This window comes from Nannobrachium achirus (genome assembly GCF_963921795.1).
Source record: "Nannobrachium achirus genome assembly, chromosome: 9".
NCBI lineage: Eukaryota > Metazoa > Chordata > Actinopteri > Myctophiformes > Myctophidae > Nannobrachium > Nannobrachium achirus.
In genome coordinates this window covers 37426514-37714871 of record NC_137818.1, presented here as the reverse complement: position 1 = coordinate 37714871, position 288358 = coordinate 37426514, and the positions used below count along the sequence as shown (strand labels likewise).

The 288358-nt window shown below is 42.4% G+C and overlaps 9 protein-coding genes across 21 annotated transcripts in view; 5 read left to right on the top strand and 4 right to left on the bottom strand.

Moving 5' to 3' along the window:
• cd40 (CD40 molecule, TNF receptor superfamily member 5) overlaps positions 1-5079 on the bottom strand; it is a 7007-nt gene extending 1928 nt beyond the window's left edge. The window contains exons 1-6 of the mRNA XM_080733123.1: positions 4964-5079; positions 4094-4175; positions 2713-2838; positions 2122-2265; positions 1628-1703; positions 1281-1339 (exon numbers count right to left, since the gene is read on the bottom strand). Coding sequence (XP_080589249.1) covers positions 1281-1339; positions 1628-1703; positions 2122-2265; positions 2713-2838; positions 4094-4175; positions 4964-4999 — 523 coding nt within the window. The 5' untranslated portion in view covers positions 5000-5079. The remainder of the gene's footprint in view (positions 1-1280; positions 1340-1627; positions 1704-2121; positions 2266-2712; positions 2839-4093; positions 4176-4963) is intronic.
• Positions 5080-43397: 38318 nt separating this feature from the next.
• Positions 43398-46398, top strand: cbln4 (cerebellin 4 precursor; the record flags this gene model as incomplete). Its single annotated transcript, XM_080733085.1, has 3 exons — positions 43398-43670; positions 44867-44983; positions 46201-46398. 3 exons carry the CDS (start codon positions 43398-43400, stop codon positions 46396-46398), a joined length of 588 nt encoding a protein of 195 aa, XP_080589211.1.
• A 25821-nt stretch (positions 46399-72219) lies between these two features.
• LOC308290816 (N-acetyltransferase family 8 member 3) lies at positions 72220-89442 on the bottom strand (the record flags this gene model as incomplete). The annotated part of the gene is made up of 3 exons (XM_080732727.1): positions 72220-72965; positions 89229-89291; positions 89403-89442. The coding sequence occupies 3 exons, from the start codon at positions 89440-89442 to the stop codon at positions 72220-72222; spliced, it is 849 nt and encodes a 282-aa protein (XP_080588853.1).
• Positions 89443-92790: 3348 nt separating this feature from the next.
• Positions 92791-102770, bottom strand: dnajc16 (DnaJ (Hsp40) homolog, subfamily C, member 16; the record flags this gene model as incomplete). Its single annotated transcript, XM_080733981.1, has 14 exons — positions 92791-93211; positions 94404-94574; positions 94868-94957; positions 95503-95583; positions 95829-95905; positions 96037-96216; positions 97505-97700; positions 98176-98306; positions 98501-98659; positions 99208-99312; positions 99826-100010; positions 100564-100882; positions 101000-101066; positions 102613-102770. The coding sequence occupies 14 exons, from the start codon at positions 102768-102770 to the stop codon at positions 92791-92793; spliced, it is 2340 nt and encodes a 779-aa protein (XP_080590107.1).
• A 1209-nt stretch (positions 102771-103979) lies between these two features.
• casp9 (caspase 9, apoptosis-related cysteine peptidase) lies at positions 103980-111882 on the top strand. The gene is made up of 11 exons (XM_080732481.1): positions 103980-104005; positions 104443-104610; positions 105606-105816; positions 106037-106123; positions 106218-106279; positions 106461-106637; positions 106923-107012; positions 107397-107544; positions 110405-110593; positions 111226-111335; positions 111721-111882. The coding sequence occupies exons 2-11, from the start codon at positions 104479-104481 to the stop codon at positions 111826-111828; spliced, it is 1314 nt and encodes a 437-aa protein (XP_080588607.1). The 5' UTR covers positions 103980-104005; positions 104443-104478; the 3' UTR covers positions 111829-111882.
• Positions 111883-115302: 3420 nt separating this feature from the next.
• On the top strand, positions 115303-241253 carry hspg2 (heparan sulfate proteoglycan 2). 4 transcript variants are annotated; one of them, XM_080734073.1, is made up of 80 exons: positions 115303-115625; positions 145947-146076; positions 146663-146725; positions 160025-160134; positions 160863-160921; positions 161808-161980; positions 163203-163328; positions 163507-163704; positions 164193-164312; positions 166860-166991; positions 169265-169409; positions 170957-171114; positions 171646-171786; positions 171972-172135; positions 173299-173478; positions 173698-173894; positions 174495-174642; positions 175377-175504; positions 176101-176187; positions 176376-176437; positions 177186-177247; positions 177517-177657; positions 178712-178885; positions 179241-179420; positions 180042-180160; positions 180404-180515; positions 180823-180936; positions 181169-181293; positions 182270-182356; positions 187596-187660; positions 187825-187886; positions 188405-188545; positions 190690-190881; positions 194943-195035; positions 195136-195231; positions 195988-196218; positions 196799-196912; positions 197579-197706; positions 198840-198926; positions 199268-199488; positions 200359-200469; positions 201035-201135; positions 201544-201724; positions 205494-205553; positions 207830-207952; positions 208502-208654; positions 209147-209310; positions 212422-212557; positions 213032-213189; positions 213286-213439; positions 214450-214593; positions 215535-215669; positions 217363-217544; positions 218239-218434; positions 219635-219814; positions 221087-221347; positions 221781-221943; positions 222055-222152; positions 222653-222919; positions 223609-223721; positions 224042-224189; positions 224327-224443; positions 224659-224676; positions 226114-226198; positions 226312-226456; positions 226857-226959; positions 227729-227838; positions 228015-228123; positions 228309-228407; positions 228875-229096; positions 229229-229473; positions 230724-230895; positions 231932-232054; positions 234056-234131; positions 234269-234347; positions 234796-234843; positions 235525-235595; positions 236313-236396; positions 236579-236682; positions 236968-241253. In XM_080734073.1, the coding sequence occupies exons 1-80, from the start codon at positions 115557-115559 to the stop codon at positions 237138-237140; spliced, it is 10545 nt and encodes a 3514-aa protein (XP_080590199.1). In that variant the 5' UTR covers positions 115303-115556; the 3' UTR covers positions 237141-241253. The 4 variants fall into 4 exon arrangements, with proteins under 4 accessions (XP_080590199.1, XP_080590202.1, XP_080590200.1 ...); XM_080734076.1 differs by lacking the exon at positions 205494-205553; XM_080734074.1 differs by lacking the exon at positions 224659-224676.
• Positions 241254-248529: 7276 nt separating this feature from the next.
• On the top strand, positions 248530-263500 carry tmem269 (transmembrane protein 269). Of its 5 annotated transcripts, none has more exons than XR_013962350.1 (8): positions 248530-248674; positions 249840-249891; positions 255400-255547; positions 256691-256788; positions 258322-258465; positions 260845-261045; positions 261779-261846; positions 262131-262246. XR_013962350.1 is itself a non-coding variant. In XM_080733761.1 (8 exons), the coding sequence occupies exons 4-8, from the start codon at positions 255507-255509 to the stop codon at positions 262238-262240; spliced, it is 594 nt and encodes a 197-aa protein (XP_080589887.1). In that variant the 5' UTR covers positions 248530-248674; positions 249840-249891; positions 253285-253349; positions 255400-255506; the 3' UTR covers positions 262241-263500. The 5 variants fall into 5 exon arrangements, 4 of the variants coding, with proteins under 4 accessions (XP_080589887.1, XP_080589885.1, XP_080589886.1 ...); XM_080733761.1 differs by lacking the exon at positions 261779-261846 and adding an exon at positions 253285-253349 and having other exon boundaries at positions 262131-263500; XM_080733759.1 differs by lacking the exon at positions 261779-261846 and having other exon boundaries at positions 262131-263500.
• Positions 263501-263645: 145 nt separating this feature from the next.
• Positions 263646-274449, bottom strand: LOC308291672 (tyrosine-protein kinase STYK1). 6 transcript variants are annotated; one of them, XM_080733755.1, is made up of 10 exons: positions 273890-274089; positions 273586-273723; positions 273085-273285; positions 272745-272926; positions 272281-272364; positions 271811-272028; positions 271636-271676; positions 269308-269404; positions 267830-267991; positions 263646-264075 (listed from the first exon to the last, which is right to left on the bottom strand). In XM_080733755.1, the coding sequence occupies exons 1-10, from the start codon at positions 273966-273968 to the stop codon at positions 264066-264068; spliced, it is 1212 nt and encodes a 403-aa protein (XP_080589881.1). In that variant the 5' UTR covers positions 273969-274089; the 3' UTR covers positions 263646-264065. The 6 variants fall into 6 exon arrangements, with proteins under 6 accessions (XP_080589881.1, XP_080589880.1, XP_080589882.1 ...); XM_080733754.1 differs by lacking the exon at positions 263646-264075 and adding an exon at positions 274105-274449 and having other exon boundaries at positions 267110-267991; positions 273890-273977; XM_080733756.1 differs by lacking the exon at positions 263646-264075 and adding an exon at positions 274105-274449 and having other exon boundaries at positions 267110-267991; positions 273586-273718; positions 273890-273977.
• A 1713-nt stretch (positions 274450-276162) lies between these two features.
• Positions 276163-288358, top strand: part of magi3a (membrane associated guanylate kinase, WW and PDZ domain containing 3a) — a 173586-nt gene continuing 161390 nt past the window's right edge. Inside the window, exon 1 of the mRNA XM_080733751.1 lies at positions 276163-277728. Within this exon, the coding sequence (XP_080589877.1) occupies positions 277422-277728 (307 nt within the window). The 5' untranslated portion in view covers positions 276163-277421. The remainder of the gene's footprint in view (positions 277729-288358) is intronic.

Below are 288358 nucleotides of genomic sequence, written 5' to 3'. Positions count from 1 at the left end.
AACCTTGTATCTCCAAGTTTCAAATTTGTACATTTTTTCGCAGTAAAGCACATTTTTTTCGCAAGTAAAGCACTACTTCATCATATGGCCATCGCTCAAAAGTAGTGATCAGCTGATCTACAAGCACACAACGCCTCGCATTGCGAGGCGTTGTGTGCTTGTAGATCGGCTGTTTTCACTAGTTTAAATCATGTTAAAAATGATAAATACAAAACAAACGGTTTTGGCCAATCAACTACTTCTAACCAGTCACTGGCAACTCCACCCATGCCACCCCGTGCCAACCACTCACCTATCTCCTACCAAGCCGACATCTCCTCCTCTACCATTCACGGTGGTATAAATAAAACCCAAATTGAAAAAATGGCGGCGTACATAGTTTCCAGTAACCCACCCTCCCTCCCTCTTCTTTTATGTTCTACCTCTATCCTCTCACATCTCATGCCACGCATGCGATGCACCCATAAACGACCAGGCTCTCGGTCTTTCAATAAACAACCTTAAACCTATTTTTGTCTGATGCTTGGTCTCTCCTAGTGAACTGCACTTTGGCTTTGTAGGGCAGTATGGGCCACATGGCTCGGTTAGTCTGGGATCACTTCAATTTACGAGGTTTGATCCGGTCGGGAGCGGAAACCACTTTACGTCATGTTGTAGTCCTAGATGGACTACACTTTGGCCGGAACTATCAACCGGATTCAGTTTTAACCCAAAATATTCCCCTGCACCCAAGGACATCGTTTTAGGGCCTACCTAATAAACCCCTTGATGCGGCGTAATTTTGCTTTCGAAAAATGTGTTTGGTATTATGCATCCTTTAGTCCAACTGTTAGCGACTGGCAAGACTACACTAGGCTACTGGAGCATTTTAATAGGGATTGGGGAAACAAACAAGGGGAACCAAATCAAAGCGACGCCTCTTCTTCTAGTGGTTTCCGCGCTTTAGGCGGAAACCAAACGGCCTGTTGTGAACGAACACCAGGCTTTCTCCCGAGAAAGACTGGTAGGCGAGGTTATGGCTCGGTTGGTTCCCGATGCTACTTTGACTTTCCTACTTACTTATGGTGCGAGACAAACACAAACGTTGTGGTCAGATACCACTGTAATGTAAGGGGTGAGAGCTGTTAGACTCACTGAAACCACAATAGGTTTCAGTTCCACCAACTCGTACTGTACTTCCTCATCACCCACACTAGTTTCACCTTGTATAGGAACCCACATCTAACTGCAAAACAAAAAGGATAACTTGACAGAAAATCTACTGTATGAACAGCACGTACCACATATTGTGTCAGATGAGGCTGATCCTTGTGTTTGAAGTCGATGTCCTGGCGCACAACTATAGAATGATCAAAGAATTACAATGTGTTATTCAAGCAGAATGCATTATTCTTCATATTTCTTTCCATGTGATATATTTTGTTAATTTGGTCAGACCATGGAAACCAGTATACACTCTGACATGTCATCATTTTCTCTGGATATATCACCAAACAAATGTCAGCAACATTTTGCAAATGCTAAACGGGACTAAAGGTGAAGTCACACTGGACTTTTGCCAATACGGCAGATTCTGTACTGTACATGTACATGATACTACAGTCTGTAAATTGTATTGTACACTCACCTGCACTTCTCCGAGGTCCCATTGGAGAATGTATCTGGAGGGCATTTCTGGCACACTGTGTCGTGGATGTGGTTGCCTAGATTTCCAAGCATGACAAAATGCAATTTATGGCATTCATTATATAATACAGTAAGTGTTGCATATATTTGCTGTTGGTCAGAAAGCTTGTATATCCATATTTCACCTTCTTGTTTTTTGATAAACAAATATATATTTTTTTAAATACTTGTGTAGTACAGTCTCACAACATGTTGCAGTGGGTTGTGAGCTTGTAGATCTGCTTGAACATTTGTGAAAATATTTACATGCCCAAAATAGGGACAGAGGGTTGAAAGTGCTTACGTCTGTATAGGTTTATGTCAATAAACGAATGAAAAGTATCCACAAGCACTTGACTTGTGGATCCACAAGTCAATTGGATCCATTGGAAGACATACAGGTTATTTTTGGACGCCCGACACAGCAATGATATGTATTGCATATTTATGTTATACCTCTGGATTGAATCCTATGTCCTGGGTTACAGATAGTATCTGCGTCACATGTTATGCAGTCGTCACTGGCGCAGTGGTATCCTGTCTTACACCTGCAACTGCCTTTACTTGTCTTGCTCCGATTGACAGACTCCTTGTTTTTATCTGTAAGAATGAATACAGGCTTACTCTCAAAACCATGGAGGTCTGCTCATACTTGGATATATTTTAGAGCAGGGGTCTTCAACGTTTTCAGGCCTGTTCATAGATTCCATATAGTTTCATTGTTTGGCAGCACAATCATCAGTGTATTTTGGATTCATGTCAATTTGTGTTTTCAGATATTTGACCACTTGAACCGTCAATAGTTAATAAACGTGACCTTTCACTATTCTAAGTCTGCTCTTTTTACCCTCTACACCAAAGCTCTTTGCCGAAAATAGAGGCGTTGTGAGCTTGTAGATCTGCTCAGAATATGGACGCTAGGATTCAAGTGAAAAAAAATTCTATCACACAAAGATTTGGAGGACCCCCTGTAGTAACTCTGAGGACTAGGGCTCCCGGACCCCCTGTTGAAGACCCTTGTTTTAGAGCTCAATGCAGAAGTCTCACTGATGTCGCAGTAATCATGAAGTTCACACTTTATCTCTGTGGTGTAGCCCGCCTGGTACTCATCATCCTTGCATGGCTTACACAGAGGGTCCTGACAATTACTGGAGGCAGAGTCCATCCTTGTCCCTGTTAACAGAAATATAGACATAATCAACTTGACTTGTCTCTTATGTATTTGTATGCAGGGGCTTTTTGGACCCTTTATTTGATACTCATAATAGAAATCCCCTGTAATTTCACTTCCCATCAGTGTAGTTTTGTTTTGATCCACTTCCATTTCTAAATCGCTACGTGGCTCAGGAGGTTAGGTAGATATCATGTAATGTATGTTGTAATAATTAATGTTGTAATGGTTTGTTATCCAGTAATCACTCAAGACAGATTCTGCTAACTTTTTTTTCTTCTTTTTTTTTGTGAATGGCAGATTGACACTTTGACAGTGGCTTAGGGGCAGTGTTGGGTCAATTACTTTGAAAGCGTAATTTGTAGAATTACATGTAATTTGCCATGGCAGCAATTTGATCCAATTACATTATTACCCCTGGAGAAATTTAATTTGCAAAATTACAGTAAAAAGTTATCAAACTACTTTAAATATACTATATAACTTTTTTTATAAAACATATCTTAAAATTGTCTTAACTATTAAATCGCTAAAGTTTTACAACCCCCACTCCGTTAATTTCAGCCCCAAAAGCCTTTTCTTTATATGTTTTCTACTTAGCCATGACAGGGGCGGGATTTCCCGGCAAAATTACGTCATCTGCATCATCTGTATACGTTGTGTATACGTTGGCCAATCACATCGCTGATCATACACACATGATACACTACCGGCCAATCACAGCGTATTTGCCGTCTCTTCAGGAAGTAGCCTCCCTCAGCTACAGTGTTTACATGGTGAAGTTTTCTTAACCTCCGAAAAACGAAAAACGGTCAAAAAAAGCAATACCGCTACTGACCACTAGTTTAGCAACTTACACAGTATAGCTTTAAATTATTATTATTATTATTATTATTATTATTATTATTATTAGAATGGACATGTGCTGTGTATGAAACAAATATGTCCCACAAAAAAGTCACAAAAAATAAATAATTGAGTAATTAAACTTAAAACTATTACCCAAAGATTAATTTAATTACTTGACGCGGCACACAAATATGAATGTAATTCAAATTACAGCAAAATGTAATTAAATTACATAATTCAATTACATGTAATTGCAATTGTCCCAACACTAGGGGCTGGGCCCCCTACAAGTCTGTTCCTAGAACCGCACCTGTTGCCCTAATTCTTGGCATAATTATTGTTTTGTCACACCAAATCCAATGTTTCATTAATTGAATCTTGAGTCTTTACAGTCTGTTAATAGCCTACCTGGACCACACTTTTTGCAACACTGGCCCTCCTCATTATATTGAGTAAGTGGGTCACACGAGGACACAGCAACAGGCAGCACCTGTTGAAAAATGATGTCAGACAGATACAGTAAGTTTATGACTCGCATTCAACGGCCAGAAAGGAGGGGCGTGGCGGAAAGTCCCCAACATTTTTTACAGCTATTATAATTGTTTCAAATTTAAGGATGCATGCATGCGTGCTTTCTGCTATCAAAAGGACAGGTGTTCTGCAGTGGGGCGTGGAGTGGTGCCAAGAAGAAGATAAAAACGTTAATTTGTCCCATAGACTTTTACAAAAATATTTATAGGCCGATCAATTATTTTAAGAATCATCAAGCCATCCATGATCCTGGTGAACCATGACCATAAAACCTTTGATTCTGTGAAAATATATATTTGAATATTTAATAAATACCCTTTGTTTATTAGCGGTTATTTTTCATTTAATTCTTATTTTCTTCACACAATTAAAGGTTTTATAAGATGGCTTGATTCTAGGTAAAAGTTTATTTTTTTAGTGGCACCCGTAAGACACGCCCACTGCAATGCCTACGAAAGTGAAAGTATGAACTTGAAAGATATGAACTTGATATTCCTTTTCTAATAAAGAAAACGTTGCCTATTACAATAATAAGCTAGGCCCTCTAACTATGAACCCAAAACATTGTTTTCCGATGCATGTGAGAATAGCTTCTCACAAGTGACACATAAAGCAAAACTAAATGACAACACTATCGGCTATGAACGGGCCACGGCTATCAGTGATTCAGCTTTTTTTAACAGTTGTTTAAGTTAAAAGCAAGACTGCCTATTTTGCTACATTTAATTCCAAGCATTGCTCACTTACCATGAAAATAAACACCGCTATAATCCGCGAGTGCATGGTCAATGAATATCCGTGCTTGCTTTCTTCGGTGCGTTCAGTCAGCAGCAGATGGTGCTCAGTAGCCTACTCTGCGCAACTGTTTCGCTTTTATAAACAAGGAACAACTTCCCATGGGGCGTGTAGAAGAGAGAGAGCAATGGGTTATTTCCCAGTAGGCTACCCTTAGAAATAAATAATCATTCTGACCACGTGATTTCTCCGAATGCTCGGGGTTTCTCCACTTTCACTTTAGCACCTAGAAAGCCCCCAACTGCTTACTGGTCAGATGAAATGTTATTCTAAATCGATTCCCATTCATGATCGACAGCATACTGTAGCAGGTGCAGGTGCATGGATTATTTAGTTGTCATGTCAGTGCATGTAAGTAGGCCTACACAGGCTACACTTCACCAGTGGTGGGAAAAGTAGGCTACTCTCACATTTATTACTAAATGTTAAGTAAAGCCTACAAAATACAAATACCTCAAAATCGATACGGTGCATGCTGTTGCTGCTGCTATGAGTTAATAATGTTAGGGAATATTAGCCTAGATATGTTCTGGAAATAGGGATATTGATAGGCAGGCTAGGGCAAGGCTAAATGTAAAAAACCAAAGATTCAAACTTTATAAGGGAATCCCTGTCCTTCAGGGAATGTAGCCTACCATAAAATAACGTCTGGAAAATCCCCTTTATTACTGTAATAGCCGGTGATGATCCGAATAGGCTATATTTAACTGGAAAAATGACTAAACAGCAAGAGGGTCCAGTTCTTCTGGCTAAGCCTGCATGTTGAAACGCGCGTCCGTCCATACCTCAATCGCGTTGTCGCGTGCAGAAAATAACCGATCTACAAGATCACAATGCACCACACGAGATACGCTGTGTGCTTTGTAGATCGACTATTTTCGGTGCACGACACGTCGTACGGCGAAGTAGGCCTACATGCCAGGCTTACGGGGCGTGTATTACCTGTTGGGCAATCTGAGTTCCCAGAGGTAATTTTTTCCGCCACTAGGTGGCGAAAACTGAAAATACCTGTTGGGTGACTTGGCTGGAAGGTGTGAAACCTGAACCTCAGACTGGAAAGTCTTCCTGGAGCTTCCACTTTCTTTCCTGTCAGTGAGTGAAGCAACACTGATTGAGGCTTTGCACAGAGATCCTTCGCAGCTACAAACAGGGGATTAATAGGCTATTGCATCGATTTTTCTGTCATGATGCTGAATATCGGACCAAAGAAAAAGGACAATCTCTCCAAGATGGATAAAGGCCAAGAAGAGTTTTTGCCACAGGTAAGATTTCTATTTGTTTTGCCCCAAAATCAAGTTCCAACACTCAAGTAGGCCATATAGACATGTATGCATGCATAGTTAATAGCCTACTACTACTGCTACATCGTCATCATGTGTTCTCTTCAGTGATGGGATTTGTACAAGATGAGAAAACTGTAGTTGACTCTCTTATTATAACTCTATGAGTTGACTAGGCTATTACTAGCTGTTGCTACATTCTATGGTAGCAGCTTCCTCAAAATCACACCATTCACACTACAGTTCTTGTACCTTAATTTAGGAACCGAGATTAGGCTCTACTCAGAAATCTGACCAACAGTGACAGTTGACATTTGAATATTATTTGTAGAGTCTGATTCTGAAATTTAATCTGTTTATCAGAATTCCCCAAGGCCAGAGATTAGACTATCATAGATGTATTTTATCGAGTCAGACTTTTTACATATCAAAGATATGCACATTTCAGAATTGATAGAATAAATTCAATTCAATTCAATTCAATTTTATTAAAGTGTCAAATCATAACAAGTTATCTCAAGACACTTTACAAAGGCTAAAGAGCCATGAGAGAGAGAGAGAGAGAGGAGAGAGGGAGAAACAAGGGAGAGACAAGGGAAAGACAACAAGGGGCACACGCACACACATACACAGGTCCTGCATGCGCGTGTACAAGAACGAACGAACGAACGAACGCACACACACACAGGCGCTGCATGCGCGTGTAGGGGGAGGGGAAGGGGAGGGGAAGGGGAGGTAAGGGTAGGGGGGGTGGGGGGAGGAGAGAGAGAACCCGAGCAGAACCTGTACCTGTGAGGTACCCCCTCGAGAGAACTCGAGCGGATACCTCACAGGCCCGAGGCCCCCACCCTGAGCAAGCAATTTGCGACAATGGTAACGAAAAACCCCCTCTTAAGGAGGAGGAAACGTCAGGCAGATCCTGACTCTGGGGTGAACATAGAATACATCTATGATAGTCTTAATCCAAGGCTAGTAGGCTACCCCCCCCCAGAGTCCATAGCCTACACTTATTTTTTACATCAGAATTTTATCCAAAATAGGGAAAATGTAATTCTCAGATTTTCTCTGTTTTAGACCCCTGCTGTAACACGCACGCACGCACGCACGCACGCACGCGCGCGCGCGCGCGCACACGCACACACACACACACACACACACACACACACACACACACACACACACTCATGCCCTCTCTCTCTCTGTATGTCTGTCTCTCTCTCTACTCTCTACTACTCTCCTCCAGCTGAGTAATGAGATGCAGCTGAGCATCATGAACAAGGTGAAGCGTGGAGAGATGACCATTGAGGATGCTCTAAACCAGGCCAAAAAGGACCGTCAGCAGCTGCTTAAACAGAAGACGGTAGATGAGGTACTGAAACCCACACTGTCAAATCCTTCGAAATGTAAACTTTTTGTATTTTAGAATTCATAAGCTGTCTTTCCTGTAGAAGCAGAGATGGGATTTCTGGGAAAACTTACCTGTACTTCTTGCTCCTGGCTGTGCATTGATCTAAACTTTGTCTTTGCAGCCCCTGCCTGCCTACAATAGATAGCCTAGACCAGTGGTTCTCAAACATTTTCATGTCAAGGATCCCAGAAATAATCATATTTTAACTGGGGACTCCCCCCCCCCCTCCCCTGTTTAAAACAAACAATAATAATGCAGATATAAGCAGTATATAACACGATTAAAGTGTCCAGATAATAAAGACTCATGCTGTGTTCACACTAGGGCTGACATTGGGCTACAAGTGATTTTCAACTACAAACTGATAGCCTGGCACTGCCAGACTGATCAAGTGGGTGCTCCACATGATCAGTCTGGCAATGCCAGGCTAACAAACTGATTCCCGACACATGTCACTATGTGACGGGCGTGACATGCTACAAAAAATATTGCTACCTTTTCTCAGCACTCCAATGACGCAGTGAAGTGTCAATCAATCATAGGTTTTTGTTTCACGTTTACACTACCCACAATTCCTTCTCCCTTCTGTAAAAGGAAGAGAACGGAATTCTTGCTGTTAACCTCTTCCCTGTGCTATTTAAGTCCATCCTTGCGTTTTACACGCTCTGTAATTAGGTTATACCTCTTGCCGCATCGAAAAGGTTTGTGTGAGGAGTCCCTGATAAGAGCCTTGTTAAGGCCTCTGCTCTGGTAGAGGTCCTGATTCTGAATAGAGGGCAGGGAGACATCGTCTAAGCTCCCCTGACTGCGGTTTGCAAGGTTTTAGTGTCGGCCCCCTCCTTTGACTCAAAACTCATTTTTATTCATCAGCGTTTGCATCCTCCTGAGTTTTGGATTGTGCTCGTGCCCATATATTGTTCATTTGGGCCTATGTCTGTGTTTCTGCTATAGTCTATATAACCATGCGTCACCAGGCTTTTTGGGGGAAAGCCTGGTGTTCATTTAGTTGATCCGTTCTAGGTGGAAACCACAAGCAGAATAAGCGGTGTCGCTTTGTTTTGTTTCCCCCCGTTTGTTTCCCCAACACTATCAAAATGCTCGAGTAGCCTAGTGTAGTATTGCCAGTCGCTACGAGTTGGACCAAAACATGCATATACCAAACGAATTTTCCAAAAGCAAAACTACACCGCATCAAGGGGTTTATTAGGTCGGCCCCAAAAGTATGTCCTTGAGTGCAGGGGAATATTTTGGGTTAAAACTGTTTCCGGTTTGATAGTTCTGGCCAAAGTGTAGTCCGTTTAGGACTACAACATGACGTAAAGTGGTTTCCGCTCCCAACCAGATCAAACCCCGAAAAGTGAAGGGACCCTAGGCTATAGTCTGTACATCACTTTGGTCAATGCAAGTTGTTTTTAAAGGTGCTTTCTAAATAAAGACTTGACTGGGTCTGAGGTGCACAGAGAATGGAATGAAGTTTAAAGAGGTTAAAACTCCAGGAACACTTATAGTCCAGAAGAACAACTTTATTGTTAGGCCAACACGTTACTGTAGTTTCAGCCTGTGGCCAAAAAGTCCTGTGGACCCTGAGGCCAAAACAAGTTGGTCTAAGGCTAAGCTGTCTGTCCTGTCTGAGCGGTTTCTGTCCGACCTGTCTGTTCTGGTCAGTTTGGTGTGTGTCATATGGGGCTGTTAAGTATGACATCATTTTGTAGGCAGAGGAGAATTTCTGCCCCCAGTTTCCGTGAATCTTTTTACTATTTTTACTATTTACACATTTTTCTTCTCTTTGTTGTTGAAAGGAAAGTGTTAGAATTATACTTTAGTCGTTATTTTTTAGTCGTTGTTTTTTGAAATAGCGAGGGACAGAAAATGCTCTGGGGGCAGATTCTCCTCTGCCTACAAAATGATGTCACGGCTTAAAAGCCCCATTGGTAGCCCTCTATACGATGAATATAGCCGAAAACAATCTCACAACCTCCAAACAGACACCTCTGCGCCAAAGGCTCCTGGTTGGGAAACACTGCGTTAGGGTGTTTGATTCCATTAGGTATAACATCCATTCCTCATTGTGTCATGGTAAATCCCTGTATCCTTTGTTGATGCAGGTGCAACCCTCACAGTACAACTTCAGTGTCTACAAGCATGGACGCTATAGGTGGCAGAAGCGAGTTCTTCAGGTGAGCCTTTGTGTTACTAATTAATAATACAAGTTTTTAATCAATATAGTTGAGTAAGTCTGAATGGGACTGTAGAGGACAGTAAAATCCTTGGTGTTGAGAGTGTACAAATGTCACCAAATGGACAGGTCCATTTGGTGACTATAGTGTGGAATGTATTCCTACACACACACACACACACACACACACACACACACACACACACACACACACACACACACACACACACACACACACACACACACACACACACACACACACACACACACTATCATGTGTACTGTAGAAAGTATTGATGAAACAGTATGTACCTGCATTCAATTTCAGATTGACTTCAACACTAAAATGCTGTGCAGCATAGAGAAAGGCATCGTCAAGAGACAGCTTCCCTTCGCTCACGTCAAGAGCTGTGATGATGGAGTGGGCTCCAGGTTCTCTGTGTCCTTCAAAGAACATCATGATTATGAGCTGGAGGCCACCTCAGTGGACGATAAACACAAGGTCACTTTATTCTTTCACTTACAGTAGGCTACAGAACGTTGGGTTGTACTTTGTTGATCCCAGAACAAAAATGATCTCACAGGGCGCCTGGTGGCCTAGTGGACCAGGCGCATACCATATAGGCATTGCCATTTCGCCATCAATGCCTGTCGGCGTCGCCGGTTCGATTCCCGCTCCGGGTGACCTTTGCCGCATGTCACCCCCTGTCTCTCCCCCATTTCCTGTAAGACTTATGGGCAGTCCCCCTGTCGAACACAATGTGAACACACTGCAATCAACGCTATTGTAAAACACATGTTTTAGTTTGTGCCCTATTAAATAGCTGTGGACAGTTTTACTGAGATCTTTCACTTAACCTGTCAACTCATTTCTATCTATAGATCATGGAGCTTGTCAATCAGATAATCTATGGGAACATTTATAACCAGCCCACAGAAGGCAATGTGAATGCAGACCAGCAGCCTCCAGAAACAAAGAGTCTTCGGTACGGTGTCTTGTTCCTGCACAAAGGGGGTCTCGCGTCATTCAAATGGGTGAAGTATGTCTGTTCCCTTACTACATAAGCACTGCAATTATATCACCACTAAATATTCTTCAACAGAAAAAGACTAGCTATCTTCATCTTTGTTCCAGATACGAGGTACATCTCCACCCAGCCCAGCTGACCCTGGTTCGAGCTGACTGTGAGGTGAAGTCCACAGTAACACCGTCCATTGTCATTCACCTCTCAGATGGCGACACCAGTGTAGAGAAACCACACAGCCCTGACTCTTTCACTCTGATCACACACAAGAATGAGTACCAGTGAGTGAGTTGGCTGGGAAAAGATGCATGGGGAGAATGTGAGAACATCAAAGCAGGACGGTTGTAATACCTGTTGTAAGATGATTTAAAGTGTAGCTATTGTTTATAGTTTACAATCTTTGTCGATTTATAACACCTGAAACTCTTTTCCCATCCATATATTATCACTGAAATATTTACCCACAAACATATCCTGACTTAACGTCATAAATATTGGTTTTGCATGTAGTCATAGGTTGCTCACGCTGCCAGTAAGGGAAGTTCATTTAACACATTCAGAACGGGTACACATTATTGTGTATCATTATTTTATGCTTTAACTATTGAAAAATAGCAGATATAAAAGCTCACAGCGCAGCACCAAGTGCCGCGCTGCGATCTTATAGATCTGCTATTTTTGAAAAATCTTGAAAATTTGAATTTTGACCCGATTCTATATGTGTCTTTTGAATCCTTCTAAGGTTTTTTGAAAAACCTATGTTTCTATGTCAGCAATCTGGCCAGCCATTGTCAAAGAAAAGGTCCTTTTCACTTAACTGGAGCTCAGTTAGTCTGTTCTTGAGAGACTACTATGCCAGTGGTTTTCATGTGAAGGACCCCCAAAATGATATAAATTTGTCCACGGACCCCCATCTCAAAATATTTAGTTCCAGGGACCACCCAGAAGCAGAATTTGAGATACAACCGTTCGCTTTGAAAATACATATATTCAAAGATTTGCACACATTTTCACGACTTTTTCAAAAATAGCAGATCTACAAGCTCGCAGCGCGGCACTCGGTGCCGCGCTGTGAGCTTGTATATCTGCTATTTTTCACTGGTTAAAGCAGTCAATAATTCTAGGCCCTAAATGGGTGTATTTGCTAACTGGGGGTTTGGTTGATGTATTTGCAGCTTCCGTGTGCCTGTGACGGATCAAACCAAGAGCTCGGAGGTTCTTCAGAAGGAGCGAGACGCTTGGTTCCAGGCCATCGACAAATTATGCTTGGAGTGGAAGAGGAAGTCTCAATCCGAGCACATTTATGACGAGCCAAAGGCCCTGGGCCTGCAGGGCCATGGCACCACTGAAGACACAGAGCACACTTTATCACCTGCTGGAACACACATTTACTCAAATCTCACGTTCAGTGGCGAACGTGCGTCACCGGGCAGCGACATGAAGCCGAGTCTTCCTCTGGCTGACGATTCTGCGAAGGCAGGCCAGACTTCTGGCAATCGTTTATCAGCTGCATGGGACACGGGTATGAGCATCAATCCCCCTGCGGCATACGGCATGCCTGTAGCTAAACCACGCACCCTTTTGAAGACCGCAAATCATGTTCCCAGGCCTGATGCTGTGCCTACTTCTCATGTGTCTACTTCTCCTGTGCCCTCTTCCTCTGTGCCTACGTTCCCTGTACCTACATCCCCTGTGCCTACGTTACGTGTACCTACATACCCTGTGCCTACGTCCCCTATGCCTACGTCCTTTATGCCTTCATCCACCCTGCCTTCATCCCCTGTTCCTATATCCCCCCAGCCAACATCCACTGGGCCCATAACAGCTTCTTCTGACCTGGCCTCATCTACACCACCTTCCTCATCCGGCCCCAGTGCCCCCTCCCCTGCCTGTACTACGCCTCCATCCATGTCCTGTCTTCCCCCATCCTCTGCTGATTGTTCAACGTCTTCTTCCAACGTCACACCCTCTCCCATCTACACGACTGTCCCTTCAGCCCGCGTGGGCCCACCCCCACCCCCCTCCAAGATCCCACCTCCTCCTCCACTTTTCAAGCCCACCAGAGTAATTCCCCAAGCGGCACGAACCAAGGCCTTCCACTGGGATCTTATTGTTACAGATAAGGTAAGATTGTTTGCTTTGGCTTAATCTGTCATTTGTAAGATAACATGGCAATTATAGTGTTTCCAAATTGAATATTCAGACTAGAAATTATGTAATTTCTATTGGTGTTGCATTCGAAAGCAAACAAATACTGGAAGGTCCCTCTCAACTTGGATCATTTCATTTTTCTTGTAATGTTGCCATATTCTTTGTGCCCTATGTATATGGTGAATCATATGTTTTGTTCTTTATAATATGAATTTGTTCCAGCAGTGATGTGATGTTTTTCCCTTCAGATTGAAAAATCATTTTGGACGCGTGCTAGGATGATTGAAATCGACACATCACGCTTGTTTGAGGAATTTGCCGCTGAAGATTTGGGAGCAGTCAGCCTGGTGGAGCCAATTAATAGCATCAACATCCTGCTGAACCAGAAGATTGCGCACAACTTCAGTGAGTATAACTCATCAGTGATTATGGAACTGGGTATTGGCGTGAAATGCACACTAGGCCCCATATGCAGCTGCTGTTGCAGACAATGTTGTCTACAGGGACAGATTACAGCATTTGATAACAGTTTGTGTGTGAGAATTTATGTGAGAATTGCCAGTGTGAAATGAGGTCACCCTTTTTCAGCCAGTAGAGGGCAGCACAACATAGGAAGAGCTACAGTATGGGTTTAGGTATAAACAGCTTTAGGTCAGGCTCCATATTTGCTGTTTAAACATTTATTGCATGTTTAACCAGATGCTTGTTAAACAACATAGAGACTATTTTTGGTCATATACATTTACACTGATGCCACAACTGTTCCACTGCAGAGATGCATTTAGCTTATTTTCATGGGTCTTCAACAGTGGTCTGAAAATACCCATTAACTTGAATACAACATAATGAATATAAAAGATAATCTGTAAACAAACAAAGAAAAAATTATGATAGTGCTGTCAAACAAGTCTTTGAAGCTATCTGTGAAATATATATCTGCAACACAATTGTATACAGTACAATATGGAGTAGGGGTCCCTGTTTCATCTTTCTCTCAGCTAAGGGGTCCTTGGCTTGGCCCTGGAAAAGATTGACTTATTTGTTTCAGCACGGGGAAATGCGTCCCCAATAAAGCAGCACCATATCTGTCCATGCAGTCTGCAGTCTGCTATTGTCAGATAAGAGTTTCTTCTCTTTTCAGTTTTTATTGACTGAATAATTGCGCAATTGCATATTTGCATATTTCAACAGCCTCATGACTTCCCCCCCCAAAAAAAACCTCCAGCATTGAAAAGTTTATCGGCAACTGTTTTTCTCCTTAATTGCGACCGCCAGGTCGCTGTTAGTTTGAGAACCTCCGCCAGCTGTCCCTCCCTCACGCTAGACACCACGATTGTCACGGTCACGCTCAGCTGTTTAACCCAACACTACTGCACCTCCGTCAGCTGTGCCGCTCGTCACTGATTGCTGCCGCCTCTTCACACGTGGGAACAAGATAAACTTTTCTCCTGCTACCTAAAATGTTTTTTTTTTCTTCGCCGGAAAAATGTTTTTTTTTTCTTTTTTTCTTTTTTTTTTTTAATAAAAAAGAAATTATGAATTTTTTCAAAGTTAAAAGCGGTTCGGTTCTACACGGCGGCAGAACCATTTTGGGCTTAATATAATAGGGTTTATAAAAGCATGATCTGACTGTCTAGTCTTACCTTGGGCTGGTCTGGAGAAATGGTTCTTTCACAGTCACGCACAGTGAGACAAGACTATAGAGTTCCTATATCCTGGCTGATAGAGGTCTGTGTTTTGTAGAGGAAAGTCATGCGCCCCCTCAAAGTGGCGCCCTGGGCGAGTGCCCCGCTAGCCCCCCCTGCAGGCCGCCTCTGTCTGCCGCACAGGCAGAATCAAAGTTTGGTGTGTGACCGCACCTTTTAGACGAGAGGCTCCAGAGGATACACCAGCAAACAGAGTTTACTCCTTGCTGACCTGGAAACTGTGGTTCTGTCATGCTTAATCCATGCATAACAGAACCACAACGTGATGCCTTTTCACCACAAATTAGTTTTTGGGAGCGGAACACGGTTGTACAACAAAGTATAAACCAGGATTTAACTTTTGTTAACAAGATATCTTTCTCTCTCTCTCTCTCCTCTCTCTCTCTCTCTCTCTCTCTCTCTCTCTCTCTCTCTCTCTATCTCTCTCTCTTTATTTTTCTCTCCCACATGCACATAGTTTGCATGCACACTCACTATTCATCTGCCCTTATTGTTTCCCCACATAGAAACAGCTCAGAACCGACTCCAACTATACTTTTCAGTGAGGCATCATTATGCAGCCAGTGTTTTCTATACAATCTCAAACTGTTACTTTGCGTCATTTAAAATGTTGACTGTCTTGTCAGATGGATATAGACAGCGCAATCATGTGATTTTCATGTGAAAGTAGACCAATACAGTATGAGTGTCACTCTGTCTTACATACCATACAGACAGAGTGACAATTCAGTTGCATGCCTGTTAAGAATATTTTATTTTAATTAATGGCATTATTTACCACACAAGTCCTCTTGCATCTTTAACACAGGATAACGCAAATCTAACATGTCTTATTCAATGACTGAAAAACGTCTGAGTTGGTAATTAAAAGTACACCTGTGGTGTCCCGGGCCCAGTAGGATGCGCTCTCGATTTCCACATACTCATTTGTCAAAACTATGCCCTCCAGTTTCCCTCCAAGTACAAGTGTAGCGGAGTAGTTCTGCCTGAAGCCTAGAAACCTATAAAGCCTGGGTTATCCTTAGTTGCTCGCAGGTGACCTACAAGCTCAGTTAGTGTGACGCCTTCTGAGCTTGTAGATCTGCTATTTTTATAGTATTGGTGTATCCTATATTAAACTTGCCTAGACCAGTGGTTCCCACACTTTTTAGACCCAAAAGAGAAATTAGATGTTTGCCTGGAGGCTGGGATGCCTTTTTCCCCACACAAATTCTTAAACATTTGTTTTTTTTTTAATTTATGGAAGTTCTTAGATTCATATTTTATTTATTAACTAAATGACTTGCTTTTTGAAAATGTTGTGAAATAATAATAATTGAAAACAAAATGTAGGAAACAAAATGCTGGTCATGGATCTGCCATGACAATAGTCACACCAAAAAACCCTAAATTGCAAACCACTGGGTTACCACTAAGACCCTGGTTGGAATCCAGGTCGGTTACACCAGTCAGCAGACTTGAGTGGATTTAAAGTCTTATGAACTACTTCTCATATAAGGTGAGGGAAGAGTCAGACTAACATCAGGAGCACATGGCTGACTGTAGACCTTTATAGTACTCTCTCTATTTCTGAAGCGGTGAAAGCCGCTTCCAAGGTGTGGCTTTGTCTGTCCTGTACATGTCCCGTACATGTGGGCCATCTGATTGGTACATTTTGTCTGTCCTGTACATGTCCCGTGCATGCTTGACCAATTGAGGATTGGTCAAGCTTCACATGCCAATTTGGCCCTCCAGTCCAGACAACATCATTCAGAATTCAGAATTCATAAAAATATAGAACCAAAGCACATAGAAAGTATAGATCTAGAACACAGAATGTATAGATCTAGAACACAGATTTCATAACTCTAGAACACATAGAATAAAAATTCATCGCTTCACTTCGAACCGAGGTTTGATGTTTTTGTTTTGTAGATGAATTATAACCTGACTTTCGCCAGATGGTGGCAGCATTGCTTATGCATTGCTTTACCATCTGGGCTCGCTCCAGCACAGTTGATAACACTCGTAAAGTCCCGGGCCGGACCAATCAGCGGCAGCTATGGGCGGGCTCTGAGCGGCTCTGAGCCAATAGAGTCTGATTGCAGACCACGTGGAAACCCAGGAGGCGGATTCTGGGTGCAACGTCATGCAGACAGGCCAATATGAGTGGTTGGAGTTGGCACGGCCATATCCAATCACCTGCTTTAGAATTTGAAAAAATGGCCCGCCCCTTACATCGGTTGTGCTGGACCGAGCCCAGATGGTAAAGCAGAGCGTTATGCAGGCATACGCAATGCTGCAAACCATCTGGCGAAAGTCAGGTTAGATGAAGTATAGTTTACTTGAAACCTATATACTTTGTTGTACACCAAATAGTGAAAATATTCGATCTACAAGCCCACAACATGTTGCATTGTGATGAATTGTAAGCTATTAGATCTGCTATTTTCACCTATATGTTCGCCTATTATGACAAGCCCAGAATAGGGACGCTAGGGTCCACTGATTCACATTTTGTCATCGCATCTGAATAGGTATAAAACTCTGCTGGCACTGTTGGAGGGCATTTAGCCTCTTCCAATGCAGGTTTTAGAGACATCAGTGGAAGCTGGGTGTACATTCAAACTATTTCTCATTTAACCTGCTTTATCATGACGAGAACTTGTTTTGTTTTTGTTTCATCAGTTTTGACAATTCCAACTTAGTGCCAGAATGATGCAGTGCCTATTTGTTTTTTGGAAGTGTTGAACGTCTGCTTTCCCCCAAATACTCGCACATCAAATGAGGATTTGACACCAATGGATATCCAGATTTTTTGTGCAGATGGTATACATGTCACTAAATGCCAGGGGAGTGAGCCTATTTTCGAAATACGTGAGAACAGGTACACATTATTGTCTATCATTATTTTATGCTTTAACTATTGAAAAACAGCAGATCTACAAGCTCACAGCGCGGCACCGAGTGGCGCGATGCGAGCTTGTAGATCTGCTATTTTTGAAAAATGGTGAAAATTAGAATTTTGACCCGGTCTTTTGAATCCTTCTAAAATTCTTTGAAAAACATATGTTTCTATGTCAGCAATCTGGCCAGCCATCGTCAAAGAAAAGGTCCTTTTCACTTAACTGGAGCTCACTGGACCCCCAAAATGATATGTATTTGGCCACGGACCCCCATCTCAAAATATCTAGCTCCAGGGACCACCCAGAAGCAAAATTTGAGTTACAAACGTTGCTTGGAAAATTCAAAGATTTGCACACATTCTCACGTCTTTTTCAAAAATTGCAGATCTACAAGCTCGCAGCGCGGCACTCGGTGCCGCGCTGTGAGCTTGTATATCTGCTATTTTTCACTGGTTAAAGCATTCAATAATTCTAGGCCTAAATGGGTTAAAGTAGGAATTTAATATTTTCCTAGTTTGATTTGGAACAAAACATAACATCAAATAATAAAAATAATAAAAAGGCTTATGTGACGGGAAGAGCCATGAGCAACGCTGACAGAATGGGATGTTTGAAGTTTAGGGCAGGGGTCTTCAATGTTTTCGAGCCTAGGACCCCTTAGCTTAGCCTTAGAGAGAGATGAAGCAGGGACCCCCTCTACATGTTGTATAAATGTCTGATGCAGATTTTCATAGATTTCATAGATAGATTGATTCATTGACTTGTTTGACAGCACTGTCATCATTCTATGTTGGATTCATGTTAATGTGTATTTTCAGACATTTAACCACTTAAATCATCAATATTTTTTAATCTTGACGTTTCACTATATACTTGGTCTGCTCTTTTTTTTACCTCTACAGAAAATCTATTGAGCTTGTAGATCTGCTATTTTTGGCTAAAGTTCTCCTCGGAATAGGGATGAGAAGGTTCAAGTTGTTCATTTAAAAGAATTATCCTATCACACAAGGATTTGGCAGCCCCCCTGTAGTAACTCTAAGGACCCCCTAGGGGTCCCAGACCCCCTGTTGAAGACCCCTGGTTTAGGGGTTGCCTAGCAACGCCTCAACTTAACAAAGGAGCTACTTACCGTACCAACATCATCCTTGAACTCTGTCACTCATTCAAGACATGTGTCCCTGAACATCCCAAGTGTTTCCCAACATCCATTGTGGTCGGTTCTTCGATTATATATTGTGGGTAGGAGAGCTCTAAAAACAAATCTTCTGAAGGAAATCAAATTAGATGATAGAATACATTTAGTGCACTTCTCTCAGGCACTCCACGGAAAGTAAACAAGCTACACACTTTTGTTTTCCCTTCAGAATGCCGTTTGAGTCATTCCACTGTGTGTGGAGTAAGCCAGGGGGAATTCCTGTCAAGAGGGATGCTTTCATCGTGTACTGTGCTATTGAATGTGTTGATTTAATTTCATGTTTCCCCTCATCTATTGTTTCTCTAGATATTTTCCTCAAAAGTTTCCATGTCCAGCCGGGTGAACTGAAGGACAAACTGTTCATTGTTAAGGAGGAGGATGGAGGCTTATCTGACGAGCAGATCACCTCCCTGAGGAGGTATGTCGAGAAATACCCACATTCCCCCACATTTGTATTCAGTCCTTACAGCATTACACTAGAAGCTGACAGGTGAATAAGAATTGGGCTTGTGCCCAGGATGAGGTAGGTCTTTTACATACCAGAGGGGGAAAAAAGGGGGGCTTAGAAACTACCTGTAAAATGTGACAACTGTAGAGGAATACAGTACAGGTCGTGAGTGCACTGCACCGTCAGGACATTCTGAGACAAGAGAGAAAGTTGAAGGTGCGCAAGCAGAAGGTTTTTCAGCCTTATTTATATTTACAGTAGATGGATGCAAGTGTTGTGCAGTGGAAATGGCCATCGTGAAGTGCTGTAAGCTTTGGCCGCATGACACAGCCGCACAACCCAATATAATAGGGCTTTTACTGGGTTCCACCACTAAAGGACCAATGTCAGAGCTTACTGGAGCAGCTGACTAATAAAACCTTCATCTCAAGCTATTTGAGGAGATGGAAACTGAATTTTACCCCTGAAAGTAGGTAAAATGCTTTCCCTTTCTTGGCCCACAGTTTGCTCAGTGGCTTTTGAGGCAGACCCTTGGAAGGAGTAGGTGGTCTTATGTACTGTGCGGAGGATTATATTTATTCCGTGAAAACGTAATATATATTTTAATGTGCTATGGCAAGCCTGAGGAACAGAATCTGGAGAAAAAACACTCTCAACGGCAGCTGCAATATTAATGAGTGGCTCAGTAGCTCATTCTGTGACTCCTGAAAAAGTGAATGTCTTTGGTTTGGGACACAATGCACTATAGTGACGAGGAAGGGAGTCCAGCAGGGTTTAAATAAATTATTTTATTATTACTTGCGCAAGCAGAGCGCGCAAGTACTGTAATCGGCTGGGTATGTATGTATGTATGTATTTCGGTGTCTCCTCTTGTTGAAGACTGTAGCCCAAAAGGGGGCCAGCATCTCTGGCAACGTCATCATTAACTCTTTCTCTGCCACGTGGAGCCACTTAATATTAAAACCGGATTAAACCGTACTTCTAAAAACCGTACTTATATAAAAATAAAAATAAACGATCGGCAGCTTTCCTCCGTCTCTTCTTCGACTGAAAGGATCATTTTCTAAACCCTTTGAACCGGAAGTGCTTCTGGTAGCTTTTTGTTCTCTATAGCCAAAATCCTGTTCACTTTCATTGTAGGAGGAGGCGTTAGCATAGCATCTGTCCGTGATGTTTTTTATCAGATAAAAGTTGACATGGGCACTTCATACGAGTGGATTACATTCGCTTACCTCGATGCGCACGGATCGTGCACGCGAAGCGCACAGGGGGGAAGACGACTCGGCCAAAATCCCCACTATATGCCAAAGCAGAACGAGACAATTGGGGTGAGTTTACGACAGGGGATCGAAAGAAGAAAAAAAAAAGAACGGTGCCATCCTAGAAGGATGGGGGGCGCGCTGATGCTTATAATCATAATATTATGTCTCAGATCATAATACAATAATAGAAATGTCTGGCTAGTCCACAGACAAGCCATTCTGGCCAGGCTGGGAAAGTGTTAACAGCCAATGAGGGACCAGCATTCCTGGTGATGTCAGCAGAGTTTTGTATATAAGAGCATTCCTGGTAATGTCTTCATTAACAGCCAATGAGGCTAGCAGGGCACTCCTCATGGCACGCTCTGCTGGTGCACAAGTAGGCCATGTATGGCCTACTTGTGCACAAGGAGCAAGTTGGCACCTCAACAGAGTGCAGTTCTAGTTACTTGCGCAAGCAGAGCGCGCAATTACTGTAATCGGCTGGATATGTACCGGTATGTAGGTGTCCGACCTTTTTGAAGACCGTAGCCCTGAAATGGCTGGGATTCTGGGAATGTATGTATGTGTGTGTGTGCACCATTTGTGTGTGTGTGTGTGTGTGTGTGTGTGTGTGTGTGTGTGTGTGTGTGTGTGTGTGTGTGTGTGTGTGTGTGTGTGTGTGTGTGTGTGTGTGTGTGCGCGCGCGCGCGCGTCCCTCTACAACCAATGAGGGACCAGCATTCTCGGTGATGATGTCAGCCGAGTTTGGTATACAATACTCGAGTGTACCAACCCAACATTTTATAGACATTCTCTCACGGACACAAAAAATGAACACTTTGCTTCCATGTGGACATGTCAAAGTGAAGGGAAACAATACAATCCACACAACAGTTACCAACAAATTTATTTGGTGGTAACGTTTACAACCTTACTCAAAGTGGTCTCTCAAGTGGACCCTGAGCAGATGTCCGCCTATTAGGTCCTCACAGCATTTTTTGTGGACTTCTACCCTCAGAGTCTATTTGCCAAGTATGAATTGGGTGTGTATATGAACTGGGCTTAAATGAGAAACGCTTCTCAAAGGACCAGTGTTATATTTACTAACTGCATAACTTTCCTCCTCCCAAATATCATCTGCTCTTGGCAGTCTGTTAAGATTATTATTTGAAGGACATCAGTTTGCTTTTGGGAGACATAATGTTTTGGTGACTTTTCTTACTAATTAAAGATTTTCTTTTTCTTCTTTAAAATGATTGAATCCACCTGGCTTCGCCGTGGGTACTGAGCCCTTCTGTCGTCCAGAAAAAACTAAAGTCTGTCACCATGCCCAACCAGAGACGCCATTGACTGCTTTGTTACTGACTTTACTTTTATTACTGAGTTATTCCTTGAACATTGTATAATGGGGACTATAAGAAACTATAGGTATAACCACTTAAACTCTATATACTTTCGTATATAGACATATATTTGCCAGACCCATGAAATGGGTAGGCCTACATAAGCAAATGTCGGTCTGTCCGGGTTTTCTATATAAAGGGTATATATGATGATGACATGATGATGACATGCCTACAAAAGGCATGATGTCATAAATGATGATGACAGACAGGGGGTTGGCAGAACCGGGGTCTGGCACAACCAGGTTGACCTGGTCTAGTTTTGTATGTGTGGGTCCATATATCTGTGGCTCTGGAAAAGTGAATCTCTGTATCTGTCAGTCCTAGTCCTGTTTATGCCCATACTGGTGATTGCTGATGTCATCAGTATATGCCCATATATGGCAACCCATTCTCACTCCCTTTGCTTCACCCTCCAGACGCCGTGTCTTTCTTTCCTTTGCTTCACCCCTGTGAAGTTTTGGGAGTGACTATTGCGTCTAGGGTGCGACGGAGACAGAGAGTTTTTGGAGGAGACAGAGTCTTAGTACGCATGCGCCGACATGTGTTTACTGGAAGACTTTTCACTGACGGCCGTCACGGGGAATCGTCACGGGGAATCGAACCCCGGTCTCTAGATTTGTATCTCCATGCTCTACCGTAGTCTACCGTAACGTAGTCCCTTCTTTGAGCCACATTCGGAGGCGGAAGCAGTCCCCTGGTCAAGATTTACTATTCTGTCCATAACGGCACGTAATTCGGTAACGCGGCTGAGTCGGCTCATGCGGCGTTCCCACCGCTCGTCGCGGCAACTCGGCTCGCTATCGCTCGCCTCGGTGGCGACTCACGGGGGTCATCGCCGCCTGAGACGGCGCCGCTCCGTCGTTAATAGTGGCGTGAACGGTAGCGACGGGTGGCTGGTAAACCAAGAAGCCTTCAGAGCGTATCGAATCCCGCATCAGGAACTACTTTTTTTTCTTTCTTCTTAGACCACCCAATGCGTCTAACCCTTGAGACACTAGGCAATCCGTCCGCGTCTATGGTGAGAAGCATTCGGTATTTAAGATCGCGTCGGTTGTATGACGCAATAGGGGTGAGAACCTGTTGTATATGGGCATGCCCCCTTTTGTGCCCATATGGACCTGACTGATTTGTTTGTGCCTCCCTTAAAGGGAAAAAACACTTTGGTAGAGGTTTGGGTTGTGTAGTTACAGTACCTCATTATGTAACAACAAAGGTAGGCAAGAAATCAACAATAATGTCTCCATTTGACTAGAAATTGATTATTAGTGTGGTTGCCAGGCTATAGTACTTGTCCGACTTTCTTTCTTTCGGGGAAAATGCCAAAATTAAACTTTTCCCAAATATGGAGATGACTGACATCATAGATATCTGACATCATAGACCACATGAGAATGACACAGTATGTTCATATATGGGCATTCCAAGATATGGGCTTAATACTGATGACATCAGACTGATCAGAGATCTCCATATATGGGCATAAAAGAGACAAGGACGGAATTAATTTGCAAGTGTGACTCGCGTTCCGACAACCACACTTGCAATTTCCCAGAATTATTTCTTGTTTAAAATATGCTCCTCGTTGACTTATACTGTGAAGAGGCTCTGGAGGAGCTCTTTTAGCCCTTAAACGAACGCACACAAAGCTGATTCTGACAGTATAGATTAGAACATGACCAAACCCAGTTTGTTTTATTTTTTATAAAAACACCCCTATTAATGTAGTCATTTTTATTAGGACAAAAATCCGCATCCTGAAAACTGTTCTGAGTTTTGTGATTTACAATACTATACTGTCCGAATCAGCTTTGTTTGCGTTCGTTTTACAGGCTTAAAAGAACCTCCATAGTGGGTTTCAGTCAATGAGGAGCATATTATCATTTAGAATTTCTAGTCAATGGAGAAATGGAGTTACGTCATGGCAAGGTACCGGTAACTACATAAACCACACCTCTACCAAAGTGGTCTTGCCTTTTAAACCAATTTTTATGGAGGATATTCACCTCTTTTCACAATATTCATCCATTTTTGCCAAAATGTTCGACTATTATGACATGCCCACTTTGCCCAGAATAGGGACGCTAGGGTTCATGTGGTTAAACATTTTATTACAACAACATGCACTGCAATCTTACGGTACTTTATGTTTCATTTTATGTTTAAGGTATGTGCCAACCCCTGATGATGTGGAAATGTATAAATCCCACCAGGGACCAGTGACAGAACTGCATATAGTGGACCAATACATGATGGAGGTAATGTTTGTGATTATTTAACTTTCCCTTTTTCTAGCTGTCATTTTAATTCCTGTGGCCCCTGACATGTCAAATCTCTGTTAAAGGGCCATATTTTGATCTGGCATGTTTAGCTCATTGACTATGACATGACTTACTTGACTTACTGGCCACCGTTTTACAAAGTATACCGTGGTTTGCTTGATTTTCAAGGAAGCCATTGGATTTTGTTCATTTCATTATTATATGGTGTAATCAACTTGTAGAGACTTGAAGCTTGCTTGAGATAGGTAATCCATCCAACACATAATGTCAACAACATGTATTGTTGATGCTGGTATGGTTCTATAAGGCATAACACAAGTGAATAGTAATATTTCATATTTTCACTATCTCTTTAGTGATATCAAAGAACATCTCACCTCCTAGTGATATTGCCAATGATGTTGTTGCAGGGTAGAAATGAACCAGTTGAAGAACATATGGGCAACTTTGCCACAATTCGTGCTTATCTTTGTTTAATATTATACAACAAAAAGGTCATTTTTGACAGCTGGGTAAACACTCAAGCAATTTCAAGTGTGTGTTTGGGTGAGTTTTACAGACACTCTACATACAGTACGGTCTAGAATCAGTAAAGGTGTATAGATTAATTGAATAATCAAAAGAATAATCAACAGATGAATCCGTTATGAATGAAAACAACCATTAGTTGCAGCCCTGCTGCAGTGTAGCAGAATGTGTTGCAGCTGAGCAGTGCCATATCAGCTCACAGTGTTTTTCAGGAGTAGCTGACACCAGGTATAGGGATTATGATAATTAAGAGACACATGCAGTGCCACCTCCTACAGTAAAATGCTGTGTACATATACTGTTGCAACGCCCTGCTCACAAGCACTGAAGAACACATAGAGGTTCTTTGGAGGTAAATGACTCCTGCGAGTACAGTCTTAATGAGGCTTCAACCCAAATGCTCCTAAAGACACATTGTATTCTCACTCTTATTCATCTACAGTATGGCATGATAACTAGAGTGGAGCTGAATATGTCTTACTATAGGATATATATATCGTCGTTGTCGGTTGGAAACCTTGTATGTCCCAAACCATTCGTTTTGTATTTATCGTTTAAAAAATGATCTAAACTAGTGAAAATAGACAATCTACAAGCGCACGCGAGGCGTTGTGCGCTTGTAGATCAGCTATTTTCACTAGGTTTGTGCAATAGTCTTGAGTGATGAACCAGGGCTTTATTTTAGGGAAAAACATACAAATTTGAAACTTGGAGATACAAGGTTTCTGCTCGACAGTGATATACTGTAGCAGCTGGGATGCTGTCAATTGCAACTCGTAATATTAGATGCTGATTACTTAGATCCTCCGGGATTCTTTTATTTTATTTATTTAATGTATTTGTCAAATTTTCTTTACTTGTTTACTGTGGTAAATAAACTAATCACATAACATGTTCAAGGAAAGATGGCTGCCACTTCTGTCTGCTATATTTTAGTATTCCCATTGCTTGTAGAGACTTTTGCACAATCCTCCCCTGTCACCTCCTAGGCTCTCTCAGACTTGAAAATGAGATACCCAATGTTTGTGTTTGTGTTTGTCTAAACCTATTTATAACACCGCAGCCACAATGGTACCCTGGACAGCTGCAGTATTTGGCCACTCAATAAATTATCCCTGTAAAACTGCAGTGGTACCTAGGGCCAATGTTGATGTTGAACGCTGAGGGTCAAAATGAAGTTAACATCCTCCAATAATGAAAGGCCAGTGTTACTTCCTCATGCAGCAAAACAGCTTCTGCCTTACTGCTGGGTGCGGTCCTTGTTATTATGTAATTGTAATTAGTTGTATTTATTCTAACCACAAGCTCTTAATAAGAGAAGAGACAAGATAAGATAAACCTTTATTGTTCCCTGGAGGGAAATCCAGGCGTCTTAGAAGTGACAGCAGCGAGGTAGAAATACAGTAGGCAATAGGCATAGCTAAAAGTAAAAGAAGGAAGAATGAAACAAAATAAATAAGCTATGTTAAGGAACTAAATTATCTTCAATGGGTCTCTGACTGAATATATCATTATATTCATGTGTGCAGTCTATCAACAATTAATATGTGAATGAATATAAGATTAGGTATGTACGCTATGCAGTACACACATCCAACATTTATCCTTGACAAGCATACTGTATTGCAGTGTTGGGCAAATGTTCATCCTATCAATAGTAGTATTCAGAATAGTCTTGTGTATAGCCACTGACCTTTCCCTCTAAGAGACGAATAGATCAAATCATTCATGTTTACACCAAACCTTTGTAAACAGAAAATTCATTTTCAGTTCGGGACACCAATTTTCATCAACAAGTACAATTGGAATTGATGAAACAAAATACAAATGAGCAGACAAATTTGTAAACAGAAAATTCATTTTCAGTTGGGGACACCAATTTTTATCAATTGGAATTGATGAAACAAAATAAAAATGAGCAAACAAAATTGGAACTGGAACACTATCAAATTGAAGCTGATAAATGAACTTTGTAAGGATCTCTTTCTTGTTTCAAGACAATTGGTATCCTGACCTGAACATTTATTTTCTGTGTAGTAAATAACTGTCACAACAGACACACTATACAGTACCGGTAGTATGATCAGATCACTATCCTATATATTTTATAATATAAAACATTATTTTATTAATGTTTTTACAAAAGTTGTATTACTATGTGTTATTTTTTTTGAAAAACTAGAACGCTTAGATACATGTTTTTACTCCCCCACCTATAATGACATAATAGGGATGCCAGGTTGATCAGCCCACCGTGGCCCACAACACTCTGCTTGGGGCTATGGCCATCTGGACTCTCCATGCCAGAGGGTTCTCCACTCAGAAATCAATGGCTATATCCCTAGAACCATTTCCCAACACCACTGCTTTTGAGATCAATCTGTAAAATCACACGGGAATAGGTTGTGCAATTGTACAATAATTGCACTCTATATGCAATGTGTGCGTATCTGTGAGCAAACGAGAGAGCTTTTTACATTTTTTAGTAGGCGCTAGGGCTGTCACAAGTATTGCATAATCGTCTAATCGTGATTATTTGACATAATCGCGATTATTTTTCATCAAAAATAGTGGAAATAGCAGATCTACAAGCTCACATCGCGACGCGTTGTGAGCTAGTAGATCGGCTGTTTCCACTATCAATGTTCTTTTTTAAGTATAAGGTTGTCAAATATGTCCGTAATTTCTTTGTATATTTAGGTTATGTGTCATATCTGCCATGTGCAACTTCAAAGCCTAAAAGACAAACAGAAATGTAATTGTCAATGACAAAAACACAATTAAATTGAGGGACAGTTAATAGTCATGTAAAATGTCATAATCGTGACAGCCCTAGTAGGCGCACTTAATATACATGCATACTGTAATATGCATAACTGAATTCACACAGACTCTCATGCAGCTTATATTTCTCCCCTGCTACAGATGTGCAACATCCCTTACCTGAGCACGCGACTTGATCTGCTACTGACTTTGAGAGAGCTCCCTATCAGCATGAACGACCTGCAGCCTGTGAGTTATTGCTTCAATTATGGTCTCCAATCAAAAGTTGAATCAAAAGTTGGGACTGTGATGATGAACATGTTCTCCATTTCTGAAGCTGGGAAAAGGTTAAGATTACAATCTCCATGTGATGAAGCATGGACATGAAAATGTATTCTGTATGCAAATGCTGATGTTCAGATGCATTGAGGCTTGAGACATAAATGAAGAGGACATCTGGAATCAGTGACATTAATACATGAGAGCTTTTCCTTTTAGTTTGTTTTTTATGTTTAAACATGAGGGTGTAACAGTCTCTGTTCTGTTTAGTGGACGCTCAAAACCTGCAATGGCAGAATGGTATAGGATGCACTTTTAAGGCGTGTGTTTTTAATCAAATACATCACCCTATTCCTCTCACTATCTTAATGTAAGCAGTAAATCAGATTCAACATGCCCTGCACCACTGTTAATGTTGTTGGGACAGGTAACGAATTCAGTATAGCATTGCAAACAACTTGACTCTCCTCAGCAAAGGCAAGCACTCAGGATTCTCTGCTGACAGCTGACATTCATACAATGTGTTCTTAAAGCAGTATGACACTTTGGCAGAGGTTTGAGTTGTGCATTTACCTCGTCATGGAGCAACTAGTCAAAATGGCAACATTCAATCCAAAAATAGCATTAACTTACATTGTACAGTGAAACAGCTCAAAATCACTATTGTAGCACATGAATGAACGCAAACAAATTCGATACTGACTATATATAACATCACACAACACAAAACATTTGTTTTTAATCAAAATATCAACTTCATGTTGATTTAGCCATTTGCTGGCCTGGACTGGATCTCTGACTTCGGTGCTATTTTTGCATGATTAATTTCTAATCAACTGTGCAACAGAGCTTTATAGCTCACCAGTTTGGACCAATGGACCAATCCCCAATCACATACACACCCATTGTAACAGTTACAATGGGTGTGTATGTGATTGGGGATTGGTCCATTAGATCATGACAAGGTAACTACTAAAGTGTCCCATTGCATTAATATTCAAATGAGCTTCTCAACAGAATACAATGGTTAAAAAACATTAAGTTGTTTTGAATGTTTGTGTTGTCTCAGCCCAGTCCCATTTTCAGCCAGAGTAATTATCAAAACTCCAGAAAGTCGTTTATATTGCTGTTGCGGACTGCAGGTTATGAAGATATTGCAGTCAGACAAGAATAACCCCCAGCTTCTACAGTAATTCACTCAAGCTTCTTTTTCTTTGAACCTCAGTATTTGTTTCTCTTGTCATCTGACTATCTCAAAATGAACAGAATGTATATGAATGAGAGAATGATGGTGCTTCTATCCAGTGAGTACATGAGAGACTTTTTCCATCTGGACTAAAACTCCTACAGTAGGCATGCTGGATGCCTATATCAGGAAAGATTAACAATTTCATTAAATGTACAGATTCATGGAGTGCTAATCTGCAAGCTGCACATTGTGCAGCTATCTGCAAATACATACATGATCAAACAAGGGGCTGGCTGTGAGTCTCTCTTGTTCTTTCCGAACACAGGGGCGTCACAAGGAGGGGAAAAGTGGGACTGAGTTACTAGGGCCCAATATGGAGGTGCCGTTAATTATTTTATACTTTAACGATATACAAGCTCACAGCGCGCTGGGAGCTTGTAGATCTATATGTAATATATGTATTTTTTAAGTGAACATTTGTAACTCAAATTTTGCTTCTTGGGGGTCCCTGGAAATAAATATTTTGAGATGGGGGTCCGTGGCCAAATACATATCATTTTGGGGGTCCTTCATATGAAAAAAGTTTGAGCACCACTGACATAGGTTTTTCAAAAAACCTAGAAGTATTTGAAATATTCAAAGACTTTTTTCAAGATTTTTCAAAAATAGCAGATCTACAAGCTCAGCTGTGAGCTTTCAGATCTGTTATTTTTCAATAGTTAAAGCACAAAATAATGCGTTCCCAGTCTAAATGGGTTAAACCCCCTCCCCCTATGAAGAACATTCATGGGGGGCCCCACAGTGAATCCTTGTACCCAGGGCCCAGAATTTGGTGCGACGCCCCTGTCCGAACAGATTCTCTGACGTGGTAGACTTCCTAAGCTCAGAACATTAAGGAGGATTTGCTTGCCATCTGACGGACAGGCAGGGCTCCAAGCGTGGAACGTGTAAAAGTCACCAACTATCTGTGGTGGAAAGTCATTTTCTAAAGTATATCTACTCAAGTACTGTACTATTTTGTGGTACAGTATTCCATACTTCGTACTTCGCATCCCATCGTGACGCATTTGTGAGCTTGTAGATGAGCTATTCCCAAAAAGATTTTTTTTGAAAGATGTGAGTACTTTTAATGATCCATAGTGCTGTACAAAACGTGCTACAGAACATGCTACCAAAAAAAACGTGAGGTGACACCTTTTTTAATCATCTTTCACCCAACGTGTTTTTTGGTTGGACTTTTTGTTTTAGCGCAATGGATCATTAAAACATCAAAATCATTTGAAAACCTCTGTGGACATTGCCTTCCTTTCGGTGTGAAAGCATTCAGCTTATGCACCTGACTGGAATACTTGATTATTTGGACTGTTTAACAAGAGCTTAAACAATGTTTCTCAATTATTTTGTTCCAGTGTCAACACATTTTGGCTATCCACACTACACGAAAACCTTATTGTGGGGAATCAATTAAAATGAAATAGAAATGCAGGGGAAATGCTCATATTGAATTGCTATTTGTACTATATTAGTACTTGACACAGACATATACCGGACTATAATCTATTATTGTCCAGTTTATTAGGTCAAATGAGGTATTGCAAGATAGCAGCTTTCTTCTCTTGGATCTGAGCTAGGCTTTTACGTACTCAACTTTAATAGAACAAAGGACAGTAACATCACATCCCATGTACAGTATGCTATATTAAAGGACAACTTAGTTTTTTTACAACAAGGGTTCATATTTTAGATTGTAATTAGAGAAAAGAAAAAGTGAGAGTTAAAATGTTTGCTTCGTTCTTTTGTTTTATCGCGTTTACCGTGCTAAAATTGGGGCATGCGTACGCATGGGGGCATGTGTACAAGTGGCTAAATATGTATTTTTAGACACCATAAGCCAGCAGTTTCTTTATTGCTATTTACAGTAACACTTCTAGCCCCCATAAGTCACATCCAACCATGAAAGGTTGCGTTATATCTTGGGAATGGGCTTATTCTGTGTAAAATAACATATTTAGCCACTTGTACGCATGCCCCCAACCATTGAAATAAGAATCTCTAAAACAATAGAAAGTAAATAATTGTGATTAGACGATTATGTAATAATCGTGACAGCCAGAAATTCAATTAAATAATTTTATCACTCATCTTTTATATTCTTTAATTACAATCTAAAAAAACTAAAGTTGTCCTTTAAGTGTTTTACCACTTAAATACATCTTCAAAACCGATAGCTCTAGGTCCTATGAGGATTGAAGTTTCGAAGATCAGATTACAGAGGAAATTATAACTTTGCTCTTTTCTCCTGTGTTTGTCTTTCAGCTGATTAACCAGAAGATCACAATGTGCACACAGCTGTACAACTCCAGGTCATTTGTTTCCGTACTGGAGTACCTCCTTGCTGTTGGCAATTACCTCAACAAAAATGCTGGGAAGGAGAAGGCCAAAGGGTTTCGCCTCTCGTCTTTAACTAAAGTAGGGCTCCGCCACCATTGTCTGATCATTGCTGGAGTGAGACTAGGCTAGTTAAGACTACAATTAAATCATTTAATCACCGGCAAAGTACAACTCTATGCATGCATGGTGGTCACCAGTTGCTGGGTCCATGGGAAATGAACTGCCATTTACTCTGACATTCAGAGCGTTTACCTTGCCATGTATTTCCACCAAGCTTCAATATCTGAGCCATTTCCTTGTTTTGGTGTCATAGACATAGCCTATGTGCCAACACTGATGTCAAATGTTTTTAGCGTTGTTTGGGCTTGGCTAGATATTGTTTGGTGTGTGTTTGTACCTTGTGCTCACATTTTGATTCTTTAGTATCGATTACTTCAATTCGTCCGTGGTTCGTTCACTAACGGGAAGGTTTAATGGCCTAGTCTCCAGGCGCAGATGTAAAATGTAACCATTAGCTTCACTAAATGAAGCTGTCCTCATTTTCCCTCAGAGGTGTTTTGAGGTCTAATTGAGAGAGCTCAGTTGTCACTATTCAAGACACACACCCTTGAAATCAGTAGTTTAACTTTTTTTATTTTTTTAGAAAGTTAAGTCAATACGGTGCAGAGGCTTGCATGCTTCCCTGGGGCTCACGCTGGTAAACAACATAACCCAGAAAAACACATGCCTTGCAGAGATTCACCTAGCATTCTCATTATGAAATCTAGCATCTACAGGGTTCCAATGCTAGAGACTCGTACCATAATTCATATCTAATATTAATGCATTCATACCGATTTTTAGGCCAAAAACCTTTGGTCGTGTTGACAACGTAAGTAAATTACGCAATGAAAGAGTGTGAGGGAGGCTAAATGTCCCCATTTAGGTGGGTAGGGAAACAACCAGTGCATCCTATTCCTTATCTGGACATTGCATTCTTCCTACTGTAGGTGCACCCTTCATTTCAAGACCCTGTGTTCGGCAGGCGTTGCACAGTGTGTGTGTGTGTGTGTGTGTGTGTGTGTGTGTGTGTGTGTGTGTGTGTGTGTGTGTGTGTGTGTGTGTGTGTGTGTGTGTGTGTGTGTGTGTGTGTGTGTGTGTGTGTGTGTGTGTGACTGGGCTGCAACGCCAGTGATGTCAAAAGAAGGCTGATTTATAGTTATTTGCACACCAGTGTCACACACAAAAAATTGTCGATCTCACAACGCGTCACGCTGCTATGCATTGTGAGCTTGTAGTTTGGCTATTTTCGGTGCACAATATTGCATGTAATCACGTATAACTCAGGGTTGAGTTATTGTAACTCTGTGCTCTCTCTCATCCACACAGCTCTCTCAGCTACGTGGGAAAAACAGAAAGTTCACCTTGCTCCATGGCCTTGTAGAGCAGATTATGTTGCATGAGCCGACCGTGGGCACAAACCTTGTCCAGGAGTTGACTGAATTTGAGACTGTACCAGGAGGTAAAATAGGTTTATCAACATTTTTGGTCAAAGCAACCAAAAACAAAAATGCTGTAGTTTTTTTCAGTTGGGTCTTGTGAAGGGCAAGTTGCATTCATCTCTCTCTGTCCTTTCTTTTGGATAGCTTCCACAGCTTCCATCAAAGGATTGACTGCAGAGGTAGATGGTGAGTAGATCATATTTTACTATTGTGGCAAAGACAGTTGTTACTGAGATCGATGGGATATTGACACCTCTATCTTTGTGCCAAAATATGTTATTTACCTTTATGCAAGCATTATGATTAGGATCACAGCTAGCCATCTATAAGAGGTGTGTGGGCTAATCACTCAAACCACTGGATCAGTCAGTGCCACATTTGTTGTGCACACTGCCAGCAGGCCAACTTAAGGTAGTATTTGGCTTGACACTGAGGAAGACTCTTGTGGAAACATCATTCAGTAACCCCTGCAATAAATGTGTTCCAGTGTGTTATTTGGGAAGTCTGTTTGAAGTGTTCAGGTACAAGCTTTTGCTAACCACTTAAACCCTATACTTAGTTGACAAGAAGGCTCCCCAAAAATAGACAAGCTTGTGATCTTGGAGATGGGCTGTTTTTGCAGAAGGTTTGCTGCCCCACAAAATGGTACCTCCACAAATGTATTTGATCATATGTCTCATACTTTTTATTTGATCAGATTTATTTAAGGTTAGATGTCATTTCAGGAGGAAAATGTTGGGAATGTTAGGTGCATTATAGACAGTTGAATAAAAATATGGCCCTTGACAGGCTCAGACACATCCTCTGATTTAAAGCACCTATTTGCTGTCACCCTGCAGTCTTGAAGAATGAACTGCAGAAAGTCATACAGTACAGGAAAACATACAAGAAGAGAAACTCAAGGGATCAGCACCAGAACTTTTCCAATGACCTGAAGGTAGGGTATTGTGCTTTGCTTGCTATAAATGATTAATTTATAATTCTATATCTTCTGTTCATTTGTAATTAGTTAGGCTGCTGCAAAGCGGTACCAAACTATTTTAATCAAGCTGCCTGTCAGTATGTGTATGTACTGTATGTATGTACTGTATGTGTGTGTTACTCCAATGTCCAGAAATGTTTCCACCAGATGGTGCTGCAGCAACCAAACTTATAGTGTGCCTTGATTTATTCGTTTTTTGTTACTACAGCTATTACTATGTAATACTATATTATTATTATTATTATTATTGCTATTATGAGAAGAAGAATGACACTAATGATATATATAAGTCAACCATTTATGTATTTTTATTTGATGTCAACAAACAACTCATTACGAACATGTAACAAGTTTGAGTAATAGCTTGAATTTCAGTAAGTTAAGGATCTCACCAGGCTTTTCTCCACCTCCCAGATGGCTGTTGAGAAGTACAACGCAGAGCTTTCTGTGCTTACCAAGAAGTGTGAGGAGATGAAGAAACTCTACTCTGACATACTGGTAATCCCTGAGTTATTAGTTCAATATCTTTGTTGTGCATCCTCAGAGATGGATCTCCCCTTAGCGGGCCCAGATGTGTTTGTGGTTGTTTCTATAGGGTTATCTACTCACCCAACGCAGGCAGGGGCGTCACAAGGGGTAGGAAAGTGGGACTGAGTTACTGGGGCCCAAGGTGGAGGGGCCCTAATAACTTTTCTATTGAAAAATAGCAGATATACAAGCTCACAGCGCGGCACCGAGTGCCGCGCTGCGAGCTTGTAGATCTGCTATTTTTGAAAAGTTGTGAAAATTTGTGAAAATCTTTGAATATATGTATTTTTTAAGCGAACATTTCTAACTCAAATTTTGCTTCTGGGGGGTCCCTGTAACTAAATATTTTGAGATCGGGGTCCATGGCCAAATACATATCATCTTGGGTGTTTCTTGCACACATTTTCCTGATTTTTCAAAAACATTCATGGGGGGCCCCGCAGTGAATCCTTGTACCCAGGGCCCAGAATTTGGTGTGACGCCCCTGCCTGCAGGGTAGATGTATTTCAGAGTAAAAGTCCTTTAGGTTACAGTTTTGTCCCACATGTCAGCGTCCTCTGTTCCCAGGGGTGTACTACAGCTAGGGCTGTCACGATTATGACATTTTTCCATGACGGTTAAATGTCACTCAAACAACTGCGATTAGCGATTTAATTGTGTTTTTGTCGTTGACAATTACATTTATGTTTGGCTTTTAGGCTTTGAAGTTGCACATGGTACATACCCTAGCATATTGTGAACATGTACAAGCACATACTGTATAATATATATGTTTTTTTTGTGTGAAATAATTCAAGACGATTTTTATCTATTTATTGAGAAACGGTATGGCACTAAAACCGGATAATGTTGCAGTGCGTTTTGCAATGGGGAACTTCAAGGCATTATGGTATATAATGTAAAACAAAAAGTGTACAATTGATATTTTCTTTTAGCTGTGAGCACATTCTATTTGTCTGTTCTCATTAGCAGTGTCATGTACTCCCACGGGACTCGTCTCGGCCCATCAGAGAGCTGTATTTGCCCTGGGTGGCCTGTTATGTTTCGGTGCCTTGGCATAAAAATATTTATTGCACTGTTCAAGTACCGTACATAATGACTGCGTAGGTGTTTTCTTAAATTAGGTGGTGCTTTTAAGCATAGTGCTGCTGGGTATGTGCTCTAAAAGCAAAGCCTGGTGTGTTGCAACATCACAGAGATGCATTTGCATACAAGCCGACAGTTCTTTCGAGTGGTGGACACAACTCCTCCATTAGGCATGCAGTACACAATTATCAGCTTGTCAAAGAATGTATTTCTTTTGTAAGCACTTGTTCTGAAACTTTTTCATGTCAAGGACCCCCAAATTGACACTTATTAGCCCGCGGACCCCCATTTGAAAAGATATCCCAGGGACCCCTATAAGAGAAGACTTTTACGGCTCTAGCAGTGATTCTCAATCATTTTAATTTCAAGGACCCCCATCTCTTTTTCTATCTCTGGGACCCCTGACGGGTCCATTTGGTTCCATTTGTGCAATCTCAGAGTTACATACCCATAAGGGTCCATTTGGTTCCTATCTATGATTTGGCTTGGGACCCCCTGGAACTCAAGGACCCCTGGGGGTCCCCAGACCCCACTTTGAGAACCACTGATCTGAAGGATACTTTCTTTGTCAGTTAACCTAGTTAAGGTATGAAGCAATACCTTAAGGCTACATTTGACATGTTCCGTGATTCTACATCTTGTTTTTTATTTTTTATTATCACACAGCAATCGATAGGACAGCTGTGTCCATTGTCACAGCTTGTCTACACCGCTTGAATAATCCATCATCTCTTGCTAATAGTACTTTAGCTCTGAGATATGACAGGATGAAGAGTGAGCCGTGGTGTTATATGGGGGCCACAATTAGATTTTATCAACGTTTTCCACTGCTTTGGGATTGAGAGAGAGAGAGAGAGAGAGAGAGAGAGAGAGAGAGAGAGAGAGAGAGAGAGAGAGAGAGAAAAAGGAGGAGGGTTACTGAACCTCCTAAAGCAACCACACGGTATATCCTTCCTCTAAATCAGCTGTTCTCAAACTTTTTCATGTCAAGGACCCCCAAAATTACATTTATTCGGCCGCAGACCCCCATCTCAAAATATGTTGTTCCAGGGACCCCCCCCAGAAGCAGAGATTTGAGTTACAAAAGTCTGCTTTGAAAAATATATATTGAAAAATGTGCACACATTTTCACGATTTTTCAAAAATAGCAGATCTACAAGCTCGCAGCGCTGCACTCGGTGCCGCGCTGTGAGCTTGTATATCTGCTATTTTTCAATAGTTAAAGCATTCAATAATTGTAGGCCTAAAGAAAGAAAGGAGGAGGGTTACTGAACCTCCTAAAGCAACCACACGGTATATTTGACAACTCAGAGAACATTCCCTTCTTTACCCGGGACAAAGAGAACCTATGGCAGTCAGGTTCTAACGGTAGTCTTCCCTCTGAAATGTATTTTTCTCACACAAACAGTAGATTTTAAAAGGTATATTTATTTGTATAGCTGGGCAGACTCTATTTTCAGCTCTTATGTTGCAGTAGTTGCAAAGTTGCATCATAATAATAATAATAATGCATTTTATTTGAAGGCGCCTTTCAGGACACTCAAGGTCGCCGTACAAAAAAAAACAGTCATTAAATACAGGCAAAGCATACATCGACATGTCAACAACAAAATATATAATATATCAAAAATCAGTAAAAATAGAACACTGAAATAGAACAATTAATACATCATTACATCAAAATCAGTAGTAAAACAAAGGGAGTGAGGGTAGGTATACAGATAAAAGGGTGATGTGGGTAGGTTAGAGTGAGTAGGCCAGTTTGAACAGTTTGAGTTTTGAGTTGGGGTTTGAAAATGGTTATGGAGCTAACTGTGTGTTATGCTGTCATATGTTACAAGCTCCCAGTTGTTTGATTAGTTTTTCCCATGGCACACAGTGGTGACTATCAAATGGCATATTCAGGTCAGGCAGAAGGGGACAGTTATCCATTAGAGCTCTAATAGAGCTTGTATGTGAAGTGGTCATGTTGTGCGGGATGACCACATGCATTATCATGTTTAAACAAGTGGCACAACAAGCCCTTACCCCTAGGGTCATTGCATGCCTTTTCCTGAAGGTTTTATGTAATTCCATGCCGTAGTCTCCCTGTTGAGTTGATAACAAACAGACAGACAAACAAAACAAACCAGACAAAAGGAATACAGTTAAGATGCGAGGTCTCTGCCCCAAAGTGACAATATTACAACAGCAAAGATTCCCGACAAAGTGACAGCTGTTAAAACGAGCTGTCACAACGGTATAAACACTTTTTTCTTTTTGTTATTTTTCCAAAAACACCTAATCGTGTCTTTCTGCTTTATTCTAGGTTAAGTTTGGAGAACCAAATGATCGTGATTCTCAGGAGCTCTTTGGTTTGGTCTGTCAGTTTATCCATGACTTTCGGAGGACCCGTGCTGAAATCATATGAAATAAAGTATTGTATACCCCGTTCAACTCCTAATCAAAGAGTTGCAGAATCCTGATAGTTTACATACTGGATGTGTCCATTTTTATGTTGTTACTATAAAATATGTTATTGTAATTGATACAGTATTCTATACTTATAAACAGTGGTATTCCTTTATGTGCCATGAAGGTCTGGGTGAATTGGGCAGAGGTTTCATTCCAATCCAACACTATAATAGCAATTTCACTAATTGGGGTAACCAATTAGTCTCTCTGGTTGAAGTTGTGCTATTTGGTGACTAGTGTGGAAGCACACAGACCTCATAAACCCTGACATTTATAATTGATACCTGTTCAGCTGCCACGTTTGTTTGTTGTAGCACTGAGGCACCCGGAGACGATAACTATTGCATCTGAAATCTGCAATCTCATGAATAGAGTGCATCCACATTGGATTTGTTTGTGTCACAGGTTATTTTTTGTTTTATCCAGGAGGCTGGATCAATATTTATTTCTGATTTGTTTTGAGATGGCTCAAGAATTGAGAGATTTGAACTGGCTGGGTTTTATGAAAGATTCACATACTGCAGTGTGCTGCAATTACCCATCCACTGGGAGGACAGCAAAGCAGCAAAAGAACACTCCAGATGCCAACTGAAATGGGTTCATTTGGAGTCCATGTTTTCTTTGCATATAGACACCCGATTGTGCCATGGTTGGGAACATTTTCTATTCCAGAGCTCCTGGAAGAGCTCGACCCACGCTGACTCAGGACAACATTCTCTGCTGTGGCATCGCATACATGGATCAATACAAGCACAAACACATACAAATCTTTAGAGGTTTGCTGAGGTGACTGGGTACTCCCAGTACCGATTCAAAGGGCTTTAATTTGACTTTTTTGTTGTTGGCGTCTACTCTAAATACAGATATGCACAAGTAAGCTAAAGGAGTTTGGGGGTCTCTAACTAAATATAGTTTGTTTTAAATAGATATTAAGTCTAATAATACAAAAGATCATCAATAATACAGTAGTAATCCTTACCATAGCCTATTTTACTTGGTTTACTTGTTACAGTTATATCAATTTGCATATATAATTGTTATTTGGAAAACCTCATCAGGTCCTTGTACCAGGGTGGTGAAATTTACAGAGATAACAACTGGTAATAAAGTTAATTGGTTTGCTGGACTGAAAGATACTCTTTCACAACCTCTAACTACTGTTAGTGGTGGAAAGTAACAAGTAGTAAATAATACATTTACTCAAGTACTGTAATCAAGTTAAATTTAGGTACTTGAGTTGACTCTAATATTTACATTTTGTGATACTTTATAATTTCACACCATTACACATCTCAGAGGCAAAAATTGTACTTTTTGCTCCACTATAATTATTTAATAGCTTTATTAGTTAGTAATTACTTTGCAGTTTTAGATTGTTAATACAAAACATACATTAACTGTTCAATTATGGAGTATTATTAAAAAATATAATAATTTATTATATTTTTTTAAGATTTTCAGCTAATAACACCCAAAATAGGGACGCCTGGTTGAAATGACATGCAAGTGGCCAACGTTTGATTGTTTTGTTACAGTATCTTTTTAATCTAAGTGAAATAAAACATGCAGAGACTTTCTTTTATGTTTACTTACTGTAATGTACTGTATATTTGAAATGCTGCCTGCTTTCGAGCTTTTGTGTTTTATCCTTTGACAGATATGTACAAATTATGTTAATGCTAATGCATTTTACTCAATAAAAACATCGATCAATCATGCTCATAAACCCTAAGGGCGAGAAGCAACCTCGTACTGTCTCTACTCAGACACAGTACATGACGCCTTCACATGGGGACAATTTGATGATCCTAGCTTCCATTTTGGTTTCCTCTTTGTAAAATGAATGTCTTTCCATGGAAAATGTCCCTGACCCCATACTGTAGCTCTGGGGTTCGAATTGCCATGGAAACATATAGCCACACTGACAATCTGACACTGTACAAAATGAAATAGCAAAGTGATTCTTAGAGATGGTTGAATGGCACAATTCACCCTCAATGAGATCAGGATGGCAACGGTCAAAGATTGCCTTCCATTCAGACATGGTTGTGGTATGATGTATTGAATGCTTACACTGGTACAGTATGTAGATTGCTGTGAATGTAGTTACTTCTGAGATAGGCTACTTGTCATAATGTTGTGAAGCTGTTTAACATGAGTTGTCAGGTATGGAGATATTTTATTGCTTAAAGACGATTCTTAAAGATGTATCAGACTCACCATTCTTGGCAGATTTACTTGACACATTGATTAGTGCATCCATTAGCGCAGTGTTCTCTTCCAAGACTTATTTTCAGTTGTACATTCTCTCTCTCTCTCACGCGCACGCACACACACACACACACACACACACACACACACACACACACACACACACACACACACACACACACACACACACACACACACACACACACACACACACACACACACACCTCTCATCCATACATTGCAGACACTGATATTTCACACATCATTGTTGTTTGTTTATTCCTATATAGTTTTTTTTTTGCATTTGTACATTTTATTTATGTATGGACTTCCTTTGTGATCCAAGGATAAAGTACTACAGTTATAGGAGGCCTGGAATTCGTATTCACAGTAAACTGTGCTGAGAGACATGCAGCATTTGACCATTGGACCACAACACCTTTGCACTCAACAAAATGTCACTTGTCACCTAGTAATTTTGAAGTGTTTTTTCATTTTTTTTTTTTTCAATGGACACAATGGGCAATGGGGACATTGCCCATGTCCCCATACATACTAACACTCAAGACAAACCCTGACTACTTGTGATGCATTTGGGTAGGCTATAGCTTTCTCTGTCACTGCACTCAGACAAATGTTGGTTGGGGTGCATGTTCAGCAAGGAGCAGAACTGGGAGACATGGCGTGTTCCTCTGCATGCAAACTCCTTATGAGAAACGGCTGGTGACTCCATGTGTTTCAGAGGAGAAATGTGGTCCCATACCCAGAACAAACTGGGGGGCTGGCAGTGATAGCGACTATACAAACATGGAGGGAATTGGCAACACTACACAACATTTGAGAAAAAATGAATATCCTTTACAATGTACAGTTTTGATTGATTGATTGATTGATTGATTGAAGACTTTATTAGAAGTTTGCATAGGAAAAGGTACAGTTTCATGACGGTACAGTTCACTGGTACAAGGTCTACTAAAAGGAGATCCATGAAAAGACTAAGCTTATTTCCACTGGAAACCATTGAAGTATCTCATATAACATTGAATGACAGACAAATAGAACACAGTACTATGCAGTAGATATGTAAAGAAAAAGAAAAAAGAAAACAGTAAGTCTAAACAAACAGTATATACAAAGAAGGGGCAGGGGAGGGTAGGGTTGGGCTAGGTTCGTTTTTTACCAGTTGCGAACGGCTGCTGCCTGTAAGTGATTTTTCAGGGCAATTTTAAAGGATGCTAGTGATCCGCACTCCTTTATGACCTTCGGTAAGGCTTTCCACATTTTGGTGGTATAGCAGAAAAAAGAGTTTGACCCTTTGTTGGTTTTGACTCTGGGTTGAAAGTGATCTGTGGCGCTGCCTCTGGTGTTGTAATTATGGACATCCTTAATGTTTATAAAGTATTTTGACAGGTACTTGGGTATCATAGTGGTGTAGTGTATCTTGTACACCAGGCCCATTGCAAGTTGCTGTACTCTGTCATCTACTCTGAGCCACCCCACTCTTAACTGGTGAGTAGCGGTGAGGTGAGTCTGATAGGGAAGGTGAAGTAGGACCCTAATTAGTTTATTTTGGGCTGTTTGGAGTTTAGTTTTCAGGGCTTGTGGGGCGTCACGATACCATACGTATACAGTATACTTGTAATCAGAGATATAAGTAATTGTACTTGTGAAATGCTTACAGGAAAAACTATATTTAGGGTGGCAGTGGCTCAGGAGAGACCAAATGCTTCCTGGCATTGTGTCAAAGTCCTTGAAACGGTTAGGTTGGATCAATAGAGTGAACATTCCTCCTCACAGTAGGCTACTAGGCTACTGTAAAAAAAAAAGTGATATTTCTTTCAATCTTTTAAAATATTCATAGGATATGTTCAGCTTAGACTGAATTGCCTGTTAGATTTGTATATCCATCTGGATGGATGGTGTACAGTTCAGATGGTCACAAATTAGAAATGGTAGTCTAGTCTGTCTGCAGAGGTCATAAGACATGTCTATGTTGTGATTGCATAACAGAATTTACTGCATTTAAACATACCAGTGTCCAGTGTCGCTGAGACAGCTAGGGCCCAAGGTCACACTGGTGAGAATCCTCCCAGTGCACTGCTTGCACATTGTGTCCTTTCCAAGGGTGCTTGATGTGAGAAATGAAAAAACACCCATTACAATGGTTAGAGAAAACATCATTGAAGAAATGCAACTATGCAAGTAAGCTATGTCAGTGGCGGAGCTTGACTTGAATGAATGCTTTCTGCAGTAAAATTGTGCCCCCGAGGCCCTCCCTGCCTGTATGAAGGCCAGTGCTCACTTAAATTGAGAAAGCTTCATGGTTAGAAAACAAGACTACTGAAAACATGAAGAAAATGTCTGTCATTTATCCAAAGCAAAGATTGCCAAACTTTTTAGTACATTCTAAGTTGATAGACCATATGGAACTTCAGTCGCCATCACAATTGTCACTCACAAAAACACAAAACATCAGATCCTGCTAGAAAAACCAGCACAAGACCAGCACCAGCACAAACCAGCACATGTGTTTTACTGCTGGTCTGTGCTGGTGCTGGTCTGTGCTGGTGCTGGTCTGTGCTGGTCCACCATCTAAACCAGCATAAAACCAGCATGAACCAGCACAGACCAGCATCTAAACCAGCATGAACCAGCATAGACCAGCACAGACCAGCATGAAAATTGTGCTGGTCTGTGCTGGTTTTTCTAGCAGGCACAGCAGAGAAGGAAAAAAGGAGTTAGTAAATTAACATTGTCAATAAATAATTCTCATGTGGAATTAAGTGGATGTGAACTTTTATTAGCAATATGTCTGTTCTTGATGGCTACCGTATGGAAGTAGAAAGCCTGTGCGTAAAGTTATAGATGTCTTCGCGCACTGCGCACCACCTCACCACGCGGGAACAGTCAGCCATCCGTCAAACTCAAACACGTTCTTTCGACTCGGAGAGGGCGATTTCCAAACAAAAGCTACACAACCTCATTGCCTGAAGACCTCTGCCCCGAACCATTTCATACTTTGTTCCGTTTAAAACCCTTTATCAATATGAAAATGAGACGTAGCATACACATTTCGATTATTATCATCTTTCCCAATTTCTCTGCGTTTGACGATTTAAGACTTTTTGAAACGGATATTTCGATATAATCTCTCACTCCGACATGGCACATTGCTGGATCCAATAAGAGAATTCCACAGCGTCAGACGCGTCTGCGGTGGAGGACCGGCACAGGCAGCGCTCGCATACTGGCAGACGGTATCTTTGTGGTCTTTTTCAGCTGTTTGAGAGAGCCATGGCGAACTCCCTCGTATTGATACTCAGCTGGACTGTGATCGGCGAGGTTGTGAGAGCACAGAATGACACGGAGCCTATTGTTCTGGAGGGTAAATGTCTTGTGGTCTGCGACTCCAACCCGACCACATCAGACTGGAGAGGCTCGTCCTCCTCTCCGCTCGGCATCTCGGTGCGCGCTGCCGGCGCCAAGGTGGCTTTCTCTGCTGTCAGGAGCAACAACCACGAACCATCGGAGATGAGCAACAAAACAAGGATTATTTACTTCGACCAAGTAAGATCATTAAACAAAAAGTTATGTGATTGCAACCATGTTTAACAGGAAATGTATCATTTAAACCAGTCATTTAAACCTATAGATTAAACACGATTTGGAAATTCTGTTCTATCTGTTTCACCATTCTACTAACTTTTACATATTTGTGGTTATATAGACCGTTCATCTTCCAACTGTGATAAAGCCTTTTAGACGTCTCGCTACGCGCTGATCCCTATAGTCTCCATAGAGTTAGCGCCTATTATGAATTGTGCTGTAATGCAGAAAGCAATAACAAGATTCAGAAGTGACTATCTCTGAAGACATGCAGCATACCGAGCTTGCACTCTCACACATTCTTATACATTTATTTTTGCATGGATACACAGTACACACACACACACACACACACACACACACACACACACACACACACACACACACACACACACACACACACACACACACAGATGCAGGCACACTCTAGGACAATATATTATCTGGAGAGTGAAAAGGATTTTAACAATATCAATGAAAACTTCTCCATTTTCAATGAATCTCTTATCTCCATCAAGCAACTGTATAGCCTACTTCACTAGACTGAATGTTAATTTCTACATCACTTCTGGTAGACAACGGTAAAGTTTGATGTGTGGGACTGTGGCATGTTAATGTGGGTCACATAATCAACAGTATGCTGCATCAATTAACCAGCAGATTCAGTAAGTAAGCTATACTGGTTCTGTGCAGGCAGTAGAGCTGCCAGCATTCTCCCCACACGTAGATTAGTACATGGCATGGATTCTGTTACATTATGATATATCCTGTGTTCTAAATTGGCATCTGGTAAGTCAGAACGTGCCAGAAAAAAGCAGTTCAAGTACAGACTCAGAGCCAACTTTGGTCCAGTTTACTAAGTCTAGAGGGTTTAAGTGGTGAAAAGGGCTGCCCAGTTTCCGCATTGGGAGGATTCAGAGAAACACTGTGTGTGGAGCACAGATGCTCAGTGGAATGATACAGTGGGGTGAGAGAGTGTGTGGATTCTGGGACTGCACAGAGACAATGTCAACCACACCAAGACCAACCCTATAGGGTCTCTATTGGGGCAGACATTTACAGAAAATAGCAGATCTATACAAGCTCACAACGCATCGTGTTGCAACAGGTTGTGAGCTTGTAGATTGACTGTATCATTTGCCTTTTCTGCCCCATAGGTGCTGGTGAATATAGGAAACTACTTCACATTTGAATCAGTGTTTTTGTCACCCAGAAAAGGAGTCTACAGTTTTAACTTTCACGTTATCAAAGTGTATCAAAGCCAAACTATACAGGTATGCTCTCTGTCTATTTCACACGCACACACACACACACGCACGCACACACGCACGCACGCACGTGCACTCTCGCGCGCGCGCGCACACACACACACACACACACACACACACACACACACACACACACACACACACACACACACACACACACACACACACTCACATGCACACACTACTTGCCATCTGGTTCAGCACCATGGATAGCTCATGTCAGGGTGTGTTCAGCACCATGGATAGCTCGTGTCAATTCAATTCAAAGGATCTTTATTGGCATGAGAAAACATACGTTTACACTGCCAAAGCAAGTGTCAAAAATAAAATAAAAACTGTTGAAAAGGGGGAACATATATGCAGTTGGAGGGGGTACAGCATTGTGTAAACAGAGCTATGTCGCATTGTGTAATTTTTTTATAGGCCTACACATTGGCGGAAATATAGGGTACGCCTGGTAGCTAAGCACCCAGTTATAGACAGTTCTCCCTCATCTGAGTCGTCTCACTCATCCACATTCCTGCTACTTTGCCGATTTTCACACCTTACTCCCATAGAAATGCAAATGTAGGCACCCCATTGAATAGAGAAAAATCAACGCCCATGGGCCTACAGGGTATAAAGCTTTTGGAGATAAGAGTACATTTAGAATAAGAAAAAAGAAAGACTCAGATGTAAAATGCATTTAGAAGTAGCAGCTCTGTTTCATACTGTATGTACAGCAGGTATAGATGTCAATCCATGGTTTGTGGTACTTAAGGTGGTTGTGTTCCAGTCTCTAGCCTTCTTTTATCACAACAGTTCACAGTTTTTATTTTATTTTATCGTTGGTCATGTTTTCAAACTCACTTCGGGTGTGTGTAATCTGTGGGAAGTATGTGTCTCTGATGTCTTGGTATAGTGGGCAGATGGTTAGAAAGTGTTTCTACCACATGTTGTGTGCAGTGGGTGCATTGTCTGTGTGTGTGTGTGTGTGTGTGTGTGTGTGTGTGTGTGTGTGTGTGTGTGTGTGTGTGTGTGTGTGTGTGTGAATGTGGATGTCTTTATGTCTTTATGCGTTATATGTTAAAAAAGTAAATAAAATAAAAAATACTTTGGGGCCCACTCACTATATCCTCACACTCACAGCCCACAGGTTGTGAATGGCTGTATTAGCATGTCCTTGAGGATCAGATGTTGCTACATTTACTGTAAATGGTTTTCTCTGTTGAATTGTCCTGCAGGTGAACTTGATGTTGAATGGGAAACCAGTCATCTCTGCCTTCGCGGGTGACAAAGACGTCACTCGTGAGGCTGCCACCAATGGAGTACTGCTCTTTCTAGAGAAAGAGGACAAAGTCTACCTTAAACTGGAGAAAGGGAACCTGGTTGGTGGATGGCAATACTCAACCTTTTCTGGCTTTCTTGTTTTTCCTCTGTAAAAAAACAAAAACAAACAAATGATGTGATGTTTTCGACCATGTGTTGTCACTGTATTATCAAAACATTGCTGCATCATTAGTACCTTGTCAAATGAATAGTGTGGTATCCATGTGTAGACAGACAAGAAAACACCTTGGAAAGTGTTCACATTCTCCAGAAGTGTCCCTTCTCAGATGAAAAATAAAGAAAATGCAATTTCACTGTCACTCTACCATCTCTGAAGAACAACAAGCTTCATTTTTCAGAATGCATCCTGGGAATATATTTAGCACATTGGTGGGTTTTGTTTGTTTGTTCATTTTACTGAAATGGTTGTGTTCTATTACATTTGTCCTTTTGGCACATGTATTGTCGTGTCACTTGAGTAACATTTCATCAACCAAATATACACACATCGTTAAACGGATGTGGGGAGTGTCATTTAAGTAATAATTTATTAATTGCAGCATTGCAGAGTTGGTTTAAAGGGAATTGCTGCTCATTCTCAACCTTCTCAAACTATGTCATTACTCTATAACTTAGACATGTTGTGTGGAAATAGGAAAAAGGTACAGTCAGTGTACTCTTTTATTTATTTATTTATTTTCACTTTTTAGGCACTTCTCTGATTCTAGGCAACACAGACAGGCATGGGTCTTCAACAGGAGGTCTGTGACCCCTAGCGGGGAATTATTTTACATTAACCACTTAAACCACCCTAGAACCTATTTTCCAAATTCCATACTGATCTAAGATTGGGTTCCAAAGCAGGATTGGTCCGTTTTGAAGAAAATGCCTCAAATCATGAACACAATGTGCAATTTTTGTGAAATTGTGCACGCACATTCCCACTAGGCCACTTAATTCTTTTCAAATCAGCCTCATGGTGGCGCTATAACAGTCATCGATATACATCACTGGCCAGATGGCCAAGACATGGCCCATATCTGTGTGGCTGGTTCAGATAGGGATTTCCATGTATGGGCATAAAAGGATGTCATGGGAACCACTCTAACATAATCCCTTTTAAGCCATGGAGTTCCCTGATGTCATCAATATTAAGCCCATATCTATCTTCATATGGGAATGCCATATCTGTGTGGCTGGTTCAGGCAGTGATCTCCATGTATGGGCATAAAAGGAATGTACCATATACAGTACATGGATCTCCATCCATATACAGTACATGGATCTCCATATACCAGGGGTCTCCATATATGGGTAACTGTGCGATTTCTGTGAACTGTTGCACGAATATTCCCACTAGATCCACGAACAAATGCCACCCTTTTCACATTGGCCTGTTATAGCGCCACCAGCAGGTTGACTTTTGCAAAAAAGATCTTTGGATCAAAATGCTTCAAATCATGAATGCAGCGTCCAATTGCTGTGAAAGGCTGAAGAAGACATGGCACCCTTTTCACTTTGGCCAATTATAGTGCCACCAGGAGGTCAATACCTACCTGACCTGGTGAAGACCTGTGCTTGGACTAGCACTGCTTCTAGTTAGACCATGATACTGACATGATACTGACCAAGATACCGACATCATCAGTATCATGTCAGTGTCATGTCAGTATCATCACTATCATGTCAGTATCATGACAGTGTCATGTCATCACTATCATGTCAGTACTGTTGTACCAACCCGTTGAGAAACACCAGTGTAGAGGGAAAAAAGAGCAGACCAAGTACAGAGACAAAGGTCAAGTTAAGTAAGCATTGAGGGTTTATGTCACTAAATGTCTGAAAATACACATTATCAGTAATCCAACATATTAGCAGAAAAGATCGATTGTAAACAAACAAACAACAAACATGATTTACACAACACTGATGATGGTGCTGTCAAACATGTGTAGTAGGGGTCCCTGCTTCAGTACGTAATGACATTGTTTAATGTTGAAAATGAGCATCGTTCCTCCTTCACACAGCTAACTGTGACAAAGTGTTTCTATGAAACCTGGCTTGGTCTTAAAGCAGAAAGAATGTTGCCTTAGAAGAACCATAGTTAATCTTGTTAGAAGTGGTACAATAACATGCTGCATCTGTCAGGATTTTAAGTCTACCGCTGCCATTGACCAGATCTATTACTTATTTTAGTTCTATATTGTGGTTAGTTATGTACTATCAAATGGATGGGTATGAAAGTGTTACATTAGAAATCATGTTTATATTAGCAGTCATTATCAGTGAATTAGGCAGGTTGATGAAATGATTTACTGTTTGGTTCATTGTTGACAATTGCAAACAGTACTTATTGACTGCTAATATGTCCCCCTGAGGTCATTAACTTGCCTTATGCTGCAGCTGATGTTGACACAGCTATGTAGGCCTATTGTGAATTCATGCAGGAATCTAATATCTCACGGATACATTTACAAACTCTTGCTTGGAAATTAATTGAGCCTAAAATAATGATTGCTATACAGTACACAACTGTTAAAACATTGTTTTTCTCTGAACAAATGATCTCATTTGGGATTTGCTGTATTGTAAATTCATGGTCATGTTACTCCAAGTTGTTTACTGAATGTTTTGGCAGCTTCACAAAGCTGGGATTCCCCATAGTCTTTGTTTATAACCACAGATGCTCGCATTTTGTACGTACAAAGCTGTGGAAGAAAGGGATTCTTCAGTGTTCCGGACGGCGTGTACAATTTGAACACTTAAAGGATTCAAAATAAACATAATTTGAACATTCCATATTTGTAGTGATAATGAAAAAGTGCTGTCCATACTTGTTCCCAAGTCCCAACCCCTCCTTCATTATTTGTCATACTGTATCTTTGCAACAGTGAGTCATTTCCCCCCCACTATATTTGGGTACATGATCTCAGCCATGAAGTAATCACTAATTTATGTTTGCAGATCTCTATTTTTTCCCTTTCTTGTTTCTTTTGTTAATGTGTGAGGTTTATCAATTCACCCCTATTCAGATGTTGTTTTCTACGTTGCCATTCACACTTTCACATTACAGTATTTAAACTCCTTGGTTCTGGATTGTTTGGGGTATATAAAGAATTGGGATGATTGGGCTATAACCCCCCCTCTACATCTCATTTTAGAACTTCAAATCCCACCAATCTCATCAAAGAATGTCAAATCAAATACCTTTTTAAGCTTTGAACTGTGAAGAAGAGATGATCAGAATGTAAAGCTGCATGACGAAGTGTCTTTGAGCAAAACACTGACTGAACTGCTCCCGATGAGCAGGTGCCTTGCATGGTTTCCACTGCCATCTGTCTGAAGCATAATTATGGAGAAAGGCTTCTAACTTGGGTTCTGTGGAAAATACTACAATGTCTTTACATTATAAGACGAAAACCTTGAGTATTCTTCACTCAGTAAAATGTGTTTGACGTCAAGTCTATAAGCTTAAGCACATTTTATTAGCTCTTTAACAGTATTTATTTATTTATTTTGTCATTCAGAAAAATGTGGAATGCAAGTGGGCAAAAAAAGGTGCCCTTCTTTCCCTTCTTAACACCTGAGGCCGATTCTAGAAATCCCTCCTAAATAGTTTTCACAACTTAACGATTTTTCAAAAATAGCAGATGTACAAGCTCACAGCACTGTGATGCACTGTGAGTTTGTAGATCTGATATTTTTGAATAGCCAATGCAAAACTCTAAAACCAGACAGATGCTTTCCCGGTTTTAATGGATAAATGGGGATGTGAATAACTATCAAGAAAACTAAAACCCAATGGCAAGTACTTTGTGAAAGCCAGTCCTACAAATCACATTACATGGGGAGGGGATGTTTGAAATGGCAAATCTTCTAAGAGAAAGCAGACTGTGTAGTATGATAAAGCAAAAACAAACACCCCATATCTCCATTAAATTATTCACAGTAACAGTGTTTTTAGTTATTTATTTTGAGTCAATGTGACACTGGGCATCTGTTTCCTAATTGTTAATTAAGTTTGCCTGACGTGACTTTAGGTTGAGTAAATCAAATGCTCTGGGATGAGATGACATGTTTACAATATTCTATGTTGTAATTTCCAAATTATGTGAACATTCTATTGTTGAATATGGTTATTTGATTGTCATTAAATACATTCTTGACACTCACTCACAACTCGTTGTGAGCAAACAATAGCTTATCACAAATATTTTTATTCACGATGATTTATCACCACTGTAAATACTAGACCCCATATTCTACACATATTCTTAAAAATGATGGAAAACAAACTGGTGGTACAACTACATGAATAAACATGTTTACTTTATTTTATTTAATGTAAAACGAGATATCAAATCAATGTAACATTTGTTGCATTCTGCATCACATGAAATGAAAACATTTTGACATGTTGCTTTTGAATAAAATGTGCAGCAAATGTGATAAATCCTACTCTGGTGTTCTGTGATGTCTCAAACATTCCATACTACAGTATATACAGTATATATATATATATATATATATATATATATATATATATATATATATATATATATATGTGTGTGTGTGTGTGTGTGTGTGTGTGTGTGTGTGTGTGTGTGTGTGTGTGTGTGTGTGTGTGTGTGTGTGTGTGTATTTTTTTTATATTTTTCAAAATAGTAAAAAAGGGCAAAGAAGTTCAGGGGTTTAGGGTTTAGCATGGACGAAAATAGGGCCACAGTAGCCTAAGACAAAAATGAAGGTAGGCCTACCTTTTGTTCATGGGAGGTGCAGTATGCTGTTATCAGCCTTGCTCCCAGCTGGACTGTGTCGCTTTAGACCAAGCGACACCCTGGAGAGGGCGCCATTAGCTCACTTGTGTAAAATTAAGTACAATTTTGAGTATTTGTACTTTACTTTAGTATGCCTATTTCCCATTTTTTTTTTTTTTTTTTATAATCAAATTTTTTATTGCGTTTACACAAGAAAATGAGTGACAGAAAAGTATTAATATACATAATATACAAACTGCAATAAACAAATTAAAGACATCAAACGGAAACAATAACAAAAAGAAAAATACAAACAAACAAAAATACGGGCGGGCGAATAGCACAATACAATATTCATACAGTTATCCATACTTATCCATACACAGTCAATTATTCAAAGTGGTATCATCTCCACACAAGGGGCAAATTAAAAGGTAAATTGAAGGAGTACAGCTGGGGCTTTCCAAACCAGGTCATCACTTCCATTATAAATCAGTGTAGCTAGATCTTTGGGCAAATAGTTTATTAGCGGCTGCCAAATATTTAGAAAATCATCTTCCTTCTCTTTTAGTTTGGCACTGAGTCTTTCCATTGGTAGCACTCTGTATATTTCTCTGTACCATTGAGTCACTGATGGAGGTTTCTCCTGTATCCAGTTGAATAGAATGCATTTTCTAGCCAAACAAAGCAGCTTGTTAAGTAACTTGGCTCTTCTAGGGTCTAAAACCCCAGAATTTGATGATAATTGTACCTCTACTCCATCACTGGCTGCGCCGGTTTACAGCGCAGAAACTGTGGGGGCGATCTCTCCAGGGTGTCGCTCAGGAAATCGGTCCATACGGGTGGGTGGGCCTCTATTACTTGAAACAGGACTACTAGGGCAATAGGCCTACTGTATTGTCCTAGAGTCCTAGCTAGAGTTGTTTAATGATAGGCCAAAATAGGTTTACATGTTTTCCAAATTTTCCAATACCAACTAACAATAATAGAAAAAGATTGATGGTGGGAACATGATTGATAAGGGGATACACTCCACAAATCTTGCTCTGTTGAGTTGACCCATGTATGAACCCAGGTATTAGAAGTCCTTGATTTTCTTCAGAGCAGTAGGCCAACCTCCTGTTGTTGGATGGATGTGCCGATGTGTTATAGGTGATAACCTTTCTTGGCATTGCAACGTAGCTGTGAGGGCCTGAACTTTAAATGTGAGGGCTGTGAGGAAATCTCACTATTTCTACATCCCATCATTTCGACTAAGGGAGTCGGCAGGTTCGCTAACCCTAGTTAGGGTTTGGGTTAAGTTTGGTGGTATAAAATATATTGTTCTCTTTTTTTCCCTGTAAAGCGTCTTTGGGTAGGCTACTCAGAAAAGCGCTATACTGTATATACATCTGAGATATTATTATTAATATTACAGTGGCCATGTTGAGGACCAACAGAGGTGTTCTGATTGGCAGGCATAGAACATTAGTTCTATGCCAATCAGACTATTGACCATATTCACACCGCAGCCATCTTGGATCACATGAACACATGGGTGGCATCATGTCTGAGGCTGCATTACAAACCATTGTAAACAATGGAGTGATGGTCCCAAAATATGAGTTCTGTTCAACCAATTTCTTTTGACCAAATTGACAAATGGGCAGATGAAAACATCAACATCCCCAAAAGGATTCAAAAGAAGGGCTACGGTCACTGTATTGAAGGGTACCACCTTATTCAAGGTAAGTTAGGTTACAACATTACTGGGTACAAAGACCTGCTACAGTATCTGTGCAGTGCTTGCTCCGCCATCATATTAACTTAATGTACTGTGATTTTTGCGTGTTAATCATGAATCAATCTAACACGATTAACTTGCATTCTAACAACTTATAGCGCTAACATTAATTATGTAATGTCAGTTAGCTGTAAGTAGATATGAGCAACTTGTAGCTGCTGATGTTTCCATGCTAACATTGTTTTATTTGTTGTTAACAAATAGTTAATATGAGGCGGAGCAAGCACTGCACAGATAGCAAGTCTGTACACAGTAATGTTGCAACCTAGCCTATATCGCGGATGTACCATTCAATCCAGTTACTGTAGCCTGTCTTTTGAATCCTTTTGGGGATGTTGACATTGTCATCTGCCCATTTGTCAATTTGGTCAAAAGAAATTGGTTGAACAGAACTCATATTTTGGGACCCTCGCTCCATTGTTTGCAATGGTTTGTAATGCAGGCTCAGACGTGTTGCCACCAAATGTGGTCATGTGATCCAAGATGGCCGTGGAGTGAATATGGTCAATTGAAACACCTGGGTTGGTCCTCAACATGGACGGCTGTAGGACTACAAATGCAACCCATGAATTCTGACAATGCCATGGGTACATCATGGGAAGCCTATTGCATAATTAACTACGTGGGTCATGTTCCAACTTGCGTTGTTACCGACTCGTTCCTGAGGCACCACCAGCCTAGCATTTAGAAAAACATTACATTTTGAATGCAGCACGAGTTGAGCGCTTGAGCCGCGGCATGTCAAGCTACATGGATTGGACCACTGTACTGAGCTACTCATCAACTCATCATAATACAACACACATGTCAAAGTAAGTGGTGGTGGGCACTTGGCAGGCACTTTAACACTAAGGGTTGAAAACAATACAAACATGCCATGCATTTAAATGTATAGCATGCAAAAACATACAGTACATTTGTTTTAGTATACAAAGTATTGGCCATGAATATTATGATACCACAAGATATATTTTATTAAATGACATTGTTTTGTTTTCTCACTATGTTCCTAAATACAATATATACCGGTATATATATATATATATATATATATATATATATATATATATATATATATATATATATATAATTTTTTGTATAGGGCTAATATACATATAGGCACTAGGCACATGCCTGTAATGACTGCGATCTTGACTGAGGATAGCAGCAGTTTAATAAAGAAACTCAATAAGACAGCTGAATTCTTCAAGACCAAGACAAGGTCCTGTAAATGTAAATGTAATGTCAGGACGAAAATTGCACTTTAGTCATTCATTGATCTGTCTCTGTTGACTTCTCTTTCTCTCTGACAAAAGAATGAGGTGTTTTGGGCTTTTTCTCCGGGAAGAATACTAGGCACCATTGTGTTTTTCTACATCAGGCTTACAGCAGCCCTTCTTCAAGGTTCAGTGCCCTACAGAGGTGTTGTTGGCAATGGCAGTGAGGGCATTCATTTCTCCCATATCAATGTTGTTTTTGTTGTTTTCAGAAGGCTTTGTGCCCATGCATGGTTAAATATTGGTTTTATTTTCTGTTCTTTGGTTCTGACTTCTACTTAACACATTTGCACAAAGCACTTTACAATGTTGACATTCACGCATTCACACAAGATTCATCCAATGACAGCAAAGGCAACCATGCAAGGCACCAACCTGCTCATCGGAAGCAGTTAGGGTTCAGTGTCTTGCTCAAGGACACTTCAACATTAAGATCTGTTCTGACATCACAGTGATGACTCAACCAGCTCAGCAGAAGGGTATACATGCACGCACCCATGTGCGGCGCGAGGTCACTTCTTGCCCCTTCTTGCCCTTAGGGCGTCTTACTGGTGCATATACTGTATTTATTGGTGATACATTATACATTTATATTTATATTGATATTCATACTGACTGCTGAATTTCCTCATAGTTGGTTTCAATCTACAGTCTACAATGCATGTTCATTAATACTTGTATGTGATGTATTTGCTACACTAGTGAAAATAAATATTGGTAATTAAAGATTTATTATTACATGTTTTATATTATATAAGTTTAAGTGATATCACTTAAACTTTGACCATGGTTCCAGCTTTAGATTACATTGGGTTATAAACAATTTCATGAGCAGAGAACAGAATATGTGGATTGCTGTGCTGAACAGCACACCCAGGCAGAATATGTGAATAACACTGTATGCAAAATAGTTTGTAGCAGAATAGCATATTAGTAGGGCTTTTACGATTGCCAAAGCACGTTTGAATGAGGTGCAATTCTTCACACTGATTATACAGTGCTTTGTGTTTCGTGTATTGCGTAAATGAAAAGCTAATTTGACCGGTTTCCCTCAAATGGTTTGGGATTAAATTTGGATGGCTGCTGTAAGACTAACTCTCAACGTGATGAGCTTTCAGTCATGTTATTATTCACATTGCTACCTTTGTTGTTTTTAGACAGCTGTCAATATCCAGAGGGACTGGGCTTCTGGGTAAGAGAATCTACAGTACATGTTTTTGCAAAGACATTCTTAAGAAAGCAATTGCTGCTGAAGGACAAGGACCACATCATGACGTAAACCTACTCTGTCCATCAAATTCAGGTATAGCTCAGGAAATTTGCAGGCATATGTTGCCATATCAGTTAATGACTGCATGATATTGGTATAATGCAAATGGTCAATTAGTATACAGCTTATAGAGAATATTTTAATAGCAGCGTGATGTATTCAGTCTTTCCTGTTCATTGCTCTTGTGCACAGAACACTAGCCGAGTTGTTGGACTGTTCCCTTACCTGTTCCAAACAGATACACTTCCCTGTGTCTAACAGCAATTTGTCTCAGTCAGGCCTGCATATTCAAATGTAAAACCAACTCAAAAGTCCTCACCATCTGCTGGGAAACTTCTGAAATTCAAGTTGCATACTGTGTTAGAATAGAATTTAGCGTATACTGCAGAGTGTCCATGATGGTATATATTATTATATCCTTATATAAATGTGAGAAATCTCTGCGTATGTGCGTGTGACGTGCGTGCCTGTGAGTGCAGGCTTCATATTATATGCCAACGTATTGGCAAGGAACCGAGGGGGTGTGATGCCTGTTGTCAAGTCCAATCCAACCGATATGTCCATAAATGTACTGATTGATTGATTGAACACTTTATTAACAGTTTGCAATTAGTACAGAGGTCCGATTGTTTAAAAAAAACCAGTCAGACGCCCTATAAGGCCCTTTGGGGCGAGGTCGCGCTGAAACATCAGAGCTTCTTAATACGGCACAGTTAAGAAGCAGGAGTCCATATATGGAGCGTGACATGAGGCATCTGTGAGGTCAGATGTAGAGGTATTAGCCAGTTCCATATATGGAGATGTCTTGGCCATATATGGAGCGTGACATGAGGCATCCGTGAGGTCGGATGTAGAGGTATTGGCCAGCTTCATATATGGAGATGTCTTGGCCATATATTTCCAAGTTAACAAATCTTGTATTGCAATTTTGGGCCAGTTGGAGCCCATTACATGAACAAGCGAAAAAGGTTTCAAACAATGGGCTCTACTCACGGGCCTGCGCACGGTAGTAGTGGAGCCCATGATGTCATCAAAACAGCTTGCCCAAACCAAGGCTAGAAGAAGGTACGGTTGGTCCACCTGTCAGACTCATGCATGGGAGGCAAAACTGGATCCGGAAGTTTGGTAAAATATATTGGAGTCAATGAGAGTATATACCAACATATCTTTTTTTGTAATTCTTTTGTAATTTATTTTCAAGTTTTTAGTATCGGCCTCCGGTCTAAAAGGGTTATAGGTGCAATGGAGTATCACAGTGCATAGCAGCACATAGTCCTCAAAGGGCAGTAATTTTCACAGGTAAAATCCACATGGTAGATCCACAAGGAAAAGTAAAGTCCATGGCCAGAAGTTCCACATGGAAGATTTACAGCTACTGTCAGTTTCTATTTTCATCCATCATTCCATCTATCCATTCCAAGGTAAACTTCTAGAATTTAAGCCATAAGTTTGTTGTTTGTTGTCGTTTTCACAGTTGGTGCAGACCAGAAAGGTCTTGTCTATTAATTTCCCCCACAGATTTGTTCCATAAATATTGCTCTTCTTTTATGAGAATATCAAAATCTAAGATGCGCTTGGGCTTGGGACAAGTCTATCCACTGTATTATCATGATAGATTGTTTTTGTACATGCATATGTGGACTAAACTTCTTCAGCTACTTGGAGGTAGAAGGACATTGCTGTTGGCATGGCCATAAAGAAAAACCTCAGCAAACACAATTATATAGTGAGCCAAAAGCGACCAATCTCCTGTCTATACTACATTAAGGCTGTATACTCTACAGCCCACTGTCTCTCCCACATTCTACAGTCTGCAAGTCATTCAACAGTAAACATACTTACACTTAAGTAGTCTACTAATGGCTAATGGCTGGGCTTTTGTTAGCGATATAGTCTGAGTATGTCACGACCAAGGCCTCTTCCCCTGCCCCTCGTGCTGTATTGTGCCCCTGTTTTGCCCTATTTGTGACTGCCTCCGCGTCATCCCCCCTTTGCCGCTGTGCATCGCCGCTGTGCATCACCGCTGTGCATCACCGCTGTGCATCGCTCAAAGAAACAACGGCAAGTTTTTGCAGTTTTTAGAAGCTATGACCTGACGGGGTTAGTGTTAGTGTTACTTGTTGTTTAGGTTGCTAGATTATTGTTCTCTGCTCATTTGCTACATGTTCTGTGTTTTTGAATAATAATTCAAATAAAAACATATATATATATATATATATTTATTTTTATTTTTATTATTTTCTTTTTAAGATGTCACCTCTAATTTAAAAACTCATTTACTGCCATTTTGAAACAGCTCCCATCAGGGTTCCCCGCCAGAAGCCTCCATTGACTTCAATGTAATTTATAGTGCACGGATCATGCACGCCCATGCACAGATGATGCACCATGTTTGTGCAGTTTGTTCACAGCTTTCAAACAAAAAAGTCTGATTGGAAATCCGTTCAGGCATTCTTGAGATAATAGCCATTATGTTTTACATGTTATGTAAGCAAAAATGGCCGCCCTGTTTGAAAGATGGGGTTGTATGGGGGTTGAACATGCAAAATCGCGATTGAAATCATGCTTACTAGATTTGATGGGGTCCAAAAATAATTTTTCAAAAAAAAAAAATTCCAATTTTTTTTTTTTTTTTTTTTTTTCAAACTCGTCATACTAGTCATAGGCAGAGTGGACACAGCCATATAACTCGTCAAACTAGTCATAGGCAGTAAATGAGTGACATGCCCAATCCAAGTCACACAGTAGCAGAACAGTACAATTTAAAAAATATATATAAAAAATAGGTAAATCCGTTATGATGCACTGGTTCTCAAAGTGGGATCCGGGGACCTCCAGGGGTCGACAGCAACTTGAGAAACAGTTCATACACTTAAGCCCTGTTTTTATTTTGAGGCTATTTGAAGATATGTGATCTACAAGCTCACAACGCTTGCATTGTGATGCATTGTGACCTTGTAGATCTGCTATTTTCAACATAGATTGACAGATCTCCTCTTATAGGGGTCCCTGACAGGAACTCTTTTAAAATGGGGGTCTCAGGCCAAATACATATACTGTACATTAGGGTCCTTGACGTGTTTGAGATGTTTTCATTCCCAGTTGAATTTTGAAAAACAATGATCAAGACCACTATGGTATTGGAAAAACTGTCATAGAACTTTCATCTGGCTGAAAGAGCGTCTAAATATTGTTCCAATGAAATTATATTGAAATTACATTGTTCCAAAATGTAATTTCACCATCATGACAATTCATTGGGCTATTTAGCAGCTATAATACTATAAGTGTGGAGTGCACTATTCAGGGTGATATTTTTGTGTGATCCTATTGTAAAGCCAATTTAATCACAAGTCTTGATGTCTCTACGTCTTTATTGACACTTCTTATTTTGCAATATCATAGAAAACCACATCTCTCAGTTCTTTTAAATCAAAGCTGGAGACTTTTCTGTTTGCCGTTGCCTTTTACTAAGGTTTTTGATTCTTGTTCTGCGCTGTCATTTTATTCTCTTCATTTTATTTAATGTTTTATTTCAACTTATGTATCATAATGTATTTCTTTTGTACCATCAATGCTCTTTAAGATTCTATGTAAAGCACTTTTAATTACCTTGTTGCTGAAATGTGCAAATAAACATGCCAAGATTCTGCTATGGCAAACGATTAGATACACATTAAAGTCATTCAGAATCGCTTCAAAAACTTAAAAAAATGAGGAATCCCACAGCTTTGGAGTTTGCTCAGTTTCAGAGCTTGTACAGTAGGCTACATTTTGCGTTACTGTAGCTGTTGTAGCCATTCTGTTGTTTGTGTTTGTGTCCCAGAGGAAGCAATATGATGGATAACGCCTTGGCCTCTCAGACCACATTTAATCTCTACTGCTTTTCAACAGTTCTGTGAAGCTGCTGATGAGAGAAATAACAGCAAAGAGATCCTGCCTGTGAGGAGGTTATGAAAAGCCGGAAGAAGGAGAAGCAGGCTTTGAGGTGACTTGGCTAGAAGCACTGTCTCACAATGATCTCTCCCGAGTAAAAGAGTGTCCCCACTGTGACGGCTATCAGCCATGGGTGTGCTGCCAAGAGTCAGAGCTAGAACGCATTAAAGTGAGCCAAGGCAGACTGCCCTGGTCTCTGAGCGGCACACAGATTAGTAAATATCCATCTGCATGTTTCATCTGTATGCTGCTTTCTAGGCAGCTGGGTTGTTTTGTGGTTTGAGTAATAATGATGTATTCCTGTTGGATATAGCTCCAAGCTTTAGGTTGGCCTAACTCTGTGGTATTCGTATGGTGGCTTGTGACAGTAAGTGAATGATGACGGTTCTTCTAGAGGTGTGAGGTGTGTGTGTGGGTGGGTGGGTAGATGGGTAGGCTTCCACCTTGTTACAGAAGATGACTTATTGCTGTAATTATGAGGAAAATATTTTCTACAATGCAGAATTGCTTCACTAGCAGAGTCCATCACCACGTATCACTGAACAACATTGCACTTCTTTTTGTCATTTTATAACAATATCACCATGTATTGTGTCCTTCAAGATGGCTAAACCTTGTTTATCCACCCATTAATTGTTTTTAGGTACAAAAAATTGTTAACTTAATTCTTGCAACTTTGTTACAGATCCATGTGGAGTGAGACCTGGCATTTTTTTACAGACTGCGTGCGTGCATGCAGTGTTCTGGGTGGGTTATGAGGGGGATTGGCAGGCATACTCTTTTTTTGAGTTGAAGGGAGAACAATATGTTAATACATGAGCATATTCAGCTCTCCCAAGGACCGTCACTGTCAATAGTTGTTATTTGTTTTGGCATAAAAAGAAAGGTAATTTAGAAACCGGAGGCAGATAATTAAAAAGCTAGCTAAGTCCATTCCCACAGGATGGTGTGCATCGCACAGTGGAGAAACATGCTGCCAAACTAACGTGGGAGTCTGTAGACACCACATGCATTAATTTATACTTTGTTGCGTGCCGGTGTCGTACACTGAAAAACACTATTTTGCATGCACAATGCAACAATGTTGTACATTTAAATTTTATGTTGTACATTTAAATTTGTCATGTATTTCCAATGCAGCTCTCCCTGTAAGTCCCATTACATCTGATACAGTATGTCTGATCTACGCTTGCACTATTTGTACCACACTGCTCCAACCTATGTAATACCAAAGAGTGTGTGTGTGTGTGCGTGCGTGCGTGTGTGTGTGCGTGCGTGCGCGCGTGCGTGCGCACGCATGTGCGCGTGCATGCGTGTGCGTGTGCGTGTGCGCGTGTGCGTGCAGGTGTTGTTGTTGTTTGCATTGGTCTGGCTTCGGCACAAGCAATTTAAAGCTGCGATCCATAATGTTTATTATCCAGATTCAATCATCTACTGTAATTCAAAGACGGAATCCCTGATATTGGGAGTATAAGCTTCAGGCAGTACTACTTGTCAAGCAGTGGGTGTCCTATAATATCCGACAACAGGGTCTAAAGTTCAGGGAGAACATCTCCAACCACTGCAAATGTTATATTGTTTTAACAAACTCTCCCATATACAGACTGGTTAAAATAACTTTTTTTTAGATACAAAAGTATATGGCCTAAAATAATAATTTGACATGGATGAAAGGGTCACAATAGATTGTTAAAAAAAACCATGTACTTTTGTCAACCGGTCAAACATATAAACCCCCATGCGAAATTGGACCATGAAAAGTCATATACTGACACTGTAAGTTGTTTCTTTGTCGAGACCAATTACACCTCCCATCAAGCCTTCACAGCCAGTCAATACTCTGTGTCTGAACCATTGGATTCACCTGAGAGATCACTCCTCCCCTTGTACTATATTGAACCTTTTATATCCATATTTCATGTTTTTATGTTATCTTCTCTAAATTGTCACCCTTTAACCACGCCCTGTTTTATACTTTTTCTTATGACTGTGTCATGCGAAAGTAGCGAAATAGCTACTACAAGCTCACAATGTGTCGCCATGTCGATAGGTAAATTTGGCAGTAGGATTTCACAATTAGGCCTATTATTATTTTTCACCTACAAAGACATGCCCAAAATAGAAAGTTCCAAAGTCTGCCTGTGGGTTTTATAAATATTAGAACTTGTGACTAAATAAAAACTACATTGGATCCATTGTTTTGCCCATTTCCTGGAAAGTAATGGTCTTGGACATAAAAGGTTTCCCACCAACAGTGATGACATGCTTGTTATCAAGCGTGTTATCTTCTGCTGCTCACAGTGGAGAGTACCATCTAACCCAGAAGAACTATAATGACACTAGAGAAACTGTGCTCAGTCAGTAGAGTGCTAACACTATGAAATTGCTCCACTTGAGATGACATCAAGTTTGTTAGCTTAAGCTTTTCTACCCAAAAGTTATTAACCTTTTCGGGCGCCCCCTGGCCTACTGGTCCGGGCGCATACCACATGGGCATGGATGCCTGGCGGCGGCGGCGATTCGATTCCACATCCGGACGACCTTTGCTGCATGTCACTCCCGGTCTCTCGCCCCCTTTCCTGTCAGTCTGCTGTCGTATAAATAAAGGTATAAAACAAAAACAAATCTTAAAAAAAAAAGTTATTAACCTTGGCATCCAACTGACTAGTCCCTCCAAGTTTCTTGGAGGGACTTTTTTCTTGGAGGGACGTTGTTTTTTTTTACAACAAGGGTTCACATTTTAGATTGTAATTAGAGAAAAGAAAAAAAAATAGTGTTAAAATGTTTTCATTTACTGCTTTCTATCGTTTTAGCGATTTTTGTATTTTGATTTTAGTGGGTCGGGGCATGCGTCCAAATATGTATTTTTAGACACAATAAGCCGGCAATCTCTTTGTTACTATTTACACCGGCCCCCATAAGTCACATCTGCCCATGAAAGAGTGTGTGCATCTTGGGAATGCGCTTATTGTCTCTAAAAAGATTTATTCAGACACTTGCATGCATGCGCCCAACCTGGGGGCATGCATGCAAATCAAAATCGTTAAAATCACTAAAACGATAGAAAGAAGTAAATGAAAACATTTTAACGCTCATCTTTTCTTTTCTCTAATGACTATTTAAAATCGGCTATGACTCCTTGCAGGGACGTGCTGGCCATTGGGAAAAGCGGGACAACTCCCGAAAGGCCGGTCCATTCCCGGCTGGGGGGGGGGGGGGGGGGCAATGCCCCTCTAAATGGCCGGCCCACAAAGTAAATATAACTCATGTAATTGGCCCACTGGCTTGTCTCTCATGATCTGAAATGGCCAATCTTTGAGTAGCAGCTGCGCTATAGAGGGAGATCTCTCTCTATAGCACTGGGTAGCAGCAGCCCACAGAGCCATCACATTGGCCCAACTGGCTTGTACCTGTATATCATCTGAATACCGGCCCACTACTCCCTAGCTTCCTTGACTACTCCTGGATGGTCTACATACAACATCATTATTAGACTCAATGAGGGCCTCTCCAACTCCTTTTCCTGGGCTGAATCAGGGGTCCAGCACGTCCCTGACTCCTTGTTGTAAAAAAACCTAAGTTGTCCTTCAAACCTAGGCTTCTTCATTGACCAAGGTGCCTCAGTGCTCTGTACTTGGTCCAATCCTTCTTTATTTAGATCTAACCAATTTCAGTGCTCACAGCAACTCATTGAGTTTGCAGATCAGCACATTTGCCTATTTTTGCTGAATGTTCAACTCTTATGACATTCCTAGAATAGGGTTGCTACTTGCTAGGGTTCAAGTAGGTAAACAATGTGCGTAATGCACGTATAATGCAGCATGTTCAACATTAACCCTGGGAAAGCCTGGCGTTTGTTTACTAAAAAGGTTGTTTGATCCGGTCTAGACCGGATGGCATCCTAGACCTGGCAGAAGAAGAAGCAGCGTCGCTTTGTTTTGGTTCCCTGTTTGTTTCCCCAATCCATATTTAAATGCTAGAGGAGTGTAGTCTTGCCAGTCGCTGCAAGTTGGACTAAAAGATGGATATACCAAACAAATTTTTCAAAAAATAAGCAAAACTACGCCGCATCAAGGGTTTTATTGGGTAGGTACTAAAATTATGTCATTGAGCACAGGGAATTGTTTTGGGTTCAAACTGATTCAGGTTTGGTATTTCCAGCCAAAGTGTAGTCCGTTTTGACAACAAAATGACGTAGGGCGCCATCCTCTCCTGACCGGATCAAAAGCCCGAAATTGGAAGCGATCCCAGGCTAGTGCAACATAAAGTGCAGGTTCACCCAGGGCCGGATCTAGCCTTTAGCACTAGGTGGGGCAGGAAGAAATAATAGGGGTGTCACCTCCAGCCCATGCCGCGAAGTGGCGTGGGAAAGAATGGGGGGACAAACCGCCTAAAACAACCGAAATTCATAGAAAACTAAGCATTTTGGCACACTTATACACTTATAACATACAATACAAACAACAGGTCTTATCAGTGTATCTATCCATCTACCTAGTTGCAGCATAACATTTCAAATAGTTTAATATTTTTGACATTTTAGATTTTTGCATGCCATCATGTTAGGTGGGGCAGACAGGGCATTTAGGGGGGCATTGCCCCCCCTTGCCTATGGCTAGATCCGGCCCTGTTCACCTGTAGGTATTGCACAAGTAGGCCTAAGTGACTAAACGGAAGACTTGAGGCTGGGATGCAGGGAAAGAACCCCAACCCTAAACCCAACCCCAAGCCAAATCCTAAACTGAGGAATGACCCCCAGGGAAATAAGTCAGGCTATAGATCACTGTGGGGTTGCATCAAGTTCAAGATTGCCAGTTTACTCAGTTATAACATGTCTATTAGTAAGAGAAGTAAACTCCAATTCTGGGAACTAGGACATGTTTTTATCCATCATCTTATGGCAATCATTCTAAATATGGTAGAGTTATATAACAGATGGCTGAGCACTGTATAATTGGGATGCTGCCGTTTTCACACATTTCTCAGCTTGAAGCACAAATATCTACAGACTCAGAAATGATTATTTTTTATTTGATTTTTTTATGTTTTCATTTGAATACTGTGACATGCTGCATGTTTGATGTCTTGACTGTTTTTGATTGAAGAATTTGAAAAAAGTACAGTTTCATGACAGCACAAATCACTGGTACAAGGTAGCATATGCACGACTCATTGTATCTCCATGTCCTTGTCCCCTAACTTCCCTGACAAAAAACAAGGTTCTCAAGCAATGCAGGTGTCTGTGCAATTTGGAATTAATGCATGTCACGGTGCAGCCCATGCCCGATCCACCTGTTTCCGCAAGACTTTGCTGTAGGCGAGTATTCCTACCGTAGGTGGATGCTGGCGAAGAAAAGAAGCGCTCCTTCAAACACCGTCTCCTACGTTTGGAATAATAGCTTACTGCAGCATTATCTGCGGGACACTTCCGGTTAACAGAAGTCATACAAGCTCACGTCACGTCGCAGATGCTACCGTTGTGAGCTTGTAGATCACACTCGGCCGCTCGCCTTCTGCGCAATGCACAATGAGATGTTGGAAAGTTGTGGATACAGATACAAGGAGCGAGGACAACACACCTATACTACAACCCAATGTATTTTAATGTTCTCTAACTTCTCTTGTTTATTGAATCATTGGTGGTGGTAATCAGGGGTGTGGTCACAGGCTCACAGCACTAGTTGTCTCAAGCCCCCAGAACCCAGGGCTAGATTTGAAGCAACCCCGATGGTGGCCAAAGTTGGAACTGCAGCCTAAACGCGCATTTTGGCCCCGCCCCCTCCACTCCAGACAATCCTTCCTCTGAGCGGAGAGCAGCGTGACGTCATTTTTGGCCACTAGGTAGTGGCCAATTTCCCCCAGAATGCACCTGGATTAGCTACATGCTAGCACAGCCGTTGCTTCAAAACGCCACTGAGCACTTGCATTGAAATGATAGTGGGGGCGGGGCCGGTCCGCTCTCTATTGTTTATATACTCTATGAGTTGTCTCTACCCTCTACTCAGTGCACTACTGGTGGCACTTCCTCTGATTAATAGGAACTAGCCCTTACCCGTTCAAAGATATGAGCTCCGAAATGATGTGCAGTGTGTGGATTATGGGATGTGCACTGTGCACACAGTATATGAGGGATGGAAAGTAACTTTAACTGGTGCTTGCATGCTAATATGTAGGAGCATCAATGTAAGAAATACGCGTTCCATTTAACGGCTACAGAGATACTGTGTACCGATCTGCATGATTTTGGACAACATCTGTAACAGGGCCAGAACCCCCCCCCCCCCCCCGCCCGCCCGCCCGCCTGCCCGCCTGCACACACCACACTCCCCCCCCCCCCGTGTGTGTGTGTGTGTGTGTGTGTGTGTGTGTGTGTGTGGGTTTGTGTGTGATTGTGCATGGCCTGAACAACAGCGCCCCTCCCTTAACATGTGTGGTCACAAAAGGTACTGTAGGCTAAATAGATATAGATACACCATAAAAATGCTATTATACAGCATACGATTTGTGAAAGTGACAAACGGGCTTCACAGTTATGTCAGGTGTGTTCATATGCTGATGGTGATGCGATTTCAGATCAATTGCTCCAGCCACTGAGGAGAAACGCTGAGACAGACAGACAGACAGACACTCACTCACTCAGACATTCGCAAAATTATAGTATAGATGTGCCAAGTGCTGGGGAGGAGAGGGGTGTTCCTATATGTTTGCAGAGTAATGTGGTTATTTAAAATGCAATTAATTTGAAGTTCACCCCAAGAGGTTAATTGTAAGGCATCATTTAAAATGGTTGTTACTCTTAGCTGTGGGTTGGTTATGGAAATATTTATTTGGAAGTAGGCCTATATGGAAGTATTGCTAATGCTAATGGGTATTGCTAATGCTAATAGGAGTGCTAATCCACTCCTATTTAAAGGAGGCTGCAGAAACAGTAAGATTATCTAGGTGTGGGCAGTAGCATAGCTCCTTTCGGAACCCCTCACTCCACTGCTACGCAGCTCCGAGATGGGGTTCCTACTGGTAGCATGCCGGAATCCTGCGGCTGGATCGCCGATCCGCCGTTATACACTTCTTACCTTTGGTGAACACTCTATCCAAAAACTGACCGGTCTCTATTCATCTATAAGTTTTACTTCTTTAAGGTGGAAGAAACTCGAAGCACTGGGGTGAAATAAAGTTTTTATATCGCTCAGAAGGTCAGCCGGTTCTGTGTTTTCCCCGTTGTATAACTTGTGTATATACCACGTGACCAGGGGAGGCAGTAATGTTTCCCTAACCTCGCCTACCAGGCTTTCTCCCGGGAGAGAGCCTGGTGTTCGTTCACAACAGACCGTTTGGTTTCCGCCTAAAGCGCGGAAACCACTAGAAGAAGCGGCGTCGCTTTGATCCGGTTCCCCCCGTTTGTTTCCCCAATCCCTTTTAAAATGCTGGAGTAGCCTACGTAGTCTTGCCAGTCGCTACGAGTTGGATTAAAAGATACACATACCAAACAAATTTTTCGGAAGCAAAACTACGCCTCATCAAGGTGTTTATTAGGTCGGCCCTAAAAGTATGTCCTTGGGTGCAGGGGAATATTTTGGGTTAAAACTGAATCCGGTTGATAGTTCCGGCCAAAGTGTAGTCCGTCTAGGACTACAACATGACGTAAAGTGGTTTCCTCTCCCGACCGGATCAAACCTCGAAAAGTGAAGTGATCCCAGACTAATGTTTCCCTATGCGGCCACAACTTCCGGAATGTCTAAAAACACAGAACCGGCTGATCTTTTGAGCGATATAAAGTCTTCATTTCACCCCAGTGCTTCGAATTTCTTCCACCTTAAAGAAGTAAAACGATTATAGATGAATAGAGACTGGTCACTTTTTGGATAGAGTGTTCACCAAAGGTAAGAAGTGTTCCCTAACGGCGGATCGATGATCCAGCCGCAGGATTCCGGCATGCTACCAGTAGGAACCCCATCTCGGAGCTGCGTAGCAGTGGAGTGAGGGGTTCCGAAAGGAGCTAGCAGTAGCACAAAGAACAACCCAGGACTTCAGCGCCTTTATAGTGATCAAGGTTGTTACCTGAAGAGAGTTCTTAACCTGTTGGGATTTGTTTTATTATTCTGCATCTCCCTTTTTGTATTTTGGCCAGTGTTATTTTTGCTAATTTAAATTCACTGTTGACTGCATTGATGCTTGATGGAGAAAGTTTGAGTGAAATGAAACCCTTAAAAGATATCTTGGACTGTTTTTGGAGCCTTGGCCGCTCGGGCAACTTCACAATGCCCATATCTGAAATATTGAATCTTAGATAAACTAATTGGCACAATAATCATAGAAAATTATTGACAGGGACCAAACTACTTAAAATGATGTGGGTCTTATGTAGATTTATATAGGCCTACTGTAGATGACTAAATGTAATCCATGTTTAATCTAAATGTACATTATAATTCATCACCTCAACAACACAGAACATCAGGAGAAGCGCATTGTGTCATAAATGAAATACCACAACCATACAGTCACTGCAAGGTAAGGTTATATTTTGGAGCACACATATTCCAGGTAACACAAGGTAGTAGTAGCCTACAAACAACACCTGAAAAAAGGAAAGGGACTGTCCAATATTGCTCCTAATTACAACAGCTGTGATCAATTTTTGTTGTTGCTGCAGACTGTTGTGTCCAATTATTTCCTTGACCAAATCCCCACAGCCCTATTGTAATGGAGTTGGACTGCAACAAACAAGCTGCTACTCTGTCTGGAACATTCATCCACCATGTACCGGTTCCTTTTGGTATAAACAAAGGCTACTTAGTGCCACTGTGCCAACACATTATCAGTTTTAAATCCTAGATATTTACCCATATTCTTATGGAGACTAATTGAAATTCCTTACACTTCAGACAGGTATTTAATTGTTCATATTTGCTGTAATGTAATGCATCAATGACTCAAGTCCATGCATGAAATGATGAATTAAAAAAAAAAATTGTCTCCCTATTCATTAGAAGGACAGTAGGCCTATAGCCTAGCCCAGCATAACCTATGGATTGCGTTTTCAATTACTTTAACATAGAGTTTGAAGTTGAATAATTAAAATATTGGGTAGCTTATGTTAATCTAGTGAGCATACTAGTTCAAGGGTTCTGTTGTTACATCTTATATGGAGTGTAGGAGTAAAAATATTTAATAGTTTTGGTTCCTCAGTCATTTCTATGATTTTATAGTACTTCGTATTTAAAAGCAAACTTACTTTTTTACTCTTACTTGAATAACATTTTGACTGAGCTACTTATAGTGGAGTAAATTTTGATCATACTCTTACTCAAGTACTGGGGTCGAGTACTCTGTCCATCTCTGATTTTCTGTGTACAACACGCACACAAGTATTATCAAGGCCTTTGAGCATCTCACAATGTGCACTGTGGTCTACTGTATGTCCCTTGTAGAAAATCTTATTTGTCATTCTCAAACCATGCAGCGAATAATTGACCAATTACTCAGAAGAAAGAAATGCAGATTCTGCATACTGTCAAGCTCATAAAATGTGCCAAACCGACAGTGTGGATATTTATTTACACAGACAGAGGCAAAGGCTTTGTTACTTACTTATGATATAACATCTGAACTAATTGTCCAGGTGTTTCGTGTCAGGTGTCTGCAGTGAAGTTCAACAGCACAGCTGAGAAGTGAATACAAGGCTGTGGCAAATAGCCTACAATGATGTATCATCTCATCAACTATACTGTACCTCACACTCTGGAACAGCAGGAAACACGCTATCAGGATACGTGCAATTAATCTCTATATACGTAAATATTATGTCTCCTGAAACAGAGCTTTTTTTCTTCAATAACTATTAACTACAAAATAGAAAGTATAAAGTACTTGTCACAGTGAAGGAATTCAAACTGGTCTCCCGTTAGGGAAGTGACACTAAAGTCAAACATCCAGAGAGAGCCACCCCTTGAGGGCCGGGGTCTTCAGTCAGAGGCTCTGAGCCACTCTGCTACAGGGACACCTAGGAGAGTAGAGTAGAGTAGACTACTAGGATGTTGATCAGTGGTTACTTTAGAATTTCAATACTTTTCAAGATTTTCGAGATTTTCCACATTTTCACCGAAGGCGTGGCCGAGACTATGTTTTCGCTCCTGTCCGTCCATCTGTGCATGTGTGTGTGTCCGTCCGTCCGTCCGCGTGTCAGCTAACCTCCGGCACCTTTGCCCCGAAAATTGTGCACACAATACTCCCTGGCCTGGATGCCAGACCAGAACCTTTGCCCCAAACTTTTCACATCGGCCTTTTACCACCAGGTGGCTGAACATTTTTAACATTACTCCTACATATTTTGCCCAAACATCACGCAAATCTATAGTCATGTGATGAAGATTGGATTCTAAAGTTTGAAGGAATGGCTAGTTTTGAACAAAATTCAGAACGCAACGTACGATGGCTGTGACACTTTGCACACACATTCCAAGGGCATAGTATCCGGCTTGCAAGTTGAGGCGATATAGGAAATGAAGAGAATGAATGGCCGCTAGTTTCGTTGTTTTCTCCCCTGCTGGTACCAGAACGTATTATGCTCCATTGAAAGGGAATAGGTTTTTGCCAAACCTTACACATCATTTTATTACCTTAATAAACATTGTCATAAATACCTTTTGCTTCCAGTCACAAGTTTAAAGTCTTCTTTCAATCACCATGATATGCCGTTTGTTAAATTATGGTCCCATGTGTTTTAAAATTGATGATAAAATAGTGAATTCCATAGGAGGGTTTCTCCATCTCTTTTTTTACAGTCTATGGCACATTCCCGCTAGGCAGAGAGGCAGAGGAAGAAATTACACACTTTTCACATTGGCCTATTATAGCGGCACCAGGAGGCCGATTTTTGCTTAACTCCTACATATTACCCCTAACATCACGCAAATCGGTACAAATTATCTCTATAGTCATGTGATCAAGACGGATCTGTCCTATTTTTCCTCCCAGATTGTCCAAGAACCACCACCCTAAATGTACTAAATCTAGCCTATAATAAGCCACTTCATATGCACACTGGAGTCGCATATGGCACCACTGCAGAAAAAGGATAGTATTTTATATTTTAAAGCAAAAACACCAGAGAGTTCAGACCAATCACCCTTAACAGTAGTGCATACACACAGATCTGACTAAATACACTTTTTGTTAATACTCATACAGATTTTCAACACTCCCGCAAATCAACATAATGCTGGCTGTCAGTCTGTGCAATGAATTCACCATAACCTACAGTAGTTGGCCTGGCGGAGACTAACTGCACACTGTGATGCTAGTGAGTATCTACTCACCAGAGGAACAGATAGACATGCAAGAAAGCTGTACATACAAAAACAATTACCGGTAGCTCATTTTTTCAAATTGATTTCTTCAGCTAATCCCTCATTTGTGGAGAATCCCTCATTTGTATAACTTTATATGATTGTTTTTACTGATACAGATGTGATTCTTTATGTTAAGACCAAACAGTTGCAATCAGCAGTGCTTGTGTATGAGATGAATAATAATTGAGCCATCATTATCTTGGGGCCAACTGTAATTGTGAATGGATGACAACAGGTTGGCCAGCATTAAGGCTCAACTTCCTCTGGCTGGATCAACACCTGCCGATTGGCCACCAGCCTAATTTTTCCTGACAGTCACAGCGGGAGAGATTGATGTCCAGATGTGTCTTACTGTGTATTCATCTCAATGGCAAGCTGCACCCTTCATACACACAGCAAATTCTAGTGTTCATGAATCATTTACTCTGCGACCATTAAAGGTCAGTTTTTATGCTGTCAAAATTGAACATGATTTTACCGTGCAATCTTTCCTCTTAAACCTCATTCAGGTCACATTTGTCATAGTCTACCTCGGACACATAAAGCTTTCCCAATTACATTGGATGCTATTCAAGATAAAGAGATAATGCATTATGCTGATGGGAAGTTGTACTCACCTTGGGCTTCTGAGGCAATGAAGATTATGAATATGCAAATCTACGCCATTTAGCTTTTGGTGAAAATTCGCTGTGGCCAAGATTGTGCTGTGTGAATATAAAATGAGGTTTACATTAAACAAAATGATGGCATATTGCTAAAGGAAAATACTATAATACCTTTTTCTGATCTTTACCACATTTACCTTTGGCCTCTAGTTGGCGTACCAAACGGCCACTGTTATGAAACGATTTAGGCTTATTCTATATTGGGGTTTTTTGTCGATAATCTCACTCTTGCACTATGTACAACGACCTGAATACCTTGCAGTGCACACCGAATCCTTCATCCTTTCTTATGCAACGCACACACACACACACACACACACACACACACACACACACACACACACACACACACACACACACACACACACACACACACACACACAGTTCTTTTAGCTCCAAGGAATTTTAAACCACCTAATGTCCACTGCAACACTATTGCATTTTTCATTGGTTTTGCAAAGAGTTGCAAGGTATTATAAGTCAGCTGGCATTAATTCCTCTGTGAACAAGGGATTCAAACTTTTCCCTGGAAAGGAGCTTAAAAGAAATGTTTGGGATTTACCAATGATTACATATATCTTATTCATTCACTTTTTCTTTTTAGTGGACAGGAATACAATTTGTTTATTGAATATTGACAGCATTTATTCTGTCATCCAATAATAATAATAATATTGATAATAATTCGACTTTTTATATTCTTTCATATGCATCTTGAATGAATTTATTTGACCAACAGGTGACATGGAGTGATTGATTGCTTTACTGTTCTTAATGCTGTGTGGTAATGCACTGTATTGTTATTATGTACAGTAAACACATCACATTGAGGCAGGCAAGGCTGAATAGTGGAAAGAAAGGACAAAGATGGGGCCCCAAGTCCATTTCAATCTTTTCACAAAACCTTCTCGATGCGCACCACGACAATTCTGGCCAACCTGGAGATGAAGCGGTTTGCATGCGTGTTACGGTGGGACGTGGTTTCAACAAAGCCCAATCTTTGGTACATCGAATTTGCTGCTGTCTGTGCTGAGCTGGTGTCCACAACAAGCTTCTTGTAGTCTCGCTCCTTGCAGAAATCCAAGGCCTTCTGCATCAACTGGAGGCCCAGGCCTTTGCGGCGGAAGGCGAAGTCCACAGACATGTAGACCAACTCGCCCAAACACTCGTCTCCATCTTCTAGATCAATCCCCCCGATCACTCCTCCATTCCAGTCATCAACCCTCTCTTCGCCGCTCCTTTCCTCCTGTTTACCCGTCACTGCGACCATTCCAACCAACTTGGGCTGGCCATTCACTTCTGCTGCCGCCACCCACAAACAATTATCTGGGTTATCCAGGTAGTGGGCCTGGATGTCAGCCATGTCTGTGCTCAGTCGTCTGAACATGTAGCACTCATAGATCTCATGGCAACAGTAGTAAATGAGGCCAGCCCATGCACTGAAGAACAGCAGAGCCTGGAAATAGGAGCTGCCTCCCAGCACGTAGCCAGCCATGGAGATGCTCAGGGCCACGCCAACATGATCTGGGTGGCTCATGGCCTTGAAGAAGGCCGGGTAGACATGCTCTAGAATCCCATTGCGAAAGAGCGTGATGACCTCCTGTTGGTCCGAGGATGCATACTCCCTGATGGAGTACTGAGCTGTGTGATTGATAGAGGGGTAGAGGGAGAGAGAGAGGGGGAGAGAGAGAGAGAGGGAGGGGGGAGGGGGGGGGGGGGGGGGTAGGTCGATGAGATTAATCTGATTGTTTTTGCTCTTGGACAATCCTGGTGGATTTCACAATGGGCTCACATGGTGTGCTGAGTAAATTAGTGAATGAATGTCCCTTTTTAGAAAGCTCTCACCCTTTTCATTTTTTTTAAATTCAAAATAATATTTGATATAAACCCTGGCAATTACAGTTGCCAAAGAGATAAATTGCCGATTGAAGAAGGTAAGAATGGGTGATGATGTGCCAGCATAAATTTCATTTGATGTATTGGTCTGGCGATGCCAGGCTAGTAGCCTAGTTTGTGGGCTAATAAAACACCACCCAGTATAGGCACAAAAGAAAAAAAGGAAAACAGTGTCCTGAGTGAGTCTATCAACTTTGGATTCTAATATGGCTATTTAATACATACTAACCAGCTTGTTAACCACTTACACTCTAGAGTCTAGACATAAAGTAAACGTCGTGCTCTGGACTTTTTCCATCTACAGTACACCAAATCTCTTTGTCAAAAATAGCCGATCTATAAGCTCGCAAAGTGATGCAACGCTTGTAGATCTGCACATTTTGGCTGATGTTCCCCCCAGAATATGGTTGTAGGGGTTCAAGTGGTTAGTACAGCTTATGATCTAATGAAATGAATGACTACACCATAAATAGAACTTACTTTTCTGATCCATGTTGAGTCTGTTTCCTTCACTCTTGTTCACTCTTCACTTGATACTGCAATTCTTCCTCCTCACTTTCTCTCAGGCTGAACTGAAGCCACAGGTTGTGGTAATCACCCGTTTACAAATAGGATTGAACCTGCTCTGGGCATGCTCGCCTTCGAGCACTCATTCTCTCTCTCACACACATATGCACACATGACATGCATGATTGTGCGTGTGTGCATGTACACGTGCACTGGGTATGCTCACCTTCGAGCACACACACACACACACACACACACACACACACGCACACACACACACACACACGCACGCACACACACACACACACACACACACACACACACACACACACACACACACACACACACACACACACACACACACACACCATTAATGGTTGACACACTGTATGTGTATACTCTTTTCACATTGAGCCAATGAGGAAATAAGTTCTTGGCTGTTTGGAGGGAGTCCAAAATTAAACATGTTGCACAAAATCATAACTTGCTTTCATCCATATCAGTCCAATTTGTCATATAAGAATGTTTTAGTCCAAGCCCCAGCCTTGCAGAGCTAGAAAGTCCTTTTCCCACAAATCAATGTACATTGTACTGCAATGGCCGCACCTCTAAGCCTTCTTAGAGGGATATTTCACTTTCAAACATGTCATTTTTACTTCTACTCTGGCTTTTGTGTGAACCCCACACACGTTTAAAAAGTTATTTAAAAAATAAATGAAGAAAAGAATTGAAAAAGCATGACCCCCTCACATATTAGAAGCCCGATATCAGTCACCTGAACCAAGGACAGGTGTTTTCAATGAATAGTATAAAATGTAGTTTTGCAGACAAAAGCCAGAGTAGACCTTCAAATGACTCCAAACATGTTTGAAAGTGTCCCTTAAAGTCAGCCTCATACCAGGCATGTAGATTACCGGAGGAGGCTACTTTTACGAGGCTACCTTAAAGTTGCTTTTATGAAGGAACCTATTTTAATTTCTAATTAATATAATCAGTAATGTGCTGCATAATCAAACTTCCCAGTGATTATATATAGATTAAGTAATATCAACACTTTTCAAATTTGAAATGTAACATTCCTTAAAGCTACGGTAAGCTCACATCGGACATATCTATCTATTTCATAGAAGATGTGGGATTTCACATTCAGCAGTGCATTTCCACTTGCATTCCATGTGCTTCCATTCTGTGATATTGAGTGAAAGTGGAATGAATAATGTCCGGTTCCTTGCCGTTGGAGTGCCCTGTGGCTTCAGTGACAGTGAGTGTCTCATGCAATATCCCAGAATGGCCCTCTGAGCAGATTACATTTCCCATGCTGGAGGAGAGCCTTTACACTTGTTTAAATCAATAAGGCTGCTTCATGAATCATGAGAGTTCCAAGGTCAAGGAACTCTGGAACGTTCTCAAACCATTTTAGCGCTCCACTGCAAATTCTGAAGTCCACATGGAGGGAGTTCCAGTGAATAAACCTGTCCGTACCTTGAGACGGTAATCACGTTTGGGGAAGCAAATCTAATTCCCACTGTTTGCATATGAAGGGGTGTATGATGAAGTACTTATCTCACCTTAGACTGAACACTGGGTAATTACAATTTTGGCCATGTGATCAGGCCAGCGAAGGTATCCTTAAGAAAGCGCAGCAGCGATTGTACTTTCTGCGGCGCCTCAGGAGATTTGGCCTAAGCACCAAGGCTCTTGTTAATTTCTATCGCTGTACCATAGAAAGTGTATTGACAGGATGCATAACAGTGTGGTTTGGTAACGTGACTGCTCAAGACAGTAAACAGTTACAGAGAATTGTGAAGAGAGCTGCCAAAATCATTGGCACAGAATTACCACAGCTACACACAATCTATAACACACGCTGTAAGAAAAAGACAGAGAACATCTTAAAGGACAGCTGTCATCCCGCCCATTCCCTGTTCTATCTCCTCCCTTCAAAAAAACGTTACCAGAGCATCAAATCTCACACCACCCGTTTCAGTAATAGTTTTTATGCTCAAGCAATCAGGCTGCTTAACGAAGAGATGGAAGCGAGACGTAGGTAGTCATGTACAATATACGCAGTTTTTAAACTGTACACTGTCACACTGTATGGTTGTTTTGTTGTTTTTTGGGTTGTCCTGGGTGACCTGTTGTTGTCGTATTGTTTTGTGTGCAACAAGGCTGAGAGTGCTCTTGGCACAAGCATTTCATTGTTTGTCTGTACTTGTATGGATACGCATTTGACTAATAAACCGAACCTGAACCTGATATAAAGTCTGTATATTGCTGGAGGGAAAAAATATTACAAGGTAAATGAAACAGACAACATTTATCAAAATGTACTGGCCCTTCTCCGGTGTGGCACCATTGCCTCAATCCAGGGCGGCGCCATGGGTTTTTCTCTGTGTGCTGCTTCATTGTCTCAGCCAGGTTGAAGGCGTGGTCGAGACTATGTTTTCGCCACTGTCCGTCCGTGCGTCTGTGTACAGCTTATCTCCGGCACCGTTGGCCCGATCAACGTGTTGCAATAAAGCTCAACTTTCTTTAGTTTATTTTATTTTTATTTATTTTTTCTATGTTTTTGTTGCTCTGCAAAAAGACTCATTTCATGAAGATACAATGATTTGTCAGTGATGTCACTGTGGTTTATAAACAGCAAGTGAAGAGGATATTACGAGCTAGCTAGTATAGACATTCTTAACTTGGCTGCCGGGGTGCAGGACAAGCCGTTTCAGCCGAGTGTGACGTCAGCCCGTTATCCCCTATTGCACGTTTCTAGTTCAAATCTGTTCACTTCCACCCTATGAGGCTACTGCAGGTGTAAAGCAGGTAATCACTAAACAGGAAACCCCCCCTTCCGCTCTCCCCCCTTCATAAGAGCGGAAATGGTGTGTAATGGATCTAATTTTGTACCATTTTCAGATGGATCTAAACTAAAGTGTAGCATTTTCCATTTGTACAACTGTCAATATGGTTAAAATTGGCTGCCTATTTGTTATGATTTCACTTGACCTTGCAACAGCCATGGGTCTGAACTGTGTGCTACAGAACTACTGTATCACCAATCTGGACTGCCACACGTTTTGTTGTTATAAACATTGTGCATAAATGTCACAACCCTGGTTGCTCAGGAAACTAAGCAAGTCGAGTCACATAATAAGGTAAATACCACAGAAATTATATTTTTATTAAATGTGTTAAATGTGAAATTCTAATAATCACTGTTGACCTACTGTAGAACCAATCCCTTTCCTGGAATCATTGCATTAACGATAGTCATGTGGCATTCAGTCTTCAAGGTTATGACATTGAGATACATTATGTTAAGCACTTGTGTTAAGCACTTGTGCTTCACTTTTGCTCTGCACTTTAAGCTGCATTTCATGTCATGAAAGGTGCTTTACAAATAAAGTTTATTATTATTATTATTATTACCCTTATTATTATTATTACTATTATTACCCTTACTAGAAGCTCAGCCGCCCTTCGGGCGGCCGAGCGTCTAGTCGGCGACCTGGCCAACTCGGGAACCATGTAAATAGGGAATGAATGCCCCGCCCTTTAATGCAAACCCCATTATACCTGTTGTCATAGGATCTGTTTTGACCATCTGTTTGCGTGTGTCCATTTATGCCCATATATGGAGATATCTGTCTGTCTACGTCTATTTTATGCCCATATATGGAGATATCTGTAGGACCCGTTTTGACCATCTGTTTCCCTGTGTCCATTTATGCCCATATATGGAGTTATCTGTCTGTCTGCGTCCGTTTTATGCCCATATATGGAGATCTCTGTAGGACCCGCGTTGACCATCTGTTTGCCTGTGTCCATTTATGCTCATTTATGGAGATATCTGTATCTGTCTGTCTGCATCCATTTTATGCCCATATATGGAGATCTCTGTATCTGTCTGTGCCTCCGACTGTGTTGCAGACACAGTGCCGGTTCCCCCTTTAATGCAAACCCCCATTATACCTGTTTTCATAGGACCCGTTTTGACCATCTGTTTGCCTGTGTCCATTTATGCCCATTGACTCATGTGGTGTACGTGATGTCAGAGCCTTTTATGAAGTGATGTCACAATGAGTCAGCGCTTGCGCCGATTTGGTGAATGTTAACCAGTATGCCTAACCCTAACCCAAACCCTAACCCTAACCTCAGTAAAACTACCCTAAAACCTAACCCTAACAACCTGACCCTTAGTCAAACTATTAATGACATGTAGAAATATGAGAATTGACCATGTAGAGTATATTACTGAGAATAAAATGAAGAATGGACATTATCATTCACTAGATAAAACAACACACCGGTGGGAGAGAGAGAGCTTCAGAGTTGACTGCAGAAAAATGGAAATGAGTAAGAAATGGTGCTATACTTGTACCTCCTCTCTGCCCCATTGAGACTCTGAACATGGTGCATTTTTATTCCTAAACATGAAGTGCCAGCATAACACAAGGCAAATGAGGGGAAAAGATTGCTGTGTGTGCTTGTTAGAGAGTTATTATGATAAAGGATTATACCATTATTGAATTTTCCAGCAAGCGATTGCTTTACATCTGTCCCCCGACGACTCTACTTCTAGCCAGTGATGGCCCATGGATCTTTGAATTGAAATTGACTTACCTAATGCCCAATGACTCAAAAGTTCATAGATGCAATTTGGGTCTAAAGCTAAGATATTTTTCACTATGATGACAATAAAGTACTTGCTGCTTGTGCAGAATGCTTGTTAGAACAAATTGAGAATGTTGAAATTGTGGTAATCTCTCAAGACCGATCCAAACAAAAGATATTATGTATTAATTTTTTACCAAATGGTTCCCAAATTGAAATGGGGTGACTGAATGGAGGGTTTGGATGAAGCGGTCAAACCACCTACTCCGCCCACACCACAAATAATAACAGTATTTGTGATGATTAAGACTCTTGATTAAGTTTTGGAAACACTCTCCAGCTGCATTGAAATCACAGGGAGAGGTAAGAAGAGTTCAACAAACATTATGAGAGAAAATAATTACCCAGTCCCAGTCCAAGGCAGCATAAAAATATCCACAGAAAGCAGTGACACTAAACGATGAGGTGGTTAGTCGAAGGTGTGATGGTTTTGCATTGTGAGCGATTAGGGGAGGCAGTCGGTCACAATTGACCAACACTCATCTGTGGTCAAACTGAAATTGTGTGACAGCCTGACAGGCCAACTCTAGATAGTGGTTAGAAAGTGGGGACCAGGTAATTGAGTGGGTTCAGGGGATCCGCAGAAAAATTAGGAATAGTTTAACCACTTTAATCCTACTTTTTTTTTTGGAACGCCAATAAAAGAAGATTTTTGTCTCCACCAGCCGAAGGCAGGGGGAGAGTATGTTTTCGCCCCTGTCCGTCTGTGCGTCAGTCCGTGCGTCCGTCCGTCCTCCGAGTTTGTTACCTGCTAATCTCCGGCGCCGCTGGCCCGGTCGCTGCCAAAATGAGCACATACACTCCCTGGATGCCAATTCAGAACCTCTGCCCCACATTTTTCAAATGGCCCTGTTCTAGCGCCACCATGAGGCCGATGTTTGCAAAACACATTTCTGTACAGTGTACAGAAATGTGTTTTTTGTTTGTACTACACACAAATCCTACAGATTTTGTCCAAAAATCACGCAAATCGGTAGACAGCACTACTACAGTCATGTGAACGACACGGATCTGTCTGATTGTCCATATTCCATACCGATTGGCTGATATTGGCTTTCTAAATTTGTAAGATTGGTCCATTTTGGACAAAATGCCTCAAATCACAAACGCAGAGTGCAATTAACATGAAATCGCGCACACGTTCCCACTAGGCCGAGGAACAAATTCCACTTGAAATCAGCCTCATGGTGGCGCTATAACAGGCCGATTCGTGGTTTTACCTATAACTCCACCGATCAGTTTCAAACTTTGTAAGCGCACTCCCTATAGGCCAAGGAAAAATCCTTTCCTTGCATTTTTCACATCAGCCTTTTATAGCGCCACCAGGAGGCCGACTTATGTAATACACATTTTTGGATATTACTACTTCAGATTTTACCCAAAATTAACACAAATCAGTACACAGTATCTCTACAGTCATATGATCAAGACGGATCTGTCCCATATTAAATATTCCATCCTGATTGGCCAAGATTGGCCTCCAAACTTTGCAGGATTGATCGGTTTCGAACAAAATGCCTCAAATCAAACACAGCGTGCAATTATAATGAAATTGTGCACGCACATTCGCAAAAGGCCAAGGAAGAAATTACACTACAAAATGTTCAAATCAGCCTCATGGTGGCGCCATGAAAGGTCTAAGATTGGTGAAGAACACATGTCACCCTTTTTACATTGGCCTATTATACCACCACCAGGACGCGTGGCCTGGTGGAGACCTGTGCTCGGAAGAGCACTTCTTCTAGTTCAAAAGGTTTTGAAAATAGCAGATCTCCAAGTGCAAAATGTGTTGTGATGCAAATACATTGTGAGCTTGCAGATCTGCTATTTTCAAAACATTTTGAAAATTGAAAAACCTTTTATGGGGCTTCCACGAAATATTTTCAGATGGGGTTCCACAGCCAAATACACATCAATGTACATAACATGAACATTTTGAGAACCACTGCTCTAGCCCTCAGGCCCTTGGTCTGGCATGCATGTGATTTTTTTGTCAATCCAGACTGCCTTATCAATGAGCAAAACTGCAAGTGAAAATGAATCATTCTGGATCCTGCCTTTAACAAATATAATATACTGTAAATTTTGCATTAACCCATTTAGACCTGACCTACGTTTTCTGAAAAACTTCAAATATTATTAAAACATTACAAAAACAAATATGTTGCTACATACTGTAGAGTAGACCCTACAGCCTACATGTACTGTACTACACTAAAATGTGTTCCCGGCTGCCACTTTTGCTTCCTCACCCCCTTGAAATTGATGCACTCATTATAGGCCTACATCAAATTCCGTCTTAAACCAACCCGCTGAAGTCACTGTGTCAATATTTTCCGTTGTGAGAGCTTTTGGTTATAGGAGTAGACACCTACATATTCATTAAATGCAATGTTCTTGCAGAGATATGTACTGTTCATTTACCTGTGAATAGTTCATATTCATGATACACAACATTCTTGCAGAACTATTTACTGTACAGTACAGTACCTGTGAATAGTGTGCAGCAATCATCTGCACTGCCGGGGGAACTGCCTTCTGCAGGTGCTGTTGCTGTTGTTGATCACATGCTATAGTTACACAGTGTGACTTGCATATTAATTTCCCCGGGTCATTTTATTTAATAAGTTGTACTCTGCAATGCAATACACAGAGCAAACATGAGTAGGCTACTGGCCTTTCTTACCAAATAGTAAAACATTCAACTGACCCTAGACTGCAATTGTGCAATACTTACTTACGGTACTGTGCATTTATAGTACACTATGTGCTTTAGGCACTGTGTATTTCCTATGTCATTTTATATTCCATAATTACTACTACATACCGTACAGTTTACATGTCAGCCACAACTACAAACTGGGCCAAAATCTGAACAAAATGAAACGCTTTTGAGGAGAACTGTATTGCGGCTTGCTGGGAACGGAGGTCAGAATAATGCTGCAGCAGCCTGAAAGCAAACGCTATCTATCACACTTAAAACCCGGCCCACCTCCACCCAGCCGTCCAACATGCCAGGAGATATTGCAGATTATTGGGGAGATTTTGCAGCAGGATTAAGACATTGAATAACCACAACCAGTGGACTGTTTTTTCATTTCAGAGTTGCTGCTGGTTTAAGGTTAATTACTAACTTGGGGACATGTCTCTGGAGAGAGCAGAGCCCCTGGACAGCTGTAGGTTATATTAAATAAATGATCTATCTTACACTAGACCCCCTCTGACAGATAGCAATGCTTTGTATACAAAATGTACCATGTGTTTTGTACAGTCCTCCTGTATTGTGTGCATTATAATAGCTGGGGGAATAACAGCTAGTCTTTTGTCTCAAAAACAAACATTGATGCAAACCTATTCCTTTTGACCTGTGTAGGCCAAACAATACAGTATGAATTGTCGACACTGGCTTAGCAACCTACAGGTTCAAAATATCTTTCATGTTGCTGCTGCAGATTCTGAGAAAGACTGTAAATACAGAACTCCTGATATTTATATTTTCCTCCAGAATTAATTATGAAGCAAGTAACTGGGTTAGTGCAAGTTTTATCTACAAGAGGGAAGGAATTATTGGGAAATGGATGTGAAATGGATGTGGGAAATGGATGCACATCTTCTCTCCATGTTTCTGCTGCTACATTCAGTATGTCATTATAATTCTTCTGTGCTGACAGAGAAGTAAGGTCTATTTATGTCAGTGTAACTTATTTACTTTTCCATTACATGGGGCTTTGATTTAGACTGTGAAAATATTTCTTCTACCAAACGGTGTCCCAAATTGGTTCAAGTTGGAGCGATGATTCCAGTATAAAATGCATCTATGCATCAAATCCTTTTATCTGACAAGACAATATGACCTGCTGCAAATGCAAAGCCTAAAGTATAATGCACTATGCATTAAAAAAAAACATTCAAAATATAACTCCTTTTTGTGAGGTGGACAAACTATTATTCAGTATTCAAATTGAACCCAAAACCATTTTAAATTGTTTAGATTTAGTAAATCGGAGTAATTTTCACCTACAGTGCTTGGTATCCATGGCAGCTTCTCTATCTATACATTTCAATAATCTGTCTGTCTGTCTGTCTGTCTGTCTGTCTGTCTGTCTGTCTGTCTGTCTGTCTGTCTGTCTGTCTGTCTGTCTCTCTGTCTGTCCCTCCTTGACATATCTCGAGGACCACTCATCCGACCCACTTCACCCTTGGTGGGTCTGTTGCTGAGGAGAACACAAGGAGTAGCCTACTACAGGGTTAGGTGTGAAGTCGATTGGATCAGCAGTTATCTACAACTGTTGCACTCTGGCTACTCATCCACCCAACTTCACACTTGGCTGGCATATTGCCAGTGGTGTAAAGTAACTAAGTACATTTACTTAGTAAGTACTGTACTTAAGTACAATCTTGTCGTAGTTGTACTTTAATTGAGTATTTCCAATTTACAATATACTTTTTCTTCTACTCCACTACATCTCAGATACAAATATTGGTCTTTTATTCCACCACATGTATTTGAAAACATTAGTTACTAGTTACTTTCTGGATTTTGATTATTTTTACAATAACCATATAACCAATAACCATTTTACAAAACCATTTGAAAATAGACGATCTACAAGCTCACATTATGAGCTTGTAGATCTGCTATTTTCAAAATATTCTATTTGAAAATGGGACATTCTGCACAATGAGTACTTTTACCTTTTGTGCGTTAAGTACATTTTGATGCCAGTACTTTCGTATTGTTACATATTCTGAATTCCGGACTTTTACTTGTATCAGAGTATTTCTATATTGCAGTATTGATACTTTTACTTAAGTAAAACATGTGAGTACTTTTTCCACCTCTCCATATTGCTGAGGTTCTGAGGAGGTAAGGAATAGTTGAGGGTGAAGTTGATTGGATGAGCAGTTCTCCAGAAACAGCCCGCTCTGAATGGCCACACCTTCTGAACGACGGCCACACCTCTGAACGGGCATTGCATGCAGTAGAACCACTTGGTTGCTATTTATCTAAATTATCACCCTGATATAGGACAATTGCCCCTACTCAGCGAAATTGGTAGCCCCATGACCTATAGTTTTACGGCGATATACTGCACCGAGGTGCTCATTGTGGCTTCTGGTAGCATTGCATATAGGTGGCTGGTGGTATTGGGTCATTGAGTTAAGGTGTCACATTACTCCAGTTCTGGCCTCTTTGCACTGACATCCTGTTATTTTTAGGGTTCAGTTCAAGGTCCTGGTGCTCACTTTACTGACCTGTTATAACGATATGGGCCCAGGCCAACAGGACCCTAAGGTCAGCTGACCGGGGTCTATCATTCCTTGTACCAGGTTAATCACCAAATACCCAGGGGGCAAACCAGCCTTTTTTTAGGAAACCTGCATTTGCCCCGACATACAAAGTTGTCCACCAGAAATATTATCTATGACCCAGTAGGATCACAACCTATATGGACAACCCGGTCAATTTGTACAACAAAGTCCAATATGGCCGCCTTTAGTTTTAATGGGGGGGTGAATAGCGCAAAATTTTAAACTGAGGGATATTTCCACGAAACTTCACAGGTTGATCAATGGTATACATATGAACATTTTTTGTATTGCAAGTTTCCATGAAATCCAATATGGCCGCCATAATGTAAGGACCCAGAAAATAGGTTTTGCCTCTAACTTCTGAACCAGATGAGCTAGAAACGCAAACTTGGTGTCTATTTTATGGTGTCTGACCATGGGAGACTCAATGGAATAGCTATTTTTATTATTGGGTGTGTCTGGACCTTTATTGTGCATATTTACAAGATGGTGGACTCCCAAAATAGAGCTTTAACATAATTTCTACCATGATTGTTGACTGCTTTTGCAAATACAAGCAATATGAATCCATTTGCTAAGATTTATGGCACAGAAGGGACTTATACCTGTATTATTCTTGAGTTTGCATGTTGTCAAAATGGCTTAATTTTAAAAAAAAAAGAAAAAAAGAGAGATTATTTCAATGAAATGAATGCAACTGCCTTTTTGGGTCTTTCACACATAGACATGCACATGCTTTCCAACAACTTCAGCTTCAGGGAAATTATAATGAACACATGATTAAAACAGGCTGCATTATAATGCAAATAATTGCTAGTCACTATCACTGTCATGTGTACCTATCCTGCTGCATCTTGTCTCCAGTCCTTGGCAACGACACCCCAAGTAGCATGCAATTCCCTTCTTCGCACATGAACAGTTTTTCTGGCAGCCTTTGATACAGCTACATGATATTGCCTTGTCCATTGATATAGGCCAGGCTGGCTCTGTAGATGGACAGGGGACTGCCTTCCCATCACTGAGAGACCATCCATATTCAGTGAAGCAAGGGATGTCTGGCTTCGCGATGTGTGCAGTTTTATGTATTATGGCTGCTAGAGCAGCTCTTTTCAGGTGCAGGCCAAAGGCATTTTCTGTAGGTGGCAGCAGCTTCAACAGGGTTGATCGGTTATTTAGGAACTTGTACACTCTCAGCTTTGCCAGGTCAAAGTCCTCCGAATGGTCAGCTTTTGATGCATATACAGCTATTGTGAGGTCTCTAGCCTGATTCTTGACATCCTCTGAGAGGGAATAAGAGGAATTTTCACCAAACTCCTGAAGTGCAGGGAGATCTAGACCCATGCTGGTCTTGAACCATGCCTTCTTTCCAGTGAAAAAGGGATAGCTGGTGGTATCTCTGCCACTCAGGCTGTGAATAAAGGGCAGGGCAGTGGACCCAGTCTTAAGACAGCAGAGCAGGAACACAGGTATGTCCATTCAAAACCTGCAAAAGAATATGAAGTCTCTGCACAATATACAGCTCCTGATCCTCAAGAGTTTTTTGCTGTCTCTGAAAACAAAGCAAACCTTCTAAGATTCCTCTGTGAAGAATGGTGTCAAAATGAGACACTTAAGTCTGCTCTTGGTACAACCCATCTTTACCTGAGTGGAGGATTTAAAGAAGAGACAAGGAGTGTGGTGATCATTGATCAAGGAGGGGTGTGTTGTTGATGTCCCTGCACTAGAGTCAACACAACAGGAGGCCGACACAAGGGTAATTCTACACACCATCTACAGTGTCCAGGCTCACAAAGTTGACAGAGTTGTCATCCATGCTAATGACACAGACATCATCATCATGTGCCTATATCATGCTGCCACCCACCTCCTAGACCTTCCAGAGCTGTGGGTGAGAACAGAGCAGGATGCATATCTTCCTATCCATCACATGGTCTCAGCCCTTGGACTCGCACAGTGTCGTGCCCTGCCCTTTATTCACAGCCTGAGTGGCAGAGATACCACCAGCTATCCCTTTTTCACTGGAAAGAAGGCATGGTTCAAGACCAGCATGGGTCTAGATCTCCCTGCACTTCAGGAGTTTGGTGAAAATTCCTCTTATTCCCTCTCAGAGGATGTCAAGAATCAGGCTAGAGACCTCACAATAGCTGTATATGCATCAAAAGCTGACCATTCAGAGGACTTTGACCTGGCAAAGCTGAGAGTGTACAAGTTCCTAAATAACCGATCAACCCTGTTGAAGCTGCTGCCACCTACAGAAAATGCCTTTGGTCTGCACCTGAAAAGAGCTGCTCTAGTAGCCATAATACATAAAACTGCACACATCGCGAAGCCAGACATCCCTTGCTTCACTGAATATGGATGGTCTCACAGTGATGGGAAGGCAGTCCCCTGTCCATCTACAGAGCCAGCCTGGCCTATATCAATGGACAAGGCAATATCATGTAGCTGTATCAAAGGCTGCCAGAAAAACTGTTCATGTGCGAAGAAGGGAATTGCATGCTACTTGGGGTGTCGTTGCCAAGGACTGGAGACAAGATGCAGCAGGATAGGTACACATGACAGTGATAGTGACTAGCAATTATTTGCATTATAATGCAGCCTGTTTTAATCATGTGTTCATTATAATTTCCCTGAAGCTGAAGTTGTTGGAAAGCATGTGCATGTCTATGTGTGAAAGACCCAAAAAGGCAGTTGCATTCATTTCATTGAGATAATCTCTCTCTTTTTTTCTTTTTTTTTAATTAAAAAAACATTTCTAAGATACATTGTTTTGGTCTCTGATTTTATCTGAAGTCATTGCTACAACTACATACAGTAGAATCGGACAGGAAATATAATATCTCGTTTACAGCCATTTTGACAACATGCAAACTCAAGAATAATACAGGTATAAGTCCCTTCTGTGCCATAAATCTTAGCAAATGGATTCATATTGCTCGTATTTGCAAAAGCAGTCAACAATCATGGTAGAAATTATGTTAAAGCTCTATTTTGGGAGTCCACCATCTTGCAAATATGCACAATAAAGGTCCAGACACACCCAATAATAAAATTAGCTATTCCATTGAGTCTCCCATGGTCAGACACCATGAAATAGACACCAAGTTTGCGTTTCTAGCTCATCTGGTTCAGAGGTTAGAGGCAAAACCTATTTTCTGGGTCCTTACATTATGGCGGCCATATTGTGGCGGCCATATTGGATTTCATGGAAACTTGCAATACAAAAAATGTTCATATGTATACCATTGATCAACCTGTGAAGTTTTGTGGAAATATCCCTCAGTTTAAAATTTTGCCCTATTCACCCCCCCATTAAAACTAAAGGCGGCCATATTGGACTTTGTTGTACAAATTGACCGGGTTGTCCATATAGGTTGTGATCCTACTGGGTCATAGATAATATTTCTGGTGGACAACTTTGTATGTCGGGGCAAATGCAGCACACCTTCCTTTGCCCCCTGGGTAAAAGGTGACAGAGCCCTTCAGTCTGTAGTGCCCAGACTCTGGAATGCCCTTCCTCATGGCTTGGTATGTGGATATTTTGAAGAATTAATTAAACACTACTGTTTCAAAAAGCATTTGGGGAATATCATTGAGCTTGGCCTCCAGGTGTGAAATGTGTCTGCTGTTTTATTTTTACAGATACATTAGATACATTGTACAGTTTGTTTTTGTTGTTTCTAATCATTTTGATGTTTCTTGCTGTTTTTTTTTATTTTTTTATTTCTGTTACGTACGTAAGCACTTTGTGAGTGCAAATGTTCAGAAGGGGATTTCTGATAATAAAAATTTGCAAAAAAAGTTCTCTTTATTAAGTAGACGTTTCGATTGTTATACCTACATCTGTCGTGATGAAGGTCTAACGACAGAGACGTTAACTTAATAAAGAGATAAATGTTTTGCAAGTTCCTGACCTTGCAGGTCCACTTGCCTACCTACTTACTTACTTACTGAAAGATTAGCTTTTTTTACAGGAACTTTAATTGATCCAAAATTTTCCCTTTCATGAGATATCTTGTGTGGGTGTGGATGCTTTGGTCTAAGGGTGGCATAGAGGAAAGGCCATGTTGTCATAATAACCATAGGAATAATCCTACGGCATGAAGGTGTGCAGAAATGTTCAGCTATTTCAGTTTTCAATATCTTGTTTGGGACTTGTTGGGAAGAATGACCGACTGATCGACAATGCCATCTTTTAGATTTTCTTTTTACACACCATGAGCCATTGGCTTAAGGCACATCAACACCAGCTACCCAATTCCTGAAAGCCTCATTCCTCTATCTTTAATTGTGCCAGGACACTTCATTGCTGCTTGCAGCTATATTCATAATTCTTTTTGCTGACCCCTGGCAGCGCTCACTCCGCTGCGAGTAGTGAAGAGAGTTAAGCCAATGATCCAATTCCTTTTGGGAACCTGGGCCTAGCTGGCACAACAAAACAAGCATTCCCATGGTAACTTCCACTCTAGCCAATAAGGATATTGTCCTTCCATTTCAAATAGAGTGACATTATAATTAGTAAGGCAGATGAGAATGCAGCTGCTACATCATTTTTTTGTCAGATGTTTTGGATTATTGAGGTCACAAGGTGATTGTGTATTTTCACCTTGCTCCTACTGAGCAATTAAATTAAGATTGTGTCTGAAAATGGAGGCACTGATCCATGTTCGTATAGTGCATTCAGATGTCTCCCTACCTGGATATAAGCCAAAATGGAAGTGGATCATAATGCAAAAACAATAAATGTTCTCTCCATGTTCTACAGTATATGCATCCATTACATGCACTGCTGTAGTTTTAGCTCCACTATATTTAATCACTCCTACTGTAACTTTTGAATCCTTTTCGGATGTCAGACTGACATTGTCGTGAGGTGGTGGAGAGTGGAGCACTCTCTAAACCGTATAATGCCTGATTTATATTTTGTCGTATACGAATGAATATCAATTAAGCATAAGCCCAACATAGCTGTATTCTGTCTCTAATGTGCTGATTGCTAAGTGAACAATCACCTGATTGAAATATTTTTATAAAGTGGAATTCATGGCACTGAATGTGACTCTTGAAGGGAGCTTCTTCTGGCTTAATTGCTCACAGTTTGTGTGAGTGAGCCTTACTCGCGTCAGGTATTTTAGTCACAAAGACATGAAATGAATGTTTATTTTCGGCACAAACTCATCATAGCACATGTGATTAAAATCTGACACATTTGAAATTCACCTTATCAAGTAGGGAAGAAAAAAGTGTTGAAATTTCCAGAGCGCAGGGAGCGGGTGAGGTGTTCCTTAATCCTTGAGGTAAGAGGGAGCATGAACTGAAGGGCAAGAACTGAAGGGCAAGAGGAGGGAAACATTTTTCTGCATCTGGCAGGATGAGTGTACAGTAGGATGGAGCTGTTAGTGTTTAATGTGGAATCTGAAGGTTATAGGTGGGGGTCAAGTTTTACACCCAGGTTGGTGACTATAGGGGGAGGTTCTGGGGTGAAATAGTCAAAGGTAGACCTTTGTAAGGGCTTGTCACCAGTAGCTGAGATGAAGCCACCAAACCCTGGGACAGTTTCTTCTCTCTGCTGCTCCCCACCACCTGCACAAGTAAACAGACACAATAGTCTTGGACATACCTTGATTAAACTTTACTGTTTACAGTGAGTGGAGTGAACACTGCTCTCTCATGAAATTTGGGCCAGACTCAAACCATAGGTGTGGACAGGGTACAGGGTCTCAGGTCCATGCATCTTTATAGAGAGTGTGTTATTCTGCTTGAAGAGAGGGAGCATCCGTTAATCTTGGTTACACCAAACGTTAATAGCATTACGACAAGGTGCAAAAAAATCACACTATAAAAGTAAATAAAGGGTTAAGAGAATAGGAAATCTGAATAAGCTCACATAAAACAGATAGAAATTTAAATAATAAAGAAACAGTGCAGCACAACCCTCAATAAAAGTCAACAGTAAACTGGCAAGCAGTTTTCTGGGAGTTTGTTGTCTAGCCATTTAATTTTGACCAGATGGTTCATTATGTAGCAGAACAGGGTATATCTTGGTCCTAAACCACTTAATACTTTATAAACCAGGAGTAGTATTCTTAAACAGATTTGCCAGGCAAGAAGCCATGTTGTAGACTAGAGTTTCCATTTGGAAACATTTGAATGTTTTTTATCTTCCATATCAAGAGTTGAAGAGTAGAGTATATAAAGCATCTAAAAAACAACAACATTTTCAGTATGTACAATGCATCGTGCGGGGTCTATAGAAACATTGCCAAAATTAATGATACATCAAGATTCTTCTTCAGATAACATGGGTTAAATCCCTTGCCATTTAGGTTAACATAAATACAGACATGTTCATGTAGCCTTAACCGTAGCACCAAATTATTAAATGTGCTTCAGCTATGATGAAAACAGCGAGGAGAGAGAGACACCTTCTGGTATGATCTTTCTATTACAACTGCGTTGACTTCTGTGGTCAAAACTGCTCACCCTACTACAGCACATTCTTAAAAGTGGTCTCTGTCTTGAAATTGTTTAGAAATTAATTAAGCAAACTATGACCGTAACATAATCAGGGGGTGTAGTTGGTCATTCCCTCACTCCTAATTGGATTTTCGTTTTGCTCAATTAGTTTTCAGAGACAGTAGCCATGTTTCCATAAACTTATTCGAATTAGGGAAGCGAATTATCAGAAATGCGTATTAAGAGGCTTTATGGAAACGCCACTAGTGACTTGGTGACACCTACTGTAGGCCACAGGTTTTCTAAGTGGTGGCTGTAGGGGGAGTGGAAAAGAAAAGACAAGTTGCCATGCATTGTTGGGATGTTGGTTTAAAGGACAGCCAAAGCCAAAATTTAGACCTATCACTTAAGACTATTGCAGGTAATGGTATTTTAACATCTTCCAGATGGTCTCACTCTCATATGACCTTTGGTCTCTCTAACCATTCTACTGCACGTGTTATTGGGCACACTCTATTGTTTTGATTCTATTTAAGGACTGGAGTTGAGATCATCTGGGGATGCCATGGCCTAAACCTAAATCTTGTTGGATGTGATCTAGTGGAAGTGTCTCCGTCTTATGACAATACAGGCACATCTTCTCTGGTTTTCAACAGTAAACTCATGCCAACCTGCTTTTTGAAATTATGTGCTTCCTTCCAAAACAAAATGCTACTAATTAGGAGCAACAAACAGATTAATTAATTTTAAAATGTTGGACTTGGCATTTGCCTTCCGAGTCCTGATTATTTTCAGGTTTATTTAATTACTTGCAATCATACACAGAAGGTTAAATGACAATCAAGGATAAAAAAAAACACACAGTTAAGTCATAGACCTATTTCCAATGTGGTCCCCAGTGGACTTTGTTTTGGTTGAATAAGGTGTGTGAGCAGAGGACAAATATGGTTCAAACAATTAAAAATGTATATTAATATATATAAACATAAAGCATTTTATTACAACCAGTGAGAGGATATCAAGTAAAATATCTGCCAACGTGGCATATTTTTCCTTTGTAGTACCTTAGTTTGTAACAAAAACGAAATGTCTACAGCTTTATGATAAATTAATTCATGTACATGTTTACAAAAGAGAAATCAAATAAATTACATTAATGAACCACACACACTAAGCTTTACTTGTCATTCAATACCAAAACACTTGTTTTACAAATCAGTAGCCATATGGAACTTATTCATAACCAGAAACAAGTGATTTTTGAATAGAATTAACCCACATGGATTTCTTGTTTGCTACATGAGACTATCAGCTCAGTAAGGTTTTTGAACAGAGGTTGCTTTATAACGGTTTGTAATATATCATTTGTATACTTTACAGCACAAGCCCGACAGCTCCCCAACACATTCCTCCTTTTGGAATCACACATGAGCCAGGAAGAACACAAAACCCCCACAACAAAGGGTATAGCGGGAAGGCATTGTCATTACAGCAGAAGTCTACTATTGCACAGGCATTTTAACATTAGCATTCAAGAAATAACATCTCAATTAAAAAAGAAGATTTTATAAAAAGGCAAAGAAAGCTAGTTCTAGAGACATGCATCTCTATTCACAGTATTCATCAATCAAGACTATAAGTAAAATATCCGGTCTAAGGTGATTGATTACATCGGTTTTGCGGAGTGAATAGGGCTGATGGTCATGAAGGCAGAACACTATTGGGGGCCACAGTGAATCAGTTGGCTAGTGTAAAGGCTGTAGCAGCAGCATTTGCCTGAAATTATAAAACAAGTGAAAATGAACAGCATGATGTGAGTGAAACTAGGATGGAAAATGGCCCACGGCAGTTGCATGACATCAACCAAGGAACTAGGGCTGTACTGAATGTCATTTTGACATTCAAAGCTTCTTCAAGCTTCTTCATGAAATAAAAATCCTCACTTTGAAAAGTGTTTAATCAGATAAAATTATTATTTTTATTAAATTAAAATCCTACATAAATAATCCATAAGATCAGTGTAGCCTAAACATTATCTGCATATATGCAGAACCAATGTGTAATTTATGTTGCATAAATGTTTGCTTGTTTATTTTTTTCCTCCTAGCATATTGTTTTTTTATCACTGTTACTTTGCTGCTACAATGTCTGCGGAGACAAATAAAAATATGTTTTACTCTTATGTACATGTACACAAGACGTAACAATAAAGAACCTTGAACCTATGACTGAAGCTTCAAACTATTCGGTGCAGCCCTACATGTAAAGGTTGACTCAGCTTAAGAACATGTCTGTAACAAGTAGGGCCAAACTCAAGTGCAAAAAAGGCAGAACTTGAGGCAAACTGTTTCAATGCAACAGCTGGAAAACAGCCAAACACCTCATTTATGCTTCGCTGTATGTCGGTGTCACACCGAAAACAATCTGGCTAGCCATCGTCAAAGAAAAGGTCGATCCTTTTCACTTGACTGGAGCTCAGTTGTAACTCGAGCTCAGTTAGGCTGTTCTTGAGAGACTACACCGAAAATAGCAGATTTACAAGCTCACTACGGTGTGAGCTCGTAGATCGGTTATATTCTGTGCATGACAGCAGTATACGAAGTATAAACCAGGCTTAATAGTCTCTCTATTTACTAGACGTGATCTTGTCCAGTCCTGGCCAGGCGGGGATGTAGTAGCGAGCCAGAGTACCTTCCAACAGCCTCTCCATCCACAGCCCCAGGCGGTCCAGCTTGTGGTGGATCTGCAGGGTGGCCATGGCGCGAGATCGGCTGGTCCTGCGCGTCGGCTTCCCCGCTCCGGTGCCCCCTTCATCCTCGGACGACTTGCTGTCCAGGTCCTCCCCGGTGTAGACGGGCTTAAAGAGACAAAGGTACTTTTTGTGTCCGTTGAGTGCCAGAACATAGCCGGTGTAGTCCATCTTGTGGGTTCCCCCCTCGTCCTCATCCGTGTCGATCTGCATGGCGTCCTGGGCGTATTCCAGCAGGGTGTCCATCCACTCGCTGTGCTTGTCAACATTCAGGAAGGAGAAGTGCAACGTTGCGCTCCTACGGATGTAGAATGTGAAACGTACAACTGAACCAATATCAATGAACATGATAGCCTGACAAGCTTTGAATGATCTTATATCATCTACTACTACAATTGGACAGTGTGTGTGTGTGTGTGTGTGTGTGTGTGTGTGTGTGTGCGTGTGCGTGTGCGTGTGCGTGTGCGTGCGCGTGCGTGCGTGCGTGCGTGCGTGCTCGCGTTGTCACAGCAAACAAGTTGTCCAATTGCCTCCAAACTTGGCACAAATATCGTTCATTAGTCTGGCATTTGAAAAGCCTGCTTTTCCCCCTTTCAAATACTTTTGCATACAATTTGAACACTTTACATAAACAGTCCATTACTGACCCAGAGTGTGTCCACTGAGGGGCCTGCCCTACTGCATGCATCTACAGAGGTTTAACAGGGCTGCAATGGAAAGTGAGCTGCTCCAGGTTCCTCTGGGTTCACATCAGCAAGGACCTGAGCTGGACACTGTTGCTAAGGTGGCATGGAATGACTATTTAACTGCTTAGCATGGAAGATGCTCTACTCACGACTACAAGCAATTGCTCTACAGAGGGTAGTTAAAACAGCACAGCTGCCAGCCTGGATACACAAAGTCTGTCACGCTGCCTGGCTTCAACAAAGGGTCAGGGCCAAAAGAATTAATGAGTTGGCATCTACCTGCAGCTGCGTCATGGCCAGTGTTACACTGCCTTCTCCAGGGTAAAGATAACCACCAGTGTGAAGATTTTAAGCAGTGCTCCTGGAAGAAGCTACGCTCCAACATCTGGCTTTGTCCGGTTCCCCAAAAATGTCCCGGCCCTAAAGTAAACTGAAACGTGGCCTACATCTGGCCTAGATGATGGCCTAGATCTTGGCACAAACGGCACAGTGGCTAGTGGGACGCTTGATGAAATTAACTCCTAAACAGCACCACTCACTTAATTCACACTACAGGTGTGATATTTATTGTGGTGATGAAGTTTGAATAACTACTGTAGTTGTTGTTGATTCTTTCAAATAAATGTAATAATAAAATCACATGCAACAAATCCTCTAGTTCAGAAATAAAATTACATGCTGCCTACTACAAGCATGAAATATAAATGATAAATACATATTACGCTTCTTGAAAGCAATGGGGATGGCTCGGAGGGCAGAAGTACTTTGTGCTACACAATACAGCACGTAAGTTGGTATGCTCACCCTGTGAAGGAATAGACCTCTTTGGCGAATTTGCTGAGGAGAATGTTCTTGGAGGCATCTGTTAGGACAAGCACTACATTCATGTGTCCAGGCCTCAGCTTTACCAGGTTGCTGGTGTATGTAATATCCGTCAACTCTGTCACCTCCACAAAATTCTTCTTAGGCGGCCGACTGAGATACATAGAACAAACATAGGGAATTGAAAACATTAGTCCATATTAGGCCTGTGAGAGTGTTCAATCCTTTTATGGAGAGAGAGAGCTTGATGTTTAACCCATTTTGGACTGGAACCTCTTTTGGGGCTTTTACCTTTCAAGACGTGAACCCATTTTGGGTTCTTGTTTCTATGTACAGTACAGTATATAGCAACATGATTCTAAATGGGTTAAACACATAAACAATGGTTGTGTTAGTACTTGAGCATATTATGTACTGTATATACTGTAATATAGATATTGGCTTGCCTTGAAGTGCTACTGGCACCCTGTGACCCATTTTCTGTGTTTGTTGCCTCTTTTGGTTTTGGTTTTGTCGGCTTATCTTCACTTGAGTCACTGAAATCAGAAAGAAAGTGCCAAGCAAGATTTCTGAGTACGTTTTCTCTTAGGTCATGCACTGGAATAGAATTCATTAATAGGGCATAGCAGTGGGTGTGGTTTTCTGGTGACAAAAGAATAATAATAATTCATTAATTTAATGTATTCATTTTTTTTGTTACATAAAAAAAAAAAAGAAAAAAAAAAGATTTTATAAAAATGCAATGATGTTTTCTAAATGATTTCATTAATACATAAAATAAATAAATAAATTCCATGAATTAGAAAACAAATGTTTAGGAAGTATTGAAAATAGCCTATCTACAAGCTCACAACACGGAGCGACGTGTTGTGTGCTTGTAGATCTGCTATTTTCACTAGTTTGGGGGTCCCGGGCAATCGTCAAATTTCTCTTTCGGGTCTTGACCTAAAACGTTTGGGAACCACTGCCCTATAGGATGTCTTGATTTTACTGTCTCGTCTCCATCTTGTTCAAGTGTTTTTTGTGTATTGTGGACTGCATGAAGGTGAGTGTTGAGTGGATCTAAACAAGTAAATCCTACCTGAAAGCCTGGATGACTACAGTTCCAAACAAGATGAACAAGGCAGAGAAGATGAGAGACAGGAGAGGCATCATCTCACGCCTGCAAAAACATCAAGACATGTCTGAGACTCTGAGTACAAGATTCAGTACTCACATCTCAGTGTATACAGTTGTATAATATCGTAGATCACAATCTAATGAAGTTGTTTTTTTTTTCTCCCGAAATTCTACAAGTAAACCTCTGAAAAATAATTTACATTACGATATTTGTGATATGGATTAATTGTACCTAATGATTTTTTTACCGGTATAAATTCATTGAATTAATTCTTAGCTAACACTTACCAGTTATTATGCAGAATGTCATCGATGACTTCAGTAAGGTAGTCATAAGATGCATAGATCCACCGGATTACAAACATCTGTAATGTAATATTTAGTCCGATTAGAACTGGTTGATAGGTAAATGTAAAATTAACTCTGGAGCTGTGAAATAATCAAATTAAGCCTGCCAGACGATGCTCAATATTCCTTAATATCACGAGTAATTTACAGAGGCAAACTCGTTGTTGAGCTCCGGCAGCATAGCATCATAGTTGAGGATGGAAGGGTCCTTCTGGAGTCGCTGCAGCTCTTCCACAAGTCGCTGCCTGTCCTCGTCACTGCCATTCCATGCCGTCACCGGTTTGTACAGTGCCTTCCCTGCAGCATTACGCCTTTCTAGGATTACAACCTGCACACAGACACAAATCCACGCCACAATGCAGTCAGAAAGCATACAAATAGAGCACACGGAAAGGACTCTAGAGTCTAGACACATTTTTTAAAGGAGCATGTCCTCCTAAAATACATTTTTTACATTTTAAAATAAATAAAATAATATATATAATGAAGACAGCCACACCTGCTCTAATCCCAGGTCCCAAATGTATTACTTTATTACATTTTCTATAGGTGCCATACTATCATTTCATTGTATTGAGTGCATAGGCAACTAAAATAGCTGCAGCTATTTTAGCGTCAGTTCAGAAAAAGCTAAGGTATGGCAACATGACTGGTGTCTTGCGCGCGTGCAAGACACCAGTCATGTTGCCATACCTTAGCAACAGGCACGATTACAGTACATTGTATTATTTTCCCCTGTAGCCAAGGTATGGCAGCTGCCATAGCTTGCCATACCCAATTGACGCCTCTGTGTAAAACCGTGTCAAAGTGTCCCTAAGCAAGACACTTAACCCCTAACTGCTCCCAGGGTGCTGTTAAAAATAGTCCACTGCTCCTAATAGTTAGGAAGGGTAAATGCACAGTATGAATTTCAGGCATGTGCAAATGATGTACAAAAACATCCCTACAACAACTTAAGGGGCCGGGGACATAATTATTAGTGTCCCCGGCCCCTTGTTCTAGGTCAGAGAATATTTTGCCAGCAAAGTGAACTAGCCTTTTGTTACACAACAGAAAAGTGAAGCTTTTGGTCCTGCTACACTTGACATTACAATATAAAATATAAATGGTAAGACGAAATTCATTCCCCAGTGGACTCACGTCAGTGCAACCACACTTACAAATTCCCAAAATTGCACCTTTCTAGTTAATATTATTTATTATTATGAACAAAAGACTTCTTGAGAACAAAGGTTCAAGTTTCAAGGATTCAAAAAGGTTCTGACTAAGTTAATGTACAGTATTATGCATAATACTAATAGCCTATGCATTGAAACAGAAGTAAGCCATTTACCATGAGAGGGAGTGGGTTGTTGGCTGATTTACCACTGTTTCAGGGTTGTGGCACGAGGCGAAACACAGTTATAACTTGCAAGGTTATTTAGTTACAATTATTAATTGTTTCAGTGGGCGAGTCCATGAGCTAACTCAAGGTTGTTGACTGATTTACCACTGTTTTAAGCCAATCAGAATCCAGTATCTGAAAATGTGACCACAAAAAGTGGTAGAACATAGATTATATATGGCAAAGCCCTGGCAACACATAGGGTATGCAGCCGTGGTGGATCAGCATGTACCTGTGGTGGTGGTGGTGGTGATGGTGGCGGGCCATCCGTGTTCTGCATCAAGACATCACACAGTGGCTGCTGGAGCCTCTGGTAGACGTAGGCAAACCTCACCACCTCATTGGTGTTGGTGGAGGCAAACGAGAGGAAGGCCTCGTTTCCAGAAGAAAATGTCTCTTCTTCACCCGTCATTAACAGTACACAGTATCTATAGCACATAGACATGAATCAGATTGGATAAGTAGACACTCAAAATAGGAAACAAGTAATAAGCCTAAAACAGACATTTGTTAATGTGAAACTGTAAATCAAATATTTCCTGGATTCTTATAAGATTTTACATTCTGTAAATGTCTTAGATGTCAGGGCTTCTCTAGACAAAAATAATTGTGTTGCTTTATTAATCAATCTGACAGAGGCATTCAATACAGTTGACCACCATGTTCTGTTTATCCTAAGAGTAATATCGGTAGTCTGCTGTGCTTTGTGTTGTCCTTTTATGTCTATCCCCTACTTGTCCACTTCATTCTGCAAAAGAGACCCAGGTCTCAATGTTTATACTGATTTGATAATCATATATCATTATATATTATTATAATTATAATAATGCATGCATGCAGGCACACACACATGCATGTACACACACACTATATTCGCTTTAGGGGACAAAAAAGAAAGCATACTTCCTGCGTCGATGGAACTGTTTGACAGGGCAGACCTCATCAAATAGCTTCTGATTCACCAGCCGTGGAACAAGAAGAAATTTGTTGTTTGATATGAACTCATCAATAATTTGCTTTTTCATTCCCTTGGCCTGTGGAGAACAAAATGTAATTTATTTTAGAATAAAATGCAATAATTAGAGATAATAATAATAATTGGAAATGTGAAAAGAACTTTACAGAAACACACATCAATATGATACCTATATTGTTACAGTATTTAGACGTATTATTAAATCAATTATTAAAGGTGAAAAGTCCTCCTTCTGTCCTGTAGTTTTCTAACCTGTATAATGTCAGCTGGCTTGTCTGTGTTCTCCTTGAAGACCAGCATGGTGGGTGCATATGTGTTGATGTTGAACTGTTTCAGCAGATTAACCGTTTCCGAAAGACCCTGGTCCACATAGCCAAACTGCAGGTAGTCTTTATAGGCAAATGCTGTCAACTATGGAAAAGGATCAAATAAATGTTCACAACAAAATACTTTTCTCCCCTATGAGAGTGTAATCCCCATTCCACCAATGCTTTTCAATGGGAAGGGGGTGGTTTCATGTCAGTAGAGGATTTCTGCAAACAAAACGCTCCATTCTCATTGAAATGCATTGGCGAAATGGGGATTCCACTCTCATAGAGTCATAGGTACTTTGGTGTGGCTTCAGCCAAACACAATATTTCTATATTGCAGTATTGATACTTTTACTTATAGTAATATATTGTTACTGTCGGGCAGAAACCTTGTATCTCCAAGTTTCAAATTTGTAAGTTTTTTCCCTGCTTCATCATACAAGGCCATCGCACAAAGGTAGTGAAAACAGCAGATCTACAAGCACACAACGCCTCGCGGTGCGAGGTGTTGTGTGCTTGTAGATCGGCTGTTTTCACTCGTTTAAATAATTTTTAAGATGATAAATGCAAAACGAAGAATTTTGGACATACAAGGTTTCCACCAGACAACGACAATATGTGAGTACTTTTTCCACCACAGGAACCTACTTTGTACAGCAGAGGAACTACAGGCACTTGGTCGAAGAGAAGCACATGAGGCTTGTTGAGCTCATGCCAGCTTTTCAAGAACTGGAGATCATTCCTGTCTGTGACCTGAAACACAGTTGACAGATATTACATAAATGCTCCATGCATTTGTTGATTAATGCAAGAATGCGATAGGAAGAGAATTTGTGAAAAACCTTCCCCTATGTGGTTCCTCCAAACATTTTAGCTTGTGCCCAAAAGAGAAATTAGACATTTGCCCGGGACCCAAACTAGTGAAAACACTTCTTCTTTAAACATTTGTGGAATTTCTTAGATTTCTACACAAAATTACTGAAAAGAATCATTGAATTTCACTTTTAATTCATGATGCTTTTTTGGGAAGGTTTTAAAAATGTTTTGAAAATAATAATCAAAAACCAAAATGTAGGAAACAAAAAATAAAGGGACCCATAAAAATGTGTCTGCAACCCACAAATGGGTTCCAACCCAGTGTTTGGGAACCAGTGCCCTATGATATTCAATGTTCAATTATGTCGTGTAAAGAAGAAATCACTTTATATTATTGTTATAGTACTAGTGTATCATAATGAACACAAGTACTTTGTTGTTTGTCAATACCTTCTCAACCAGCCTCTGGGGAAGGAGGTCTTCAACAAACTGCCTCAGGTGCTCCTTAGCCAAAGCGTAATGGAAAAATGTCACTTTGCCATTAATAACCCCAAGTATTGATGGTGTGCGGTGAGCACCAAGGTGATTGGCTAGTCGTCTTTCATTGCCTACATCCACCACGCCAATCCCCACTCCTGTCAATCAGACACACATACACACGCACACGCACACACACACACACACACACACACACACACACACACACACACACACACACACACGCACACGCACACACAAACCATTAATGGCACAGATGTCCACCTTCATATACAGCCAAGTGAATAGTATAAGTCAGTGGTTCCAAACTCTGGTCCAGGTTTTCTCTCCTACCACAAAGATAATTACATTCACCTGTGTTCTTCTACTTGCTGTCAGCCTGGTTACTTTGCTTTTTCAAACCTGACTAAAAGAAGTGGATGAAGTTGCATCTTCCAGTGCGGAAGTCCCACTCGTTAACTGCTGGATGCCCCATGTTTCTATACGACACCGCTATGCTATTGCAGTTGTGCCATTGGCACCATTGTTTGTTTGTTTTTCCCCGAACCCTCAAGCAAAGTTACCAGACCGGGTCCCAGTTTAGTCTGCTCAGAGGTAAAGTAGAACACTGAAATCCATTAAATTACAGCGGTACTAGCAGTGCCTTAAGGCCAGAGTATAACCATTAGTAGTGATTATTTCAGTCTTTACCTAGTGTCTCCATCTCCTGCACCACCTCCTTCCAGACAGGCTCGATGTGGATGCAACTGAAGCACCAGTCCGAGGTGATCTTGATCAGGTATGGTCTCTTGAAGCTGTCGGGCACCACATCGTTGACATACTGGTTGAAGTGTAGCGTGTATTTGCTGTCAGCAAAGTCCCTGCTGTTCTTGTTGTTGTAGGGAAAGTTAAAGAAGGACTCGTCAAAGTAAAAGTTGTCATGGCGATGGCTGTAGTGACCGTATGGCTGGGTGTCGTCAGTCTGTCCATATCGGTCAAAGTTGGCACGTTTCTCTTCGTTGGATAGGATCTAGATATTTGGGAAGAATGGGATCATAAAGACCTTATAACCTGTTTCACACAAGACTGAAGACCATCGTGTCAGTCTACTACAAAGCAAAAAGAAAACTAGAAAGGAAAGTCTAACCTCATAAGATTTGGTGATCTTGATGAACATGTCTTCTGCATCTGGGTTTTTGTTTTTGTCAGGATGCCTTTGAGGGTTAGGGATGGGGGGAGGGTGATAGGACAGTCTCCATTAAAGTTATACCATGTAACTTTTTTTATAAAACAAATCTTAAAATGGTCTAGCTAGCTGTTAAATCGCTAAAGTTTTAGAACCCCCACTCCGTTATTTTCAGCTTCTAAAGCCTTCTCTTTATATGTTTTCTATGATCCCTGCCCGGGACCGGTTTTCGCGGAAAAATTGCGTCATCACACTACCGGCCAATCACAGCGAGGGTTATACACTGCCGGCCAATCACAACGCAGAACATACACTGCCGGGCTCTCTGGTGGGTTTAGGAAACACGCCTTCAGGAAGTACACTGCAGTGTTTACACTAGAGGAGTCTAGCATGTAACTCCCCAACCGCTGCTCGTAGAAGGACACGGGAGACCTCATTGAAAGCGTCTCGGCGTGGCGAGGCGGACGCGGTGGTCTGACGGCCCGGTCCGCGAGCGAAAAACGGACGAAAAAAGCAAACGCGACCGCGGTTTGCTATACTGCTACAGACCACCAGTTGAGCAACTTACACAGTATAGCTTTAACATAGTGTAGGTTTAGTTATTAACTAATGGCTATTTCGCTTCCCGTGTAAGAATATTGGCTCCATGTAACACAGTGGTTCCCAAACTTTTTAGCTTGTTATTTTGTTTTCTAATTCATGTTATTTTTTTTTTAATATAATAATTGAAAAGACTCAGACCTACAAAGGCGACAGGTGTTTCGAGGAACAGACCAAAGAAAGGTCTGGTGAACTGAAAAATCGAACCTCTGTTCGAAGTGGAGCTGTGTGTGTGTGTGTGTGTGTGTGTGTGTGTGTGTGTGTGTGTGTGTGTGTGTATTGCAGTTGATGCTCAGGGCAGGCTAGACTCAACAGCACCTCTCTGGTCACCCAGGGTTACTACATACAGGCTACATACAGACCCACAGACCCACCCACATACCCACATACCTACACACACGGCCACGTATAGGGGAGCTTGTGTTCCACACAGCTCCAAAAAGTGTTTATTATTGGGAAAGCAATATAACATTTAGGTCTTTTTGACCTTCATCTTTTACATTAAGATAGCCTGATGAAGGTCTAAAAGACCGAAACGTTGTTGATTCCACAATAATAAACACTTGCATTAGAAGACAGTGTGGCGAGAGGTTTTTTCTTTTTCCCACAAATGGGTCCCGACCCAGTGTTTGGGAATCAGTGAAGTAACATATTTCAAAGGTTCTGGATTTGTTTCTATACACTAATTTACTCAGTTTCAGAAAAGGTTCTCAGAAGAACCCAGAAATGTCAGCCCTGAATCCTGATTTCGAGGTAACCCTGGATTTTTCTTTTTTTTTCTACTTTTTTTTTTTACAAGCTCACAGCGTGTTGCCTCGTGACATTTTGTGAGCTTGTATGTAGATTGTTTATTTTCACTTTCACTTCAGGGATGGTTCTGGTTTTACAGGTTTTAAAGTTTCAATTATGGAAGGTATGGGTTATCCATCATAATGGAGAAGAGCCATATGGTTACTGTAAAGGGAAATAGGTACCACTCTTTAGCAAGTCTCTTGTAGACTTTCTTGATCTCAGCTTGGCTTGCACTTCTGGTTACTCCAAGGATTTTGTAGGGGTCCGCCTCATGTGCTCCATAGACTGATCCTGCCAGGAGTACCAAGAGGACCACCATACAAGCCAATGGCAAAGACATCCTAAATCGTACCATAATCGTCATTCGTCACCTAATAATGTAAAGCATAATGCAAGGTTAGTGTCATTTTGGGGCATTTTGACAATAGCCCCCACTGATTTCTCTGAGTATGCTTGCAAATCTAAAACAACCTCTGCACTTGGCCTTAGATCAAGACTATAATAGATGTAATAGATAATTATTCAAATGTAAAAATCGATCAAATACATCTGATAGTCTTGATCCAAGAAGACTCTACACTGTACTCTGCATTATGATACAAATATTGCCAACATATTGCCATATGTTGGCAATAATGATTGCCAATACAAATGTGACAATCTTAACCTTTATCAATTAAAAGCGAAATCGGAGACCAAAATCAGCAAACCAGCCAAATAAAACAACAAATGAGCAAACAAAAATACATAATTATTAGCGTTATCCAGACAGCAACACGCTTGTTAGAATGATTATCTGCTAGCTTGGGGGGAAAAACAAAACATGCATGCATTTTCCCCCCACACAAGTTAGCAATAGCTATAGCTTTATCAAGGCCATAATTATGCTTGTATATTCAATCACCTCAAACAAATAGGTTCAACCGATTCTACGCCACATGTTTAACGTCATGACTGCTCCGAATGATGCCTGTCAGCACGGAAAAGAGCGCAGGTTGCAACGGGTGTGATGTGTAACAACAGCATCTCGCAGGTCCGGACCTGATGCTGTGACAGGGAGGAGAGGATAGGAGGGGACTGGACTGAACAGCTCAGGGGAGGGAGAGGGAGGGGAAGAAGGCGAAAAGAATGCTGGGAGTTTGAGTGTTTCATTCATATCTATGGTTTCATTCGCTCTGACGTGAACGAGGGTATGTTTAGATGTATCAGTATCTTCACTTAACCTCGCGTTACCAGGCTTTACGTCTTCACCTTACGCTATGGACCAGACCAGGTCAAGCGGCTTGTATGCCGAAACCAGAGCAGAAACGTCACTGAGTGAGAAACACTCGGCGCATACTGAAAAGGCTGCTAGGTAAAGAAGGAGTTCTCCTTAACGCTATCGTTAAGGAGAACTAGCTGCATGCATACGGCAGGCGGGGATACTAACATCACGCACGCACGCCCAACCCAGGATACTGTCATTGTAGTCTTTACATTCAACCAATCAAAGCCACCGGTGATGTAAACAAGGAAATGTAGAATGCAACTGCAATCGGAACGAGGAAACTAGATGCAAGTGACAAGTCTCTACAAGTAAGTTGCTTCATAAAGAATAAAGAATAATAATACATTTCCTTGATAAGGCATCCATGTCATTAAGTAGATTACATATTGCATTGACTGTCTTTCTTGTATATTGTTTGTCTGTCTTGTATATTCTTTGTTCCATTGTCAGTTTGTCACCAATGGAAACGCTTAGGGATTTTGTGTTCTTTTTTTAGAGAACCATTGTATAAGCGTATGTCATTATTGCAAACTGTTAAAGTATTCAATCAATCAAAAACACCATAGATGTATTTTATAGAGTCTGACTCTTACTTTCTTATCTAATATGAAAGCAAAAGTCAGACTTGATCAAATTCATAAATGATAGTCTTGATCCAAGGCCAGTTGGTTGTGATTGTGAAACAGGTAAAGCAGTGACTCTTGATCATCAACATCAACCTACCCGTTTCTTTCTGTTTTCACAGGGTGTTTCTTGTTTCACATCTTCATTATTCTTAAAAATGGAAGAAATGCATAAGAAGATTCTCCAGCGTAATAGGACCAATCTTGTGAGAGATTTAAAGCCATCGGATCTCTATGATCGACTTCTTGAAAAAGGAGTTTTCACCCAAGACATGATTGATGAGATAAAGGTAGATGGCAGTCCTAGAATGGCTGGTGTCCAATACATGTCATGTTGTATTCCATGAAAACACAGCCATAGAACACTCAATGCATTTTCGTGGAGGGATCCATCTCGCGCAATTGTAATTTGAAGTGCTCCATGTGTACTGTTAAATGTTCACTAAATCCTTTCGGAAACCTGTATACCTTTTTTTTGTATTGAAACGGATTGGCTACTCTTGTCATCTACAGTAGTCATAATTCATATCCCTTTGAAAGTTCAGGCAGAAAAGGTTTCTAGTAAAATATCTCCACTTTTCCACAAGATTCACATTCTTTGCAGGCGACAGGGTTGTATTGACACTTGAATATATCATGTACACTTCCTTCAGTGAACTCATATGGGACACAGACATAAAATTGACAGGTGCATTGCAGTCGATGCAGAGTAATTAGACACACACACCTTTATGTCTCTCGGGAACCAGTGGGGCAACCCATACTATAATTGTGTTGAGATAGCTCTGAATAGGCTAGGCCTACATATTTATTGTTTCATTAGGCCAGGGGTCTTCTAACGTTTTCAGGCCAAGGACCCCTTAGTTGAGAGAGACATGAAGAGACATGGACCCTCTCTACATATAATTGTATAAATGTGTGATTCAGATTTTGATTGATTTCATAGATGGATTCATAAATTCGTTTGACAGCACTGTCATCAGTCTGTTAGATTTGTGTTGATGTTTTTTTTTAACCACTTAAATCGCTGTTACTTACTAAACGTCGCTTTTTCACTTTGTACTGTTCTGCTCTTTTTTTTACCTATTTGCCAAAATAGCCAATCTATTTGGCTAAAGTTCTCCTCAGAATTGGGATGTGAGGGTTCAAGTTGTTAATCTAAAAGAATGATCCTCCTGTCACACAAAGATTTGGCGGCCCACCTGTAGTAACTCTGAGGTCCCGGACCCCCTGTTGAAGACCCCTGCTGTAGGCGTTGTAATATGTCATTCTATCCTCTTATCAGAGCTCAGGGACTAGACGGGACCAGGCCAGACAGTTGGCCGTGGATTTGGAGACCCGTGGGAGTCGGGCATTTCCATTATTCCTGGAGTGTCTTCAGGAGACAGGTCAGCAGAATTTGGCAGAGCTCCTACTGAACGGTCAGGCACCAACCCAGCCTCTACCTCCACCACGCACCCATGTTGTCCGTCCTGTGGTCCAGCCTCTTCCAGTTGGTGAGTGTATGGTGCCATGGTATATTAATTACTACACAGAGTTGTACTGTATACTACTACTACTAATAATAATAATGTTCTTCATTTATCCAAGTGAGATCACAATTTCTTCTCCAAAAGGAAAACCGCTGAAGAACGTTAATTTAGAGAGACAAATCTTTTTTTTTTTATGCCCAATTAAGGACTTATATGATAAACAAATGTCTTTTTTCATTAACAGTCTGTCCAATGGATGTTAATGACAAGTGCATAAAAGAAACAGTCTCTCTCCATCCAATACAGAGGCCCCCCACTACTCCCACTCCATGTAAGATGACACAATATGATCTAACAAAGGTTTTTGAAAAGAATGGGTTTGGGGTTTTGAGTATTTAATACTTAAAATAATGTATTTATCACAGCACCTGAGGGGGAGTATGTAAGACCAAGGCCACCAGCGAGAACAAGACGTGACAGTATTCAGGTAAACACATAATTGCTCTCAACCACCAAGAGAAAGACACATAGATTACTCTAGCAGCAGGGTGCAAGTTCTTCATTGTGGCACACGTACTACTGTGAAGTTGTCATTTATTTCATCTCACGTCACATATTTACAGCACAACTTGTTCTAACACTTCCCTTAATCTCTATGCTAACCTCAGAGCTATAAAATGGATGCCAGGCCATGCGGACACTGCCTCATCATAAACAATGTGGAGTTTGATCCCCAGTGTGACCTGCGTAACCGCACAGGGTCCAACATAGATGCTGCCAAGCTGGAGACACGGTTCAAGGCCCTCAACTTTATTGTTGAAGTTAAGACGAACCTGAAGTATAAAGTGAGGATCATATTTTCTGCTGACAAATCCCTCTTGACCGGTTAATAAATAGTTACATACATATAAAGGCCTTACAAGGATACAAGCATTGTATTGAAAATACCTTTTAATAGTCGGGATAATGCAAGAAAATGTTTTATTCTTGCTATGCATTAGCCAAATTATTAAAGGTGTTTTAATTCTTCTACAAGAGTGCCTTGGTCTCTTCGCTTTTTTGCATATATAAAGATGATCCGATGTTTGTTAAAATAATAATAATAATTACAATTTTGCTCCACATTTCAGCAAATAAGACATGAGCTGTCTGCTTTATCAAAGAAAGACCATTCACAGTCTGACTGTTGTGTGGTTATCATGCTGTCCCATGGGACAGAGGTAAGATGTGCTGTATTTTTCACCAATAAATTAATGTAGCATATAATACATACATAATCTTTGCTCACCCTCCTGTCAAAACCTGAGATGTAATGATGAAGGTGTGTGGTATTTAATTATTACTATGATATTTATAAAATCAAATTCCCCTTGTTTCCTAACTTGTATGTAAAAGCCAGAGGTAATATGCTTTTCAAATTCTGTACCTGTGATTGCGCCTCAGAGAGCGCCTCAGAGAGCGCCTCAGAAAGCATAACTATTATTTGGTTGTTAATTAAGTGACGCCTACAGACTTGCTGATCAGTCTTGCATTTTTCTTCTGTTTGCAACCAGTGGCACAACTTCTTGTGATTTGTGGTTTGAAATACACATGTATGTTTGTAGGTGAAACACAACCGCTTCCCTGGGGCAGTGCATGGTGTGGATGGACCCGCTGTTCCTGTTCAGCTGATCACAAACTACCTCAATGGCCAGCACTGTCCGTCCTTACAGGGCAAACCCAAACTTTTCTTTATACAGGCCTGTGGAGGAGGTAACTAACATGGAAGATTTTGAGTAGAAACATACTACTAGCTTCCTTACACTTCATTATAGTTTGAAAATCTTCTTGCAGAGTGTAAGCTTGAGAGATGTAAGCCAACATGCTAAACGCTAAACATCATTGTGCGCATGTGCGGTTACATTATTGTTACGTTTTAATGCATTTAATCTCTGATTTATTTGAAAGTATTTATGTTAAATGTTCCCTGAATAAATTATTGATTTACCTCAAGAAATGATTGATTTACCAACAAAATGTGTTTACGAATATCTCAAGATTTATTAATCGCACAATGATGTTTAGCAAAGTGTGGTAGCATGGGGTTCTTTGATCAAAATGCTGTCTTATTCCTTTACAAAAACACAAATTAAGCTATTTGCCATACAAACCAATTACATCACAGTAAAAAATGCCTCATGGAAATGATGGTATCCAAGCAAAATCCAGATTGTTACTCTACTTAAAGCTATACTGTGTAAGATGCTCAACTAGTGGTCATTAGCCCTATAGCAAACCGCGGTCGCGTCCGCGTCTTTCGGCCGTTTTTCGTACCTTCACACCCCTGCGTCTGCCTCCACCTCGCCGAGAGCTATCTTTAGAGGGGTCCCTGGTTCCTGTGCGTTCAGGCATTCCGGAGAAACGGACTCCTTCACCCTGCCTGGTAGGCGAGATTACCTTTTGAGTATAGAGACACACAGGCGACTACAAATATGGCGACCCCACTTCAAGATGCGCTGTGATTGGCCGGCAGTGTATAACCCTCGCTGTGATTGGCCGGTAGTGTGATGACGTAATTTTGCCGGGAAATCCCGCCCCTGTCACGGCTAAGTAGAAAACATATAAAGAGAAGGCTTCAGAAGCTGAAAATAACGGAGTGGGGGTTCTAAAACTTTAGCGATTTAACAGTTAGGACAATTTTAAGATTTGTTTTATAAAAAAAGTTAGATGGTATAACTTTAAGCTGAATAGTACCTGACTGGATTTTAAAGGTAGAGTATAGACAACATTCAACCACTAGATGTCACACTCCACTCCACAAGTCCACATCACAACACAATGGTCCAGTTAATCCACTATACAGTATATCCTTAAGTTTAAAGAACACATTATAACCTATATATACTATACACTGCCAGTCAAAGGTTTGGACACAGCTACCAGTCAAAAGTTTGGACACAGCTTCTCATTCAATGTGTTGTGTCAATGTGTCAAATGTTGAAATATCTAAAAAAAAGAACAATAAATATATTGTTTAAAAGAACTTTTGACTGGTAGCTGTGTCCAAACTTTTGACTGGTAATGAGTGTAATCCCTATATATAGTGTGTGTGTGTGTGTGTGTGTGTGTGTGTGTGTGTGTGTGTGTGTGTGTGTGTGTGTGTGTGTGTGTGTGTGTGTGTGTGTGTGTGTGTGTGTGTGTGTGTGTGTGTGTGTGTGTGTGTGTGTGTGTGTGTGTGTGTGTGTGTGTGTGTGTGTGTGTGTGCGCGCGCGTGCGTGCGCGCCTGTGCTTACTGTATGTATATGTCATAGTATATTAGAGAAACAGCACATTCGAGACGCGGAGCACTCGTGGTGCGGCACGGGGCGGAGCAAGCGGTCGCCACAACAACGTATTCCAGGCGGTGCGCCGCTCTATTGTCCACGACACTGCGAGCGGCTACCGAAGCCCCCCTGTATCCACGAAGCCCAAACGAGTTACGAGGCCCCCCTGGGTCCACGAAGCCCCAAGCGGCGCGAAGGCCAGCGGACCTTGGTCCTGCTCTTCGCCCCCGAGCGCACGCGCGCGCGCCTGTGCTTACTGTATGTATATGTCATAGTATATTAGAGAAACAGCACATTCGAGACGCGGAGCACTCGTGGTGCGGCACGGGGCGGAGCAAGCGGTCGCCACAACAACGTATTCCAGGCGGTGCGCCGCTCTATTGTCCACGACACTGCGAGCGGCTACCGAAGCCCCCCTGTATCCACGAAGCCCAAACGAGTTACGAGGCCCCCCTGGGTCCACGAAGCCCCAAGCGGCGCGAAGGCCAGCGGACCTTGGTCCTGCTCTTCGCCCCCGAGCGCCGCAGGCGCGAGTGGCCGCGAAGAGCGGGCCAGGGCCGCGCGAGTTACGAAGCCGTGGTGAATGCAATCGTTATATTTGTGGTGCGGCACGGGGCGGAGCAAGCGGTCGCCACAACAACGTATTCCAGGCGGTGCGCCGCTCTATTGTCCACGACACTGCGAGCGGCTACCGAAGCCCCCCTGTATCCACGAAGCCCAAACGAGTTACGAGGCCCCCCTGGGTCCACGAAGCCCCAAGCGGCGCGAAGGCCAGCGGACCTTGGTCCTGCTCTTCGCCCCCGAGCGCCGCAGGCGCGAGTGGCCGCGAAGAGCGGGCCAGGGCCGCGCGGCCGGCGGAGCGCCGCGCGAGTTACGAAGCCGTGGTGAATGCAATCGTTATATTTATGCCCAGGCCGTAAGGCCTGGGCAAGCGCACGTTAAACGCCCTGTCCAAGTGACTACAATGGAGCTAATGGCTAGGCTAGGCTAGGCTAGGCTAGGCTAGGCTAGTAAATAAAGAGTAAACACTTCCGGTCTGCGGCGAGTTCAAAGCGTGACGTAACTCTCTTATCCAGTGGCTGACGTCGCCATCTGGTGGTGATTAGTGTGTGGTGAACGTCAAAACGAGTGCTCCTTGACAACTTTTACTGGTTTCTTGAACATACTGTAACATATATATATATATACTGTATATAAATAGAGTGAAATAACATGCAACATCTGACACACCTAGGGTTTATTTTACAAGCAGTGCTTTAGAATGGGTCTCATTTGGGAAGTTGGATTTTAACTTTAATGATGTCTTCTAGGTGAAAAAGATACAGGCTTTGAGGTGTCGCCCGATGAAGCAAGGCCATCCATCGGTGGAGCAGATGACCAGACAGATGCTATCCCCATGTCCTCCAGCAGTGACTCTCTGAGCATGTCTGACGAAACAGACGCCAGAGCCACACTGCCCACACCTAGCGACATTCTGGTGTCCTACTCAACCTCCCCTGGTGTGTGTGTATGTGTGTGTGACGATAAGAGTTTTGTGCCAGTTTTGTGGGTGTACGTGGGTTTTTGGGGAAATCTTTGCCGTCAGGCAGAAACATTGTATCTCCATATTTAAACTTTTTACCGTAATTGCTGGACTATAAGCCGCACCAGCAAAGTTTAGAACGAAAAACAAATGTGTACATATACAGGCCGCACTTGACTAAGCCGCTGGTGTTAGAGCGCCCCTGGTGGCCATTAGCTGTGAAATCGATAGATTAGCTGCATCGTTGTATAGGCCCCAGGGTTCAAAACATGGGAAAAAGGTTGCAGCTTATAGTCCGGCAATTATGGGTTTATATTTTTGCAAATGAATGCCCTACTTCACCATACAAGAGTGTTGCACAAAAGTAGTGAAAATAGTTAGATAGATCTACAAGCTTGTTGATTTTAAACTCTAATTGCTTGTTTATCGGCTATAATAAATGCTTTTAAAAGAATAATAAAAAAGGAACGGTTTTAGACATCCGACAGTAACGATATGCATAGGGCACATGTACTACAGAATGACATCACAATCTTTAATAATGTAAGAGTAGGTTGTATACAGAAGAACTGACCTGCTAATGCGCCTCTCACTGTGTGACATCAACAGGTTATGTGTCTTGGAGGGATACTCAGGCAGGCTCCTGGTACGTAGAAATGCTGGATCGCATACTTGAGGAAAATGCTGCTACTGATGATCTGGTCACATTGTTGATGATGGTGAGGTTTTCTGCTTTTACATGCAACATCTCATATTAAGTTTTAGTTTTACAATGATGTTATGCTTTTTTTGTTGTTCCCTCCTACTATTAATGTTTCTTTAAATTGGGTGGAAGTTTGTATATGCTGTAGGCCTACATCTCTGAGGCATGAAATCAGGGTCTTGTTAGGGGGCCAAGCTCGTAGCACGTAGGCACCCTCTATCTACTATCCCTGAGCACTCAGCTATTGTATATTGCATTTTATTTATTGCTGGGCCCCCATAATTGCTGCTTGCAGCTATATCTTTTTTAGTTTTTATTTACTATTTACTACTATAGTGGTTTCTAATTCCCACATTGTATTTTTGTTGACATGTCTGATCGGTGACTATGCTTGTTTTCAGGTTAACAATGAAGTCTCCCAAAACTCTGCCTTGGGCCTCTACAAGCAAATGCCGGGTTCTTTTAACTTTCTCCGCAAACTTCTGTACTTTCAAACTCAGCCACAGTGACTTAACCCCTAATTGCTCCCCGAGCGCCATAGAATGGCTGCTCACTGCTCCTAGTTGTTATAGGATGGGACATACAGTATACATCTACAGTGACAAGAAAATACCCCAAGGAGTGGGGATTATTCTATTCTATTTTTTGGGAAAACGTAAGGTAGGGTAAGTGATTCCAGATCTAATTTTGTGTTTTTATACTTCTTGTTTGCAGGGTAAATCTATCCACATCAATATGGTGTCATTTGGAATTTTGGATATTGTAAAAACCATTGATTTTTCTTTTTACCACAGAGATATTTTGGAAAGGGAAATGTTTACTACAAAAATATATAGATTTTGATGTGTTAACTATTCTATGCCCGGAATCAGAATTTATTTTATTTGTATTTCAAGGTATGTTTGTCTCGCACATTGAACGACGCTATACATGTTTTTAATATTTACATTTCCATGTACAACAGTAGACAATAAATCCAAACAGTGATACTGTTACGGACATTTTTGCTCTACATTCTTCTCTTTCAGATCTGTTCTGTAAACAGATCTTTCAAACTATGTGTGTCTGGGGAGGATTGTTGAAGATCTGGCAGAGAAAACGTGAATTGCTATGACAGTAGATGGCCTAATAGAGCCACATTTTCCACTGACTGGATATAAGATTCACATAAATCTCCGAAATGAAGTTATAGGGAAAACAGTAACTACTCTCACATCTGTCTTCGCATCTCTTCCTGTATAGCTGTATGGGGGTTATACCCTAAGGGCGTTGAACCCCACTAGGGCGGAAGCATTTTATATTCTTTGGCTGATCTTTTGCGCTTTGTCAGGGCTGTCCTCCGCAGCTGTGTCTTCCAGTTGGCAACACATAGCGTGCTACAATTATTCTTAATGAAATAACATACAGTAGAGCTGGCTAAACGTTAGGGTGATGACTCACCTGATGTCTTTGGCTCTAGGTTTCATGTCTGATCTGATTCTAATAATGACTATAGACTGTAAGAGAAGTGTCCTCATTCAGAGTCAATCATATTTGGGTTTTTTTTTTTATAGCTTGCTGCTAAGCTTAGAGGTGACGCTATAAAGGGCTGATCCTGTGCTATTAAAATTGTGTTCCAATGTTGTCTCATAGCTTTTAAATGCATCTCTCAACGCCTGAAGGCTGTTGTATGAAATCCATATCCACATGTAAAATCTATAATGTAAGCTACTCTGTAAACCCAGGAAAATCTGTTTATATTGTTTTCTCTTGTACATAGCATTATTCTAAATTGTGATTGTTGGATAGGCATACACACTCTCACCATTGTTGTAACAACAATTATAGTGAACATAGAATTATTGGAGACCAGTGGTTAGAGGCGGGATTGTCAAGGCAGAGAGAAATACAGTGTTCCTTGTCCAATGGATGGTGTTTGTGAGTCACAGAGGATTCAGCCTTCATTGCTATGGGGGTTGAGGATAAACAAGTATTTTAAACAGTTTGTAGAGAAGTGCATTGGATTTGGGAGCTATAATGATAGGCTGATAGCATGAACTATTGGACACACATTTTCCAGGCTTTCTTTGCTGACAAGCATCAAGGGAGGAGTCCCTTAATCACACCACTGTGGTCTCTGGGATACTTCTCATATGAGGGCAAAGTGAAAGAGCAGCTAGCCACATGAAGAGTCACACTTTATCGATTCTTGTACCCAAGAGAAACCGAGAAAGCACAGGAACAAATCCTTGCCATGAGACTTACTGGTGACTGGTTAGTGGTTATAATACTGTTATCTATAATATAGGAATTCTACACTATCCCAACCCTGGAATATGCTCTAGAACTCAAGATTGTAAATGAATCCCTCTCCAAGTGCTACATTACGAAGAGGCACACATGCCTTATTGGCCCATACTGTTCAGCTCCTCTTATTAGTCTGTTTTGGAGAGCAAATGAGACCCTTTTCCACTCCAGTTCTATTCAGGGTTCAGCTCTTAATTGGCAGCAGCTGCCCTGAATTCTCTGAGGGACTTGCTCTTTGCACCAATTATATGAATGAACACAAACATACAGTAACTCCACTGTATATGTCACACAGTCACTTTGTCTCAGTCTCGACAAAATGTTCCTATGTATTTCAATATGTTTAACTTGTAGTTAGTGCATATGTGTGGAGGAATAGCAACACAGGACTGAGAATACGACCCCTATTCCGTGATTTTAGAGTGATGTATCCATTGCTTCAAATACAATAGGCAATCATATCCTAAGGTGCGATCCGCCATCTATGACCGACAGAGGGCAATAAAGCTCAGGGAAATCTAGACAATGGCAGTTTGCTACTTGGAATACCCTATACACTATGGGAATACCTGCCAAAAAGATATAGCCTGTATCTTATTCCAAGCTCATGGACATTTATTTACTCGGGCCTGGGGGACTGTTGCACCTCAGGCTCAGGTGTAACTTAAGTCTCCTAATTGGGGGCTGGTAGACTCATGTCCAGGACTAGGTCATACTCATGATAATAGACAATTCTTATATTAATATCTTCCTCATTTATACATTATTCTTAAACATGTCCAAGTTCTGATATTTTATGAAAATTATTAAGTTCTCGATTTTATGAGATCATTTATCTAACTCAGTTAAATTTTTCATTTGGTTACATTTTGGAATACAGACAGCCACAGCCTCAGAACTTCATTTGGTTAGGCTATTCATTGTTACATTTGGAGGTCTATACACCCTCGGAGTTCAGTTAACATGTTTAGGTAACCGTTAGGAAGGTGTAGGGTTTTACAGTGCAATTAATAGGCTATAGGCTACTATATCTCCGATTCCGAGTGCTATGGATTATTCAGACCCAAATTGCAGTGATGGAAGAAGTAGCCTACTCACATAAGTATCAATACTGCAATGTAGATATCTGTTAGACTACAAGTTGAAGTAGGCCTACTGTAGGATATACAAAATGTAGCCTACTTGTGTAAAAGTACCAAATAGAGGCTAGTACGAAAGTAAAAGTGCGGAATGTCCCATTTCTTAAGTTTTCAAATGTAGGCCTATCATTTGTATAAAGATCCTAAACTGTCAAATAATTGTAGTGGAGTAAAAGTACAGTAGCCTAATTGCCTCTAAGATTTAGTAGCCTACTGGAGTAGAAGTAAAATGATTGAAACTTGAGAATACTCCAGTAAAGTAAAAAATAAAATCCTCAAAATTGTAGGTCTACTTCAATACAGACTAGTAGGCTACTTGAGTAAATCTACTTAGTTACTTTCCACCCCTGCCAAATTGGAGTAGGCCTATGCTCATGTAAAAGAGGCAAGGTCTAGGTGGCGTCTCGTCGCTTTGGGATTAACTGTCTTTCAGCACTCCCTGAATTCCATTCCGCCTTTTACTCGGGGCAGAGCGCTCGTGTATCCCAGCAGCGTCGGACTTCTCAGTGACTTGCCCTGGCATTACAAGTCGAAGTTTTGGAGCGCAAGAGAAAGTGGAGCGACTTATAGACGCATTTTAAACATCGCGTTTTGCTTTGATTTTTCTCTCAGAACAAAACGCTAGAGGATCGCTAGTTGTTGATGAAGTCCCACCGGGCGTGGGACGCACAGGAGCAGTTTGTTTTTCTTATAGAAAAGAACATCTAAGAAGGTGCATACGGTACATACAACCCACTGCCCCAGTGGCCAGGAGCGAAGGACCTTGATTTTCCTTTCCCCAGCATTTGCAGCCTGTGCTGGGTTGGTGGAAAATGGGCACTCGGTTCCGTTCGATCTCTGGACTTATTCTCAGTTTGCTACTCACATGCCAACTGGTTACTGTAAGTATTTACATTGTTATATACATTCTTTTATTAATTGTTAACATTTTAAACTTTTTTGAAAGTGGTTTTGCAAAGGTGGGTTTGTTCCCTTGTTCAATTTATACGCAAAGAGCTTAGAAATCAGAGCCTGTCCTATTAAAGTCAAAGCACAAGTGATGATGTTACTATTTCTGTTCAGTAAATAGTGCGGTCTGGTAGTGGAGCACACTTGCAAGAGCAGATCTGAAGAGCAGATTCCAAACCACACAGTAACACCAGACTATAGGCTACTGTAAAGATGCTTTTTAAAGTAATCTGACAAACTAGTCTGGGATCTCCAGTGGCCTGAAGGTGATCTAATTCTGTCCATAGAAACAAGCTATTCATAGTCGCACTAGAGTTTGCCTTTAACTTTCTCAAACGCACACCTTACGTCACCTACCTCAAAAACTAAAAACAAAGTTGTAATTTGAACAAAAATGTGTTCAGTGCCATGAGGTTCTACCGTTCTATCCCAAATCTACTCCTGTTGGGAAATCCAGTAGTAGCCTACTGGTGAAATGTAATACTGTAGGCTACTGTTTAATAAAATTAACTCACACTGCGAATTTGTATGGTTTGGCATTCAGTGACAAAATGAATACCGGTAATCCTTGGCCTTTAGCATGAAATGGGTTCTTCTCTTTGCTGTAGTGTCTGTGATATGGTATAATAGAAGATTGCTCTGAGAACCATGTAGCCTACCACTGGGATGATGGATCATGTCTGGTCTTGCACCTCTCTGCCCTCCAACATAAAGAGTTGGTGTGGTTGATATATATTTGACTTCTGTTTTGATCTGATCACAAAGGTACAGTAAGACATTTAGGCTAAAATGATAACACAAAAAACGTCCCCACTACCCCTTAACAAGGGGACCAGCAGAGAGCATACAATTATTATATCTAAACCTTTCACCTGTCTGAGATGAAGTCATGACATAGAATTCAAGTTTTACATCATACAGTGTTGGCCTCCAGAAGGAATCACATTTTTATTTATTTTTTATGAATCATAATCACTTTGAATGAAGGTCCTTTTCTTTTGAATGCATAGTAATTTGTCTTGGTGATATTGGTCTATCTAGAGAGACATGGACAACCTACAAAATGTCACAGCAGACAGACTAAGGACCGCTCACAGAAAGCGGATGGACAGTGCAAAATATGTCATGGATGACAGATTATACACAATTTCTGTGTATAGGCATTCGACATTATATAGCTTTGTGCTATCAAGCAGATACCACCATGATTTTATGCTCCCATTCAATGAGATGAGATACATAACCTCCACAAAGTTATGCCTCGTTTACAACATAGATTCTCAAATAGAAAAGTGCGCTCCTCAGAGTGCAGATCCCCACCAGGCTGGATTGTGTAGGCCTACTCAGGGTTGTGTTAGTTGTGAGGCCAGCCGTCTAGCATGTGTGACAGTATGGGTTAAATGCAATTGCTTTTGAGGCCGATTTGAAATAAATTGGTTTGGAAGGTTTTCCTTGGCCTACTGGGAGTGTGCATGCAAAGTTTCATGCCGATCGGTCCTGAGATTAGCTGTTTACAGACGGATTGACAACCGGGAGCGAAAACATAATCCCTGCCCCTGGCCGTTCCAGCCTGGCGGGGATACAAAATGACCAAAGACCAAATGGCATGTTGTCAGTGCTATCAATGTCCAAGCTAATATTAGATGGTCTGGTATTGTATACCACAGTGTTATTATCAGGTAAAACGATGGCAGGATAATTGAATTATCTGGAACCAGGAGCATCTGTTTCTTGCATTATGAGTTTGAACTTTGGCAGGTTGAGGCCAGCCTGACTCTGTCTCTTTGATTCAATTAAGCATGTGTACTGTGTTACTACGGACCTCCATTCAACCAGCTTGAAGGAATGTCAAGGTCACTCGCATGAACTAAAAAATCACAATGAATTACATACACCCTTCCATGAACCATCAGTGGGCCTAATACTCAATAATCTAGTGAGATCACTATGCTATTTAACCACTCTTAACCTGGTGTCCATATTATATGCATGTAATTATAGGTGAACTGAACATTATCCAAGATTTTACAAAATAGCTCATCTACAATCCTACAACACTTTGTGATGCTACACGTTGAGAACTTGTAAATCAGCTATTTTTGTTATTTTTTAACAAATTATGAAAGCAGCTATGCCTAAAAAATATTTAGTTTTGGGTTGATAGGACAGAGTGTGTTGCTCTTTGCTTGAGGCCCTCTTGATCATGTGAACAGAGCATGAGGTCACTTTGTGTTCTGGTGAATGACATCAGGAGTGTGAGCAGCACAACTGCAGACAATTTTGGATCATAGAAATCTCCCAGTATAGACTGTCAGAAGTGTCCCTTACTTCCCCTCCCTTACTGGAGATAGGGGGCGGGTACCCTGGATTCCTATGGCTGTAGTAGGCTGTGTGTGTGCCATTGTCATCTAATGTGCAACCCACCCCTTTCTCCACTGCTACATGCACACATTTTACAATAACGTTTTAATCTTGTAATTCGGTCTGGGGCAGTGGGCACTGGGCAGGCTTGTGCATTGAAGGGAAGTCAGTATGCAGTGGATTGCATTTGAGGCCTGGCTACCTGGTGTTTAATTCCAATTCAGAGTCAATGAGGATTTGAAGGGGCTCTGGAGCACAGCAGTGCAAACACCAACTTCATTCTGCAGTTTGAAGAAGGTCTATTCCCCACCCCCGCCCCCCCAAGCCCCATGGGGATAATTGATAGAAGACTGGGCTCAGTAAACATAGCATTGTTGAGTTATAGCCCCAAGAGACCGGACTGGTGGGACACCGCTGTTCTGAAGTGACTCACTCTTCTTCAGGCTCACTGGTACATATGGAGCGCAGGCCGGCCAGCAGGCACACTGGCATTTGTTATTGACTCTGCAGTGAGGTGTGACTGGAGCCTGCCTGTGTATAGGTCATAGAGGTGAGGACTCTGAACCCAACTCTGCTTCACAGTTCAGCAGGGCCTCCTCATGATTTATTCACAGCCAAGGTTAGACCTATAAAGCCCCCCTACCGGGGCTGGTCCAGGCGCATACCACTTATGCATTGTCACAAAGGCATGGATGCCTGGCGGCGTCGCCGGTTCGAACCCACCACTTTCAATTCATGACTCTTTTCTTATGCAAGTGTGCAACTTCTCATGCGAGTCTGAACTCTGAACATCAACCGAGCAAGAATCGATTTTAATGCACGTTTTTAATTTATATGATTACGATTTACAGCAGCTTGAAAAGCCTGGGTTCAGTTTATTCCGATAAAAAGCAACTGTGCGCATTAGATGGGTTATCCTGCACTACATCCCCCCGCTCAAAGGGGTTGCTTTTACCGTGCTTATCTTTGCAAACATCCCCCTTCCCTCAGATGTCTCCTCACAATATAGTGTCTTCTGTGGTTGTGGGATCGCGCTGCTTTCATGTACGTTGCTTCCATGTCCGACTGAGGGCAGACTCCAAACACAGCTGCAGCTCAGCTGGTACTGCAGAGGTACCATACATGTGCTAACATGAGCACACATTATTCCTGGTGCTGCCTACCGCCACTAGAGACCAGCTATTTTCACTTCCACTTCCTCTATAGTGTATTCCCTTACCTTGAACCCAAGTCTCTGGGCGGCATTTGAGCAACCCTCTCAGCTGTTGATATGATACTTGACCAGAGCTTAAAACTGTGGTAGTTTCAAAGCTTAAACTCTGTCCTGTGTTACTTTTAAAATGTCTTACTTTCATGTGACAATTCTAGCATTGAAATGCTATAACATATTTGGATAATGTTATTCATTTTCTTATTTTTCTTTTTGAATGTAATTAATCTGTTAAACTTCATTTTGAGTAATTTCACACTGATTTCGCACTCGCAACTTAGAAGTATGTCTGTTTGGAGATCAGAAAAATCCCTGGGACAGTCGATCTTATGGTAATGAAAGGTGGAGGTTGGCTATTTGCATACTTCTATTGAGATCTGTCTGTGTGATGTAGCACACACGCACGCACGCACGCACACACACACACACACACACACACACACACACACACACACACACACACACACACACACACACACACACACTAAGAACTATAGCACTAAATAACCTGTCAGCAGTGGGGGATGTACTTTAGCATCACTTTTAGAAATTGCTTTAAGATATACAGTATATACATCAATACTTCGTCAGCGTTAGCAGCAAAAAGAAAACCTTAGCAGCAATTAAATATTCAGAACTGGTGGGGGGGGAATTAGCTTCAGATCAATAGGATGTACTGTATACATCTATATATCAATATAGAAGGCGTGTGCAAATTATGGCATAAGAGGCAATAATCATACAAACTAACGGTACACATATTAACATACCTTTTATACTGCTTGAGTAGGGCACGCCTAGGCCAATATATTCCCTCTCTTTACTGTTTTATGGAGCTGGAGGTGTCATAAACCTAGTCATGAGTTCATGGAGAGGTCACAGATTGTCTTGAGGACAATGCCCTCTGTCCATTCCAGCCTGCAACCAAGTAGCCGCTAGTCAGACCCTCCCCTCAGCACCAGTCCTTTACTGTAAGAGTCTGGGCCCGGCAGACATAGCCACACGTTAATGACATTACTGAAGACTTGTGTGAGTAAGTTAACAAAGACAAATCCCCACTATAGGAAAGCGTGAACGATAAGACTCAGAGCAAGCCCCTTTCCCATACATTTCCTTATCTTTCCATTAAAAGTATTGCATTGGGCCTTTATTCACTGCAGTGCCCAGTGTACATTCTGATAGGGTTGGGAAACAGTGACCCTTACGTTTTGAATTTGATTTGGTGGGACTGATGAAAACTGATGAAAACTATAGCAGACTGCATAGCACAGAGTCTGAATTTGTCTAGCCTTCAGCAAGCTGATGGGTGTGAAACTTTTCCTATTCCGGTTCAAAGCTTGTTCTCTGACTTGCACTTATTTGAGATTCATTGAAATGCTAAGTTAACTGTATTGCACTTTGTCTTTGAAAGCACTTCATTGACGTCTGTGCCTTATTGAATCCTCCCATTGTCTGTTCTAGTGGCGTTGATGTGATAGCTCTTGGGTGTTCTGCTTATTGCTCAGAAGAGCTCATGCATTGTCTTGTACTATGGTTTTTCCCACTTTCTACAGCTCCTCTTAACAGGGGTTGTTGCCCTCACTTCAACAAGGCTTTTTTGTACGTGACAGAAAAGAATGGATTTTGTGAATGCACGTTCGTTTTTCTTCTGAGGCTTTAACACATAGTTTGACCTTGCTGCTATCCCCTAACAAATACCCCTCACTGTGTCTTATCTGGACTGACGATTAGCCTACTATCCCCACAGTAGTAGTCTAGAGGCCTTTACACAGTAAAATCGCTTCGCTTAACTCAGTCAGATATTACACTTTCTCAGATAAAAGAATACACCAGATGCTGTGTGCTTCATGTGAGGCAAGCCTCTACCTGCCAAACAGAGTGGCTTCCTCATTTCCATATTAGGCTATATAGCCTACCCTTGATGTTCTTGGAGCATCTTGACCTTGAGTGTGTAATTCCTCAGTGGAAAATATATAAAGAAGAACAAAACTAATAACTTTTAATTTTATGAAGTTGTTTCTTGTCTTCTTTTGTTCCTAAAATGGGCATGTTGCAGCAGATGGTCCTTTACCAATGTACCTTTTGGGCGGCCCATGACAGTCAGTTCAGTTTTGCCCAGTGCAGATTATTATGTATCATCGTCCTGTGACCATTTCCCACCCATAACCATTTTGTGATATGTGATATTATATCTCAAAATCTAATTTGTGTGGCACAAGATGCTGGAAATAGCCTGCAAAACTGCGAATAGCCCTCACCTTGTGACCTCACCCGGTCGACACAAAATGTCTGTACAGTAAGGGTACAGTAACTGTGCCGCGGCGAAACGTTGGCAAACCGGTACCTTTTGAAGCCACTGCCAAAATATGTCTCAGTTTGTCTCTGAGTTGACCTGCTTAGAGAAGTGCTCAGCTCTCATGTCAGCACATGAGCCCCTCCTCTGCCCCTTTCTCATGCTGCCCTGAAGAGGCCCACTGGAGAGGTAGGAGATAAAACTCCTGTGAGTGCAACACTGCTCTGTTCTGTGTTAGCATGTCAGCAGCTGCACCATCAGACATAACAACTCATTCTCTTTGCTGCACGTGCACTTTGCGCACACACACACACACACACACACACACACACACACACACACACACACACACACACACACACACACACACACACACACACACACACACACACACACACACACACACACACACTCACACACACTCACACACACACATACACACCTCTTTTCTTTCCTCTATCATCTGCACCCACTCCTTTTCACTTTACTTTAGCACTGTTAGCTTTTTAATGGATACACTGTTGCTACCTGAGTTGTTGCTAACACCTGTATTTTAGGTATTGTATCTTATCATCTTTGTTCATTTCCCGGACTGCCTGATCGCCTCTGTCAACGTGTAGCACTTCACCATATCCTGAAGAACAAGCCAAGGGCGGAGGAAATCTGGCCTAGTGATTCATTATTTCATCACAAGATATCTTTGGAGAAGTGGTTCTCAAAGTAGGGTCCGGGGACCTCCAGGGGTCCTCAGCAAAATGTGGCACAGTTTAATCACTTCAATACTATAATTTTAAACTTCGGCTCTTTGAAAATAGGCAATCTGCCAGGTCACAATGCCTCACGATTCGACTCATTGTGAGAGATCTGTAGATCTGCTATTTTCGAAGAATCTTTTGAATAACTTTGACACAACACCATGCCTCTCTTATGGGGCCATGGCATAAATCATTTTCAGATGGGGGGGGGGGGGGGGTCCATGGCCAAATACATCCTTGGCATGAAAATGTTTGAGAACCACTGCTTTAGAGCGCCAACCGAAAGGGGCTTGTGGTTCAGAGGTTGGCAGGAGCCCATTGTTTTGGTGCAGTGATTTGTGATGGTCCGAGACTTTCTGGCCTTTGCTGAGTTGTCATCCTGTTGGGGAAATGAAACCTGGAATTATCTGCAGGACAAGGGGAGCACACTTCCCCCGGAGCAAAGTCTATTCAGGCTTTCCTGTGTGCATGTCCTGTTCCATACATACCAACAGTAATAACCTGCCATATTTGTTGTGTTTCCGCCGTTCTCCACCCCAACTTTTGTCCCCTTCACTCCTAAGCTTACGCTCTCTCTGAAGTATGTTTGGATTTGAAAATCCCTGAATCTTCATTCATGTATCTTCCTTCGAGGCATTCCAGTTTTAACCAATAACACTTTTATACACCTCCCCTGCACCTTTCGTAAACCCCTCATGTAGAGTAAACATGCTGGGCCATTTATTTAGTTAATTTAGTTTTCATGTCTTCCAGAGATAAATGTAATTCATTTGGAGTGGCTGCCATCTGTTCAGAGACTTGGTGTCAAAACTGTACAGAAGCTCTGATACGTTTTTTACTTGGCAGATAATGTGTTGGAATTTGAAATTCATGAATTCTCTTGGACTTCATGGCAAAGAGCCTTGCCAATTCCATAACCCGTTGTTATTATTCCTCTCACAGTAATGCTGTGATATTTGAAGTTCTGTTTCAGCTGAGAGGACCTGTTTGCTTGGTAATATTTTCCATACAGGTTTTTCGCCTTTGAACATGTAGATTCCATGTCGCCAGCCAAACTATCTCATCATGGAAAAGCTCTTTGATTGAAACACTCTGATTCACATTTTCGGAAATGGAATTTGAGTTGTATCAAATCGCAGGACACCGGTTTGGCTATAAGCAGAGAAAATGTTTTTCAAGTACTCTTTCAGCCATGTTAGCAGCGGATCTTTATGTGTCGGTTGGTCTGTCCATGCGACCTGTGCATCCTACACATTGGTCCAGAACAACATATCTCAAAAACTACTATGGTGGATGACTGACTCCTACTGATTTTGGTGACCCGCTGGCCCTTCCGCTAGCATCAGCATTGGCCAAAATGTCTACTTTCTCATAGTGTATTCCTAATAAAGATTAATTAGTTGTGAACCTTCACAGTTCATGCTCTGCAGATAAGGAACGGTACTGATTTTTGTGAACCCATCAACCCATGGCCTTTTCTTTGGCACCCACCGTAGGCCAAAATGTCAAATTTAAACATAGTACTGTATATCTCATAATGTTGGCAGATAGCAGGATGAATCCTATTGATTTTGAAGACCCCATGGCCTTTCTTAGCACCTCCTTCAGACAATACCAGAACATGTACCAGATTTAGTTGTACAACGTTACATTGTTGCTTTGGAGACGTGTGCAACAATGAAAGTACCACAATTTTCACTGGTAAGCTTTAAGAAGACACCAACCAAACAAGAATCATAATGTCTGGGGGAGCAGGCCCTTAAGTGTGTGGTTTGTTGTGAAACAGGGAGATGCTGGAGCAGATTTATAGATGTTGTGAGAATGTTTGGGAGGGAAAATCTATCCGTTGATAAGCATGGAATGTGAAGCCTGTGTGTTGCTGAGTGCTTCACCAGATCAAAATCACACCTCGGTGCACCGTACTGTTTATTACAATCGAATCACTTTATCTTCTAAGTATTCAGACACTTAGTCAAATGCATTCATTAGGAAACGGTTTCCATATCTTTGCCATACAGAAACAGAAACAGCAGGATTTCAGATAGAAAAGTTTCCCTACTTGAGTTTAGTCAATCCAATGAAAATATTGACACACAGGCTTCACGCCCTAACCAACTCACCGATTTAAGTAGCTTAGCATCCATCATGTGTCCAGAGGTTTGACAGTGTTCTAGAATAGTCTGCCCAATACCTGGCAGGCTTGGTTGAAGCTGGATGTTGGCCTTGTAACACTGTCGTTTAGGCAAAGGGAATTTCTGTGGTTTCTGACTAAAGCGGCTGTATATAATTTTCTCTGCGCCCAAACCATCTGTTGATTCCCGGGACTCAGCTGTTATACAAATACACTCTGTTTTAGGGCTGGCTTATCTAGTTCCGATTAGTGCCTTTCATCTGTTCATCAGGGAGAACAGGAAGGCACTCACTTTATATAGAGTACAATTACAGCTACCATGTATTCATCTTCTGGAAAAAAGGGGGACAAAATCACTACCTTCCTTCAAAATGCCAGAGACCATTAGAATAGAGATGAAATACATGATCTATGTATCACAAATAAATGAAGAATAGTTTAATCAGTTGAGATTTCATTGAGAACATTTCAGTCATTGTGCATTCTCAATCGAGACTAATAACACAGTTCACAGTAATTAGCCAGTGACCACCACTGAGAATGTCATCATCACATTACTGAGGGGTGAGGACTGACCTATATGGGCAAACCAGTTGTTGATCATTTGCAGATGTAGTTTGTTCAGCGACAGGGAAGATTATGGTGGTGATTGGCATCCATTTATGAGTCATTATTAGAATTATTTTCTTGGTCTTCATTTGACCACATCGGCACTGTTTTCAAAGCCTTAATCATGCGTGTACAATCTATTGGATGTGCTGCTCAACTGTGTTGAGTATCTTGACCACTCTTGTTGATCTTTCCCCTACTTTATCTGTGACTTTACGAAGGCCTCACTCAGTTCATATCCACTCAAGCATCACCTCTTGCCAAGTGAGGCAATTATTACTTTAAAGGGGGTAATTAAATGGTTCTTCCCCTGAACTGAGAGCCTGTGTGATTTATGTAGAGTGTCAGCCAGGAGGAGGATGTTTCATCGATGTCAAGATGAAGGGACCCTGTCCTCTCCACAAGTTTCTCCTGCTGGGGCACTATTATCACGCTGTCCTGGGCATAAAAGGGTGGAGACAGGGCTCCAGGGGCCTAGATTTGGCACAAAGACGAGACTGCAGTCAAGATTCCTTGGCACAGACACAAGCTCTGCGCTTGTGGGCACATATCTAACTCCAGTCTGTTTCACCAGGGGTACCGTGGTGCAGGGAGAATGAATGGAAAACCAAATGTAGGAGAGGTAATAGAAGAATGAGAACAGAGATGTTTGTTCATGGCTATTTGTCAACAACAAAAAGGCAGGCCACAGACAGCCAGGCACTGCTGGCAGCATTTATTTTCACAGTCGATTCAACCATGAGTGCAATGTCTCTGAGAGCCAGTCAGCACTATTGCTCCTGGCCCCATCCACCCACCTGGCTTGGAAACGTTGGAGCTGTGTGAAGGAGTGAATATTTACTCACATGATTGTATTGGGGAAATACAATGCCAACCTCCCCCTCAGAGGTGCTTTAGATTATCTGAACAAAAGCTTGTGTTATTACAGTGTCACTACAGGCCGAGATGGCACAGCTTTATGTAGAGAATGGAATGCAGGATCTGCAGCAGTGACGTAAGCTGGCTGGTGAAAGCTGAGGCTCAAATTATCTTCTTTCTTCCCTTTTTCCCTTGAAAGGTCATGAACTGGCTTGTGCTGGCTTGTCTGTTGGCAGTGGTGATGAGTCACATGTGGAACAGAGTGCAGTTAGTTTCACTGCCTTCTCTCTTACCTGGCCGACTGTCTGATTAACCACTAGAGTTCAGTGCATTTTCACAGGGACGCACAGAGCCTGTAATTACCTCTTATTATAGTAGGAAATGAATCCCTCACATCTGCTTCCAATGAATGGGCAGGTTAGCCCTCCTCCTGCTGTCTTGTATTGTTGCATAAAAACCTCTGGCAAACAGATGTCTTTGTAGGTGTAAAGAGCACCTTCAAATTAGGGCTGGTCTTTGAATTATGAGGACAGGTGAAATTTGTCTGTCAACCACTGAGGGGTGGATGTTCTCAGACTTTGTTTATGGTTGCCTCACCTGATCATGGCCATGAGGTTTGTTGTGTTGCTGGCCAATTGTATCCTCCTGCGTGTACGTATATGAACTATTTATGACATTATTAAAGTCACTTGGTGTACATTATTCATCTTTTGTGCTCTCCAAGTCCTCCATTTAGAGGGGGGGAGGTAAAACCAGTTAGGAAGAAGCAAAACGTAGAATTTATAGATTTACCGTTTAACAGTAATACGGTAATTGAAGACAGAAGGGTTATGGACAGAACAATATATCTTCTAACATTCCATGTTAATGTTGTGAGACAAACACTGAAACATCTGCAACTTGCAAGGATAGACTTGGTTCTTGTTGAAAAATAGCAAATCTACTAGCTCATGTCGTCTTGTGTTGCAACGCTTTGTGAGCTTGTAGATCTGCAAAGAGATTTGGTCTAGAGGCAAAAAAGGAGGGGGTGTAGTACAGTCTCCGGTGGGACTCCAGCCAATTAAATGTATGGTTTAATTGCTTAAAGTGCCAGTGGGCTCATGAGGTTCATGTCTGTAACGACCGGCGTCAGTAAAGTTTGGTGCTTCCAATTAGCGGACGGTGGGGTTTTTCTCATTAGTTCGGACACAACCACAGTGGAATATTTCCGAGTACCTTCCGTTTCTGTCAGTATAGTGTCTAACAGGTATAATGCAGGGCTTACGGCATACCTCTCATTGTGCAAGTTCAAGCTCCTTTCTCCGACCACCAGGATGTGAATTTCTGATGAAGCCATAGTATCAATATTTCAAACTTGTTTATAGTGATCCAGTTTCAAGTTTGTTTATATTACCGAATGTTGTGTTTGCATTTTCTTATTGTTCCACTCTTTAAGAAGGTGTGGTTTATTTGGGGACTGTCATAAAGAAGAGGAAGGGTAAAGTAAGTGAGGGAAATGTTTAATTTAGCTCTGGGATTTAATCTGGCTTGTCTTTACTGTCGATCCAGCAGGCCAGGCGTGGTCCAGTCTGGGGGAATTCCTTCCTCTGAGTTCATTCAGGACAATGGGATTGTTGTCAGGATAATAGAAAGGCTCTCTTATCTCACTTACTGTCCAAACATTAGTGTTACCATTATGTTCCGTTTCACCTACTGGAAACGGAACACTTGAATGTCTCCTGTGTCTCTCATTGTGCATTGCACATTGTCTCTGTCGGGCTGAAACCATGTATCTCCATAATAATAGTATAATTCTTTCTTCCATAAATTAATATGCTATTTTATTCTTCTGTGTGTGAGTGTGAAGTACAAAAGTAGCGAAAATAGCAGATCTTCATTGTAGATCATTACATACTTACTAGAATGCTATATATTTTAGAAAGAAAGATCATCTCAAAATGGAGACGCCAGGTTGAAAGTAACAAAATTGTATTTGAAACGGCACATGCTGACTATGGGTGAATGCCCATATATGGAGGCCACATCGGCCACATACCACACTAACAGAATCCACATAATATGGCCAAGCCCATATCTGTGTGGCTGGTTCTACAGACAGTATGCCATGTATGGGCATAAAAGGGATTGTATGTATGATGTCAGATGTCATAGACATCATAGCATCATAACGAATAACTGAGTAAGCATGTTTTGGCTCTCACAGCATATCTCCATATACAGTACATGGATCTCCATATATGGGTACCAGTGGTCTCCATGGGTAACTGGTCCGATACACATCACTGGCCAGATGGCCAAGACATGGCGCTTGTCGCCCTGAGGCGTCTTACTAGTAATAACTCCATTAGATCCATTGGAACACAGTTTAATGTTTTTGAGCGGTGTTAAACCGCTCCATAGAGTGGCTGTGCGTTTGTCTGTAGCCTTTTTCCTCAGCGTTTTGCCATAGCAAAATGTGTGTACATAGCATCATGTTTGTCTAGTGATGTCATATGTCGTATGTCTGTAGCCTTTTTCCTCAGCGTTTTGCCATAGCAAAACGTGTGTGTGTAGCATAGCCTGTACATCCTAGACTCAAAGCACACAGCGGAACACACATCGCGGTCTCTACCACTGGTTAGTCACTTTCAACCTGGCGTCTCCATTTTGAGATGATCTTTCTTTCTAAAATATATAGCATTCTAGTAAGTATGTAATGATCTACATGTGTGTGTGTGTGCGTGTTTTATGTAGCTATTTTTGTTCCAGACTGGTTATCCTTAGCCATGGTAATCAAAGTATGACTCATCACAGGTGTACCCACATCACTACCTACCTTTCAGTCTGTCAGGTAGACTGATCCCCTCGGGGAAATGGTCTAGACAGTAAGAATCTTTAGTCTTTGTAATATAATTGGTCAAAGTGATTTTGCAGTAAGAACACAAATACGGCATGCTATCTTAATGCCGAAACATGAGCGCGGTTGTAATACTTTGCCTTTATTGGTGAAATAACCCTCCATTAAAGATACGTTTCGGGAAAAGAATAACAGTCAGGCGTTACCCATGGATGGAAATGCAACCTTATTTGGATGTATTTATTTGCCTGATGAAGACCTTTCAGGTCAAAACATTGTACCATGAAATCACTTGGGAGTGCAAGCCAGTGAGCGGATATACTCTCTTCGTATTTGCATGTATTAACATGGTTTACTTATGCCATTTAAGATCTGGATGGCAGCCAAGTGAAATAGTGAATGATGCACTGACATCTAATTTCACGGCCCAGGGGTGTCGCACCAAATTCTGGGCCCTGGGTACAAGGATTCAGTAACATTTTGAGCTTTAACTGCGAGCTTGTAGATCTGCTATTTTTGAAAAATCGTGAAAATGTGTGGTCTTTGAATATTTAAAATCCTTCTAAGGTTTTTTGAAAAACCTATATTTCTATGTCAGTGGTGCTCAAACCTTTTCATGTCAAGGACCCCCAGAATGATATGTATTTGGCCACGGACACCCATATTTATTTCCAGGGACCCCCCCCCCCCCCAGAAGCAAAATTTGAGTTACAAATGTTCGCTTAAAAAATACATATATTCAAAGATTTGCACACATTTTCACAACTTTTCAAAAATAGCAGATCTACAACCTCGCAGCTGTGAGCTTGTATATCTGATATTTTTCAATAGCTAAAGTATAAAATAATTAAGGCCCCTCCACCTTGGGCCCTAGTAACTCAGTCCCCCCCCCCCCCCCTTGTGACGCCCCTGACGGTCCCTTGTTGACCTTGGACCAAAGTGGTGGTTATCTCCCATCCAACAGCTTTTCCCCCCGTCCTAATTCATAACCATATCTTGATCCTGCACTCTCGGTTTGCTTATCCAGAGTCTGCACTTACCCTCACTCAAAGCTTGGCTGGGCTTTTCCTTCTTGTTTCTAAAACTGGATGAATTACAACAGCGTGATATACTCCTTGCGCAAATGTTCTACTGTTTAAACAACAGCTGCCAAGACTTGTTAAAAGTTTACGCCGCTTTTAGCCAAGTTAGGTTTCTCATAAAAACCACCTCAGTAACAAGAAGAAGGATTGTCTCTTTGGGTCCTTACATGCACTAGAAAATTTCGGACCAATTTATTAGCTTGCGAAGGTGTAGAATTATTAGTGCACTGGCCGCACTATAATAATAATAACAATTTAAAAATAATTGATATCATGGGAGGAAACGTGAGCCAGACCTATTGTAGGCCATTAGTATAAAATAAGGTATAAGGTTGAATTGGCGTATTCTGACCCCAGCAAAGGAGCTCTGCACCTGGTCAAACCCATCCTTCGCAACACTGGGATCCTCCAGGATTCTCCACCGTGACCCAGCATCCAGAAGAGATAATCCCAATGGTTCGCCAGTGCCCAGCTCCTTGATCCTTTGTCAGTGGGTGACAGGGGGAGGCTAAATCCAAGGGTTTAATGGAGAGAATGGAGATGGCGAGAGCCAATCAGAAATGAGGCATTTCGTGCAGACGAAGTGGGCACCTGATCCCCTCTCTCAGGCTAAAACCAAATAATTGGCGTCAGGAATGTTTCCCATTTCCCTGCTTTAAAGTGACATTAAAGAGCCAACACTCACTAGCTTCTTTGGCGAGTGGTTAAGATTTGCCATGATCCTTGAGTTGGAGGAAATAAATCACTTCCTTTGCTAAACATGGAAGAGAACCTGGAGGGAAGTCCCTTGTTAGGTTAATGCTCAAGGCCACAGCTTGCTAGCTAAAGTGTGGGTGGATTTTCTTCATAACATTCATGACTATTTTTGGACGTTTTGGATCCAAGTCACTTCTATAAAACATTGATTCTCTAAGGAATAATGTAAGCGTAAAGGTTAATGGAAAACGTCAGTCAGCCCTGAATCTGTAATGCATTTTCTCTACCCAAATAAACTCTGTAAAGGCTCTGAGGTAGATCTCACTGTGTTTAAGACTGAACTGTTTAAAGGCATGCTGAATCCATTTTAGTGTGTGTTGCACTGATGTGGGTGTGCCACTATGCTGAGCAATGGTTGGCTGCGTCTGCCACTTCAAACCACAGGAGCAGGGGCGTCACAAGGGGTAGGAAAGTGGGACTGAGTTACCAGGGCCCAAGGTGGAGGGGCCCTAGTAACTTTAGCTATTGAAAAATAGCAGATATACAAGCTCACAGCGCGGCACCGAGTGCCGCGCTGCGAGCTTGTAGATCTGCTATTTTTGAAAAGTCGTGAAAATGTGCGCAAATCTTTGAATATATGTATGTTTTAAGTGAACATTTGTAACTCAAATTTTGCTTCTGGGGGGGTCCCTGGAACTAAATATTTTGAGATGGGGGGTCCTTCACGTGAAAAAGTTTGAGCAGAACTGACATAGAAACATAAGTTTCTTGCGCACATTTTCACGATTTGTCCAAAAATAGCAGATCTACAAGCTTGCAGCGCGGCACTCGGTGCCGCGCTGTGAGCTTGTATATCTGCTATTTTTCAATAGTTAACATTCATGGGGGGCCCACAGTGAATCCTTGTACCCAGGGCCCAGAATTTGGTGTGACGCCCCTGCACAGGAGCATTTTCTAAAGCATGGCTTTCTTCAGCGTTTATGGATTCTGGTCCAGCGCTAACCTCAAATGGGGAGGTGTGAGGACCAAGGAGCATTGCCCTGTAGGCAGTCTACTGTAGTAAGTCTTTGTAAGCAGATCTGGAAAGTCTTTGTGGAGGGGGGGGGGGGGCACCTTCTGGAGAAGTTTGGACAAAAGCATCTTTGATTATGTTTGCCAAATTGGTTTCACATTACACTTCAAACGTAAAAATGTACATGGTTGAATGCAGCATTGTTGAGTGGGACATGTACGGCTTTTTTTATTTTGTATTTATTACATTTTAGTTTTTACATGTTATTGTATGTAAAACGTAGCACAGAGTAAAGCAACAATAAACATATCACTTCTCTGAGATGGGGACAGTTGAAATGCCGGCAGATTGCTGGCAGACTCTGTTGAATGGTCTCCACGCTGTAACCCCCCCAAGCCCGGTCCAATTGTACACGGTCACACACCCATTCAGGCAACAGGGCCTCTGAAGGAGGGTGTAATAACACCTGCAGCTACGCAGCCCCTGAGGTATTTTTATCGGCCAGAGGAATTCCACTTCTATTCTCCCTGGCATCTATTCTAGATGGAGGAAGAGGAGGTGCAGTGTGCTCTGTTCCCCCTGTTATCTGTTCTAGATGCAGGAGGAGGAGGAGGTGCAGTGTGCTCTGTTCTCCCTGGCATCTGTTCTAGATGCAACAGGAGGAGGTGCACTGGAGGGTCACCTGCCTGACCAATTCCTCCACACTGTCTCCCCTCGCTGATTGTGTCCCCATCAGGGACATGCTGGGCCACTGATTCAGCCCGGGAAAAAGATTTGGAGCGGCCCTTATTGCGAGAGATCTCTCTCTATAGCGATGCTGCTACTCAAAGATTTGCCATTTCAGATCGTGACAAGTGACAAGCCAGAGGGCCGATTATTGTACATGAGTTATATTTCGTCGTTGTCGGGTGGAAAGTAAACCTTGTCCAAAACCGTTTGTTTTGTATTTATCATTTTAAAAATGATTTAAACTAGTGAAAACAGCCGATCTACGGTGCGAGGCGTTGTGTGCTTGTAGATCTGCTGTTTTCACTACTTGTGTGCAACGGCCTTGTATGATGAAGCAGGGCTTTGCTTTGCGAAAAAATGTATACATTTGAAACTTGGAGATACAAGGTTTCTGCCCGACAGCGACAATTTACTTTGTTGGCCGCCCAGCCCCCAAAATGGAATGGGCTCTGTTTGCATGTACACAATAAAATGTAAGCAAATCCGTTTGGTTACACTTTCAGTTAAAAATGGATAAATAAACATAACAGGATTTTACTGTGTAATTCTCCATAATTAAACCGATAAATCAGAGCTGCATTGTGTGTCGGATGCATGAAAATGACACAGGAATGATTGCATGTTAAGACTAGCTCTGTTCTTATAGAACTGAGTCAGCCCCTCCAACTTCAACGCTGCATGCTGTGCCTGTATGCAAATGCAAACAAAATATCACCATTTACTTGAGCAATATGCCAGCATAGGAAACTGTAGGAAAATGGTGAATGCACAAATGGTATTGCATTGTTGTGCCACTGATGACGTATGACATACTTCTGCCACGACAAATTGAACTGTGGAGACATGTGTGGGCATTCATTAGCGGTATTGTTTGTAGTGATTGTGACTGCGATTGCATTAAAAAGCTTAGCCATAGTTTGAAAGCACACCCCACACATAATTAATAAATGAATCATGTCCTCAAAGAAAGAGGAGCGAAAACTTTCTTGACAGCTGTTGTTAGACTGTCAAATAACAGGAAGAAATGTTTGTGTTTGTGTGTTTTCCTGCTACTTTGGTGATAGGAATTTATTTATTATTATTATTTCGTTTTTTGCAATGACCCTCTTTTACGATGCTATGGGGATGTCTGTGTACGTGCATGCATGCGTGCGTGCGTGTGTGTGTGTGTGTGTGTGTGTGCGTGCGTGTGTGTGTGTATGTGGCTAAAGCCAGAGTTTCTACACAGTAAAATCCAATTAAAGTAACACTTTGGCACTTCACGACTGAAAAACACTTTAATTATTATTCTCTGTAAGATATGCCCGTCGTCCCGTGCCCTTGGATCTAGTCAGACCAGATATGGGTTCTCCTCCTCAGCCGTGGTGTCTCTCTCCTCTCCTCCCACTGTTTCCCATGGTGCACAGGTTCACCAGAACAGCTGTCAGGTAATTTCCAGTGGGGAGGATGGATGGGTTGCCTGGGTCTCTTGAAAGAGATGGATAACCTCTGAATACCCCCTCTCTCCTTCCTCCCGAATCTCCAGACCTTCACTTTGATGATCTTGATGATCAACATCAGGCCTCACTAACTTAGTAGCTTATGTACTGTGCAGTGCAGAAACATCTGGATAGCAGCGAAGCCACTTCTTCCCCTATAGTCCCTGTTATATTTTAATTAATGAAATACAAAGTGGTGCACCATGTTTGTTCTCAAAGCCTCACTCTTCAGTGTTGGAAGAGTTAAGAGAGCATTGTAGAAAAGGAAGAGGGGAGGGGAAAGAAATAAGAAGAGTCTTTGATGTGCAGATGGCGTTTAACAAAGAGGGCAGCTCAGCTAGCAGCAGGTTTTGTTGTGATGTTCCAAGCAGAAAGAGCATCTCAGGTTTCCAAACAAAGGCTGCTCACAAACTCATGGCTTCAGATGCTCGACATGTCGGAGCTGCTTAGCGTTCCAAAAAACCTCACCATGTACCCCCGCTAAATCCCAGTTAATTATGAGCTTGCAATCCCAAATAGCATGACCTTGGGAACTGGTGGAAAGTGTACTTACTAGCATGAAATGACTCCCTCGGGCCAGGACTCATGGAGGGCATTCTGCCTTTTGGCCAGAAGGCCTGGAAGACGTTTTCAGAAAGCACATGCAATCTGTGATATTACAACTTCACAGATGATTCACGACTTCACTTCAAATCATATTACATACAGTTGTATGAATTTTCCACTGCAAGTCTGAAAAATTGCGTAAGCTATGTACAGTATTTATAGAGATTTGCGCCACTTAGCCCACTTTTTCTCACACTTTTTGGAACGATGACGTAATAATGTAGGGGGGGGGAACCCAGTTGACAGACTGCGCTGGCTCCGGCCCGTGAGCATGTGGGACAATGCAAGTGTGGCCAAGGCAACAGGTGGTGTCAGATTAGCTGGTCCTGAGGCAAAAATCAAGCACCAGAGAGTGGAGGGAAAAGGTAACAGGGCTTGCTGCCATTAGTGTGGGAAACCAGAGCTTAATCATGCAGAGCTACCAGACAGCTGCTGTTACGTCCGCCCTAAAGTCCAGGCCTCTAAAGCGAAATCAACTCAACAGCGTCATGGGGAATATAATCACCTTATGAAAGAAAGTACCAATGTCCAATTGGTCAATTTGAATCATTGAAGTGACGTTTAACTTGGTAGAACCTTGGTATATACTGTAGCTTCCTTGGCATGATAGTCCACACATAATTGTTGATTGCTTTATACTTGTAGACGGACGGCCATTGCTAAAGTCTGTCTTCCAAGACAAGCATTTGGCATACGTCATACATTGTGGCACCATGGATCTCAGAGCCTTCCGACTTATCCAGCGGTAAGGAAAGGAGACTTCTTAAATGACACAGCGCTGCATTCATGGGGCTCTTTCTGTTATAAATAAACAGGCTGGGCCTGGCCAGGCCAGTGCTGCTCTTACCCTGGGTACTGCTGCCACCAGTTTGCTCCTCTCCACTCAGCTGTCGTCTGGGGGAACTGGAGCTAACCCTTTAAGGGCCCGTTCACATTGAGCCGATCCCGGGGCCGAGGATCCCCGACCAGATTTCGGGAGGACCCCCCGGGAAAATCGTTTGGTCGGCCCCGGAATCGGTCTTGGGCTTGAACAGTACCCCGACACGATCGGATTATGTTAATTAGCTTTTTTATGACCTCTCTTTCTCATGGCAGGTCACTCTCCATGTCCCATTACCGGAAAGACACACACACACACACACACACACACACACACACACACACACACACACACACACACACACACACACACTAGTCTATTTATAGCCCCCATGAAATTCTCTCATGGTGTCTACTGTTTATATCTGATGGGAAGTGACATTCAGTCAAGTTTAGCTTTGGTGCATTTATTGGTATTCTTTTTTAGTCAGTCAACAAGACAGTTGCATTTCCATAAAGCAAAATGCGCATTTTCTTTTTTCGACTTTCTGATGATTCGCTTCCTATTTTCGAAAAGGCTTTACGGAAACACAGTTATTGTCAAAATAGTTGGTCCTACAGCTTAACTTCTCATAGATCCCAGCTCTGAACCATTTTTTCTTTAGGTCACTAGAGCGTAGGACATTCATTGGGTTACTCTTCCAAATAAGAGCGTCACCAGCTTTAAGGGCTAACCCTCCAATTCAATAAAGTGGTCTCTCCCATAAACCACAGAGCCCTATTAACAGTCAGAAGAGGCTCATTCCTGGCTGAAACAGTGGGCTGCTAAGTGCGTGTCTTTTATTGGTTGTTTTGACACTGTGTGTGTGGGTGTGCGTGCGTGCGTGCGTGCGTGCGTGTGTGTGTGCGCCCGCCCACCCGCCCACATTTGCGGTGTGGGTGTAAACAATAGGGTGTTTTCAGACCCCTCATTCATTGGAGGCGGGGGTCTTGAGCCCTCCTCCCCTGGACGAGGTGGAGTTGTGACACTACTGTAGGTGGTCTGCATGTGGATGTGGGGTCCTGCCTGCTGGAACCCCTGCCAGGGTGATAATTGAAGGGAGGGCTATTGTGAGGACGTCATCTGGGGCCTCACACCCTAGAGACGTCACACTCTGTCAACCCACCCACAGTGAGGAGCCTGTCCAGTAGCTTTTCAAAACAACAGTCCGAGGGTTCAAGGTTCGATCCCTGGCTCCCTGCCTGGGTCAGTGTCGAAGTGTCTTTGAGCAAGACACTGAACCCCCAAATGCTCTTGATGAGCAGGTTGGTGACTTGCGTGATTTCCTCCACCATCTGTGTGTGTGTGTGTGTGTGTGTGTGTGTGTGTGTGTGTGTGTGTGTCTGTGTGTCTGTGTGTCTGTGTGTCTGTGTGTCTGTGAGTTTGTCTAGCTATACTTATGGGGACTAAACGCATGTTCACACAGTCTCCTGCAGGGGACCTCTGACAGTGTGGGGACAAAATAGTAGGTCCCCACAACGGTTAGGTTTAGGGTTAGGGTTAGGGTTAGAATGGGTGAATGTAATGAACATTGTACAGCACTTTGGATAAAGGTGCTATATAAATGCAGCATTGCAAATGCTTGACCATTTACTCAACAAAACTATAATCAAACCAGGAGGAACATGGGAGTTGAATCAGTGTTGCTCCACTGAGGTTGCAAAAAGCCCCTGAGATAGTATGTAGGTTGGTGTTAGGCCGGGGGGTGGTGGTGTCTGGTTTCACAGGCCGGTGTTGGGCTGTGTGTACCCTGTCTGGTCCCTGTGTCGCCTGGCTGTAACCTTTGGCCTTAAATCCATCAGTGTGTGACTCGCACAAAAGTTGGGCATTTTGTGCGATTCCGGGCTGAAACAGACTAGGGTGGAGATGACATGCACCTCTAAAATGCAGAGTGGGGATTAATGGCTACTTTCCAATCATTTAGCATTTACTGTGTTGCTTGCGTTGCAGTTATTTACTGGCAGTTGCAAAATCAAGTTTCCATTGCCCGCTGAAATAAATCTTAGAAGCATTTGCTCAGCAAAGCTGTAAAAAAATGTATATTGCATCATTGTGTTGCGCTATTGCTGAGTTGATATTGACTCATGTTTTTTTAATGAAGAGCTGCTTATAACTATATACTTGTATCATCCTAAAACATTAACCCTACTTCCTTTATTACAATGAATCCTTTCTAAAACAAGTTTTAGGTTATGTGATTATTTCAAAGTAAATGTTATCAAAGTAAGCCTGGTATAAATCTCTGTGATAGCCTAGTCAACTGTGGTGTTTTATTTGGCAAACCCATTTGCTCTTTTGAGCCATGCCTATAGGTTTCTCTAAGCATGTATTGAACAGTGAGTGTATGTGACTATGTGTGCGTGCCTGTTTGTGTGTTAAATATAAGTTCAGGATACAGTGCCCGTTTATTAGTTCTTTGCAGGGAAAGAGAAAAGAGATCACCAGCTATTAACATTTCTTCCTCTCACCTTGTAATCTTCCTCAGATTAATTGTACTTCTGTGGATGTCTCCTTTCTTTTCCAGTGTAGCTGCACGGATCCCTTACACAGGTCCGCACAGGCCTGACATTTATTTTGACATGCCTTCCTAAACAATGAGCTTGGTGTAAATACAGCACAGAGTATAGGTGTGCGGCAGATTCTCACTAGCTAGAGGCTCTTCTTGGCATAAAGAAAAGAAAACAGTCTTTGAGTCAGTCCTCTGATACCTCACAGGGAGACGGATGAGAGAGCCGTAATCAAAGAACACAATAGATTTTTTTGTTCTCACCTAACCCATATCTCATTCTACGCTTGGTTGAATCGTATCAAAGCACGGGAAACATGCCTTTTCATGTGGCTCGTGCTTATAGTGCAAACGTTATGATTCGGGCATCTCTCTGGTTTTAACGCTTTCCATATTAGCGGCTTATTTGCGGTCATTTGGGTGCTCGGGTATATTAACCGCACACACACAAAAAAAAAGATTGCAAGGTCAGTAGCATGCTGTAATTCTAAAAAAAATATTCCCCCTAGGCACCTCTCAGTTACTCGTTAAGAAGCTTAAATGGAAAGCACATTGCGGATTTCAGCCTTAGTGCGCTGTACTCCGTGGTCGGTCCCACCTTGCAGTGCCAGCGGCTGCATGCATTATGAGGACAAACAGCTGCTGCTGCTGCTGTTGGTTTGTCCAGAAAGTTAGCATGTGCTGCGAGAAATTGCTGGTCCACTGCGGAATGTCTGTGGGAGACTGAATTAGTGTAAAATGCATGGCATGATCCTTATGTGGGAGAGAGGGGAATGGAAGACCCGGGGGTAGACGGCTGCAGACGCTCTGCGTATGCGTTCAAAAATGCAGTACTTGTCCCTTGGTGGTATGTTTTTTTTGTGTCCCGACAGACTCCAGCTGAACTTTAACCCACACCCCCAATCCCATCCAACCCACGTGTCCTTTTCTTTTTTTTCCCTCCGCAAGAAACGTGAAGTGTCTCGTTCTCGTATGCCCATAATATCAGCAATGGAACACTTTGGAAGACAATCCGTGCAAGTTGTCAAAGGGTGTTTGTGTGTTGAATGAAGAGCCTCCCTCCACTTCCTCCCTTGGCCAATCACTTTGGATTAAAGCCCGTGGAAACTGTATTGCACTGCGGAGAGCAGAAGGGCCCTCATTCATCAGGCCCTTCATCCATCAGGGGCCCAGGTGGAGGTTTAGTGTCAGAAGTGGCAGCTTGTCAGGTCCCCCGCCACTTCAATCAAGGGTTAAACACACAGGGAACCCCCCTGTCTCTGTCTCAGTCTCTCACATATGAACCCATTCACTCTCCCACACACACATAGTCATCCTGTTGTCAAAACCTTGTTGTTTTTTACCTTGTTGTCAAAAATCTCAAGATATCTTTATATCCTGTAGCTGTGTATGCACACAGCAGGTGAGGAAGGAAAATCTATCCCGTCAGCTTACCTCATGTATCCTCCATTTCATCACTCTTTACAAACATACTGCTAAGCTACATGTAAATCTCATACAATACAATAGGCCTACACATACTACTGTATCTACAGTATCTATATTTAGCCATATAACAGAAAATTGGTTAAATCATTCATCTGATATGATCATCTTGGTAACAAATCATCTGAACACTGATAGTTCATGCTATTTAAATGAGACATTGTCATATTTTCCCTTCAAAATAAGGAAGGAAAGCAGATTCATTCCTAAATCATCAACTTCCAAAATAGCTCTATTGTGAGAAGGACATTTGAAAATCTGACAACGCTACATTCTGTGTGCACTCACTGGAAAATCTCCTCCAGCCTACAAAAAACGTCACGTTTTCGTCTGATTGTACGTAGGCTAGCGGAGATTTTTCAGTGCAGAGGGAGAGAGCTGTCGACGACGAATGCATTTGGAAGTGTTCTGTCAGATTCTCACATGTCCTCTTCACAACAGAGCCATTCATGTTAAATAATGGAGAGTTGCTGGTGTGTGTGTGTGTGTGTGTGTGTGTGTGTGTGTGTGTGTGTGTGTGTGTGTGTGTGTGTGTGTGTGTGTGTGTGTGTGTGTGTGTGTGTGTGTGTGTGTGTGTGTGTGTGTGTGTGTGTGTGCGCGTGCGTGCGTATGTGTTCATACATGCATGAGTGTGTGATTAAATAAAAAATCACATCTAGTGTGAAGTGAGCAGTGCTATTTATGAACAAACTTTGAGCCATTTGTGCCAAGATGTTGGCCAGTTGTAGGCCAGATGTAGGCCACGCTTCAGAGCCCAGACACTTTTGGGGGGCCCGGCCAAAGCCACATGTTGGAGCTTAGCTCCTTCCAGTAGCACCGCTCAAAAATACTGTACAATGTATGCTTGTTCACGGGGCAAACATGCACACACACATCCATCTTCTCGTGGTGTGTCGCACTCTTTAATAGATGTGGTTTAATGCCTTACGTACTCCTGCACGTCTACTCTGCAGAACAGATGCTGCAGGTGTCAGGAAGAAAAGGGAGTTGTGTAAGCCCAGCCTTACTGGTGCCTGGTGGTGCATGGTGGTCTGCTTCTCCACAGCCAGGGAGAAGAGTGTGCATCCAGCTTTCATACACTTAATGCTTTCTGGAGTTTACGTTCCGTCCCGGTTTAGAACATGGCACTGCCTTACTGTACCTCTGAAGAGATTTTGAGACGTTCAACTGAAAAGAAAGAGAGAGAGAGAGAGAGTGAGAGAAAGGTCAAGTTGTTTGGGAATTCACCTTTGTAGGTCCTCCACAGCAATGTGTTCTGTAAAATGTCACGACTTGAATACTTGAATAAATTGACTGTATGAAGAGCGGTACAGTTATATTTCCTCATCTTCCATCTTTCGCTCTGCGTGTGTGTGTGTGTGTGTGTGTGTGTGTGTGTGTGTGTGTGTGTGTGTGTGTGTGTGTGTGTGTGTGTGTGTGTGTGTGTGTGTGTGTGTGTGTGTGTGTGTGTGTGTGTGTGTGCGCGTGTGCGTGTGTGTGCGTGTGCTCATCACACACTCCAGCGCCTCCTATTTGAAACAAATCAAATGTGAATGATGTGAACTGAGGCTGTAAATATGAAAGCTTTAAGTAAGTTTACTTTTTCAAAACCACACTGCCTTAAAGGAGAGCTATTTATAAGCCAGAGACATTCTTCTAAGAAACACATGACGTGAGACGCGTCCTTGGTCGAGATTCACAGTTTCACAGACAAGCTGCTATCCGCCTCAAAGTTGTTTCTCACAGATTGTCCTAATGCAGCTGCATCAGTCGGCTTGTTGGCCGAGAGGAAGAGGGAAACGAGTGTGTGCGCGCACACACGCGTGGGTTTGCGTTTTTCATTTTGTGTCTCAGAAACCAACATCTGTGTGTGGATGTGGAGATGACAGCAGATCCTCTGCTGTACAGCAGAGGTCTTCAACAGGCGGTCCGGGACCCCTAGGGGGTCCTCAGAGTTACTACAAGGGGTCCTCCAAATCTTTGTGTGATAGAAACTTGTTTTTTCCCCTTTTTTATATTCACCACTTGAACCCTATGTGGGTCCATATTCAGAGAACTTGAGCCAAAAATAACCTATCTACGGAGATGTGAGCTTGAAGATCGGCTATTTTCGGCAAAGAGGTTTGGTGTAGAGAGGGAAAAGAGCAGACTAAGTAGTGAAAGGTCAAGTTTATTAAGTATTGACAGTTCAAGTGGTTAAATATCTGAAAACACAAATTGACATGATTCCAAAATACACTGATGATTGTGATATCAAACAATGAAACGATATGGAATCTATGAAAAGGTTTTGGAGGGGTCCCTGCTTCATCTCTCTCTCAACTAAGGGGTCCTTGGCCTGAAAACGTTGAAGACTCCTGCTGTATAGGACAGCTGATGCAAGCTAGGATCATTCTGTTTTTTTTTTTGTTTTTTTTTTGTTTTTCTTTTTTTTTGTTTTTTTTCAGTTTTTCTTTCTCAGCCCCGGCAGTCTTTCTGGGCCGTTCTGCCTCGGCCTGCTTATCAATTGTTCATAGAGCGGAGATGCGGTCATAGTAAATAAACAACAGCTGGGCCAACTTCCGGCACTTCTTCAGGGCTGCCACGTATAGCGTCACCTGTCTGTTGGAACCCGTTCTGTTGTCCCCTATCTGTCTGCAGCAAGTAATTTGACGTGTTCCTGCGGTAGACATTTGGCAAATTGTGAATAGAATAATTCATAAGTAAACAGTGGAATTCCTTTGGGTTAAAGTGTGTGTGTGTGTGTGTGTGTGTGTGTGTGTGTGTGTGTGTGTGTGTGTGTGTGTGTGTGTGTGTGTGTGTGTGTGTGTGTGTGTGTGTGTGTGTGTGTGTGTGTGTGTGTGTGTGTGTGTGTGTGTGTGTGTGTGTGTGTGTGTGTGTGTGTGTGCACGCGCACCTATATAGATATTTGCTTTGGATTTGATTGCCGTATTAGTTCTAGCTTCCCACAGCTGATAACTGCTCAGATGTTCATAATGAGCACTCAGGGGGAGCAATGAGGAGTTAAGTGTCTTGCTCAGGGACACTTCAACATGTAGACTAGGGCCGGGAGACGAACCGGTGACCTAATTACCAGACAGCCTCTCTACACACTAATCTACAGCTGCCCGTTTATGACAACAGCAAAATCCTCTGCGGTCATTACATTCTTGAGAGTGTAAACCCACTATCTTGACCTGTATCTCAGAGTTAAATGATCACTCTAGACCAGGGGTGGGCAACTTTGATGATGGCGAGGGCCACTATATTTCCACCTTTACTCCAGAGGGCCACATAGCATATTGTTATGTCCTACTTTGTCATTCTAGTATCTCATACAAAAGAAGCAAAAAATAGCCGATCTACAACTTGAATACAAATACACTGAACATAAAAAAAAATACATTTTAATACTACTATACTAGTCATTAAGCTACTAATATAGACAGAATTAAAGCACGTCATGTTTGGAATTGTAACAACTGAAATCAATATTATATCAGTATTCCAGTATTAACCAGCGGGCCGCATTAAGTGAAGGTGGGGGCCGCATGTGGCCCCCGGGCCGCCAGTTGCCCATGTATGCTCTAGACAGTGTAGACACAAGCTACCAGTGCCGTGAAGAGAGCACTGAGTAGGCCAGAAAGAGCGGATGCATTCTCCGGCACCGGCACCTGCCGCGGAACTGTCGCACCGTCGCACGGACCGGCAGTCGAGCCGGCTAGTACATAGAACTACTTAGAACATACTTTCTGGACAAATAAAGTTGTTTGCAGCTTCAAGGTTAACGAGGTGGGAGGGCACTTGACATCTCTGCATCAGGTGAAACTAAAACTGACTGACGGCAGCCAGCTCATTTAAGTTATAATTAGTCAAATGTTCGTCTTGATATGGGATGTTGGGCAGGCCATTAAAAAATAAAAATGGCACTTTGAGGCAGAGGGGCAGTTGCCCAAGTACCCAAAGGCCCCCCGCCCCTCACCCCTCTGCACGTGCCTGCAAGCTACTAACTGCAAGGTGAGCCTGTGAGACCTATGTCCTCCGGGTGGGGCCGGGTGTGGTGAGGAGAATGACAGTGCGGGTCAAGACCCTTGTCTTGAGGGCTAGACAGCATTAATGCTGTGGACGTGTCTCAACTTTGAGGCTGAAATGCAAAGGTCACACCAGCTATTTGACCCATGCTTCTGTGGCGGCGAGAAAAGTCAAATTCACATCCAGTTCACTTCACACAACTCCCCCTGAAGCCTGAATTATATAATCTTACGATGGTGCTGCATGCTGAAAAACAGCCAATCTACAAGCTCACAACGTGTTGCATCGTGTACAGGTCAATAAGGGTCTCTCAGAATTAAACGCATACTGTGGGTTTTACAGTGCACGCCATCCCAAAAGGAGTAGGATGCAGGAGATGATCACACACCAGTGGTCGGTTGGTCAGCTTCGCTGAAAAGAATTTGACCCGTCAGCGGTTTCCTTGTGAAAATGGCCCGGATTGTTGTTGCAAGGGTGTTCATTCAGGGGAGAGAGGATTTGGGGGAGAGATCAAGTTATTTATTAGCTGGAGCCGTTTAAATGGGAAACTCTACCATTACAGAGTTCATTGGAAATAGGAACTGGCGTGCCATGCCGACTGGAAATGCCCGCAGATGGCGTCCTGCCAGGGTTGTATTCAGGGTTGTGTTCTGGACGGGTGCTGGATGGACGCTTAGAGAGCCAAGAGTGCAAGAGCAATGATGATGCATGTATCTATCCTCGCGGTGCTCTGTTCTGGCACCTCATTCGGAGCTGAGCCAGTGCATGTGGATCCTTGGTAGCTCGCTGGTCAACTTTATCAAGATGATCAGATCAGATAGGAGAGCAGCTGGCTAAGCTCTCTGTCTCCTCATTGTGAGCGTGCGGCGGGGTCCACGGGCTGCGTGCGCAGGGGAGATGACACAGCATCATGTGACCGTGGAGAGGAGGAGGGGTCAGGGATTACCATTGGAGAATGGTGTGTCAGTGATCTTGTTTTAAGTTTGGTTTGCAGAAGAAATACCAACCAGGGTTTATCAGCGTGTCCATACACAGACAAATATGTCAAGACGCAAATTATTTGATAAAGAAATATGTATGCTTTGTTAATGCTTGTATACAGCCAATATAATGTTGCTGGCTTGCCAATCAGCAATAGGTATGACACAGAAATGTTTTTTTTAAGTGTGACACACATTGAAATAGACACCATGGCACATTAAGAGACCACTAGTATACACTTAGGGCTATGTCTATTGTCTACTGTATGTGTTTCTAAGATTATTGTCCGCCCATTCTGTATGTCCATGGCAAAAATTACATTTAGATGAAAATGTTCATACCAGTACTCACTAAAATCAGTATTTGTCGTACAAGTATATAGGGCTTAAGTTGTTAAGTCACTTTTATTCAGTTGGCATTTCCATCAGTGCTGGTATTCCCTCATATCGTAAAGGGACCTTTCTAGTCCATGCACCCGGTACAAGTACAAGCATTTCTGTACAACTTGTTCATGGAAGGAAACATGGAAGATAGAGGATAAAAGCCGCTTGTTAAATATATACCATAAAGTTGGTCTAATGTATGTTCCAAGTGCATGTTCAGCCTATGGTTGGAATGAGCATAGTCCAGCCTGGGGCTCCAATCCATCTCTGCACCATCCATCCTTCACACACTGTCACACCCACGGTAGTTATACATCTGTTATTGTACCCTGCATATGCCCCACATGATTGACACAGTCAGCGCCACCACCTATCCCTTCATCGACGCTGTCGGGCAGAAACCTCTTATCTCCAAGTTTCAAACGTGTACGTTTTTTTTTCTCTCCGTAAAGTAAAGCCTATGCTTCATCATACAAAGACCGTCGCACAAGACTAGTGAAAATAGCCGATCTACAAGCACACAACGCCTCGCACCGCGAGGCGTTGTGTGGTGCGAGGCGTTGTGTGCTTGTAGATCGGCTATTTTCACTATTTTAAGTCGTTTTTAAAGTGACATACAAAACAGACGGTTTTGAACATACCGGGTTTCCACCCGACAACAGCGTTATGGTACAGCGGCGAAGAGGTCTTTTTTACTGCCGCAGGAGGTGATATCATGTTTCCATGCTGGACTCCTTCCTGATCCCCAGCGCAAGGAGCCAATCAGAATGCATGCCGTCGGTCGTGGTATGCTCAATCTTTCAGCCCTGGGGGGGAGGGGGGACGGGGGGGACGGTGTGTTTAAGACATACTTAAACAGATTTGTGTCATCCAAACATTCTGATGTCGACCTTTACTGTTTGCACTAGGGCTAGTAGGCCTGTGTGTTTGTGTGTGTGTGTGTGCGTGCGTGCGTGCGTGCGTGTCTGAGTGTGTGTGCACTAGTGCTGCAGACTGCGGACGTTTGCAGTTGTCTTCGACTTTTTAAGATAACAAGTGTAGAAAACACATCAAGCTATATATGGGGTGGTTGCATTTGCCTTTGTTTGTTCTAAGCTGTTGGGGATAGCCATGGTGCCGTCACTAACATTTGTTTGCACACGTGCTCTCATGCAGGTCAATGACAGGTAATATAATGGTAAAAAGTAAACATATCACAATGCCGCGTTTCCCGTCTCGCCTTTGTTTTCCTGAACTCCCGCAGGGCCTGTGTGTGTGTGTGTGTGTGTGTGTGTGTGTGTGTGTGTGTGTGTGTGTGTCTGTGTGTGTGTGTGGCTCTGGGTGTAACCTTGCTCCACAGAGAGAGAGAGAGACTTCAACCCCAATAAAACTCTGTCCCTGTGTTTTTGCTGCAGGTGGCCCAGAGCTCCAAGGTGTGGGGAGAGGTACCTCTGCCAGAAGACTTGGAGGCAGAGAAAAGTGTCAAGGCAACTCAGAGTTTACTGGACGATGATGAAGACTTTGCTGCTGACGAAGCTTCGGGAGGTGGGTATGATAGAGCCAGGAGGCCACTGCAAAAGACAGCAACAACAGCTGCTTCTAATTCAAGGGAACTGTGTGATATTTGTTTTGTGTGCATTCCGTAACTCTTTGTGCCATCCAAACACAGTTTCAGTTTCAAGCATTTGAACAAAGCAAACCACTCTCAAAAACAATTAAACCCATGTTTTTATTCAGATTCACTCTCATAGGGGTTGATGCAGCATTATGGATGTGTGCCCCACCTGCTGTTGAAATGAATTGATTGATTGATTGATTGAAGACTTCATTAGAAGTTTGCATAGAAAAAAGTACAGTTTCATGACGGTACAGTTCACTGGTACAAGGTCAACTAAAAGGAGATCCTAGGAAAGACTACGCTTATTTCCATAGGAAACCATTGAAGTATCTAACATTGAATGACAGACAGATAGAACACAGTACTATGCAGTAGATATAGTAAAAAAAAAAAAAAGTAAATAAAAATAAAATAAACAGTGCAAAAAATATATCCAGTAGGTAAATACAAAGAAGGATCAGGGGAGGCTGGGGTGAATGATCTTAAAACTTTTGTGCACATTTTCTTCTTCAGATCTGCCCAGCGGAGAGGACGATGGAAGCACGCCATGGCCTACAGTAGTTTTAGAGAGCACAAGTAAGTCATTACGCAGCAGTTATCATGTGTCTTCAATGCAAGCTTTGCTGAAGTGTGGAAGAGCACTCCACTATCTTGGCCATATCCTCTACATCTTTGCCATCTTTGAACCTCCCTTATCTATGTGTGTGTGTGTGTGTGTGTGTGTGTGTGTGTGTGTGTGTGTGTGTGTGTGTGTGTGTGTGTGTGTGTGTGTGTGTGTGTGTGTGTGTGTGTGTGTGTGTGTGTGTGTGTGTGCGCGTGTGTGTGTGTGCGTGCGTGCATGCGCGTGTAGCGTGCGTGTGTGCTTGTACAGTATGTGTGTGTGAATGCAGGCTGAGCTAGATGTCTGTCTGTGCCTGAGCGATGTGATGTCGCCCTAGCATCCGGCTCTGCCATCTCTCCCATCCCACCCAGCTCAGAGCCTGGTCATAACACAAAACACAGGGCTCTCCGATTTGTCTCACAGTTGTAAACATATCTTCTCCCGCTTTCATCCTTTCCACCGGTGGCAGAGGCGAAATCACAATAAAGCACATGAAAGATATGGCAGACATGACAAAGCGCCTTTGTTTTGCATTCCAACCGGCTTTTTCTTTTTGCTGCTTTTTTTCCCTTCTCCTTCTTGTCCAGCTCGTTCACTTTTCAGCACTCATGAATGCTGATGCTTCCATATCATCTCTGTTCGTACGTGCAAAAGCAATGAAAAGAAGAAAGAAGAAGCTTAAATGTAACGTGATAGATGTGGCTGAATGAGACAACCTTGTCAGTTAGCCACACTCTTATACTGTACGTCAGGGGTCTTCAACAGGGGGTCCGGGACCCCTAGGGGGTCCTCAGAGTTACTACAGGGGGTCCTCCAAATCTTCCAATCCTTTTTATATGTACAACTTGAACCCTGACCTCCATATTCTGAGAACTGTAGCCAAAAATAGCCGATCGACAAGCTCACAACGCCACTATTTTCGGCAAAGAGGTTTGGTGTAGAGGGGAAAAAGAGCAGACTAAGTACAGAGTGAAAGGTCAAGTATTGACGGTTCAAGTGGTTAAATATCTGAAAACACACATTGACATGAATCCAAAATACACTGATGATTGTGCTGTCAAACGATGAAACTATATGGAATCTGGGGGTCCCTGCTTCATCTCTCTCTCAACTAAGGAGTCCTTGGACTGAAAACGTTGAAGACCCCTGCTGTACGTGGGAATCTTTATCCTGGTACATCCTGTTTGTGCAACGTGTCAGTGCAGAAAACCCCAGTCTTTCCCCTGTGATGGACAGGAACTTTATCTCTGGTGCACCTGGATGCCCACATCATTTATTGTATTAATAAAAACAAAGTCTGTACACTATCAGTTGGCAGAGAACCACTGCTCATTACATCATGGGAGAAATGGAGAATACTTGTTTTTAGTGGCAAAATTTGCAACCTGACATCAGAGTTGAGACATAGAAATAGCAGTGCTATGAGTTAACACTTCAGCACTCATATGCATCCTTTGGCATCAACTAATATATTCTAGCTTAATGTATTAAGGAGAGTAAGGGATGAAACATACATGTAAGACTTACCCCATACGCCATACTTACTTACTTTGAGCCATGTTGATGCGGCACCACAATATGGAGGGGGAAGCATCATTATCCCAGGGATTAAGACATACAGTATACAGCATGAATAGATATAGGTTGTGAGCAATTGTTTTGTTTTCATACACACACACACACACACACACACACACACACACATTGCAGATCAGTGCAACAGTTCAAAGACATCTTTCAACCTACAACAACACAGTTGTGGCTGTTTTCAAGTTCTGTGTGTCTCAGCCAAATCCTGCTGGGAAGTTTGGTGCACTAGCCCTAAGGGTCAGAGCAGATTTTGGCAGATAATAACAAGGCTCTATGTGCCAAAGGAAGCTGAAGACTTTGAGGATACAAAAAGGTCTGACTTTGTTCGCAAAATTTGGATTCAAAAGGATTCTGTTAAAATGTTTTGTGGGGCGACTAGGGCCTACAAAAATGCTTCTGTTACCATAAACCTCTTGTTTTAGTTTTTTCACAGAACCTTTTCTTTGTGATGGCAGTTAAAGAGGTGGTGCCATAGTTTTGTACTTTTTCTGTTTTGTATGTGTGGAGTTGACATTACTCTAATAGACCCCCAGGTGTGGTTTGAAGATTTGTCTTCCCTGTGTATTTTTGGTTACTTCCTGTAAGCTGAAAGACTGGGCCTCAAAAGGCCCAGTCAAAAACACGGATTAAATGTCATCATATAATCAACCCCTCCCCTTTTACCATTCACCCAACACTGTGGGTGTGGCTAACCTCAGCTGGGCCACCAGCCACCAGACAACCAGGCATACCTATTGAACTGGTGGGTGTGGCCACATGAAAATCCAATTTTAACACTTTCTGTGCACTTTTTTTTTCATGAAAAAATCTTCCTCCTAGTATAATCATAATACCTGATCATCATGTTTTAAGAGGGGAAATTATCATGGCACTGCATTTTTTTAAATTTTTTATATAAGACTTTTATCCCACGATTTTGCAACCCATTTTCACCCAGTGCCAATTGCCTATGTAATCCTGGACTCTGCTCTCCCTCTGCCGCGCCTGGGGAGACAACACACTGACCTCATGCTTCCTTCAATGCATGAGTAGTTCAAGTTGTTTCTTTTCACCTGACAGGGGGGATTTCCCCAGGATGGACGTAGCGCGTGGAAGGAACACGTTATTCCAACCAGTTCCTTTCCCCTCCATCAAGCGCCCCGGCTGGCCAGGGGGAGGCATTATTGAGACCAGGATTACTGCATGTTTTTGTGAGGGTATCAACCCTAGGAGACACGGGAAGAACATGCAAACTCCACACATAAAGGCCCTATTGCCGACCCCACCTAGGGTGTGGGCGCTGAAGATGCGGAGGGAGAAACACGCCCCCAGCACGCCCCCGGCACTGCATCTTTAAATAAAAGCTTGTGCATTCAGCTTAGTTTGCCAGGCTCCATATTTGAGCAAGATAGTCTGGGGAAGGAAATGTGGTTTCCTGCATGGGAAGCTAAATGGTGTGCTGAATCTCTGTGTTCACAATGTCCACCCACACCCCTGCCTTCCTTCCCCTCTCCTCAACCCTCTGTAGAGTCCTTTAGTGATGAGCGTCAGGTGCCACTTTATGCCTTGCATCCTGTTGTGTCGCGTTGTGCCATAAGTTTGAGGATTTCCCATTTCCGACATTCTCAGACATACTGTAGGCCCTGGGGCTGTGAAAAGCATCTGGAGCCATAACTATTTCCGAAGAGACTGGGGGCTATTTTCATCCTCTCCTGTCTATTGTCTTGTTTAATCGCTGTCTGTAATCGCCTCTGAAGATAGGAAAGTTGCCTCCAGCACTACCCTCCCATGTCCTCCTGACCTTTCTTCTTGACCGTCCCCCCCAGTCAGATTCCCATAGAGATATGTGCAGGGACGTGCTGGGCCCCTGATTCAGCCCGGGAAAAGAGAGTTGGAGAGGCCCTCATTGCGCGCTATAGAGAGATCTCTCTCTATAGCGCTGCTGCTACTCAAAGATTTGCCATTTCAGATCATGACAAGTGACAAGCCAGTGGGCCAATTACATGAATTAGGCCTATATTTCGTTGTTGTCGGGTGGAAACCTTGTATGTCCAAAACCGTTTGTTTTGTATTTATCATTTAAAAAATGATTTAAACTAGTGAAAACAGCCGATCTACAAGCACACAACGCCTCGCGGTGCGAGGCGTTGTGTGCTTGTAGATCTGCTGTTTTCACTACTTTTGTGCAAACAGTTACATTTTTACTTTTGTGCAAACAGTTTAATTTTTTCCTAATGGCCCGGCCTGGACCGGCCCGAGAAAGAACCGGCCGTTCGGGAGTTGTCCCGCTTTTCCCAATGGCCAGCACGTCCCTGGATATGTGGGAAGTTCCAGCTTTAATCTCTCATCTCCTAGAACTTCCCTTCCTTAGCGGTGCCCTTTTACAAACGTTCCCAGTGTACCAAGGCTATCGGCCACTTTGTTTCAAAACCAAAAGAAGCAAAGATCACCATGTCCACTTTTGCTGGGTTAAGGACCTCTGAGGCCCCACTAGGTTCTTCCCAGTGCTAATTTTGGATTAAAGGCTTGAGAGTTCCTGACTTCCACACCGCTGTAGTCCGTTTCATCCTTGTTTTATGGGATCTTACTGGAATGCTACTTGGATATCTGAGCAGAATCTGAATTACAATCTGAAAAATAGAATTAATTTACTCCTGTGCAGTTACTTGAAAACTTTATTAATTTTACCCCCATCACCCCAACTAAGACATTTTTTTTGTTTTTATTGTATTTGTGCCTTACCGTATGTTTATTGATATTGCGTTTTGTGCACGATGTAGCAAGTGTGCTAATATTTATTAATTACTACCTGATAATGGCGGATAATGTTTTAAGCCTTTCATGAAGTTTGTTTAAAAGTGAGGGTCATGCTGGGTCCTCGGTCAAACCAGAATCAAATACAGATTGCTAGAGTCGTCTCATTCTTGTATAGCCTTATTAGGTTACAGACTGACCCCCCCAAAATACATAAAACAAAGAATCTTACATGATAGGAGAGCAGATGTTGAAACAACAGATGAAGGTACATTAGTGTAATGGACCAATCCTTCCCACAGTGGTTTGACGAGGCATGGGAGGGCAGTCGGCAGGCTGAGGGAAGGCCACCCACCCAGCACTGCTCCCTGTCCCCTGGGGGTGGACAGTTGGTCACATGTTGGTCTCTCTGTTTGTGTGTGTGCTCGCACGCGCGCGCACATGTGTGTGTGCGTACGTGCGTGTCTATCTGCCAGACACAGAAAAGCTTTCGGGAGAGCTGCACAGGGGGTGGGGGGGGTGGCAGAAGGACAAGTGCTGGCAGCTGCAGTTATTTTGGTGGGCTCTTTTGTTGAACCACTGATGGACTTCCCAAAGGTGCTCACACACATACTATACACACACACGCTATCTTTTTGCAACTCGCACCAGCCAAAACAGAGACTACTGTCCTGTTGAAGGACATCAGACGGGGTTATTAGGGTTATACTTTCTCACGATAGTTGGTGTTAGCTATTGATAAAACACCTCTGTCCTCCATTAGCAAATAGCTGATTGTATGCGACAACGTGAAAGCTACATGGGGAGAGCTATTGTTGTGAACTGACTTCTCAGCAGCAGAATGAATGGTCTAGTGATTTAGTCACATATGTCACTCACTTGGGTGTTGTTCCTTGGCTCCATGTTACTGCACTCATTTGTGCCAAAAACAAATGTGTAGCCTTGGGGAACTGCCTTTCCCATGTCTCTTTGGCACATGGGAAAATTGGCATTTGGGTGCTTCATTGACAGAGAATATGTTTCTGTTCTCTGTCTTGTTTTGTTCTTGTGTCGATGTCAAAGACATGTGTTGTAACTGATATCATGTGCTTATTGATGACCTTGTATCAAAACAAAGCAAGGCTGTGATCTGATGAGAAGGGGAAATCTTTCCTCACAGACAGCTGAACAAAAGACAATGAATATCAACGCCTCGCACTGCGAGGCGTTGTGTGCTTGTGTGCTTGTAGATCTGCTGTTTTCACTACTTTTGTGCAACGGCCTTGTATGGTGAAGCAGGGCTTTACTTTGCGAGAAAAAAAATTAAAAATTTGAAACTTGGAGATACGAGGTTTCTGCCCGACAGTGACGATATTGTATCATGAAAAGTGTTACTCAGACTTTGTGAAAGAATGCAATTATGGACCTCTTCTGGCTGTGTGCACATGCCCAATTGTCAGTATGTTGCCCCCTGATCTGTGCGTTTATTTGGATAAAGCTCCACGGTTGGCTGGTGGCTTCCTGGTCTCTCAGTAGGGAGTGTTCATAATACCTCTCCTGGGATTCGTTAAGCCGTCAACTCTTTTGACCCTGTTTGAATGAAACTTTGATGCATGATGCTGTAGGTGAACTCAACTCGGTGGATTTGACTTACTACTTGCGGATGACCTCACCATCTGGACACTGCATAACACTCTTTTTTTACGTTTTTCAACAGACAATTAAGAGAAGTGTCCCTTTCAGCTCCCTGTCTATTCAGTCTGTTGTACAGCGGATACTTTGTTTCAATGAATGGCCTGTAAAAAGAGAGGAGACTCCTTAAAAGCTGTCCCTCCGCCCCCCTCTCCCTGCCATGGCCTTCGATACTGACAAGGATCACAACCATCTCTGCAGCCTTTGAAGTTGCAGATGCTTCATTAGCACCAATTAGGTCGGGTCACTGTTCATGTAAAACCTCAGGCGGTTTGGGGAGGAGCAAATATTTTGCACTTTTTTCAGTTTCCTCTCTGACATTTTTTAATGTCTTTATTTTTCAACTGTGTCTGGATTTATAAAACCTCCTCAAGTATCTGCTCTTGACCTAAATCAGTTATATACAAACTCTACTGTAAACCGAATGCGGGGAGCCGCGTCTTCTTAAGGCCGTGCAAGTGTGTGACAGCGGCCGTATGTTTTGTGTGTGTGCAGCTGTAAAACAGCTGGATGCAACACACTCACTTGATTAAGGAGGAGTCATTGTTTACTGCTGTCTGTTCAAGTTTACGGAGTGGACCTGCGAAGAATGTGGAGCGGAGCATTTGTCAACATGTACTGTATATCCTCACTACAGTGTTAGAGGATTGAATAATATTCTTTTAATTATTTTGTTTATATGTTTGTTTGCCTTAGTTTTTTGATGTTGAGATTTTTCCATGACCACTGCATGGCATGCATTGATTAAAGTTTTTACGATGATTAAAAATGTTGTAAGCTGACCCTGCGGTTCTCCCGCACAAGGGCCCTTTTCTCTTCAGCCTTATCTAAGCTGAAAGTGGCTTCGTGGCCACTGCAATGGAAGAACGAATGAGTCACCATCAGAGAGAGCATAGGGCATAGGCATTGTTCCCTGTGCCAGTATGAAGCTAGTGATGCTTTTGGTATGAAATCATGGTTAGCGTTTTCCATCCAATTTATGGAAAACAGGAAGCTGCTCCTCCCTCTAAGGCAGTGGTTCTCAATCTGTGGGTTTGTTCACAATAGAACTGTGTCATACAAAATGCAATTCCTCAACTCTTAGCACTGTCAGGGTGTGGGGGGTGGTCCCCAGTTAAAATATGATTATTTTGGGGGTCGCGGCCTGAAAAGGTTGAGAACCACTGCTCTAAAGGCTCTTTTTGCAAAACCTCCGGGTGGATCTGTCAGAGAGTAAAGATGTGAAGAGCAATTGAGTGGAAGTGTGTTTGGTCGGAAGGATATCCTCAGTCTTCTACTAACTGGGCTAATAGATCACTCCTTTAATAAGAGACCAATCCAGAGCCTTTCTCCTGGACAGACATTGACATGTTGCTGTATCATTTGAAGGAGTACTTCACCCAAAAATCTGTACTTCACCAGAAATACTTTTTGGGTGAGTTACTCCTTTAAGGCAAACAATCTGGCATTAGTCTCTGCACAGCAGGCTCACGACTTCCACTTTAACTGTGGATTTGTTACAAACATGGGATCTGTGGTTACCATCAGAGATCTAAAATCTCTGATGATAACTCTTGCCCACAAATTCTATGCTGATGACCGAAGCAATGTTGATTGTTTGTGTAAACAGACTCAGATTAGTACACTCTGAAGCTTTTTTTCTGATCTGTGCATCTGTTAGACAACACTTGTAGTCTTTCTAATTGTCCTTTTCTATTTTCTCTCCCTGTCTTTCAATCATTTCCGCTCTCACTTTCCTGAAACTTTAACCTCTTCACACCTGCCTGGCTAACTTGCCCCCCCCCCCCCCCCCCCCTCCCCACCACACCACCGCACCCCACCCCTGGTTCATGTCTCTCTCGCTTCTCCTGTTTGATCCTTGACCTTTTGCTTCTGTTTGTAACCCTTCGACCTCTGCACCATGTCTCCCTTCCTTGTCTCTCGCCTCTTGCTCCTTGCGCCTCGCTTCGTCACCACTTGCCCACCATAGCAGGCTGGTTGGATTCTCAGTATCTGGGGAACTTACAGAGTCCAGATGAACCCGAGTACAGTAAGTCCCTTCTGTGCTTCCTTATACTTCAACAGTTCCTCTTCTCCAGGGGTTCTCAAACCTTTTTAGGCCGTGACCCCCAAAATAAACATATTTGAACTGGGGACCCCCACCCTGACAGGCACTTGGAATTGTAGGCATTACATTTAATGTAACATTAAATATTGTGAAAATAGTAGAACTACCGGTACATGCTCACACATGTAGATCAGCTATTTTCTCAATGTTTGACTCTTGCTTACTTAATATTTGCCAGTTTGGCCAGTTTGGTGTTAAAACGGTCTTGAAAGTCCTTAAATTGTCACTTTATAAATATAAATGTGCAGATACCCTGTATACACGTATACTGTGTGTTGGTTTGTTTAATCATCTGGGGACCCCACAAAATCATTTGGGGACCCCACTTGGGGTCCCGACCCCAAGTTTGAGAACCACTGCTCTACTCTACTCTTCTCTACTCTACTCTACTCTACTCTACTCTACTCTACTCTACCCCTTTTTTCTCTTTTCTGGCCAGGCGACTTGGCACAAACTCCTGTCACCTGTTCTGCTCAGCTATGCACAGGCACTCTCAGATAGCGTTCCAAGGAGAGCCCAGTTAAGTCTGGGCTGTTGTTTTTCTCTGTACGTCTCACATGGTACTGCCAGCGTTGTCTGATGCCAGTGGAAAAATGATGGGGTTGTTCCATCGTTCCATTTGGAACAACCCCATCTCCCACCCAGTGGCAACACTTGCATTGCCAGTTGAAAACAACATCATTAAGTGATGTGGGAATTTATTCCGCTACCCGGTTTCAGCAGCCGGACAGACAATTCTTTAAATATTTGTTTATAATGTACTTTACACTGTAATTGGAGTCAATTTTGCCTCCTGCTGATGGCTGGCCCCCGTGATGTAAACCAACTGTACTCTTAGTGACCGCTGATGGTGGGCGTTACGGCCATTAACCACCCCATCATCCCTATTCTAGGCATGTCATAACAGGCGAACATTCTGTGAAAATTGGCAAACATTCAACGAAAATAGAAGATCTATAAACGTACAACACCGGTGTAGAGGGAAAAGTACAGGGCCCCCCTGGCAATCAAGTATATAGGGTTTAAGTAAGTCCCAGCGTCCCTTACACAACAGCGTTTTCTTTATGTTCATGTTGTGTGGTGCTGTGTGGGAGAGCAGAAAAGAGAGGTGGGGAGAGTCAGTTTAATACCGAGGACAGGAGTCATTCACTTGAGCTCCTGTGAGAATAGAAGACTTTTGAGACATAGCTGTTTGGCTGGCTATCATCAAAAGGGTTTACATAGCAGGGGTCTCCTCTATAAAAGCTAAGGCTGAGAAAGTAGCTCCCCGGCACACACACAGAGAGAGAGGGAGAGAGGGAGAAAGAAAAGGGAGGGAAAGGTCTCATATTTGTGGGGGACCTCGTGTGATGGGGGGAAAATGTGGTTTGGAGCCTCATTCCTGTCAGTTCTAACTCTCTGTCTTTGTCTCTCGCGACGGGCTGGGCGGCGCGGGGACGGTGCCGTAGGCATTGCCTGGGGGGTTGAAGGTCAAACCGAAAGTGGCTGGGCTTTAAAGGCCATGCCGGGGCTCACTGCTCAATCAGGTCTTTGTCTTGCTCATAGGCCTCTGTGTGTTTGGAGGGGGGTAAGGGGGCTGTTACACAAAGCTGCCACAGTTCTGCCACGCAGCTTTAATAGCTAAATACGTTTGTGAATTAAGAGTTTGGAACGCCATTTTTCGAGGCTTCCCTTTTCTATTCTTGCCGCGCCACCCGTCATGTCTGCACTGGTAGAGTTCCATCATAGTGGACGCTGGCAGTGCTTGCCCCCCCCCCCCCCCCCCCCTCTCCCCCTGAGTGGAAACAGTGATTGGTGTACAGGAGAATTGGGTCTTGGAGCAAAAAGGGGCGCTCGTTAGCGCTAGCAGCAGGGCCGCGGCCCGGCGTGCTAATCAAAGGAGCCCAGGCCGTTTTGGGCCCTATATGCTCGGCGGGCCGTCACGTCGGAGCGGCGAGCTCAGAGAGTCGAGGGCTGCTCAAGTGATTAGATTATCCACGGGTCAAATGAGCTGCTTTGATGAGGCACTTTGATGTTGCCTGTCTTCTGTTGCCACGACTGGGCCGTGCTTGATTATCCCGGTATTATGACGGTACAACAGGCCGCAGGCGCACCGCCAGGCTCTGCTAATGGTTGCCGCTCCGCTGTGCATGTTCACATCATTGTGTGTTTTCATAGCCAGTGTTCAGTTTACTCTGCCGCTAAATGAGGCCTTTCCTTACCAGGAATGGAAGGCGTCTTGGAGGAAGCAACTGGAGCACCCGTTCGTGGTGCCAGTTCTGTGTGTAATGAAAGGGAGTTCAGCTATGTTTTGAGAAGGCACCCGTTGCCGTGCCAAAGCTCTGGCTGTGCCGCTATAAGGCCCCCACAGGCCCTTGACACAAGGCCCCCACAGGACCTTACCACAATGAAGTCACTGCCTCTGTGGAAAGCGCAATGTCTTCGACTTTTAATTAAGTAGCACCCCGTAAGCATGATAAATGGGAGCTGTCGTTGTCCACATGCAAAATGTAATTGAGGGAGAAAAAGGGGAGAGGGAAGAAAAGGAATGATGGGATGTGTTTGGTTTTATGCACGTGCATGTATTAACTTAAGCATGTTTAATGTGCTTGTGTACACTGTGTGCACTGACTGTATGTGTGCAATATTTACACACATGCACCGTACTGTATCTGTGTGTGTGTGTGTGTATGTGGCTGTATGTACTGTCTATGCACAGCATTGTGCGCCCTCGGGATAGGCTCTCATAAAACATGACTCTGTAGGCAAGTAGCATCCAACTGTAAGAGACAGTACAAATATTGACTTCCTTCCTTAACCCTGGGTCAAATCAGAGGCTGGCAAGCCCATTCCAAAAGGCTGTTAGCGGGAGTGTGACAATGGGGCACCCTGTGGGCCTGGGATATTTAAAAGTCAATATGTTATGGTTGTGACAGTGGAATAATAAAGTGGTATTCATAATACAGTAGTTCTACATGGAGGTCATTGTATGGAGGTCAAGGTAGATTTCTGAAAAGGTTTATGTTTGTGCATTTATATGTAAAGTAATTGTGAAAAAAAGGCCTTAGTAGGCCTAATAGTATAATAAATCTCAAGACTTTACATTTATGTGGGTCTTGATATCATCAAGTCCAGCTGAAATGGTGCCCCATAATAACATTATTGTATAATATGCAGACCGAAAGAATAATAGTTTTTACTTTCTATGGTTATTCTGCCCTGCGTAGTTGCTACTTAATATGATAATTCAATGATTGATAGCTTCTCTGACATAATCGGAAACGTCCTTGTTTAGTTAACCACACCCGTCTGATAGTCCCGAGTTAAAACAAACACTAATCGTTAATTGCAGCTATTGTTTGACCCGTGTGTGGTTGCAGACTGCCGTGTCTGCCAACAGCTGACCTACTTACTGTATGTTCCGGGGCAGGTTAATCTAGCTAATGTTGCCTCTGTGGCACACATTGATATAATAACACTTGCTTAAGCCCCCTCCACCTCTGGCCTCCCTGCCTGGCTGATGTGTTTAAACTTTGGTGGATGACGAGGGAATGTTGAGGCCCCTTTCCAGAATCATTCACAGAGGATTATTTTTCTCTCCCTCCTCTGGAACCGTTGGCATGGTACAGATGCAGACTAGAACTTCCCACTTACCTTCCAAGTCCCTGATGTCATCATCAGCTTTCCCTCAGGAAATCTGGAACTAAGTAGTCACCCAGCTATTGGATGGTGTTCACACACACGCACGCACGCGCGCGCACACACACACACACACACACACACACACACACACACACACACACACACTCACACACAAACTGTGGACCTTAGGCAGTCATATTCTACTTAAGTAAAAGTATCAAGTCTGCAATATAGAAATACTCTGTTAGGGTGCCCTCACACCAAAGTACCTATGAGTGTGGAATCCGCGTTCCGCCAATGCATTTCAATGAGAGTGAAGCGGTTTCATGCCAGCAGAGGATTTCTGCAAAAAACGCTCCCTTGTCATTGAAATGCATTGGCGGAACGCGGATTCCACTCTCATAGGTATTTTGGTGTCCTCACACCAAAATACCTAGAGTGGAATCCGCCAATGCATTTCAAGGAGAATGGAGCGTTTTTTGCAAGTCGAGGATTTCTGCAAAAAAAAAACGCTCCATTCTCATTGAAATGCATTGGCGGATTCCACTCTAGGTATTTTGTGAGGGCACCCTTACAAGTAAAAGTCTGGAATTCAAAATGTACTTGAGTAAAAGTATGAAAGTGTTGGCATTACCAAAAGCAAAAGTACAGAATTTGTGAAAATAGCAGATCTACAAGCTCACAATGTGTTGCGATGCAACGTGTTGTGATCTTGTAGATCTACTATTTTTAAATAGCCACGGTATAAAAGAGGGCTAAAGTGGTTTATGCATGTTTTATAATATTATAATTTATATCTGCAAAGTAGTGGAGTAAAAGTACAATATTTGAATCCGAGATGTAGTGGAGTAGAAGTGTTGGAAATTGGAAATACTCAAGTAAAGTACAAATTCCTCAAAATTGTACTTACTGTAAATACATTACTTAAGTAAATGTACTTAGTTACTTAACCCCACTGACCTCAGGGTTTGGATTTGATTAGGCCTCTGCAGCAGTGCTCACTTTTGACACACAAACGTTATGAACATCTGTCGTCAACCATTTGTTGAAGTGATTTCGCCTCCATATCCTGGTGACAGAGAAAGAGGGAACGAGAGAGAGACTGATATTGTAATTCCATGACTATATTTGAGCGTGTGGGTGTTGAGTGTGCCTATGTCAGCGTGTGTTTCTTGTCGGAGCGCATGTGTGGTGCAAAGCTGCCGTCTTTTGGTTTCAGTACAGACCACAGCAGAGATCAGATATGGAAATAGACACCATAATTTGTATGTGGCATGCGGCTCTCGCTTTAGCCACAGCAATGCTCTTCAATTTTCACTTCACAAAACATTTTAACCAAAGGGAGCCATTATTCCCAAAACTTTATTTAATCTCGAATCATCTTCAAGGGGCCTGCCACTTAATCATGTGGAAAATAGCGCTTTTAAGAACTGGCTTACAATGATGTTAACGCTGGGACATAATGGGTATTAATGTGGAGCTTGTGGTTGCCTTCGTCTGTTACCGTGTGGTTTGAGCTGACGGCCTCCTCTCCCGTTCTCTGTGTTTACAGTCTATTACAGAGCTCTAGTCAATTTCACCGACTCCCTGGTCTACGGAGCGGAGCTGGAAGACATCTTCTCGCCGGCTTTCATCGAGATCTCCGATGCGGTGGTGGACACGGTAGGCCATTTCCGTTCCCAAAAGACTCTCCTTCTCACCCACACAGAGCACTCCTCACACATACCAAACAGGGCCATTTTGTTCTTATGTCATACCCACTCCCATCCACCCAAAATATTATCTAATTTATGGCCACCATTTGAATATGGTCCACTCTCACCTGCAGCTAGTCTCCGTATCTTCACAGGTCATCTTAAATTTAGGCCTAGAATTATTGAATGCTTTAACTATTGAAAAATAGCAGATTGCCACGCTGCGAGCTTGTAGATCTGCTATTTTTGAAAAAATCGTGAAAATGTGTGCAAATCTTTGGATATATGTATTTTCAAAGCGAACGTTTGTAACTCAAATTTTGCTTCTGGGGGGGTCCCTGGAACTAAATATTTTGAGATGGGGGTCCGTGGCCAAATAAATATCAGTTTGGGGGTCCTTCACATGAAAAAGTTTAAGAACTACTGACATAGTAGTCTCTCAAGAACAGACTACCGGTAACTGAGATCCAGTCTTTGACGATGGCTGGCCAGATTGCTGACATAGAAACATAGTTTTTTTTCAAAAAACCTAATTTTCACGATTTTTCTAAAATAGCAGATCTACAAGCTCGCAGCGCGGCACTCGGTGCCGCCCTGTGAGCTTGTATATCTGCTATTTTTCAGTTGTTTCTAAAAAATAACCCTCTGGATTGGTTTCCACAAACTCATCCCCTCTGTGTGTTTTCTCATCCACAGCTGGAGTCAGAGTACAACAGGATCTCAGGCGTCCAGACGGTCAGCGTGGTCCTCATCAAGTAAGAACACAAAGCCTGGAAATCAAACCCTTGTGCTCTGGAGACTCTCCAGCTGTGTGCTGCTGCTGCCTTAAATATGCCTTATTATAGTCTTACCCTGGTCAGATGATCCTTTTCTCTCTGTTTCCAAACACGGTATGGAGTGTCAACTCAGCAATGCAGGCCTGTAATTAATACTTGCAGTTAGTCAGGGCTCATACAAGACGATAAATAGACGTTGTTTACTCAATTATATGTCATTTGATACCAGTGTGTTATATAATATGATCCTGATATGGAATTACTTATACACATACACACTGATCAGTGCCCAGTTTTGGACCCCTCCACCGTACATGGTCCGCGACCGCGTATTTCCCGGTGAACCTGTGCGCAACGGTGGGGGCCGATGGGCAAGGAGGGTTGCGAGCTTATGAGAAACAACTAAAATAAGACCTTAAAACATGGCAAAAACAGTTGCGTGCATTAGCAGAAGATGATGATAAAGGAAATCATTAAATGGAAAACATTAACTTCTGAAAAGCCTACTAAAAACTAGTGAACCGCGATCTTGCCACACGTGAATAATTGTGGTTGTAAACAATAACAGACAATATAAATCCTTAGTCTAGTTGTGGGAAGAAAAGGATATCATCATGGCCCCAAATAACTTTTAAATATCTTGCAATTGGCGACGAGTCTCTTACTAAATCGGCAAGAGTGTCTCTCATTCTCAATACATAAAGCTATATTTTAACCTCTCCATCATCAGCAATAGTCAGTGGTGTGTCGTGCGTGTTGCCCACACTCCCAAGCCCCCACCGTTGTGCTCAGGTTCACCGGGAAATACTCGGTCGCACATGGTCCAGAACCTTATTTGTTCTCCTTTCTGTGCTGCTCTCCTCAGGAAGGTGATAAGAGAGGATGGCGTGGACGTGTTCGTGGAGCTGGATGTGGGCTCTGATTACAACAGCAACGACGAGCAGATCCGCAGTGTGCTGTACAGCGTAGTGAAGGAGGGAGCCATCGCTTCCTATGTCACGTCAGTCCAGGGCTTTCAGTTCAGGCGGCTAGGAGAAGGTGAGGCCTATCGACGCTCCAGCCAAGTGGGAATGTGTTCATTTGAGTGCAGCTGGACCATTTTACACAGCTCTGACTGTGTTATACGATACCTTTTCTCAGTTCTCACGTTGCATATCGTCACTGTCGAGCAGAAACCTCGTATCTCCAAGTTTCAAATTTGTACACTCTTTCGCAAAGTAAAGTTCGCAAAGTTCATCATACAAGGCCGTCGCACAAAAGTAGTGAAAACGGCAGATCTGGTGCGAGGCGTTGTGTGCTTGTAGATCGGCTGTTTTCACTAGTTTAACATTTTAAAATGATAAACGGTTTTGGACATACAAGGTTTCCACCCGACAACGACGATATCTGTCTTCAGCAGTGTATCAGTCTGACCAAAGGGGTAGGCGCTTTCCTTAACGAGTCTCTGTGATTTTTAGCTCAAGCTCCACCCCCTGTGGAACCTGTTGCGGCGCCAGGTTTGTACTTTGCCATGCCTGCTGCATGGTGACTGTAAATACTGGATGCCCGACTGTAGTGTCTTTTAGAATGAATAGCCTAGCTGTTCCTTCCTTTTGACTTTGATCCTTGAAGCTTTTTGATGGTCTCTACTTTGGACATGTGTCACCGGTGGTCACGTGACCCGAGGAATGTTATGCATGAGAGCAGCTTTGTAGAGTAGACAATCTGAACATGGCCACAAGCAACATTTGGCTCCACGGTACATAGGCAATATGATGGGTCTTTGCATGGCATGAGTCTTATATGAATGCTGCTGTTCATCAGCTTTTTATTTGGTTGGTGTGTTTTGTTTTGTTTTTCCCATCCACAATGTCCATGCACTTGTACATATTAGGTAATTAGGACTGTAATACGCTGAGGAACAGCGTGCTTCTTATACATGCTGCATTTCGGTTCCGTTGTTAGATGCAACAGAACAGCTAAAGCAATGAGAGGTTTGCAAAGTTATCTGTACAGTATATGTACCAAAATGTTACAGTGAAATCTTTAAACTGTAAATTACTATTCTAATGATTCTAACGTATCAACTATCTAGCTATAGTTGTGTCAACACAGAGCTGACGGACCTACTTATTATGGGTAATACTCTGGTGTTATTCCCCTAGCGTGTGCCCACACATTTGCATCGTGACACGAGATAAGGCCGCTGCCATAGTGTCTTTCTTGGCTGGTAGTCTTGGCTTGCATGTCTTTGACCCTGGAACCCCGCATTTCCCCCCAGTAACCCCCAGCATCAGGCCCTGCATGGCGGATGAGCACAAGTGTGGTGATGGAACATGTATCCTGATGGAATACCTGTGTGACAACAGACCTGATTGCAGAGACATGAGTGATGAGACCAATTGCGGTGAGTAGCTTTGGGTCGGCTGGCAGGCAGTTCGTAAAACGCGGTCAGCTACAGCATGGAGTCGGGTCAGAATTGCACGTGGAATGATGCCGTGTGACTTTTCCGTGTTCTTGAAATGACAGTGGCATTTTCAAGCTTTATTGGAAAAGGTGGGATGATAATCAGGGTTCATTTTCAGATGTGAGGCGACCAAGTCCGGTCTCCCCAACCTCTCCTGCTCTTCCACCCCCCACCAAGAAGGTTGTACGTCCCCCTGGCCCCCCAGGGCCCTGTAGAGTAGATCAAGCCACCTGTCCCAATGGAGAGTGTATCCCCCGCGACTACCTCTGCGATGGAGAAAGGGACTGCAATGATGGTAGTGACGAGTTAAGATGTGGTGAGTATTAACCCATTTAGGACTGGGGCTGATTCTAAAAACGCCTTCTAAATAAAAGTTTTCTGAAAAATATACAACAAATATTTATTCAGAAATAACAAAAATATTATGTTGCTATATCGTCACTGTCAGGCAGAAACCTTGTATCTCCAAGTTTCAAGTAAATTAAAGCCCTACTACAAAAGTGTCGCACAAAAGTAGTCTAAATAGCAGATCTACAAGCACATAGTGCAACGCCTCACAATGTGAGGAGTTTTTAAATCATTTTTAAAATAATAACAAAAAAGGAAGGTTTTGGACAAGGTTTCCACCCGACAACGACCATATGCTGTACATAGAAAGGTACTGTATAGTTACAAAATGGGGTTCCTGTCCAAAAGGACACAAATGTGCACAAATGTGCATCGCATGATGTGGGCATGGACGTGTACTCACATCCAGATGTTGGTGCACCCATCCACTTCTCTTTTTCCCCTATCTGTCTATAGGTACTCCCTCACCCTGTGAGCCCAACGAGTTCAAATGTAAAAATGGCCGATGCGCCCTCAAGCTATGGCGCTGTGACGGAGATAATGACTGCGAGGACAACTCGGATGAAACTGACTGCCGTGAGTCTAAAATGTTTATCTGGTCTTTGTCAGCAGTGATTCTCAACCTCCAGTCCTCATGGTCACACACCAGAGTTTTCAGGGCCTACTTTTTACAGGTGTCCAAATGTGTCCAAAAGAAAAATAGGCAAGATCAGAAGCTGAATAAGGATAGGTCAACCCCGCCTACTTAGTTGAGCATTGGTGGGTCATTTTGCAGGTCAAAGTTCAGCCGGATTAAACTCAATGTAAAGAGATCTATTTGCAACATAAAGAAAATGCATTTCATGTTTCACTTCATTAACAGTTTTACTGCCAGATGTTTTATTTATTTATTGGGTCTGGTGCCAGCAAAAAGCGGCTTACCTTTGCGATGTTATAGTAGATAGACGTTTTTTTTTTTTATTTTTTTTTTTTTTTTTTTTATTGCGCAACATGCACTATGGCGGACCTGGCAGCAGAGGGCGGCGTCATGCAAGAATTAATGTGAATTTGGCCGTTCTGAGTTGCCATCCATTGAGACCAGTCACTCGCCACAAAGCCACAGGGCCAGAGAAATCAACAAGGAAGTGAATTGGTCTCCGTTGATGTTAACGCATAATGGATTTTTTAGACCATCATTGCGGCAGATGTGTTCACTGTACACGGCGGCGCGACCCCTCATCAGCTTACGGACATCAACAAGGTAAACGAACGAACGGCCGTATTGGCGAAGAGCGACGTTCAGAATTGGGGCGAACGGTAACGTCCGTAGCAGTAAAACAGTTAAAAAGGGGATTATGGACGAAATTTGTTTTGGCACCGGTGTGAAGGCAACATCAGGGACCTACAAGCGAGGTAATCGCATTCACTCCTAATCAGGCCTAATTAGACCTGGGACAGAAGGTGAATGCACAGAAACAGCAGAACTAGCTATCCCAGATTTGCTGAGAACCTTGACTCTGAGTAAGAAAGTAGTTCATGTCTAGAACTACCGGTAACTTGGGGCCCTTAATTGTGGGCTCGCCTGGAAGGCGAGCACACGTATGTTATCTTCATTATTTATATACTATACTATACTAGTCAGTATCTCCTCAATACTTTGGCGCGCTTCATCTCTTAAACGCTTACACCTTTCAACACCATTCAAATTTTTATGTGTTCAGCTTACTGAGGACAAGTGTGCTTGTATTTTTGGTTTTGAAATGTTTTGTAGTATAAATATAAAAAAATAAAAATGTTTAACTTTAAGCACCCAATGCATTTCCAATGGGTCCCCAGAGTGGAGAGAAGGATAATAGACCCATGTTTATGTTAAGGCGCTGTGGCTGCAGTGTTCACACTTCAGATATGCTATCTATATCATTGCGTTCACACAGGTCTGCTCTCTGATTTGATCCAAATGTCTAAGCTGTGTGATGTATAAAACTATAGTTATAGTTAAAACTATAAATAAATGTCCCTCTCCACTCTACTGATTACACAGCTGTGATCAAGAATCAAGTCCGGGCGATGGGATGTAAATCCCATAGCCATATATCCTAGAGCCCGCAGGGACAGTCAGCCATATTAGTGGTTGTTGTTGGTTGTCAGGGAGATATCAAAACCAATGCATTTCCAAGTCAGATCCACAAACACAATAAAAGCCATGCTCCACTCCTCAGTCTGGAGTGGCCACATAGAAGAACGCCTTGGTTATAGACATAGTGGAGGACATATGTGATCTGGGATTGTTAGCCTACAGTATATGCACTCAATATACTCCACTACAGTTGGAGTCCATTTGACAGTTGCTGGTTCCCAAACACAGAATCAAAAATGTAGATCTAGAACACATATAATATGTACAGTACAGTAAGGTTCAGTAGAGTACAGTAAAAGTACAGTAAGGTTCAGTAGAGTACAGTAAAGTACAGTAAGGTACAGAAAGGTACAGTACAGAAAGGTACAGTAGAGTACAGTACAGTAAGGTACAGTAAAGTACAATACAGTACAGTAAGGTACAGTAGAGTACAGTAAAGTACAATAAAGTACAGTAAAGTAGAATAAAGTACAGTAAGGTACAGTGGAGTACAGTAAAGTACAGTAGAGTACAGTAAAGTACAGTATAGTAAGGTACAGTAGAGTACAGTACAGTAAGGTACAGTACGGTACAGTAGAGTACAGTATAGTATAGTACAGTAAGGTACAGTACAGTACAGTAAGGTACAGTAGAGTACAGTACAGTAAGGTACAGTAGAGTACAGTAAAGTACAGTAAGTTACAGTAGAATACAGTAAAGTACAGTACAGTAGAGTACAGTAAAGTACAGTAAGTTACAGTACAGTACAGTACAGTACAGTACAGTAAGGTGCAGTACAGTATAGTAAGGTACAGTACAATACTGTAAGGTACTGTACCTTACAGTACCTTAAAGTATCCTATTTGTTGGGTTGGAACCGAGCCCACACTGTTTCGAAGGAACAGTATTTCTAGTTAGTATTTGACATTATTCAAATGTGAGGCATTATTAAGGCTTGCTTTCCTGAAGTCAACGTATAAGACATTTAACCCACCTCTCTGTCTATCATATCTATTCTATCATGACAGCCACAAAGGGCCCTGGTGACACGTGTGCCCCTGAGCAGTTTGTGTGTCTGAGTGATCGCACCTGCATCCCAGCTAGCTATCAGTGTGATGAGGAGCCAGATTGTCCTGACCGCTCTGATGAGTATGCCTGCAGTAAGTCAAAACTGAAATTCACTATTTTATTTGCCTCTAGAAATCTTTCTCTTTTCTCTCTCCTGCTCCTTCTTGCTTTCTTGCACACACACGCATGCATGCGCGCACGCGCGCGCGCGCACGCACGCACGCACACACATTCGAAAATGCTTGCATGTGATTTCACTCCCAAAAGACAAGCCTTTGGTACTGTAATGCCGCATTTCTCAATCATGATGACGAGACAACTTCCATCGGAATCTACGGTTGAACCGTGATGAAGAGGATGTTTGCAAGCAACTGCTTTCTAGCTGGAATGTAGACCAGCTGTGAAACTGTCAAAACCTGGATATTTACACCTCTGTGGAGAGAGAGATTGAATTCTATAGAGTTGAACTTAAGTAAACTTTTCTATTTCAAAGTAACTCTAACCCTAAAAATAAGTCATTTTGGTACTAGTATAACATAATATTATATTTCAGTCAGAATATATGATGGAATATATTAACAGTTTTGATGTGCAAAGAATGTGCATTTCACGCACAACCTATTCAATCATGTGCTTGGTTATTGCATGCTTTCTTCCTAGGTAAAGTTAGGTTTAGGGTTAAAATTTAACTTGTAGTTATTGTACTTGTAGTTATATGCTGGTAAGGATCTCCTTACTCATTTTGGCACAGATTTTCATGTAGTCATGTAAATGTTGGCACGCACTCTCAAAACCAACCCAACATTTGCATTGCTGTAGAGACCCAACGTCATGAACTCATGAACTCAACTTCTAGATCAAGGGTCTTCAACAGGGGGTTCGGGACCCCTAAGGGGTCCTCAGAGTTACTACAGGGGGTCCTCTAAATCTTTGTGTGATAAGAACTTTTTTTCTACACTACCACTTGAACCCAGTATCCCTATTATGTGTGGAACATTAGCCAAGAATAACTCGGTAAAGAATCCCTCAATAGCTGTTTTTCTGCTCTGCGTTACCTATGGTACTATCGACTCGGGTATCAACAGGCTTTTTCCTTCAGCCAAACTAAAGTATTGATTCTGCTGCCATGAGACTGATTGTGCTTCCGGCAAGAACAAAAACAAACAAACTATGATGTACAGTGTGTTGTACAAACTACAAAACGTTTGTTGTTGATCTCCTGATTCTCCGGTTCTAGCTCTCATGAAGCTTCTGAGATGGCGCTGGAAGTGATGACACTTCTTATTGTGTGAGCTTATTTGTAGTCTTTCCCCAAACATACAATGCAAAATGTTTTTGTGACTGATCTTTTAGCATAATGAAGCCATCACAGTGGACACTTTTAACATATTACAAAGTATAAGGCAACTTTGAATCATTATTCATAAATTCAGACTTATATTATGCAAGTGAATAATTGAGTAGCTGAATAACTGAAGATGGCTTTAAATTATGAGACACGCGCACACACATGCACACACACGCACGCACGCACGCACGCACGCACGCACGCACGCACGCACGCACGCACGCACGCACGCACGCACACACGCACACACACACACACACACACACACACACACACACACACACACACACAACAATATTTGTTCTTTCTTACTTTTTGCTCTTTGCTCTTTCCTTTCTCTCTGCTTCTTTGATTCTCCTGTATAGTCAGTCACCCTCTGAGTTCCTTTGTGCCGTGTGACTAATTTGCGGTGATCCCGGCTCTTTTTTTCCACACATGTGGTCACTGAGACACAGAGCTGTTTGTGATCCATCCAGTGCTGTGAAGAGAACTGAAAGGGAATTGCCCATCCATGGCAATGACTTTCAGGCATTTATGAGCTTCACTGAATCACCACCACATAGCACATACTGTAGCATGCCGTTCTCAAAAAATATATACAGCATGGTTGAGGTTTCTCTTAGCACAATTTGAAAAAGGTTCCATATCGATGTCCAAAACTGTTCGTTTAGTATTTATCATTTGAGGCGTTGTGTTCTCTGTTATTTTCACTAGTTTAGTTTAGTTTAGTTTAGTTTATTTGATCATCTTTCACAGTGTGATACATTTTACAAATCATACATCCACAAGAGAGAAAAGAAAAAACACTGGAGTGATCAAAGGGAATAGGCTGAAGCTATACAGCTTATAACTGCCTATCCTATATACTAGTTTTGTGAGACCGTCTTGTATGATGAAGCAGGGCTTTACTTTACGACAAAAACATACAAATCTGAGACTTGGAGATACAAGGTTTCTGCCCAACAGTGACGATATGGAGTTGCCATACTGATTCATTGACTCTTGTTTTACATGAAGGTCCTCCCTTGGTGACAAGCCCGCCAGAAGAGTCCGTTACGGCGGTGCGCGGAGACAGTGTGACCTTCACCTGTCAGGCTGTAGGAGTGCCCACTCCCATCATCACCTGGAGACTCAACTGGGGCCACATCCCTCTTAGTGGCAGGTGGGTTTTTCCTCATCTTGTAATGGTCACTATTGAGAAATAAACCCCTACATTTCTTTTCACAAAATGTTGTACAAAAGAAACTATTCTGTAATCATGGCTGGCTTACGAAACGCCCGTCAAACTGTCAAATTAGGCAGCGCTGATCAAATCCATTATGAATCAAGACTCTGTTGCCTATTTCTTGTCTGAGATGTTTTTAGCAGTAAAATTAGATCAAATACCGAGCATTGATGTGATCCAGGTGCGTTCCTAGCAGTGGTCTGCTTTCAAGAACTGACCAAACAGAATCAAGCATCAGCCAATCCATGTTAATATTCGCAAAAGTTATGGCACGCATTTGACCAAACTAGTAATTTTTTAAAATGATGAAAAGGGATTCCAAAGAATGTTCTGAAGTTTTTTAATGCCACTTTGGGAGATCATGTGTTGGACTGGAAAACGATCTGGAATGAGACATCTGCAGATCGTGCATTCCATAGAGTTTTATGAAAATTGATCAGAAACAGATCATGAGAACTGGAATTTGTCCTCTTTGCGATATTCTCCTTTCACAAAAAATATAGGGCCTTTAAAATGCTATGTCCAGCAATCCTTGATAGTTTACTGTTTCAATGCTGACTCATTTCTTCGTAAAGACGTGCCTTTAATTACTGACTTATACAGTAGTAGCGGTGTAGCTTTACGTTCATGACCTCTGGGAATTAAAATGATTTTCCATAATTTGCAGTTACATAATGTTCAGGACAGTCTTTCATTTTGGGTACAGTACAATAAGCCATCTGTGGTGACACTGGTTACATAATCATAATAAAAGTCTATGCTTTTTCTTAGCTTTTTTTAATATGAGCTGCAGTACTGTAGATCTCCCAGACTTTAAACCTTAAGAGAAATATAGTCATACCGTATTTGAGAGATGTTGTATCATGGTCCAGGAAGAGAGACACACAGCATATTTAGGCCTAGAATTATTGAATGCTTTAACTATTGAAAAATAGCAGATATACAAGCTCACAGCGCGGCACCGAGTGCCGCGCTGCGAGCTTGTAGATCTGCTATTTTTCAAAAATCGTGAAAATGTGTACACATTTTTCAAAGCGAACTTTTATAACTCAAATCTCTGCTTCTGGGGGGTCCCTGGAACAATATATTTTGAGATGGGGGTCTGCGGCCAAATAAATGTAATTTTGGGGGTCCTTGACATGAAAAAGTTTGAGAACCACTGATTTAGAGGAAGGATTTAGAAGTCGGGTTAAGATCGGGTCAAAGATATTCAAAGACTTTTACACATTTTCAAGATTTTTCAAAAATAGCAGATCTACAAGCTCGCAGCGCAGCACTCAGTGTATCTGCTTGTAGTTAAAGCATAAGATAATGGTTGAAGTGGTTAAAATCTAACGCTACTCAGGCGCGTTCCAGGTATTTGAGAGTCAAATGAGAGAGAGAAATTTAGATGAGATCGCATCTTTGATCCTTCGTCTTAGCCTTTCAGAAAGTCGTTTGTTATCATGTAATGGTTTGTTGTGTCATTATCGTTGCATGCTCAGAATCTCCATGACCAGTGAGGATGGCCGTGGTACCCTGACCATCCGCGACGTGAAGGAGGCGGACCAGGGGGCGTACACCTGTGAAGCCATCAATGCCAAGGGCCTGGTGTTTGGCATCCCCGATGGAGTGCTGACTCTCACACAGAGGCCAGGACCAGGTACTGACACTCCAGTGCTATTTGTGCTATTTGTTTTTGTTTGTTTTTTTAGTTTTTGTATTATGCCTCAGTTTAACCACTGTAACTATGGCTTCCCTATTTTCCTATCCAAAAATAGCATGTTCATATTGGGAGCCTATAGATTGGCTATTTCAGAAATAATGTACACTATTTGTTCTCACTGTATAATTGCATATACCTTGCCATATGTATTTCATATTTTTATGTTGCTGCACATGGCACTCAAATGAATTCATGTTCTTTCCCCCATAAGAGTTACTACAGTGTACAATTCAAAACTATACTATACCATACCATACCATACCATACCATACTATACTATACTATACTATACTATACTATACTATACTATACTATAATACTATTACACTGTACTTAATTGTGTTGGCAATTAATCAACAAAGCTAAATTATATTTGCAATATACCTCAATGTTATACTGTATGTACTGTACACATGTCTATTAACTTTGCCCTTCTCGGGTCATTCTCTGCACTTTTCCTATTGCCAGGAGTGTGTCGTGAAGGCCACTTCAGTGTGCTAGGCCGCTGTGTGCCGTGTTTCTGCGCCGGAATCACTAAGAACTGCCAGGCCACCGGACGCTACCGCAACCAGATCAGCCTGCGCTTCACTGAAGAGGAGGACTTCAAAGGTACGAGGCCAGCTTATTGCTCAGCGCTAATGCACTGTAGATGACCTTAAAGGAGTTCTTTGAAACATTATGAACATCAATGCAAGCATTTAATCTGGATGCCAAATGACTTAATTGCCATACAAAGGTAAAAAGTAGGTCATCTTAACCCATAATAACCCACCCACCAATGTCTTTCTCTCTAGGAGTGAATGTTACCTATCCTTCTCGGCCAGGCAGCCCCCCTCTCTCCTCCACACAGCTTCTCATTAACACCGAGATGGAGGAGTTCCAGCTCGTTGATCTATCTCGCCGTTTCACCGCCCTGGACTCTTTCTGGACCCTGCCACGCCAGTTCCTGGGAAACAAGGTACAGAGAACAAGCCCTCTGGGCTTTTTGTCTTATCCTTTTAGCATGATTCTATAACAGTACCTCTGTACCTTTTAGATGTTTTTTTTTTACTTTGTCTTTATTAAAGATTGCACAATAAAGACATTACAAAGACAATAACAAAACAAAAAGCACATACAAAATACACACAAAGACAGAGAAAATAATATATATATAACATTGGGGTTTACATTTTTTTCACCTTCACATCATCAGCTCACCTCTTTTGAATCTATACATCAACCATTTTTCCCATATTTTGTTAAAAAGTTCTTCTTTTATCTTCAGTTTGAATGTTAATTGTTCCATGTCCTGTATATATTGTCCATAATTGTCCTCCATTGTTTATAGTCCAGAGTGATGTCCTTGAGCCAGTTCTTAGTAATTGCTTTTTTCGCAGCGATCAGTAGGATCTTAATTAAATATTTGTCCCCCGCTTGTACAGACTCCTCTATGAGACCCATGAATTAGGAATTTCGTATCCCAATACTTCACAAATAACCGAGTGTATGACATCCCAGAAAGGCTGGACCTTCTCACAATCCCAGAATATATGTGTGTGATTGGGTTCGTAGTGGCCACATTTTCTCCAGCACATTTGTTGTGTTTTAGTTTGTTTACTAGATTTTTTTGTTTTTAATTGTTTATTTTGATCCTCATCAACAATATCACATCACACACTGTAATCCATCCAACATTACGTTATGGTTGATCGAAAAAGCATAGGCTGTACCTTTTGCAAACTGTTAATACAGTATTCAAACAATCAAGCAATCAATCAATAGAAAAAGAACCTTAAAGCCTTTAACCGCTGTTCCCTATTGAGCTTGGCACGTTTCCTGGGGCAAGCTGCCCAGATCACATATGTCACACGTGTCTTATCTCAAAAAGCGCCTGCAATGTAGTGCATTTGAAACTACATTGCAGTGCACATCATGGGGGGATCACTGCTTGCCCCCTGTGAATTATTTTATTTTTATTTTTGTTTATTTTCTGTTTATTTCGTTGCTGAGTGAGGTCAGCAGACAAAGTTAGATGAAAAAACCTGGGTGAAATGTGCCTGTCGCAACAGGAAACAACGGTACCTCACAACTTTATATTGAGTCGACTAGATATAACTAATCTTTCTGCACATGCTTTAGATTGACTCCTATGGAGGATCCCTGAAGTTCAAGATCCGCTACACACTGGCCCGTGGTCTGTCTGAGCCCGAGGAGAAGCCAGATGTGGTCCTGGTTGGGAACGGACGCAGGCTTGTGTACCGCAGGGGCAACACAACCCCTGCCAGGGTGGTCAACCAGAAAGAGATCAAATTCACTGAGGTAAGTCTGTGGTTCAGTCCCCTGTTTTTCAAATGAAGACTGATGTCATTTTTAGTTTAAAGTGGTTAAACTGATTTTTATGCTATACTAAGTCATTTGTCATTTGGCTGGGAGTCACATTGACTCCCTGGAAGCCACACAATGTTCCCGGACCCCACTTACAGAACCTCTGAACTAAATATTAGGGTTTAAGTTGTTATCTTCTTGGTTTGGTTTTAGGACAACTGGCAGCAGTCCAACGGGAGGTCGGTGTCCCGCGAGGAGCTGATGATGACCCTGGCCAACCTGGACAGCATCAGCATCCGCACCATCTTCGACAACCACATGGTCAGCGTGGCGCTGAGCGATATTGTCATGGATACCAGCTCTGTCGAATTTAGCATCCGGGGCCACGCCAAGGACGTCGAAGAGTGCAGGTGAGATAGAAGCGATTTGGTGTTGTTAAGCGTAATAGCCCACAGGACAATTGACCCTTTGTCAGCCTTCTGGTTGGTCCCCGACTGACCAACCAGCAGACTCTTTCTGCCTTGTTCCGCCCTGGTTCCGCCTTGTTTTTGCTAAAACATAATTTTTAGACAATTAAAAACATTTAAAAACATGCCCATGAGATGTTCCTATTTACTGAAACCAAGTTTAAAATGAGAATTGAATACACAGAATAATATGAAGCAACTGAAAAACCTGTTATTTCAATGGTAGTGGATTGAGAGAAAAGATTTTTGTCTAAACAAGACACAGCAACCAATGGGTGCGAAGAGGGGCGGGACGACGGGCGGGAACACATCACAGCAGAGGAAAAACCAAGTGTGCATTTCTCTGACGTTTACGCTCCGCTAGTCTGCACCTATCCAACTGTTGAGTGTGCGGCTGTGCGCCATTATCACTGTTAATTAAAGGTTCATGGTTTCTTTTTTTGATTGATTTATTGATCAGTAATTGAAACCACTTGAGTCCGATTTTACAGAGTTAAATTAACACTGAGGGTTTAATGAATGAATAATGTTTGTCATTTCCAGATGTCCTCCTGGCTACACCGGCCTCTCCTGTGAAATGTGTTCCTCTGGCTTTGAGCGAGTGCCAGGCGGCTCCTACCTGGGCACCTGTGCTGGTTGTAACTGTAATGGACATGCCAGCGCCTGTGATCCCATCAGCGGACACTGTCTGGTGAGCACCGGCCACGCAGCTGCTTGACTGTCAATCGTTGCTCGTCCTCACTCAGTGCCTGATTGTCACTAAAACAGGGGTTCCCAAACTCCTTTGTCTCACGGCACCCCATAAATATATTTTTTTTAATCCGAGGCACCCCTACATTATAATTTTCACTCCCAGCACCTTATATTCATAGTATGTCGTCGTTGTCGGGTGGAAACCTTGTTTGTCCAAAACCGTTCGTTTTTGTATTTATCATCTATAAAATGTACTAAACTAGTGAAAACAGCAGATCTACAAGCACAACGCCTCGCGATGCGAGGCGTTGTGTGCTTGTAGATCGGCTGTTTTCACTAGTTTTGTGTGACGGTCTTGTGTGATGAAGCAGGGCTTTGGTTTACCAAAATACATACACATTTGAAACTTGGAGATACGAGGTTTCTGCCCGACAGTGACGATATTTTAGTGATTATGTTGCGAGGAAAACGTTGAGATAATAGCCATTTTGGTTAGAACTGAAAATAACTTTGTACTTCAAGTTTAAGAGGATACTAAATATATTTTCAAGTGTCCAAATAACTTTCAAATATTATCAAATTGTCTCGCGGCACCCCTGGACTGCCGTCGCGGCACCCCAGGGTGCCCCGTCACCCACTTTGAAAACCCCTGCTTGCTAATAATCAATCATACTTGAAAGGAGTGGTGTGTGTGTTTGGAAGATGATGAATGACGTGTGCTCCCTTCCACAGAGCTGCCAGCACAACACAGAAGGTCCTCAGTGTGATAAGTGTCGCCCGGGATACTTTGGGGACCCGAGTCGCGGTCGGATTGATGACTGCAAGCCATGCCCCTGTCCGTACACTGAGACGTCCCGCCGGTATGAGGTCACCTTACGGTCACGCCTACAACCAAACAAAGCACATAGTGTACTTACACGCACATTATAAAGGGACACGCACATGTCCACAGTCCTACCCACTCAATCAGATTCAGGCACAGCTTTTAACAGCCTTCGGTTTTGTATTGTCACTGTCGGGTGGAACCTCGTACAGTATGTCCAAAACGTTTAATTTTCAGGAAATGGAATTTTGTTATTATTTATTCACAAGCTCTTTTTAATACCTTTCAACGGTTAAATATTTATAACACGCTATTATAAGTGAAAATCTTTTAACATCTTTTGTCTGTTTTGTGCAACACTGTCATACGACAAAAGAACAAAATAGGCCATTGATCTTTGAAAAAAAACAAAAAAAAACATAAAGAGATTAAATATAGAGGCGCTATGTTTCTGCCCGACAGCGACAATATATTCCTCAGGGTTAGACCCACTCACAAATAGAACAGTGCTTAATTCATTCCCTGTGTCAGTGTGTGACCTGCCTGGTATCCATTAACCCACCGCAGACCCACCGCTTCAAGTACTGCTTTAATGTGTGACTCCTGGGCCGGGGTCCGGGCTTTTGTTTGTAGGTTCTCCGACACCTGCTTCCTGGATATTGACCAACAGGCAACATGCGACGCCTGCAAGCCAGGATACACCGGAAAACGCTGTGAAAAGTGAGGAAGTTGATCCAAGATAATGCTGCTGGAATAATTCCAGCGACATCGTGTTTGTAGTTAAGAATAACCGAATAACCTTGAACACGATGATGATGTGTTATGGTGTATGGCTTTATGACAATAATTATATAGTGAGAGTATGACGTCTGTGATTTTGCCGTAACTTTGTTTCTGCATTGTTTCAGGTGTGCTCCTGGTTACCAGGGTAACCCTCTACAGCCAAATGGAAAATGTGTACCTGTATCTTGTAAGTATACACTAACCCCCGACCCATGCCGGATATTTGGGTCGGATGCCGATCCCGGTTTTGGAGTCCTAGACCACTGATTACAGATAACCCAGATATTTGGGAACATTTAACTTATAAGTACTTTATTTTATTTAACCACAAAATAAACACATAAACTGAACTTTATTTTATTTAACCACTATTTAACCACCCTTATAAAATAATAATAATAACACATTTAAAAAAAAGCCAATCTGTAAGCTCACTATGTGAGTTTGTAGATCGGCTATTTTTAGCCGATCTTTTAAAACTTCACCTCTAAATGACATGCCCAAAATTAGGAACGCCGGGTTGAAACTAAAAGTGGTTCAAAATCAGGACACATTGGCTGCATAAATTGCCGATGCCAATGTAGTCAAAAAAGTCAAATAACAGCCGAAATATTGGCCAGACATGGCATATTTCATTGTGGCTCTTGTATAGACACTCTCTGCATTGTGTGGACTAGGCTGTCAGACATTTCACCTGGATTATTTACTCAGTATTGTACTACACTCCAGTTACCCAGCACTGTGGCCATTATGAAACCCTGACCCTGGGTAATGATTACCATCAGGCGCTCTCTCTCTCTCCTAGTACAGTAGTATAGTATGCCATCACGGTTCAGGTATGCAGAATGGCTGGACCACTTCCAGGTGCGGCTACTTACACATAACTTATCCATATATCATGTCCTCTCTCTTCCTCTCCCCTCCTCCGCCCCCAGCGAGTGCCAAGTGCGATGCCAGAGGAACCGTCAGCTCCAGCAGCAGGCCGTGCGCTTGCAAGGTATAAGAACCCTTTCCCGTCCTGTCATGTTGAAGCCATAAAACCACAGATTAGGGCTGTGTTAATATGTTAACCATATTGTATAAATCCAAAATCTGGAGTTCATTCAGTCGTCATCTCTGAGTGACGTACTCTATTGGCTATAATCTATATAATGGACATGATGAGAGAGACAGGCCGATGGCTGACACACGTGTGTGTGTGTGTGTGGGTGGGTGTGTGTGTGTCGTATGTGTGTTTCTTGAATGCGTATGTGTGTGTTTTTGCAGAACAACGTGGCAGGCGCTCTCTGTGACGAGTGCAAGCCCGGGTCTTTCCACCTTTCAGGAGCCAACCCAGAAGGCTGCCTGCAGTGTTTCTGCATGGGTGTCACCAAGCAGTGTGCCAGCTCCACTTGGAGCAGGGACCAGGTACTGTGGGGCAGTGCTTCTCAAACATTTTCATGTCAAGGACCCCCAAATTTACATTTAGCCTGCGGACCCCCATTTGAAAGAATATGCCAGGGACACCCATCCGATTTCTTACGGCTCTAGCAGTGATTCTCAACCATTTTAATTTGAAGGACCCCACTTTGAGAACCAATGCTGTAGAGGTTAGGGGGTAGGGGTATTCAAGGGGTATTCAACTAAATTGTCCAGAGGGCCACATTGACAGAAACCCAAGGGGCCGGGGGCCGCACTAACGTACCCCCCCCCCCCCCCCCCCCCCCCAGCTATTGTACACTTGAAACAACGGCACGACCACATTTTCACTACTACATTTTCACAAACAACCACATTTTCATCTAACTACATTGCAAAACAGAATACTTTTCAAGTAGAATACTTTTCATGTTAATGTGCTTAATTTCTGTTCAATAAGTTGCTAGTGCTAACTACATCACACTAGTGATGGCCAACCTGGCATTGATGCGACCTTATTGACAGTGCACACACAATTGCCTTCTTTGATGCTTTAACGATGCTCAACGAGGATCAGGTGGGCTCCACTCTGCTGCAGTGCTCTGACTGGAGTCACTTCACTTGAATATGATGGAATATGATTAGGGATTACTGTGATTATGGTAAAATGAAGCTCACGTTTCATATCGCGCAAACCATACCTATAACGTTCATTAGCCTCCACAAAAAAAAACGATTTTGGATTTTTTTTTTTTATCAAAATCTTCTTTTTATTTTTTTCAAAATTGCTCCAGGGGCCACAAGGAAGGTCCCCGCGGGCCGCATTTGACCCGCGGGCCGCCAGTTGAATACCCATGCTGTAGTGTAGAGCATGCTACCATAATCTAATAAAGCGCAGGGGAGGGGTTAAATACACCAACAATCAAGATTTCACTCATTCTGGCTTGCCAATTCTCATTTGGAAACAACACAAAACAATGTTGCACTCTGATGAGCAGATGTATTTGTCCTGCAACACAGGTAGTGTGTGTCGATTTCTCACATCTCAGCCTGCTTGTCTCAGGTCCGTGGAGGTGTGAACGGACAGCTGTTCACCCTGTCCAACAGCGCCAACACCAGAACCATTGACGAAGGCATCTCCCAGAGAGGCTCCGCTGAAGTGGTCTACCGCGGCTTCTCCAGTGTCCCCAACGACATCTACTACTGGGTCCTGCCCGAGAGCTTCAGAGGGGATAAGGTGAGATGAGGTGGAAAGGGTTGAAAGTGGAGAGGGCAGGCCAGGGGTTGAAAAGGGTCAAAAGGACCTCTCTCTGGAGAGAGAGAAAAAAAAGTGTCAAGCCTGATTTCCCTGCCCTTTCCACTGCATTTGGTCATGCCTCAGCATTATGTCAAGTCCAAAAGGCTGCACTCATCCAGACACCCTGCCTCCTTTCAACCTTCACTTTGGATCCGTGGTCATGCTCAACATGTGTGTCGTCATGTGATCCGTGACTTTAAGCCACAGTGGCATGGGGGTGAAATACCTTTCCACCATCCCACTTACAAGGGGCCTTGTTGTTGAGCATCTCTCCTTCTCTTCACGTTGCTGCCAGGTGACGGCCTATGGCGGGGAGCTGCGCTACAGCGTGCGCTACGAGCCTCGGCATCGCGCGCTCGTCATCGACGGCCAGCCGGACGTGGTTCTCCAGGGCAACGGCATTTCCCTGGAACACTACTCTCAGACCAAGCCCCTCCCACGCGTTCCGTCAACCATCACGGTGACCTTCAGAGAGGTATGCGTGTGTGTGTGAAAATCCCTGCATTTACTTGGTTGTGAATGAGCTACATACAATACAGTGAACATAATAAAAAAAACAAAAAAAACAATTGGTGACGGCTTTTGTGGCGACAGTGTTGTTAAGGTTGCTTTGTTTGAACAGAGCAGTCAGAAGTCCCCATAAGTTCATGTCAATGCTTAGACCAGTGGTTCTCAACTTGTGGGTCGGGACACCCATGTGGGTCCCCACATTATTTTGTGGGGTCCCCAGATGATTAGCTTAATACATGGTATCTGCACATTTATAAAGTGACAATTTAAGGACTTTCAAGACGGTTTTCATACCAAACTGGCCAAACTGTCAAATATTAAGTAAGCAAGAGGCGAACATTGTGAAAATAGCCAATCTACATGCGCGTTGTGAGCATGTAGATTGGCCATTTTCACAGTATTTATCTGTGGAACCGAGTCACATTAAATGTAATACCTACAATTGCAAGTGCTTGTCAGGGTAGGGGTCCCCAGTTGAAATATGGTTATTTTGGGGGTCGCAGCCTAAAAAGGTTTGAGAACCACTGGCTTAGACCATGCTGTCTGACTCACCTGTCTTTCTCCATGCTCCATGCTTTCTTGCTAGTCTGAGTGGCGTCGTTCCGATGGGCAGCCTTGTACTCGTGAGCACCTCCTGATGGCTCTGGCCGACACCGCTGTCTTTTTGATCCGGGCCACTTATGCAGACAACATGGCCGAGAGCAGGTAACATAATTGGTCTTTCAAAGCATAATACGTTTGTATTAATTTGTCTGACCTCACATTTTGACCACAGTTCACGAACGTTTCAAAAAAGTAACTAGTAACTAAAGTTTACATACTGTATAACTGTAGTGGAGTAAAAGCACATGTACAGTACTTGAGTACATGTGCGTTACTTTACACCACTGGTTAAATGTTCACCTTACCTGTGTTGTTTGCGTGCCTTGTTGTGTGATGTAAATATAGTTTATCAGACATCAAGATGGATATTGCTGTTCCCCACCCCACGGGTAATGAGCGTGCTCTGGAGGTGGAAGAATGTGCCTGCCCTCAGGGATACAGAGGACCCTCTTGCCAGGTACACACACACACTAATGCAGGCATGCATGTGCATGTTGCTTTTACCTACACACACACACACACACACACACACACACACACACACACACACACACACACACACACACACACACACACACACACACACACACACACACACACACACACACACACACCTTGATGATACAGTAGGGCTCTTGAAAGGGAAAAAAAGCATGTTGCATTAAACAGGCAACTGTAATGGAACAAAGAGATGGAAAGTCTTCTCTTGCCTGCCATCACTTGTGTGTGTGTCTGGCCTGAGGTCTTTTTCCACACCTCTGCAGGAGTGCGATGCGGGCTTCACGCGGACCGGCTCCGGCCTCTACCTGGGAACCTGCGAGAGGTGCGACTGCAACGGCCACGCCAGCGCCTGTGACCCAGAGACCGGTGCATGTCTGGTAAGCTCTGCCATGCTTCGTCCCTCGCTCCTTCGCCAGAGCAGAAACCACTTTGATCTTTGCAGTGGAATGCACTAATAGTTTCTTGGCGAACACCGACGTGTGGAAACATGGTTGCTCCTGTGAGTATTTCCATGGATCTTACCTCCTCTCTCTGTGTGTGTGTGTGTGTGTGCGTGTGCGTGTGCGTGTGTGTGCGTGTGCGTGGGTGCGTGCGTTTTCTGACCTTTAGCAATGCCTCCACAACACTGCGGGGCCAAGGTGTGATACTTGTCTACCTGGCTTTTATGGAAACCCCGGAACGGCTCAGGCCTGCCAACCGTGCCCCTGCCCTGGAACCTCTCCTGGCAGCAACCAGTGAGTTGTTGTCTATAGAAGACTCTTCACTCTTTTAAAAACCCATATTAGGCCTAGAATTATTGAATGCTTTAACCGGTGAAAAATAGCAGATATACAAGCTCACCGAGTGCCACGCTGCGAGCTTGTAGATCTGCTATTTTTGAAAAAGTCGTGAAAATGTGTGCAAATCTTTGAATATAATTGTGTATTTTCAAAGCGAAAGTTTGTAACTCAAATTTTGCTTCTGGGGGGCTCCCTGGAACTAAATATTTTGAGATGGGGGTCCGTGGCCAAATAAATATAATTTTGGGGGTCCTTCACATGAAAAGGTTTGAGAACCACTGACATAGTAGTCTCTCAAGAACAGACTAACTGAGCTCCATTTAAGTGAAAAGGACCTTTTCTTTGACGATGGCTGGCCAGATTGCTGATATAGAAACATAGGTTTTTTTCAAAAAACCTTAGAAGGATTCAAAAGACACTTATAGAATCAGATCAAAATTCGAATTTTCACGATTTTTCAAAAATAGCAGATCTACAAGCTCGCAGCGCGGCACTCGGTGCCGCGCTGTGAGCTTGTATATCTGCTATTTTTCAATAGTTAAAGCAGTCAATAATCCTAGGCCTAAAAAAGGGGAAGCTCGCCAATATTACATTGTAAATCCTGTTGTTCTGTCTTGCGGCATCTAGTCTGTGGCATCAACATAGGTCGCGCTGAAATATCTAGGTGAAATTAAATCGAGATATTCACAAATATCGTTTCAAGAGCAACTTAAAAATGTAAACATATTTTTTTTATAGTGCCTTTGGAATCAAAGTATATTACAGGTTGTTGCTGTAAAACCCTAAAAGTACTGGTGGCTTCAAGATTAACATCATTGATTAATCTGGATGGCTCACTGATGATATCTAAATTAGGAGAGGTTTATAGTTATTTTCTCTAATAGTACATGTATACTATAGTCTCATGATGTGTGGTCCTCTACACCTACAGGTTCTCCCAGTCCTGTCACCTGGGCTCTGACGGCCAACCCATCTGTGACAACTGCCCCGCTGGCTACACCGGTCAACGCTGTGAGAGGTATGACATCTCCCTCTGCTTCCTTCCATCTCTCCACCTCCTTTCTATCTTTCTCACGTTGTCAGCTGGACTTTGCTCAGTGTTTGGGGGCGGGCAGAGGAGGGGTACTTCTTCGCTGGCCGGTTGTGTGGCTGGCAGGGGCATCAGGCTGACGGTAACGTCCCCTTGTTTCATTCACAGCAAAGGGACAAAAGCATGTTTTGTGTTCTGCATCCATCTTGTTGCGTTTACGTGGTGTCAGTGTAGGGATGGGAGAAGCAAGTCAATGCCACCCATTCCGATGTAGTAAAGGTGTTCATGTATTGGGTTTATATATTTGTGTACTGCCGTACCTACTCTCTTTTCCCCGTATTCTGCTGTTGGATGTTGTTGACTTCAGTGGATTTGTTTCTTTTCAAAAATGGAAAAGTAGTTGCTGGGACTTCTAGTTTAGAGATGTATGTTTCTGATGGGAATTATATATTGTCTAAACCTTTGTCGACATTATTTTTGCATTCGCCTTATCAAGCCAGTTTGCAACAAAACTTGTTTTTTCTGAGGAAACCTTTTGCTCATTGTACTTTTGCTTTACTCTGCTTTTGCCTTCTTATTCAAGCCTACTCAAAGAGTGCTTTCTGTTAATGCTTTGCACTTTGCCAGTAGTGAAGTCTTGACGCCATTGGCCAGTGTGATCTGTGTTTACACAGAGAGACCAATGGTATATGCTGGGCCATAAATGTAGACATGACATTTATGAGGTCCTGTTTGTCTGATGAATCTTTGCTGCCCTACGGGCAAAGATGGTGCGGTGATTTGGGTTATTATGAGATGAGATTTGCTTTTATTTATCATTATCGTCATTATTTCATCCTACACACAGTAAAATCTGAATTGTTTATTTAACTGTTAACAGTTCGGATTTTACGGTGTGTCTGCCTGCACCATGTCTGATTCTACTGTTTTGACATTAAGAATAAAGACGCCATCTGCAGACAGTTGTGGGGATCCTCTTGAGGATGGGCAGTTAGAGGGCTTCCTGCCCCTGGGATGTGGCGCTGAGGCGGTGTTCAACTTCAGCTTGGAGAAGGAGATCCTGCCAGACAGCAGCGGAGACGACGATTACGATGAAGAGTACGACTACGACTATTTAGAAACCACGATGAGCCCCAAAAGCATGGCAACGGCTGTCATCAGCACCACCCGCTCCACCCCCACAGTACGACCTACCGCTTCTGTGCAGCGCACCACCCGCCCTACCGCTTCTGTCCAACGCATCACCCGCCCTACCGCCCTGCCTCTACGACCCACTGCTTCTGTCCAACGCACCACCCGCTCCATGACCACCACATCATCAACATCTGGATCAGCCCTGACCCCAGTCACCCCCAATAGATCAGTGCCCAGGCTGCCTCCCCGGTTCACCGCCAGTCCAGAAGACCGGCACTCCAGCTTTCAGCACCTGCTCCGGATGCACCTCAACACCTTCAACCAGCGCCTGAGCATGCTGGAGAGCAACACCCTCGATATGAAAGAGAGCATCCACGCCTTGAAGGAACACCAGGGCCTCCTCAGTGCCAAACTAGATAAGTTGCTCACCTTAACGCCAGCTGCCGAGAAGAAGGAGAAGGTTGTCGAACTGGAGAGTGGTTACACGGATATGGAGTCCCGTCTGAGCAGGCTGGAGGGAAGGCTGGAGATCCTCATTGACGGCTTTACAGCCCTGGCTCAGGAGATGAACAAGATCAAACGCAGCAAACACACCTCCCGCTCGCCCCAAGAGAGGAGAGCTCTGCCCGTGCTCAATGTGGTCCTCGTACCGACCTCGGCACCTACAACGCCACAGCGTACAATCAGAATTATAACAGTGACAAAGCCTCTAACCAACAGAGCCACTGTGCCCAAAAGTTTACCCACACCGCGTCTCCCCGCAAACAAATCTAACAGAACCCTTAAAAGTTTACCCACACCACGTCTCCCCGCAAACAACAGAACCAATGAGAGACCCAAGACGTCATCCGCCACTACGTCACCATCCCATCCAGTCAGAAAGACAGTGAAGGTCAAGTTGGTCACTAGCTCATCCAAGAGACAAGTCCCAACCCGGTCAGCACCTAAGTTACAGACAACCCTGAGTAAACCCAGGATTAGTTCTAGAATTAAACCGCAGGTTACAGTGAAGCCAGAAACAAAGCCACCAGCCAGCAGGAAGCCTGTTGTAACAGCTGAGCGTACCTCAAAGCCACGGCAAGTGAAACCAAAGCAAGCTATTGAAGAGAGGGCAACTTCTAAATATCAACTTGAACCTCCGTCTCATAAACACAAACTGGCACCAAATGCACCTAAACCCCCACCTAAGCGTCAAATCCAGGCTAATAGGACAAACGCTGCTCCAAAAAGACCTTCTTTGAGCTCGGATGCACCAGACACAAAGAAGGTTCAGCGGGGTGTGAACAATGCAACTGCTTCAAGAACCTTGCCTCAACCAAACCAGGGCAGTGCCAAGCAACACATGAGAAAAAGTCAGCGCAATGCCCAGAAATTGGTTGCATCGTCTCCCAAAAAACTGACCTCCCAAAATTCGACGGTCACCGTTACATCGACACCAACCACTGTAACTACAGCTAAAGCTACGGTTGCAACTACTACTACTACGAAGCTGCCCAAGACGACGACGACAAAAGGGAAATCCCAACCTTCCTCCTCTAAGAAAACCCAGCAGAAGAAGAATAAGAAGAAGACTAGGGTTAATACCAATGTGGTGGACCTTCTAAAGCTTCTCAAAGGAGACCATCAGTTAAGAAAGGACAAGGGGAGGCAAGACGGATCTCTACATGTTGTCTTGGGAAGGCTGGCCATTCCTATCAGGATTATCCCTGATGACTAGGGAATGTATTTTTCTTTTTTTGTATTTTATTAGTAGCATTTGTTTGTTTTTGTGTCTTATGTTTTGTCGTTATGTTATGTTTTGTCTTATCTATTCATGGGTTGCATTTGTAGTCCTAAACCGGACATATTGAGGACCAACACAGGTGTTCAATTTTTCTGATTGGCATAGAACTAATGTTCTACGTTAATCAAAACACCTGTGTTGGTCCTCAAAATGGCTGGTGTAGGACTACAAATGCAACCCATGAATAGCCTATGTTCATATTATATCCTCCTATATTAAAATTTGCTTGAGCAAGGGCCGGCCGGCCGGACCTCTGACATCACACTCAAGTCACCATGACTCAGCCATATAACCATGTAAGGAGTTCCCAATGCAGCTACGCCCAAATATGGAGTGTGTTGTCTAACCTCAGTGTGTCACCATGGCATCAAGCGTAAACAAATCAGAAGGCATATACACTATGGGCACAAAAGGGGGTATGCCCATATATGGGCAAACACTGATGACATCATGGATATCCATTTATGGGCATAAAAGGGACAAGGACTGACAGATACAGAGATCTCCATATATGGGTTTATCAGTCAGATTGGCGGTGCTAAACTTCTAGTATATTTATATAATTTCCTGTCCAGATATCTCTGTAACTATGAAGGGAGTAATTTCTTATTCTGTTGTATTATTTGAAAGGAAGTCATTGAACTGATTGATTGAAGAGGTGCACCTGTGGGGTGCTTGTCGGCTCAGCCAGTTGGTGCACAGACCTATGCTGGTGCACAGACCTAGGGTTGATGTGGTCGCCAAAAAAAATCAATCATAATATGGGGTCATGCTAGAAAAAGGTTTGAGAACCCCTATAGTAAAGCATAAGAAATGCTGAAAATAAATCTATAAAAAGGTGCACCTTGCAGGTGTACTCAGGCGATCAGAGCAATTAAACAAAACTTTGCTTAAGACAGCATTGCTGTAGTACCTCTTCATATGTATTTGTATTTGTTTTCTTCTGGAAAGACTACCTCAGATTTGACGTGATTCATACCGTACACTGTTCAGGTATGACACAACACCATCATCTTCAGGGGTTATATCTTTAACCAACAGGCCTGTTTCATAGATGTCTTACAGAGTACAGCGGTTGGTGTCCAGTAAAGACCTTGTACCTCCAAGTTGTCTACTCGTCAGTAAGAGTAATATTGCATTATTCTTTATTATTATTATTTTTCTTTTTGACACCTATATATATTATTGTTGTTGGATTTGTTCTTTTAATTAATTTCCCCAACATTCACAACACATGCCCTGCCTGTTGTGGATGATGTCAGCCTCTGTATGAAAATGTAAAATGGTAAACTTAACACCACTCTGTAGCCGTCTCATCTCAAGGAGAAATTTATGTTTCTGTTCTGTGCGTTCGTATTATTATTATACTTTTTTAATGCTGAGTGTGTATCATGAAATAGATTTTTCTGTCTTTCATTTAGGATGCCTTTGTTGTTTAAATATGTATCTATTTTGATATACAATTGATTGCGGCCTATAACCCTTTTCTCTAAAGCTGTAGAACAATATAATTTCTTTTGGCTAAGAAAAAGGTTAGACATTTCAAAAGATAAGCCCTGGAAAGCTTTTCCCAAAGCAAGTTTGTAGCATTGAAGTCCCCTTGAAGCAGTTTGTTGGCTGTTGACCTGTGGACCTGCAAGAGGACAGGTAAGGTAATACTGAGAACAACTGTTGTTGGGGCAGCCTGCAGGGATCTACCAGCTGATGCTGCCTCTGTGTTTCGTTTCGGTGGGTGGTGCCATTGCTTGCTTGCTTGGTTATGGATGCATAGCTTCACTAGCTCATACTGTATTAGCATAGATAAAATGCCAGCTCTGCTGCGGTTCAGCCCTCTTCCCTGGTTCCTCTTCTCATCTCTGTTTTCTGCTGAATTCAATTCTGTGTTTGTGAAGCATTCATTTTAAGCATTTTGTTCCATTCTGGTGAAGATATTCTGATTGCCTTTGATGTTGCTGTGCAAAGGGCTTCCTCAGTTCCACCAGTAGTTCGCTGGTTTCACACATGTTCAGTGTTTTAGCATTGGTTATGCCAATGCTAGCAATATTTTTGTTCTTTTCTTTTTGGGGAAAATGTACTGGCTGGTATAGCTGATTAGTCTGGATGCGCATTGTCTTAGTAACCATGGCATTGGTTCATTATTGATGGCTACTGAGGAATATGAGGGTTCTCTTAAGGACATGTTTTACCAAGTTGTATCGCTTCTTGCAGACCTCCCAGTTTCCTGCCGCATTGTTCTTTGGTTTAAAAAGGTGTATCCTTCTGTGATGGTAAAATATTTTCTTTAACAAGTAGGCTATTTTTTCATTTCAGATGTGCTGCGGGATATACTGGAAATCCCATTCTTGGACAGAGGTGTGAAGGCAATGAACTCAATGGTACGTAGATTATTCTGAGCCAAATGACTGATGTCATGCCAGGATTTAGTCATGTTTACATTTGAAAAAGTCAAGATTCCTCTGAGTCAGTAATTTGGGCTTGAGATAAGATGCAGAGAACCAGTATGTGAAGTAATAATGTCTGTTCTAATGGCCTGTTGCAGGCTGCTACAACTGTGACCAGAGAGGAAGTGAGGGCTGCAATGGAGATTCATGCCGCTGTAAAGTAAGCAAACGTATAAAATGATGCATATCACAATTATTACATAATCGTCTAATCGTAACTATTTGACATAATCGCAAATATTTGTTCATAATCGTCATAATCGTGAATGTTGAAAAATGTTCATACATTGATAAACATTTTCAGAAATAGTGGAAATAGCAGATCTACAAGCTCACAACGCGTTGCGAGCTTGTAGATCGGCTATTTCCACTACCAATGTAATTTTTTTAAGTAGAAAGTTGCCAAATATGTCAGTCATTTCTTTGTATATTTAGATTATGTGTCATATCTGCCATGTGCAAAGCCTAAAAGCTGAACAGAAATGTAATTATCAACGACAAAAAACAATTAAATCGTTAATCGCAATTATTTGAGTGACAATTAATCGTCATGTAAAATGTCATATCGTGACAGCCCTGTTATTGATGCATTTCTTATCATTTTGATAACAAGTCAACAACCAGTCCACTCTGAATTGTACTCCTTCTAATCACATGCCATTGCTCGTTGCACTGCAGATGAACGTCGAGGGCCCATCTTGCTCCAATTGCAAGCCTGGAATGTTCCACCTGAGCTCTGACAACAAAGATGGCTGCCTATCGTGTTTCTGTATGGGCGTCACTCAGCAGTGCTTCAGTTCCACATACTATAGAGACCTGGTAAGACCTGCAAGTGTTGGGCAGTGGCGGCTCCAGGGGGGGGGGCTAGAGGGGGCTTTAGCCCCCCCCTGGTGAAGGCTTAGCACCCCTTAAGCCCCCCCACCCCACACACCCAATTGTGATGAAAAATATTTATGGAATACATAAATTAAATATATATGAATATGTGAAAGACAATTGATTGACTTCTATGTAAACCATACTATAAAACTGTACTGTTTATGCTAGAAAGCATCTTCAACCTCACAAAAACCCTATTCGATCACCTACAGTACTCAGATTTGGAGCTCGAAACTGCCAATGATCTGGTCTGTTCCATTATCCATACTCTTAGCGAGAGAATCTCGTTTGTCATATTAGTACTATATTCATTATTGTTTTTTGCCAAAATGAATTAGCCCCCACTCTAAAAAAGCCAGCTCCCCCATAACCCCCCAGTTACAATTCTCTGGAGCTGCCGCTGGTGTTGGGCCAGTCATTTCCTAGCAGGACCACACGGTATGGTTAATAAGTAAACAAGGGCTCTCTTAGTCCACTGTAACAACTGACCCAAAGGCATGCTCTTAATTTAGCACTAGGTTAGCTGGCGGTCTGGTTGTGATATTATCCTCAAGTGAGCTAAAACAAAATAAGCAGGGCAGGGAGGTGGTCTAAATTGGGCTCTGGTGCCCAGTTCCTCAAATGATACTCAGTACTCATAGGCCATCTTTGAGTCGTTGGCAGCCAGCGGGACCACGTCCATCAATAGTGCTGGCCAGGGGCGTCACAAGGGGTAGGAAAAGTGGGACTGAGTTACTAGGGCCCAAGGTGTTGGGAGGGGCCTTAATTATTTTATACTTTAGCTATTGAAAAATAGCAGATATACAAGCTCACAGCGAGCTTGTAGATCTGCTATTTTTGAAAAGTCGTGAAAATGTGTGCAAATCTTTGAATATATGTATTTTTTTAAGCGAACATTTGTAACTCAAATTTTGCTTCTGGGGGGTCCCTGGAACTAAATATGTTGAGATGGGGGTCCGTGGCCAAATACATACCATTTTGGGGGGTCCTGCACATGAAAAGGTTTGAGCTCCACTGACATCGAAACATAGGTTTTTAAAAAAAAACCTTAGAAGGATTTGAAATATTCAAAGATTTTCATGATTTTTCAAAAATTGCAGATCTACAAGCTCGCAGCGCGGCACTCGGTGCCGCGCTGTGAGCTTGTATATCTGCTATTTTTCAATAGTTAAAGCACAGGGGCCCCACAGTGAGCCCTTGTACCCAGGGCCCAGAATTTGGTGCGACACCCCTGGTGCTGGCAGCAAGAGACGGGCTGATATCTCTTGTGATGACACACTGGCAATTATTGCTTGTGATTTCACTCGTCGATGCTAAGCAATATCTTGCCATGGTAACTTTCAACTCGTGTCCCAGACTCTCCCTGAGGCTAACGGTTGAGTAGCTCGCGCTGCGCACGGCCGCTACAGTGAGTGAGCTTCCTCCCACAGGAAAAACGAGGCTGCTTTGCATTCATTCTGTTTGGTAATGAATTTTTATTGAAACAATAAATGCCGACATAGGAGTGTCCTGGCACAGTTGATTTTACCCCTGAGGGCAATTAGTACATTTTGTTGAGACCGACGGAGGAAATAGTTTATATAAACACTGCTTAACTGGACAGGCTCTGGAGAAGTTGTTGTGATTTCAATTCATAAAATAAACTATAGTAATTACATATATTCTGTGCTTGTATTATGCATTTATAATAGCACAACATTGCTATAATGAGCACATGATTAAACTAGGTTTATTTAACACATACAGTACACTGTCCTTACAGAAATCATTTTGTAAAAAAAAAAAAGTAAAATACATATATTGAAAATAACCAATCTGCAAGCAAACAACACGTTACATTGTGATGTGTTGTGACCTTGCAGATCTGACATTTTTGTAAATAGTTGAAAATGCCAGAAAATAGGAGCGTCAGAGTTAAAGTGTTTAATATTCTGAATTGAAGTCAAATCTGTTGTGGTGAACAATAAACAAAAATCAACGACATCCTGTGAAGAGCCTGGTAAAATGTCTGATATTCTTTTGAGGTTCGCTTTGTGTTCCCAAAGACTCAAGTCAATTGTTTGTACCGGTATGCCTCCCTCCAGGTGTCCTCTGTCTTCAGTCCTGGGAACTTCCAGGGATATGCTCTGGTGAACCGGCAGCGCACCAACCGTATCTCCACTGGCTTCACTGTGGAGGTTTCCACTGAGGGCACTCAGCTTTCCTATAGCAACTTTGACTACCTGGGACAGGAGCCTCACTACTGGCAGCTACCAGGAGCTTATCAGGGAGACAAGGTCAGTGCCACAGGGACTTAATTACAGTAAGACTAAGAAAGTAGCCAGTTCCACACAACTGCTGCTTTGTCACCTTTTCTGGGGCTAATATTCAGCAAAAACAGCCGATCTGCAAGCTGACAACGCGTCGCTTTGCGACACGTTGTGAGCTTGTACATTCGCTATTTTCGGTTATTATATTTAGTGTAGGGGGGCCTATAATAGACCCTTGTGAATCCGGTCAACTAAGTATAGGGTTTAAAGGGTGCAATGTGAGCTGGACCAGAACTTCTCCACCTGTTCTTACAGCTTCTTGAACTGCCTGTCTTCAATGCAAAACCTTCTTTTCCTTTTCAAACCTGTCCATTTTCCTGCCTACCTCCATGCAAATGTCTGTCTCTATCTGTACGTGTGCGCAATTGCTGTGTTATTTTGTCTTATTTTCAAAAGTCTCACGGTAGTTAACTTAGCTCTCCATGTTTTTGTATTTGCCTGTTCATTCTTTGTAGGATCCTTTCAATGCTCGCGTGAAACGAGCAGAGCAGGTAAAGCCTAGAGAAGCATTCATTTGCACGTTTCATAACGATTGCAGTGATATCGAAAGTGACTTTTAAAATGTGTGTTTACAGTTTACACACACATTTATTTTGCACATGGATTTTCCATTAGAAGCATGGATTTCCTGTAGTTTGCAACTACATGGGCGTTTCTGTCTAATGTGAACTATTACGCTATTGCTGTGGGTTTCAAGAACCAAAAATGCATTCTGCCCCATACTGTATGATATGAACGATTCTTGTTTGGACTGTTTGAACTTTGTGAAGGAGCATTATACTTACTGTATGCTTTCATCTTTGACCAACTGTAATAACAACTTCAACTCCCAAATGCCATCAGCTCAATGGCAAGGAATGTGATCACAAGGGTTGCTTGCTTTATCCACATCACTAGAGTGACTCACACTTGCCGGAAGAGGAGCTAAGGAAGGATGCTTCCATATGGAATCTAATGGCCTCTGAGCGTAAAGGCATCTCCAGATCCAAAAGAGCTAGACAGGTATTTGTTAAACGCACAGCACTGCAGACTGCGGTTGCCACCCACTGACAAGACTATCACATCTAATGAGAATAATTCAACTACTGTTTGGTGTCGGGTAACATCCTCTAACTAACACACTGATAACTTTTACGCACGTGCGTTGCCAAGACATCTCAGGGCAATAACAAGTTTTCAAATGAAAGCAGGAGCATGTTGTGGGAAATTGTGCGCGTGGGTGTTGTGCATGTGTTTCCCAATGCAAGTCAGATGGCACATTTATTTATTTCTTAACCACAAGAGGCACCGTTGTTGTCTAATTATAGACGTGTGCTAATGTTTTGTTTGTGTTTACATATAAGCGACCCCGTTTTGTGAGCACAGAAGGCCGACTGTTGTTTATGTATACTGTACAAGGAGAGGCCTGTAGACTTGGATACGAGCATGACACGGCATGTCCACCTAATTACAGCACGCCCGGTGTACCTTGAGCGTGCAACATTGCATTGTGGGAGATCTCCTTGTGGAGTCTTGCCCCCGACTGTTATTCCCCGCCTCCTTCATCTGGACTGTCCCTGTGGTTACTGTGTGTTCTGAATCTGTGCCCCACGCTCCCCTCCGCCGCCTCCCTAGGACGACGTCAGGCAGCTGGACGATGAGGTCTGGGCCATCCTCTCTAACGCCTCCCGTGGACACGGCGGCTCTCCACCCTTCTTCCCCCACTCCCCTCCTTCCTCCTCCTCTCGGCGCTCCGGTGCCGCCGCCTCCTCCTCCTCCTCTTCTCGGCTCCCAGATTCCAAAATCTCTGCCTCCTCTACCTGGTCTTTACGTAACCTGAGCCCCCCCTCCCCTCCATCTGGTATCCCATCCCCTGTTAGACCAGGCAGAACCCAACCCTCTTCCCCAGGCCATGCTCCCCGCCTCCAGGTATAATATACTCTCGAATATACCCAGACTAAGAGAGGTTCATTCATTGTTTTTTGTTTTGTTTTGTTGCTTAATGTATCTTATCTCTGGTTGACATATTTTTGACCGGTTGTGTTTGTATTCGGGCCTGGCCCGGCTTGGCCCCCGCCGCTGATTCTTGTAGAGTCAACAGAGCAAGAACGTAGTGAGCAAGACCTCGCCTGGTGCCTCAGGGGCCAGCAGCAAGGTACAAGCTGTCTTTCTGACCAACTGACTCATTGAGTGCACATCCCTGCCCTTGGCACACACATAGGAAACTGCCACCCTCTGTGTGATGGAGTAATTGCAGAGTTAATTAACAACGGATTGTACGGGCCGGTTAATGTTTAATATGTATTCATCACAGGCAGCATTGTTTTATAATGGGGTTTATCGAAGTCCTGTTAAAATGCAATCCAACAGTACTTGAGGAAAAAGGTTCACGTTTCGAGCAATTTCACAAGGTGGCATTTTCCTTTTGTAAGCACAGGGTGCCTGCTAATTGCTGTTAAAGGAGAGTACTGCAATCGTCCACTTCGAGAGTAACACTGGTTTTACACTTGTCTGTAATTACACCACTGACTGGTTTGAAAGCACAGCCTCTTACTGAAAGCATGACCCAAAGCTGTCATTTTCACATTATTGACAGTAGAATAGAAAATGCTGTTTTTCTTTTTGTTTCGTTTTTCGGTTGGGCAAAGCACGGTGTGACTTGCACTATATCATTAAGCTGCAGCTCAGGAGACAATGTGCACTTCAGTAGCACTAGTACGAGGAGACGTGTACCGTGCATTAAGTAGAAAGCTGTCTGTCAGCCATAATGTGCTGGATTTTACACAGTAGAATCCTGGGTGTTGATGTAAAACTGAAAGTTTAAAGAAAGGTCTAAGATGAACACTCAGATTCATCTTTTTTTTGCCTCAGTCTACTTTCCGCTATGCTTGCCTGCTTCAGTGCTTGCACTGTCTCCTTGTCTGCTTATCTCTTTGGTACACAGTGAAATCTAGTTTTACTTTAACTCCGAAGAGTGTACGAATGGAACCAATCTGTACACGCTTCTGAGTTAAATGAACGCTGAGTATTTTTACTGTGTGTGTGTCTCTTTCTCTCGCTGTCTCCCTGTGGCTTACTCTGTTCTGCTTCTTCCTCCTGTACTTCAGTATGCTCTGGTCTACAAAGGTTTCAGCTTGCACCCGGACGACCTCCTCTACTGGCGGATCCCAGCACAGTTCACGGGGGATAAGGTAACCATGGCAACCAACGGGGTCCAACTGCGCCCCTCCCTCCCAGTCTAACCTCTGGGTTAACCCGTGGACGTTCAAGACAATACCCATGATACTCTCTGCTCCTCGATATTAATGACCATGCCACACTGTGCCCTCTTAGCCCCTCTACCTGTCCGACATAATCGTGCCCTCCTACTCACCTCCATCTCCTTCACTCCATCCCTATAATTCCCTGACCCCCTCAGTCCCTTCCACACACCCGTCCTGACTGTGCGGTCACCCCCCCCCCCCCAGCCCCCACCCCCACTGAGCCCACAAAGCAGGATTAGCCACAATCCCCTGTGGTGTCTGGACCCGGTGTTTACGGTATTTGTCTGTAATCATACGTGTGCATTGCTCCGGACTGGTATAATCAGTGGGACGGTCAAACATCACTTAGATTTGTCAGGGATTTGGAACTCAATGGAAATTATGTTCAGGGACCTTTCAACTCCCACCACAGTTCAGAAAGACAAAATGTCAGAGGACACGCCATGGTTGGTTTTTACGTAACATGTGCATGTTTAATGTAAGACCAAGTACTGGAGATAGCTCCTTTTGGCCAACATTAGCATTCTTATACTGTAGTAATATACATCTCTTGAAAGATGGTAAATTGATGGGGAATGTTATGGTTAGTGCAACAGATTACAGTACGTACTGTATATGAATTTCACAATCCCATTACTGAAGATATTATCTTCACTGATGAAATGGTGAAAAGATCTGAGGTGTGCATTTGACACATTAATTTCTAGTGTATAAAAAACGCTGCACTCTGCAGCAATACTTTCTGTCTTCAGGTGATCAGATTTCTTCTTTGCTTTCATCTATTAGGTGGGCTCTTATGGAGGTAAGCTGAAGTACACCATCTCCTATGTGGCGGGCTCCAGGGGAACGCTACTCGACGACGCTGACGTTCAGATTATCGTAAGCACACATGAGCACCGCTTCATTGGTCATAGCTGTGGTTACTTGCGTTCATTGTGTTTACTCACCCGCCAGCGGTTGTTATTGTTGTTCTTGGCAGGGTAATGACATCACACTGGTGGCTCGTCTCAGTCGTCAGTTATGGCAGGGCAGACAGCAGGGCAGCCGGAGGCAGTTTGAGATCGTCTTCAGAGAGGTGAGTGCTTCAACCATTCACACATGATATTGCAATCAAAAATAGCAGATCTACAAAAATATTAAAGTAGCCGATGTAGAAGGTCAGAGCTTGTAGTTTTGATATTTCCAGCATGCAACTAATATGTATATATTATTATGAGTTATACATTAGTTTAGAACTAATCTTACCATAATAAGAACACAGATGCACATTATTTTCTTTATAGTCTAGTAAGTAAGGGGGTTCCACGCGCATAGGGTGGACTTTTTTTTCGCCACTTACTACTTAAAGAAGATTTTTTGGGGGGGTCTTTTTTCCCTTTATAGTAAGTGAATGGGTTAACCCCTTGGGACGATATTTCAGCTTGTTACCTGGCAGAATCTTAAAAAAATCACACCCAATGTGAAGTGAGCGGTGGTCGTGCTTGCATAACGTCTTCGGACTGGGATTTGAGTCTAGGATGTACAGGCTATGCTACACACACACGTTTTGCTATGGCAAAACGCTTAGGAAAAACGCTACAGACATACGACATATGACATCACTAGACAAACATGATGCTACGTACACACATTTTGCTATGGCAAAACGCTGAGGAAAAAGGCTACAGACACACGCACAGCCACGTATAGGAGCGACTACCACCGCTCAAATATACCCTTTAAGGATTAAGAAAAAAACAGGTGGCGAAAAAAATCCACCCTATGCGCGTGGACCCCCCTTTCCTACTAGAATATTAACCATAGATGATATTAATGCTCGTCTTCGCTCTAGGAACACTGGAGTCGTCCTGATGGGATGCCCGCCACACGGGAGCACCTGATGATGGTGCTGGCTGACCTGGATGACGTCCTGATCCGGGCGTCCTACTCCAGCGAGATGCGCTCCTCCAGCATCTCTGACGTCAGCATGGAGGTGGCGGTGCCCAACTACAGTGGCCTGGCGCAGGCCCTTGAAGTGGAGCAGTGCCGATGCCCACCCGCGTACCAGGGTCTCTCCTGCCAGGTGAGGAGTTTTTGAAGCGGTGAAAGCCGCTTCCAAGGACTGGCTTTGTGTGTCCCATGTGTGTCCCCCACGTCCATATATGGTCATTTCAGTCCAGAATGAACAGGTTTTATCTGTCCGTAAATGTGTGTCCCATGTGTGTCCCCCACGTCCATATATGGTCATTTCAGTCCAGAATGAACAGGTTTTATCTGTCCTGTACGTCCAGAATATGTGTGTAGTGTCCGTCCCGGTCTGATGATTGGATGATTAAAAATGTCCAATGAGACCATACTTTGAGGATTGGTCAAGCTTCACATGACAATTCGGCCCTCCAGATAAAATCATTAATTCATTCAGAATTCAGAATTCTGAGCTCTGGAACTCTAGAACACATACCGCTTCACTTCGAACCGAATGTATATACAGAGTTCATAGCTCTAGAATACATAGACTAAAAGTTCACCGCTTCACTTCGAACCGAGGTTTGATTTTGTCCTGGATTCTTCATTAGATTCCCGATGACCTGGTCTGAATTAAATTATTCAGACCATGTTGTTTTCTGCTTTTCTAATGTACTGTTTATGATGTATCTCACTAGGACTGTGCCCCTGGCTATACCCGCACTGGAGGTGGTCTGTACCTGGGTCACTGTGAGCTCTGTGAATGCAACGGGCACTCAGACTCCTGCCAACCTGAGACTGGCATCTGCACGGTATGGCACGCCACATATCCTGTTTTCAAGCTGCGTTGCATATTGAATATGGCTATATCCTGTATAGTCATAACCAGGCCTGGAATTTCTTCATTTTAGGGGCAAGGCCACTTGGCCTTTGGTGGTGTTCATTTTTTGAAGGCACAAAGGCCAAATGCCAGGACAGGAAAGCCATCAAATAAAACAAGATTTTAGTCCACTGAAAGAATTTGTTGAATTTAAGTGTTAGGGATGATAACCTATATCTGCAGTGAAATAGATAAATGATGGTATTTACAATCTGATGAATCCATGCTCAGCCCTGCACCAATCAAAGCCACTGGATTGGTTTAAAGATGGGGACTCGGAGGGGGAGTTAAGATTTCAGAATCTCAACAAAAGACACTGGTGTGTGCATGACAAGAAAGAGACACTGGTGTCTACTGTCTACATATTGACAAGAAAGAGACAGAGGAGAAAGTGTTACAGTCAGCTGGGGCATTAAGGCCACTGTGGCCTCAGGTCATGCCATTGGTTTGAGGGGCACAAGGCCAAACTGAGGGGCAACAGCAGCCATGGCCTTCATGGCCTCCATGAAATTCCTGCCTTGATCATAACAGTAATTATAGTCACAGTGAGAGTTGATTCCTAAATGCTGTACGATTCGATTGCCCCGTTCATTTCCAGAGCTGCCTGCACAACACTCAGGGTGAGCTGTGTGAGCAGTGTGCCCCCGGCTTCTTTGGTGACCCCACCGCCGGCACCCCGGAGGACTGCCAGCCATGCGCCTGCCCTCACACTGACCCCGACAACCAGTGAGTACTGGCAGTGACACCAGCAACAACTACACATGCCACATTCACTCAATATAGCTACGTCAAGTTGGGTGTCAAGTTCTCTCACTCTCCGTTACAACACATTCTACTTGTGTGCATTGAGTTTTGTCTTATATTTACACATTCCATACCGCATACACAATAGAACAGGTGGTCTTCAACATGGGGTTCGGGACCCCTAGGGGGTCCTCAGAGTTACTACAGGGGGGCCGCCAAAATTTTTGTGTGATAGGATAATTATTTGAACCCTCACATCCCTATTCTGAGGAGAACTTTAGCCAAAAAATAGCAGATATCGTCTATTTTTGGCAAATAGGTTTGGTGTAGAGGTTAAGTTGTAAAATGTTTGAAGAAAAAAAAACACAAATCCAACATAGACGATGAGAGTGCTGTCAAACAAGTCTATGAATCGATCTATGAAATCCGTGAAAATCTGTTGCACAATTTTATACAATATGTATTGGGGGTCCCTGATTTATCTCCCTATCAGCTAAGGGGTCCTTGGCCTGAAAACGTTGAAGACCCCTGCAATAGAACACACTGTTCTTTTATCCATTTGTACAGTCCTTTAAATGAACGCAGAGGATTTTATTGCGTTATTACCATACCCTGGAGAATGTAATTTGCCGACGTTTATCTGAGTTTGGTATGAGCACTAACTCCATTTGAACCTATTGGTGTTTTGATTTATACTGTGCTTGACAATGAGGCCATAAAAAGCCATATGGAGACAGTTTGTCAAAGTTGACGTAGTTTGACCCTGCATTCATAAATATTTGGGGCTGCATTCTAGTCCACTCGCCAGCTAGTATAGAAAATAGCATACACTAAACCTTTTTGAGCTCTGTGGCACGATATGATGCATATGATTATATGTCAGTACAATACAGGGATGGGAAATATCTTGTTGAATTCTCATAGGTAGATGATTAATATGCACAAATGTTTATTGTGTCGATAGAATGTTTTTTGGCCTGACTGTAGATGATATCTGGCCACCCGAAGTCATTCCATTTTCACGTCATCGTGTGTGTGTGTGTGTGTGTGTGTGTGTGTGTGTGTGTGTGTGTGTGCGTGTGTGCGCATGTGTACGTGTAAAACCCATTTAACAGGTTCTCCCCTACCTGTGAGAGCCTGGGTAATGGAGGCTACCAGTGTACTGCCTGCCAGCCTGGATACACGGGCCAGTACTGTGAACGGTAAGATAACACAAGATATTCTTCAGATCTGAACCAGACTCAGTTATATACACACAGAATTATCCCATCACGGGGCGCCCGCTGGCCTGGTGGTCAAGGCGCATACCACATACTAGGCTGTGATGCCTGCTGGCGTTGCCGGTTCGATTCCCGATCCGGACGACCTTTGCCGCATGTCATTCCCCATCTCTCTCCCCATTTCCTGTCAGTCTACTGTCCTATCGAATAAAGGCATAAAAAGCCCAAAACAAATCTTTAAAAAAAAAAAATTATCCCATCACCATCCTGACCGTTATGGATTTGAACATGTTCCTTATATTTCCATTTATCCTACTCCCCAGCTGTGCCATTGGATACGTTGGCAACCCACAAGACAGAGTGAAGTGTCGCCCAGCTGCTGGGTCGTTGACGGTGAGAATCGTCCCGGACTCTCCGGTCCGGGTGTCCCAGGGGAGCGCCGTCACGCTCAGGTGTCAGGTGACCGGCCCTCCTCCCCACTACTTCTACTGGTCCAGAGAGGATCGACGCCCCATCTCCAGCTACGCCGACCGACGCAGACAAGGTAATGTACCGTACATACGGTCTGACCAGGGGTCACCATTATGTCCGTACATGGACAAAATGTGTCCGCGGCGAGACTTGGTCTTGTCCATGGAAAGTTTTAGATTTTCTTTTTTAAACACTGTTATCATTTTGAGCATAAAGCCCAATTACTGAATGTCGAGTCTCCAGGAACCGTAAGGGTCCATTTGGTTTCATTTGTACACTCTCAGAGTTACAGATCTGTTATGGTCATTCAGGGCTGTGTTTCTGGTAATATTGGTGTCCACTCATTTGGTATGTCCTAGGGCATTCACCAAATATTCGAATTTTTGAATATTCGAATATCAAAGTCACTATTCGACATTGTTCACGTTTTTTTTTTTTTTTTTTTCACAATGTTTTCACAATGTTCGCCTCTCGCTTACTTAATATTTGACAGTTTGGCCAGTCCTGTCGAATATTCGACTATTCGAATACTTGTGAGGTCGAATAATTCGAATACTAAAAAATCACTATTCGTGAATGCCCTACTGTCCACTCATTTGGTATGTCCGTGGTAAAAATATTTACAAAAATGTCCGCCACAAGCCAGCATGGCGATGACCCCTGGGTCTGACAGTAAACTCCTCAGTGTTCACTCAACTCAGTTCTAAAAACAAAATCTGTTGTATATGTGACAGAGCAGTTACCATTCCGAGAGAATTGCAGGTTTTGTTCTCTGAGCCTCAGTTTGCTCAAATGCACATGGTTCTTTATAGAACAGACCCACAGCAATCTGATATACAGTATTATACACCTCTCACAGTGAATGTATTATTTAAAATAAATAGACAGTTTATGTGCTAATAGAATATCTTTCCCCTATTTGTGTGTGTGTGTGTGTTTGTAGGAGAGGAGCTGTACTTCCCTAATGTTCAGCTCAGCGATGCAGGCATCTACGTTTGTACCTGCAGAGACCAGACCAGCAGCAGCAGTAGTAGTGCTGAGATCATCGTCTCAGGTGTGTGTGCGTGTGCATGTGTGTGCACGCGTGTGTGTGTGCATCTGTGTGTGCGTGTTTGCCACAAGCACATAGGTTTCCCCTTTGGTGGCTTTTAATTGCAGTGCTCTAAATGGATAGCCCTGGGCCCCATGTTAAGAGCAGGTGCTCTGGGGTGAGATGATGTAGAATCATTGGCCTAGTATCCACCCATCCATCAATCCATCCCTTGTATGGAAACACTTCATAATCATGTTTGCCTTTAAAGGGAAACGTGGTATGACTGACGGCTAAGATCGACTGAGACTTGAGTCTGTTCATGTCGTGCAGAACAGATGTGATTTGTCATCTGCCATATTGCAGCGTTCAACTCTTGTTTAAAGTTGATCAGTTTGAAGCATAGTACCTTTTTATATGGGAATCGAATGTAATTGACAATCTTTTTTTCTTTTTTGTTTAACCATTTGCGCAAGGCTTTTGAATGGGCTCTCTTATTATTGGTGTTTTATTGACCCTATCTGTCTGTAAACCAGAATAGCCTTATGCATAAATATGATCTCACAATGGTTTTGCTGCTTTTCGCCAGCCGTCTCAACAAAGCCCATCGAGGTGACTGTTGAGGAGCCCAAAGCGCAGACCATGAGGGTCGGGTCCACTGTCAGCTTCATCTGCACTGCCAAGAGCAAGGTAATACCAACAAGGACTCGCCTCTTTAATAAGACTGATGCTTCATTTGTGCTCTATATAGTACAGTGTCAGAAATCTACAATAGCAGATCTACAAGCTCCCAACAATTTACAATTAAGGCATAAACCAGAGCGACTTACAATAGGCAAGGACATCACAAGTTAATACAAAACATGAACATCAATAATCTGTACTGTACATCGAAGCTATACATACTATACTGTAGCTTCGATGTACAATAGGATGCCAAGTCGAAAATGGCCTGGCGTCAGTCGCAACATGAGCTCCTAGATAGGCTATTTTTGGTGTGACACCATGGTACAACAAAGTGTATGTAGGCGTGGGTCGGCATTCAGACTGTGTAAATGTTGTGTGTTGTCACTCTTAACGACTGTCTTCCCTCATCAGTCTCCAGCCTACACTCTGGTATGGACCCGTCAGGGCAACGGCAAGCTGCCCAACCGGGCCATGGACTTCAACGGCATCCTGACAATTCAGAATGTCCAGCCGGAGGACGCCGGCGTCTACGTCTGCACAGGCTCCAACATGTTCGCCATGGACGAGGGCACTGCCCATCTCTACGTGCCAGGTTGGTGATCCTCCCCCAGGCACCATTGTTGCGTTACCCATCGTCCTCTGCCACCCTACCAGCTCTGGCTCCCGTAGTCGTCGTCGTCTCCCCACCCCCACCCTCCCACCCCATCCCCACCTTCATCTTGGTATGGTGCATGCTTTTCCCTGCTGCGACTGCTTTCCCCATCGCACACTGCTAGATTCTCAGCTACTGTATGGGTTAACAGCGTCACAAGCTTGCAGATCTAACCCCCGAAGACACTCATCCCTGCGCTTAGATACCATATACCATGCCATCAGACTACCCATTCCACGCTTTTCCATTTGTCTTTCACTGTATGTCTCTAATCGCTGGATCTTCCTACACTTTTTATAGAGAAATATACAGCTTGTGGGTCTTTTTTTTTTGTTTTGTTTGTTTGTTTTGTACTAAAATTTAAGAAAGCACATTTTGGTGGATAACATGGGTTAATTGTAATGGTGTTTTAGCCTCAATTAACAAGGACTCAAGAGGTCTGCTTGTTGTCTGTGGTTTTAAAAGGTAAAACAGTGTCTGTGTCAGTGGTGATTCTCTCACCCTCCTCAATCAAAGCCATGTGATCACTGATTGGTCTTTTAAATGACTCTATCTTTGATTTGTGTGTGCTATTTTCGACATAATCTACTGAAGGTGCGGCTGTTGTTTTTTTTGTTTTCTTTTCTCTCTCTCTCTCTCTCTCTCTCTCTCTCTCTCTCTCTGTCTTTCACACGGGTTGAATTAATCGGTGGTGGTTTGGTCACTAATTGATTGCTGGTGTAGTTGCTAATGGCTTCCACCAGTAGCCCTTTAACCTGGAGGCCGGTATGTGGTTCTGGGTGTCTTGTCTTTCACTCCGGGACCCTGGGTCTTCCCTCACCAAGCTGTAGTGGTTGTTGATGAGGAATGTGGATGACGAGGAGACGGGTGCTTAGTGACTCTGGGGGCCGACATTCAAAGAGGACTTCAGTTGTATCCACGTCAGAAGAGAACTCGGAAGAACCCCACTTTGTCCTCATGCTATTTGCTCCACCACATACAGTATTCTCCTTGCAATCACCGTCTGCCGTGTACCTCTCCTGACTGATGATGCCCATGAATGTTGATGAACAAAACGGTGCTACTAGCCATGTATCGTCAGGTGAGACCTGTGATTGAATTTAGTCTTCGTAATGCTCCTGGAATACCACTGCTTCACTACAGTGAGGTCTTTGTATGTTATGAGGGTCCAGCTTCAGCTGTAGTGAGGCTTCTGTTGTTGTCTGTATCGTTAAGTCTGATTTATAATTTGTCGTACGACGGTACATTTTGTTGTGGGCTTGTAGATTGGTTATTTTCAGCGCAGGACACCGTTGTACGACAGAGTATATATATTAGGCCTTAATTAAACTTAGTTAGATAGCAGCATTTATTTACTTGACTTGGAATGGAAGAGAAAAATGTAATGCTTTGTTTTTTGTTCTAGTTCTGTCATAAATCAATTTAAACGTGCACATTATAGACCTCTTATTTACATATTGTAATATTGCTCAAATGTTTAAATCAGTGGCACATTTTTTATTGATTCTTTGAAATATGACACCTGAAAATGTTGTTAGTCATATATGCCAAACATCCTAGACTTGATATATATTGACTTCTTTTGTTTAAAGATTTGAGAGAATTGCCCGTGTGGATGCAATTACTTGCATGATGTTTGTTTACATTTAGGTTATTTGGAGACTTTATCAAGTAATAATTTAGGTTTAAATTTGCAGATGTGTTTGAACAAGAAATTATTCTTTATATTTTAGAGAAACTTACTCTAACACATGCAATTAGTAAAATAGCATAATTAGAACCATTTTATTTATCCAGTTGTCTAGAATTAGGATTCAGTTTTGCAGTTTTTTTGTTTCACTTTTTTACCTTTTTCACCACTGAGTTGTATCCAAAGGTGCTACTGTAAAGATATTCCTCTGATTTTGTTACTTTTTCAAGAACACATATCTGATGTAATATACACATGTATTGTATTTATCTTAACTGTGAAAATATTTTGTGAAAAAGAACAATTTGATTAAAATAATGACCTACACACCACATTTTGCAAATGAATGAGTGGGATATGAATATATATATATATATATATATATATATATAGTTATTTTATGTCGACCTGCCTTTATGTCTAATTTAAGACAGCATCACCACAAGCTGTATACAAGCTGAATAACGAACGTTGTTTGTTGCTCATCACAAGCTGTTAAGCAAAAGTATGTAGTTCTTCTTTACTAACCCGCATGTGTCTTGTGTGGCTGTCTGTTCCTTATTGCTTCATTCATACTTGATCATACGACAGAGTCGCGTGCCTCCATGTTGCCTGTCTGTAGATTCATGCTCATTTTGTGCATGTGTGTTTTTACTTTTTACCTTTTCTAATGAAGCATTAGAACTATGTTGGATCCACAACATAGAAGAATACTGTTCTGGTGTTGTTCCACAACATTTTCACAATTGGATTGTCAAATAGTTTAGTAACAGAACAGTAGTAACAGATCCTAAAATATCTAAAATATTTAAATTCTGTTACTGCTTAAGGCAGTGGTTCTCAACCTTTTCAGGCCATGACCCCCAAAACAATCATATTTTAACAGGGGACCCCCCCCCCCCCCCCACCCTGACGAGCACTAAGAGTTGAGGCATTACATTTTGTATAACACGGTTCTATAACGCAAGGCGTTGTGAGCATGTAGATCGGCTATTTTCACAATTTATGCCTCTAATATTTGACAATTTGGCCAATGTTTAATTTGTCATTTTAGAGGTATAAAAAAGTCCTTAAATTGTCACTTTAGAAATGTGCAGATACCCTCTATACACTTTAACTTTATGTTGGTTTGTTTACTGTTGAGTGAGAAAACAACGTTGCACATTAAGTTAATCACCTGGGGACCCCTCAAAATAATTTGGGGACCCCACAGGTTGAGAACCACTGGCTTTTCTGCATTATCCCCATATAATGGTCATCACTAATGCTCACTATGAAACGGTACTGTGTCAACTAGCTGTGTGTCTCAGAGGCAAGCTGTGGGTACTTGAACATGTTATTATTTGTTTTTAGTATGCCTAAGAAATCTGATCCCTAAATGTATGCCATAGTGGGGATATCCACAGTCCACCTCTGTGACACAGAGCAAGAAGACAGAAATGGTACAGTATTATGGAGTATAATATAATCCATATTATGGAGATAACCATGTTAGAAGGATTCTTTTAAGTGACTAACCAAGAACTGCAGTGCACTGTGTGCCAGCTGTGCCCTTGAGATTTCTATCTAAGAGGTATACTGTACCGTACATATACCCATCCAAAGGTAAGTGTCTGTGCGTGTGAATGCATATACTTGTAACTATGAATACAATTACACCAACCATAATAATCTATCTGTCTATTTCAAAAGGATAATTGGCTGGTTTCACTTCAAATCTGAAATAGAAAATTCCATTTGTAAAACAAGAAAGAGAAAAATCATATTGGGTAATGGAAAGTTGGTGCCTATTGCATTCGAGTTGATGTTGTTAACATGATGCATTTTGGGAATCAGCTTGTGGATGAGAGAAAAGTACTACTGTCCCTTGGGAAGCAATTGGCCAGTCAGCCCTGGTGGGAGGAGCTTCTGAGAGGGCACCAACCAATGCCATGTGTCCTCCGTCGATTCCCCCCGGAGACTGACCTGTCAGTTTACCTGTTCACTCCTCCCCCCTCCCTTCCCCTTCCTCATCTCCAGAAGCGTCACAGACTCAGATGTTTTACACAGCCTATGAAATGTTTGAAGGACATAGAAAGCGTAAGTCCGCATGGGCAAAGTCTCCTCTGCTCTCCTCTCCACCTTGGGCTCCCTGGCGTGGAACCCTTTTCTCTCTCTCTCTGTGCCATGCATGCACTCATTTACCATAGCATGGTAAATATCGTCGTTGTCGGGTGGAAACCTTGTATGTCCAAAACCGTTTGTTTTGTATTTATCATTTTAAAAATGATTTAAACTAGTGAAAACAGCCGATCTACAAGCACACAACGCCTCGCACCGTGTGCTTGTAGATCTGCAGTTTTCACTACTTTTGTGCGACGGCCTTGTATGATGAAGCAGGGCTTTACTTTGCGAAAAGACTTACAAATTTGAAACTTGGAGATACGAGGTTTCTGCCCGACAGTGACGATACATTAGTGGCCTAGCAGAGCCCATGTACAATCAACCTAGGACTCACTATCCACACAGCTGCAGCTGGGACATCTGTTCCATTACACGCACTCAGGGTGAGAAAGCATCTTTAGAATCCATTTGGATCTAAAGATGGCTATTAATCTTCAGAATGTCTAATCTATAGCTACCAATCTAATCTAACACTCACTGTATAGAATTTAATTTAGAATTAGAATTTAGAATTTCATTTATACCTTTTCCGTCTTTTTCCATTTTCATAGTGGAAAAAACATCCTCACTTGGTCAAAGCTTACCGATTGTACATGGGCGCTACTGGGTCTTGTCCGGCTCTCTGGGTTCATGAGGGTCCATCTCTGCAGGGAAAAAGTGCATGTCCATCCACGAGGGAACCTCCTGTTGACCTGTTGAGTCCACTGACTAATCACCCATTATACATTCATCATCATTGTAAAATACCACACTACCCATTACCCTATAACAGGGGTCTTCAACGTTTTCAGGCCAAGGACCCCTTAGCAGAGAGAGAGAGACTGAAGCAGGGACCCCCTACACATACTGTATAAATGTGTGATGGAGATTCTCATTGATTTAATAGATAGATTCATAGACTTGTTTGACACTTAACCACTTAAATTAATAAATCGTCGATACGATACTTATAGTAAACTTGGCCTTTCACTCTGTACTTGGACTGCTCTTTTTTACCTATACACCAAACCTATTTGCCAAAAAATAGCTGATCTACAAGCTCTCAATGCCTCGCAGCGCAAGGCGTTGAGAGCTTGTAGATCTGCTATTTTTGGCTGAGGTTCTCCTCAGAGTATAGGCATACCAGGGTTCAATTGTTCATTTAAAATACATGTAATTATCCTATCACACAAGGATTTGGTGGCCCCCCTGCAGTAACTCTGAGGACCCCCTAGGTGTCCCGGACCCCCTGTTGAAGACCCCTGCCCTATAACCTTAAACATTTTAAATGAACACACACCGATATTTGACATACTATAAATACGTATATAATGTATAAGGAGAGCTAAGTGCTTTACCTATCAAATGATGCCACTCAACACTCAGAGACAGGAGATGCCCTCCCCTACTTCTCTCTTTCTCTATCAGCTCTTTGCCTTCTCCTGTACTGGGAAAGTAGCTGTCACCTGGGCTTCAAACATCATACTGTGCTTAATACATCTCAACACACCATCATGTTCTATTACGTGGCCATGGGAAAACTATCACTGTCGCTATTTATCATTGTGTGCCTCACACTTTCGCCAAAACCGTGGAAGACACTGTGAAGAATGACATATAGTACTCTTAAAATAACTAAAATTATTATCGATCATAGGAAATGTACTGCTACCATCTCTGACTCCAGTGGAAAATGAGAATGTTAAGTCTCAGTAATGCCAGACAGACTTTAGCTCAGGCCGGTCCAGTTCAGGCCCAGTTCCTGCTTGCTTAGAGAGTGTCTGATACTCCTCCCTGGCTACTGAAAGAGGGCTTTCTTCCCCTGTCGCCCTGGGATCATATGGGATTGAATATGGAGCCTAGCAGCTCGCTAAATTGGCACAGACAGCCCAGTGCCCAGAGAGCATTCCGAGACCAACCTCCCACCTCTCCTCTGTGTAGTTTGTTCTGAAGATCTCGTCTGCCAAGGGCAGGCGGGCGAGTGGGCGGGCTGCCACTTTCTCCGTCTGTTGTATCTGGAACGATCCATCTTCAATCCAACGCTTCCAACCAACAGGCCTTGTGTACGATCAACCAGCAATACCTATCTAGTTTATTACTCCTCTGTATCTCCATACAACTCTGGGATCTATCACTCTCTCCAGTATGTTCGATGTGTTTGACTGGGATATCGCGTCTTCATCTTGTATGACTGGCGTGTCTTCCTTCTCCAGCTGCAGAGGCGGCCCAGCCGGTGGCCACGGTCAATCCTGCAGTGCTGACCGTCCGGCAGGGCCAGCGGGCAGAGTTCCGCTGCACAGTGACCGGGAACCCCACACCTGCCATCGAGTGGATAGGTAAGGCCTGGCCTGAGCTGGATCCACCCCGCCACACTCTTCTTCTGCTACCTTTTTTGATGTCAGGCAGAAACCTTTTTTTCTCCATAATTATTTCATCTTTTTATGTTCGCTTCATACATGAATGCCCTATTTTATAGTTTATCATATGAAAAGCAGTAGAAATAGCCGATCTACAACATGTCGTGTTCCTGGGATTGTGACGAGTGTTGCATGCTTGCACATCGTAGATCGTCACTGTCTTTCAAGAATTTTTTAAATGTATTTACATTATTGCCTTTAGAGACATGCCCAAATCAGTATGAGTATGAGTTTTATAAAGAATTTATTTCACCAATGAAAAGTTGTGAGCTTGTGATCCACTGGAACACAGGTTCTTTCCATGTCCTGAAAAGTAAAGGTTTTGGGACATTCCAGGTTTCTGCCCTGACAGTGACAATCTTATACAGTACATAGAACAAATGCATGTAAGTTATTGTAATTGGTCACCTTTTACAAATGGAGGTGAAAGTCCACTTCTTGTCAAGTGATTTTTGACTGTCCTTTCAGGAGGGCCGGGTAACAGAATGAGCCCCAGGGCTGTGGTACGAGGCGGGGTTCTGACATTCACCTCCGTGGAGCAGGCTGATGAGGGGGAGTACGCCTGCAAGGCTCTCAACACTCACGGCGAACACACAGCACGCGCCTACATCAACGTGCAAAGTAGGCTGTGCTCTGTTTTTAGTGTTTCTCGAACTTTCACATTTCAAGGTTCACCAATAAGCCAATAATTTGGGGAGACTCTTTGTACCCCCCTTGATCCCAGAAGGAGACCCCAAATGCATTTGGGTCTCCATCCGGAATCAATGGGCCTACAAAGAGTCTCCTCAAATTATTGTCTTAGGAATGCGACAAAAACAAAAATATATATACTGTATATATTATTGAAAAAATCATTTTGGAGTGAACTACTCCTTTAACGCTGACAGTGTACAAATAGAACCAAATGAACCCATTAGGGTTCATGGTTCCATTCGTACACTGTCAGAGTTACACACTCGTATCGGTCAATTTAGACAAACCCACAAAGTCTCTGGAATCCACTTTGAGAACCACTGCTCTGTTTACAAGTGTGTTTAGCGTGCAAATGTAGAATGAATGACACAGTTTTCTTATCTTTCAATTTGATTCCCAAAACGCAACTTCTCCCATCAGGGTCGGGGGGCGCAGGTGTGTTTGGCACGCAGCCCCAAGTCCAGGTCAGCCCCCAAAATATCGAAGCCCACGAGGGCGACACCCTGAGGCTGTACTGTCGGGCGTCCGGTTCGCCCACCCCCAAGCTGACCTGGCTGAGGAACGGAGGTCAGATCCCTCCTCAGGTGAGAGATGGTGCTCTTATGTCTACGGAGTGAATGACGGTGTTTAGCATGGATTGATTAAAACTTCCAACTAATGTATTTAATTTGGGTGTTGCTACTGCTATATCTGTATCCTGTATCTGGTGCTGGTGAGGTTCTGTGTAAGTTTTTCTTTTGTTCAGTTTTTTTACAAATTGAAATTTTAAAGTATGTTCAGTGGTGGAAAAAGTACTCGCATATTTTACTTAAGTAAAAGTATCAATACTGCAATATAGAAACACTGTGCCCTCACACCAAAATACCTATGAGAGTGGAATCTGCGTTCCGCCAATGCATTTCAATGATAAGGGAGCGTTTTTTGCAGAAATCCTCTGCTGGCATGAAACCACTTCACTCTCATTGAAATGCATTGGCGGAACGCGGATTCCACTCTCATAGGTAGTTTGGTGTGAGGGCATCCACACTCTGTAAAAGTCTGGAATTCAAATTGTACTTGAGTAAAAGTATGAACGTTTTTGGCATAAAAAACTTAAAGTACCAAAAGTAAAAGTAAAAAATGTTAAAAGAATATGGCTAAAGTGGTTCATGTATGTTTTATAATATTATTAATTTATATCTGCAAAGTCACTAGGAACTAAAGTTTTCAAATAAATGTAGTAGAGTAGAGTAAAAGTACAATATTTGGATCCGATATGTAGTGGAGTAAAAGTCACAGTATTGGAAATTTGAAACACTCAAGTAAAGTACAAATACCTCAAAATTGTACTTGAGCACAACAACTTAAGTAAATCTACTTAGTTACTTTACACCACTGCAAATTGAACATATTATAACTTCTGTTTCAGTATTTTGACAGTTCTCTCCCTTTATTTGTCCTTGTTTGTTTCCTCCCTACTTTTCATCCCACCCCGTTGTGTTGTTGTGCTGTTTGCTCAGGCCATTCCCTCTCATGGTTTCCATCAGTTTAAAAGCAACAGTCTCGATGTGTTACAGAGACGTATTGAGGAGCTACAGGTCTGTCCATCTGTCCTTTGTCCGTCTGTCCTGTCTCTCACCTCCCACCCATTGTCCTCTACTGACCACAGCTTTATATACAGTACACTAAATGCATGATTGTGGCCCTCATTCACTTGCACTTTAACACCCATTAATTGACTACCGCGAGTAGCCTCGCTATGCTCCACTAGAACCCTGCCTTAAATGCCATTGAAACCAACTAGTCTGGTTGATTTCGTAGCTTACTGATGGCATGGGTTCCCCCGATTGTGTGTTGCGCTTGAGTCTTCCCATCGTCCTCCGTTTTTGTTATTGTCCACATCATACCATCCCTGACATATTTGTGTCCTAAAAACACAGTTGACCCCCATCATCATCATTGAGTGTATTAACAGGACTAAGCATACAGTAGGTACTGTTAGGTATTTCAGACATCGTGCCAGCCTCGTACCACTGTCCCCCCACCCTTGTGGTTAGTCCCCTTTCTATGCGGGTCTCCCCCGGCCCCGACCAGAGCTTCGGGGCCTGTTTAGTTCTGCCTCAGAGAGCCACTGCGTTGTGTCAGCTTTTCCCAGGGGGAGCGGGGCTCTGCCGTGCGGCCACGCAGAAATTCTGTGTGCTCTAGCAAACGGGCTGCTTTGAAAAACCGTCAATGGGTTCAGACACTCATTGAGCCCGGGCCCGCCTGCAGCCACGGCTCAGTTTAGCCTCCCTCACGGTTGACTGGGTCGGAGCTAAGCAGCTTTGTCCACGGATGCCTCAACAACTCCCCCCCGCCCCCGGATACAGTAATCCCTCCCAGAACCAGAACCCTGCCCCTCCACAGTTTCCCTCCCCTACTGAGGTGTTTGCAAACCTTCCAAAAAAAGTTTTCAGGCGTGACATACTCGTAGCCCCAGTGCAGACTGTGATTGCCATGTGGAGTAGTGTACACATTCCACAGAGGATTTGCTCTTGAAAGCAGTTGTTTTGGAAAGTCATGTGACCACTACACTATGCGTGTTGAAGCTGCTGCGGAAGAATCGTGTCTGTTTTGTTTGGTTGATAGAATGTCATGCTAGTGATGCGGTGCTGTAAGTTGCTGCTAGACTTCCAGAGGCCCGTTTCTCTACCTTATAACTATTCTCAGTTTTATCGAATATCATAAAGAGCTGCTTCATAGTGCTTGTTCGGTAACCGTTACTTCAAAGCAATGTGTCTGTTCTGTCTCAGTTGCCTAACTGCTGTCATTGTTGTCACCATTTACAAAAATCACTTCACCTGTCATCTCTAGAGTTAAAACATAATTTAGTGCCACTGCCAATTCCTCAATCATAATATTTTCACATTAACAAAATGTAACCACACAAATCACTGTAGTAATGTTAATGACAGTTAATATTACTACGGTGCAGTGTTCGTTCAGGCAATGATTTAGCCGTGCTTTGTAAACAAGCTCCTGCTGCGTTGTACAAAGCTCACGCTGCCATAGTAATCTCCAACAAAAATCTGTTTCCAACAGCACTGAACTGTAGCAATAACAATACTTGTCTCGTCTTACAAATCAACCGTGTAGTGCTTTCATGTTGCTATTGCCTAGTGTCCGTTGATGTCAGTAATGTCATGTGTGTCATGTCAAGGGGCTGTAGCCATATGAGACAGGTAAGTGGCGCGCTCTATCTGTGCTCTGGTTTTTATTGTGTTTGTGTGTGGCGTAGACCACTGCTTCCCAAACAGTGGGTCGGCACCCATTTGTGGGTCACAGACCAAATTGTATGGGTCACGAACTCGAGTAAAAGTCCCATTTTCTTTTCCTACGTAAAATAAATAAAAGAATTGTATAGCCCACATCTTAAAAGAAATTCCATAAACAAAACAATTATAATTAAGAAGTAGTGAAAATAGACGATCTACAAGCTTGCAACACGGCGCAAAGCGCCGCGTTGCAAGCTTGTAGATCTGCTATTTTCACTAGTTTGGGTCCCCGGGCAAACGTCTAATTTTTCTTTTGGGTCACGGACTGAAACGTTTGGGAGCCACTGGTGTAGACATTGAAGTAATTTTACTGTAGCATCATTTCATATCGTTTTAAATGTGATGTAGATCACATAACAGACGGTAGGCTAATCCTCACACTGGTCGCTGTGTCCTTTCCAGGCTCGCATGGAGCGCACAGACATCGGAACCCTCCTCATCCCCAACATCAAGATGTCCGACGCCGGCACCTACATGTGCGTCGGCAGTAACAGCGCAGGCTCTAATAAGGCACCCATTCAGGTGTCTGTGGTCAGAGGTGAGAGGTCACACATATAATGTTAATGTTATATATCTGCGCTGTCCGGCAGAAACCAGCTAACTCCATTTTCAGTGAATCAGTGAGTGCTATTGAACACCCTTTACGTCTGTGTGTTTGTTATAATATATTGAGCAAATGAAAGGTTTTAAAAAGCGCTTCGGCCGAAACCTCCTAACTCCACTTGAGCTGGATGTTTTTTCATTTCTTTAAAAATATACATAGGTTTCTGCCCGACAGCGGAGACATATACAAATAATATATAATATAAGCTATGCGTTACAAATAATATAATGTAAAATCCTTTTTATACGCTGGCAGAGTTAAAATATCTCTCACAGAATTCTACTATGTACGTTAGCGCTTTGTATGAAGGAGCCCTGCCATGTCATGGTTTTATGAAACGTGTGTGTGTGTGTGTGTGTGTGTGTGTGTGTGTGTGTGTGTGTGTGTGTGTGTGTGTTTTGTGCTCAGCGGTGGACCCTATCCCCTCCTCTGCCATCACCATCCAGCCCTCCATAGCCGACGTGCAGGAGGGCCAGAGTCTGGACCTCAACTGTTTTGTCCCTGGAAACCCTCCTCCCCCGGTCACCTGGACCAGAGCCAGTGGACACCTCTCCTCCAACCACCAGGTTGGACTGAAACTTGATATGTTCTGACATCAAGGTTTAACATTGTAGAGCTTAAAGATAATTGATGACATTCCCTTGTGTGTTGGTATTTTGCAGGTCCTGGGCAGTCAGCTGCGCATTCTGTCAGCCTCTCCAGATGACTCAGGCGAGTACATCTGCCGTGTGCAGGGAAACCACGGCAACCTCGGGAACCCAGGCTCCCCAATCCATCAGGCCTCCGTCTCAGTATCTGTCACCTCATCCTCTTCTCGTAAGTCCAACAATGTGCTGCCGCTAACAAACCTCTGGTATTTGGCTCTTCAGTGAATGGACAAAAGTAAAACATTTTAACTCATTCCCTGCCAGGCCCGATAGTCCCGAGATTATTCCAATGTCTTTCCCCGCCAGGCCCGATAGTCCCGAGAATAATAAAAAAAAAAAAAAAAAAATCAATTTTTTTTTGACCCCCAAAAATGGAGTAGGCATGATAGCAATCGCGAAATTGCATGTTTAACCCCCATAGCAACCCCATCTTTCAAGCATGGCAGCCATTTTGGCAGCCATCTTTGTTAAACATAGTGGCTGTTATCTCATGAATGCCTGAACGGATTTCCATTCGGATTTTTTTGTTTGAAAGCTGTGAGCAATGTGGACACACGTGGTGCATTATCTAGGCATGGGTGTGCATGATCCGTGCACACCCAATTACATGGAAGTCTATGGAGACGAATGGCAGGTGGGAGTACGGAGGTATGTTAAAATGGCGGTCAATGTGTTAATAAGACAGCAGATAGGACCGTTTCTCCACTGGATGATTATTTTCTATTCTACTCTATTCTCTTCCTCTCTGGTTAAAAGCGTTAGAGCTGAATCAGTTTTGACAGTTATATTTCACTCTCGGCACCGATATCATAACTGATCGCCGTTGCAGACAGCGAGAAACGCCTAAGTGACATGACTGTCATGCCGGGGGTGTTGTTCTGCTCTGGTGTATGAATGGCTTTTCCAGTTGTTCTTCCCATCCCGGCCCAGTGTGACATCACTGTAGGCTTTACCCCCGCAATACCGTCCCATGATCTCATCCTCATTCATTCCTTCCTGGAGGAAGTTCTCACAGCTGCTGCCAGCATACATACCGGTACTGAAGGCCACAGTCACATGGTACAGCAATCTGGCTCCATGACGCATCAGTGAATCAGTCAAGGAAATTAGATACTATATGTTGGGAAGTGGGGTAATAAAAATGTATTGTGGCCACTAACTCGCTGGATCCTGGAACAGGGCTGCAGACCCCCATCATCTCCATCGAGCCCCACAGCGCAGCGGTGCGGCTTGGCGAGTCGGCCAGCTTCAGGTGCAGGGTCTACAGCGGAGCCCAGCCCGTCCGACTGGAGTGGAAGCTATCCAGCAACCAGCCTCTGCCAGGTGAGTACCAGGAGACCACACACACGCACGCGCACACACACACACACACACACACACACACACACACACACACACACACACACACACACACACACACACACACACACACACACACACACACACACACACACACACACACCTCTGAAGATCTGTTAATTTAGTGTGCTTTCTAGGAAGAAAAAGCACGTAGGTTTTCATGCTGTCGTTACCGTATTCATGAGAGCAAGTACATATACGATTCACCTCTGCAGCCCTCATCTGTATAATAGTCCCTTTAATTCGTGTGCAGTATAATCTTAAGCTTACCGTGTTTACGCAGGACTCGCCTCACTTGACCCCCAGTCCTTCCCGGCAGACCATTTTTATGCCACTACACAGTGCTCATTTAACTCCCAGGATTTCACATGGATACATCAACACCGAGGATTTTACTCTGTAGTCTTGAAGAAAATCATCCCAGTTTAGGGCTGTCACGATTATGACATTTTACATGACGATTAATTGTCACTCAAATAAATTGCGATTAACGATTTAATTGTTTATTTGTCGTTGACAAGTACATTTCTGCTTGGCTTTTGGGCTTTGAAGTTGCACATATGGCAATCATGACAAATAACGTAAATATACAAAGAAATTACTGACATATTTGACAATTTTATACTTAAAAAATAACATTGATTGAGTGGAAATAGCCGATCTACAAGCGCACAACGCGTCACATCGGGGCGCGTTGTGAGCTTGTAGATCTGCTATTTCCACTACTTTAGTGTTTGTAAAGTGTTTGTAACTATATTAACATTTCTCAACATGGAAACCGATTATGCAAAATAATTGCAATTACCTCAAATAATTGCGATTAGACGATAATAATTGTGACAGCCCTATCCAAGTTTCTTGCCAAATCTACAGTAGATGCATTGTTTCCATGTTGTTTTGTGCAGAGAATGTCAAGGTGGGACCGGATGGCTCTGTCATCACCATTGCCAATGCTCACCCTAGAAACCAGGGCACCTACCGCTGTGTGGCCAGCAACCTGTTTGGCATCACCCAGAGCATTGTGTCACTGATCGTCAGAGGTAAGTGCACAAACTGTACACACATAAACATACACATAGTGGTGTAAATTAACTAAGTTCATTTGCTGTATTGCTGGAAAACCACCCATTTTCAATATTTAACTATGTCATTAATATACCTTAGAGGAGTTGTATGGAAATAAAAACAAGTCCCCCCCCTTCTGTGTTGACTAGAACTTGAGGATTGATTTGGGGGTTTGTATTGTAAATCACACCGGTGTGATGTCATCACGGTGTGTGATTTACAATACAAACCCCAAAATCAATGCTCCAGTTATCAATCAATCCGCCAGTTCTAGGCACAGAAAGGGGGGACCTTTTTTATTTTTTTATTTTTTAGGTATATTAACACATATGGTGCCAACCCCGAGTTTCCCGAGTTTGTATTGGTACTACCGCTGTGCCAACCCCGAGTTTCCCGAGTTTGGGCCGTTTTTGGAAAAAAAAAAAAAATATTTTTTTTCAATTTTTTTTTTTGGACCTCCAGAAATGTATTAGGCATGATCGCGATCGCGAAATTGCATGTTTAACCCCCATACCAACTCATTCTTTCAAACATGGCAGCCATGTTTGTTTACATCTGAAGAAAACATAATGGCTGATAAATCATGAATGCCTGAACGGATTTCCAAGCGGATTTTTTTGTTTGAAAGCTGTGAACAGCATCTACACACGTGGTGCATCATCTAGGCATGGGCGTGCACTTTTTACACAATTGCACAATTACATGGAAGTCTATGGTAACCATGGCAACGCGAGACATTGAAGAGAAAAAATCATTGCAACATAAGTGTTAATGACATAGTTGAATATTGAAAATGGGTGGTTTTCCCCTTTAAGCACAAGTTTTCAGGTATTTGTATTTCCCATTTCCAATACTTTTACTTTTACTCCAGTACATCTCGGAACCAAATATTGTACTTTTACTCCACTACATTTATGTGAAAACTTTAGTTACTCGTTACTTTGTAGATTTTGATTATTATTACAAAACACAACCACTTCAGCCCTATATAGATTTTGGCCACACTTGAGTAAGTTTTCCACCACCTCATACATACACATACCGGTACATACACATGCACGCACGACCACACACCAGGTATGTAGAACCATAAAAAGCACACCAGAGGGAATCTTAATGTTGTAGTAATATACTGGGTTAACAGAATTTACTTTTGGGCTGAATTTGAGTGTAATATGGACAAATGGAGAATGAAAAGTTTGTTCTTTGATGTGCCCGCGGCCACGTTTCTGCTGTTGTGTTTAGAGTAAAGTGTTTGAGCATCACTCCTCCAGTATTTTTATAGGTTTATGTTTTATTTGCGTAATGGCTGGCTCCATTTATTATTTGTGTGTACATATGAAGTACAGAGTAAAACCACACACACACACACACACACACACACACACACACACACACACACACACACACACACACACACACACACACACACACACACAAACGCACGCACGCACGCACGTACGCACGCACGCACGCGTGTGTGTGTGTTTGGAAGATGTTTTTAGTCCAGAGGAGGTGTGTCATATCCTACACTGCTATGATTGTGGGCTGTGTTTTCATTGCTATGAGCCTCCAGAGCTCGTAGAGCAACAATGCTATGTGACGGGCTCCCCTTAGTGGCCGATAGGGTTATAGAGTGCTGACAGTATTTTGGGCCTGTGCCTCCAGAGTCTCCCGTGGCCACCGTCACCCCCAGTGGAGCTGTGCGGGTCAGGGTGGGCGACCCCATCAACCTGGAATGCCAGGCGTCGGGAGAGCCCCGCCCCTCGGTGACGTGGCACAGACTGGACAGCAACCGTAAGACCATGCTGAGTAGCCCTGTGCCCATGGAGTCAAACGCTGTCATGCAGGTACAGTACTCAACACACGCACCATACTGTATGCCAGTGTGGTTCTCAACCTTTTCAGGCCGCGACCCCCAAAATAATCATATTTTAACTGGGGACCCTGACGAGCGCTAAGAGTTGAGACATTACATTTTGTATAACACGGTTCTATTGGGAAAATAGCAGATCTCCATTGTGAGCATGTGCTGTAGATATTGTACTGCAGGTACTGTAGCTATTTTCACAATTTCTGCCTCTAATATTTGACAATTTGGACAATGTTTAATTTGTCATTTTAGAAGTATTAAAAAGTCCTAAACTGTCATTTTAGAAATGTGCAGATACCCTCTATACACTTAAACCTCATGTTGGTTTGTTGGCTGTTGAGAGAGAAAACAATATTGCACACTAAGCTAATCATCTGGGGACCCCCCACAATAATTTAGGGACCCCCCTGGGGGTCCCGACCCACAGGTTGAGAACCACTGCTGTATGCTTACATAAACAGGAAGAGTCTTCATTTAGAAAATGTCTGAAGACAATTTTATAATAATCAGTATTTCAAAACACACTAGTTCCGTCTTCAAGACCACAATTCATAATTGCTTATTATTTATTAATAGAATAGAAACAGACCCAGAATAGAAATAGATAATTTCAGTGACAGTGGAAGATCAATGTTGAAACATCAACGTCATAATTTTGTCTTTTCGGTCAGATTCTGGTTGCACGTCCAGAAGACAGTGGCACGTACGTGTGCACGGCTCGTAACAACGAGGGCTCGTCTGAGACCAGGGTGGAGGTTGTGGTGGAGGGGGGCTCTGGGCTGCCCACCGTGCCCAGGGCCTCTGTCCCTGAGCCCCTGATGATCGCCGTGGAGGGACAGACCACCACACTCCACTGTGAAGCTCATGGTAAGGCCTGCTCACACTCACATGGAAAATGGGAACTCACTTTTAACATTTGCTGTGGCGTCAGTTCAGAAAGAGCTAAGGTATGGCAACATGACTGGTGCTTTGCGCGCGTGCAAGACACCAGTCATGTTGCCGTACCTTAGCAACAGGGATGATACATTTATTTTAAGAAGTACATTTCACTTTTTCCCCCCGTTTCTACGGTTTCTTGGGCTGGATATGGCAGCCTGGAACGGTTGTTCAAGTGCAGCTGAACTTGGCATGTTAGTAAACGTGCCACATTTAACAATAATGCATTGCACCTGTGCAGCTGACCTGCGGAACCTGGGAATATACCATTTTGTCAAGTTAGGGGAGAATAGGCTACACATGTGAAGAATATAATTATAATACCTTGTTAAAGTGACCATTTTGTTACATTTTGCATTTATAGTTATTTTACTGTAATTTAACAACATAATAACCAGCACAGATAGACAAAGAGACATTCGTGGATTTATATTTAAAAGTAACTTTTATTTTCCCCCCTGGACCCAGGTTATGGCAGCTGCATACCCCTGCCATACACAATTGACGCCCCTGTTTCAATGTCTGGCCATTCTGCATTGCCGTATATTTCGCAAGCATATATTTTCTGATTCCAAAGATAATTTAGAAACTCATGTTAGTGCATAGCAACTGTGTAATCTAATAATGTATGAATTATTGCGACCGAAGGTAAAAAAGAAACATCACAGCTTGTCCGCGTGTACACATTTTTCCGGTCTATGAGTTTGCCGCTCTGACATCATGCTCTGATGTCACTGTGATGTCAGGGGAACCACTCTACCAGAATGGGTTTGCCGCTCTGACATCACACTCTGGCTTCACTGTGATGTCACACTAAAAGAATCCCTTTTATGCCCATATATGGAGTTCCCTGATATCATCAATATTAATGATGCCCTGTTAGAGAGATCCCTGTGATGCCAGTGGGAACATATCCCTTTTATGCCCATATATGGAGATATGGAGATCCCTGATGTCCACATCCCTGCGACCTAGTTCTATTAAATGATCATTTCAGAGGTGCCTGGTAACCAGAGTTTACTCTGTGGTCCCCCATGTCTCTCCATCTAAATAAAGCGCCATGACATTAATACTAAAATGAAAAGATATTATTATAGAATCTGATGAATTTATGCTTTTTTCTCCTTCAAGGTGTCCCTACACCAAAGATCACCTGGTCTAAGCTGCGGGCTCCGCTACCCTGGAGACACAAAGTGGTGAACAACAGCCTGGTACTGCCCAGCGTGGGCCGCCAGGACTCGGGAGAGTACATCTGCAACGCCACCAACCATATGGGCACCAGCGAGGTCACCATCATGCTCGATGTGGAGAGTGAGTCTCACTGAGGGGCTGCTGTTAAGATTTTAGTTTTCTTTCTTGAATGGGAAAAAAAACTGTTATGTTACTGTGAATGTCTTCTGAGTCTTCTATCACAAACACGCATGCTCGATCCCCACTCTACACATGAATCCAATGCAGATTGTCATGAAAATGTCTAGTTTTAATTACAGAGTCGGCAGTGCACTCACATGTAACATTGCTAAGCTAACACTGCCTTTGGACAAGGAGATGAGGATTTCTTTAGGCCTCACCTTTCTTCCTCAGTGTCTCCTGGCTCCATCATTCTCCTGTAGCAACGTGCCATCTCTCGCTATCCGGTCAGTTAATTTGGGTGCATATCCATACAAAGGTGCTCAAAGCAAACAAACAACTGGTGAAAGTAGGCCATCACCGGTATCGCCACCTTCAACCTGACGTCCCTATTTTGGACATGCCATTATCAGCAATTCTTTAAAATATTTTCAACCTATTCAGAAAGAGCAAAAGTAGAAGATCTACAAGCTCGCTTTCTGAGCATGTACAGTAGATGGACTATTTTCACTATTTGCCGTACAAAAATGATATACAGTAGGGCTTAAGTGGTTAATATCGGTATGCTATGTGGCTTCTCCCCCATAATGCTTGCCAGTCCAAAAGCATGCTCACACAACAAAAGCTCCCGCATGCTCAAAAGACATGGTGGAAAAAGTACAACCATTTTTTACTCAAGTAAAAGTATCAATACTGCAATGTAGAAACACTCTATGGGAGAGTTAACGATTCCCCTTTTCTTGTCCAAACGATCAAATGACCTATACTCTTTCAACTACTGTATGGTCTGTAACCTAAATCAGTGGTTCTCAACCTGTGGGTCTCCAGATTAAGTTAATGTGAAACGTTGTTTTCTCACTCAACAGTTAACACACCAACATAACGTTTAGTGTATAGAGGGTTTATGCACATTTCTAAAGTGACAATTTAAGGACTTTTTAATATTTCTAAAATGACAAATTAAACATTGGCGAAATTGTCAAATATTAGAGGCAGAAATTGTGAAAATAGCCAATCTGCATGTAGATCAGCTATTTTCACAATAGAACCGTGTTATACAAAATGTAATGCCTCACCTCTTAGTGCTCGTCAGGGTGGGGGGTCCCCAGTTCAAATATGATTATTTTGGGGGTCACGGCCTCAAAAGGTTGAGAACCACCAACCTAAATAAAGCCTGATTTATATAATACTGTCACGCGCAACTAAACATAACACTTCTCTTCTGTGTCTCAGCTCCTCCCTATGCCACCTCTCTGCCTGACAACGTGGATGTCCGCGTCGGAGAGGTGATCAGGCTGCAGTGCCTGGCCCACGGCACTCCTCCCCTCACCTTCATCTGGAGCAAAGTGGACGGCAGCCTTCCCCCCAGGGCCCAGGTCAACGGAGGGGACCTCCAGATCAACCTCGCCTCCCCCGAGGACGCCGGAAGCTACAAGTGTGTGGCCAGCAACCAAGTGGGCACCAGCCAAATAGTGGCGAAAGTCACGGTCAGATGTAAGTGATGATGGTTGTGACAGTTTTAACTGGTAAAGGTTGAGAGACACATGATGCTGGTAATACATTGTCACTGTCAGGCAGAAACCCGATCTCCAAGTTTCACATTTTTATGTTCTTTCGTAAATTAAAGCCCTACTTCTTCAACTACTGTATGACCCATGATCTGTAACCTAAATCAGGGATCTTCAACCTAAATCAGGGGTCTTCACCCAAAAGTAGTGAAAATTGCAGATCTACAATCACATAACGCCTCACGATATAAGGCGTTGTGTTTTTTGGCTATTTTCACTATTTTAAATCGTTTTCTTTTTAAATAATAACAAAAAAAGGAAGGTTTTGGACATACAACGTTTCCACCCGACAACGACAATATTTTTCATACTGTATGTATCAGTGTCACTCAACTTTTTGTCTTGCTTTCTCCCTCTAGCCCCCCTGGCAGTGCGGGTGTCCCCCCAGGTGGAGGTGAAGGCACAGGGGAGTGCTGTGGAGTTCACGTGCTCAGCAGCAGGCGGTGTAGAGACCAAAATTGAGTGGCTGAAGGAAGGCGGTGCCCTGCCACCCAACCACCACATCAAGGACGGGGTGCTCAGGTGAGTTGTGCACACAGACGGTGAATCTTTTCGCACACTATCAGCTATTAACAGGTTAACCCACAGTAGCCAGGTTTGTATGCCCTTAACTGAGCTGTGTATTCTCTGCAGGATCGAGAACCTTGAGAAGAGCAACGAGGGCGTTTACATCTGCAGAGCCAATAGTGTGTACGGACAAGCTCAGGACACAGCCAAGCTTACCATCCAAGGTAAATAATATGTGCCGCTAATATATCGTCACTGTCGGGCAGAAACCTCGTATCTCCAAGTTTCAAATGTAAACGCTTTTTCGGCAAGTAAAGCCCTGCTTCATCATACAAGGCCATCGCACAAAAGTAGTGAAAACAGCAGATCTACAAGCACACAACGCCTCGCGGTGCGAGGCGTTGTGTGCTTGTAGATCGGCTGTTTTCACTAGATTAAATTGATAAATGCAATGATAAATGCAAACCGAACGGTTTTGGACATACAAGGTTTTCACCCGACAACGACGATATATACTGTATATACAATATATATATATATATATATATATATATATATATATATATATATATATATATATATATTGTATATATATATAAAACGCTAATATACATATGTTTAAATCACAGCCACTCTACATAGCTATCATTCTATTCTACATTCTATTATATTGTGTTGTACTCTATTCAATTCTGTCCTTCTGCTCAACTCGTGTCCCTCCCAGCCCTGCCAAAGGTGATGATCAACGTCCGCACGTCCATTCAGACCGTCATGATCGGCACCTCAGTGGAGTTTGAGTGTCAGGCCATCGGCGAGCCTCATCCCACGGTCAAGTGGAGCAAAGTGGGCGGGTCTCTGCCCAGTCACATCGTGGTGAAGGGCGGCATGTTGAAGATCGAACAGGTGAAGGAGGACGACGCCGGGCAGTACCGCTGCACCGCCACCAACGACGTGGGCTCTGTGCAGTCACAGGTCGTCCTCAACGTCCAGTGTGAGTGCCTCAGCACACATTGTGAACCACTTTTTATTTAGCAAATGCAAAGTCCTTGAGCAGGGGTCTTCAAGGTTTTCAGGCCAAGGACCCCTTAGTTGAGAGAGAGAGATGAAGCAGGGACCCCCACAACCTTATCATAGATTCTGTATAGTTTCATTGTTTGACAGCACAATCATCAGTGTTTTTTGGATTCATGTCAATTTGTGTTTTCAGATATTTAACCACTTGAACCGTCAATACTTAATAAACTTGACCTTTCACTCTGTACTTAGTCTGCTATTTTTCCCCTCTACATTAAGCTTGTAGATCGGCTATTTTTGGCTTAAGTTCTCAGAATAAGAACACCACGGTTCAAGTGGTTAATATAAAAAAAGGAGTCAATAGTTTTCTTCTCTCCACAAGCACACAGTGGGCTTGGGCTGCTGCCCCATTTGTAAAGTCAGGCCAAGCAGGGGCCATGTCCAGTCCTGAATCAACTGAGTGTAGACCACTGTGTCCTGGGGGGGTTGGCACCAGGGACCTATTGATTGGGGTTTGACACCAGATGTTTGTTTGGGACCTCCTTGGACTCCCATTCCTTTTCCCAAGCTGATTGGATGGATGGTGAACCAAATCGTTAACCACTGCACTGTTGAGTTCTCAGCTGTCTCGTTAAAGTCTAAATCTTTGTTTATTTGCATGCATAGCTCTTCCCCAGATTGCCTCCCTGCCAGAAACCAAGGAGGTGACAGTGGGATCTGACGCTGTCCTGCCCTGTTTGGCCTCCGGTTACCCTGTACCTCAGATCAAATGGTCCAAGGTAACCAACACTGTTTTACATGTTTTAAAGTACAGTCAAATGTTACATCCCTTTGTATACACTACAACAGGCAGTCTGCAAACTCATAATAGATCTGTGTTTTAGTTCTTTTTAGCAAACTGGAACAATACTCAATACTCATATTCATTCAATTTATTTTTATGATTTTATTTTTTTATTTTTTTTCTCTTTCCAATTGCACCCCTGGGACCCCATTTGCAAACCTGTGCACTACTCCATGAACTCTGTAGAGGTTTTGTTAGAAGTGGGTACTGTACATTCTCTCTGACTGTGTGATGTGTGACTATTCCTTAATCCAGCTGGGAGAAGAGCTTCCTTCCAAGTGTTTCCAGGAGGCCAATGTCTTGACCGTTCCCGGTGTCAGACATGAGGACTCTGGGACATACGTGTGCACCGCCTCAAACAAGCAGGGCAAAGTGGAGGCCTTCACAACTCTTGAAGTGCACGGTTAGTCTGCTCTTCTCATGCCAATTCTAATGTCCAAACTCCAAAATAGCCATTCAGTAGAGATCTGCTTTCATGTATTGTAGATTCTATTTGCATTCATATTTGTTAATAGCAGTGTAATTGTTTGTTCTTTTCAGAGAGAGTCATGCCCTACTTTGCCCAGGAACCTCTGTCCTATCTCACTCTGCCCACCATCAAGAATTCCTATAAGGCTTTCAACATCAAGATCACATTCAGACCCGATAATGTTGATGGTAAGGAATCACCGTCTTTAATGTGCCAGCAAACAGTTTAATTGTAGTCATTATGTACTTTTTTATTGTCTCTCTTTGTTGTTGATGTTTCTTTCTTATGTGTTTACAATGTTTGTGATATGTGTTTTTTGTTGTCTTTCTTTCATGTATATAATCTTTCTTCTGTCCTCCTCCCCTTCTCCCTCCTCCCTCCTTCTCACCCCCGGGGTGGGAAGGTCTCATATTGTACGCTGGTGAGTGCTTGAGAGCAACATTAGCTCAAGTGTGATGCAGTCAACGTTGCTTTTGTTGGGCTGCATTAGACCTTCCCGTAATGCATCCAAAATGCAGAGCATTTTTCAGTGGCTGTCTAAGAGATGCCAGATGGTGAATTGGCTGGCTTCATACAGGCTTGGCATTGCACTGCAGTCAACAGCCGAATGATTACTGGTTAACTGTATGAGGCGTATGCACAGTTAACTTGATCATATACCCTTCTATTTTATTCCATCAGTGTCTATTATACCAGTGAGTAGTGCTTCTCTGAATGTCTAGCCTTGTATTAGAGAGCTGTATCATATCATTTAAATATCTAGGCTTATATTGTTTAAACAATCCTTACTTTATGTTATCTAAACATTGCTACAGTTCTGAAAATAGCGATTACCCTGCTGAGGTGTAGATTGAGTGGGGGGTTTCCCACAGAGGGCAATGAAAGGAGAAAGTGCTTGAAAGTTGAAACTATATCAAAGTCAATTCACATCATGTAATGTGACTGAAAGTTTACTGAGCACTTTTTGATCTTACATGCTGAGTTCCACCCATCTGGTAGCTAAGTTGTAAACGATCGATTCAGCCCAAGAGCCTAACTCTGCTTTATGTTAAGGCAGATGGATTGCTTTATTGTGATGCACATCGTTTCACATAATTTCTCACATATACTTTACGACTTTTAAGACATGATAAAGAAACCCCACATTGTGTGACATGTTTATGCAATCCACCTCTCTTTCTTAATGACTCTCTCTCAGAACTCATTTGCAGACCTCTCACACAGCAAAATCCAGAGAGTGTATTTTACCATGCAGAGACTGAGAGAGACAGTGATGTTAGGAGGCATGTTATCAGACTGGCCTGGCTTTGACAGTATCTTGATGCCTGTGTGGCCCAGTGAGCATGTGTGGATGTGATCATTCCGTTACTGTCAAGCAGAAACCTTTTATCTGCATATTTCATGAAATCATAAATGAATGCCCTATTTTATACTTTGTCATATGATACGACAGCCATGCAAAAGTAATTAAAATAGCTGATCCACGAGTGCACATGGCATTGTGATGCGACACGTTGTGCGCTTTTGCTATTTTTGGAAAATGTCTGTGGCTTTTATAAATATTTAGCCAATGAAAAGTATTAACAAGAGCCCGTGACTAAATAACAACTACATTGGATTTATTGGAACACAGGTTTTGCATGTACAAGGTTTCCGGCCAACAGCGACGATTTGCACCCTGGCTGCGCCCAGTGGCTTTATATTCCCCTCCCTATAGCATGTTGCTTTACCATTCAACTCAAAGTGTGTTCATGTATGTACAGTGAGTGTGCGTGCGTGTGTGTGTGTGCGTGTACAGTAGGAGTGAGCACGTGCGATTGTGCAAGAACCGTATTCACTCTGTGTTGTGGTCTCCCAGGTATGATCCTATACAACGGCCAAAGGAGGACCACCGGAGCAGACTTCATCTCCCTGGGACTGGTGGGCGGCCGTCTGGAGTTCAGGTCAGTGCAGGGTTAACCTCAACGCCGAGGCGTGCCTCTTATCTTAAACATTTTCAAGCCAAGGACACCCGATTTGTCGCATTTAACGCTCTCCAATTCCTTCAACCTCTCAGGTTTGACGTTGGCTCCGGCATGGCCACCATCCGTGACCCCAACCCCATCAAACTGGGGGAGTTCCACACGGTGGAGCTGTACCGCAACCTGACCCTGGGCGTCATCATTGTGGACGGAGGGGAGCCCATCAACGGCAGCTCCCAGGTACTGCTGTGCTGGGTTAGGGTGACGTCTGCAGGGGGTGGGGGGCACTGATTAGAGCAGCGGGTCGCCAAGGACCCCCTCTTTGATATGCGTTAGGCGACGTCCTCATTGAAACACATGTATTTTAATGAGATTTCATCGTTCGCGTCGCATCGCGGGCAGTGCGGATGAGCTGTAAGGCTGTAGTTCTTAGACTCTTGATGTTTGATTTGACATCACAATTGAAACAATTGTAATCAACAATGTATGCTAACCACATTAACCCTGGCATCCCTATGTTGGGTCTATGTTGAGCTATTTGTGCACTTTTTTGTTTGTTGTGTTTAGATTTTTACATCCAGAGACTGGTATGTTTTTAGAGTTTGATGATTTAATATCAGTAAATAATATCTCTCTACAGGGCAAGTTCCAGGGTCTGGATCTGAATGAGGAGCTCCATGTAGGCGGTTACCCCAACTACACCCTTCTGGCCAAGACCGCTGGCATTAAGACCGGCTTTGTTGGTGAGACGTTGCTCTGAACGCACCATAATTACACTTCTCTTAACAGTAATGACGTACAGTACATACCCTCGTTGACTCAGGATTCCTAGAACAGTGGTTCTCAAACCTTTTCAAGGCAAGGAGCCCTGAAATTATATGTATTTGGCCGTGGACCCCCAACTGAAAAGTTTTTGTGCCAGGGATACATCGCAAGAGAAGATTCATGTAAAGAAGTTTCCAAACATTTGTTTGAAACGTGTTCAAAAATAGCAGTACAGCCAATGGCCGGGTTTCCCGAAGCGATTTTAGCCCTTCGTAGCTCACGCATTGGCGTAGAGACGAATCCCTGACCGTCATGTTCCCGGGTTTACATGGGTTCGGGCAGAGTGACTTATTTAGCCCCCTACAACTACACCAACTTTCAGATTTCACAAACAAAGTGCTTAATAAAGTCTCACACCTGTCTAAATACGGTACAGCATTCTATAATTATTACCCATATCCTCTGTGTTCTTTAATAAGAAGCCTTTTTATCCGATCGTTTTCTGTGTTTCCAAGTATTTCCTGGTGTTCCCCATGCACACCAACCCCGATCTATGGACACTGAGATGTGGGCATGGCCTTGCAAAAATGGGTCCGGAAATACATGGGAAAACAGAAAACGATCGGCCATTAGCAGTACGGCCAAACAAGCCAAATAGCCAAAGAAGTATGAAGTGGAGCGGGCAATCCAGTGGTCTTCTAAAAACAAACATTCTGTGTGTTTGCTCTTGCTCTGCTCTCTGTGCAGGCTGTATCCGTCAGCTGATCATCCAGGGTGACGAGGTCATTTTCAAAGACCTAGATCGCAGCTCCACTGGCGTCACAAACTGCCCCACCTGCAAAGACCACCCCTGCCAGGTGAGTCACTTCTGGCCAATTCACAGGTCACATTGTTGTTGTTTTTTTTATGTTACTTTACTTGTTTTAATTCTGGACCTTAAAGGTTATATACATTATCATGTATCATGTACATTTTGCTAATAGACCTTGTATTACAGTAGAAACAATTCCGTTTCTTCCATGCTCTTGTTCAGAACTTTGGGACCTGCGAGGATTCAGACGCCAGCTTGTATAAATGCAGCTGTACCAGAGGTTTCACTGGCAGCAACTGCCAGCACCACCACTCTCTACACTGTCATTCAGGTACAGCGGACAGACACATCTGACCACACAAACACACCACTGCAGCTTGGACATTAGGGACAGACTGCTGTCAGCATCGTCCTATGCACCTATGCATTCCTCATAGTTAATCAAACTCTGAGTTTAACATGTTGTGTACAGTATGTATGTCTTACTGCTGGTGCTGTGACCTGTATTCCTCACAGAGGCTTGTGGACCAGATGCCACCTGCATCAACCGCCCCAATGGCCTGGGCTATGACTGTCGCTGCCACCTGGGCAAGGAGGGAGACAAATGCATGCTTGGTAAGACCGGTCCCTCTCTGCAATTCACCACTATGTGTTTCCATTGTACTAAACGCATTACTATCTCAAATTCACCTACGCATTTTCACAGTGATCAGGAAAAAACAAACAAACAGGGGACTGCTCATGACTCCGACCTCTCCATAGTCCGACTTAGCGTCGGCAGGTTAGCTACTCACCAGCGTCGGCAGGTTAGCTACTCACCAGCGTCGGCAGGTTGGCTACTCACCAGTGTTAGTTTTACTGAGGTTAGGGTTAGGGTTAGGTTTAGGCATAGTTTTACTGAGGTTAGGGTTAGGTTTAAGGTTAGGTTTAGGTGGTCGGACTAAAGGGAGGTCGGAGTCATGACATGTTACCAAACAAACAAACAAAGAAATGTTTAGAAACTAAACATTTGGGTGATCATATGTTACTTAAAATGTCCTACGGGACAGTGCATTAACATGCCGTCCTTGTGCCTGCAACAGGTGAATTGGTGACCACTCCCCTGTTTGACGGGGAGGAATCATACATATCCTACCCTCCCCTGACCAACATCCACGATGACCTGCGCGTGGAGCTGGAGTTCAAGCCCTTGGAGAGGGATGGCGTGATGTTCTTCTGTGGAGGGAAGAAGATGAAGGTGGAGGACTTTGTAGCCATCTCGATGGTGGATGGACACGTGGAGTTCAGATATGAACTGGGCACTGGTAATATAAACATTATCATATACATAATCATGGGTGGACAGTGATATTAGCTGCACTGTAGCTGTGCAGGATTGAAAGTGAGTTACCCTGGTTGAAAACATTTTTTTATTTTTATTTTTTACTTTCTTTCAGGCCAGGCTATTCTTGTTAGCCCAGAGCCGGTGTCTCTGGGCCAGTGGCACAGAGTGGTGGCGGAGAGGAACAAGAGAGCCGGCCACCTGCGACTTGACCAGGGCCAACTGGAGAAGAAGACTTCTCCAGGGAAAGCCCAAGGCCTCAACATCCACACCCCCATGTATCTGGGTGGAGTCCCCGACATGGGCATCTTGCCAAAGCCGGCCAACATCAGCGAGCTTTTTGAGGGTTGTATTGGAGAGGTGAGATGAGAGATGAGAGATGTATCTGTTTAAATGACTCAGTAAAATACAAATATATTTTGTACTAATGAAAAAGACCCATCAATCATTAACTACTAGAATCAGCAGTTGTTCTTGTTAACAGTATCAGCTATTCTGCGAATACAACACCAGCACCACACATTGCATTGTGATAAACAATATGAGACAGTCATAGGCGATTCTAGCCTCTTCCATCAGGGGGTGCAAGACCTCTATGTTTTTTAGCGGTTTTGTAATGTTGTTTTAACGGGTTTCTGCTGTTTATTTTTTACACAAATGTAACACAATATAAACAAAAAAAGTGTAAAACAGTTGCTTCTTTTTCTAGACACCATGAGCATATGTCTATAGGATTTATTTACTTATTTTGCAGACAGAGGCAGCACAGCCAGGACATAAAGCCAAACATCAAGTTAATCATCATTCATCAAGCAATCAAGCAGTCATTTACAGTGTCAAATAAGCATTTCACAAAAACAAATAATAGTAGACAAATCCTTATTACACAATGAACTGCAGCCTCCGGTTTTTGGCACTTGCATACCGATCAATTATTTTCTGCACTTTAATTTCGTGTACTTTCTCAATCTGTAAAATGCCTATATCTGACACTCTTTTATCAGTCATGGTTGTCCGTAAATACGTTTTTAGTTGTCCCAAAGTAGAGATGCCATGGGCTCGCGTGGGCACTTATTTTGCTTATCAACCCTTTATCAATAAAAACAGCTTGCGTGCATGACGTCATGAATTTAGAGGACCCACACTTCTAAAATCCATATCACACCACTGGTCATCATATCAGAGAGTCACACAGCCGGCCAGCACAGGTGTTAATCTCACAGCCCACCCACAGTGCCTGCCGAGTGCCACCGCCAAGCAAGCTGATTCAAAATAAATAGGCTAAGTAGGTCTTACATTGCAAGCAAGCAAGCTGAAATACTTGCCCCTCCACCTCTCTTTTTGCGCACATTTTACAAATCACGATCACTGTTTTATTTAATAATTATAAAATAAAGTTACATTACAAAAATAAAATAAAAAAAATGGCCGCCTGGTGGCCAGGGGGTGCAAGTGCACCCAAGGACACCCCTTAAAATCGCCTATGGAGACAGTAGAGAATTGTATGAGGAGAATCTGGGCTAGCGTCCAACATTCAAACAAAGAATGAACGTGTAATGTGTCTGCCATAAAGTGGTACATTTACCATGCCTGCTCTGTCTCTTGCTCAGGTTTCCATCAACAATAAGAAGGTAGACCTGTCCTATAGCTTCACAGAGAGCAAATCAATCCGTAAGTGCGTGGACAACAGCCCTTGTGATCGCCGGCCCTGCCTCAACGGCGGCCACTGTATGTCTAGTGCTGAGTACGAGTACCAGTGCCTCTGTAAAGATGGCTATGAAGGTGAGCTCCTCTTCACAATGTAGATGTATGTACGGTGTACATGTGTATGTATAAGGTTGTTCTATGTGGACAGCATAACGTATTTCAGTTATGTCCAGGGGTTCAACAAGTAGGTTGAAATTTATTATTGTCTCCACCAGCCGAAGGCTGAGGGAGAGTATGTTTTCCCCTCCGTCACCGTTGGCCCGATCGCTGCCAAACTGAGCACACACACTCCCTGGATGCCAATCTAGAACCTCTGCCCCACATTTTTCAAATCAGCCTCATGGTGGCGCTATAACAGGCCGATTTGTGTGGCCTGGTTGTTACCAGCTAATCTCCGGCGCCGTTGGCCCGATCGCTGCCAAACTGAGCACACACACTCCCTGGATGCTAATTCAGAACCTCTGCCCCACATTTTTTACATCAGCCTCATGGTGGCGCTATAACAGGCCGATTTGTGTGGCCTGGTGGAGACCTGTGCTCGGAAGAGCACTGCTTCTAGTTAAAGATGCAGTGCCATGATGTATTTCCCCTCTAAAACATGATTATCCAAAAGAGTGTACAGAAAGAGTTAAAATTAGTTTTTTTATGTGGCCACACCCACCAGTTCAAGTATGCCTGGTTGTCAGGTGGGTGGTGACCCAGCTGAAGTTAGCCACACCCACAGTGTGATGATTATATGATGTCATTTACTTGCTGTTTTTGGATTGGCACTTTTGACATACAAGGTGTCAGCCTCCGGGAAGAAACCCCAAATACAAAGGGAATACATAATTGCTCGTAACAACCACACAGGGGGTCTAATGAAGTACTGTCAACCTCATAGACACATAAAAACCAGAAAAAGAACAAAACTATGGCACCACCTCTTTAATGATTCAGTTGTTGGATGGATCAATTTACCGATTGATGGATTGATTGACTGAATTCCAGGGGCTAAAGAACTCTTACAATTATTCTTTCAGCATTATTATTCTCTGTATCTCTGAAAGCATGACATGGGGCTTTTCCATGAACCTGACATTTGACCACTGACTGTCATGTGACCACACAGGTGAGCGCTGTGAGGTGGTGAAGGACGTATGCCAGAGCAGCCTTCAGTGCCAAAATGGCGGCAGCTGTGTCGACGGCCAATGTGTGTGTACCTCAGGCCACACTGGTCTTTACTGTGACGAAAGTAAGTGCTGGGTGTACAGTAGTACTTGTTTTCTTATTGCATTTCGCTCCCATTCATTCAACTTAACACTGAGTAATGGACAATGAATCATTTTTTGCTATCAAATAGCAAACAGCACATACGTATACAGTAGTACAAGCGGGTTAATATAGATGAATTAGAGTAACACGTTTGTTTCAGTAAAACCGGATAGACTAGAAGCCATTGGTTTATCTACACAATGATACATGGGTTGGTTGCAGTTTTCCAACCGGAGGGCATAGGTATCTCTGGAGGTCTTATCAGTATTCTCCTCAATGTGTGTCCTCCTAGAACAGCACACATGTTAAGTGCCAAATACAATCACCATGGCATCAATCACCATGTAACTTTATCAGAACCTGACTTATAGCTTGTAGCTCCACTAGACAGACAGACATATATTATACAGTCAGGAATGGGGCGCATATGGCTCTAATTCTCAACAGTCGGAAAGTCCTCTAACATCACACCAGTCCGTCATTTGGTTGGGTCTCCTAGGCCCAAGTGATTAAGTGTGTCTCACCCCTGCACTCTCATGGCTATATCCCGCATACGCAGGCCAGGTCTCCAGTTTCTCCGAGGCCCTGTGGAATATGGAAGGTAGCGGGGCGAATGGTACAGTATCTGAACAATTCAGTCTGCCTGACACGACCGTGACTAACAGGGGCCGTCTGACCGCAAGGGGGCCCCATCCGGCCCCAAACCGACCGTCTACTGCCTAACACACGCACAAGCACATGTACATGTACATAAAAAAACAAACACAAACGTACGTCTCTGCTTAACTGTTGACCAGGTCACTTATTCTGCGGAAAGTTGGGAGAGGGGAATTCTACATGAATGGTGAATTGTAGTGGTATGGTACAAAGGCAGTTGGGAGACCAACTGGCTTGTGTCATGTATCTGGTCCTGTGGCACCTTTTATCATAGTTTTTCGGAGTTAGACAAACGTGTAGAATTCCCCTTTTTTCTTCTTCTTGAGCGTCATGTCCTGTGACATAACCACTCACCATATCATGACATCTTGTCTGTCTTGTTCAAAACTGCCTGTCCAAACCAAGAAGAAAGAAAAACCCAGATGCAAAACATTCTTTCCTCTGAACTTATCTTGTTACAATGTGGCAACATCCAAATGTATATGCTGTACACATACTGAAACAGCAGGGCTGTGTTGTTACTAACCACTAAAAGTGTTTATTGAAAGTACAATGTGATATATTGTTGTTTTGGTAAGGTGACTTTATTGTCAAGCTTTATTTATACAGTGTGCATGGAGCCACTATTTTGGTGAGTGTCTGATGCTTGTCTCTGGGAAGCGGGTAGCATTAGTACCGATAGTTTGAGCAACTTATGTTAGCTTTAGGTCTAGTTTTACAGAGGTTAACGTTGCTAATAAGGTTAGGTTTAGGCATAATTTTACTGCGGCTAAGGTTAGGAATAAGGTTAGATTTAGGCATGGTTGCAAAAACGCTATACAGAAGTTTAACAAGGCAGAACTGTCATTCACAGCGACTACTGGCCAATAACAGCGTGTCCTTACCGGGTCTTGCTCAAACTAGTGGTACTAACGCCACTCGCCTCTGGGAATGTCAGGGATATCGAAGTGTTTGGCTGATGTTGTTGATATGCCCACTGATTTTGAAGCCTCGTTCAGTTTGTAGAAAAAAAAATGTTTTGGTGCCAGTTTGATGTGTTATTTTGTCTATCTGTGTATGGATTTTGAGTTGAAGATGTCAAATTTTATGTTTGCCATTGATCCAGGCAAGTTCAGCATCTGCATTGTGTTTGACTGGGAGTAGTCCCAGATTGAATTTAGTGAAAGCATATATTTATAATCATAAATGTAATCAACCTGGAATATTTGACCAGGGTTTCTTCTTCCATCCTACCACCACCGGGGGGCGCCATAGCAGTGAGGATCCAACAGACTGTACACAACATGCTTATTGCTTACCATGATTATTTTGATGTTTGTTCTAGATTCTCCTTATCAGTATGCAGCACATTTCCATGATGATGGATACGTTGCTCTTCCAAAGACAATTTTCCCAAGAAGGTAGATGTATGGCACACCTATGCACATTGACACACTTTTCGTAGCTTAACCACTTAAGATGTATTTCAAGATGTAATGACGGTGAACATACCAACCTATACTTAATTTTGTTCATTTCATGGTTTTCTGTGTCATAGTGCCCACGACTCTCCGGAGACCATTGAACTGGAACTCCAAACCAGCTCCGCCGAGGCCCTCATCCTGTGGCAGGGAGTGGTAGGTTTCGGTTGTCAGTCCTCAGTCTATAACTATGAGGCAATTGACTATTGACACTATGGCCTCGGAGGAACCCAAGAGATCAAATCCTTAATCCTGGTCTTGAATCATCCACTGTTCCCCATCTGCACCCTAACCTCCACATCCACACCCTAACCTCCCAGCTCGTTCGCTCTCCTAACCAGCACCACCTCCTCCTCCCATTTACACATTTCACCTGTGCAACACTGATACATGATAAAACCGCACTGACACTGGGAATGCATCTTCTTTCTGAATGAACAGCACCACTGTTGGCCTGCACTCATCACTGCACTGGCTTGTTAAAACATTTCTTGTTGTTGTTGGCATGATGGCTGCCGGCCCCACTGATTATGGGGCCACCAAGTTAATGCATGTTTGCTGGTTTGTGCTTTGCCTCTCTAACTCACCGTCCATTTTTTGTCAGGAGACCATTGGCGCACGCAATTTGCGCAAGACGCATGCTAATAAAAAGGTACCTCTCAAAACACCAAAACACTCGACTTCCGGTATGTTTCAAAACGTGTGTTTTTTATGCAATGGGCTATACGAATCTGTAGATAAAGGACACTTCTTAAAAACCACACGTTTTCAAATGTACAAGAATCTGGAAAAAGAGTTAAGGGCCACACAGAGAATAACGATAAAGATAACTATATCAACAATGATGTGAGCATATTCTGTACACACAATGAACCATAATGTTCAATGTACACATGTTGAACATGAGTGATGTGTTGAATGTGACCTCTGTAAATTTGGATGGATTTTGATTTGCTGTTTTTATTGCTCATCAATTTGCTTTCAAAGTGATCCCAACAATATTGTTCGAAACTGTTGTCGTTATAGTTGTGGTGTTGACTTCAGTTAGAACGTTTTTTTTTTTCTTTTTTTTTAAAAACTGCGTATTTATAAATTGGTTATCTTTATACTTAGCATTCTTTGTGTGGACAGGCCTTAATGTTTGTAATGCACCATGGCTTTCCATTTCATTTGTATCTTGCATGGAAAGTTCATACAGTATGTCACATCAGACTTCTTAATCTTTTACAGAAATATTGTACTCTAGATACTGAGATGACAGAAGTTTTCTCAGCAGACAATACTGGAGGACATGAACACAATGTTTTTTTTACTTTGCTACATTCATTTCCAGGAACTGGGAGAACAAGGCAAAGGCAAGGACTTCATCAGCCTTAGTGTGCAGAATGGACACCTTGTCTTCAGGTGACATAGTTTCATATCTTCCACATGTTACCTTTAGTGTGGCTAACTGGCTACTAGTCTCGCGTAGCCAGACAACTATTCCACAATCTCCGAATGCTATATAGAGTCTGGAACGGCAGCTCCCGAACGGCGAGTATCGGAAGTAGCCAGTGCTGCACTGAACTGTAGTCCCATTGGAAACATAACAGAGACACAATAGCTCAGACAAAGTCATTCGAGCGGCCTATTCTTGTTATGATTGTATAGTTTAAGAAAACGTTTGAAAACATCATGGAGGTAACACCAATAACACCAGAGAAAGACGAAATAACGCCCCCAGAAATATTGAAAGGAGACTTAACGCTTTCAGTAGGACATGTTATTGTTACTGCTCCAAGGGAGCGGTTGCGTCGCATCCGCTTTATCTCGCACTCATCGTTTCTATTTCCGTTTGCCAGACTGTATGCCGGGAGCATTTGCCCAAATCGCGGAGGCAACAGTCTGGCCTCGCGAGACTAACTGGCTACCTACAGGAACCCTCATTATTGTTTCCCCAATTAGATACCTCAGCTGCATGATGTGAAAGGGGTTGTTTGTCCGAGCTGGTACTATGCAGATGTGTATCTAATGTTCCTGTACTGTAAAATATATGTACAAATATCCATTTGGTTTGGATTTTACTTTGTGCTCACATGAGTACTGTTGAAAGACTAATGTTATCACGTATGTTATATCCAGTTACCAGCTGGGCAGTGGAGAGGCAGTGATCAGATCCTGGGAGCCCATCAATGATGGCAAATGGCATAAGGTCACAGCAGTCAGGTATGAGGATGAGTATTACTGCATAAACTCACCGTTTGACACAGAACACATAAGCCATCTCTGTTATGAATTCCTGTATTCGTATGATTCTTTTTATTTATTTGATGTACACACTAATATTCATACATATGTTCGGTTGGGGTTCAGTGTACAGTGAGTTTGTGTGTGTTTGTTCCCGACAGAACTGGTAAAGAGGGATACATCCAGATAGATGGAGGACCCATGCGACATGGACAATCCAAGGGCAAAAGCCTTATGGTCAATACCAAAGGCAGCATATACCTGGGTACGCTCTATGAAGAAAACATTTCATATGCATTCTTATTACAGTCCACACGTCTGTGTACTATGGACAATTCCAGCCCCACATCGCTAATTGTGTGAGTGTCTGTGTGTGTCTGTGTGTGTGTGTATGTGTGTGTATGTGTGTGTGTGTGTGTGTGTGTGTGTGTGTGTGTGTGTGTGTGTGTGTGTGTGTGTGTGTGTGTGTGTGTGTGTGTGTGTGTGTGTTCGTGTGTTCGTGCGTGTGCATGTGTGTACGTGTGTGCGTGTCTGTTGGTTCCTGTGACAGGGGGAGCCCCAGACATGGCCGCGGTGACGGGAGGGAAGTTCTCGGCGGGCATGACGGGCTGCGTGAGGAACCTGTCTCTGATGAACGCCAGACCAGGCCAGCAGCCAGCCCAGGCCATCGACCTGCAGGCCCACGCAGCGCAGGGCGTCAACGTGCAGCCGTGCTCCTCATAGGCTGCAGCACACAAACCACATCTACACACACACACACACACACATGCAGTATGTATAAATGCAGACACACACCCAGAGACTATGGAGTGATGTCCCAGTCACACACACACACACTCACACACCAGACACACACAGAGAGACTGACACGCCTAGATCCTGACAAAAAAAACATGGTGCTTCGCTGCTACCAAAACGAAAAAGATGAGAGAAAACCATGACGAGGCAAAAAGGATAACTTTCTCTGTGTGTATTGAAAAACAAAGAAAAAAAAACACACAAAAAAGAGAAAAAAATGAAAGCGATATTAACAAGTCTTCTCTTTCTCAGTGTTGTATTGCTCAATGAAGGACTATTAACACAGGAGATCCAGTACAGTTTACATACTCTCTGCAGTAGCTTTAGCCATGATGAGAAGAGTAAAGAGTAAAATGCTATAGGCCTTCTACGATGGGTCAGATCCTATGGAGTTGGAGATGTTTTTACAGCACTGAATTTTTATTTATATACATATGAATATAGTATATATATTATATTTGTGGGGGAAAACATGCAAACTAACCATAACTGCTCTTCTACTTTTCCCTGGAGTTTATTCTGGGGTTCTAATACTGTGTGTCCAGGGCTTTTTGTTTAGTTTTTATTGTTGTTGTTGTTGTTGTTGTTGTTGTTGTTGTTATGGGCCTAACTGTATTAATACTTGAAGACTTTTAGGCCCTCTTTCTTCACCTTCACCTGTAATGCCTGATTTATGCTTTGTCGTAAGACAGGGTCTTATGGCGAACACAGACAATCTACAAGCCCACAACGAGTCGCATTTGAGAAGCTTTGTGGGCTTGTAGATCGGATATGTCTGGCACACGCCACCGCCACACAACAAAATATCAACCAACCTTAAGGGAACATTTTGGGCGAGCATGCTTACAGTACAAGTGTTTTGCATCTTGTTGAGAGAGGGGCTGCACATGGTCACGGCACATGCAGCTTCAACACACAACTCAGGTGAAGACGCAGCGAAAATAACATCAATCAAAGAAACACAACTCTAACCGAAACCGGTGGTGCTTGAACTTGGCTGAATTGTTTCTGAACTTAAAGTATTTTTCCTTCATAGCTTGATGGCCTCTTCAGTCTGTTTTTTTTTTCTTCTTCTTTTCTTTATGAAAGAAAACTTGGTGCTAACGTCAGACATTAAGACAGAACCCACAGTCATATAACTGTCTGTCTGTCGCCTTTTACTGTTGTCATAGAGATGCTCAGTTTTAGAGTTTAGCTTGGATGTCAGTGTAAGAGGATTATATAAGATTGATTTTATGATGATGTGATGTTACGTAACTCTGCAGCCTTGTTTGATTGAGTGGATCTCAAAAGTCAAAATAGGAGGTTTTATGAGCAGAAAAAAGGTCTAGTTCTATAGGTTGCTGATAAAATGTATTGTATAAAATTATCTGCCAGCCAGGTAACATTGTTGTCATTTGAGAATGTGTGTGTTTACACGTTTAGAAGATTTGTTGGTTCTGTATGTCTCATGGCCTGCCATTTATCACAATCCACGTATTATTGAGGCCCTTTATGGTGTTACTGGTGTGTGTGTGTGTGTGTGTGTGTGTGTGTGTGTGTGTGTGTGTGTGTGTGTGTGTGTGTGTGTGTGTGTGTGTGTGTGTGTGTGTGTGTGTGTGTGTGTGTGTGCGCGCGCAAATCAAATCATCCATATCCTCAGGAGGGTCAACGCAGAACTGCCTCAAGTTATTAGTAATGTTTTTCAGGATTAGTAACCTTAGTAGCAATTCATCAAATATAGCAGTGGTCTTTTGCCAAACCCTAAAGGCTACATGGTTTCTGTGAAGTGTGATATACATTTAGGTGTTAGATGCTTCCTCAACATGCAGTGGAATACTTCGAGTTAGGATAGACTATGGTAATAGATATGCTCCTGCAGGTGCTGTGACCAGTTGTGTTTGCTCCCATAGAACATGCTCGCCCACTTTTAGCTGACCACATGACTGACAAGTTGCCCTTGGGGTTCACCAACCTTTCACCAGGTACACTATATTGTGTATCATTATTTTATGCTTTAACTATTGAAAAATAGCAGATATACAAGCTCACAGCGCTGCACCGAGTGCCGCGCTGCGAGCTTGTAGATCTGCTATTTTTGAAAAATCGTGAAAATTAGAATTTTGACCAGATTCTATAAGTGTCTTTTGAATCCTTCTAAGATTCTTTTTGTTTCTATGTCAGCAATCTGGCCAGCCATCATCAAAGAAAAGGTCCTTTTCACTTAACTGGAGCTCAGTTAGTCGGTTCTTGAGAGACTACTATGTCAGTGGTTCTCAAACCTTTTCATGTGAAGGACCCCCAAAATGATATTTATTTGGCCACAGACCCGCATCTCAAAATATTTAGTTCCAGGGACCACCCAGAAGCAAAATTTGAGTTACAAACGTCCGCTTTGAAAATACATATATTCAAAGATTTGCACACATTTTCACGACTTTTTCAAAAATAGCAGATCTACAAGCTCGCAGCGCGGCACTCGGTGCCGCGCTGTGAGCTTGTATATCTGCTATTTTTCACTGGTTAAAGCATTCAATAATTCTAGGCCTAAATGGGTTAAACTTAAAAACATTTATAATAATATTACAAAAACAAAGAATTAGCACTATCATTTCACTTAGAGTTGCTTCATTTTTATTTATTTTGTTGTTGTTGTTGTCTTTTTTTCTTCTTCTTATTTTCATCGCGGTTTCCAGGCTTGACACTGCAATTTTGTAGAGCAATCAGAAAAGCTTGCCATTTTCTTTTCACTGGTTATTGTGTTATTGTATATTGACTCCCACTCCCCAACCCTTTCTCCCTTTTCTTGTTTGAGATTAAATACTGTCCCTGTTCCCTCGAGGTCTTCATAAATACCCTATACCCTCCCATGAAGATACCCTGACCCTCCAGTCATCCCCACATCATCCCTTAGAGCAGTGGTCCTCAAAATAATCATATTTTAACTGAGGACCCCCCACCCTGTTGAGCACTAACAGTTGAGGCATTATATTTTGTATAACACGGTTCTGTTGTGACAATAGCAGCTCTACATGCTCACGAGGCGTTGTGAGCATGTAGATCTGCTATTTTCACAATTTCAGCCTCTATATATTTGACAATTTGGACAATGTTTAATTTGTCATTTTAGAGGTATTAAAAAGTCCTTAAATTGTCACTTTAGAAATGTGCAGATACCCTCTATACACTTAAACTTTATGTTGGTTTGTTTACTGTTGAGTGAGAAAACAATTTCACATGAAGCCAATCATCTGGGGACCCCCCAAAATAATTTGGGGACCCCCCTGGGGGTCCAGACCCACAGGTTGAGAACCACTGCCTTAGAGAGTGTTCACCTGTGGTGCCTGACTGGAGCTACTTGGTCAAGCAATGGGAAACTGGTCTTACTTATTCTGTTTGGTATGATGAAATAAGTCTTAGGCTCCAAATATAATGAATCATCTTTATCTGCAAAAAAGGCGCCATCCTTTGGTTTTTTGTATTATTGTGGACAGGTTAAGAGCCAGTCAACCACCCTGCAATCAAAAGTTTGGAAGACTATGTGCTTTGTCGGGTGCCTCTAATGCTTAATTTATAATCTGTTGTATGACGGGAGTTGTGTGCTGAAAATAGCAGATCTACTCATGGTGAGGATGTACATCGGCTGTTTTTGGCACACAACACTGGCATGTGACGATGTATAAATCAGCCTTAATGTATCTGCTCTAAAACTGGACTTCCATATCATGCATATACACTGTACATGACCTGCCTCCCAATCCACACTGCTAGAGTAGCTTTTTTTCTTCTTTTTTTTTTTTTTTGGTCACTGCGAAATAAAGCATGGCTAAAGGCATTGACTTGATGCCACACTGTCAATATTGATGGAATTTCAGATTTTTGAAGTTGTTCATATTTGTCTTATGTTTTTCAATTTGGAATGAGAGACGAACAATGTCAAGATGAATCATCATCATCAGAGTTAAGTGAATGAAAGTGCATCAGATTTAATATTGTCCACGTCGGGATGACCTGCTTGTGTTCCTGACTTCCATTTCCAGTGTTGAAAGAACCCCAGCCCCTCCTCCCCACCTTTGGTGTTTCTTAATTAAAAACAAAATTCATGTGCTATTTATAATCTCCTGAGTTTGCTTATTTTAATTTGTTGACATGAGTTTCTGTGGTTTATTTGCCATAAGTTTGGACAGTGATTTGTTCAACCATTTTAGTTTTGGGCCACATCTCATTCATTACCCAGGATATAGACTGAAAGCAGGGTTGTCGCACACACATTCTGGGCCCTGGATACAATGATTCACTGCTTGCCCCCCATGAATGTTATTCATAGGGGGAGGAGGTTTAAACCTTAAGCCCCAGGGGGGTCCAGGGGAAGAATCCGCCTAAAATGTATGCCCAAATTGGAACAGTTGTGGACACAAAACTACAATGATTGTGGCTACTCTTGACCCACCAAATGTCAGCTAACCCCTGAAAATTCACAAATGCAGGGTAAAACATCATATTTCTCTAACCAAATTGTCCTGCTGTGATCATTTACCTAGGAAAAGATGATTGCAAAAGACCTCCGCCTATGGAAATCTTGCCTTCTGAATAGTGAATGAGCTTCTAGACCTCATTGAAAACATATATAGTGAATAGAGAAATTGTTCACCAAGGTGTCATCAATTGATAGGCAAAATTGTATGAATATATTCCAAACTATGTAAACTCTACAGATGTTTTAGTGAGAGTAGTGCTGTAATATTAGTAATGTTAAAGTATAGGGTGAAAAATGATAAAAACGAGTAACAATAAGTAGTAATAATACTGTAATATGAGTAATGAATAGGTGAAAAGTACAATGCCAGCTGATTACTATGCTGTAGGACCACTGTAACCATAATCAACAAAGAAATTGTAGTTTGATTTGGTTTCTATTGTTCTATTGACATTTATTGACAGCTGTTCAGAGGTCAACACCCTTTGCCCCCGCCGGCGGGGGCAATGGGGTTCAAGAGGTTAAGACTGGGAATTATTATTACGCATTATTTTGTGCTTTAACTATTGAAAAATAGCTGATACTGTATACAAGCTCACAGTGCAGCACGGAGTGCCGAGCTGCAAGCTTGTAGATCTATTTTTGAACAATCTGGAATATTTTTGACCCGATTCTATAAATGTCTTCATTTTGGAAAAACCTATGTTTCTATGTCAGTGGTGCTCAAACTTTTTCATGTCAAGGACCCCCAAAATTATATGTATTTGGCCACAGACCCCCATCTCAAAATATTTAGTTCCACGGACCGCTGTGCAGCACTCGGTGCCATGCTGTGAGCTTGTATATCTGCTATTTTTCAGTAGCTAAAGTGTAAAATAATTAAGGCCCCCTCCACCTTGGGCCCTAGTAACTCAGTCCCACTTTACCCCCCTTGTGAGGCCCTTGAATGCAGGGCTTTGCTATTTGGTGTAATAAACTATATTAAGCCATTTGACAACACAGCCTTGATGAGGCAGCCCTCCTGCATTAGTTAGAATTAGGTCAAATGAAGGCTCCAACACAAGGAGTCTTAAGTGTAAAGATTGTAGCCTATACTCCCCCCCCCCCCCCCCCCCCCACCACCACCCCACTTTTCCCAAACTGAAGCCGTTTATTAGCATTCATGAACTCTCACTCAATTAAAGGTGAATTTTAATATAAAAAAACGTATTACATCCTTTTCACTTCTACTCTTGCTTTTTGTGTGCACCCCAGATAGAAAGTTGCTTGATTCAATATGTAGATATCTAATTTCTACGAATTGCACTTGGTGACACACATAGGCGATTCTAGCCTCTTCCATCAGGGGGTGCAAGACCTCTATGTTTTTTAGCGGTTTTGTAATGTTGTTTTAACGGGTTTCTGCTGTTTATTTTTTACACAAATGTAACACAATATAAACAAAAAAAGTGTAAAACAGTTGCTTCTTTTTCTAGACACCATGAGCATATGTCTGTCTATAGGATTTATTTACTTATTTTGCAGACAGAGGCAGCACAGCCAGGACATAAAGCCAAACATCAAGTTAATCATCATTCATCAAGCAATCAAGCAGTCATTTACAGTGTCAAATAAGCATTTCACAAAAACAAATAATAGTAGACAAATCCTTATTACACAATGAACTGCAGCCTCCGGTTTTTGGCACTTGCATACCGATCAATTATTTTCTGCACTTTAATTTCGTGTACTTTCTCAATCTGTAAAATGCCTATATCTGACACTCTTTTATCAGTCATGGTTGTCCGTAAATACGTTTTTAGTTGTCCCAAAGTAGAGATGCCATGGGCTCGCGTGGGCACTTATTTTGCTTATCAACCCTTTATCAATAAAAACAGCTTGCGTGCATGACGTCGTGAATTTAGAGGACCCACACTTCTAAAATCCATATCACACCACTGGTCATCATATCAGAGTCACACAGCCGGCCAGCACATCAGGTGCTAATCTCACAGCCCACCCACAGTGCCTGCCGAGTGCCACCGCCAAGCAAGCTGATTCAAAATAAATAGGCTAAGTAGGTCTTACATTGCAAGCAAGCAAGCTGAAATACTTGCCCCTCCACCTCTCTTTTTGCGCACATTTTACAAATCACGATCACTGTTTTATTTAATAATTATAAAATAAAGTTACATTACAAAAAAATAAATAAAAAATGGCCGCCTGGTGGCCAGGGGGTGCAAGTGCACCCAAGGACACCCCTTAAAATCGCCTATGGTGACACATGTCATGCACGGACCACATCAGAAACAGGGACCTCCTACAGGTCACAGACACAAGGTCAGAGAGAGAAGGAGGAGGCTGGCTGGGCCTTGTGTCAGGTATTTGGAACTGGTGAGCAAACTGACACTGTGGGAGCCAACAGTGGAGCATACAACACTGCAGAGCTCAATACCCTGATGCTAGACAGGATGGTGTGGAGCAGGCCTGGATTTACATCATCAGGGCCAAAGCCACTTGGCCTTTGGGGTTGTCCATTTTTTGAGGGCACAAAGGCCAAATGCCAAGGCAGGAAGGCCATCAAATAAAACAATATTTTAGTCCACTGAAATAATTAATTGAATTTAAGGGTTACATTTAATATGTAAAATACCTGCTGTGAAATAAATAAATGGGTATTTACAATCTGATGCTCAGCCCTGCACAAATCAAACTGTATTGGTTTAAAAATGGGGACTCAACAAGACACTAGTGTCTACCGTACATGACAAGAAATACACTGGTGTCTACATATTGACAAGACAGAGACAGAGGAGAAAGTAGTACAGTCAGCTGGGCTCGGGCATTGAGGTCACTTTGGCCTCAGAGCATGCCATTTTTGGAAGTATACGGTAAGTTCAGGGATATGAAGAATTGGTTTATTGCGACCGTCAGGTCGCAGTTACTATCAAAACCTCCACCAGCTGTCAGTCAGTCTGTCTGTCTGTCTGTCTGTCAGTCACACGTCACACGTCACACGTCACCGTTTCTGGGCCCACGGGGGCCCTAAGCATGATTCTGCTATGGGGCCTTCCTGCGGGCGCTCGCGAAAAAATAATAATATGTTTTATCATTTTTTAATCCATTTTATAATGGGTTTAATTCTGTTTTTTTTTTTATATAAATAGGCCAAATTACAGAATCGTCATGCAATGTAGCATTAAGGACTGGACAAATACCTAACCCTGCTTAAAAATAAGCATAGATGTAGTAGGCTATGCCAAGGCGATGATCTGAAACATATTATAGTAGGCTATAAATCCTCCGCACCCCCCCCCCCCCCCCCCCCAAAAAAAATATATAAATGAATAAATAAAAAAACGACAACAACAGGCAACGTATTTTTGCTATGTTTGATTTGTTCTTTTCTTATTTAAATAAAAAATGAAAACTTCCCCATAGGGGTGCTGGAGCACCTGCAGTACCCCTAGTTCCCACAGGGCCGGAGCCACTGTCTGTGCCAAAACATCACATTCACTTTCACTTTCAGCGGTGCGGTGATGCGTGGAAGCAAAGCAAGTCACCACAGCTTGATTTGATCATTGCTTAGTCAATTATGTAGGGACTTCAAAAATTAAAACGTCTCCATATTGCTTGGGAAGTCTACTTTGCAGGAAACTGCAATTCGCTAATCACGAGATTTCACATCCCGATTTCGGTTTGAAAACGATTAACCGTGCAGCACTAGTTCTTTTCTGCAGAGGAGGGGGCGGTGGGGGCCTTTTTGGTCGCGGGCCTCACGCAGACTGCGTAGTATGCGTTTACGGGCGGCCGGCGCTGCGTCACACTTTTGCCCTTCTCATATCTCCTCCACCATTGCCCCGATCCATGCCAAAATTTGCACACACACTCCTTGCCTGCCAAACAGGCCGATTCTTGCGAAACACATTTTTGGACACTGCTCCTACAAATGTTGCCCTAAAATCACGCAAATCGGTACACACTTGGTCTACACTCAAGTCTTCAACATGGATCTGTCCCATATAGCGCCACCATCAGGACGATTTTTTAAACACATTTTTGGACACTGCTCCTACAGATTTTGCCCTAAAATCATGCAAATCGGTACACACTTGGTCTACACTCATGTCTTCAACATGGATCTGTCCCATATAGCGCCACCATCAGGACGATGGCCAGGCGGCGGGGACAAACATGCATTTGGAAATGCCCCCAGATGGGGAATGTCATTTACGCTGCCTGGGAGCACGGCCCTTCCCGGTGCGATACTGAGGCCTGGTGGCCGAATCTTCGTGGGGCTTGGGGGGCGCCTTGTCACGTGGGCGAGCTCCCTGGGGGGGGGGGGGGGGGTTCGACCTCACGCTGGAGGACCTAGGGCCCTTGGTGCTTCCCCTGGAAGTGGAGCGTGGGAAGCGCTGTTTAGTGGGCTGCTTGGAGGAGGAGGAAGGGTTGGAGGAGGAGGAGGAGGGAGGCAGGGTGGCTTCCACTAGTTCCTTAGTTTCCTTCTGCAGGTCAGCTCGCTGCTTGAAGAAGGCAATTCCTCCAGCCATGAGCTCCATCGGGGAACTGGGAAGCTTTCCCAGGGCCTCTCTCTCTCTGGAGACTTCTTCTCCAGCTTGAAGACTTGCAGCCACCTCTGAGTCTCCTGCTGCATGGCGTGGTCCATGACCCGTCCAGCCCAGGAAACTGCATGGAAGTTGAGGTCCACCACCAGGTCAAGAGAAGCGGCGATGTCTGCCGCCTTGGCTGTAATCATGTCCTTCATGTCCTTACGGGTCATCTCGTCCGAGACACCGATGCACATCTTCTCGAAGGTGTCCTTGACTGAAGCCACCGGCAGCTCTGAAGCATTCCCTGCTTGACTTGGCCATGTGGCGGTGGAAGGTATCTCCAAACTGGGGCTTCTCCCCCGCTTTGATGATACAGGGAGGGTTGTCTCCTTTCTTCCTCTCGTGACCATGTTCTCTCTCGAACTGCATCAGGAGGGTGGAGGCGAGAGCGTGGCTGAGGGGGGGGCACACGGTGACACCTATGGTATCTCCCTTCCTCGAGCGAGCTCAGTACAAAAGGGCAGTCTCTTGGGGTCCTGATGCTCTTGCCAGGACTCGTGGAGGGCCTCGGAGAAGCCAGTAATCTCTGGAAGAAGAGACATGACTGGGGGAGGGAGGGTAGGGAGGGTCTTGCCCAGGCGGGGTATGATAGCAGCCTGCAGGCTTTCCTCGACCGGGATCTCCAACTGCATGTTGCAAGCAGCCCTCTCGAACACTGTCCAGGGGTCCGGGGTTGGAGAAGTGGTGCCGCCTGGCGCTGCCGAGGAGGTGCTCGGGCGGCGCGCGTCAGCGGCCTCCTGGGTGTCAGCCTGGGAGGAGGGTGGAACCTCCTGGGAGTCCAGGGTGACATCGGGGGGTTGTGGAGTCTGGGTCCTCGACCCTCCGCGGGCCACAGACTGAGCGGGAGAATGGGCTCGGGAAGCAGTCCCACCTGCTGTCGAGCTGCGGCGTCCGCTGTGAGGGGGGGAGCCGGCTGCCTGGTGTGGAAAGCTTTTAACCTCAGCCTTCCCAAAAACAGAGAAAGACACAATGGTCAGAAATGGGACTTTGTGAGGATAGAAAGTGCTAGTGGGACCCCAAAAAAAGGTTTTAAAATAGGAAAAGTGAAAATTCATGGTGTATCACCTTTAAATTGCTTTGGTCCGACCACCAAAACCTAACCTTAACCCTAACCCTAACCTCAGTAAAACTATGCCTAAACCTAACCCTAACCTCCGTAACCGTGACGCGGGTGATTATCTAACCTGGTGATTACCTATCACCCATTTAATTATTTGGACGCACCTGATTCCAATAGCTCTAATCTGTATTAATATGATTTCTATGGGGTGTTTAGGATAGCCATGTGTAATGGTCACCATTTAGGTGAGGTAACACCGACCACTGTCATGCAAACATGGACAATCTAAGGCAGGCGAAATGTCTCTTCAACTGCGGTGAATGGGCCAGACAGATAGGTGAAAAGACTCTCCTCCACGGCGAAAGTGCCATGCGAAAGGACCAAATGTATGCAGGCGAAAAAAACATCTGGCGAATAGCCTACGCCTGACACCGTTCCCACCTCATTATGTCCTTAGTGAGGGAAAAAAAGTCCCAAGGAATCCCACCGGGGCAAAGTTTTGAAAACGACCTACCTACCTTCACTTACTATAGGCCTACACTACACTGTAACGGAAAAATGACTCCCAAAAAAATCTGCTTTAATTGGGATGTGAGGGGTCAAACTAGGGGTTTTTAATTATTCTGAATCCATTGCAAGCATTTGTTTTGCATGAACAACATTCCTTGGGCTAAAAACGGACCCCAAAAGACTCACATCCCAATTAAAGCAGGGAGTCATTTTTCCATAATAGTAAGTGAATGTAGGTAGGTCGTTTTCAAAACTTTGCCCCGGTGGGATTCCTTGGGACTTTTTTTTCCCTCACTAAGGACATAATGAGGATACAGAATCAGTTGAGTTTGCTACTATTGCAATTTGTTTTAGGTTTAGCCTAATTTTGGCCCAAAATTACTGGACTAATAGGCCTATTCCTATAGTACATTACCTAAAACAAGTTTGTTTTCTTATTTTATTTTCATGTTCCGAAAGGAATACTAAGGCCGGCCTACAGTAGGCTATGTACAAAGTAAGTAGGCATAACGAGGCTGTAGCCTATCAGAACAAGAAAAAGGAAATAAATAAATAAATTGTTTTTTTCCCCTACTTTTTCCCTTTTACCTTTTTTTTTATTGTGGAAAAAAACAGAGTCGTCTAGAACGCACGGTGGCGTCATTTCCGCTGGAATATTCCAGCGATTTCTCCTAGGGCTTTAAAAAGGGACGCGCTGAAAAGTGACAGAGATGAAGCTTACTGATGTTATTCGTAAACATGCAGTTGGCAGTTTGATAGCATACACAAAAGATAGACGCGACACCTACACGTACACCTACATTTGCACAAATCTTTCTAATCTTGGAGTTGGACGTCCTTTCAGGTAAGACTTGAGATATGTTAATTATTTATCATTCATATTTTGAGGTGTCGCCTTCAACAGCATGACGCTACCCCACTGCGTATCTCAGAGCTGTGACGCAGCTCGGGTCTTTCTTTGTGTCTGGACAGAAATGTCAGTATTATTCCATTTGAAACATCAGCATCCACATCACATACTGTAGCTGTGCTTTTATTTTATTTTTTTACTTATTTTTCCATAGGCTAAGCAAGATTGCAAGTGTACCTTTTCATCCTTGGCATCAAAACGTTATAAATTTAGACCCAAGCTGTACCATAGCAATTCCATGTCTAGCTAGCTAGCCTAAAAGGTCAGGTGAGGTGAGTAATCCGTTAGCTACTTTGATTGCTGTCTTCAAAAGGGGGTCCGCGACCCCTAGGGGGTCCGCGGAGGTACTGCAGGGGGTCCGTGAAATTATTGCTTAAAAAAAAAAAGAAAAAAAAAAGATTTAAAAAAATGTTTTTTCTTCTTTTTTTTTTCTTTTTTCACATTTATGTTAAAAAATTAAAATTAATCATGATTCTATCCATTTTGAATAGCTTGAATACATGATTACTATGCAATTGACAGATTGTTGATATTATTGACATTGGTTCTCAGTTAATAAGCCTGCTCGCTGTAACTTGTACATGTTTAAAATAAAAAATATGTCGTAGGCCCGACCCCCCCACTCTACGAGGTGGTAGGGGGTCCCTGCTCCATCTCCCCATCAGTTTGGGGGTCCCCGGCCTGAAAACGTTGAAGACCCCTGTTGTAGACGTTTCTTTGCAGTTGTCTGGCATTAGGCTACCTGTTTTGTGAATGCCAATCTGTTTCATCTACATATTACTGTTTGCATATACCAGCATGGACATCTCAGTTAACACAGAAACACCTACGTTTAACATACCCAAAGTGGATATGACCTATCAGCTGTGTTTGTTATCTCCTTGTTTACCCCTTTGTGGAAAAGGATGCATGATGTGAGAATTTGTTGAGGCATTAGGCATAAAGTATTTTGCATGTCATTATGTGAAACTTGTCAGAAACTGTCATATCATCAGAATTAGTCGCAAAAGACCATAAAACATTTTGACAACAGGGCTTGGGTTATAACTATATATTAAAAAAAAGACTATGTGTTCCTTTTTCTTTTGTACTATTTCAGTGGCTTTGAGCTGACCAAGAGACAATCATGATTCTACTGACTCCCTCCTCTGGTAGGTGTTTGCTTCTCAAGCTCTCTTTTTATAATGTGAATTACTGTACTCCTGTACATGGTCAAAAGACAAGGCTGTCAACGTTTTTATGGAAAATAACCAGTCATGGGGCATGAGAGAATGTGTAGGCCTAGATGTGTTTGTACTTATTACAATGTTATTATAATATAATAAATCATCATGATAATAATATATTTATAATAATAATTTTAAATATATGAATATTTGAATATTATTACTTATTACAATGGTTTCAAATATTTGTTATTGGTTTTGACTTTAAAGGAGCTATTGTCAACTTTTTCTTGAAAAACGGATGCTAAAAAATAATGTTTCGAAAATATTTAAAAAAAATTAAGCTTCATATGTGTTTCTTCTAAAAAAACGACCACAAAAAAACGTAAAATAATGATAAAATACTCATTTTGGCCGTTGTCAGGCTGACTTTGTTTACATCCCTCTTCTATTCTTTTTTATGGATTCCAAGACAGGGGTTGACACTAAGGTCTAAGAGGCACTTGCCCGTCGGGCAAGTACAGGTCATGTTCTACTTGCCCAAAGGTCATGTACACTTGCCCAAAAAGTAAATCGTCCATTATAAAATGATAGGTAAGATTTTAATTACGACTCAATCTAACTCAATACAAATTTGTAATCATACCTCAATACCTCCAAATCCAAATACCAAGGTAGTTATGATTGCTATGGTTTCACACTTCGTCATTTTATATATTTTTTTATAGCCACGTTCAGGTGTTTAGACAGATATCTCGTGTTGTGTTTGTAGACGGTCGTGTCCCCTCTCAAATGAGCACTTACCCGGTCGGGCAACCTGAAAGCAAACTTCACCTGCCCCAAAGTTTTATTTACCTGCCGGGGGCAGGTGGGCAAGCCTTAGTGTCAATGCCTGCAAGAAAAGAAGAGGGATGTAAACAAAGTCAGCCTGACAACGGCCAAAATGAAAAAGTTGACTATAGCTCCTTTAAGCATAAAAGGACATGATGCAAGGACAATGAAGCATTTCAAAGAAAAGAAAAAAAAACACGCAAAAATAACACACAAATCGATTAACCTGCGCACAGCCCTAAACACCCCTCCAATATATCAGGGGTTACATTTTCAGGCAGCCATCCATGTTTGAAGGAGCGAATGATGGATTGGATGCAATGGGTAGTAGCTTCCCCATTTGTTTCACAGATTCTTATTGCATTGTGTATGATCGGGTTGTGCCCGTATTTATTACAATGGAATGCATGTTTAATCTATAATAATCTATACAGTGATTTATTTACTTTATAGGCTTTACAAAATGGCTCATCACAGGTAATCATTGAAGTTCATTAACCACTTAAACCCACTAGGTCTGCTTCTTTGTTCTCTCAACTCCAAAACATCTTTTTAGATAGCCTACAATGTGCTTGCAAGCCTGTAGATCTGCTATTTTTGCTGCAGATTTTCCTAGAATAGGGATGCTATGTAAGTCCATGTGGTTACAGAGCAGTAGGTAGTTTCATGAAGCCCGTGTTAAACTTTGAAGCTGCATTGTGCATTAAAAGCCCCATTTACCAATAAAACATCTCCTTGGTTTCCCATCACCAAGAAAACTTCACATGCAGCCAATCTGACAAGATAAATTAGAAAAAGTCTACAGGACATTTCTGTCTGTATCATGTCAAGTGTATCTAGTATGTAACTAGTTATTACTTTTTTGTATTAGCTATTTTTTTGTTACAGATAAGCCTTGTTTGTTTTTAGGCCAAACAGGCATGCCATATGCCTGTTCAAAGTGAGCATTTTCAAATGATTGCTATAGCACGCCCCTTTGGCCAACTGTTTTTCCATATAAATCAAAATGGTGGGAGATATAAAGGTCAGAGGTCAAAAGTCAGACTGTGAAAGTTGTTCGTCATGTGCAGACCCATAAGTGTATTAAAGTATCATGGCAATAGCTCATCAGGGTGTGACTTACTGTATACCTGTTCAAAGTATAGCATTTGCAATTGAAAGCTATAGCACCACCCTTTGGCCAATGGTTGTGGGTTTCTTGTCTTTAAAAGTTGACATAGCCCTCTACCATATTGCTGAGTTTCGTAATTTTCATAAATTACTACATGGTTAGGCTAAAACTGCAGAAGAAGAATAATAGGTAGAGAAACCAGAAGGGACTGAAGTTGAACCATACATGCTAATAATAAAAGTTACAGTTTCAATTGGGGACCAGCTGTAGCAGTACGTGCTTGGCCCCCTAATAATAAACAATAGCAAACAATAGCCACGGACGGGTACAGATAAATTCTCCATGTTGGGAGATTTATGTTTGTTATTGTGTTTGTCTCTGTCAGTTAACAACAGCATATTTACATAACTTGGGCTTTCCCATCATGCTTTGCACTCATTAGGCAGCAAAGCCAGAAATAGACCTGCTTGAAAATTTCAGTGTGTCTGGCTTTCTTTTTATCATGTATTAACCCATTTAGGCCTACAATTATTGAATGCTTTAACCAGTGAAAAATAGCAGATATACAAGCTCACAGCGCGAGCTTGTAGATCTGCTATTTTTGAAAAAGTCGTGAAAATGTGTGCAAATCTTTGAATATATGTATTTTCAAAGCAAACGTTTGTAACTCAAATTTTGCTTCTGGGGGGGTCCCTGGAGCTAAATATTTTGAGATGGGGGTCCGTGGCCAAATAAATATCATTTTGGGGGTCCTTCACATGAAAAGGTTTGAGAACCACTGACATAGTAGTCTCTCAAGAACAGACTAACTGAGCTCCAGTTAAGTGAGAAGGACCTTTTCTTTGACGATGGCTGGCCAGATTGCTGACATAAAAAACATAGGTTTTTCAAAAAATCTCAGAAGGATTCAAAAGACACTTATAGAATCGGGTCAAAATTCTAGTTTTCACGATTTTTCAAAAATAGCAGATCTACAAGCTCGCAGCGCGGCACTCGGTGCCGCGCTGTGAGCTTGTATATCTGCTATTTTTTTATATTTAAAGCATAAAATATTGCGTCATAATGTGTTCAGGCCTAAATGGGTAATGACTGAGACGGTTAAAGTTTGGCTAGCAGCACTTTGCTGACAATAATGATCTGGAATCCCCACGGATTTATGCATGAGTGTCCGAATTCCCTGAAGGAAAAGAATACACTTTATCTACCATTGACAATGGTATAGATTTTGGTATGGTACACATTTTAGAGGCAGAACGTGTCTGTATCGATTAATTTGTTGGTTGATTTATGATTCATAGCTAAAATAGCAATTGATGCAAAGGGTGCACGTTGTGTAATATCTTTCAAAATAAAACATTAGAAATAAAAGCATGCTGTCAAGTAAAGTAAAGTTATTGTTGGCTTTGTGCTGTGTCTCATACACTGTTTTCTTTCAGATGAAGAGTCTCTTGAACTCGCCTGCCTTCAGAATCACAGGAAGTTCAGGTTGAAAAACATAATAGTAGGAACATCACTTTAACTCTTTTCACAGTTAGATTAGCTGAATTTCTTGAAGGGTTGCCACTGCAACATTTTAATTACTTTTTACAGGTCTTAATCTTTGCATACACTGGGATAGTACTATTACTTTAGAAAAAAAAAGAAACTTCTGTGGGAATTCTAAACTCACAAGAGAGGAGGCAGAGAGAAACAAAGATCGCTTTGTCTGTCTTCATTAAAAAACATCACAGCTTTTTCGGAGGCACAAGCAGTTCTGGCAGGAGTGAGGCAATGTCAGCAGTCATTCTATCTTGCTGACGACAACCTCTGTAGCCATTTCTATGGTTACTGTCTTACACTGAGTCAATAATACAGTATCAACTTATTTTCTCTGACTTACAGTACCAATACATTATCAGTTGAGTGCAAGTAGGTCGGGAGTGGCTTATTGTCGGTATCAGCCGGTAACACGCGGGAGTCTGTCCCCGTTACAATGCGCTAGACCCCTGGGAGATGGACTGCTGAGGTGGAGCGCCAAACCTACCATCAGCTCCCAGTACTTGCCGCACGACTTGCCAAGCCGTGCTACTCATACGCTGAGTTGGCGGTGCCCAGAATCGAACCCATGACCTTGCGGTACAAAGGTGAGAGCTCTACCGACTGAGCTAACCAGGCACATGCTCCATGGAGTACCATTAAGGGCTGCAGATCAGGTGTTCCTAATAGATTTGAACTTGAGTGTGAGTTCTGCTGCCTCGTGCTTAATTCAGGGCACTATGTTTTATGGGAGCTGCAGGGTAGTGGATTAGAAGTGTTTTAATTGTATATTAAACACAATACTGTAGCCCCTCCGTTCACATAGCCTAGTGTAGTGTCCTAAATGTCTATAGTATTTTCCCCACACCAATCTGCATGCAGTTGACCCCTGACAGTCTACGGTTGAGTGTCAACACTTCATATGCAACCTGTTCAAATACTGGATTTCTTGACAATAATGTTTCACTACATGTATGTCTTTCAATTCGTTTGTGCCAGTATTAAGCCCTTTGCACAGAGGCGCGTTTATCCGCACGGATAAAACGGACAATTTCATTTTATTTTTAGAAAACAATGATTCTCTACGACCTCATGCACACCGGACCGAATTAGCCGTGCGACGAGTGGCTGCGGCCGTGCGTCTTTTTCTCGATCGAACCCAGTTCGATTTGTGCGTCTTGTCGCATGCGGTAAAAAACTCATCACTCCTTTTATGACTCCTTTTGGGATCCGCAGCGCCGATTCCGCACAGCATTGCGCACCAAATCCAATGCGTTTTATTCATGCAGCAAACGAAAAAAAACGCAACTGTCCTGTGTGCAAAGGGCTTTACTGTAGGTGTCCTCTGTAAATATAATGTACTGTAGCTAATTAATTAATGAATAGGTAACTTCCCAATGTTTCACCTTTTAGGATATACACCACTGCCTGAATGAATGTAACAAATTCCAAAAATGTTTGTGTCAAAAAAAAAGAAGAAAAAAAAAAGAAAAGAAAAGGACTAGTGTATCATAAGAGTCTCCATCCATTTAACATACGTCTTGGTGGTAAGTGATGCTTTCTATAAGCTGGAAGGATCAATTTTATAATAAAACTATGCTTTAAAAAGAACAGAAAATGCTCAAGGTATGCTATGATATTGTGCAATTATTTACTCCCATTAGACTTAAATTATTCATCACACATGGCTGATTTTAAATAAAGTAATTTAATTTTTTATAGTCTGACCATAACAACAGCCTTTCTGTAAGCTGTAATCTATCATTTAAAACTTGGGGAGGTTGTTTTTGTGGTTTGTTAACTACAGCAGTGGTTCTCAAAGTGGATTCCAGGGACTCTGTGGGTTCCTTTAGGGGGGTCTAAATTGCCCCTTACAAGTATATAACTCAGACGGTGTACAAATGGCCCCCAACAGCTCCATTTGGTTCCATTTGTACACTGCCAGAGTTAAGCGGAGACCTTGAAATGTGAAAGTTTAAGAACCACTGAACTTCAGTATAACTAAGTGTTGCTGTCGTCGTGTGGTGTGGTCTCAGGTTTCTTCCAGCATACCAACAAGCTCTTTCTGCGTGAGCAGGCCACGGGCCTACACATCAAGGAGTTTGCGAGGAAGAACGCTGCCAATGCACTGTCAGTGGCTAACATGGTGATGGGAATGGCTTCCATTCTGAGCAGTCTTAGCGGGTGAGTGGGTTTGTAAAATGATTTATTTTTGTTTCTTTACCAGCTTCTGAAACAAGAGAGACGCTCATGCAGCTTTGACACTGACACACCCATAATTGGGCCTTGTCTGCCTTTTTGTGTTTGAAGCGGATTGAAATAGATTTTAAAAATCCTCAGTGTTAACTCTGAGAGTATAGATCTAACGGTTAACCAATAACCCTACACCAAGGGTCTGCAACAGGGGGTCCGGGACCCCTAGGAGGTCCGCAGAGTTACTACAGGGGGTCCTCCAAATCTTTGAGTGATAGAAAGGGGTTTTTTTTTCTACTTTTTTATATTAACCACTTGAACCCTATTGTCAATATTCTGAGAACTTTAGCCAAAAATAGCAGATCTGAGGCGTTGTGAGCTTGTAGATCGGCTATTTTCGGCAAAGAGCTTTGGTGTAGAGGGAGAAAAGAGCAGACCAAGTAGGCCTACAGAGTGAAAGGTAAATTATATTAAGTATTGACGGTTCAAGTGGTTAAATATCTGAAAACACAAATAGACATGAATCCAAAATACACTGATGATCGTGCTGTCAAACAATGAAACTATGGAATCTTTGAGAAGGATGTAGGGGTCCCTGCTTCATCTCTCTCTCAGCTAAGGGGTCCTTGGCCCGAAAACGTTGAAAACCCCTGCCCTACACACTGACATTTTCAAATGGACCTGTAATTACCTGTATCCATTTGTACACTCTCAGAGTACACTCTCTCAGGCTCTTTGTCAGCGGCATCGCTCAACCTTTTTCAAAACCTCTGTGACGCATTGAAGGTTGATGATCACATGCTGTCCAAAACAGCTGATCTGAGGTAGGCAAGGGGAGAAAAAGGCACAGTGCAGCCAAAGTAAGATCGGGAACAGCATAATGTGGCCATTTATTCAAAGGACTTCACTATGACTGCATACATCTTTAGCGTGTTTGAACCTTATTGGAATGAAGCCCTTGGCTTTTAGTGCCGGTTTTACCCAATGAGTTACTGTATCTGTCAAAGAGAATTATTTATGGAACAATGTCAAAGTATAGCCATCAGTGTTTTCAACCCTTTTCCATAAAGCTGTGTGCTTTCTGCTGTTTTGTTGCCAAATTAAATGTATTTGTTTCCCCTGTTTTGTCATCAGGCATCAATATGCAGCTTGCTGGCTGGTCCTGATTGGTTACCTTCTGGATTTGGCAGATGGAGCCGTTGCCAGGCGACTAGATGCATGCTCTGCACTGGGTGAGTTCAGTGTTGTGCTCAGGGGCACTCACCAGTGATAAATGTGTACTGAGATATTGGCAGGACTCACTGCACAGCCCTTGTCTGGACTTTATAATTTTGGTCAAACAAGGTCATAGACAAGAATGTACAATTGAAAACAAAATAAAATAAAACTATGGAACAATAATGGACACAATCATTTTTCTTCCAAAAAAGAAAAGTGGTTTAACAAATACTCAGGTTTAAACATTTCAGAGCTCTGTTTTGTTTCGCCTTTTCAAAGATTTTTTTTGGGGGGCTTTTATGCCTTTTATTGATAGGACAGTAGACTAACAGGAAATGGGGAGAGAGACGGGGAGTGACATGCGGCAAAGGTCGTCCAGATCGGGAATCAAACCGGCGACGCCGCCAGGCATCCATGCCTATGTGGCGATGCCTAAGTGGTACTGTATGCGCCCGGACCAGTAGGCCAGCGGGCGCCCCTGTTTTGCCTTTTCAATAAACTTTATTTTTTGAACATCCACGGGTTGTGCATTTTTCGGAGTTAATGAAGGTCTCATAACGTGGCCTGACATCCTCTTTTCACTCCCTCCATCAATGAAAATGCCCACTAAGCAAACAAGATGCATTCAAAACACAGCCCCACTGGCACCGTTTCAAAAGATCATGGCATCATATACAGTAAATCAAAATGCATCAATAGCTTCTCAACATGGCCGACACCCGTGTGCGGGTTGTCAACGTTTTCTCGGAAGCCCAAAATAGCTCCCAGGTGCATGACAATGCTTCGTTGCCCTGCACATTTCAGGGGGCTTTGTGTCCCGACTGTGTTTTCTGCATGACTTTGCGGGTGCGTGTTGTTATGCCCCCCCTACCCCTTTTTTTGTCAATTGAACAATCACTTTCCTATTAAGCACCCTAATTCCACAAGCTCACGCTCCAATTGTCTATTTTATCCCTTTGCTTTGAGCTCTCTGCATATCTGAAATTGCTCAAATTGTTCACCCTGTGCTGTGGAATTCCATGTCGTTCAATTGAGCTTGTGGGTCAGGATCACCTCATCCGCTGAAAACATGTGATGTGCCCCTGTGGGATAAAGAGAGCAGGATTTTTGGGAATGTTGTTTACAGAATATTGACCTGTTGGGCTGACAGTGGAATTTCCACTGCACGTAGATGCATATGGGGTCTACATTGTGCACACGTGCATGCATATGAGACACACATGCAGATGTGCGTGTGCATGTGGACAGAAGGCCCATGTTACACATATGCTATCACTTTGCCATTATGGCCTTTGATAAATGTATCTAGTCTGATCATTGTGACTTTCATTTGTGGCACTGCACAACTTAAATATAGCATCAAATAATACACAATGCCCATTGGCCATCCCTGCAATTGTTTTAGGAAAATATAGTGGCAGTGAATAGAAGGTGGGCAAGTTCTAACTTGAATTATGTACTACTACTACTACTCTAGAGTTTCATACATACAGTAAGTACCATACATCACCCATCCTGTTTCTAAATGGATCGTCTGTTATGCCCAGGTGCCAAACTAGATGATTTTGCTGATTTCACCACATTTGGGATTGCAACGTCATTGCTGCTGAGGACACCTGACCTACTGGACAACATCCTGTGCATGTGTTATGTCATGTCTGTATTCGTACGCCTCTGCTTTTTCTCAAGCGGTAAGTGAATGTTTCTGGAATTCAGCGCAACTCCATATCATCACTGTCGGGCAGAAACCTTGTATATCCAAGTTTCAAATGTGTACTGACGTAGAAATCCTACTTAATTTATGTACTCCATAGCAGAATTGAAACTCTCAAAAGATCAGCAAAACCTTGACTCAGAAACGATGTTAAAAGATAATAGAAAACATTTATTTACAGCGCTGTAACAGTCACACACATGTACATACATCCTACACCAAGAGACAGACAAGACAGACTGACTCGCCCTCCGTCTCACAGTTCCTTATTTCCTCCGCTAAAACAAAAACATCCATTCCTTCTCTTTCCCTAGCTCATTAAAGCCCACAACTTATCTCTTTCTCAGAGTCATAAAACAAGGAGGCACTGACTGGCTGCCAGCTGTGACCTTCCATGCTCCTACTCCCTACTTTCTGACTTCATCTACAAATGGTTCTCAGGACTCAAACTAGCAAATATATTCACTACTAACCAACATACCATAATAATATAATTTCAGCCTGGGCTGAGGGGCAATGTACCATAGCGTGGTGACTCTGGTGAGTCCGGCAGTGCCAGCAGTGTCTGTATACTGGTAATTTCTCCATGCAACAAGTCTTCAGTACTGGGGCAGATGCAGCTCTGTTTGTCAAGCTCTGCTGCACTCCCTGGGTTCAGGGGTTGATTCATGGCCGTATTCAGGGGGAGTCATTCGCCTGCTTAAAGTCGCTTCTCCTGGTCCTGCCAGGGTAGCAGTCCTAGTCCAAAGATACCTCGGGGTACAAAGTGCGGGTTAGTGTGCGTTTCTACAGACATAGATTCAGTTGTCCTCATAATCTTGTTTAAAAAATGTTTTTATTCAGTTTCTCTTCTTCTTTTTTTTCTTTTTTTTTTTTTTTTTCTTTGTCAACACAACCTTATTTTCTATTATTTGTTTCATATTTTGTTCATGATTTACTTGTTTCTTTACTTGGTTCAGTTTTTAGGAGACAAAATACCTCTATCATAAAATGTTTCCCCTTCTATTTTTTTATTTATTTATATATTTTTTACTTTATATAATTCTAGTATTTCACCTGCGTGTAGTTCACACCAAATACCAATATTTTAGATTCAAACCACTTTTAACGTTTCACCATTTTCATTATGATCTAATTCACACAACACAGAATATTCTATAACATCTAACATCGATCTGAGTCATCTATTCATCGTGTACACTTTAACCTCCAGAATGCTGATCAGGCACCTGGGACTGCGACTTTTTAGTGGAGCAGTTCTATCCACCCACCGTACTGTTTCGGTGTTCTGTTTCTATAGTGTCTCACTCTATAGAATACTGTCATCAACTGTTTTACGCCCAATTCGGCGGTGGCCTAACACACTGTGCCACTCTGCGGAGACTTATGACCATACTGAATCGTTGAGAGTTTCACCGCTTGTTCGTTGACTTAGTTCGGTGATCAACGCGTCCCAATCGAGAGATAGTTCCGTCACAGACGAACCCCACGCTCTGCACGGGAAAGACTCCTTTACTCCGGCAGGTTTACGAGATCGAGGATCACTAATAATCCTCAACGGTCGGCGCCTGACCAGTCCGTCTGTTCGGGTCTCTCGAAGGGGTCGGTTGATCCTGTTCGTGACGTCAAGAACTGACGTAGAAATCCTACTTAATTTATGTACTCCATAGCAGAATTGAAACTCTCAAAAGATCAGCAAAACCTTGACTCAGAAACGATGTTAAAAGATAATAGAAAACATTTATTTACAGCGCTGTAACAGTCACACACATGTACATACATCCTACACCAAGAGACAGACAAGACAGACTGACTCGCCCTCCGTCTCACAGTTCCTTATTTCCTCCGCTAAAACAAAAACATCCATTCCTTCTCTTTCCCTAGCTCATTAAAGCCCACAACTTATCTCTTTCTCAGAGTCATAAAACAAGGAGGCACTGACTGGCTGCCAGCTGTGACCTTCCATGCTCCTACTCCCTACTTTCTGACTTCATCTACAAATGGTTCTCAGGACTCAAACTAGCAAATATATTCACTACTAACCAACATACCATAATAATATAATTTCACCTCATCAGTACGTTTTTTGGTAAAGCAAGCCCTGCTTCATCATACAAGACCGTCACACAAAACTAGTGAAAACAGCAAGCACATATGCACATGCACACAAGGCCTTGCGATGCGAGGCATTGTAGATCTGCTGCTTTCACTAGTTTAGTTAATTTTTTAGATGATAAATACAAAACAAACGGTTTTGGACATACAAGGTTTCCACCAGACAAGGACAATATGATATAAATGATGTTTCATGTGTGGAATGATGTAATTTTGTCCATTTTCTTTTGCGTTTGCACAGGGATCCCGTTTATGTATCGTGGCCTACCCTGTATCTACTCCTCAGCCATTTTGGCCAGTGCCTCTCTGCTCTCAGGGGGTAATATGGCTCTGCTGCGAGTTCTGGCGGTGGCCATGATCCTTTTTATGATCAGCCAGAACTTCTACCCTCATGACAGGGTGCTGGAGTCCCAGGCCTGGAAGAAGGCTGTCTATGCTGGAGGTAAACTAAAAAAATAACTACCAAGTTTCATTCACTGGTTTGTTCTTGGATCCAGCACCGTATAAAAAGTTGTGGGGATGTGCATATCCTATGCCTTTTGTCTATTATTCAGGTCTTATAGATCATGCAAGGCAGTAAGTAAACCTTTAGTATCAGTAATATAGAGCTCTACAGTAACTCCATTTCTGGAAGTGAAATTCTCATTCATTTACTCCATAGATGTTTCAGAAGTTCCTTAAAGAGCTTTTAGCCTGGAACCAAGTGAAGCAACTACAATATGAATCGTGACCATAAAACATTTTGATCCGGGTCAAAAACGTAATATTTAGAAAACCTAGAAAAGGCTAATGTACGGCTAAAGGCTAAAGTAAAGGAACGAGTTTAGCTTGTTTCTTTGTGAATTTAACCATAGTCAATATTATCATTTTTATTGTTCATAATAGTGTTGTAACTGACACTTTGTAGTGATTGTCATCTCTTTTGATACGGTACTCTTGTCCTCAACTCTAAACAAACATGTCAGAATAGGTAAACGTAACATAAACGCTTACGCCCGTAGAGTTCAGTGGTACAGTAGCAATAACTCACAAGCCAACAATGACATTCGTGGGTGCTGTAAACATTTCGATTGTAAGCGAGCTCCACCAAGCAGAGAAATCGCTGGTACACTTCAGATTTTGGGTAGTGTAGTACATGACTACTCGCGATTAAAACATGTTTTTCTTAAAACTAGGTTGATCTCATACGGACTTGTGGCTTCTACAGGAGCATAAACATCGTTTCACAATCTCATAACTCGTGGTAAGTCTACCTTGGATGGTTACAAAATTATGGCTAACAATCAAAATGGGATTTTCACTTCCGGAAACTCACTGTTGAGCTCTATTAGTAGCTGGGGGAAACTTGAATGCCAGTGATGAAAGCAGATAGGCTTCTGAACTTTGCGCAGAAAGGTGCAGATGCTCACACAAGAAACAAAGCAGAATGACACTACAGGGGGGTGCTATAGCCTACCCCTCAACGTGACAATTGTGATATTAAAGGTCTGTAGTCCTGACTTTTTCTTTCTTTTTGTTATTTTACAGGAGTCATCATGGTGCTCTGTTCCTCCTTCCCATCAGCATGTGTGTACTACCTGCTGTGGTCTGTGTCCTACATTTTGTTCCCAACATCCCTTTGGAGCTGCAAAGTGTAGTGGGGGTCATGGTCTCATCCCAAGCTCCCACTAGGCTTGCTACTGCCCGTCCGGGTGAACGAAGGATATCAGTTTGCTGCTGCCCTCTACTGCCACGGAGGATCCAAGCCCACCCATCTGAGGAAACCACTCGCTGTGCTTTCCATTTATTTAGATGTGATGACTACAAGAGACAAGTTGATTGAATATAATTAGTATGAGCTATGAGAAGGACTTTATTAATGTTGGTAAGGATAAATATTTCATGCTTACTTTTATGTTTTCATTCAAGCCAGGGGGTTTGGTTGGCTCTTTCCAAAACAATCTTCAGCTGCATGCTCAGAAGGTTATCTTCTGTGTTATGTCCCTAGCACGATAATAACCCAATCTATAGCAAAACAATAACAATGTATTTTGTTTTGTTTTTACAGTAATACTTTTTCCTCAGTACTGTGGGCAACAGTATAATGTAATTATAACTGAAACGAAACGAATGATGACAAAAACATGACAACAATCAATACGGAATGTGTAGGATAATATATAAAGAGAAATGTGTTCATGCCAAGTCAGAAACTGTATTTATACTATATATTATGTAATTTGGTTTTGAAATGTTTGATGTGTGACATCATATCATTTGTCTTCCATTATGCATAGCTTAATAACTATATTTTGAGGCGTGTTTCCACAGCATCTTTATTCTTGTACATAACATTTTACATAATAAGTTTGCCTCTGTTTTAAGAGGCTATTTCAGTCTCACTTCCTAACACATGACTTTGTTATAGACCAGTCTTTTAAAATGGCTGTTTGTGATTCTCCCTGCTATGATTGTATATATGAGTGGCTACACAGGGAATAGTTTGTTTTCTTATAATGTCTTGGTTAGAGGTTCTGCTGGGGGCAATAGTAGTCTGTTCTCAAGAGCCTATGCATTTCTGACACCCCATATTTACATGTCAACTTGATTCAGTCAGTTGGAAACTGCAGTCTTTGAAATGCTTTTAAAGTCACCTTTCATAACCAAAATTGAATACTGTACACGGTACACACAATAGCTAAACGTTTCCCAACATTTTTCAGACGATACAAAGTTATCCTAAATCAAACGGACTATGGTAAAAGAATGTCTGGGACGCCATTTGCCACACTAAACACTTAATTAAGTAGCCTGGTTCCAGACTCGCTGAATCGCTAGCCACACCCTTTAAAATGTTGTTTTGGCGATTCATGGAGTGAAACGAAATGCAATTCAGGCTGAGTGTCAGGCTATTAACTAAGTACAATCATAGTGCATGTAGCTTTCCTGTGTGGCTGCTATGTTTTTACAGCCTATAAAGGTGAGTTATGTACATTACACAGGCCAAGAGCATTATATAGTAGGTACAACAGTTATTTTTCCTTTGCCCAGAGATAACAGAAATGGTCTTACGAAAATCTGTATATTAAGTTCTGTTCATTTTGACAATAAAAAAGGTGCATCAATAAAGGTGTTCGCTTTGTTGAAAAAAGGACTTTAAAGTGTAATGAATTGATTGAATTGATTCTTTTTTAACACATGTTGGAAGGACGACTATCCCGATGTGTAGTAATGCTTCAGTCTTGTAAAAGTTCATACATTGTACCACCATTTACAATATTCATAATCTGATAATGTTGAAATGTTCATAGCCTACGTACCATACTACTCCATGGAACTCCATTAATGTAACACGCCATTGTTTTCATAAAGGAATCTTCATATCTGACAATTAAATACTGACAAACTCACTTGATATACACACATATACCCTCTAATTGTTTTCTCCTTGGCAGATGGTGCATTGCTTCAGGTAACAACCGATTATGGACACTATTAGATAAATTATTAAAGATAAATATGGATCTATAAATCCATAGTTAAAATAAGACAAAGAGCCAAAGGACGTATCTTTGATTGCTGTATTGAAGAGAGACAGACAAGGTAGACAAAGCAGTGGGCATATCATCCTAGTGGTATGCTCGATAATCTCTTCCCACCCTAACGGCAGGACAGAGGATTCTCTCTCTCCCAAAATGGAAGATTAATATGTATATAAAGAGTACAGTTATGACAGTATAAGATCGTGGAACTTTTTCATTCGTTCCCATATCATAACAAGGAAGACAGTGAGAAAGGGACACGTAGTGCTTGGTAATTTTCCACCACTCGTGACTTATATCATAGTATCACAGTATATCAAAACATGATTCTATTCAGGGCATTCAAAGTTATTATGACCTTTAATCAGTTTGCCTGAACCTACAGTATGCGACCAAAATGTGGTCTCTTATATACTGTACGTTCAGTTCATATTATGCCTTTATATGGTCATATGAGACTCATACACCAATAACATAATTATGTATCATAATTTATCCTAACAATCTATCCTTTTAATTTTTGTATGAGGTTCATATGACCTCCATATTAAACATTTTATCAGGGTAATAATAATAATAATAATATGAAGACTTTAATAATATTTATAAATTCAAATTTTCAAAAAGGACTGTAATAAATCCTTAAAGTTTAAAGAAACTTGACACCTTCATTCATCGTTTCTTACAGATGAATGAAGACAGAATTAAAATTGAATAAACAGATAAAAATAAAGAATAAAGAATGAAAAATGAAAAAAGAAAATATGAGTTGATCGGATGACCATTGATCGGATGACGATGATGACGATGATGATGATGAGGGTGATGATGATGATGATCGGTGGGGCTATGTAGAGACGTGAGGAGGAGGACGCAGGATGCAGTTGATGTGGGGCCGGTTCTTCTGGGTCTCGGTCGTCTTCTCAGGTGATTCCTAGGGGGGACGAAGACTTGGCCAGTTTACTGTTTCAACAACAATTTAGTTCATCATGATAGTGTTTGTACTACACATGGCATCAACAACAGTGCAACAGAATTCTCACCGACAAGGCACGATTTTTACATCGTGCCGCTGCGGTTGATTGGCTCGTGCACTGGTCTGGCCGGGCCTCAGGTCGTGGTTCGTCTGCACCCCATCTCAGTCAGGTGGTTCTCAGTTGACCCGATTCTCCTCCTTCCCCACACTGCGGTCCTCTCTCCGTCACCGTCAGCCCATGTAACAGAAACATTTCAAATTAAGTTTCAAATAAATCTTAAATCGATGAAAAAACAAATTAAATAAATTAAAAAATCAAATTAAAATTAAAATATATTAAACCTTAAACTCCCCCCTTTTTTACAACAAGTTGTAAAAGTTAAATAAAATAATTTAAATTATTTAAATCAATGAAAAGGGCTTTAATTCATGCGCTCATACAGTAGCAGTACAGTATCAGCTTGGGCACAGGGGAGTCTGTGATAAGTAATACGCCTCAGGGGCGAGAAGCGACCTTGTGTCCTTTTCAACAATGGGGTCTAATTTGGTTGTTATGGTAACCAGGGACGTGACGTTCCAAAACAGAGATTTCTGGGTAATGAAGTTCTTAACAGTAAAAGAACAGGACAATTAAACAAAATACCATAGACAGTAAACAATCAGAACGTTTACGAAAAATAGGAGAAAGGAAAGTCTAAACAAGACATGTTCCCAAAACAATTCTCTCACACACAGACCATCTGACCTTGAAGGCTCCAGGTGGTTTCTCAGACAGTCAAACAGACGCTGCACTCAGAAGTGCACACACACTCACATACTGGGTCAGAGACACAGAGTTGGGGGGGGGGGGGGGTTGACAAGATGAGGGAGGGGGGGCGGCATGCACGCCCGCACACTCTCTCAGAACACCACTCACACGCACTTCCCCAAAATTCGTGCACGCCCTCACACATACAGTAGCCTACGGCAAACTCATTCTCACAGAATCCATTCATCACATAAATGAAATTATAGTATAATACACAGCCAGAATCCTCTAGCAGGTTTTAAATCTTAACGTTACAACATATTATATTAATTTAGACATCATTAATTTGAGTTAGTTATTCTTAGTCTTAAATCTTAACTTTAATTTCTCAGAGACATTTTAAAACGTCTTAAAAGTACTTAATATTACAGAAAACAGAACTGGTCAGTAACATAGTCAAAGATAAAATATTTGTTTCTCAATTTCCAATGGCTGGGCCAAGCCATGAAAGTGAGAGACCTAAATAAACACAGTATTATCGGTACATAAACAGATAACTAAACACTCCGCTGACTTGCGGAGGACAAATAACATCCAACTGTACTATACAGAGATTCTGCCTGGGTCTACAGTGGGGATAACTGTACTGGGTCTACAGAAAAACTGCCTGGGTCAACAGTGGGCAAATAATGACCCTTCATAGGGTCCAGACAAACAAATAATGACAAAAACAACTGTACCGAAAAAAGTTAAAGTTTGAAAATCAGTATTGTCTCTTCCTCCTCATCACAATGAGAGAGCGAGAGCACGAACCAGAGAATGTTTAAAATAGAATAGGGATTGTGTACACCTCCCTGAAACTTTGTAAGATGAAACAAAGAGTTACGACCATCTGTATCTATAGATAAGGGTTAATTTACGACGCGTGTCAAACCAAAACATTATTAGGAGCTTAGGACTCCTCCAGACGGAGGGAGAACATCATTCACAAATCATATCAATTATCCTAACATTAACATCGTTAATTCAAAATTCAACAGACACGACACGTTACGGGGACTAAGTAAATATGTACTTATCTTAATCAACTTAGGAATTTGCCGATGCGCAGAAATCCAGGAGGCGCAGCCGGGCGGTGGTGCATCGGTGGAAAATCCAGCCTTTCGTCACGGTCCGGTGCTGCTCCTGGATGTCTACGCGGTTCCACATTAATCCAAAACTCATAACACTGTTGTCAAATAAATTCCTTTGTCTGATAATACAGCAATTATAGAGATTTTCCTGGCTGGTTTCAGATACGTGTTGTAACATTGTTCACCGGGGGAGAGAAAGTGAACCTTAAATGGCTAACAGCCTGAACACTTTATCCGTCCCTCAGTCGGCCAATGTGACAAACAGTATCCTCGCTCGATTAGGACCATTATTATTAGATAAATTATTAAAGATAAATATGGATCTATAAATCCATAGTTAAAATAAGACAAAGAGCCAAAGGACGTATCTTTGATTGCTGTATTGAAGAGAGACAGACAAGGTAGACAAAGCAGTGGGCATATCATCCTAGTGGTATGCTCGATAATCTCTTCCCACCCTAACGGCAGGACAGAGGATTCTCTCTCTCCCAAAATGGAAGATTAATATGTATATAAAGAGTACAGTTATGACAGTATAAGATCGTGGAACTTTTTCATTCGTTCCCATATCATAACAAGGAAGACAGTGAGAAAGGGACACGTAGTGCTTGGTAATTTTCCACCACTCGTGACTTATATCATAGTATCACAGTATATCAAAACATGATTCTATTCAGGGCATTCAAAGTTATTATGACCTTTAATCAGTTTGCCTGAACCTACAGTATGCGACCAAAATGTGGTCTCTTATATACTGTACGTTCAGTTCATATTATGCCTTTATATGGTCATATGAGACTCATACACCAATAACATAATTATGTATCATAATTTATCCTAACAGACACAGTCCTGCTGTCTTGTTGTATTCAAAGACATCGATGGTCTCTGGGCTGTGAAGGGCTGCAGTAGCAGCTAGGTATGTGTAGGACTCCAATAGCTTTATGATGGCAGAGAATGTAGGCCGGTCCTTGAAGCTCCACATCCAACAGTATTTCATCAAGTCATATCTATGTGCAAGGCAAATAGCATGTCAGTTAAAAGGCAATAGAAAAAACAAAACATTTTCTTTTTTTAATCGTGTATCAACATGAAAAGGACTACTTTTAGAATAGATTTACTCATGGATGAACTAAGGCTGCAATCCAGAAGTTTGTTAAAGGTAGGGCAACAGATAAGGGACAACTTCTGATATTTACAAACTAGTCCATATCTAAAGAACAATATCAGTTTTTCATTTAATTATTGCACAGTGATGACATAAGTACAACAATTGCCTACCGGTATGTTTAGGATTCAAAACCTGATACATTTGCAATGCTCTGGAAGTCTCTCTACTGTAAAATGTTAAATGTATATTATATTATAAGATTATAAGATAAATATCCTTGTATTTGTTTATACAGAGTTTAGGTGAGTTTCCAGGGTGTACGTCTTCCACTCCTGACATAAAAAGAAATTACATGATTATTGAATGAGGCAGATTTAGCTGTTCCATCACCCTTTTCCAACATTCATAAAACATACTTATCTTCCCTGAATAAAACGTTATATTAACCATTGCCTATGTTAGATATTTGTAGACGTGTGTGTTAATATGACTAGTACAACTGCAGTGGTTGGAGATGGTCTCTCCACCACTGAAAATTAGACCCGATGGTGTCAACTGGTTGGCAAGTAGTACAGCCTGAAGTGCAAAAACACAACATCTCCCCTGGCCAAGCAGGGATTGTGTTTTGGCAGAGTGGTAGAAGTTTGGTCTTCCACGCAGGAGACTTGGTTGGCTTGCAACTTTAATATTCATTGGATGCAGTCCTATTCATTAGTTTATGCCACTGTTTCCCAAACACTGGGTCTGGAGCTATTTGTGGGCCGTGGACAAATATTTGTGGGTCCCTTAAATTTTTGTTTCCAACATTTAAATTGTAATTATCATTATTTCAAAACAAAAACAAAAAATAATAATAATCCGCAAAAAGCTTTTCACGAAAAATGCAATGATTGGAGTAATTTCATTAATAAATAAAAGAAATTGCATAAATTAGAAAACAAATGTTTAGTAGTGAAAATAGCCGATCGCGTTGTGAGCTTGTAGATTTGCTATTTTCACTAGTTTGGGTCCGGGGTCTTGAGCTAAAATGTTTAGGAACCACTGCATTAGTTTATGTCTGTGGTTATTTGATTATAGTTTGGGCTTATAGCAGGTGACACTGACACTACATATCAGGGCAGTTTCACACACAATTTTGTCACTGTTTTCTCGCTCACTGGCTGTCAGGAACCGGTGTGAGCATTATTCATCACATTGTTTACAAAGTTCACTTACAGGGGAGCTCCACAGGTCTCAGGTCTCTTCATTCGATAGTATTTCTGTAGTTGTGGAAATACAGACACAGGCTCCAGCTCAGGATATGGAGGAGCACCTTAGATCACAAAATAAAAATACACTAAATTATGATTTAAATGACAAAAATAGTTAATACTTTCAACATTACACATTAATATTTCCTGAGCTTAAAAAGAACATTCACAAATCCAAAACCTGATTAAATGTGTCTATAATACACTGCAAGATTTTCTATGTTAATTAGTGTGGTTGTTAGTATTGTTATTGGTCAGTGTTTATGGAGTACGTTTTAGCCAATTAGGAAGCAGCATGCAGCATGCCTTTATGCAGCTTTCTCATTGGCTAAAAGCAGTTTTTGCTGCTTTCTCATTTGCTAAAGCGTACTCGATAAACTTCTATGTGTCGCCTTTATGCTGCTGCTTCCCTCATTGGCTAAAAGTTACTCCACAAAGTAACCATATTGACTTGAATGAGAAAATGAAAATGAAAATTGTTTTAGTCCATTTTTGAACAATGCTAACCACTCCTACATCGACCTTTGTCCGTTTGTCCCGTGTCTGTCCGGACTGTGATTGGTCAATTGGTATCTGTTTGTACGTCAAGGGTCACATTGACAAAGCTTTGTGGGGGCTTAATGAAACTAGAAAAGATGCAATTGGAAACTGCAAGTGTGGTTGCACACTTGCTTTATTCTACAGTCATGTGAAGCTCGACCAATACTCAAGCTAACACCTCTCCCATTGATTCCCTATTGATTCACCTATTGAGCAATGTACAACTCCCCTCATCTTCCTGTCAGAAAATAACCATCTGTGTAACCAGCCAGAAACAAGGAGACCAACCAAGATCTTGCAAGGACTTCAACTCAGAAATATTTGATGGCTTACACAGGAAAGAAAACCTCATATGTGATAAGAGTTTCATTGAGGTAACGACTATCGACACAGCATGTGTCGATCCGCAGTGGAGAAAAACCCTTCATCTGTAAACAGTGTTACAAGGGTTTCAGTGAGTTATGTAACCTGAATGTCACCAGCATGTCCATATGGGGAAAAACCCTTTGTCTGTAAACAGTGTAAGAGTTTCCGTCAGTTAGGTCACCTGAACACACACTGTCAGCGTATCCACAGTGGAGAAAAGCCCTTCATCTGTAAACAGTGGGACAAGAGTTTCAGTGTGTTCAGTAACTTGAAGAGACACCAGCGAGTCCATACTGGAGAAAATAGCAGCTTCCAGTGTAAACAGTGTGGCAAGGGTTTCAGTGAGTTAGGGTCTCTGAAGAGGCACCCCTGTGTCCACACCACATGAGCTTTAAGCAGTTAGATATCCTGATGAAAACCACCATCTCTAAATAACACTTCAACAGAGTTGTCCACCAGATGGCACTGACGGCTGACCATTCAGGCCTTGGCAAGGCTGTGTTTGCCAGACCCATGAAATGGGTAGGCCTACATAAGCAAATGTCGGTCTGTCCCTTTTCTATATAAAGGGTATATATGATGATGACATGATGATGACATGCCTACAAAAGGCATGATGTCATAAATGATGATGACAGACAGGGGGTCTGGCACAACCAGGTTGACCTGGTCTAGTTTTTTAGTTAACTACATTCATGCTAAAATGTGGATTGATCGAGCTTCACATGACAGTTAGCTTGCTGCAGAATATAGTCATAGCAACCACACTTGCAATTTCAAATTGCAATAGTTGTGGGCTCATCTGAAAGGCGAGACCAGTATGTTATACCAAAACTTTATAGACCAAGGTTATTCTCAAAAAACTGTCAGACAGTACAAAGGCAAGGCCTTTAGCCAAAGAGGGAGCAGCGAGCCCACACTGTTTTGTAGGAACTGCATTTCTAGGATAACACTAACACTATGTTATCCTCATTATTTATAGAGTGAGTTCTGGTGGCATGATTGTATTTGAGTTCCGTCGCAGACAGTATAAAGGCAGGGCCCTTAGCCAATGAGGTGTAATTGAGGTGTGGAAAATCTGAGAGTGGTGTTAGCTGGGGTATTGGTTGAGCTTCACATGACAATTAACACGTCACCTTTGGGGGGAAATGAGTTCTGCCGTATATTTTTGCCACATATTCCTAATAATGTCGATGGGACAATTGTTTTTAAAACATTTTTTTTACAAGCGAGCCCACATTGTTTCGTAGGAACAGTATCTCTAGTTTAACATTGAGATTGTAAAAATGGACTCATACACCCAGAATTTAACTGTGGAAAATATTGAATAATACATCATAATATTATTGATTACAGACTAACAGACAGTAGAAACTGGTGCATTTACCTAAGGTGATGAGTTCATACAATAAGATTCCAAATGACCATCTAGGAAGAAAGATAATAAACATACATAATTGCAAGTACAGTACATCCAATAACAATCATCTAACAACCCAAAATAGAGAATCACTCACGCTATTAATAAAATATTGTGTGAGTGTTATGCATGTGGAACTCACACGTCACTCCGGCTTGTGGTGGGCTGTCTCATAATTCTCTCGGGAGCCTGCCATTTCAGAGGCACCTCGGCCGCCCTCTTCCTTAATTCCAAATCATTCTGGCGCCCCGCAAATGCCACACCCAATCCATACACCCTGGCAGTGAGTCCAGGACCAATCAGGATGCTCCTGGCAGCAACGTCGCCATGCACCAGCCTGTGCTCTGACATCAGGTAGTCCTGAGGTTGGAACCGATTAGGCCCCCAAAAACATTAGAGGATAGTAGACAATAGACATACATGTATCCACTCTAAACATAATCCACATTCTGCATTTTGAAATAAGCAGTACAAAGTCAAATTAAAATGGTTACATTTGTACACTCTCTGAGTGAAATGAATACTGGGATTGTTATCTGTACAGACCCTGTCTTGTTTTTGTTCAAAATGTTTGAGTATATGGAATTAGTCTCCCATAGTTACAGTACTCACCAGCCCAGCTGCTACCTGTTTGGCCACCAGAAACACAGACCTCTCACTGAAGTGTTGCAGTTGAGTTCCAATCTCCAGATCCCTCTGGGAGAAGGTGTGACTCCTTGTCAATTATCTTACTTTATTCATCGGAAATTGTCTGTATATTGTTATCATGATATATTTTAAAGACTCTGCACACTATTCAAAGGGAAAGTATACAAAACAAAGGGATGAATTTAATCCATCAAATGAGTGGAGTAAAGAAAAGCTTAAAATTAGACTGTATTTGTCTAATGTGCTTGTCATCTTGGAAAATACTGTACCTAATATTAATGTATAATATAAACTTGGATTTCAAAGGGCACAGATTACAATTTAAGCATTTGGTGCTTATACAGAGCATCATACAAGTACAAGATCAATTACTGTATTTTTCCATATAAGCTTTATAGAAACCCAGATATATTGGGCAGTGCTATTACATTTCTGATTGTCCAGAGGAAATGCAGTAGATTCCCAGGACTGTAGGCCTCTAAGACCAGGAACATGGGCAACCGCTGAGTCTGACAGCACAGCATCCGCACTACATTCTCATGTTTACACACAGTAGCATGGAAGAGGACCCACTCCAGAAACTCATTGGCCTCTGGCTGGTTAGGGCCATCTTTACAGAAGGAGATTACAGAAGGGATAAAGGTCATTAGTCTCCAAGTAAGTCTCACCTTGACTGCAATTCAATGACTGATGATTCAGTAAAATCCTTACTCACAAAGGCCATGATAATTAACCTCATGGCCACATGGCCTACGTCAAAATCCATACCTCGGAGTGACTTTACCACCACAGCAGTGGAGGATCCCTCTCTCTTAAGCAGGCCGTTACAGATGGGACCATAGTGGCCTGTCTGCCAGAACTCCAGCCCCTCTAGAACACACTCTCCCTGGATCTCCCACAGATGCAGAGCCTCTTTGATCCCTGGAGGGGTCCTAGATGCTGCTGTGTGGGAGACAGACACCTGCTGGCCTGTCAAGAACAGTTGCATATTAAAGCTTATCACAAGGCAAAGACAAGTGAACAGTTTACATTACCAGATGTCCACTACCACTACAAATACTTTAACACTACTAATACTTCAACAACTTTGACAATAATAATACTTAAACACTTTAACAACTTTAACACTACTAATATTTTTACACTACTAATATGTTAACACTATCAATACTTATACTATCAACTATCAGATACTATCAACATTCTTAGCGATCCCAAGCTGTTAATTCAGGAACTGTATTTTCTAGTTTTGTCACTTGATGTTCGTACCATTGCTACTAGCAGCCAGGGGCCATGTCCTTTCTCCTGTCAGTTTCCTCCTGAGCAGACTGCACAAAATGAAAGCTACCACGGCCACTGTGCTGAGAGTCAGTAAAGAAGGGATGATAATCACAGCAGCCTCCTGATCTGAATGAAAAATACGGAACCCATAGGCCCATTATTTAGTAAAAAGAAAAAGAAAATAAAGTGTTAGAAAATAGAACAGCATAAAAATAGGCTATATACAGTATGTGTGTATGTATGCATTCTGCAACCAGATTAATGTTTATGGTAGCTACTAGCTAGTACTCACAACATATGGGGTCCGTAGTCTTGTTGCTACAGCTATTTGGCACATGCAAATCCATGGGGACAGATGGTGTTAAAAACATTTCTTAAGACTGAAATAGATAAGATCAGTGGGCAGAATTATAGCTTACCAAAATATATTCACAAGCAAAAGACAAGTATTAAGAAAGTATGATAACATTGGTTATCTGCTATATCTTTAAACTGACCCTACTGTACCTGCCTTAATGTTCCATAATTATGCCCCTTTTCCAACCTCAAATGATGCTCTGAAATTATACAGCTCGTGGTTTGTAGAGGCAAAGACTTTATAATTCAAATCAAAAGGTTATTCTCAAGTGAAATTCAGAAAGTTTAGCATACTATTTATGTGCAAGCCCGATGACCAGTGACTTGCCAAGTTGACTGAATGTTATTGTTAATCATTAACAGACCAGTAGTGTTTACTGTAGTGCCTCTCTAGCACACTCTGTGCTTAGATATTTTTTTGCCACAAATCCGTATCTTCGCAGGTGAGTAGGGGAGAGCGGGGTAAACTGAGACACCGGGTAAACTGAGACGCTCCTTTTATCTTGGCAATGGAACACATTTGTGGTCATGTGACCATTATATTTTCAAGCCCCTTGAATTTCCCACTTGTCATGAAAAGAGAGACCTGATAGTGCTGTAGAAAACATGCTTTTTTCACAAAAATGTGTTTTTTGCATGTAAAAGTAAATTTTCTAGCTGTCAACATAATCAGCTGTTGTGTCAAAGCAAATTGATGCAGGGAGAACATTTTATATCATACATGTTGATGAACTACCAACTTATAAATCCATGTGATAGATGCTAGCTGAAGATTACCCTGAATTGATAAAAATATCCCTTTTCCCAAAATGTGGCTGTGGGGTAAAGTGAGACAATTGCTTCGGGGTAAAGTGAGACACTATCTCACATTATCCCAACATGATAGACAGGGAGAAAGCTGTAAAAACCTGATTAAAGGGTGTAACAAACTAGTCTCAGTTGATTCTGATGTATTTTCCCCTGTAGAATCCATTTTTGATATATATTTCTTTGTATTGTGCATAATTAATGAGATAATTAGCATATTTGACTACATATGCTAATTATTTCATTAGTTATGCACAATACAACAATATAGACTACTTTGCAGAAATAGATTCTACAGGAAAGATTACATAAGGATCAACTGAGGAAAGTTTGGTAAACCCTTCTATCAATTTTTTATAGGGTTTTTAGTTTTTTCCTTCTGCCCATGTGTCACATTATTTGACACATGGGTGGAAATGACAGGACAAAGCCTATTAAAAGAATGTCTGCTATGTACATTTTTGTATTGCGCATATTTAACCTGGTTAACCGGGTTTTTGTGTTTTTATGGTAGTTTTAAAGTGAAAAAAGTGAGTGGATCACTTTACCCCGTTGATTTCTCTGGTCTGTCTCAGTTTACCCCGGTCCTGGGGTAAACTGAGACACAAGACCACTTTTTTTAAAGCAATCATATTTTCTCTGCCTTTTGTCTTGAATATGTTCTGATACCTTCCATAGTTAGGAAACATCCCAAATTACTGGGAAATGTGTACATTTTTACTGATATATCTTTTAGTTCGCCTAGAGGGGAGCAAATGTAAAAAGTGTCTCAGTTTACCCCGCTCTCCCCCTAAGCTTGGCTAGGCTATGCAAGGTTAGTAGCCTAAGGTATAATAATTTTAATTAGCCTGATTTATGCACATGGGGTAGCCTAGTCAGTTGTGGTAAAAGAAAATATAGGCCTACCAAAAGTGAAAGTACCCATTATGCAGATTATGCATTATTCACAAGTTTCGAATGTATAAGATCATGTATACAAATATTTTGAAAATAGCAATCTACGGATCTAAATTATAATATTTGACTCAGATGTTGTGGAGTAAAATGATAACAAATTGGAAATAGGTCTAGGCCTACTCCAGTAAAGTAAAAGTAGGCCTACAGAGCCCTACACCAAATGTGTCCTTGTGTAGGCCTACTTGAAGTTGTTACTTTCCACCACTGAGCCTAGGGCGCCATTTAGTTGCAAGTTCTTGCAACACACCACACAAATAAATTATAAATTGGCTATTGGCAGCCACAAATATTTACTGTAGGCATGCTGTATAATTATGCGGCCGCATTGCGTTCTAAACGTTTCAACCACAAGATGTCACCGTTCAGCCACGAATAGCCTGAATTTGCCACAGCTCTAAATTAAACATGTTTCACTAATATGTTCAGCTGTACGCACTATATACGCACATGTTGTACACATTTCTTAGTTGTCTTATAAAGTTGCAAAGTTGTATGCTCTTTCCATTTTGTTTTTGGATAAGGCAGGGACAGGGTGAGAGTGAGACAAGAATAAAGTAAAAGACACGAGAGCTCCGCCTGGCTGACTGACTCTCCAAGGAAAGCAACACTTCCATTGAGATCCCAGTCACAAGACCCGCCTTGACTGTTCCCTATTGGTCTATTGTCAGCGTTTTAGCGGCATCCCAACATCTGATTGGGTAAAAGCCCATGCAATCAGGAAACAAACACGGAAAATGATTACATACAAAAAAAGAAAAAAGTTATTGAGTATTGCCTAATCGGATCAGACTGCTTGCTTGTGCGTCGTTTTCAGAGAATTCCTCGCTGTGCTTCTGTAAATCTAGGAGATACGACATGGGACTGCAATAGTGAGCGGCGCTCGAAGGCTTCTAGTCCCCGATACAGCTGCAGTAACATAACAAGCCAAGCCGGTGGTGCGAAAGCAGGGCCAAGTATATGTTTTCGCGTTTCTAGGGAATGCCTTGCTGATGTCATCTCGGAGGAGGAGAGGAGGGCAGAACAGAACAGGTGCGCGGAGCCAAGTACCTCCGACAGTGGCTCAACTAATAGAGTGAATTTACGCAACGGTTGATGTTTGGGGAGCTGGTTTTGACTATTTTGGCTTTTTTTTTTGTCTACCAGTGTTATCATCACATGTGTTGTCATGGACATCTGTGTTGACTGGCGAGCTTGCAGCAGAACGGACACGCTTTCAGGTGCTCATCAATAACCGACTACTGTACACCGTTCGCAAGATTATTGGGATTAATTCACTTCATGTGGTAGTTTTTTTTAGTAGGACTTTTTTGTTGTTGCTTTGGAAAGTCACGTTTCACATAATTTGCGCACAAGGACGCACGGACGGACGGCTGCGGGACGTACACACTCCAGCAGCATCCCAGAGATCTCTCACTCTATGCGACACAACGCTGACGCAGGGCTGGCATCCCAGTTACAAACAGGTGATGCTTGAATAATTCAATGGAAGGATTACTCATCAAAAGGCCACTTTATTATTAAAGGGCTGTCTTCGGTGAGATGGGATACGACAGCAACAAGAACGCGGATCGCCTGCTCTCAACTCCATTGTCTGCAATGATTTTACTGCGCACCATTTCGTGTTAGGATTAAAGAAGCTGGTCTTTTCGCGAAAAAGACTATAGTTTTCAGACTTCTCTCTGGGTTTGCAAGAGTGACGAATAATGTCCAAGACACTGAAAAAGAAGAAGCACTGGTCTAGCAAGGTACAGGAATGCACCGTGTCGTGGGGGAGTGCCGGGGAGCTGGGCACCGTGGTGGAGGTCCGCGGGGGCGCCGAGCTGGGAGAGTTCCCCTATCTTGGACAGGTCCTTTCGGAAGCCATGGTCTGTCACGCTGGAAGGTTTCCCTGCAGCGGGGACGTCCTGCTGGAGGTGAACGGCACCCCGGTCAGCGGACTGACCAACCGAGACACGCTGGCTGTCATCCGCCACTTCAGGGAACCCATCCGACTGAAGTCTGTCAAACCAGGTGTGTGTTCCAGAATGTACTGCTCTTCCACCACAGTGCCCCCCCCCTCCCAACACACACACACACACACACACACACACACACACACACACACACACACACACACACACACACACACACACACACACACACACTCTTTGAAGGGTGCCATGGTGTAGTTATATTTTTGCATTACGCAATGACAGACAGAGTTCTTGTCTGTTTTGTGTGTGTGTGTGTGTGTGTGTGTGTGTGTGTGTGTGTGTGTGTGTGTGTGTGTGTGTGTGTGTGTGTGTGTGTGTGTGTGTGTGTGTGTGTGTGTGTGTGTCATCATGCCGATACATCCATATCATTCTGGACTGGGCTCCTCCATGTGTTGCATGCACAATCCACAAAGAGCAAAAGGGCATAAATCAAGAAGGGCAGGTCTGAGGGCTTGCTACTACTACACTGAAGTGTGACTGTGCCCCGATCTTTACAATACAGTAACATTTCAGTGCTTCCTCCTTCTGTTTGATTTAACATTAACTTTTGGATATTTGCAAGAGGTCAGCAGTTTGTGCCAAACTTGGCAGTATCTTGCAGAAATGGTGTACAAAATTAGCATTTGGTACATAGATAATTAGTCTGCAATTTGCACACAAAGCCTTTAACAATTTGTTTTCCCTATAAGAATGATATTTGAATGTGCTGACATATTCATTCCTTCAATTCAGGTACTGATTGAATAGAAGGGGTAGTACTACTAATGTAATAAACATTGAGAAGTGGAGATGGTCTTATTTATCTCTACATACAGGCCTGTGTTTCATTGTGTTACATTTCTATAGCTTTGGACTGTTTCTTTCGTCTGATCCAGTTGAGTTGTGTGTCCACTGTCCAGTGACGCATGGTAGCAGGCAGGAGTCAGGACTTTGAATTGAAACTGTCGAGACTTGTGTAGTCATAGGCCTCACAGTTCCCCTGAGCCTCACCGTGTACGTGTTTTGACTCTGTCCCCTTCCTCCATGATTAATTCACACAACATCCATCATTAATGGCTCCTCCTCACCTAGATTAGGTGGCTGAGGGGGAGGAGGATCGAATGTTAGCCGACCGGTGTTGATGAAAACTTGAGTTGTCATGAGAGAACCAAGCTGAGGTAAGGGAAGGTTTGGATTGAGGTTAACCACTTCAACCCTAGCATCCATATTCTCACGATGATGAAGCATCCCTGTTCCGACAAGGATTTCTCACAATGAGTCACGTTGTGACACATTGTGAGCTTGTGCTGTAGATAGGCTATTGTCGATTAAGATATTTAGAGGGAAATTGGGAATAATATGGTCAAGTACAGGGCCCATAGTAATACAGTCAACTAAGTATAGGGTTTAAGTGGTTAAAATAAGTCGGGTCTGGGCCTCTGGGGTTAACCGCAAAGATTTGGGCCTATAGCGCTCAAAAGCTGGTTGACAGTGGAGTCTCTCAACATACCTTTTTTCCCTAACTCACAATTGTTCTTTTGTCCCTTTTTCTCATTTCCATTAAAACCCTCTTCATCTCAGCCATGCTCACTGAATGATGGAATTTCATTACTTTTCATCGTAACTTCTGGTCTCTGATGTTTCCTAGACGTCACTTCACCATTCCCTACTCAACTCTCCCTCAATCTCACTTTCTCCAGTCTGTTTTGTCCTTATCCTTTTACTTTGTCACCGCTTCTCACTATGCTATACCGCTTTGCTCAACCTTTCACTTACTTACAGTTTACTGTGACATTGTACGTAAGTACCTAAATATAAAATATCCATTAATGTTTGTGCATTTAGAGCTGCTGATTAATAATGCCTCAAAGTCCCGCTGAGCAATCTGGGCGGTCCCACGTTCATTTAACTACATTACTTTGCCATGAAAATTAAACCTGTGGCTACGAGCCAAATGGAATTTGAGCCAGTGTAACTGAGGCCACTCCACACCTCTTTGGCATATCCAAAAGAGAAAAAAATAAATATGTCCGGAGTGCATGTCTGGCTCCAAACCAGACTGTGTACTCGGGACACTGTGCTCAATGCCTAGAGGGATGAACTACACTAGGTAATAGACAGTAACCTTGGCTTGAACAGCCTGAGGTGGAATTCTTAGTGATGTAGACACCCATTGTTGCTTGAGTCCTGTGAGAGATGCTCATTGATTAGTGCTGATACCCGACTTTAGACAGGTTGTTTTCTCTCGTCAATGGGCTTAATGGATGGTCCATTTAGCACTCCTCTGTCCTCTCTCCAGCCGTAAAGCTTCACACACAGACCAAAAGAGTTGAAGGGCTCCACAAAATCCCAGGTGGTAATATGGTAGCAATAGCATAGAGCTGTCCATCTATCTGAGAATTCATTTTAGTGTGAACAATGAACAGTGTAGTGTTATAAAGTATTTCACCAAAAATAAAATATATATTATTAAGGCCACAGTCCCCTAACAAGATCGTTTAAATCATTTTCATCGTTAAATTAGGTAGGTAGGTAGGTACCCCCCCCCCCCCTTCCCCTCTATTTTTCTGCTTTTATAATTGATGTTATCCTATGCAAAGTACTCTGTTCTATCCGTCTGTCTTTCAATGTTATATGAGATACATAAAGTGGTTCCTGTGTAAATAAGCCGATGAAACTGTACTTTTTCCGATTGCAAACTTCTAGGGTTGGATTGGGGGTAAGTCCTCTGTGACATACTAGCCTGGTGTCCACTGTCCAGGGGGTGTACTTGCACATCAAGCTGCTTCGTGTGACAGAAACGGTTGAGAATCGTTGGTTTGCAAGGCTACATACTTACTTAGTATATTCCAAAGTAGATATTGTAGTTAAACTGATTTAACATCAGATCCCACCTAGCTCAACATTCAGATTTAGCTCTTGCGTATCAGCAGCACTTATTATTAAAGCTCTTTTATAGGCCGTGTTGGAACTGCTGTAGTGCTAATTATTACATACTAATTATTCAAATAATCTTTCAGTTTTACAGAATTTGAAATATATAATCATTAAAAGACAATCTTGTGTGTGTGTGTGTGTGTGTGTGTGTGTGTGTGTGTGTGTGTGTGTGTGTGTGTGTGTGTGTGTGTGTGTGTGTGTGTGTGTGTGTGTGTGTGTGTGTGTGTGTGTGTGTGTGTGTGTGTGTGTGTGTGTGTGTGTGTGTGAGATGTGTGACAATGTGATGTCCGAACATACCCGTATATGGGCATTGCCAGATATGTGCATTATTCCCAGATATGTGCTTAACTCAAACTCTGCCATCAAAATACCCCTTCGTACCCCTTCTCTGCCATGCCCGTAGAGCCCGTAAATGTAATAAAAATGAATTAAAAAAAATTTTTTTATCGAACCGAACTAAAATAGGCCGGAACTAATGCTCCGTGATCGGTTTCTACACGGACACATTATTGAGCGGACAACTTTAACATTGGAGTCCCTGAACCGGAAACGGAAGTCCGTCCTCTATTTTGGCCCGTTAACTTTCTGTCTAAGCTCCGCGGCTTACAGATGGAGAACTTATTGATCAATTGAAAAAGTTTCAACGGATTTGAGAAGCTGATGGAATACGCGAACACACGATGCATAAGCAGTGTCCGATCACGCACGATGGGAACTGGACGAGCGCCCACGTTAACAGGTAGGAGAAGCCGGCAGTGAAAGACATAGAGAAATTAACGGGCTTTACGGCCGTAAACTACGAATGAGTTAATATTGATGACATCGGGACAGGGATCTCCATATATGGGCATAAAACGGACAAGGACGTAATTCATTTGCAAGTGTGACTCGTGATGACTTCAGCGATCTCCATATTTTGGCATAAAAGGGACATCAAGCCAGAGCGTGATGTCAGAGCGGCAAACACATTCTGTTAAGAGCGGTTCACCTGACAGACATCACAGTGACATCAGAGCATGATGTCAGAGCGACAAACCCATAGAACCACAGACAAACCCATAGAACCACAGTGTCAGGCGTGACGTACAGACAGACTGAGATACGCGGACAAGATGTGCCGGTTTTCATAGTAAACTTGCGACCTATATAACATGCATGTATTATAGTAAATAAATGTTGTGCCGAGTTTGTTGTCATCAAAGTCATAGAAGCTGTCAATTTATTTCTTGCACCCATGCCTGCTTAATACCCACAGATGGAAGAGGCAATAAAAGTGAATTTAATCTTTAATTTGCCATTATCATTAAGGACAGAGCATTATGGTTAACAGTATTTCATTCCAGGTGTCTTCCACATGGGTTTATGTATGCACACTCTGAAAACTAAATGATCCAAAAGGGGTTTTCATTTTGTGCTCTGGTTGTGCATTTAACCCTTAACCCGCATTTAAGACCCTCAACACAGAAAGGAACCCTGGTTAGAAAAACCTTTAATAGGAATAACTGCCAGAGATCTTGCATTGTGCCTGTCGGGTTCCTGCGATGGGGGCACGCCGCAGATCCTATAAAAAAAGCACCCATTTGTTATTTGTCTTTATCTCGAGCAGGATCTATGCTAAACAGGCCATTCCACTCTCTCTGTTGCTCCTCAGCTAGCTGGTGGTGGTGTGATAATGAGAGTAAAAACACCTCACACTTCTCCACCCGAGAGAATCATTAAGCAGTCAGTCCACGTTAATGTGTTTTTTATTTTTGCCCCTGCCGTGTAGACACAGCTTTTACAACTATAAGCTGCTCAGAAGTCAGAACCGACTGAGTGGTGCTGATGGGGTGTCTCTGGAACGGCAGCTTCTTTCCAGATGACACAAAAAAGAGCCTGTATAGCTTTTGTTCCATGTACTACCTGTCTAACAACTGCTACCTTAAAGCAATCCACGTTCATCTCTCAACCCCCTCTCCCCTCCCAATAGGCTCAGAAGAACTTCATAGGAGAACGAGCCCTCCTCTATCCCCACACAGTGCAACAGCTGACAACAGCTGCAATGAAAGCTATATTGCTCTTGTGTTCTGACTTTTTTAGTAAAGAGTCTCATAAATGATTCTGTAGTTTGCTGTGAACGCAACAACGATGCACCCCCTTGTCTTTTTATCTTTTTTCCTTTGATATTTTTTATTACTTCTTACCATGTTCTGCAATCTGCATGTCTATGCCACTGTTTGAGACAATCCAATGAAATATGCTTCACTAGATGTATTTTTTTTCTAAGAGCAAAGCAATGCTGAGGATCATACAGACAGCCGAGCGCATCAATGGATGTGAGATTTTTTCCAGCCAGTACATATACGATGGAGGTTGTGTCAGCAAAGCTTGCAGGCTTATCAAAGATCTGACATGCCAACCATGGACTCCGTTTCAGATGCTAACAAGTGGCTTTGTAGAAACAGAACCAAGGCCAGTAGATTGTTATAGCTTCTTCCCCTTGACAATCAGGCCTATAAATGAACAAGCCAGAAAAAAGAGCTTGAAAATATGACGAATATGACCAATCTGAATGAAAACCTCACCTTAGCATTGCTTTGCTCAAGTCCAGGGTTCAGTATGTCTTAAACTTCCTTCCTTCTTTTCATTCCACCCCCCCCCCCCCCCCCAACATTCCACATGCAAATTAAACTGCACTGGTATCCTGCATTCCATTATGTGTGTGTGTGTGTGTGTGTGTGTGTGTGTGTGTGTGTGTGTGTGTGTGTGTGTGTGTGTGTGTGTGTGTGTGTGTGTGTGTGTGTGTGTGTGTGTGTGTGTGTGTGTGTGTGTGTGTGTGTGTGTGTGTGTGTGTGTGTGTGTGTACGTGTGTGTGTTAATATATGCATTCCCGTTATGAGCCTGCGTGTGTGTTTTTGCTTGTATGTGGTTATTGTGATGGTATTCAGCCATCATCCCCACCCACCGGCTGCTCTCCGGGCTCATTTCCCCAGCAAACCTGTCACACTTCTCCGCCCTCCATCCCTCCATCCTGCCAGCGTGTCAGTGGGGAGCGATAGAGAGCATGGGTGGCTGCATGCACCGAGGCCCCAGACAGCAGCAGCTGCCCTGAATACTAAAGTGACTTTTTCCTCTCTTCTTCATCTTCCCATCAGTCCCCCAAATCTCTTTGCTTCTCCTGTAGTGCAAACTCAATCCTGCTCAGAGATGAGAAGGACATTGTGGGCCTGTTACTCTCTCCTGCTTCATTGCTCATCATTCCACCCAAGAAAAAAATCGTCCTGTGCTCCGTAATTCCCTCATCATTTCTACAGTGCGTGCACGGGCCGCAAAATTGCACATTGCTTCACGAGAAGCCATGTTGGAAATGTACCCCAGATGAGGAGTGACACAAGCATCATCCCATTGCCTTTCTTCACTGTCAACATTGTCAGACAATAGAGTACTGAAGTCTGATGTCAAAACCATGCACCCTGGGTCATTATTCTGGGCCAGAATTGTTCCCATTAAAAAAAATACTTTTTGCATTGTGGCATTGTGCCTAGAAGAGCACAAATTTAGCCCAATTTAGTCGTTATGCCAATTGATTCCTCCCCACACACATTTCTGTTAGCGAGGAGCCCCCACTAGAGTGTAGAGTCTTCGTCCTACTCCTCCCACCCATCACTGCCTTCTGACAGGTGCCGCTTCAGCCCATAGGAGTAATGTGCAATGACAGAAATATCACACCGGAAGAGTTTGTTTATTTTTGGACCACAATTCTTATATGCAGCGATATTAAACACGTCTATTGACTTTTAGTATAAAATGTTTTAAATGTCTTAAGTTACTAAATATTTTAAAAAGTATAAAACAAACAAAGGACAGATTCACAGACTGACAGGCATTCACTCTTCTTGTGCTACGCCATAAAAAGGCAATGAGCAATCTTTTTTTTTTTTTTTTTATCCCACAATTTTTGTAACCCATTTTTTCACCCGGTGCCAATTGCCTAAGCTGTAATCCTGGGCTCTACTCTCCCTCTGCCAACCTGGGGAGGGCCCCGAACTGAGCTCATGCTTCCTTCAATGCATGAGGAGTGAGCAGGCCGCTTCTTATCACCTGACAGGGGGAGCTTCCCCGGTTGGACGTAGCGCGTGGAAGGAACACGTTATTCCAACCAGTTCCATTCCCCTCCATCAGGCGCCCCGGCTGGCTAGGGGGAGGCATTATAGAGACCAGGATTACTGCATGTTTTTGTGAGGGTATCTACCCTAGGAGACACGGGGAGAACATGCAAACTCCACACAGAAAGGCCCTTTTGCCAACCCCACCTAGGGTGTGGGCACTGATGACGCGGAGGAGGGAACACGCCCCCAGCACCCACAGTGTCCCCCGGCGGGAATCAAACCCAGGACCTTCTAGCTGTGAGGCGACAGCACTACTGACTGCGCCACCGTGCCCCCGCAATGAGCAATCTTTTGAATGGGAACATTTCTGTTTGACCCAGGGGGCATGGCTTTGACATCATAATGTCAAATCCGATTCTCTATGGAGTTGCACATATTAGGCCCGGCAACAATGAATGTCTTCTTGAACACAAACCATGTCTCTCATCGCTTTTCTTAGAAAAGCGAAGCACCTTGACAAGAAACGCAGGCGAAATGAGCGCGCTCTGCCTCTGATTCACCAAGCCTGAATCATTCTTCTGCACCAACATGGCAGTCATACCTTGCTGCAAGTGTGGTTGTGTGGCGATGGAACGTGCACACACACTCTTCCTCAGAGACTCCCGCCCTCCTTTCCTGAGCTTGACTCCTAATTGGTCCCTCTCTCCACCGATGAGCCATGCTTGCAGCTGTTTATCCCCCCGGAGATGAGATGAGGTCAGCCTCTAAATAGTTCGTATAAATAACAGGAGGCCAGCGCCAAGCACCTCCTCTATCTTGAGGAGCAACAGCCTCCACAGCGAAGCTATGTAAAAGCTAACACTGAATCAATGGCCTGGGAATGGCAATTAACCTCCAATGTTAACCCAAGCTACGCTTGACTTCATCAGAATTGGCAGCTCAGAGTTTGCAATGTGGGTCTTCTAGAATCACAGGAAGGACAGCTGGCCGTTGTCACCTGGGCAGCTTTCTCCCACCTGTCAGCCGTGACCACTGTCATTTCTTTTCGTACTGATCGCTGTTTTGTCATCCTCGCCTTAGAGGTTAGGGAGGAGGAGGTCTGATGCACTGGACTGGGCTGCTACTATTACTGGCCCTGAAAACTGCTTTTAGAGTGACAGGACCATCCTGATGAGTGTCAGGGTACACTGACCACTGTGCAGATAAACTTAAATGATCCCACTTTGTGCTACTCTTGAACGGATGCCAGACATACAGTATAGTAGCAGACACAGGTCTTGAGTTGCTGCTAAAATTTGAAAGAGGGAATACAAATACAGATAGGGAGGAACGGAGGGAGGGAGGGAGGGAGGGAGGATGAAGATGGGCTGTTATGATGAGGTGCACAGGTGCAGATGTGGATAGTGGAAATGCATGGGATTGATTATCTGATTTGTGTGGCTGCTGAGGTGATTGAATCGACCCTTCTTCCACACGAATACTCTGCCATTCTCTACAGCAAGCCCATTTGGTGTCTCTGGTTCCTGTCTCTGTTTGGAACGTACCCTAGGTGCAATACCAGGGACACATAGAGGTGCACCAGCTGGCACAGAACCACCACCTATGGGCATTTCCCTGAGAAGTGTCCTCTTTTAATTTAAGGCGAGAGAAAGAGGAGGAGGCACAGAATAGTGATAGAAAATGGGAGGAAGGGTTCCATAGGTAGATGAGGTGAGTGGAGAAGGAGAGACAAGATGTGGAGGTAATAATAGAATCAGTTCCAGGGCTGACAGCAGCTACACAACCATTAATCAATATGATAGTATCCATGCTCCCAGTGGGGCCAGCTGAAATCATTCTTCCCTGTGTTCAAACAAACTCTTATTATTCCTAACGTAATGCTTTGTCCTGCGGGCGGGTGAGAAGAGTTGGCTTCTCCAATGTTAATGTCTGCAAATAACCTGCCCTCAGCCCACTGTGTGCGCTGCCAGCATGTGTGTATGCATAAGAATGAGAAATTAGGGCACATGGCACAGCTTGTTCTCCACTTCTAGTGGCCTTTTGAGGCACAGCGCAATCACAGAGACGGGCTACTACTACGCACTTCCCTCTGCAGGCTGCTGGTTGCTTCCTGCCTTCATCCAAGGAAGATCAAAGAAGGAACGGACACCAACGTCATTTTCGTCATTTCAGGCTCCATGGGACGCCGCCATGACACTTTGGCCACCCAAAATTAACATTAGCGTCTATGAGCACTTCGTCACTTCCGCCACCCAAAAGTGGCCACCCGGCGTGCCAACTTCCGGGTGTTGTCTGTTCCTTGTAGATATTCCTTGCCTTCATCTCCACTCTGTTATTTTGCTCACATGACCATAGATTGTCACTCGCCATCTCTCGTCTCCAGTCTGTGGCGTCACAAGTATATTTATAGATTAGCGAGCTCCTTTGTTTGCTTTGATTGATTTCATATCCATTTCGCTGGTGCTGGGTTTGCGCAGTGGAGATAGGCGTGTGGCCATTTGCACGTGTCTTTGTTTGTGTGTGCGCGGGCGGGCAGGGATGGTGGTGTGCATATCTTTGTTCTTCCAGCCATGCTCTGTGTTTAATCTATGGTAATAAAGCCATCTCAGGGTTCAATCTCGGTGCAAGCTGGGGCAATCAAGATTTGGCCTGGTGCCCATTCTGATGGGGCCTTCGTGAGTACTTTCTCATGCTATTGTGCATGTGCCCCACTCATCTGTTTGTCTTTGCCATCCCATCTAAAAAAAACAGATTTATATTTATTTTATTGTTCTTTTCCACTATTCCTTCTATGACAACATCTATCAAACAGATGTTAAATGTTAACACCCACTAACCCACACACAGCCAGCTCCCACGGTGTTTCCATCTACTGTCAGCTTTGGTGCACTTGGTATTTCTGCCAAAATGTCTAGCACGAGAAACTAGTTGTAACATTGTTATGTTCATATGCTTTTCCTTTTTTGTCCATGGATATTCTGCTTTTCTGTAAACTGCAATACTATTGCTTCAGTAAGAGCACATATTATTTGTTCTTAGGAAGATATGATATCGGCATTAAACTGTACGATCCATCATAGTCAAAGGGTGGTCAAAGTCGGGTTAATGCTTTTGCTGGCTCATTATGTCAGTCTGGCTTTTAACAAAGTGGTATACAGGTTAATGTTGTGTTTGTGTGTGTATAGATAGTCAGAAGATTGTGACAGGAATATCAGGAGGCAGAGCTGTCATATACAGATTGAAAATAAATCCTCTCTAGGTCACTGGCGACAGTCTGGAGATGTAATTGTCCCTGGGTGGAAGATGGGGGTTAGACACGCTTTCACCCTTGTCACGTGCGCGTGTGCGTGCGTGTACATGTGTGTGTACGGACGTCATGCTTAGTGGAGATGAGCCTCTTGAATGTCCTCATTAGAATTCATGGATGTCGAGATCTCTGCCCGGACAATTTGGTGCGCTTTACTCGTTAGCTCTCCTAACAGGTTATTGATCGGCTGCAATCTCAGGCCCGTTAAGTCTGAGTCTGAGCACGGCATCCGGAGCTGCATGGTTGGGCCCAAGACCTTGATCTCCGTGGAGAGGAAAAGGACACTGTGAGGACATCTCGCTTACAGACGCACGCACGCACGCACGCACACACACGCACGCACGCACACACACACA

What these genes read in the sequence shown, in the direction of transcription:
- LOC308291672 (XM_080733754.1), bottom strand. Translation starts at nt 273,968, where the DNA reads ATGTTTTTAACACCATCTGTCCCCATGGATTTGCATGTGCCAAATAGC. An exon ending in CCTGGCTGCTAGTAGCAATG is followed by an intron (nt 273,286 to 273,585) that starts GTACGAACATCA and finishes TGTTCTTGACAG; the next exon opens with GCCAGCAGGTGTCTGTCTCC. An exon ending in TCCTCTGGACAATCAGAAAT is followed by an intron (nt 272,365 to 272,744) that starts GTAATAGCACTG and finishes ACCTTCTCCCAG; the next exon opens with AGGGATCTGGAGATTGGAAC.
- hspg2 (XM_080734073.1), top strand. Translation starts at nt 115,557, where the DNA reads ATGGGCACTCGGTTCCGTTCGATCTCTGGACTTATTCTCAGTTTGCTA. An exon ending in TCACATGCCAACTGGTTACT is followed by an intron (nt 115,626 to 145,946) that starts GTAAGTATTTAC and finishes TTTTTGCTGCAG; the next exon opens with GTGGCCCAGAGCTCCAAGGT. An exon ending in GCAAAGACCACCCCTGCCAG is followed by an intron (nt 227,839 to 228,014) that starts GTGAGTCACTTC and finishes GCTCTTGTTCAG; the next exon opens with AACTTTGGGACCTGCGAGGA.
- tmem269 (XM_080733762.1), top strand. Translation starts at nt 253,219, where the DNA reads ATGCTGTCAAGTAAAGTAAAGTTATTGTTGGCTTTGTGCTGTGTCTCA. An exon ending in ATTCTGAGCAGTCTTAGCGG is followed by an intron (nt 255,548 to 256,690) that starts GTGAGTGGGTTT and finishes TTTTGTCATCAG; the next exon opens with GCATCAATATGCAGCTTGCT. An exon ending in GAAGGCTGTCTATGCTGGAG is followed by an intron (nt 261,046 to 262,130) that starts GTAAACTAAAAA and finishes GTTATTTTACAG; the next exon opens with GAGTCATCATGGTGCTCTGT.
- casp9 (XM_080732481.1), top strand. Translation starts at nt 104,479, where the DNA reads ATGGAAGAAATGCATAAGAAGATTCTCCAGCGTAATAGGACCAATCTT. An exon ending in TATACAGGCCTGTGGAGGAG is followed by an intron (nt 107,545 to 110,404) that starts GTAACTAACATG and finishes GATGTCTTCTAG; the next exon opens with GTGAAAAAGATACAGGCTTT. An exon ending in GTCCTACTCAACCTCCCCTG is followed by an intron (nt 110,594 to 111,225) that starts GTGTGTGTGTAT and finishes TGACATCAACAG; the next exon opens with GTTATGTGTCTTGGAGGGAT.